The 231,544-nt window shown below is 41.6% G+C and overlaps 3 protein-coding genes across 3 annotated transcripts; all 3 read right to left on the reverse strand.

Moving 5' to 3' along the window:
- Positions 1–3,124: 3,124 nt before the first annotated feature.
- On the reverse strand, positions 3,125–60,036 carry SLC13A1 (solute carrier family 13 member 1). Its single transcript, XM_063135005.1, has 15 exons — positions 59,938–60,036; positions 49,327–49,455; positions 47,829–47,965; positions 34,831–35,018; positions 34,655–34,712; positions 34,511–34,568; positions 30,796–30,959; positions 22,030–22,149; positions 18,401–18,499; positions 18,199–18,300; positions 9,400–9,503; positions 8,148–8,257; positions 5,058–5,219; positions 4,293–4,430; positions 3,125–3,268 (listed from the first exon to the last, which is right to left on the reverse strand). Exons 1-15 carry the CDS (start codon positions 60,034–60,036, stop codon positions 3,125–3,127), a joined length of 1,812 nt encoding a protein of 603 aa, XP_062991075.1.
- Positions 60,037–103,152: 43,116 nt separating this feature from the next.
- Positions 103,153–188,619, reverse strand: LOC134404290 (V-type proton ATPase subunit S1-like). Its single transcript, XM_063135006.1, has 10 exons — positions 188,507–188,619; positions 162,629–162,758; positions 162,466–162,534; positions 153,923–154,116; positions 151,227–151,267; positions 147,046–147,131; positions 119,645–119,895; positions 115,750–115,803; positions 108,203–108,440; positions 103,153–103,362 (listed from the first exon to the last, which is right to left on the reverse strand). The coding sequence occupies exons 1-10, from the start codon at positions 188,617–188,619 to the stop codon at positions 103,153–103,155; spliced, it is 1,386 nt and encodes a 461-aa protein (XP_062991076.1).
- A 9,344-nt stretch (positions 188,620–197,963) lies between these two features.
- IQUB (IQ motif and ubiquitin domain containing) lies at positions 197,964–231,079 on the reverse strand. Its single transcript, XM_063134875.1, has 12 exons — positions 230,287–231,079; positions 228,269–228,403; positions 226,489–226,656; positions 226,208–226,383; positions 225,639–225,794; positions 223,434–223,644; positions 217,564–217,739; positions 209,197–209,367; positions 206,411–206,587; positions 204,277–204,525; positions 199,252–199,437; positions 197,964–198,188 (listed from the first exon to the last, which is right to left on the reverse strand). The coding sequence occupies exons 1-12, from the start codon at positions 231,071–231,073 to the stop codon at positions 198,021–198,023; spliced, it is 2,760 nt and encodes a 919-aa protein (XP_062990945.1). The 5' UTR covers positions 231,074–231,079; the 3' UTR covers positions 197,964–198,020.
- Positions 231,080–231,544: the final 465 nt, after the last annotated feature.

The raw sequence follows: 231,544 nt of genomic DNA on the forward strand, positions 1-231,544 counted from the left end.
AGGAGCTGGAAATGGTAATTTAATGTGTTCCTCTCCAGTGAGATAGCACCAGTGCCTCAATTATCCCACATGAGTGAGTGATCAAGATAAAGACCCTGCAAACCTGTATTAACACCCCACCTTCTGCGGAGGCCATGCACTCTAATGTCAGACTGAGGGAAACATTCATGAGTACATCATATATGGACATTTTATATGCTAGGGCATGTTATTATTCTGTCAGTTGTCTTCAAATAAGCCTCCAAATTAGACAGGCAGTAAACTTAAATGAGTATTCCACTGTATAAATGACTCTTCATCTTTAAAGTGACATTTCACTATATGCTTAAAAGCATTCTGTGTAGAAAACCCCATTATTAATAAGAAAAAAGCAACAAAGTTTGTAAGTTGACAGTCATTATCCACTTTTTTGAATACGTGTTAGGGAAGGCAAATAGCTGGCTGTCCATGTATGAAGATTATAATCTAAACTGATGGAACACTGAAAATGTTGCATATATTGCAATAGAGCAAATGTGTTCTGTAGACAGTTTATTCCCCTTTGTCAAATCTTGTCTGACATGTGTCTTTATTTTTTTTAATTCAGCAGTTATTTGTTCTTCTCTGTGGAATTGCCTGTTGAGATAACAACTTAGTTTTGCCAAAGACTCCATGGGGGAGGAGCACTCATACTTTTCACAGCCACTGACTAGATAGACAAAAAGTCACAGTAGAATAATTTGCTGCAACAACAGTTGATAGGACACAACATAGCAGGCACCATGCATTTCACCTTGATTTTAACTTCCATTATCTATAATAATTTTCTCTGTTCACATGGTAGGGTCCTTGCAAACGTCCAGAGATGCAACAGAACTGTATGTTCTGATCCAGTATGACAGAAATACAATGTCCAAATTGTTTGTGAACTCTTTTCGTTCCAAATTTGCATTGAGGACTACAAGATAAAACAGGTTCTGACTACAGTATTCTGACTACTTCTCAAGCAATGGGATTCAAGGTGTACACAGATGTTCAAAAGTGTCTGCATAGGCATGTATTATTTCCACTCTTGATGTGCTTGTTTATTTGTTGCAAATAAAACCCTGGTGTTCCTCACAGCAGTCATAACGTGCAGGTGTTGCTCTTTTTTGGAAGTCTAATACTCCCCGTGGCCCAGCTATTCTATTTCCTGTGCCTCTACATTCTATATGAATGTCATGGACAATTGAGTGATAGAGCCACTTCTGGCACTATGGTGGCTACCAGCAACAACTAATTAAGGGTGAGCTGAAATTGAGCAAATTCAGTTTTCTGAGATTTCTGCTTTTTTTCACCCCACTCCCCCAAAAAAGCTTAACAGAAGTGCTGCTGTATCCCATCACCTCACTGAGGTTGTGAAGGTATCTTTGTAGGCAACACAGTAATTACAACTTGTAACAATTCTGTATGCTGCATAGGTTCTCCACAAAATGCAGCATAAGCATCCCAGCTCCATCTAACGTCATAGAGCTAGCTCTGATCATTCTTAAAATGAACAGTGTAATCCTATATATGTCAACTCAGAAATAAGTACAATTGAGTTCAATGGAACTTATTCCCAGATGAGTGGGTAAAGCAGGGTTGGAGAACCTCAGGAAGATGTTGGACTCCAATTCCCATCAGACCCAGCTAACATGGTCAATAATCAGGCATTAAGGGAACTGGAGTCCAAAGAACAGCTGGAGGATAATAGGTTCCCCAGCCCTGGGGTATCGGAGCGCAGCCTAAGCCTCTCAACTACTAAGTATCATCTTTGAGAAACAATGATTTTACGACATGCTTTGTGAAATAACTGCATGGACTAACCCAATCAACAATGCTTAACATTGGCCAAACATATCTATTCAGCAGCCAGTTCATTTTATTGTAAGAGGAAGACGTGTATGCTGAATACAAAAACACAAGATAAATAAATTAAAAAAAACAGTGCTTTATCTGCCTTTACACAGACAGGTATCTTTGGAGTTTCTAGCAGGGAACCAGCCTCAAAAACAGATTTCCTGCAAGACTACCACAGTAGAATTGTATAATTTATCCAAATGTTAGAATAATAAGACATTTCAATAAATAGGGATACTAGCTGGCATTGCTACATTTACATGAAACTATACTGGGGACATGCAATGAAACTGAATAACCAGGATTCTGGGTGAGGGTGAGTTTATATAATGATTTTTTAAACAAAGAAATATTGCCAGGAGGACAGAAATTCCTATAATTCTTCCATGACTAGTTATTTTTATTAAAACATATGTATGCTGTGCAAAAGGAGTATAATGGAAATAAATGGAAATACAGCAAAAAAGAAAGGCCATTGTACCACGGTCGGTACAATTGATTAACGCAGAATCGATATGATTTGGTGAGGTTTTCTGGTTAAAAAAAACGATTAAGTAAACTCACCCTCAGATTATAAGGGTTTTTCTCTTGTACCCTCTAATGCCTGTGGTTAGATCTAGTATGAAACTGCCGGTGCAGAATATCCAAAGTATTACGTTTAGTTGTTTTGTCTGACAGCTGCATCCATGCACGATTACTTGATAATTTGAAACTTCCATCTAAGACTTGAAAAAGATCTTCCCATTAGAAGTGAAGAGTAGTCATCACTGAGGAAGGAACCTCACATGGGCTAAGTTAACTCATGGCATGATATGCTCCATATGAACATGTTGCTCTGTCTTAAGGCACCCATTGAATATTTTAGTGCACGTGCCGAGAGACTGGGAGGCATATTGGCCATAAATGTAAAAAGGACGGGCTTTTGTCCTACAGACAAATATTTAAAACTATATTATTTTGTGACCCTAAGAACAGGGGCAAATTACCATTCACAATGAATGTGCATAACCACAGATGCTAACTTCTGCTAACCCTTGCAAGTAAAATCTGAACTAAAACTGATGGGACACTTTTACAGACTCACTTGGCACTGCAGTATTCAGAGACTGCAAAATTCTTTCTTTATAACCTTCAACAAGGAAATATAAAGCATAAAACATCCTAGACCATAGATGTATAGTATTGTACAGGTCTATCAGCTTGCCCCATGGGAGGGGAAGAACTAGGAAAAGAGCCTGCTCCTTTTTTTTTTCCCTTTTCCTTTTTAAAATCCAGTGGTATTAGAAACAGAAAGAAGCGGAGCCCAAGCCGGATATGTATGGAGGTTGAACATGGGCACGGCCCACGTCATGATAGCAAGCATGACGACAGCAACTCCAATGATATTTATACCCAAACCAGCTTTTACCTAAAAAAAAGAGGAGAAAATATTGTTACAAATGTAAGTTAACAGGAAGCCAAAACCTTTCTCAATAAATTCTGCAAAGCAAATTAAAAGAACTTAAATAGCATAACTTTTAAGAATGTGGATGTGATTAATGAACTGGGATCTCCGAGGCTCAAAGCTCAGAGCAGCCATTCATTCAGTGGTTACAATCGCTCATGCCCCATCTCTAAGGGGGCAATCCTATGCATGCTTTAGGTAGAGAGAGAAATGGCCTACAATTCCCAACATGCCCCAGCCAGAACGGCTGGCTGCAGCATGCTGGCAGCTGTAGGCTTTTTTCCCTGCCTAAACATCCACAGGATTGTGCCCTAAAGAGTTGTTGGAAGATCTGTTGTTAATTTATGGAATTCACTGCCACAAGATGGTTAGTGGTGGCGATTTGTATAGGGCAGCTGTTATCAATGGCTGGTAGTTATGATTTATTTATTTATTATTGCATTTATATCCCACTTTTATTCCTCCAATGAACCCAAGGCTGCATACATAATCCCCACTCTCCATTCTATCCTCACAACAACAACCCTGTGAGGTAGATTTGGCTGGGAGTCTGTGACTGGCCCAAAGTGACCCAGTGGGTTTCTATGGCTGAGTGGGAACTAGCCAGGATCTCCTGACTCCCAGTCCAACACTTTAGCCACTACACCACACTGGCTCTGTCGCTAGATGGAACCTCCATATTCAGAGGCAGTATGCCACTGAATACCAGTTACTGGGGAGCAAGAATGAGAGGGTGCTGTTTCCTTCAGACTCTTTTTGTGGGCTTTCTGGAGATAACTGGTTGGTGCCTGTGGAAACAGGACTCTGGATTAGATGGATCTTTGATCTGATCATCCCAGGGATCTTCTCATGCTCTTAAGAATTACTGTAATGATATATGAGGAGTGTTTTGTCAGGAAAAAGATTAAGTCGTTGCTGTTGTTGTTGACAATGATGATGGTATTGCAAAATACGTGCATAAATCGTGCATTATTTGCTGATAACTTACCATGTCAAGAATTGTCAGGTGACCATATGAAAATACGATGGCATTGGATGGATTTGATACAGGTAGCAGGAATGCAAATGAAGTACAGAGGGTTGTGGGTATCAAGATTAAAAGGGGGTTCACATGGATGGCTTCAGCCTGTTAGACAAATAAACACTGTCAGAAATGCATTGTGCTCACTAAAGGATGTTTGTACAGCCACTTGTTTTAATAGTTAAATGAGCATATTGATACTCCTCCACTTTACTAGGCGGAGGAGTCCATCTTCAAAATGGATATCACGACTCAATAATTTGTGATATTTGTCAAAATGCACAGCATAGTTACTAAAGATTGGGATAAGAAACTTAAATTTATTAAACTGCATAAGAACACCCAGAAGGAAACATACCCCTAATTCAAATCAGCATGTAAACATCCTCATGGCCTGCACCCCTGAATGGGATGGATGAGAATGACTGATATTTACCCACTAGCGTCCCTTAAGATCCATAGAAAATGTGCATCTATTATTTCTCTTCCCATCTTCTGTAAAACCTCAAGAAACAGCCATGATGTCTACATCATATCATACCCTTTTAAACTAGAAATAAGTAACCTCATATAGCTACCATGCTGTCTGGTTCTGTATTCACAACTACCAATTCAGACCAGTCCTTTCTTAGCATATTTTAAAAGAAGAGGAAATCCATCTTCTTTAAAACTACCATTCTGTTTGTTGTCAGACCATTTCAAAACTAACTCAGTCTTAGAATGGTTACTCACCAAAGGGGCTAGGATAGGTAAAAATATAGTGATTGTGGCAGGATTGCTTGCTACTTCAGTTACACTGGTGACAATCAAAGATGAAATGAGGATAATCAGCCATGAGGGAAGTGATCCGAAAGGAGTTAATCTGCTTCCTATCCAGCGTGAGAGTCCTGAATCCTGCAAAATAGAATGCTCACATAGTTATCAACCAAAGGTATTAAAAAAAATTATAATGGTAGCATTAACAGAATTTCTTCACTTGTATTCACATGTCTCTCTTCAAAGGATCAATGTGAAAACTGAAATAACCGGACGTAAGAATTCATGGCCCCAAAATGTGTCCCCCCACCCATCAAGTGTATTGATGCCAAGATGATAAACCTCAGGCAGGCTGTATATTTTAACCATGTAAATGGTTAGGGTGACCATATGGAAAGGAGGACAGGGCTCCTGTATCTTTAACAGTTGTAGAGAAAAGAGAATTTCAGCAGGTGTCATTGAGAACCTGGCGAAATTCCCTCTTCATTACAACACTTAAAGCTGCGGGAGCCCTGCCCTCTTTTGTACCTGGTCACTCTAGGGCTCCCGCAGCTTTAACTGTTGTGATGAAGAAAGGATTTCACCAGGTGCTGCATGCATACAAATTACAAGCCGAAGGCAGGGGCGGAACCAAGGATAATCTTTGCAAAATATTATTGGTATGAAAAAGGTTTAATGAAGGTGCCTACACGTTTCGGCCAAAAAACGTCCTTCCTCAGGGCTTATTCAACAAGGTTTTACAGTTGTTTGCTCAATGAAATCATGATTTGGCTTGTTTTTTCACTCCCTCATGGGTTTCCCTTCTCATCTCTGACTGGCTCCACCCCTTTTTCCCAACGCAAACCATTTAGTGGTTTCCCCGGACGTTTTTGTGCAGTTTCTCCTATTCTGAAAGGTTGAAATGACTCTTCTAAGGCTTAGTGCCTGGCAGTATGAGCTTTAAGCTAAAATTTGGGTATTTTGCTTTACCCCTTTAACTTTCAGCCCCACCCACCACTAGAATGGTTCTCTGAAATGGAATTTGGCACTTGGGTTAAACAGATTCTGCAGCCCTGGTATTTCCAAGCAGTTTACACATTTAAAATACAATTGAAACAAGGTCACAAATAATTTAAGACTGAAAAAGCAGAATAAAAAAAATTAAGTCCTCAGCAGACAAATTGAAAAATAAAATGATCTAATGTGATCTAATATGATTCAGTGCTTAGATGCAATTAGGATGGATCTAGGTTGAAACAAATGATTCTGATACAGTTACATGTGCTTTAAACCTGTTTCTCTAAATGCTACAATTCTATAACCAGTAGATAATCAGGATATTGATTTTCTAGGCCAGTGATTCGTATAGGCTTATGGTGTGGGAAAATGCTTACTGGTGGCCACATCAGGCTGCACACTGATGGCATAACATCAATTTGTTAGTAAGTAATGATACTTTCCTGGCATGGTAGCACAACTATAGATATAAAGAGAGTCCATTCATGCTAAACCATGTTTTTTTTTTATTTCTGAACCTATGCTGAGAGGCTTCCAAACCAGGATTTCAAACCATAGGTTGAAGCTGATTTGCAAACTACCAGGTTGTGCAAACTTTGGTTTACATTTACTTGTCACTTTACAAACCATCACAAAGTAGTTAGGGCTGTTGTTCCACCTGAAAAGGCTGTTCCACTATGGAGACCGGAGTAAACGTATGAAACCATGTGCTACTGGGAAGACGGAAAATGAAAGAAGACAAGCTCTAACCCCTGGTTTGCCTGTTGTACATTTGAGAATTCAAACCATGTTATAGGTTCTTAACTATGGTTAGCAAAAACCATGGTTCTGTGTGTTTTCTGATTGAATCAGAACATAATTCAGAAATATCCGTTTCTCATATTCTTTACCAGCCAGAAGATTCAGGTTGGGGCTGTTACATTACAAGACACAGTGGCTTTTGACTATATGCATGCATGCAGTATCAACATACATGAACTAAATTGTGCTTATAGCTGAATGAGGAGACACTGGGCTTCAATAGGAAATGAATATATTTGATTACTAAATTATGAAATGTGGCAAAACAACAACACCCTGATGCTTATGTCAAACATTTCAATTAAACTGCAGCATTGTGTTATATTAAGCTGGTATGTTCTTTTTTAAATTAGTGAAACCTAGCAAGTACCACTGTGTGGTATGCTCATGGCCCACATGCACATATGCAATGACATGTAATAGGAGATGGAACACACTATGGGACATAATGGCTGGGGGATGCTGGAGTTGGAGGACTTTTCTCTCTCTCAACATACATAGGATCCCACCCTTAGAGGAGCAGACTTCTGTTCATAAAGGCCTAAATTAAAGTGACCGTAGGAAAAGGAGGACAGGGCTCCTGTATCTTTAACAGTTGCATAGAAAAGGGAATTTCAGCAGGGGTCATTTGTGTATATGGAGAACCTGGTGAAATTCCCTCTTCATCGCCACAGTTAAAGCTGCAGGAGCTATACTAGAGTGACCAGATTTAAAAGAGGGCAGGGCACCTGCAGCTTTAACTGTTGTGATGAAGAGGAAATTTCACCAGGTTCCCCATATATACAAATGACACCTGCTGAAATTCCCTTTTCAATACAACTGTTAAAGATACAGGAGCCCTGTCCTCCTTTCCATATGGTCACCTTACTTAAATGTTAAAGGTTCCAGTGATAACTGTCTTGTTTTGTTTTATTCTGTACAGCGCCATGAAAATTGATGGCACTTTATAAATAAATATTATTATTATTATTAATAATAATAATAACATTTCACCAGAACAAATTACTTAACTGTCAGTGCTAATCTCCTACTTCCCCATATCTTCCAAAATGATAATTCTCCTCAATATATTGTTTAATTATTGTCCCATTGTTAGATAAATATATTTAACTAATTGTCCCATTGTTCAAGATCTCTCTCTCTCTCTCTCTCTCTCTCTAATGGAATAACCTTGGAAATACATCCACTCCTTCTCTGCATATTTCTTGCAACTAGCTACAGCCTATTAATATTATTATGGATTGAATATGTTGTAAAAATCTGCATTACCTCACAGCCATCTGCCAGTGCAAACCCTCCACCAACAAGAATGGCAATTTCCCAAGGCATGCAGGCCTGAAATTCTTTCCAAGTTATCAGTGAAGTGTAGTCATAAACAACTAGAGGGGAGAAAGGTTTTTTTTAATATCTGGGGGGAGGGGGGAAGCCCATTACATTGTCTTTACATTACTGATTTGTTTATTTTTAAACACACACAGACTTGATGGTTGTAATAATCCTTCTTGATTTATACCATCTTTGGCAAAGTGCCAGTCACATTCATACTGCCTATGCATTCGTTCAGCCTGCATCTGTGGTGGTGAAGAGGATGGAGGCACAGGGGTGTGCCCATGTAAACCCCACACCCAAAATTCCTGGGGCTGCAGGTGCTTCTGAAAAGCTCTGCATGTTTAGCCCTATGGTCTGAAGGGCTGTAAGCAAATTCCCCATGATCTGGAACCCTACCTTCTCAGGGTTCCTGACTGTGGGGAAAGTTGCAAGCATGTTCAATGGAACATAATGACAAACTTCCTACAGACCTTTGTGCTCAACAAGCAGTGATCTACAGAGGAGCTGTGCATGCTGGGATGTTAGAGCAGAGTCTGTAAGTGAACCTTCGTCCTCACTACAGTTTTAACCTTCATCTATGCAGGCTGAATGCTTTCATAGGGTTTGTGTGCAGAGGTTATCAACGCAACAGGTAATCGGAGCAAGCCGAGCAGGGAGAAACTTTTTTTGCTGCACATATAAGCTGCAATGAATGCTAGGCTAGATCTACACCAAGCAGGCTATAACATATTGAAAACGGTTTGAAAACTGTAGATGGAGTGTGTCCTGGGTCCCAACAGTTGTCAATGCTGTTATAAACCGTTTTAAAGCAGTAGTGTAGATCCTGCCCAAATCTGGAGATGGAGCTCGGCTAATCCATCTGGCATTCTCATTCATTTGAATGAAGGGAGCTGATCCATGAGTGGACATTGGCAACCATCACTGAAATTAGTGGAAACAGCTCTCACTTACTTACAAGAGTACTATGGGTGTATTGCACACAAATTGGACTGAGATGCACAAGTTTTTGCTTTTGGAAACCCATTCATATGATCGGATTACTACATGCACCTTCAACTTGCACAAAGCAACAGAAGTCTGGATTAATTGGAAAAGAAGCTAAAAATATTGTTATGTAACTCAGCCCCAAGCTATCTCAAACAGTGTTTACTTACACCAGTTGGGTGAAAAAGGCTAGGGAAGTATACTCAACTGTTTTTTCCATCTGAAGTTCTAGACAACGTTTTTGCTGGAATAATGAAGAAGAGGAGGCCAATCATTAAGGCAGCTGTTGAATCTGACGCAAACCCTTTGTATCTGAGGAAAGAAGTAACATTTCATTTTGGCAATTAATGTCACAACTTCAGAATGAATTGTTTGCAGATCCTTCAGCAATAATATCAGACATTATTACACTCATATTTCAAAAAGCTTATAAATCTATTTCAAGGTGATTAAACAACATCTCTAATTTATTTGGGTGTGTGTGTGTGCTAGTATCATACTATATAGCAGAGCTGCATAACAGGACCTGCAAAACTGGCCATGAGGGGCTGTGGGCTGTGTGATGCCCATCCCTGCTATATAGGTTGCCACTTGTGGGAAACTAGAATCTAGCACTGGTTTTAAACGTTTGAATTAGTTGTATGTATTTTATGGTGTTTTTATTTGTGTTGTACCCTGCCTTGATCCAGAGGGAGAGGCGGGTAACAAATTATTATTATTATTATTATTATTATTATTATTATTATTATTATTATTAGCAGTTTGGCTGGATTAGCATATCTCAGGAGGTGCACTACAACAGCGTAAAGGACAGATGGAATAAGTAGCTCCCGATACTTTTACAAAAACAGTTTGTTCAGGCTTATCTCTTTACCTGAATGCATCTCACTTACTGGAAAAACAAACAGATGTCATTACTATTTATCAGGGAACCATACAATGATAAAGGTTAGTATTCTTGGCTGCTTTATGTTTGTATGCACAAACTGGTTAGGGAAAACAAATTCGCAGCTCCACTAGATTCATCCCACTTCCTCTGTGGAACCTGAAGTATTAAAGAAGTTCTCTGACATTCTCTGCTTGTTCTGGGCCTTCTTCCTATTTTTGCTGGGGAAGAAGTATGTGGTGGTTCTTGTTGGCTGGACTAGAAATATCTAAGGCAGCCCCACCCCTAACCTAGTGCCCTCCAGATGTTTTGGACATTTCCCAGCAATCCAGTCCACTGGCCATACTGGCTGGGGCTGATGGGAATTGAAGTCCAAAACGTCTGGAGGGCGAAGGCTGCTTTAAGGCATAATATGGCAAGGTGGCACTGCTCCAGCAGAAAGGCAACTTGTAGTTTTATTTTTTTTTGTAAAGCTATATTTGTACTAATTCCTACTTCTATAACAATTTGCAGTGTTTTAAAATAATAACAATTAAGAACAAAAAATAAAAAATGGCAATTCATTTAAATTCATCCAAAGTATACTTATCCCCCACTCCCCCAGCACCATACCTTGACTCTGCATGGCCAGTTTAAGAATGGCACTAATGAGAAATATCTTTGTTGAAGATTAAAAATGAACTCTTCAATACAAAAGTAATAGTCTGAGGTTTACTAGCAAGGGCCAGATTAGCTTTCATGTAAGCTAGAAATGACTTCTGTGTTAGAAAAACAACAACAACACTTCAGGTTAACTATAGGCCATTATTTCTTGGATTTGATGTGAGAACTTCTCCATGATGAGATCATGAGGAGCCCCACATTGGAGCCACTGTCTAGAGTCCTGAGAGCTGTCTATACACCTGTATAACCCATGGTGGCTGTGCAGTCATGCTGCATCATATATATGATGTACCCACCATGGACTTTCCCCCCGAAACTCTGCTTTTGAAAAGTCACTGACTTATCACAACATTTTCATTTACTCCGACGTCACCACCTTCTTTGCTCATCTGTTGGTGGTAACTTCACTTTGCATCAAGACTGGGGGCATTCTGTAGGCAGATTGAGGCCCACGTTAGGTTGGGGTGCACGTGGGAATGCCGGGCAGAGGGCAGGCTCGATGAGCTGAATGCTCATTGAGAAGCTCAAAGGGGTGGGTACCAGAAACCTTTACTATCTACACTTTCATGAAACTGGTGAAAACAAGGTTTTAGGTGCTGTGGTGTAAAATAGCTGAAGGGTTTTTGTGGTCAATGAGCTAATCTGAAATGCCTGTAAGAAATAGGAATCATGGCAAAGCTCATATTATTAACTATTCTGTTCAGGTTCTTATAATCACAAGTGTTGCTATGGTAACTGTACACTTTCGAGAAGTAAATGTAAATAATGCTTGAAAATGAAATCAGCAAAGGACATTCATATGTTCTTAATCATATGCATTAATATATAGAACTGAGCCAAACACCTGAATGAACTCTCAGTTTTCACACGGAAACACATTGCAAACAGAATATAAAGGATATTCACAGTGAGACTACTAAAGCCTGTAAGAATTAAAGCCCTGTTAGGCATTTTGAGGAAAATTAAAACAAATGTTAAATGTAAACAGATATATGGATGCAAGCAAGATCTAGCAAGGAAAAAAAGGATGAGAAAAAGGAAAAGAAAGGGATTTTTTGTTTTGTTACATCTTGGTATTGTAAAGAAGTGCAGCTTCCGATTTTATCGGGTTAGTCTGGATATGTTATGCTATAAAAATGATTTGCTTTAATATGGAATGACATTTAGTTCTGGACTGTAGGGGAACATTCAAACAGTGTCAAAACGATCATACTTTTTTTACTACCTGAAAATGGAGTTCCTTTTTTAAAAAAGAGTGCCTACCTCTGAATGACAAAGAGGGGCAACTAAATATGGTACAATCTGTATGTTATTTAATATAATTAGTATATAGCTGAAGCTCATTTACTCTGAAGGCTTTTAGTATCCACAGTAGGTTATGAATGCTATGCGATGGGACAAATTCATGTGATTCTCAGATCCTAGATCATCTCAGAAAGACCACTGTAAAGGCTCTGCTTTATAATACTCAAAGAACATATACTTCCCACATTATTTGCTTTTATATTTTTCTCCTACTTTGGAGAAATGTAGATAGATGATAATGTAATTGTATTGTGCTGATTTTTTAAAACACACACACCAATGGACTTTTATATTCCATACCTCACTAATAATTCACTGGGATGTAGATATATTGAGATGGTTAAATATGCTGGTACACATTTTAAGGCCTGAGAAGTACCAATTAGAACATGCGGAGAAGATAGCTTAGCCTACTGTGAGAAGGTATAGCAATAAAAGGCAACAAGCATAGACAGTCTGTTCCTTTCAAGCTTCCTAAAAACAACGCATAAAAGCCATTAGAGAAAACAATTATTGGATTTGTTACTTTGTATCCTGGAACAAACTATATGATAGGGACTGGTGTCTGGTCCCCCCATGGGCAAAATCCAGCTCAGGGAAGTTGGGCAGCTGGCCTCTGGTGGAGTGTGGCTGCCATCTGCACCACTTTAAATTAAGGGTGCCACTTACGGGAAGCTGGCAATATAACTTGCAAACTGGTAAGAGTTTAGCAATACTAATACTAATACAAAGTACACAGTACCTGTATGAAGCAGCACATAGCTAGTCCCTTTAGGACAGGACAGGGAGGTGCGGAAACAAATTCAGACATACTGTACATTTGAATGGGTTAAGGAATTGGCCACACCTTTTTTGGTTCAGCTTGGAATAGAGCTGGAGGGGGCATAGGTCATGGATTTGTGGCCTGGCTGCCAGGTGCCTCATGGGAGGGGCAGGAGTCAGAGGCACACCCCACAGGGCAGGCTGTTGAAGTGAGCCCCTTTCTGCCTCCCTAGGGCATGGTCTGGATTGCAGCCCCATGGTGAGGTGGATCTTAATGCCACCCCCACCCCCACCATATTCCCTTAAGGGCACCCAATCTTGAAGGGGGAAATTGGGTACCCAATCCTGTTCCCTTTACTAATGGATCTAGCCCAATGCCTTCCCTGCCTACAAAGTTGTGACTTAGAATTGGAAGTTTTATAACCAACCTTACAGTTATACTTCAAGCCAAACAAATCCAAATATCACTGGGTTAATATCCTTGCAATAATGAAGGGAAAAATCTTGCACCATAGTGCCAATCCATATGCAGGTAAAATACCTTCCCAGCCCTGTTAAGTAGTGACTAACAGTAACCCATAGCAAGAAATGAGCTACCCTAGAGTGATTGGTAGGGATGAAGGCAATAGCAATGCTGAAGCCATGGGGGAGGCCCTGCTCTTGATGGCCTCTGACGGACTAGAGGGAGGGTAGTTTTCTCTCCAGTCCACCATCAAAGCCCTGTTCCTTCTGAGCCAATCTAGTCCCTGATTGGCTCTCTGCTTCCCATGTAGATACGCACTTGGTGCCGCTACTGCAGCACAGCTGCCCCCTCCCCATGGGGACCACGTGCCACCACAATACTGCTTCCCAGGTAAGCTGGGAGCTGCACTTACAAATGTGACTCTAGTCATTTCTCTGAACCCTCTCATGCAAAGCGAAGCCTCCGTCAACTAAGCTGGCAGCCAGCCCCGCCAATTCTGCAGCACAAGCAGCACCCACCATTTGGGCAATGAAGATTTACCACTTGCAGTGGCAATCCGAGAAGCTCAGTTCTGGAATGGGGCAGGTTGGCCAAGCTCACTGGCTACTCATGGAATGGAAGCAGCAGTGGGTCCTGGTCATGGAAAGGCAGCATTGGATACTACTCTTTGGGGTCCATCACACCTAAATGTTTGCCCTGGTTTGCCCTCGTATTACCCCCCTCCGTTTACGTAGCATTTTAAAGCCTTAGGTTTCATTCATCTTTAGATTTCTCCTGTGCACTGGCAAATGGTTGTTCCCCCACCCCCACAGATCTCCTTTGCACCTCCCCTTACAGTGTATTGGTTGTTCGCCTAACCCTCCCCAGTGATCAACATGGCATGCTGGAGAAAAGACACACTGCTTCCCTTTCATCAGCGATGCTGCCCCCTTAACACATGCCCTCAGAGCATCGGATTGGGTACGATCGGATAAAAATACACGTAGAGGGTTGAGCATATTGCCAGAAAAAAGATTATTTCCCCACACCAAGAAACCTCACAAAGAGGGGGGAAGAGGCAAGATCATGGCAGAACATGGACGACGTCATGTGAGCCCTCAGGAAACAACGCATGGCGAGAGTGGCCTGTAATGCTGGTGTGATGGAGCCCTAAGTCTGAAAGCACCCTAAATGGAAGGTGCTAGAAACAAGTGAGGAATTTAGGTGTGCTACAAAAGCAAGAGGTAGAAGGAGAAAAGAAATGACGACATACAAAAGTGTCATTTATACTCCAACCCTTCTTCTTAAGGTGCCTTCTCCTACCATAGGCTAGTTAGCATTGCAGCTATTTTTGTTTTCGATGCTGATGCCCTAAATAATTGTATAGAAGTACAGCTATACCATTCCCTCAAGTTCTTTAGCCATGATGTTTGCCTTCTTCCCAGTGATCTTTTTCCTTCAATTTCCCCTTGTATAGTAATTTGGAGTATGGTGTACTTTTCTCCTCAGATAATATGACCAAGATATTGTAATTTTCTTCTTTTGATGGTATTTATTTATTCTGATTGTTTGCTTACCCTATGTAGTACATCCTTATTTGTTATTCAGTCAGTCCAATGTATCTTCAACATACATCAGTATATCCACATTTCAAAAGCTTCAGTTTCCCCCCAGATTGTTCTTCTTAAGTGTCCAAGCTTCCACTCCATAAAATAATATTGAAAACACATAGTGTCTTACCATCTGAAACCTTAGTGCAAGATTAAGGTTTCAATTATCTAACAATTGTTTCATTCCGACAAATGCTGTTCCTGCCATCTCAGTTTTGCATTATCTCTTGCATTTATTCGTTAACTTCATTGAATCACGTTCCTAGGTATTTATATTTTGTGACATGCTTGATCGGCACATTGTTTATTGTAATGTTAGGCACAGTAACGTTATCACCATATATTTCATTTTCTTGACGTTCATTTTGAGTCCATAATCGTTACTCACTTCACTGATCAGATCTAGTAGTTTTTGTAAGTTGGATAAATTGCCTGTTACTACCACGGTGTCATCAGCATATTGAATTGTGTTAATTGCCCTTCCATTGATATTTATTCCAACTGTTTGGCAAGTGTTTCATTAAATTTAGCTTCAGAATATAAATTGAATAGCACAGGTGATAGAACACAAACCTGTCTCACTGCTCTTTGGATTTGAATTTCTCCATTGATACAAACTGAGGCTGTTTGATTCCAGTACAAATTTTCTATAATCTGAATATCCTGACTGTATATGTCAGTTTTTCTCATTATGTCAGGCAATCACAATTGAAGCCATAGACACACATAGGTGTTTGGTATTTGAGGTATAGCTTCTTAGTTTTTTAAAAAAATGTAACATAGTGGTGTTTTGAATTCATCTATGCGCATTAGTACTTTTGTTACAAAGCTTAGTGGAGATGACAAAGACTGAAAGACAAACTCTAGGACAGGGAATGGAAACTTTTTTCCTGTCAAGGTCCAAATTACTTCACTTTAAACCTGTTTGGGTCCACATTCCAGCAATGGGTATGGCTAAAGCCCAAAGTGGCAGAGTTACAGATGTGACTCTCATCTTTGTTTAGTATACAGCGGATGAAAACAGGTATTTGCATCAGGCCTTCTTCTTTCCCAGCTTGGGTAAGTTCTCCTCCATCAGCTTTGTAGTTGGGGGACAGAGCAGGATGCAGTAAATAATAACAACCCAGAGTAAACCTGAGCAGAGTCCACATTCAGAGGCCTGGCCTGGATGTCCACATTTGACCCACAGGCTGGTGGCTTCTCACCCCTGATCCAAGAGATCTCAGAAATAACCATCTTGGCTACTTGGGTTCATACATACCATGATTTGTAAATACTTTATCGGTCATGGCTGTATTAGGTTATTTCCAACTTGAGGTGGGGGGAGGGGGTGACTGGAAGTGTGCTATTCCTATCTAGATTTTCAGTAGTAAATGTTGAGGTAGGAATTGTTAGAATCAATCTTTATCTGGCCTGAAAGATGTATGATAATAACTTTAAGCGTTTTTTCATGTGTATATCATTGGAATTCTTGAGGAGTTGAGATTGAGTACAAATGAATAGGATAGTAAAGAATGAAATAATTTTGTAGTAGGTGTATAAATATGCTTTGATGTTTGGGGTAAATCAGCTCCTTAACATTAAGAAAGTCACCAATGTGTATGACAGCCTATTCAGAGCTGGGTAAAAGACCTAGGCGAGGTCTACACTACTGCTTTATAACCACTGTTCAGTCTCAGGACACATGCCATATACTGTTTTCAAAGTGTTATATCCTGCTTGTGTAGATCTGGCCTTGGACCTAGAGCTCTCTTCTTAAAATCTTAAGAAATCTTTAATAACAAGATATATGAAATGCTGACTGAGGGCCTTGCTAGACCTACCTTAAAATTCAGGCGTGTGGAGGGACCAGCCCATGCTAGAAGTAGCGCGGGCTGTCGCTCCTATCCACATGTCAATGTGATGGGGTAAAGGAAAGCCCTGTCATGTCCGCCATTTTGTTTTATATCTTAAAGGGGCCATGTGCACAGGAGCACACCAATGATAATGGCAAGTGTTTTTTTTTTTAAAAAAAGGATTCCCTACTCCCCCCTGCCCCTGATTCCCCCTCCCGGCCACGATCCCCCAATGCCCGCCCGTGATCTCTGATCCCACCCACCCACCCACGATCTCCGATCCCCCCCTGCTCGCCCGCAATCTCTGATCCCCCATCCCCCCCGGCTCTGTTTCCCCCCCATCTCCCCACCCTGCCCTGATGGCCGCAGCGCTCCTGTGGAGCACTGTGCGCCGTCAGCCGCTTTTCCCGGCTACTCGCGAGTAAATGAGGTAGCCGAGAAAAGTGGCGGAACGGGCTACACGCCCATGGTCTCAGGCTGAGCCCGAGTCCACGGGAAATACCAGGCCACAAACGGGGCCAGTTATCCCAGGCCAAGGGAGGGTTGACCCCTGCCTGACCCCGGGATTCCCTGTGCGTCATCTGGACGCACAGGGGCCTGGCCAGGGTTTGCACTGGGCTAAACCCTGGTCTAGCAACGGCCTGATTTTAAAACCTTTAAGATGTTTAAGGTTGTTGAGACTGAAGTTTCTTACTGCTAAAGAACTATTGTTTTAGCCTACATAGTTCTATTTTCATATGTGTTATTGAGATATTTAATAAAAATGGGGAAAGGAGCTAATGATTTTTCCCTTACTAATTCTTATTACCAGAAATCCATAACTAAACCCCACCTGCTGCAATGTATGGTGTACTCTTTGTCTGGAGTATTTAAATCAGTATAGATAATTAACTGGCAGCCAGGATCTTCCTGAATCCTGAAGCTATACCTTGATGACTTTCAGCAGAAGTGAAATCCATGATAGCTTTAGTTTCTTTAAGTTTGGTTTTCAATTTGGGTCAGCTGGATTACAGTAATGATGTTTAACTATTTAGTTATATGTAACCCTGATGCCTTCAATCATTAAGCAATCTTTTAAAAATAATAATAAAAAATACAACTATTATGAGCATTTATCACCCCTGACTTTTGTTATTATTGTCCATCTATTTTTGCCTGGTTTTAGAAATGGTGGCCTGGTTCAGACAACATGCTAAACCATGCTGCTTAACCACAAAATACCAGCTTAATGCATTCCATTAAACATTTTGTGGTTAAGCAGCATGGTTTAGCGTGTTGTCTGAACCAGGCCGGTAAGAAAAATTACCATGCGGGAGCATATGTTCTGTACAATGCCTATTTTATTCTGTACTTTACAAGAATATATAAAGAAAATGTGTTGGCACTTCCTGTACTCTGTTTAATGTCTAAATAAATGTTTTTCAGTACCATCAATCTGGAATCATCTGTAAGAAAGAGATAATGCAAAGACATTGGAATTGTACAATGCAACTTATCAACTTACTTTGGAAACAATGAAGCCCAGCCAGGAAAGAATCCAGGTTCTCTAGTAAACCATAACAAGGCCATTAGAAAGAACAGGACAGAGGTGACAATTTCTGGGTAGCTGCAACAGAAGCACACACTGTGGGTTAGCCTGATCCTTTGAATCTGTTTGCTTTGACATCACTGTAACAGGTCCCCTGTGGTTTAGCCTTGTGCCTTACCATATTGGTCCAAGTTTCTTGTATTCCCTTTCAATCATTTGGGCTGAAGCTTTGTCTTTGGCTGTTTTTGTCTTGCCACACTGGAACGTTTCTTTCAAACTGAAATAAAAATTGGAATAAGAATAAACCAGTGAATAAAGGTATCCATGTCATGATATGGGTTTATTTTCTTGTGGCTGAGATCCGAAGAGCTATGGAATTTTTGAGCTTTCCCCTTTGAACATGAGACTCCTGTATCACAAACTGCTTTGGGAGACTCCTCTCCATTTCAAGAGAAACTTGCCATGGGGGCATCAGTTTTGAAAAACTCAGTTCAAAGGTCTCTTGGGCAGGTAGAACTGATCACATATTTCTTTGGATCTAGGACACAATCTCTGGAACAGAAACAACAACTACTTCATAATGTATAAGTGTATAAACTTTATACCAAAGTCTAGCATTGTGTATGGTACATAGGGCTATGTTTCGGCAAACTGGGTCTTTTGGGGCACATCATTTATAGTAACCCCGTAGACACATGGTACACAAAGAGATGGTGCCTCTCCCTATACCAGTCTGAAAAGAGTGCCTCTCCCTATACCAGTCTGTCAGTATCTTGAGATCTTCAGAGAAGGTTCTACTCTGGGTTGTTTTGCTAAGGGAAATTCATTGACTAGGAACTAGGCTGATGGCCTATTCTGTGGTGGTGCAGTCTCATTCCAGATTCCCCTTCCCTATGACTGCTACTTTCAACATCATCATCATCAACAACAAAGACGTAATTATGCGACTGCTAGTAGCATGACTAGTGTCACATCAGGTTTGGCCCTCCAGCCCAAAGTGATTGATCAGCTGAAGTAAACCCTAGTTCCCTTACCCTAGCTATTTATGGGATGTACAGTCCATGGCTTGCTTGGAATTGAAATTTATCTTTGGCGTCCAGACTATCTCTATCCTTCCCTTTGTGTGGAAGCTTAGCCTTATCAGCCTAGAACAAGGGAAAGGTTCTTGGCTTTTGTAGCTATACCATGCAAATTTCCCAGATAAACGTGAGGAAAAAACCTTCCATATTTTTAGGAGAAAATATTGGTATCATAGTATGAGTCTACATGAACAGTGAGATACATTTACATGGCCCTGAATGATTCCACCAACTTCTACCATCATCAGTCCAAATACAAATATTATTTTGGACTACCCTGGGTTGATTTCAAGCTCACAGAGTCTATCTCAACCCTATTTATGCCTTCTGTTTCTAGTACTTGCTGACGAATCTTCATGAATAAAACCACCCATTCTGATTTTAGAATGATCTCACATCATTCTCTGTACACTATTCGGACTAGCTCAATAGTAGTTTTTGCACTGAGCATTTACACCAGGGTTGGACAGCACACATCCTGTGGGCTACATGTGCCTCCAGCGGCCTTTTATACAACTTTCACTGTGCCACTGTTGAATTTGCTTTGGTGGCAGCAAAAAAGAGATTGTTTGCCACCAAATTTTGATGGTGCAGAGGCGGGCAAAAAGAGCTAATTTAGCTTTAAAACAAAGCCCCCACTCCCTACAAATCTTGTTTTTAAGCACGGGTGGACAAGATGTGCCCTGTTCATTTTTTATGCCCCCCACAACTGCCCTTAAATAGCTGCTGGCACATCACCGTATTGCACAACAATGGCAAAGAAAAAAGGCAACATTTTTGCCTTAAAAAGGGAGTGCACAGATTGCTCGAGCCTTACTTTAACGCAAAACCATGCTTCCTCGGGGTTTCAGGAGCACAATTTGCATTAAATCAAGGTGTGCTCTCCCTCCATGGCTTATTTTCAAGTGGAAATGTGCCTTTTTGTTTTCTCACCATCAAATTGGTGAGCAATTTGGTGGCGGTGGCGATTTCTGTGGCAAGCAAGCACTGTGACACGGCTCCTGCTGGATTCCTCCCCCTGCTCCCCTGCTCCTGTTCCTTCTGGTATTGCTCTATCATCCAGACAGCACAGCTCATGGCCTTTTCCTTTCTTGGTTCCTCACGTAACTTGCCCTGACTGAAACCTATTACCGTTCCTGCTGTTCATTATCGCAACTAGGCCAAAATATGTGAAATTGTAATAACCACAAATTCTCCCTTGTCCGTTTTAGATTGTAAGCCCCTTTGGGCTTACCTGTTTTTGGTAAAAGCAGCAGGTATATAGACACTGTTTCAGGGGGGAGGAAAGCTGTTCCATCAAGGGTGAGCTATTCCACTTGGTCTCGTCTCCCCCACTCCTGGAGACTTTAAAAGCAAGACTGGAGATGCAGTTTGGGAGATGCTGCTTCAGGGGGAGAAATGCTCTTCCATCTGCTCCCCCCTCCCCCCCCCCACACACACACCTAGAGACTTTAAAAGCAAGGCTGGAGCTGAAGTTTGGGAGGCGCTGCTTCAGGGGGAGAAACATTGTTCCAACCAAGTTATTTTTTCTTATTTGTTCTGTTTTGCTGTAAACTTGTATTTAGTATATCTCTGAATATTATTGTGATATTGTTGATTAGTATATTGTAAAATAGTGTTGTAGTTTTAATTTTTGTAAACTGCCCAGAGAGCTCTGGCTATTGGGTCGTATAAAAATGCAATACATAATAATAATTATAATAATAACAACAACAACAACAATAACAACCCCACTCAACCTAGCACTACAAAATGAAGACCAAACATGACCACTCTCACTCACAGAGAAAAAAGAAAAAATGGGCACAAAAACCACTCCATGGGAAGCACTACAACACAATACAGAACCTACAAATATACAAAGACTAATCGTACGAATGGCTCAGGAAGGGTGAGCTATTTCCAGAAGCAGAAGGATTCCTAATAGCTATACAGGATCAAGTTATAGGAACCAAAAACTACCAAAAATACATAATAAAAGATAACAATGTAACAACAGACCTATGCAGGAAATGCCACCAATTTCAAGAAACAATAAACCATGTAATAGGAGGATGTAAAATTCTGGCAGGAACGGACTGTACGGTCAGACACAATAGAGCTGCAAAAATAATTCGCCAACAACTGGACATCAAATTCAATCTTATCAAACAACCTACACCATACTATACATACTCACCCAAAACAATCTTGGAAAATGCAGATCATAAAATATACTGGGACAGGACAATTCATACAGACAAAACAATACTTTGCAACTGACCAGACATAACTGTCATAAACAAAAAAGAAAAACATACTTCTTCGACATAGCAATACCAAACGATAAAAATGTTGCTGAAAAGGAAGAGGAAAAGAGAGAAAAATATACACCGCTGGCCATGGAAATAAAAGAACTATGGCAACAAGAAAAGGTCACAGTTATTCCGTTAGTCACATCAGTCACTGGCATCACATCAAAAAACTATACAGAAAAACTTCAAAAACAGGGCCTGCCAAAATACATTCACACCAACATCCAGAAAGCAATCATACTTAAAACATGCCCAATTGTCAGGAAATTCCTGAATCTGTAAAAAAAAACCCAACCCAGCATGACTTAGCAAAGCCCATCATGTTCTTCTAGAAAAACCACCATGAGTGAGAAAGAGATATAATAATAATAATAATAATAATAATAATAATAATAATGGCGCAGTATACATAAAATAGTAATAAGAATACTTACTTGAAACCCAGGAAAAGCCACAGAAGCCAAACCCAGCAAAGAATCAAAAGAATAATAGTGATGGGGATGGAAAGAAGAAACCAGGATCCAAAATTGATGCAGTGGCAATTTGGGTACCGTCTGAATAAAAACAAAAGAAAACTTACATTAAGATGCGGGGTGGGTGCGTGGGTTTACATCCGAAAAGCAAGGTGTGTTAAACCAAGGTCCCTGGGATGGGCTGCAGCCATGTTACACCTCACAAGAAAAACACGTCCAGCTACAGCTCTTGAGTGCTACTTTATCAGGAAGTGAAGATGGAATATGGCTCTATCCAAATGTAGATCTAAATGCCTCCCTGAACATACATTTAGCATCAATAGTGTGAACTCCTGTACAGGGTTGCCCATCCATTGAGATCAAGTGGAAAGTCTCTTCCCTGTGTCCCATCTATGGTAGAAGCAGCGTGGCTGGGATAAGAGATAGGGTTTTCTCAGTAGCCATACCAATATTATGGAACACCTTGTCCCATGAATTTCCTGTCCTCTTTAGTTTTCTTCCATCAGTTATTGAAGACTATTTTTTTATTTAAAAAAATTGCCAGACTTGTAGCCAGGTCAATAATGTTTTATCTGAAGAGTGTGTTTTATCTGCTATGCCTGCCTTTGTTGTGTTTTGTTTGATATTACTGCTTTATTGTGATGTCATGATACTAATCACTGTAAACTACCTTCAGTAAAGTGTATGCACTGGAAAGGTGGGGTAAACCCCCACCCAACCCATATATAAGCAAACAAACAAACGCTGTAACACTGGCCTTGGTCATTGGGTTCCTTATCTCACTCCTTTGTTTCATCTGATGTTCCATTCCTCAGTACTAACATTTTGGAGAGAGTAACAGACATTATTTATTTATTGCATTTCTATACCGCCCAATAGCCGAAGCTCTCTGGGCGGTTTACAAAATTCTGGGCGGTTTATAAAATTATTGCCACATCTAAAAATATTCTGGCTGTGTGTGAAAGTGGAGATTTCTACCTCTTATCAAAGGTTTATTTTAAATGCGCCCACCTTCCCCAATATATAATATTCATATTATACTACATGATATTATAGAAAGGATATGAGAGATGAATCAGGCATTTATTTATAGGGACAAAACTAGGATGAGATTGTCAAGAAACAAGCCCTTACAATAATAATGCACCATCACTAGACCTGGCACCTTCAAATACTGCCTTTCATGTTTGACAGGATGTTAGTTTTATATATGTCTGACTCTTTAGGGTATAAAATATAATTTATGTATTTCAAACACTACACCAACTTGGTGAAATATAATGATTAATACTTTCTAATACACTTGTAATGTTTGGGATTGTATTATACTTGTGTTGTACTGAAGTTCCTACTAAGTTGTTGTTGTTGTTGTTATTATTATTATTAATAATATTTATTTCTGAATTTTATCCTTGAACTGTAACAAGCTCTGAAACTTCCTCACTGTTAGAGCAGTACGACAATGGAACCAGTTACCTAAGGAGGTCGTGGGCTCTCCCACACTAGAGGCATTCAAGAGGCAGCTGGACAGTATCTGTCAGGTATGCTTTAAGGTGGTTTCCCGCAATGAGCAGAGGGTGGGATTCGATGGCCTTATAGGGCCCTTCCAACTCTATTATTCTATGGTTCTATGATAACTGCCAAGAAAAAGAGGTCCTATTTACAGAGAAATCAGAAAAGATGTTAATATTAGAATACTATCTGTATCTGAGAAGAAACTAGCAAGGCACTCTGTAAGATGTTGTGAATGTATATTGTGTGGGTAACTGCAGCCACGTGAATTACCTTTGGTTGTCAGAATCTACCTAGTGACTACTAAAAGCACCAGGATTGTTGAGGCACACCAAGCAGCTCAATTATATATAATTGGCTAAACTCTGCTTCTCTTAAAACATTGATTGTACTCAGTTAATTGAACAGTACAACGTTTGATTGGTGTGATTTGACATTACAGAGATTTAAAGGAGGCCTCCTCCCTGCCCTGGCAACAGACCTAACTATTTCATAATTAAGTAAATATTAACTCAAAAATAATAGTAGGATACTCAAGTCGAAATTAGAAACTGATTAGCTGGCACCACTAGTCATGATGCCAAGGCCAACACATCAATGAGTAATGATATTAGAAATAATTAGATTGCAAAAGACTGTACGAAATGTTAGCTCAAGACATTGCAACCAATCCTGAAATCATGGAAACTGCATCCTTGTGAATAAAATGTTATTCGTAAGTAAGTAACTTCAGGACTGTTACATGCCTATGACAGTAAAGCATAAAATAAACTGCTATGGTATCTTACAATTCTTTCTTCTGTGTGACATTTAATCTTCTGAGAAAGGGATATACAAGTGATGCCCCTGGAAAGAGTCCTTTTGGGAGCAAGCACAATTCTAGTCAGAGGCTTAGTGCCTTATGCATGGCAAGTTCCCTAGAACGACGCAACACTCTCTGCATAGCAATAGCCTGAACTCACCGTTGTTCAAAGTCAGACACAGATCAACAGCTTAACAAACATAGAGATTTTCTATAATGAGAAAAGGTTTCATTAAGTGAAAAGCTTTGTTTGATTTTATTAAACTCTCTCTGGGACAAAGGTTTCAGGCTTGAACTGAAAGTTACAAAATAAGTATGGCAACATCTTTTATTGGACCAGCTTTATCAGGGAAAGGAGGCAAGAAACAAAATTCATGTTATCTGGAATGTCAAAATAGCCTGGCATACCAAGGTGAACTTGAAAAAGCACAACATCAGCTGTATGCAATGGGCTGTGAGAATCAGTCACAATAGAAAAGGTCTGGTCTATACTACTGCTATTTTTTTTAGGGCTGTGCACAGAACTTCTTTTGCCTTGGAACCCACTTAATTGGCTTGGATAGGGGGTTGCCTCAACCCAATAATTCAGATTAACATCACTTCACCTTGGATCTAAGGCGGAGAATTGCCTCATCTCATTTTCTGAAGTGTCAGATGTCTTCCCCATTGACTACAAGAGGAAAAATCAACAAATGCCTATAATGTTTTTCTTAATTTTGGATGGCATTTTGAGGCATAATAGTCTGAGGGGATTAAGTCTGCCAAATTTCAGATAAATAGCCACTTCTAGTTTGAGATTTTTTTTAAAAAAAGTTTTGATGTCTTTCCTTGTGATTTTGTAGGCAATTTGCATGAACATGTCATACAATGTCCCTAGTTAAGTACCCTCCAAAATGTCAAAAGGATACATGCAACGGTTAGGGAGTTATGAATATAAAACTGTATTTGAGGCTTTAAAAATAATTTCCTTTTCTGCTCAATTTGCACCAGTCACAGCTTCTGAGATGTACTTTCTGCATTCTCTCAAAGCACTGTGGCAAGAAGTGAAAGGAGAGTCCTGGTAATGCCATTCCCTGATTGGAAGCTAGGGCTTTTAGTCACAGACTTCCATCTTTGCATTCCCCTACCTCTCTGCCTGGCATTTTCCTTTTATGGAGAACTTGGGGAATGTTACAAAAATGTATTTAATAGTGATTTTAAAATGTAAACAAACCTTTGAAGCCCTCCCAAGGCTCCAGAGTGGTTCTGAAGCCTTAGAGCCAACCACTTTTCTTTAGTCTACCCCAATCCAAGTCACCTCAGATGCTGAGGTGTTTGGACTAACTCTGAGGTAGGGGATCCTTGACTTGGGCCTTAGCTAGACCTAAGGTTTATCCTGGGGTCGTCCCGGGGTTGTCCCTGCCTGCTCCCGGGATATCCTGTGTGTCATTTACATGAACAGGGATGACCCCGGGACAATCCCAGGATAAACCTTAGGTCTAGCTAAGACCTTTGACATGTGCCTCATCTGGGGTGAATGCACATCTCTGCTGACCCCTCTCCTCAAAACTGGTAAAACTGCCCATTTATTGTGCCTTTAAGGATAGTTTAGAAAGATCATTAATTTGCTGGTGCACAGGAGGATATAGCAAGCGACAAAAAGTGATCTGCTCTCCCCTTTCATTTCTCACCATTTCATTTTTGAAGTGCTGAAGCTTCTCCGGTATGGCTTCTAACCAATAGCTCAACTTCTTGACATTTCCTCTGAAATGCATCTTCACACTATGAGATTTTGGTATGTCTTTAAGTTGTAGCAAAAACTAATGTCCTCTAGGGCATGCTAAAGAAGATGTCACCATTCAGAAGAGATGTTCATCATCATGTGAAAAATGGCAGTCAGCTTGGACACATTTGCACCTCTTAGCCAGAAATCCTATTTTAATAACCAAGATGTGAATGATCACCCTGCTAGTGCACAGAGGCCAGCCACTCCTGCTTACCCCCTCCTTTCACATTATGCCTGAACCTGAGATTGCGATTAAGTGTGCCCAAACAAGCAAGAACTTGTAAAACAACAACTAACGCTGGTTCAAAGCTGATTATGATCCTGGCTACCTTGGGATTACAACCACAATCCTGGGTTTGAATTTAACTTAAAGCTATATCTTCCTGGTTTGTTCAACCATAGCTCTTCCTGGTTTGTTTACCCACTATTGGCCCTGTTCAGAAGATACCTTAAACCATGGCTTTCACTATGGTGAATAAGGCTTTTTGTCTTATTCATTGTGGTTAAAGCCATGGTTTAAGGTGTCTTCTGAACAGGGCCATTTGAAGGAAGGGGCAAATGGGTTGTGTGCACAAGCAGACTTCCTGTTCACATCAACATGGTTTATTAAGCCAGGATACTTGGCTTAAAGTGAAGTGCAGATGCAACCACAGTGGTGTGACAGCGCTATCACAAAATTAAAAGCTGGGAATCAGTGTTAACCAATCTGTGTACTGGAAGATGCACATGGTGTGCTGCCCAATGAAAGAGGGTCACTAAGAATGGAGAGAATAGTAATCTAAACTATGTATGCTTACATCATCATAATTGCCCATCTAGGATAGCTCTGGCAGACTTGGGCCTCAGCTAGACAAGGGGGTCGGAGGGAGGTGATCTCATGATTTTATGATCGCGAGATCATCACCCTGGTTTACACGTAGCATGCAACATCTTGGCCGCCATTTTTTCTTTTAAAGAAGATGGAGTGCACGTTTGCTCATGCGCAAATCGTAAGTGGTTTTTTTTTTAAAAAAATAATTTCCTCCACTTCCCCCACCCCACCCCCGAAGGTTACTTGTGAGGAGCCAGGACAAACCGCGACACCTGGCCACACATTCTGTAGTCTCAGGATCAGCCTGGGACCATGGAAAAACCAGGTTAGAAGGGTAGGGCAAAATCCCAGGGAAATAGAGAGATCATCCCTCCCTGCCCCTGGGATGCCCTGTGCATCATGTGGACACACAGGGATGATCCCGGGGCGATCCCCGGAATAAGCTCTCGTCTAGCCATGGCCTCTTTCTCCAACTAGCTTTTCAGTAACACATACACTGAAAACTATCTATCTTTGACCTAAGAAACTTGGGACTGTCACAAGGATATGTTCCTACAGAGACAAGATTGTATAACCTGTTTTTCTAACAGCTCAGCTTCTTCCTGTCTTTACCTTCTCTCATGGTTATTGCTGTGTAATCTGCATTAACTGGATTCTGTACTGAAAGTGATTTATACCCACAATATTGATCATGACAAAACTATTCTATGAAGATAAGCCAAGGGATAAGATTATCACCCTGCAATAAGGTTTTTATTATCTTTAAAAAAAAAACTTACAGGTTTTTTTTATTACTTTCAATTAAAAAAAAACCTCCCAGAAAAGTACACCCAGAAACCCCCACTAAATGATAGCCAAAAGAAACTAAATCATAGCCAAAAGACATACAGAGGAGCAGCTAAACTCCCTTTTCTTCCCAGCCCTGTTAACTGGTGCCTGACTTCTGTCCACTGCAAGATCTACTGTGGGTGGATGGGGAAGTTGGCAATGGCGCCTGCTGACTCACGAGGCCCCACCCTTCTGAGTGCCAGGCAGACTAGAGAAGGAACTACCTGCAGCTGCTCCTATTTGGATTCACTCAGCACTGTAGGGCTGCAGGGAAGCACCACCGCTGTGGCTATGCAGGCTCCTGCTGGCTCCCTTCCTTTCCTGTAACCAGCCCCATGCTTGCCCACAATGGTGGCTCCCCGGTAAGCAGGGAACTTGATTTACTGTTCTTACAGCTCATCTTCCATTTCAGTGGTACATTTAAGAAGTAATGCATGTTTCCGGGTTGCAATGTTGCAACCTTAAATATGTATTTTTAAAGACCTCCCTCAACACTCGCAATAGAATAAAGGCGAGAAGCCCAGACTAGTACCCTGTCAACGTTGTCCCATAAAACTCTTCCTCGCCTCATGATCCTGCTTTATAAAGAAGGGATTGCAGAAATAGGAGAAATTATGATTTATGTGGCTTCTTTACATGAAACATTTTGCCATGACCACCTGGTTGCCAGGTTACTTTTGGGAACACATGTAATTGCCTGAGCATGGATACTCAATACAAAGCTCCAATCTTCTCCAACTCAGAAGGGTGAGGCAGTCATAAGAGAGAAGACACCTCCTTTCTCTTGGTCATCTGTCATGCACCGGAAGTGTAGAGGTAGGAAACATTGGTCATTCTCCTCAGAAGAAGTCCATCTCTGAACAAACAGTATGGGAAGACCATCCCTTACATGACCTCTATGTGAGGAGCTCCCAGACGTATCTAGCTGGCTATAGTTGGGAAGAAAATGCAAGACCATTGGTCTTATCCAACAAAGTAGCTCTTACATTCAACAGCGTATCTCCAATAAAAACAATATTATTCTCCAGTGGAAAAATGGCAAGGAGTTATGGACAAATGGCATGTATAAATAGAGTTTTGCAACCCACTCCTATGCACACTTACCTAGGAGTAAGCCACATTGAGCCCAGTGGGGCTTACTTGTGACTGAACATGCATTAGCTTGCACTGCTAGCTACTTAGGATGGAATCACATAGGATATTAGAGGAGATGTGTATTTGTTCTGGTATGGTTATTATTCCCTGGCCATGTTTGTAACAAAGTTTGACAGCTTTAATGTGTCCTTCCTTATTTGATTGTATGTATGCTTTTATTTTATTGCTTTAAAGTAACTATGATATATTCTTGTGTGAAAAATTCAGTTTGCAATGATGCAACTTTTAACAAATTACAGCTGGCAGAGAGATAATATTCCTGGCAACTAGAAATCATTTTAGCAGATTAGAAATATTGGGGACACAGAATGAAACTGACAGCATACTCATTGATATCATGATTGTTGTCAATTAGTATCAAGTGTAAAAATTGCAGTTGCCTCAGAAATAACATGAAATAAAGCACTATATATCTTCAGCTGTGAGTAAAGTTTCTTGGGGCCAAACTCTGTCACCATCAGCTATGATAAGTTTCTAAGAGAGCACCAGTGATTTCAATGGGATTTGATAAAAGGAAATCATTAGCAAATTTGCAGAGTTGTGGTTTTAGCCATGATTACGATTTGTTATTCTGTTATTCTGGTCCGGGTGTTGCATTTCAGCTATCATTTTGTATCTATTTTTACAAGTGTTCACTGGGGTCCAGTAGATAAATGATTGGACATAGATCTTGGAGTCCTCACTTTAAATCTACCTTTACTTGTCTTCAAATTCCTACTTGTACAATGGAAAGAACAGGGCACAATCTGGCCAGTTAAATGTTTTCTTAACTAAGTCTCATTGATTTCAAAGGAGATATTTAAACATGTGGCAACTCACCATTTGAAATAATTATGTCCCTTAAGATGCTTAGCTGCATCCTTCCATTGTGGCTAGTGTCAAGAACAAAACCATAAAGCATTGGGATGAAGAACTAGATAAGTGGATGGAATGGTCATTATGGTTCATAAATACTTTGGCATTTTGCTTTTTGGCATTGTAGCCAACGAGGAATTAGGATGGAGTCAAGTCGGCAGCTAACCTACAAGAGCACAATCATGTGACTCACTCATATTGTTAGTTGATCTATGAAAGTTTTATGTGAACTGATAATTAGGTCAACACACCTACAACAAGGGAGAGGGCCTTTTCGGTGGTGGCTCCCCGACTATGGAATGATCTCCCCAATGAGGCTCGCTTGGCGCCAACATTGTTATCTTTCAGGCGCCAGGTCAAGACTTTTCTCTTCTCCCAGGCATTTAACAGCATTGAACAACGCTAAGTTTGTTTTTTAATGGACCCCAGAACTGCTGTTTTAAATGGATGCTTCTGTTTTTATACTGTTGTTTTTATGTCTCTGATGGTTTTTACATTTTGTATACTTTTAATGTTTACTGTTTTTAGCTTTTGTGACCCGCCCAGAGAGCTTCGGCTGTGGGGCGGTATATAAATGTAATAAATAAATAAATAATAAATAAAACCATAACGTAGGTACGTTTTGCATATGATCAGATGACAGACTTGGATAAGGATATTAAAAAGGGAAATTCCTCAGTGAAAGCTATCTTGGGACACGGAAGAGTCCCAAACTTGTATTCTGGGCTTCAACCATCCATTGGACAGAAATGCCAGTGGAGTAACCAGGCTCACAGTTCTGAGTTCCTTCACTGCACAGTTCCCAAGGAAAAAAGAGAGATTTTGTCATGTGAGAGCTCTATTGGCATGTGTAGCAGAGATACTAAAACTGAAGAAAGGGTAACATTAATTGGGAGAAGTATAGATCTAAAATAAAATGCACTTGAATTAATAAAGGCCAGGAATGAAAAATAATAGTTAAATTAGGAGCATAACAACTAATTTGGTCTCTTTTCTTACGTCTTAAATTGCTCTGCAAATATCAAGTTGGTTGATGTTCCAGTGATGGTAGTGAGTCCTCCAATAGTAGATGAATAGGCAATGCACAGGCACATGAGTTTACATATCATTTGGGCTCTTCGGTTTTGGTATACTCTTCCTGTTCTGCTTTGTATTGGATTCTCCTTAAATATGAAACAAAAACAATCAACTTTCTGTATTAGCCTAATGATAGGTACAACCTAACCATCCCAATTCGAAATGGTCTGGGTATGTGCAAGCCTTTGGGGATAATTCTCTTAATGGTCTTTTTAAAATGATATTTCTCATTAAATGCTTACGCTTTCTTGACATGAACATTTTAAAGAACAAATACATATAGCTTGCATAAGTATTCACTCTCCTTTGACTTTTCCACAGTTTGTTGTGTTACAACCTAGAATTAAAATTAAGTTAATTAGATGTCTTCTCACTGATTTACACAAAATAGTCCAAAATGTTGAAGTGGGAAAAGAATATACAGATTTTACAAAATGATTTAGAAATGCAAAACTTAGAGATCTTGATTGCATAAAGATTCACCCCGTTTGCTGTAACACCCCTAAATAAGCTTTGGAGTAACCAAGCCCCTTCAGAAGTCACATATTTAGTTGAATGGAGTCCATCTGTGTGCAATTAAAGTTAGGGTGACCATATGGAAAGGAGGACAGGGCTCCTGTATCTTTAAGAGTTGTGTAGAAAAGGGAATTTCAGCAGGTGTCATTTGTATGACAAAAGAAGACAGGGCTCTTGCACTTTTAACTATTGTGATGAAGAAGGAATTTCACCAGGTGCTGCATGCATACAAAGGATACCTGCTGAAATTTACTGTTTTACTCTGTACAGCACCATGTACATTGATGGTGCTATATAAATAAATAATAATAATAATAATAATAATAAATTCCATTTTCTATGCAACTGTTAAAGATACAAGAGCTTTATCCTCCTTTCCATATGGTCACCCTAATTTAAGTATCACATGATCTCAGATAAAATACACCAGTTTCTGAAAGGCCTCAGAGTTTGTTGAAGAGCATATCTAAGTCTGGGATAAAGTTTTGGGGAAGCACCAATCAGGGTTGGCTTATAAGAAAAAAATCCCAAACTATGAACACTCCCAGGAGCACTATTAAATCCTTTTTACAAAATGGAAAGGATATGGCAGAACTGTGACTCTGTCTAGAGAAGGCCCTCCACCAAAACTCAGTGACTGGGTAAGGAGAGCATTAGTCAGAGAAGCAACCAAAAGGCCAGTTGTAATTCTGAAGGAGCTGGAGCAATTCACAGGTGAGATGGGAGAAAATGTCCATGGGACAACTATCACCTGGATGCTCCACAAAGCTGGGCTTTATGGAAGGGTGGTGAGAAGAAAGGCATTGCTGAAAAAACCCTATAAAAAATCCCATTTGCATTTTGCCAACAGGCATGTGGGAGACACAGCAAACATGTGGAAAAAGGTTCTCTGGTCTGATGAGGCCAAAAAGCTCAAGTTAGTGCAAAATGGCAGAAAGCCAAGAGTGCTCATCACCCTGAGAACACCATCCCCAATATGGTGGTGGCAGCAGCATGTTGTGGGGTGCTTTTCATTGGCAGGGATTGGGAAGTTGGTCAGGATTGAGGGTAAGATGGATGGAGCCAAATACAGCACAATTTTAGAGGAAAACCTGTTTCAGTCTGCAAGGGACCTGGGACTGTGGCAGAGATTCACCTTCCAGCGGGACAATGACCCTAAACACACAGCCAAAGTTACACTGGAGTGGGTTAAAAATAAGAACCTGGATATCTAAGGCCTTAGCTAGACTTAAGGTTTATCCCAGGATCGTCCCGAAGTCATCTTTGTTCAAGTAAATGACACACAGGATATCCCGGGAGCAGGCAGGGATGATCCCAGGATAAACCTTAGGTCTAGCTAAGGCCTTAGAATGGCCCACTCAAAGCCCAGACTTTAACCCAGTTGAGAATTTGTGGCAAGACTTAAAAATTGCTGTTCATCAATGGTCCCCATCCAACCTGACAGAGCTTGAGCAATTTTGCCAAGAAGAATGGGCAAATATTGCAGGATCCCGATGCACAAAGCCAGTAGAGACTTATCCAAAAAGACTCACAGCTGTAATTGCTGCCAAAGGTGCTTCTACCAAGTATTGTCTCAGGGGAGTGAATATTCATGCAACCAACAAATGCCAGTTTGTTTCCATTAACTTAACTTTTGTTCCACAATAAAAAATATTTTGCTCCTTCAAAGCATTAAGGATGTTGTGTAAATTAAATAGTACACATGCCAATTAAATCTGTTTTAATTCCAGATTGCAACACAACAAAATTTGGACAATTCAAAGGGTGTGTGAATACTTATGCAAGGTAAAGTTTCTGCCTGGAATGCAATTTCAGCACTTTTGATCCCAGCAGACTGGAGTGTAGGTTGCTTTGGCACATGGAAGGAAGGAAAGAAGGAAGGAAAGAAGGAAGGAAGGAGGAGGAGAAAGCGGGGAGACCCCATTTTAAGACCCCTATTATTAGACTAACTACTGATGTCCCAGACTGAATGAAATCACTAATATATAAAACAAATATGGATTTCTGAGACTCTATATGTTCTTTCATCTACCTCCACCCACCTCATCTAGACGTGCCCTAAGAAAATCTTTGTATAAGAATTTGTTATGATAGTTTTCAAAGTTTAATAGGGAAAGAAACATAGTACTACTGGATAACTTCTGATGAAGATGGACAAAACAGGTAAATCACCAGATGCCCATCCTTGTGTATTCTTGTGTATTCTTACTTAGAATGTACTGTTACTTAGAAAAGGGGTGATACCATTCCAAGTATTTCGCAGCTCAGCCTGGGCTCAATTGAATGTTCTCTTTTTGTTTGTTCATGGCTTCACTTTGACAGTGTACAATTGAATTTAATCTTATTATACAATAAAATGTTTATGTAATTCTTATAACATACTTTATGGTGCTTTACAGCATTTGGGGGAGGGTGTTGTGGTATACCATATGGTGTCAGCCTCATCCAGATCCCCTAATCCTTCAAGCTAGGGAGTGTGTGTGTGTGTGTGTGTGTGTGTGTGTGTGTGTGTGTGTGTGTGTGACAAATAAGGTTTCTTACAGTGCAATCCTATATATCTCTATTCAGAAGTAAGTCCTGGTGATTTCAATTGAATGTACTAAGTTGGACGAATCTGTCAAGTTCAATTCAGCTCATTCTCATTTTTCCAGCATGTAGTTTGTTCCACCCTATTTCCACATCAGTTTGCAATTTTTTTGGAGGAAAGCTTTACGTGAAAATTCACATACACATTTCTCCTAATATACGTACTTTTGTACACACTTTCCAAAATATATATAGTTTTGTTCCAAATATGTGCTTTTCTCCAAGTGATTTCCCTAAATACGGATTTTTGTATGCACTTCCCCCAAATATATGCATTTTGTGCACACTTTCCATTTTTTGTGTGCATTTTGGAACTGTATCACAAAATTTGGAAAAGTGTGCATCTTGCAATATAATTGTGTTCCTGTTCGATATACATTTAGGAAGTGTGAATTTGGTAAGATGGCCTTGAATTGTAAAATCAACAAAATTCTTACCCATCTCTAGGGTTTACTCCCAAATGTGGATGTAACATTGCACCCTTAAGCTACTAGATTAATATCCTGAAAACATGCTGAGAAGGATTTTCAAATACCTTTTCCTTTTCAATCTCACACACAGTCTGAGAAGTAGGAGCAGTGCAATTGTTGTATCTGGAAAAGAAACTTGCTGTAGTAAGTAATCTATTGAACTTGAACAAACTGATAATTATATAAATGATCCAATACATAATTTTTACCCATTAGCTTGCTTTGTTTTCTCTTTCGAGTCAACTGCTTCACAATCAGTAATATTTTCTGAGAAGGAAGTGAGAGGAAGATTAGTGAATAGTTCGGAAATGGGCTTCCCTTTAGCTGGTTTTTCCCCAGCAAAGGTGAAAATGGAAAATGTGAAAAATTCACGACCTATGCATACCATCAAGTTCCAGTGCATGATTGGTGGCTCCATTTGCATAAGTCATGTCTACGGCATCAGCTTCAGTCTCAGCACTAATGATTTGCTGAGCGACTGCCTCTACAATTGGCATCGCCATAGCAGCAGCAGAGGTGTTGCTAAGCCACATGGACAAGAAGGCACAGCTGACCATGAAGCCAAGGGTGAGCCTGAAATAAGAAACACATCCATGTATCTTTGCTAAAATGATTCTTCACCATAAAAGTGTGTATTTAACATCAAGAGAGGTTCTAACAATGTCCCGCCATATAACAGCACTAAAAAGTAGCTTGCAATTCAAACACAGTATAACTTCGCTAATTACTTTAGCCAACATGCTCTTTCGAGTTGAAAGTTGATTCGGGGCTTAATTGCGCATTACAGGCTCACCCATTGCTATAATACAGTGAAAATCCTGCACCAAAAACATATCCTAGGCTAGCAGCCATGCAAATGCAGCAGAGTTGTCATGCTCTGGCTCTACTTGACATTGACAAACCTTTACAACATAGATTAGTTAGTACCTCACAGCAGCCATTGGAACACCAGAAGGGAATATTAAAAGCAAACTCTCAAAAGTTGCCTTATGCTAAACCAGGCTAATCTAAATCAATACTGTCTACTCTGACTGGTGGCAGTTGTCTAGGGCTTCAGACTAGGGTCTTTTCTGGCCCCACTTGGAGATGCTGGGGATTGAACATGAGATCTTCTGCATGCAAAGCATGTGCTCTGCCACTGAGCTATGGCCCTTCCCTAAGGCCACAAAGTTGAGTTCCAGATGTGTCAGAGGCCTGACCTCCCTTTTTGCCCTTCCCTACCCAGGAACACGAGAGCATGCAACAGGTCATTCTCAAACCAACCAACAAGCAAACAGGAGGAAATATATACTAAGTTCCTGCAGAAAGTTGTTTTTAATTCTTCCACGGCCCAACATGTTTCAACTTTCAAACTATAAAGTTATGTCTCAAGTGTTTTGTAACATAAAATATTCATATTATAGTGGAGTCAATTATTGCTGTTTTTACATAATTCATACATAACACATTCTACGTACAGCAGAACATGTTTTAAAAGACAATGTGGTTATAATTCCCTAACCTTGTTTTATCCTCAAACCATGTTTGTCTATCTCTGTGGAGCCACATCATGACTGGGTTGGCATGCTAGTGCAAGGAAGAAAGAAGAGGACACCCCAAAGAGCAGTGAAAGAAAGTTTTTGGACCGATGCTTTTCAAGTTATGCCATTCTTCTTCAGTGGAGCTGGTTCAGCCCATTCAGAAGATGACTAAAACAGCCTTGTCTATTATCTCAGTATCAATTCTCTGGAAAATTACACCTTTGCATGCTGCATATTGAAGAAGCCATGACTGATCTAGAGTCATGACATTCTGGTAAAAGCAAGAGTTGACGCAAATATGAACATGAAAATTCACAAAAACTGGCATTCCATCATTGGATATTTGAAGGATGGCAGGTACACAATTGATTCCAATAGTATATTTTGACATACTGGGTCATCATGGGTTATGATGCATGAAATGCATGGCTGGGCAAACAGTTCTCATGGAATCATCCTGAATTACTGTAGTAATCACAGTTCAAATTAGCTACCTCTTAGAATTTCAAGGTCAACTGCTGGACTCTGCAAAATGAACAGGTAGGATTTATTTATTTTTGCACAGATATAAAAAACAGGAGTACCATGCGTATCTCACTTCCAGTTTCCATTTCTATATGGAGCACCAAAACAAATCAAAATGTGGGATCTAGCTATACCCCCCAAATTTGATCCATTTCTATCCACTAGTTACCCCACATATGCAACTGGGAACTGTAGCCATGGCTAGACCAGGCCTATATCCCAGGATTGTCCCAGGATCATCCCTGTGCATCCAAATGACACACAGGGAATCCTAAGAGCAGGCAGGGACGACCCCTCCATTTGCCTGGGATAATCCTTAGGTCTAGCTATGGCCAGAGCCACTATAAAGGAATCTGTGTTGTTGCTGTAGAAGTTCCTGCTCTTGTTATCTTGTTTCCAGGCACCTGGTCCAGCTCCGTGAAGTTTCCTCTCTTGTTGCCTTAGTTTTACAGTCTCTGCTGCAGGTTCCTGCCTCCCTGCAACCAGCACCCAGGGAGACTTTTGGGCCTTTCTCCAGTAAAGTCATTTTATCTTCTGAATAGATTATTACCCTTACAATAGTAGCCCTGCTTCCTTCTTACTTCAGCAATACTTCATGCCAAGTTCCTTTCTATTGCTGTGTCCTGACACTCCTCTTCCTGTTGAGACCTAAGCCTGGAATAAATGGCCTTGGCTCAGTTGCTGACAACAGGGTATACTAGTTTTATACAGACATCAGGGTACCTGTTAGGGATGGACAAATCTGTCAGCTTTGCATTCTCACACATTCAGATTTTTAAAATCTTATATTCTTTATGAAGAAATTTCTGAAATTTGGCAAGTTCTTATTCAAAACACACCAAACAACATTTTCACCAGTCTACAGCAGACAAATTCAGTACACCATGGAGAGAGCCATTTTGTACCAAGATGAGGAGTCAGTCAGAAAAAGTGTTGACAATGACAACCCACTCTACATGGGGCTGCCCTTGAAGACGACGCGGAAGTTGCAGCTAGTGCAAAATGCAGCAGCTAGACTGCTGGCGGGTACATCTTACAGAGACCACATAACACCGATCTTAAAGGAACTGCACTGGCTGCCTATACGCTTCCGGTTGCAATTCAAGGTGCTGGTAATGACGTTTAAAGCCCTAAACGGCTTGGGACCTCGATACTTGAGAGAGCGCCTCTCCTTACATATGCCTGCCCTAGACCTTAGATCTGTTGGAGGAGCCGTCCTCCGCATCCCACCAATGCAACATATACGTTATGATGGGACAAGGGTGAGGGCTTTCTCTGTGGTGGCACCTCGACTGTGGAATGCCCTCCCCCTGGAGGCCCGATTGGTGCCAATATTGATTTCATTTCGACGCCAAGTAAAAACATGGCTTTTTAACAAAGTCTTTGATGGTTAAACTCACTGGCACATTGTTTTAACTGTATCTATTGCTTTTAAATTATATATTGTTTTAATTTGGATCATGGATTAATTTGTTTTTAACTGTGTATATTTATTGTTTTATAATGTATGTTTTTATCTGTACGCTGCCCTGAGATCTTAGTGATATAGGGCGGGATATAAATATTTTAAATAAATAAATAATTGGACACCATAAATACGGCTGCATATTAGAAGCTAAGCCCTCTGACTAGATGGATGAATTTGTCAATTTTGCTTTCTCCCACACCGTATATTCAAGTTCTTTCTGTTTCACTTATGAAGAACTTGTGATTTTGGATACATTCTTATAAAACCAAACAAAATTCTGTCCCGTACCAATGTTCTGCAATTACAGAACATTCAGTACAGAGTATAACATGTCCATGTGAAAATGTGCTGAATCATTTCTTTGACACTCATTTCTTTGACACTGCCTTTCCACTTGTGTAACCTTGAACACTTCATTGAAATTGCTCCCATAGCACTATGGAAACAGTGGAAACTGTTGCTATATCTTGGTCAAACATCAACTTGTGATATCAAAATCAAAATCGTACCTACATAATAACTGGCAATAATGTTAATGTAATGCATGCACCATTTTTACTTCAAACTAAGTGATCCTAGCATAGATAATTTTTACAAAGATTACAAAGACCTTTGGAGTATACGTGGATGAAAAGCACTGCATAAGTGTTAATGATCACTTAATGCAGAAAGGGCAGGCTTCTTTAAAAACACAAAATGACATTGCAAATCATTTTGGTGGCACTTTCTCCATGCTGGCTAATTATATCTTGCCTACTCTGAAAGGCAGGAGTTTGCTCTTGTATTATAGGGGCATCAAACCACGATTAGGCCACATTTCACTTCTAGATAACATCTCTCTGCCTATTAGGTCTATCTTTTATTAAGTGGATTATAGTCATTATTGCAAAGGGCTTTAGATAAGACCATTTGAACCACATTACTTATTTCAAAGGTCACACTAGAGACAGAGTAGTAGTAGTAATTTTTGAGTTCTGTGTTTGATGGTAAGACTGCCCTAGAATTTTTTTTTTTGCCTCTTTAAAGACTTCTTGGAAAATCAACTTTGGTCTGGAACAGACATTCCAGCCTTATGCATCTACCCACTCCATGATCTAGATTTAAAAGAAATGTAACAGTAGGAGTCATCTCATCAGAATCGGCAAGCCTGAACAAGATGTCAAAATCCAACCTCTGCGGGGTTTTGCAATACCAACTCCTCCTCCTCCTCTCTCTCGCCTTTCTTCGAGAATGGTACTTAGTGCTACAATGCATATTTGATTGTAGTTGCTGAATTGCTGTCATGGAATGGAAGATCCTAATAAGGTATGTATTTTCAAAAATATAACAAAACCCAGAAACTGTCTGCCAAGAACTTATAAACTTCAAAAACAAAGAAGTGAAATGGAGAAATAAAGGAGCTGCTTTATAGCAATTTCTTCTTGATAGCAAACATTAATAGATTAGTGTTGGAATGATAATTCTATTCACAAGTGTGTTAAATTATTCCTATTATCTTTGTAGACTGAGAACTGATGGTTCCCATTCTAAAGGTGATTTAAAAAAACCACAGAGTATGACTTAATCTATTTTACTCTATTTTCCATTCATCTACTCTGCCTACAACAGTTTGAAATCTCTGTGTATGGCTTTGTGATGTTTTACTGCTTATGACTATGTTATAAAGTATAAAGTATAAGAATTTATTAAGATTTGCAGAGTTTAAAGTAAGTACTCACTGTATGGTTGTTGCAGAGTGGTAAGTATGGGCCATAGAGGGGGGAATGACTGCTGGATGGAAAGAGAGTGCTGATTGAATGTTTGTGTGGAGTGTCTGGATTGGCTGTGAGAAGGGGAGGAGTTGAGGACTATGTACTATATAGGCTGCTTCTGGCAGGTAGTGAGTTAGTTGAAGGGAGTGGATGGAATGTTCTGGGATAGAGATAGGAAGGGTCTGTGTGTTTGTTGTTTTGGTGGATTGGAGTGTGGGAATGAAAACAGTGTAGTTTAGAAAGGGGTAGAGTAGGTAGGAGTACTTGAAGTGATATATAGTGAAACATTAAAGTGAAGAAACCCATGAAACCATTATGCTTTGTGCTCTGAAACCATCTGCTTGTCACTGAGAGAAACCAATAAGCTTTGAACCTGCATAATCATCTTGTTAAATAAATAATGTTCATTTAAACCTGTTGTGGACATTGGAGTACCTGGGGAAGGGTACAGGTAATCATATGGTGGCAGCAGAAGGGAGAAAGTTGGGTCAAGGGTGCTGATCTGTGCTGCTGTGGGGGCCTAAGCAGAAGTAGGCACGCCACAGGGACAGAGTTGGCATCTCTAGCCCTGATGAGTGCACCTGAGCTGGGTCCTTTAAAAGTCCATAAAAGAAGTAAAGTGACCCAGAAGTAAACCCAGTGGAGGGTGGGTGTCACAGGCTTCATTTATCTCCAAGGAAGGTATTGGTCTCTTAGTCTCAAGTAAGATTGATTAATATTCTCAACAGAACTGGATGATCTGAGAAGTGCTCCTCAACATCATTTATAGTTTTAGAGAAAGTAATGGAGATATACTCCTGTATCATATGCAGTTGTGACGTGACTTTGCAGGGAATCTTGAGTTGTAGATTGCTTCAATGATATGATTATTTCCCCACCCCCCACCCCTATATGTATCTGCCAGTATTGCTGACCCTTGAAGGAGTGCTGGCTGAAATCTCTCCATCCCTGGAGAAGGGTTGTAGACGACATATGGTGGCATCTCCACTTGAAAGGACCAGGTTGCAGGTGTAAAAGACCTGTGCCTGGAGATCCACTGCTAGTCAGTTAAACAAGTCCAGATTAGGTAGAATTAATAGACTGACATAGAGATCTCTTTATGTTCCCTTCATGTGAAGTAGGGAGACTGTACAGTGCCAGGAAAAATACTTGGGATCAGGTCTTAGGTGAAATGCTAACTTTATGTATCTCTTATTTGTGTAAAGTGGAATAAACAGTGCAGTTTCATGCATTGCATAGGCCTTCGTTAGAAGATAGATCCAACCCTAACAATAATTATCACTGGCCTCTGCAAAGAAGAAGAAGAATTGTGGGAAAGCAACAACAAAAACATAACTCTTTTCTAGCAGGTCCCCAAACACAGACTCAGCAAAAAAAATTAAAATGCCACAAACTGTTGGAATTTGAAGCAGCATTGTCAAACACAGCACACACACTTAAAGCAACAATCATAAATTCCTGCTAGACAGCTTCTTGAACACTTCAGTTCACATTAAAGAAAGCATCTAAAATATTTGCCATTATGCAAATATATACAGATCCATGCACACTAGGGGTGTGCAAAGTGGGACTTCTCTGCCTTGAAATTCGATCTCAGATGATTCTCTGCCTCAATTTTTGTGTCCCTCCCCCTCGTTGAATTACCCGTGTAGAACTGTTCAGTATTTGGGTAACTGGTATTAACAGAAATGCTTACAGCTCCATCATTTTTAAAGCTAAAGAGATAAAACTTGACACAGTGATAGCTCTTAAGGAGAGCTTTAGCCCCACTGAGTTTGAATCAGATAGGTTCGTGCATTGATTTTTTAGGATTTTAAAATGGAAATGAATAAAAATGCTTACATCTGTGTAATTTTTATAGATGAAGAGATGAAACATGGCAACGTGATATCTTTTAAGGAGTGCTTTAGCTATGCAAAATTTGAATCAGTTCCATTTATGCCTTGATTTTTTTGGATTTTTTTTTTAATTCCCCACTCCAGCCTTGTCCAACCGGGTGCCCTCCAGATCTATTGGACAGAGCCCCCTTCCCCCGCTGCACCCAGTCACTGAAATAAAGAACCTGCCTATGTCTGACTCAGATGTAGAAGCTTTCTCACTGAACAGCCAGCCCAGCAGCACTTTCACACTGTGGAAATGTGTATGATAGATGAATTCAAGCAGAAACGCGCTCCCTCTCTCCCTCCCCCACCCGGACAGAATCAGCAGCCTCCAACTCCCCTGAACACTGCAATTGGCGGAGAACACAGCCAGGGACAGCACTGTGGCATACTCCTAAATGGTTAGTCACAGAAGTCAATATCAAAGATACCCCTCACCCCACTCAGTGCCTTCCAAATATGGAGATATTCACTTTATACACACACCCACACCCACACACCAGGATAATTCCAGAGTCTTTAGAAGCTCTGATTGGGCACGTCTCTGCTCTGATATTAATCGATGGGTTTGGAAGCAGCCAATTTCTGCTCTGGAAGATTGAATGTTCCGCAGATGTTCGCAGTTACCCAATAATTCTGGGGCAGAGTGCATACCCCTAACACACCCCTTACCAGGAGCTCCATCAGATGACCGTTTTATTGCATGCTCATTACTGAGCACTCACAGATTTTTGCAGGTCCCTCTCATTATGTCGTCTGCCTCCAACCCACCTCCCAGCCCTTCTAGCCTTGTTTGTGCAACAACACCCCCCAAAAAAACACTCCAGTAAGGCCGACTTATTTTTTTAAACTTATTTTTGCTGTCCCATGCTGTGTGCAAGAGAAGCAGTGTGATCAAATGGGCCACATGCAAGTTGTTTACTTCCGCTTTCAAAAGAGAAAGTAATGAGGGACAAATGTGCAGGTGGAGAAGCGCTGGTAAGCAAATGTGGTTTTCCCCTTACTGGTATTAAAGTGCTTGCACAACAGATACCACATGATTATTAAAAACAAATTATGAAAACAATACATGTTGGCACTTTCCCCAGTAAATACATAATATCTACATTGTAAAAGCAGCCACATGCATGATGGAAAGGAGAGAAATTCTTTTACAAGGTTGGAAGAAAAACTTTGGATTGGGGAGATTTTTCTTTTTTCTTTTGGTGAAGTCTGATAATGGATCAAGCCACACACTGAGAAAATGAAGGGGTATTAGAGCCTCACCTCACACACTATAGTATTTCTCAGTAGTACCAATATTTTGGTAAAATTGTATTTTCTAGTACGTGTGTACATATTGTACTTATTTGCTCTTATTCATTTAGTTTAGAACATTTATATTCTTCCCCTCCAGAGTCAAAATGACATTCATGGCAACTAGTGCTGATACTTTTGCAATTAAAATCATCACAGGTATAATCCTCAAATTATAGTGAAGCCACATATGTGATTCTGCATATCCTGCACTCAACAACATGTGCTTAAATTTAATGACAGCAGGTCAGTCCTGACCTCGGGAATATTGGTCATTTCTATTTACTTCTAGGAGCGCAAATCTGCAATTGCTTCTTCTAGCTTCTCTAAGCATGTCTCTTAAAAAATGCTTCCAGCCCTACCTACCAAATGATAACCCAAGAAACGTGCTTTCATTCCATGCTATTTCCTCCAATTCCACCCAAGCGTAAAGGTATCCAGGCTGGAGAAAAAGAGTGGTGGGGGAATAAACAAATCAAGAGACAATTTGATAATGACGAAGATATCAGCCCTTTTTGCAAAAAGTAATTTATTTATTTTTTAAAAAATATATATCTCGTAAATCCCAGGAATTACTATATGGGTACCACCAAAAACAGGCCATTTGGCTCTTCTGGGGAAAAGTCATTAAAATTATGATTGGGACCTAGGAAGGCCATAGCCTACTCATCACCATCATGAGCCTGAGGTTTACTTCAGATCACGGCTTTATATCTGGTTTGTTCTGGTTCAGGCATAATGGGGAACCATGGTTAAGTGAAAGCTTCCTGGATTGTTTACTCACTCACAGGGAGAAGTGAAACTTCTGTATGCAAGGGAATAAGGCTCATTCACATCTCAGCTCATTTAGCCTAGATATAGTTGGCTAAACCTAGCCACTGAATGAACTTGGAAGGAAAAGAACAGGCATGCAGAATCTACCATTGATGACCATTGGCCATGGTGGCTGGGGCTGACAGAGGTAAGAGTCCAACAACATCTGGAAGGCCATAAGTTCTCATTCGAGATGTAGAACATGCACCATCCATCCTTATTTATCAAGGGCAGTCCTTATTTTCTGGTACCTGCACATGATATTTTGTAAGGCATTTTGCATATTAAAGTGCTCTACATTTTATTAATGAGACAAAGTGACCATTGGTAAGAATGCTTATCAAATCCCCACCATCCAAATTTCTTTCTGGATTTGGGGGTTCTGAATCACTTGAACTTGTTTGTAGATGGCACCAATGCCTAAGGAATTCCCAATTCTTTCATTTTGATTTTCAGGTTTCATAGAAGCCACTGTGCATGCTCAGCCTGCAAAGGCTTTCATTCATTCATTCATTTGTTCTTTCTTTAATTTCCTTCTTTTCTTCCCCCTCAACCACCACTTGTACACATTGATAAAACACTATGCAAAAAAAACGGGGAGGAGGGGATTCTTGCTGTGCTCATCTGCTTGTCTGCTCATCCATTCTGTATTCCAACAATGATTGCTTGTATGCATTGATAAGGTGGAGAAGTGAAAGTGACGAGAACAAAGGAAGAGACATAAAAGCTTCAGCAAAATATGCACGGGCCAGTTCCAGAATTAAATTATAGAACATTTCCATGTTAAATCAGAATGAGGAATGAGGAAACCCATCAGAGAGCAGAATGAAACTAAGGAAATCCACTCATGGCCAGGGCCGGCGCTACCATTAGGCCAACTAGGCAGCCGCCTAGGGCACAGACCTCAGAGGGGTGCAGTATGGCCCTTTAAGGGTCACAGTTTTATACAAATTAGCTGTTTTAAGAAAAAAACATAATAAAAGGAAAATATAATAGTTCGGAAACTCTTCTTGAACAGCTGAATTGAAGTTGGCAACTTTTGGGGGGTGCGTGGGTGGGTGCAAGTAGCTTGCCTTGCCTAGGGCACGAAATAGTCTGGCACCAGCCCTGCTTATGACATTACTAGAGTGTTCAGCTGCACAGAAAAAAAATCTGGAGCAACTGCCTACACCCGCCCTGCAGCACTGTTGACATCTTGCTGTGTGCTTAGAAAAGACACACAGTGTGAAATCAGCCTTGATCAGTTCTTGTATTGGGTTTTCTCAACCCCCATTCTGCTTTTTTTTTCACCTTGTGAAGACATCCAGAGCACTGATGAAGAAGAATAAGTAGGAAATTCAATAAGTAAGGATCATTGGCTCTTGTCTGCCACTTATTTCAGCTTTCAACTAATTTGTAAATTAGCACTTTTAAGCTGGAATCCTATACACACTTCCATCGGAGTAACTGTGCAATTCTAAAAAAATGTCTATTCAGAAGTAAGCCCCACTGAACTCTCATTTAAGTGGGTATAGGATTGCAGCGCAAGTTTCACTGGGGCTTACATCTGAGTAGACATCTGTTAGGATTGTAGTGCTCATGGGCAGATCTTCTTAGGGAAAGGAACAATGACGTTATAAGCATTGTGACCAATTTCATAGGCAGGGCTGCACAGGTTTCCTTTTCAGGCAGGGGAGGTGTTGCTCCTTTATCTAGCTGTGCTAATTTATCATCATCAAATCGGTAAGTGACAACTTGTTGCTTTCCCATCACAGCAGCATCTGACAATTCAGAATCAGAAAGCCTGTTATGTGAGGATGCTGCTTCTATCTTGCTGATCAGATGACAGGGGACCGTTGGGGTTATTTGACCCCTTGTGTGAGCAATAAGAAGGAACACAGCATGGCTTTCGTTTTCCTTGCCTTCCTATTTGTAACAAGTGTGCGCAAATTGGGGAAAGGCAGCACCTTCCCTATGTATCTGTGAAAATACTGCTGGAAAAGCCTAAACTGCAAATCAAATAGTAGCAACATAATGTATGAAAGATCTCTCCAGCTGCTTAATCTAGTCATTACGAAGTATGAGTCAGAGTTATTCACCAATTCCTCTGCTAGATTGTTCCAAGTCATGCACCATTATTATCAATAACAGGCGCATTCCATGTAAGAATCATCTTCTCACCCCAATGATATGTATAATTCAATTTCAGCAAAAGGCTGGTCTTTGCAAGTCCCTTTAGCAGCCAAATAGAACTGTAGTTTTGGCTTGTAAACAGCAATACCTCGCATCCCAACTTGCCAAATAGTTGCCACATCATTTCTTGTTCTTCTATAATGGTTTCACGACACTGAAAAGTCCAGCAGATGAAGTTTTTATTACCATGAAGTTGCAAGGATGGGGGAAACAGCACCTGCTGAATTTATTCCCAGTGTGCAGTTGTTAAAGGACAGGAAACTCTTGTGTATCCAGACTTAGGGCTCATCTACACCGAGCAGGATATTCCACTATGAAAGTGGTATATAAAAGGCAGAAGCCACACTACTGCTTTATAGCAGTATTGAAGTGCACTGCAGGATCTACACTACTGCTTTATAGTGGTAATGAAGTGCACTGACAACTGTTGGGGCCCATGACACATCTACACCAAGCAGGATATAACACTATGAAAGTGGTATGAAAGCGGTATATGGGATGTGTCAATGCACTTGTCAGTTGTCAGTGCACTTCAATACTGCTATAAAGCAGTCGTGTGGCTCCTGCCTTTTATATACCGCTTTCATACCACTTTCATAATGGAATATCTGCTTGGTGTAGATGAGCCCTTACTCAGACTTAGAATAAAGTCATTGAAATCCATGAGACTTAGGTTAGTCATGACTAACCTAAGTCCCATGGACCTCAGTGGTACATTCCAAGGGTCACCAAAGTTTTTGAACCAATGGGCACATTTGGGAATTTAAGAAACTTCTGTGGGCAGTACCACAAAATGGCTCCCACAGAAGATGTAGCTAATCACATAATGGCTGCCATGGTGACCTGGCTAGTCAAAAGACAAGTAATTGAAAAACTGAATACCAGCAGAGGAAGAGTCAGAACTCCAAAGCCAGTCCACATATTTGATCCCACAGAAGCCAACAAAATACCCATTTAAGGTTGCAATCCTATGCATGTGTATATGGAAGTAGGGTGGCTGAACTTGGTGTGGGCCTCCTTAGCCCACCCACACAAAATGGGCCTCACGAGCCCCCGTCGAGCACACACCAGGTTTGTGGGTCTCAGCACCCATTAGCATATTGGGGGAAATGAGCACTTTCTGAAGGCTGCGGAAAGTGCGTTCCCCCCTGCTCCAATGGAGGCCTTAAGGGCCCTCTTAACCCTTTAAGACCTCCATTGGAGCAGTGGGTGTTAAAAGCGTCCTTTCCAGAAAATGCACATTTCCTCCCACTGCATGAATGGGGTGGGGGTGGGGGCGGCAGGAATGGCATGATCCTGGAAGCCAGGGCGGACCCACACCTGAGCACTTGTGGTGGGCTCATGAGTGCTTGAATATGGCTTTGCACTCACACCCGGACACGTCCGACTGGGACCACAAAGATTGACATGGGGCATCCACTCCCCTCTCAGATCCAGTTGAATGCTTGCACCATCCCTACATGAAACTCCGTGGGAATTATTTCTGAGTAGACCTACATAGGATTGTTGTATTCATCCTATCCACACACATGCATAAGAGAAGAGAGAAAACAAAGGTCTTTTTGGACAAAAAAAGATAGGGCGAGGCCAAGAAGCATCTCTTTCCTTCTCTTTCTGCCCCTGCACACACACACACACACACACACACACACTCAACAGCTGATCAGATGAAGGTTCAAGAACAGGAGGGAAAGCCTGACACCCTAACATTTTCAAGGTTTTTTTTAATATAAAAAATATGCTATTGAATGGCAGGGAGTGGAAAGCTTTGTGGATGCTATTTGAGCCCCCTTCCCCAGGTGCACTGGTCCCTACGAGCACCACACCATACTCTAAGTATGACTAAAACTTGATCCAACCCTCTGTCAAGAAAAGAGGTGACAACTTTACCTGCACAGGAGAGTAATTTCTGGGAAGAGGTTTTTAGTGGCATTTTCTTTTGCAAGCATACTACATACCATGCAGGGTTAACACCCACCAGCATCACCATTTTCAAGGCTATTCTCTTGTGCAAATTCCATTTTTCTATTGATGTTGCCAAACAAATTACTCCAATTAATAGCAGGTGAAAATCTTTGAAATACGTAGATGCCACCTAAAAGCAAAAGACATTTTATTGGGTACATGTGTGCTTTTTAGCTGCCATTTTTCAATCCAAGTTACAGAATACATCATGCAATGCAGGAAACGAGCTTTTGTAAACCAAAATGTATGGAACAGTTTCTCTGGTTCTCAGTGTAAAATGAGATTCTGCTTGCATGTATTCAGCAGACCAGGTGCCCAAAGCAAGCCGCTTTGTAGGTGGATATGTGAAAGTTCTTTAAGGTTAGACTCTTACTGTCACTTCTTCGGATGCAGTCTATGGATTGCCATGTTAAACCATTCCTCATTCAACATTCAATAATTTCCTCAGTGGAGACTGTTGAATGTATTAGAACTTAGTGTATGTCCACATACACACCAAAGAATATGTTTTAAATTCCCTCGATACTAGACAGTGGTGTATTGCATTTCATTGTAGGGCTTAGTTTGGGGAATTGATGCTGTTGAGCAGTATCCAATGCTGCCTGAGTGCCAGCATGACCCACTGCCAGCTAGCACTTCCTAGAACAATTGAAAACAAGCTAAAATGCTAATTTCTGGAACAGGTCAGGTCAGCAAATCTCATAGAAGGGAGCTCCACTGACTTGCCCCATTCTAAAAATGCTAGTTTCTGGGGTTGCTCTAGGAAGTGCTAGATCCCTGTTGCACCATCAATGGGTCCTGCTACTGCAATTAGCAAAGGAGTGCAGGCAGTGTTGAATACTTAGCAGATAAATGGGCTACAAGTAGCAGCCCCCTAATTTAGAGTCCTTCTATGTCTCCCATATTCTCCTGCTTTGTCCAGTCAAGATATATAGAAATCTTGGGTAGGCAGTAGGACTGGAGGTTAGGCTAGACAGGCCTGATTGAGGGAACAGGCAGGGAGAGGGAGGCAGAGGGATGGGCCCACCTGGTAGTAGACCAGAAGAGACTCAGAAAAAAAAGATACAGAGTGGGGGCTGGGAGGAGCAGAAGCTTGTCTGTTACAGAGAAGGTGGTAGCAAGTGGGGGGGGGGAAGGGAAGTCCAAAAAAAAACGGAACTTTTGACCTGATTTGGGGGCAAACAGATTATGAAATTATTTTTTCTCCTTTGATTCTCATCATAGCTGCTGCATGTTTTTCATGGTGTCAGTAGCAGTAGCTGTCTCAATGACTACCAATCGGCAATCAACATCCCACCCCCGTAATTTATTTGGTAGGGACCTCTGATTAAATATGCTTAGGAGATAGTGTAAGTGAGTTTATGGTCTCATAATATTTAGTATATATATGAACACGTGATTAAAGAGAGTGAATAAAATGATACTATACTTTCATATTTATAATACCAAATAGATGGATAATCACAATAGTAGTAGCAGGGGGGAAAGTACCTTCTGGGAAGCCATAATTCCAAACAGTGGAAACATTAAAGCAGGAAGTAACGCTGTAATACCCAGGGGTAAAGCTTCTGTAAGCCAAAAGATAGCCACCACAAACAATGTGTACGCACATTGTGCTTCCTAGAACAAACAAATGTAATTAAAAAACAAGCCAGACTTATATTATACAATATTAGTAATCAAATGGCAAAATCTGAAATAAGAAAAAATTCTAAATCAATATGCACCAGAGATTTATGCACCATTCCAATTATTTCTTTAAAAAGCACAATAAATGAGATATAAATGAGATATTGAGTAAAAAATAAATTGGCAGAATCCTGGACAAATGCAACAATTGTTGTAATTCATAAATAAGGTAAAGATTCCATGTTAGTAACCTCTTATACAACAATATCACCTCTAAATAATTATTATAAAATCTTTACTAGTATAATTAGCAAAGCATTTTAAAAAATCTAGATAAGTATATACATCAAGACCCAACTGGGTTTCTTTGGACAAGAAGAATGAGGGATAACATGAGGAAAATTCTACATACTATAAATTTTGCATCTAAATTAAGAGAAGATTCTTTATTTTTGTTTTTAGATGCACACACACACACACACACAAAAAGGCTTTTGGATATTGAATGGATATTGTTATTTGAATACCCATAATTTTGGACCAAAGTTTAATAAATGAGTATGTACTATTTAAACCTTAAAGCAAGTGTATGTATAAACGGGATATTGTCATCGGTATTTGAATTAACTAAAGGCACTAGGCAGGGAATACAACTTCAGAGGATGAGGAAAAGGGGGTTTCAGTAGGGTGGGGAGACTGGAGAGGTGACGATATGAGCTTTCCTGAGGCCTCTCCAATCTCATTTCCTCCCCTTCTGAAACACTTTCTCTAGACAGGCAAAAAAGGCCAGTCTAGCAAAAATGCTAGGAAGGAGGGCAGGGTAGCGAAGATCAAGTTTGGAGGCTTATGGGCACCACAATAGAATTATGCCTTTAAAATATGAAATGGACCTAGAATGGGTTAAAGATTATATGGTGAAGTGGGCACAATGAATATTCCAATGGAAATTTGGGGAAACCCCTGGAGTAAGAGCCATAATTTTTCATTAAATCTGTCAATTAGAGAAAATATATATAAGGTGATGATAAGGTGATGGATAACAACAGTCAATATTAACAAAATAAACAAGAATTATTTGATTAAACATTGGAAATGTCAGAATCATATACAAGATTTTTATTATTTATGGTGGGAATGCCCTTTGACAAAACATATTGGAGATGATTAATAAATGTATGGAGAAAATATAAGACTTTAAAATTTCATTAGATCCCTTGTTTCATCCTCTTAATTTTATGGATGGAGTTGTTAGTCATCAACATAAGGAGTTAACAACTTATATTTTGGATACAGCAAGAATATTGTATGCAAAAAAGTGGGCAGAAAAAATACATTCTAGGGATGAGGGAGTTAGGGAAAATGTGGGACTTTGCTATGATGTCAAAATTAACATATTATATTAAAACTGTTTGGGGGAAGACAAAGAAGGGATACATTCATAAAAATGGGAATGCTTTATTAATTTCTGTAGATAAAGTATTATAACCAAATATTGTTTTTTCAATTACTTGATTTACTGCACAATTCTATGCATGTTTAAACTATTCTGGCTAGGAATCATGGGAGCTGTAGTCCACCAACATCTGGAGAGCCACAAGTTCTCCACCCCACCTTAATCTATCACTCCTTAAGGGAACAATCCTGGTTGGGACACGTTGGGAGTTGTAGGACTTTTTTTGGTCTATATATGCATAAGATTGTACCCAAAGTTATATATAAATGTATGGTTATATATAAAGAAGAGTAAATTGTTTATCAGTAAATTTGGATTATGCATAAGAAACATATAATGTATACAAGTGAGTGTGAAAATGTATAAGCCTTATTTAAGTGATTCACAGAAGGTGTGTCCTATTGACTGATGTATATATTATTATTATTATTATTATTATTATTATTATTATTATTATTATTGCCATTCCTGATCCTAAGCAAAATTGATTATAAAATGTTCAGCTCAGTTATACATCATTATCCACAATTATTTTGAAGTAGCAATAATTTCAAAATTGTAAAAAATGAAAGTCAAATCTGTTGGTGCAATTCTTCTAACCCTTACTTCTATGATGCAACTAGTAGATCTGAAAAATAATTATTTCCCTCTTTCTGGTTGATTACGCACCTTTAGAACAGGAATTTCCCACTGAGATTCAATTAAATCTGAACTAGATATTCACATGCTCTGAATCTGATCTGGTGAAAACAACTTTCGTGCCAAATAGTTAGCCATACAAAAACCTGTGTCGGATGTGGGTGTTCCATTAACGGCTAGATTTCATTAATATTAAATCAGCATTGTGATGCAACTGAAACTGACCTGACATGACTCGTTTACTTAAGGGAGGAGGGAAACAAATGTGTAGACTGCAATTCTCGTCTTTAAAGATGTAGGCTAGTTCTTCTCATTTTGGTTATGGTTAGAGAGATTTTGTATACCGGGGTACTGTTTCCAAAGAGCCCTGCTCTTGTGCTAAAGTTTAGTTGGTTTTTAAACTAGTATGTTTTCTGAGGGAATTCGAATCTGCAATGAAACCTGACTGTAAACGGTTTACACCCTCTGCCCTCGCCAAAAACTAAAAACCTACGCAGAGTTTAGAGCAAGCAGTAATTGCAAGAATGACAGCTATCTAGACTGTCAGGCCCAGTGTTGGCATGGATTGGCTGCTTCTGAGGGTCCAGAGGCTTGAAAGGGGTCAACCTTTCCCAGCCCTGACAGTGTGATGCAGCAGCTGCCAGAGTTCAACTGTTGCTGCTGCTGTGGCAATAGCTCCTCTTCCTCCTCCTCTTCCAGTCCTCCTAGAAGGTGGCTGGCCTAATAGGAGGACTGGCAAAAGGAAGTGCTGTTAAAACTTGCAACACCCATGGAACTCTTTTCTCTCTCAAAACAAAACCTTTTTAAATTTCACCTTTTGAGTAGCAGTGATCTGAACCAATCAGATGCTGCCTTTGGAGGAATGGCAAGTGAGGAAGCAGGAGTGCCAAAAAGGCCATTAACACTTGCCTTCTGTGAAACAGGTCTGTTGTTGTGCTTTGCTGGGATGATATGTGACATAACATATAGGGCTCAGGATTACTTGGCCAGGTTACTTGTCCCTGGCAAGATCTACACCACTGCTTTATAATGGTTTATAATGTTTTTGACGACTATTGGGGCCCAGGGCACATTACATTTACCATTTTCGAACCATTTTCAAAATGTTATATCTTACAGAGGGCTCATCTACACCAAGCAGGATATTCCACTATGAAAGCGGTATATAAAAGGCAGGAGCCACACTACTGCTTTATAGCGGTATTGAAGTGCACTGACAACTGTTGGGGCCCATCATATACCACCTTCATACTGCTTCCATAGTGTTATATCCTGCTTGGGGTAGCTGTGTAATGGGACCCAACAGTTGTCAGTGCACTTCAGTACCTCTATAAAGCAGTAGTGTGGCTCCGGCCTTTTATATACCGCTTTCATCCCACTTTCATCGTGGAATATCCTGCTTGGTGTAGATGAGTCCTTAATGTAGATCTGGCCAATGAGCCTCAGCAGTTTGCCTTGCATAAAATGGGTGCCGGACCAGTAAACTGTGGGTTCTGAATAGTGGTTTTGTATTTTGAAGCTTAGACCACACTTTGTACTTATGTTCTTGGGTATGTTAACTTTTTTAGCTCCACCAGTTTGCCTTTGGGTGCTTTGTGACTGTTCATGGCCACAATTTTGTGAATGGGCAAGCCCACCCAAAGCAGCCATTTTGTGAGAGCACTGATAGCATTCTGTCAACATTCCAAATGTGCCCACCCTCCGAAAAGCCTTGAGGAACCCAGATTTAAGTGTGAGATGTCATTAAATGACAAGCATTTGATACTAAAATATATATCCCATGGTATTGTTTTATTATAGAATCACAGAATAGTAGAGTTTGAAAGGGCCTATAAGGACATTGAGTCCAACCCCCTGCTCAAACAACGCCCTTGTTTTGCTGCAAGCTGTGATTTTGCGCAAAAACGCGGGTATAGCTATTTACGGGAATTGCAATTTGCATCAAATTACAGATGTAAATAGTGTGATTCATGCAAAATTGCAGGCATAAGTGGTCTAATTAGTTTTTGTTCCCTACCCAGCGGTATAATAAAACAACACCCTAAATGATGTATATGTTTTTTACTTAACTGTTTTCCCTTAACAAAACCTCACTGTTTCCTGGCTGCCTAAAACCTTAACTAACATAATAAGTCCCTTTTCATCTGCTTCCCTTCTGTTGCATTTTCTTGATAACCAGCATCTCACTCACTCACATGCTGTTCCTTCCCTCCTGCAGTGTCGTTCTAGTAATGCCCAGTGAACGACCTTATGAATTCCCATATGGTAAAATAGGCCATAAGCATTTTTTTAAAAAAGTACAACTATGTTACAGTACAATTAGGGCACAGCATATACAAGAGTTCCTCCTGACCTGATGCAATGAACAGTTTCCTGAAAGATGCTCTACAAATGGAGTAATTGGCCAATTCCACCCAGGCCAGATCTACACCTTGTGTAAAATCATTACAAATGTGGAATGAAGAGCAGCATATAACACTATGGAAGCGGGATATATGCAATGTGGATTGTGCCCCCAACAGTTAGCAGTGCACTTCAATACTGCTATAAAGCAGTAGTGTAGATCTAGCACCAGTGTTAGGGGATGCTTACAGCCTTCTCTGGTGACAGTTCTGGTCACCACACCTAAAAAAGGATATTATAGAGCTGGAAAAAGTGCTGTTGCAGCATGTCCTGCTTGTTCATCCCTGGCCGATGGCTGGTTGGCCACTGTGTGAACAGAGTGCTGGACTAGATGGACCCTTGGTCTGATACAGCAGGGCTCTTCTTATGTTCTTATGTTTATAATAAAGCACTATTAAAGTAAGTTGATTTGAATTCATTTTAAACTGGCTCTGCTCTGTGCTTATTGCCACCAATACTAAATGCTGTGTTGCCATGTAAGGCAACTCTGTTATAAGTCACACCAGACTTTCCAACATATTTAAGCCAAAGAGGATAATGCATCTTAGTTATCTCCAACGTATTTAGAGGCCCCTCATAATATTAAGCCCTAAGCCATGGCTTACTTGGCTTGTTCCTAAATCTGACACAGGATTGCTTGGAATAACACCATAGAAAATTGACTTCTGCGTGGCTGTGTGGTACATGTGCGAAGGAGGCCTTAGAAACCATAATTTGTGGTGGCCAATTCTGTCCAACTTTTAGAGTTGTTGTGGAACAGATTGTACCATGGAATGCTAATCACAAAGAGGAAGTTACGACTTAATTCCAGCTATCATTAAAGTCAGCAAAAAAATCTCAAGCAAACCAAAGCAGACACCAATAATTACATATTAACATTTCTACAGCCAGTGGTAGTTTTTTTTTTTTGTACTGTTTGAACAATGCTGCAAATGATCATATCGCACATACACATATAGTAGAGGGAAGTTCGGCCAGAACAATTAGTCATTAAAATAACAGATTGAGCATAGTTATTTCTCTGTGCCTCAAACTACATTATCCATCTCTTAGGCAGGGCTACATTTCAATAAGATTGTAAACAAGAAAACTTTATTCATATCTCACTTTTATTGCTTGTAAAAAAATCTTTTTGAATAAATCTATTTCCAGCAACCACATTATTTCACAATTTCATTGCCTAAGAAGAAAATGGGAAAATAAAAATTCAATTTGTGAAGGTGCTGGAGTCTCATGTGTTTCAAAATCAATCCCTTTCCTGTGTGATCATTCATACATAGTTCTGTAAAGTTGCCAAATCACTGTTAGTTAATTCTTAGGATGCAGTACTGAACTGGTTACATAATTTCATCTGCTGAGATTATTACATGACTGGGATTATTACACTGCTGGGATTCCCATGAACCAGAGAGATTTGGTATCATGCAGTATCATGCCAAGCATAATAATAAGGATGAAATTGCTTGAACATCATACATTATGCTAGGTAGTAGAGATGCCCTGTGCCAAATCACAATGAGAAGGTGAGGGTGGGGAGGGAGATGGGCCCATTGACAAAATGACCAGGATCCACTTTGTGGTAGGTCCTTATTAGGGTGACCATATTTTGGAAACCAAAAAGGAGGACAACATGGTCGGCCACCAAGGGGGCGTGTCCAGTACCAAGGGGGCGTGCCCACCCGAACATAGCCTTGGTCACATGTCTGATTTTACAGCACACATTTAAGACAAATCTGTTCTACATAACATCTTAATGTTAAAATCACTGAAATAAAGAACAAGTGAGAGATTCAATGTATCTGAAATTAACTTCACTCACTCCTACTTTTGTAGGTTTTGCTGTACTTTGAAGCTTTTGCTATGCTTTGTGTGATACAGTCTCCCCTTCCCTCAAATATCTTTTCTGACTGTATCTTCACTCATTGCAAGCTGCTGTTGTTGTTATCAGGGTTTGCTACTGGCCGGCCGGATGGCTGGCTTTTTTAATTTCAATTTTTTTAAAAAGCTTGTGTATAATTGTCACAAGTTTCTCTACTCTAACATTAGGGTGGGTGTTGTGGCAGTTTACCTAAAGACTGGAGATCCCCTTAATGCCAAGGGCTGAAACTGCTCAATATACAAAACCGCAAAGAGGAGGTTTGACAACCTGAGTTCGAAGGATATGGCTCCAGCAGTTTTAAAACACAATAATTTTAAAACTTTGAACTTTTCCAGCCCTTTATCTTTTTAAAATGTCATTTTTAAAAAATAATTTTAAAACCTCAAACTTAAAAAAAATCCTAAAACTCAATGGATGGACAGATCTGTTTCAAACTTGGTATGGCTAAAGCTCTACATGAAAGCTATCATGGTGCCAACTTTCAGCTCTTTATCCTTAAAAATGACAGTTTAAAAATAATAATTTAAAATTAATGCCTGGCAAAACCTATTGATGCATATGGAGGACATGTATCAATAAGTGTCATGAACTGGTATAGAGCAAAAAAAGTAACTTGGATGTGGTGGCTTCACACTTAAATCTACATATAAACCCCATTCAGACAACACGCTAAGCCACGGTGGTTGAGCATTTGAACTAAACGTCATGGCTTAGGCCATTGCTAGATGAGGAGTTAGCCCGGTGTGAGGCCCGGTCTCCCTGCTGTGCAACCAGATGACGCACAGGGGATCCCAGGGTCGGCCGGGCTAAGTCTTCCCTTGACCCGGGATAAGCGGATCCGCTTATGGCCCGGCTTTTCCGCAGCCCCAGGCTGAGGCCAGGGCTGTGGAAGGTCTGGCAGGGTCCGTGACTTTTCCCGGCTGCTCGCTTACTCACGAGTAGCCGGGAGAAGCCATGCACTGGGGACAGTACTCCATAGGAGCGCTGTGCCCATCGGGCCGGGGAGGGGAAATCACGGGGGGAGGGAGATGGGGGCCGGAGGAAAGAGCGGACCCGGCAGGGGAGAGGGAGGGTAGAAGAACAGGGACAGGCATGGCGAACGGGGGGGGGGGGGAGAAGAACGGGGACAGGCATGGCGGACGGGGACAGGGCATGGCGGATGGGCATGGCGGGACAGACACGACGAGCGGAGACGGGCATGGCAAGCGGGGACATGACGAGTGGGCAGGGGGCAGGCATGGCGAGCGGGGGAGGACGGGCGAGCGAGTGGGCAGGGGGGCATCAGACATTGTGGGGGGGAAATCAGGGGCAGGGGGAGCAGGGAACCCTTTATTTTTTAAAAAAACAGCCTTACCTTTTCTGTTGGTGCGCTCCTGCGCACATGGCCCTTTAAGTTAAAAAAAATGGCGGACGCAACGGGGCTTTCCCTTACCCCGTCGTGTGTTACGTGTGCAAAAGGGTGACGGCACGCGCTAGCTGTAGCGCGGCGTCGCCCCTACTCCCCACCGGATTATCAGGTAGGTCTAGCAAGGCCCTTAGTGTGTCATGTGAACCATTTCTATGGCTAGATAACCACAGTTTAAACACACTTACTAACCATTTGCTGCAAAGGGGTTAGCAGCCTAAACATGGCTTTGTGTGTCATCTGAAAGGGTCACAGTCTGTTCTCAAAAGAAATATTTCCTTGAAAATGATACTCTGAATGAGGACAAGAAACAAGGCGAACTTGTGGAGAGGTTTCCCTCCCCATATGAGTGGGAACAACAATCTCTGAAAAGTAATAAAAACTAGCAATCTCTGAATAGTCATAAACACAATCCCTGAATAGACATAAAAACTGGCACAGCCTGTAAACGGAATGAAAGTCTGCATCTTCACTGAAATCAATGGGAGTTCTGCCTTAATGGAGCCAAGATTTCACCCATTAACTTCATTAACAACTGAGAAAAATCTTGATTAGATAGCAAGATAAAAGGCCATGTTTCTCCAACAATAAACAAGTTGCTATTTTCTACTTAGCTTGGCCTTATGTGATTTGTCAACATGAACACCTTTAATGTAAAGTACTGGATTTATGGCCAGTTTCCAGATCCTTTTACAGTTTACAGTTAATTCTCAAGACTGCTTGCACAGTGATCCCAACCTACTGGTAGTATGGCTGTTACATATCAGCCAGTGTTGCACACAGAACTTGGCATGTATTGACTTTTTAACACCCCCTGAAAGCACCAGGCTTTGAAGCAACGTGCTTAAAAAATCAATAAAAAATCAATATATACTGAATACAGCCTACCAACAGCCTGCATACAACAGCCTTAGTACATGGCACTGTTGTTTGAAATCAGTGTAAGTGGGAGATTTCCCATTTAGCATTTGAAAAGGATGTGTGTGTGTGTGTGTGTGTGTGTGTGTGTGTGTGTGTGTGTGTTTGTGAGTGTGCTTTCCTTTATACATATTTGTTTTACTAATGAAGTCTGGACTGGCATTCGCAAGATGAACCAGGATGATGTTACTGGGTTTAAAGAAAAATAAAACACGGCTACACTAATGAAGTACTTAAAGCACTTCTTACACATCTATATGAGCACCTGATCATGCAAAGTCCCATTCTGCATGATTCCTGCCTCCCTTTTTTGCAAATTACACATCACACAAACTGGGGCCTCTACAGAATCAGAGGCTATCTGCATGTTGAGGCTATCTGAAAGGTGGAAGAAAGGGGCTCACATCACATGCTGCTCTTCTGCCATGCTATTGCAGAACTGCCCTATCTGAATGTGTGAATCAAACATTAGGACAGAGATACTGCAAACAGCAGCCGTAGCTGAATTTATTTTTTATCCTTTCAGTTCTTTGGGTACTATCCATTGTTGGTCCTATTTAGTGTAGACTCATTAAAATGAATGAGACTGAAATTAACAACAACTAACTTGTTGCATTAATTTCAATGAGTCTACGCTGTGTGGGACTAAGTCCAGATCTACACCTTGTCGCAAATCATTACAAATGTGGAATAAAAAGCAGGATGTAACACTATCAAAGTGGTATATGGAATGTGGATTGTGCCCCAACAGTTATCAGTGCATTTCAATCCTGCTATAAAGAAGTAGTGTAGATCTTGGCTAACAATGGATACCAAACCTTTCATTCCATTCAGCTATTAATGCTGACATTCCTACTGGACTGTATATTTTCAAAACTAGCAGATCAATCAATCAATCAATCAATCAATCAAGTTTATTACGGCAAAAAGCCAGCATGTCAGAACAAATGAATAATAAAATACAGTTAACAACAACAACAACATCAACAACAACAACATAGAGTTAAAATTGAGAAATTAAAAGTAAAAATATACAAGTACAACAGGAGAAACATGAGAAACCCATCTGTAGAGTGTTTAACAATGTTAATTTATCACTCCTCTATGACGGTTTATGGCCGCTGCGCAAAATCTAGCCACTTTAGCTGTGACCTGACAAGAGATACTCTTGGTAGAATTTATCCGGCCTACCTGGAATTGTTTGTATAAGTGGGATTATAGGAGACGATCTAAGGTCTTGATAAAAGTTACAATGAAGTAGGACATGACCCACTGTCTCTACTTCTCCCGTTGCATCTTTCTTCATCTCAGAAACCTAAGTGGTATCTGAAACCTGCATAGCACCTCGTAGAGCCTAATTCAAATGTCTCCTTCCTCCTCCCACATGATACCCCATATAAGTTTGTAAAAACAAAATGCACTCTAAAGTAATCCACTGTGACAGGGATTTCTTTATTTATTGCATTAACCTGCCTTTTCTCCTTCAAGGAACCCAAGGTGGCATCCATAATCCTCCTCTCTATTTTTGATACTGAGGTCAGATTTTCAAAGGTTTGAAATAGTGTGGCTTATCAATTTTATCTACCAAGAATCCAACAAGAAAGATCCGCAGAAGACACTCAATAATTTCAATCACTTTTGCATTGCATAGTTCCATAGAGTCTCATGAAAAGACGAATTTGACGAGAAACAGCAGAAGCAAATGATATGGACAGATAAAACATTTCAATGAGGTGTTGGAAACATAAACATGTGGGTCCCCAGATATTCACTTACTTGGGTTCTGATGATGAGAGGCAATGGAAGCAGCAGAAGGGGAGTAAAAAAAATGAGCAGGAACCGCCGGTATACCAAGAGCTTTCTAATAATCTCCATTGCTGTGGATTTGTGACTTTGCTTTTCTGTAGAAACAGTAACCGAAAAAATATTAGATTGAACCTTAAGTAGACGGGTCTGATTAATATTTCTCCAAACAATCACCTTTAGTCATTGCAACAGAAGCTTCACTCAGGCTAAGTTAAAAATAAATCTTGTTCCTTATTGTTTTAGTGTCTGTACTAATGCTTGAGATAAGAGATGAATTCACCAGTAAAGGCTCTGCATTTTTTTTCTTTTAAGATAAAATGGTTTCTCTTCTCACTACACTCTTTTTATCATAGCCTTTCTCTACATCAGAATGAGGCTTAGAAACCCAAAAGATCTTTTTCTTATCTTATAAGAAAATCTTATCTTATCTTATGCTATCTTATACCTTGAGCTGAGAGAAAGTTATAATTTAAGTACAGTGTTTCCAGATGCCACTTTGCTGTGGATCACCGACCATCATAACTTGTAGATGAGTTCTGTAATTTGTAAGAGAGAGCCTGTTTAGCTGCAGAACCAGCCCAAAGCCAGGTTCCTAACTAGAAGAGCTTTTGCAAAGGCCAGGTATAAGGTGAACATTTGTGAATTGCCAAAACGGGGGCGGGGGGAAGACAGGCATCACCAAAAGGAGGGCACTGATTTACATAAAATGTGCATCTGCTAATGTATATGTATAGATGCAAATTTAGAAATTATAATAGTTTAAATAAAAATACAGTACATCTCACAATAGAGTGGAAGACTGTGAACAGGTGACCACTGTGCCGGCTCAGTCTGCTGTCCAGTTGCTGGTGATGGATAGTTTCAAGGCCCAGGTCTTCCTTTTGATGGTTCTTAATCTTTCAACTGGACTTGGACTGGACAGCACTTCAGAATGGAGGACATTCCTCTGGCAGCCCTTCAACACGATAACACATGGCCAACAAGATAACACATGGCCACTTTAAAGATAACACATGGCCACTCTAGAACGTTGACTGTGGATTCTGAACAGCAGGGCTGGAAACTTTATCTGTCCCTCAGACAGTGGTCATATTAAACGTTAATCAAAGTGGGATAAATAAAAATGCATACAAGGAAAAGAAGTAAGGAGTCTCTGTGGACATTCAAATACGTTTTGTAGTATCCCTGCCTCACACACATCCTGCAAAGGCAAAGGAGTGCTGAAAACTTACCCCTTGAGCAGATCTTTCAGGAAGCACATTAGTTCCTTAATCTTGATGACCACATACATTTCCACTGATGACCACATACTGTCCAAGAACATGTGCATTTTAACTATGAAACACTTTTTGCTTGTGCTAAGGCGATGCATTTATAGATGCATCGCCTCTATAAATACCTTGTTAGTGAGGAAGTAAAAAAGTTCCTTCCAAGCTTCTGACTAGTGTCCAGCATATAGAGTAGCTCCTGAGAATTTAGACTTTGGCCACCCACCCTCCAATATACTTGGCTAATGCTGCTAGTCATTTATGATTTACTTGTGAATATCTGTTGACGGGGCTTTGCATGGTGGCCTCAGCTGTAGTCTTATGATCTCTTTATTGGGGGTAAGACCTACTAAAAGTCAATGAGACCTACTTCAGAGTAGACATGTATATGGTTGCTTTCTAAGGATGCAATCCTATACTGATTTAACTGGGATTAAATCCCATTGAAGTCAGTGGGGTTTGTTTCAGAGAAGACATATGTAGGATTGCACTGTAAATGAAACGGAACCAGGAAAGAAAAGGGAAAAAGCTGTGGGGATTAAGGAGGATATGGGTGTAAATAAGAAGGATGTGGTAAGTTATAATGGGTTGGTCTGTTCGATTCGTATTATAAGTATGTGCTTTTCTACGAAGTGTTGCTATTTTCCACTAGTCTAGCATACTATTTGTACTAAAGCATTATATTGTTGCAATAGCAGTACTAGTAGAGTGCATGTAAGGGTTCGCTCAAAGGTAGCTGCTAGTGCGTGGGTTGATTGGAAGTACCTTATACAGGACTGGCCTACTATACTCCAGGAGAGTGATATGCTTTGGAATCAGTGCATACCATTATTATTACTACTGTTATTATTACTACTACTATTATTTATTGCATTTGTATACCGCCCCATAGCCGAAGCTCTCTGGGCAGTTTACATAAGAGCCAGTGTGGTGTAGTGGCTAAAGTATTGGACTGGGAGTCGGGAGATCCAGGTTCTTGTCCCACTCAGTCATGGAAACCCAATGGGTGACTTTGGGCCAGTCACAGACTCTCAGCCCAACCTACCTCACAGGGTTGTTCTTGTGAGGATAAAATGGAAAGGAGGAGGATTATGTATGCCACCTTAGGTTCCTTGGAGGAAAAAAGGCATGATATAAATGCAATACTAATACTAATAATACATATCACTTCAAGAATAGGCTAACTCACATTGGTTGCAGAAGAAAACACAAGTGAGAGTTCATTCCATTGGACAGCAACACATTGCTAGATACAGCTGTTGAGATAGCCAACAGCAGGTTTAGTTTCCAAAGTTGCATATATTAACAGAAAATGGCACTAGCAGAACTCTGAAGTTGTAGGATTCTATAATGCATGCACACTCTTCAAGGTATTTAATTTGCTTTGCTTTAAATTACATTTTTATCAGTATGTCCTCTGGTGTCTCCCCTCCATAATCTCTTAATCCTATTAATGGGAAAGGGGATTTGATACCCCCGCCCAACAAACAAAAACAGCAACAACCCAATATGCAGAACTCAAAGAAAAACATGATTTCTAAAATAAAGTTAAACTTAGAAAAGTGTTAAATGTTTTTAAAGTACTTGTTCTTGTAGTATTTCCCTTAGAGACTGGGAAATTTTGTTGCAGATCCTACATCTTGGGTTTTTTTGGGGGGGGATCAATAAATTATATTTTATTTATTATTGTATTATTATTATTATACAATTTATAAATGATACCTCATTGAGACATATTGGACCAATGTAGAGTAACTTAAAACCACACAAAAAAGTGACAGTTGTTATTTTACAGGTCTCACAATGTGTGGCTGCAGTACCTCTAAGGGCCAAAACAGACATTCCATTAAATCTATTTCTAGTAGGGGTGTGATCCGCTTCACTTAGAATCGGAAAAGCAACAGCGAACTGGGGTGATCCGCCTCTACCTGAGGCGGAGGAGAAACGAATCGGGGGGCTGGAGAAGCATGGCGAAGAGAAGCAACCATAAGCGAATCACTTCTCTTTTCGTGGAGCGCTCCACCCGCCATTTTGGATTTTTTCGCCCAAAGTATTGCATTGCAGAAAAGAATGGTGGATAACTTTTTTGTTTTTCAAGCTATCTTTTTGAAACTTGCTGTGCTTAGAGAGTCGTGGGTGGGGGTCATTTTAAGCCTATTTTCAGCACTTTGCGTGCTGCAGTTTGCTTGCTATATTTTTTAAAAAAAAAATAGGGTAAAAAAAGCAGGAGAGGTACCTTTTTGAAGTGCTGAGAGGCAGATTCAACTCCCAATCATGTTCACCTGATGAAGCATCCTCCAATCCCAAAGTTGGAGGGGGGATAAGCAAAACGAGATACTTAGTAACTTGGGATACTGGGAAACTTTTCTTTCTTAGTCTCTGAACGGACTTTTCCCAGTGTTTTTTTAAACAGTAGCCCCACCAAATGCACAAACACAACCTGAAGTCATATACTAAGCAAATAAATAACAGATAGGAAACACAGCACTGCTACCCACCCTAACCTTGGTGAACAACTGAATAGATGTGGTGCAAAGGGATGAGGTCCCCTAGGGCATGTGGACATGCCCAGTGCACACACACTGTCCTATCCTTGGAGGGTCATCAGAGTCCTCCAAAGATAAACCAGTGGAGAAGCTATGCCTGTCATGGGTTGAAGTGTCAAGTAGCTTCTTAAAGACTGGTACTTACTTAGGGCCAATCAAATTGGCATAATTCCCCCTCCCCCTGGGCACGTCCACTGTCCTCTTACTGGTAAAAGACAGACATAGCCTTTTTAAAAGTACTGCTTTTATTTTAAAAGTATTAATTAGTACTGCTATTATTAATGTTATTATTTTGTTGTTGTTTAATAATGGCTGTGATCACAGTGCAGTCAATCAACTCTGAAGCAAGGATCACAAAGCTTTACTCTTATCCTCCTAGCCTCCTAGTTATGGGATGCAAAAGAAAAGGCATCTCTCTGTGCTGCTCCCACCTCACAGGGATGGTTTGCATTACTGGCTTTGAAACAATCCTTGGCTCACTTCGTTGTGCTCCCAGAAATGTCTGCTGCCTGCCTGCCTTCCCGCCTCCGCCTGGGTGCTGTTGTGGTGGGGCATCTGCCGGGATTGACTCCCCCATAGATCTATGGCATCTCTGCCTGCCTCTCTACCCGCCTGGGGCCTGGGAGCTGTACTACATGATGGGCTTTGTGGTTCAACCCCACAAGCCTCTGGCATGCTTGCTCCCAGTGCTGTCTGTCCTCCTCCTCTGTGCCCGCCTCGCAGGGATGGTTTGTGTGTGTCTTGCTTTGACTCAGGGGAGAAGTCCTTCCTGCGCTCACTTAGACTTTTTGAAGTTCCAAATAAATTTTTCAAGTGTGGAAGAAGATTCATATTAAGGGTTATCTACTCCCCAATTCATGGCATGTTGGGATTTCCTTTGAAATGGCCATGAATAAAGCCCATTGAGCTGCCTGCAGCTTCCCTGAGATACTGGGGTGTCCGATTTTCAAAAATCCCCCTAAAATCAGGGGAGGCTTGGATTTGCTTAAGGCTTGGCATGCATGTGTATACATGCATCAGGTGTCATGGTGCCTAAGTTGAGGTTTCTAATGTGAAAATTGATGGAGTTCTAGCATGGGACTTGAATTGGGGTGAGTTAAAAGGTTAAACCCCTGCCAAAAATCAGGGGATGATGGGATTTGCTTGAAACTTGCCATGAATGTGGATCTAGATGGCATCTGTGAGTGTGCCTGCTTCAAAGTTTTTATCTGTCAAAATGTCAGAGTAAATCCCATTTCTGAAAATGGGGTGTCCGATTTTCAAAAATCCCACCAAAATCAGGGGATGCTTGGATTTGCTTGAGGCTTGGTATGCATGTGTATACATGGATAAGCTATGATGGTGCTGAGTTTGAGGGTTCTAACATTAACAGAAAAAAAGTTGTAGGTTTTTTTGGATTTCAATGCAAGTCTATGGGGGGGAAGCGGAGCTCCAATCCGGATCCGGAGCTTTGCAGCGAACCGGAGCGGACTATAGGCAGAGTGGAGCGGACCCAATCCAGAAGTTGCGAATCTGGAAGAGAAGTGGATTGGGGGGTCCGTGCACACCCCTAGTTTCTAGCAGCTACATCTTTTTTGTATTTTTACTTTAGAGCAGCTGGAGGAGGCTGATCTAGATCTTCAAAGTCCCTCTACCTGTCACCCTAGGGTCTTGATCCAGACTGGGCTGCCTACGCCTTCTCTAGAGGAAAATGAAACAACAACAACAAGAATGTGGCTTCTAGAAATTTAGATTCATGTCTGTTTTTCCCCTAGGTCCATCCCCTGCTGTGTTAAAAGAATCAGGTAGCAGCATAGAACTGCAAGCATGTATTTATGTTTCTGTCTCTCCAATAGTCATCCCATTCTGTACAATTAATTGTATGGGATTTCAATCCTCATTGGAGTAAGGGTCACTTTAAAGATTTCATATGCAGAAACCATGTCCATGCATGGCAAATAGATTGTCCAACGTCTTAGTTGCCTGTTCAAATTATGTCTTGCAAATATCAAGGATGCAAAAATGTGTCTGGTTGCCAATCTGCTGAGTTAAATTTCCTCACTCATACAAGGAGAATCACCCATACAAGGGAACGCCAGTGCACTTAACTTGCATGAGTGATTCTCCTCCTCCTCCACCGCCCACAATCATACATTGCAGAATCAGCTTTGTTTTCAACATCAAACTTTGGATCATCCTGACAGTTGATCCAGATTTTAATTACACTGTAAAAAGGCAACCTTGCCGACCCAGGTGCCTGTTGATCCTTGCCAGCCATAGCAGCTGTCATCATTTTCTTTTGTACTGATGAACTTAGCATGCCTTTCATCCCTTAGAAGAAAATGTACTGGAAGGAGTGCAAAACGGTGGAAAATAAAAAGGTTAAATTTAAAAAGTCTGATTAATTAGCCATTTCAACCAGTGTAACCATTTGTTTTGCACTGTAATAATTTGCCATGTCCCAGATGAGTGCAGGATCTACATTAGCGCTTTGTAACACTTTATAACAGTAATGACAACTGCTGGGGCCCAGGACACACTCCGTATACAGTTTTCAAAACGTTTTCAAAGTGTTATATGTAGTATCCTGTTTGGTGTAGTAGCTTAGCCTGGCTGACATTTAACTGCTAAGGGCAAATCCCAATTAATACTTAGGTATACTGTATTTGAAAGCTCAAGAACCTCATCACAAACACTGACCCAAAGCCGCTTGTTCATTCTAGCCACAAGGAGTGCTTTGCTGCGAAATGTAACACATCTACGGCCACTTTTTATGTTATGATTTCCCTACACAGCCGTGTAATGTATTTGCCTGCAATCATTATCTCAGCAAATTAGGATGTCAAACATTTCCCAGATGTCCTCTGAATATTCAAACATTTGTTGGATCTTCACTGAATATTTTGTAGCAGCAGTATCTGATATTTCATATACTGATCATCATAGTAGCACATATGATATTTCGATTCATTATTTGACGTTGACATTTAACAATGCTGAATGTGCACTATTCAAGGGTTCTCCTTGTGTGAGGCGAGAGCAGGGATGTGCTAACTAGCTCTTTCTTCTCCATTACATTCCTATCACCAACCCTGCCACACTCCAAATGTCTGCAGCAGGAAGTCTAAACAACTCTGACAGTGTACATACCAGTAAAATTTATTAGATTGCTGAGCACATGAGACAAGGCCTTACCTGTGGTGGCCCTGCAGTTGTGCAACTGCCATCCAGTTCATGTTTGCTTGGCCCCTTCTGCATAAGCACATTTTTTTTAATAACTGTATTTCCTTAAATGAATGAATGACTGTGTAATTTAAGCAGTTTTGCCCATATACCTATTAGTTGTGTCTACTGAATTCTTACATATTGTGCTTAATGTTTTGTGGTTTTGTGAGGGCTTGATCCAAGAAAGTGACTAATAAATGCTTGGTATGAATGGATGAGTGAACTAATATAAACTGCATGAGGAGACGAATGCCTGAATAGGCCAGTAAATCTATTCTTCTGTTTGCTGTAACAATAATCAATCAATTATACTCTCCTAGCAACAAAACTACACTCAAACAGTAATCTGTCAATCCATCTTATAACCTTATTTGCTTGTTCTGCAAGTCTTAGCACAGAGGGTTAATCTATCCTGCAAATAACCTCTTGGTTATTTGATACATGGAACTTTCAACACCATGGATGAAAATAAAAAAGTTTAGGGTTACTACCCAAACAAGATCTGGTATTGAGATGTTCAACCTCACTCCATCTAAGGCTGAAGTTGGGTGGCCTGTCCCAATCACTATGGATGGAAAATGGTGCAGCCCCATGCACAAAGGGATGTTGCTGAACACCAGGGAGAATAGACAATAACAGCTCCAAAAGGGGTGAAAAGGTGTGTGTGTGTGTGTGTGTGTGTGTGTGTGTGTGTGCTACCCTTGTGTTCCCGTGGAATTCTGGCTAGGTGAGGGGAAATGCAACCGCTTGCTCTTCTCTGCAGTTCAGATACCCACACTCTCCTCAGGACTCAGAGCCTTTACCATTCCTTTAGCAGTACTCAGGCTCAAGAGTACACTATAATTTTTTGTTAAAGACCACTTGTTTCTTCTAATCACCATGAGTGGTGGTTGTGCTATAAGCAACAAACTTGTTTTGCCATGCTGCTGTGGAGTTTCTCTACAACTTTGAATTTCCCTATAATTTCAGTTTATATTTTTAAAAATTACACGAATGGAATTATAAAGATTTAATTTCATTAAATTACAATAGTGAGTCATTTACCTTTAGTTCAGACATAATGACAAACAATGGCAAGTCTCAGGACCACACGTTTCTTTCTCCTCTTCTTTCTACTTCCCTCCATGCAAACGGGAGATTAGAAGCATCTGCTTTTAGTCTGCTGTTTTGTCAGAATATGTCAATGGCCTGGTTCAGACAACACACTAAACCATGCTGCTTAACCACAAAATGGTTCCTTTAACCATTTTGTGGTTAAGCAGCATAGTTTAGTGTGTTGTCTGAACCAGGCCAATCTATGGTTTGCAACTTTGCGCTAACCATAGGTCAGCCTTAAGCCAGGATCCCAAACCAGGATCAAGCTGTGGATCCTTTCTTGAGGGCAATCTACTGCTAACACAATAATTTGCCATATTTAAACTAAGGCCTTAGCTAGACCTAAGATTTATCCTGGGATTGTCCCGGGGTCATCCCTGCCTGCTCCTGGGATCCCCTGTGTGTCATTTACATGAACAGGGATGACCCCAGGATGATCCCGGGATAAACCTTAGGTCTAGCTAAGGCCTAAAGCTCTGCATACAATGGGGAATTACATATTTCTGATTCTAACTTCGGGAAAACCATAGTTTGTCATTTTGGCCTTAGCTAGACCTAAGGTTTATCCTGGGATCATCCCGGGGTCATTCTTGTTCATGTAAATGACACACAGGATATCCCTGGAGCAGACAGGGACGACCCCAGGACGATCCCGGGATAAACCTTAGGTCTAGCTAAGGCCTTAGGCTCACAATACTTAATCCATAATGTGGTTTGAGATGTGGGAACAAAAGTTATATCGTATTATTCCTATAATGTGTCATTTCCTGTAGTACCAGGCCACGCTAAGCAGTCAGTAGAGCAAAAATATGAAAATAGAGAGACCCTTGGCTTCAAAATAATTTTAAAAAATCATCACACGTATTCTCTGGATACTAGAAATTGTCAACAGGATAATGAAAATATCTGCACTGCAGCACTAAACAATGCAGCCACCCCACAAGATTATAGGCTTGTTTCTAAAGTTAGATTCCTATTAGGCTGGTGTTATGAAAAATCTAATGGGCTGTCTGTACCAATTTAAGCTGTTGTGCAAACAGGTTGGCACCGAAGAAGAAAAAAAAGCCTTGCTTATGCATATCAGAGACCATGATCTGGATCACACTGCTTTTTCCCCACCCGCCGCCCTGTAGAGTTGTTTTAGTTTCTGTCACAATGAATGAACTCAGCAATATATTGTATAACAGGTCTCTCCATATAATTTTGATATAGCAGTATTCATTTGGAGTGTCAAAATGGAAAGGAAAATGAATGGCTTCCTTTTTACTATGCCTCAGTCCCTGGAAACCCAGGGAGGACTCCTTATTATTAGATAGTAATTTGTGATCATGGGGAGTAATAACAATGAATTTGTGAACCGCCCAGAGAGCTCCGGCTATTGGGCGGTATAGAAATGTAATAAATAAATAAATAAATGAATGAATCAAAAGGGGGAGAATGTACAGAAGCCTGTACAGTTTCTGTATAGAAGCTCCGAAATGCATATCAGCACAGCCATTGTGTGTCCTGGAGGTGGAATTAAATGATGCCTGTGCGCAGACAGATGTTCGGGGGGGGGGGAAACATGGGGTGGGAACGATCGGGATTGCAACCACTATCCCCGCTCCTAATCTCAATGGGTTCATTCAAATGTATGAAGTCATCCTACACATGTGCAACTGTAGACGTGATCTACAGTTGTATGGACAGAACCGATGTGTATACAACTTGTATGTTGTGTGCTATCTCCAGTATTCAAGGCAATAAGCCTGTGTGCACCAGTTGCTGTGGAACATGGGTGGAAGGGTGCTGTTGCACCATGTTCTGCTTGTTCATCCCTGGCCAAAGGTTGGTTGTCCACTGTGTGAACAGAGTGCTGGATTAAGTGGACCCATGGTCTGATCCAGCATGCTACTTCTTATGTTCTTATGTGTGTTATCAAACTTTTAGATAAATAGCCATTCCTAGGACAGCAAGGATGATAGTGTATGCCCTTTAGGCATACACTACACCTCTGCTATGTTTGGCATTAAGCACTAATAGAAACATGTATTTTCTTGTGCAGAACCTTGATTAACCTGGCAGCAAACCTGGCACATTCTATAGAAATGTAGAAACCTGGGCGGCTGACTTTCTTGGTCAGACCGGGAATACAGGTTTCTGGGAAACTCTAACCTATGTACATGGATCTGCATTGCTAATGAAATAATGCCTTTGAAAAAATGAGGAAGCCAATAATAATAACAATCAATAAACTCAACTGGAAACAGCCACCCTTAACTCTTATTAGGGTTCTCTTTTATTAAATGCTGTTTTGTTTTTCCTCGTTGCTGCTCATTTTTAATAGGCTGTTTTATAATCCCTGTTTTATTGTGATTTTTTTTAATTAGAGAAATTCAGGAGTCATTAGGCCATTTAAAAGACTAATAAATACAAAAGTGAATAAAAAAAACAATAGTTCATGATCAGGTGCAAACATCTGTGTTCTGGAGAACTAGAAACTGCCAGATATAATTTGAATCTTATTGGTCAACCGCAGCTTTTAAAGCTCAGCTAAAAACTTTTCTTTTTCCTAAAGCTTTTAAAACTTGATTTTGTTCTGACTTTATACTGTTAGTTTTACCCTACCCAGTGCCTGTTTACCCTACCCTGTGCCTGTTTGCTTTCTCTTCCCCTCCTTATTGTTTTATCATGGTTTTATTAGAATGCAAGCCTATGCGGCAGGGTCTTGCTATTTACTGTTTTACTCTGTACAGCACCATGTACATTGATGGTGCTATATAAATAAATAAATACTACTACTAATAATAATAATAATTGGCATCCCTAATTACAGGCCTTTTGTGACTCCAGCCTACGGATAAAGCGAGGCCTCTACTTCTGATTGTTTTGCTTGGGGCATATCTACATGGCCTCAATTTAGAAGATCAGATATCCTGTTTAAGACTATCTGAACTTCACAATACATATAGGCAAGGTGCTTCAGCATGCACTCTAGCAGTGTAAATGGATAACATAAGAACCCCAGAGCTCCATGGACCACCAGCTGGTGGCAAAGGGTTCATGCGGCAGAGCCAATTGCCTTCTGGACTCCATGAGCCATGCACTGGGATGACCTTCATATGCAAATACAAATCTACATTTACTAAGGATCAGGGATTATGTCTCACTTAGACCCAAAGGACTGCTATGGTTAAACAACTGGGAGTTGATCTCTTACCCAGAGGTCTACCGGCACGTCTTGATCTACCTTCTGCCCACCCCTGATCTAGCATGCTTAACAGTACCGCCATGTACTCCCTGCTTTTCCTGGTTGGGCTGAATTTGCTCCTAAACAGTCATATGCATCCAGCTGATTTATTGCATAGTTTCAATTAAAGCAGCTCAACAGCAGGTTCTGAGGCAAAAGTTTCGGAGAAAGACTTATTTGCCCATTTGCCTTTTTCAGTTCTTGCAATCATTTCGCATGCGTCACAAAGGGATGAGCTACAGATGGGGTTGTATCTTCTTCCAGAGAGGCAAAAAAGAAGCAGCAGCTCATTTTTAATTAGCACATGTTTTTAAAAAGACACAGCCAGAGGATTAAATGTGGGCTGATTTAAAGCTGGGCAGATGGTAGACGGCAACTAGATGGCCTCAGCCAGTTTGAATGTTTTATTGTCCCATGTGCAAAAAGTGTTGGCGTGGACAGGGCAGGTGGCAAGTCAGAGCTGATGAACACACTGACAGGGAACCGTAAATCTTTGGCTCTGCTAGTTGGGATTTTGTTTCCATGAAATAATTCCTGGCATGTATGACATAGTCTTCTCAAGTCCCCTAAATACTATCTAGACTATGGATATGTGATAGAAGATGATATCTGGCCCACTAAGGCTTTTCCAGAGGTAATAAAATATCTCCCCCATTTCTCTTCCCCTGGCCCACCAAACAGCTGGGCATAGAAGAGTTGCCACATGACAGCTGTGCTGTCTGGGGTAAAAGCCTTGGCAGGCCAGATATGGCCTGCCATAAGGCTTGTAATCCTTGTGTTGCTTATCCCTGACATTCTCCACCATCTGAATTTATCATCCAGCTGGTGAAGTGAACAGAAATCATTATGGACTTAAATGTTCAAAACCACGAAACACCTTTTCAATACCAGGAGATGAACATGTACGATACAGGGAGCATAGGCATGTGGACGAGGTGTTCTCAGTGTGCCCAGGAACACCCTAATATCTTTGGGGGAACTCTGCTTTCCAACCCCCCCCCCCCCACTGCTCCCATCCGTGATAGGACAGACCACTTTCCAGAAATAAAGCAGGCACATGCTGCTTCACCAGTGTGCTGCCTCTTTAAGACCTGGAGTCCTACTTTTTGCAGGCCATGAAATTAAGCATGAGTGTGTGTGACAGCAGCTATTTTTCAGGGGTCGAGATCAGCATTTATGAAAGTTTCTGCAGGAAGCCGTACTTTTCTGATGACAATGCTTTTAAAACCTGTTTCCTTTCATTTGTTTGGTCACCGCTGCACGTGACACTGGCGAAGCTCCTCACCATTTCTCCCCTCCCCCCACAAGCCCCCTCAGGACAGTGCACCATCATGATGAAGTAGTGTTCCAACGGACATGGGAATGATGGCTGCAAGGAAGGAAGTTCTGTCATTGCCACAAAATGAGGCTGAGAAAGGAGAGGAAAAATGGTTTTGAAAGTGAATAACACTGCCAAAGTAAGTCCTCCTCGTCCCTCAGATTTGCTCCCCCTTTTCACTCTCTACCATTCCCATTTTAAATTGGAAATTGAAATTCCGTTGAGTAGTACTAGCAGGTGTTTGACAATTTGTTTGGTGTGGGGTTTTTTTTAAAGCAAGGATGAGGTTTGTTCTATCACTATACAAATCTGTCCTAGTTTCTCTGAATTCTAAGCTTCCAAAAACCACTTGGATGGTTTGTTTTGATAAATATATATATACCTGGATACAGAGAAAGAGAAAAACAGTTACAAAGTGCATAAAAGGCCAAGCAATGCAAGAGGCAGCAGCAGAAGATATATTATATTAGTATGCTGAGCACAAATGAACAGAAGATCCAATCAAAGTCTGCATGACCCAAGTGGCCACTGATGAAAAAATAATAATCATAGCAATATAAATACCTAAACACCATTCTTTTCTATAATGATAGAGTCATTCTTGGTCTCTTCTTTGTCCTAATTTTACAGTAAAATGTGTGAATGAATTCCAGCTTTATGTCTTCTCACTGGAGCATCCCCCCAGTTTTGAAACTTTTTTGTTGAATTACGTTGACATTAAGATTGACAGGAAAATGTTATTTTAATTTCTGACTTTTATCTATTATATTATTATTATTATTATTATTATTATTATTATTATTATTTTGCACAATAAGGGGACACAACCTGGTGCTCTCCAGAGTTTTTGGACTACGACTCCCATAAGCCTCAGTCAGCATGTTCAATAGTAAGGGATTGTGGGAAATGTAGTCCAAAAAATTCTAGTGGGCACCAGGGTGTCAACTCTGGGCCTTGTATAAAGACTGACCTGTTTGGCCTATGTAGTTAATAGATGGATACATTTGACAGGTGATGGGATCATATATATCATATTAGCAGATCTGCAAGTGAACAAGCTTTGATGATATGACAGATGTTATTCAGCTTTGTGTTATTTGAACTGATATGGGGACATGGTTGTTGCAAGTGTGTGTTCCCAGGTTGTGTCTTTGAGCTTCTTTAAATGTGTGTTTTATAGCACTCTCAGGACTGGTCACTCGCAGAAGTTTGTGGGTCATTTTGATGATGATGTCACCCTCCTGCACACATCTCCCACTCCATTCCCTGATTTTAGCGTACAAAACCCACAAACCTTAGAAACCCCGACTCTTCTGAGATTTATCAGTATTTGTTGGGTCTTCCTACTGTGTATAGGCAAAGTAGAACTATAAAACACCCACTACAGGGTGCTGTCCCATTGAATTGTAGAGCCATATGGTCACTGCTCTCTTCCTCATGTAATTACAGCTTGTTGCTAATGCAAAAGAGAAGCAGGAAGCAGAACCATGGTAAGGGAATGTGATTTTCCTCCATCTGAAGGAACTCTTTGTTTGGTGGTCCATTGTTGCTGGTGAGTAGCTGTTTCTAGTTAGTGGCTGTTCTTCCAGTCAACCCATGCTAGAGGACATAATAAGCTACATTGACCAGTGCATGTAGACTGTGTAAATTAAATTATTCATTAACTCCACCCTTGCATCTTCATGTATTTTACTGAAAATAATAATAATAATAATAATAATAATAATAATAATAATAATAATAATAATAATAATTTATTTATATAGCACCATCAATGTACATGGTGCTGTTCAGAGTAAAACAGTAAATAGCAAGACCCTGCTGCATAGGCTTACATTCTAATAAAATCATAATAAAACAATAAAGAGGGGAAGAGAATGCAAACAGGCACAGGGTAGGGTAAACAGGCACTGGGTAGGGTAAAACTAACAGTATAAAGTCAGAACAAAATCAAGTTTTAAAAGCTTTAGGAAAAAGAAAAGTTTTTAGCTGAGCTTTAAAAGCTGCGGTTGAACTTGTAGTTCTCAAATGGTTCAAAAGCCTGCAAAAATGGTTTGATCAGAGACTGTAGCTAGAGAGGGGGGAAATGAACATGTGCATTTAAGTAACAATAGCTCTAGCATAACTTCTTCAAGTCTCTGAAAAAAACTATAATCTGTATATCACCCCAAAGGTGAATATAGAAGATCCTGTTTCACGTCAGGCTTGGGAAGATGGGTTGTGATGGACTAGCAGAGAAATGTTGTGCATGCCAACTTGGAAGCAAGTCCCATTGGGTCCAATGGGAGTTACTCCCAAGTAAGTGTGTGTAGAATTGCAGCCTAACAGAGTCACTCTATACATGTCTACTCAGAAGCAAATCCCATTGAGGAGACGTAATTATTTTTGAACTGTGGTGTTGGAGGAAAATTCTGAGAGTGCCTTGGACTGCAGGAAGATCAAACCAGTCCATACTCCAGGAAATAAAGCCAGACTGCTCACTTGAGGGAATGATACTAAAGGCAAAACTGAAGTACTTTGGCCACATAATGAGAAGACAGGACACCCTGGAGAAGATGCTGATGCTAGGGAAAGTGGAAGGCAAAAAGAAGAGGGGCTGACCAAGGGCAAGATGAATGGATGATATTCTGGAGGTGACAGAATTGACCTTGGGGGAGCTAGGGGTGGCGACGGCCGGCAGAAAGCTCTGGCGTGGGCTGGTCCATGAAGTCACGAAGAGTCGGAAGCAACTGAACGAATAAACAACAATTATTTTAGGCTACAATTCTATATCCACTTTCATGGAAGTAAGGCCTATTGAAATAATTGGGACTTACTTCTAAGTAGTTATGCATAAGATTATGTTACAAAATGCTGCATTTCTAGGCCTCTCCTTTTCTCTCTGTACTCCAGTTACCAATTTACTCAAACTATTCTATTTTCAAAATCCAGCAACATCTAAAATGATTGGGAATAGGAGCCAATCTGATATATCTGAGGGTGAGTTATTTTTTATGAAGAATTTGTTATATGAAGGGTAATTCTGCTAGTTTCTCTTCTCTCTGGAGCAGATAGAAGATTCCTCCTCAACCCCGCAAAAGAAAAAAATTAAGTACCTTATATCTGTCAATACAAAAAATGTGTCTCATAATAGAAAATTAGAGAACGTAATTATTTTTCTTGCAAAGTTCACAGAGGCATTAGATCTGAACAGAATGCCAACAAGATCCTAAAATGAAGGCTTAGTCTGAGAATAAGTGCCATTTAAGTCAATGTGACTTACTTCTGAGTAGACATGTGTAGGACTGAACACTTAATGTGCCAGTATAGAAATGTTTAAAATTGGATATGCAGCTGCATTGTGCTAATTAAAAGGGCTACAAACCATTTCAAACTGTACAGGACAGACACACATTTCAGGCAAATCGGCCAGAGCTTTCTTCAAAGCAGAGATGTGATAAGCAGTCAAATCACTTGTGCAGAGATAAAATGCATTTTTTGTTCTAATATATGTGGAGATTACTAGGTGATAATGTGTTAATTGCTCTGGAAGAGATATTGTGCCACTACAGAGGATTTTGCTGGCTTCTAGCTAGAGGGAAAGAAAATGGGGCCAAAATCATACAAGTGTATTCTCCCAAATGTAAAACAAAGATACATTACATTCTAGGCTACATTCAACATTATTTCTGGTGGGGAATCTCCAACAGCATTAATCCTGTACTAAATGAATTAAGTTAATGATTGCATCTATAGTAAGAACTGCAAAATTTCATGGATCCAGGAGCTGAGAATAAGCATATCTAAAGAGATCAATGTAAAAGTTATATGCATATCTGAGGTCTGCACACATGTGAGAGGGAGCTTTGCTTTGCAAGACTCTAACCTTTGGAATGATTTGTGTATGTTTGACCCGGCTGGTCCACCCCACTAACAATTTTGGATTATCAAACCATGGTTAACAGAAGCTCAGACCTGCAGAATTGTCTTAGAAGGTCTGCCTAAAAATGTTTTCCTTTTGCATTTATTTAGCAGGGAAAGGTTGATGCATGAGCTGGATCTCAGCAGCAGGTAGCAAAAGACAGCAATCCTGACAGGTTGTTTTTGCCAATCATCATATTATTATGGAAAGGTCTAAGGTGACAACCCAGTAAGATACAGTGCTGATAACTTGCCACACATTGCCTATCCCAGATGTTTTCCAGGTGTAGTTACCTGAAACCGGCAGCAAATCAAAAAAACCAGGCAATAAATCCGGCAAATAACCTCCAAGGTTTGCTTTCAGCTTGTATAAATCGACAAAATCATTCTGAATCTGTCATTCCCAAGTACTTCCCTGCAATTTTAGAAACAGATGTGCATCAAATGGAAATGTATAAGTTTAAACACCCACAAAGTGAAATGTCCATGCCTTAAAATACAATTTGAATTGTGAAGAAAACAAATGCTCCTTTTTAGGTGTGTACCTTCTGCTGCTGTGAGAGCAATCTACAGCTATGTTACTCATCTTATTCCCGAACTTGTTTACTTCCAAAATTCTGTAGTATGGAAACTAGACTTTGGGCCCCCTTTTTTTAAAAAAATGTTTTACTAATGAATGGTTTCACATTAGTAGGAACAGCCCTTAGTTTGATACAGTGAAGACTTCAAACAAACTTACACAGCTGTCAGAGTTGGAGACATTGTGGCTGCTGCATCTGTGAAGGCATGCCCACTGACACTCCGAGGCACAACCCTTGCCATGGGGTACCCATACAGCCTCTTGAAGGAGGGGTGTATTCACTCCATTCCCTTGAGGGGGGGCTGCTCCAAACAAGAGGAGGGGCAGACATATAAGTCTGTCTCTGAATCTACTAATCTCCACTGCCTTCAAACTATATGGATTGCAATGCTATGTGATCATTAGAGAAGTCTGCCCCTAGTGACTGAAGTTGTTACTGCAGACTTTAGCTTCATGGACACAGTTAAATTAATTAAATTCAATTAATGCATTTTAAAACAAAATAAACCAGACATGCCACCCTAGGGTCTCCAAAGGCTTTCATTTAACATACTTTTGTGAACCTAACTGAGGATAGAAGGATTTATTTTATTTTATTTTAATGTTATTTTATTTATTTATTGCATTTATATACCACCCTATAGCCAAAGCTCTCTGGGCAGTTTACAAAAGTTAAGAACAGTAAACATTAAAAACTAATATACAAAGTTTAAAAACATAAATACAACAGTATCCTTATAAAAACAGCTGTTCTGGGGTCCGTTAAAAACAAACAAACTCAGCATATGTTGTTAAATGCTGTTAAATGCCTGGGAGAAGAGAAAGGTCTTAACTTGGTGCCGAAAAGACAACAATGTTGGTGCCAGGCAAGCCTCGTTGGGGAGATCATTCCAAAACTGGGGGGGCACCAATGAAAAGGCCCTCTCCAGGATGGTGGGTAAAATTGCAGTATTTGCTCATGGAAAGCAAGTCAGATGACTTGGTCATGATCATGTTTGTCATGTTACTGTGAACAACCCAATGACTTATAACCCAAGAACAAACCATTGGTTCTCTTTGGCCTAATCTACACGAAGCAGGATATAGCACTATGAAAGTGGTATGAAACAGGAATACGTCAATGGGCCACAACAATTGTCAGGGCACTTCAATACTGCTATAAAGCAGTCGTGTGGCTCTTGCCTTTTATATACTGCTTTCATACTGCTTTCATAGTACAATATCCTGCTTGGTTTAGATTAGGCCTTTGTGTGTTATTCATGGTTAACGACCCATGCATTGTTAGTACAGTTGGGTTCACAAAACAGAACAACCCACAGTTCAACAACAGCCCTCATTCAACCCATATTCAATCTTGATTGTCGGTTGTTATGTTGTGTGAACCCAGCCATTGTCATCTTCCACTTGTAATTCTCCCATGTTTGCCCACTGCTTCTTCTCTTTTTTTCCCTTAGCCCAGATAATTTATTTAAAAAATGGCCAAACATCTGCACAAGGCCTTCTCCTCGGTAGTTGCACAAGGACTTCTCTCAACAACAACCCACGGTTCAACAATAACCTATACTCCAGCTTGAGTGTGAGTTGTCATGTGATCTGAGCCATTGTCTGGATCTCTTGTAAAATTCCATGACTGAGGCAGCCAATAGTACAATAATAATAATAATAATAATAATAATAATAATAATAATAATAATAATAAATCTAAAATTACCCTGATTAATTTCCACACCAACAGCCCTTCTGTGGGTTTCACCAAGCTTTCATTTCCAGTGCTTGAAATGCAATGGATCATTTAACATATGTCTACTGAATCCCACTCTTTTGTTCAGCATTCATAGAACCATAGAATAATAGAGTTGAAAAGGGCCTATAAGGCCATTGAGTCCAACCCCCTGCTCAATGCAGGAATCCAACTTAAAGCATTCCTGAAAGATGGTTGTTCAGCTACCTCTTGAATGCCTCTTGTGTGGGAGAGCCCACAACCTCCCTAGGTAATTGGTTCCACAGTCGTACTGCTCTAACAGACAGGCAGTTTTTCCTGATGTCCAGCCAGCATCTGGCTTCCTGTAACTTGAGCCCATTATTCCGTGTCCTGTACTCTGGGATGATTGAGGAGAGATCCTGGCCCTCCTCCAAATACCTTTCGAGTATCTGAAGAGTGCTATCATGTCTCCCCTCAGTCTTCTCTTCTCAAGCTAAACATGCCCAGTTCTTTCAGCCTCTCCTCATAAGGCTTTGTTTCCAGACCCTTGATCATCCTTGTTGCCCTCCTCTGTCTATATCCTTCTTGAAGTGTGGTGCCCACTTTCCTCTAATCCCTCTAATTTATTCAGGAATATATAGATCTTCTAGGATATTGTGCAGCTGGCAGGTTCAGTGTTATTTTTTGTTTGAAATATTAAACTGAACATGGACCAAGCAGCACCACTCCTCTTCTTAACTGTTTTAAAGCACACTGTGATTAAAGAAATCAGCCTTACAACCCCAAAGGTTTTACAGTGTGAAATGCTCCTTCTTTCCCAGCTTCTGTATAGATTTTGGAATGGCTCAGCAGCCTCCTTGTCTAAGTATTTGTTATATTTTTATTTATTTGCAAATTTATGAGTCACCTTTCAGCCCAAATAGGGCCCCAAAGGCAACTTACAGGTAACAATGCTTTTTAAACATTAAAAGTATGTTATTTCTTTATTTCTTTAGAACATCTGTATACCACTCCACATCTAAACAGATTCTGGAGTGGTGAACAATAAATATACAAAATAGGATAAAAGAATAAAACATAATGTTAAAATAATTACTATTTATTTTTATTTTAAAAAAGAAACAGAATTCTGATAAAACCATGGCTAATCAATCATGGAGGTGTTGGAAACAACACAGTGTTGGTGCTTGCCTGATGCCCAAAGGCAGGGAGTTCCAAAGGAAGGGGGCCACCACACTAAAGGCTCTTCTCCTGGTGGACTCCAGTTGGGCCATAGGTCCATGTGGAACCACCAGGAGCATGATGTCTGATGACCTCAGTGACTTGGCAGGTTGGTAAGGGAGAAGATGCTCTATCATGTACCCTGGTCCTAAATCAGCCTCTTCTCCAGGGTATCCTAATGAGAAGACAGGATACCCTGGAGAAGAGGCTGATGCTAGGGAAAGTGGAAGGCAAAAGGAAGAGGGGCCGACCAAGGGCAAGATGGATGGATGATATTCTGGAGGTGACAGACTTGACCTTGGGGGAGCTAAGGGTGGCGACAGCTGACAGAAAGCTCTGGCGTGGGCTGGTCCATGAAGTCACGAAGAGTCGGAAGCGACTGAACGAATAAACAACAAAACCCAAACCTAAAACCTGGCCTAGTAATGAACAGGCAGCCAATGCAGTTCCCTCAGCAAAGTGTTGCATGCTGAAAAGGGACAGCTCCTGACAATAGCTGAGCAGCTGCGTTTTGCACTAGCTCTAATACGTGTGCATATAGTAAAGTACTCGCTGTTCTTACAGTAGAAGCTGAGATCTTGCCCAAACAGAGAAGGCCTAACCCTTGTATAGCCTTCCCCAACCTGGTGCCCTCCAGATGTTTGGAAAGTCAACCCCCATCTGCCTCAGCCAGCATGGTCAATGGTCAGGTATGCTGGAAGTGGTCATCCAAAAGATCTGGAAAGCAGCAGGTTGAGTATGCATGGTCTAGTAGAACGTCTTCACTTTCTACAACCCTTCAAGCTTTGATTTGTCCCAGTCCAGCTTTCTGATTGGCTGAAGGAGCACACAGGGCCAGCCCTAGAATGAAGGGTGCCCTGAGTGAGGAGAGCCTTCGGCGCTTCCCATCGACTCATAGCTTTGTTTGAAAAGCATTATTTATATTTTTTGTGAACCGCCCAGAGAGCTCCAGCTATTGGGCGGTATAGAAATGTAATAAATAAATAAATAAATAAATAAATAAATAAATAAATAATATTGCTCATAGTGGGCTTCTTTAAATGAGCGATTTATAGCATGCTCATGACTGGCAACTCACCAAAGTTTGCGGCTCATTTTGATGATGACAAGAGCCTCCTGCACATCTGCTGCTTCTTTCCCCCATTATTCTGCTTAAAAATAAACCTTAGAAAACCTTATTCTTCTGAACTATATCAGGATTTCCTGCCGTGAGCAATCAAAGTTGCACTCCAAAACACCCACTAGAGGTGCTCCCCCATTGAACTATGTGAGCCCAGAAGTTTTAATTTACAGGCCACATGGTCGCGGCTCTCCTTCTGTGTAATTCAGCTCGTTTCAAATGCAGGAGAGAAGCAGGAAGCAAAGTGAAGGTAAGCAAACCTGATTTCCCTTTAATCTAAAGGGCTTAAGTGTTTCTAGAATTTGTAGCATTTTCAGTGTTTGGAAATGTTGCTTCAAATTCAAGCCACTTGCTGTTTATTTTTTTATCTAGAATGAATCAGAACAAACTGGAAATAGGAAAATAATAATAATTTGAAGCTAATCGATGTAAGTTCCTTTTTGGAGTTAGTACCCAAACAACTTGCAAACCTGAGCAGGGAGGGGGAGGTTAAAGACGCTTACTGTTTTTTGTCAGCGTAGCTCACTGCAGAGAATGCACTAAAAATAATAATAATCACTGAGCTGAGCTTCAGCTCAGCACCCAGGGCCAGGACGCCTTGCCCATTCCTAATGCTGGCACTCCTGGGGACACATAATTAACCTTCCTGGGTTAGGTCAGTCTAATATTTTGTCTGCTGAAACTTCTCAGCCGGACCTACCTGTTCCCCTGTTTCCTCCAAAGCCTTTGCCCATTCTCCTTTTCTTTTTCTTTGCCTTCGACACAAATTACTTATTGATCCTGCTCCAGCCTTTGTCACCTGGAAAGCATTTGTTCCCTACCATTGCTGAGAAAGAACATGATGACCAAATTATCAGGCCCACAGACAGGTAGGTTACCTGTTAGCCAGGCTGATGACACAATGTCTATAAAAGCTGAGGAATGGAGTTTGGCAGTACTTCTCTCAGCTGGCTGGCATCAAACCAGTCTGTTGTTGTTAAGGAATAAGGTTCCGCCCCATGCACATTTACCTGGGAGTAAGCCCCACTGAACTCAATGGAACTTACTTCTGAATGGGCATGTGGAGGATAGTGCTATAAAGCTATGTAAATGATTAATGGCAATTCATTTTCCATTTTCCCTTTGACATCATTGATAAACAAGCTAGGAGAAACCACAGCAATTATGTTCTCGAAATGCAGACACATACAGAAAATCAAGGGGTGAGATGTGTCCCATTTACTTTCACCTTTTTAGGTCACCCTAACTATTATGTTAATTAGTCGATATGCATTTTTACAATGAGTCAGTGCATAAGCCTATGCATATTTAGATAGAAAGAAAAGCCCTACCATGAAAAGTTAACACATGAAAAGTGTTAAGGGGGGATGGGGGACGGGAACAGAATAGCTGCACTATGCCTTCTAATGGTTAGCACTAGATCCTTTCCATCTGGAGGAACCCCAAGTCCCTTTGGCTGCAGGTATTTAGGGTCAAAGCCCAGATTTGGAAGCTAAAAGCTACAGCAATGAGCACCTTTTGAAAGAGAAACTTCACCAGGCTGCAAATGAAGCTCTGACTCATTATATTGCATTTAAAACAATGCTTCATGTTCCTTTATTCGAGCTTATTGCCATGGAAATGACTGAAAGGTTATGACTGAAAGTGCATGACACCGCCCCGCCCCCCCAACAACTAAGCAGCTTTCCCCTGTATGAAAGGAATAGTAAGTGTACTTGGGCAGCTCTCCAGCCTGTTCTGAGTCCCTTAGCAACTTTTGAGCAATGGACTCTAAGCTTTTAGGCTACTATAAGCTGTTTTTTTGGGGGGGGGGTGTTAGCTTGTAGGGGATTACTGCTCTATCACCTGTTTTTCGCACAAGGAGGAGGAAGAAGAGGAGTTACATTAAGGTCAATGAGATATTACAGCATGCAGGACGGAGCACGTGGTTAATCACGTGAGGCACTTTGCAGCATGAAGGAAGTCTAGCGTTAATCCGAATGATGTTTTAAACACTGGTTCAAAATGCATTGCTTGGAAGTGAGTCCCACTGAGATCAGTGGGACATGGGCGTTCCTTAAGTATTACTGCAGTATGGAAGCATACACGTGCTGTGCAACACTCTATTTGATGGGTGAGCATGAAAACAGCATTGCCCTCATCCAAGTGGTCTCATTTGCTCAAACGATGTTGGTGCTTCCTCCTTCCTCCTACTCCAGTCCCAAGATACTTTGGGAGCTGAGTATATCAGGGTTGGGGAATAGTCTAAGGAGACCCAGGAGCTAGGAACCAGGAGCAATGGAACAGGTCAGTAGTCCTGTTGTGACCTGGAGCACAAGTTGTGACCAAAGAACAAACCATAAGGCAGGAGCAAGAAGTCAGAAGAAATTGGAGAAATGCCAATGGACACAGGAACACACTGTTGCTCAGGAAATATCAGGAAAATGACACCTTTTAAATGAATCTTTGTGGCTACTGCCATAACATGGCTGAGGAGCTTGGAACAAAAGTGCAGTAACTCATACCCTAGTCATTTAAGAGGAAATGCAAGCAGTGTGATATATCTATTGTAACGAAATGTCAAACTTCTTCTAAACTGCTCTCTTCTGATTACGGAAAGCACTACCAAATAATGGTTAAAGGGAAGGCAAGGAAGACAAATTATGGCAATCCATTGGGTGGCAGTGGTTGCTTTTCTTTATACACAGGAAGGTTTACACATTATGTGCAGGTGAGCGATTGTTATCAGATCCATATGGGCAAATGTAATAACCTGGGCATGTAAAGTATGCATCAAAGTTGTGAAATGGGGTACAAATGAAATAAAAAAAATAAAGCGTTCAAGGACAATATGGCGCTGTCCAGTCCCAGCTAGAACCCAGCTGGATTGGAAGCCAAATTTCACTTCAACACTCATGAGGGAACAGTGTCTTCCACCACACCTGAGGACAGAAAGCCAGCTTGAGAGGTTCCAGGCTGGCCACATGGCACACACAGCTCTTTCCTCCAACCCTGCTGTGTGCCTCCCAGCAACTGCCTATCTCTGCATAATGGTAGAGTCACCCTTGATCTGTGCTATTGACCTTGCCCTTATCTCTTTTCCGTTATCCCTGATAGAAGAAAGCTCTGAACATATAAGTCATAATTGCTCGTGATAAATATCCACAGCAACAGAATCAACTAGGATCAGAGAAATGGCAATATTTGCATATCCATGTTTGGGGCTACTGCCACAACATGGTTGAGGAGCTTAGAACAAAAGCTGCAGTAATTCATACCCTATTGATTTACTCAGGAATGCAAACAGTACGTTATATCTATTGTAATGAGATATCTGACTTCTATTAAATTGCCCTCTTCAGATTACAGAAAGCACTTCCAAATAGTTGTTATGCTTCTGTAAAGGGAAGAAAAAAGGAGACAAATTATGGCAATCTCTTTTACCTCAGATGCAAAGTATCAGGAGGCTGCAATAGCTCAAGAAGTCACCATCCCAGTTGAACAGGAAGCCCTCTTATGCACCTTCCTGTCCAGGAGGATTCTTTGACCAGTCCAAGGGCCTAAGGGTACTTCCCTGAGAAGCTACCACCTGCAATTCAGTGGTTCACCAGATTCAGCTCCTGACATTGGAGAAGGTAGTGAGCAGTCACAGCAGTCCAAGGATCCCTGACAAGAAACTCTCAGTGTCTGGGATTTGGAGTTTCAGCCTACGAATCCCTAACAGGAAAATGATGCTCTGTCCATCATTCCTGCCCAATAAGCATTGCCTTTCATTGACTGGCAGTGGCTCTTCAGGGATTCACACAAGACTCCGAGAGCATGTGGTTTACCACTGGATGGCATGGGTACATTTGAGATAGAATGGCAAACCAGCAAATCAGTTTGCTTTGACTTTTCCCAAAACTTGGCAATATTCAGTCTTCAGGGACAGACAGATTTACTTAAGAAATGAGCTGTTCAAAGGTGTAACTCTTTCCATGCATCACTTAATATATATGATTTTTCAACACATTCTTTAAATAGACTGTCAAATTCAGCAGAGACCAAGATTACTGCACCTTTATTAATTTCATTATTGTTACATTTATATATTTATTAATTAATTATAATGTAACTTTGACTGGTACAGCTTCTCTCACCTTAGACTTGCATAGGTAGGAGATTTCCTGCCCTCAGTTCTCTCTCTACCACCATCCCTGATTTTAGCTGCTAATTCTGTCAGTTCTGTGTTACCTTCAAATTTTGTAATCCATACACAACAGCAGTTTCTCCATCCATGTAGCTGAAAAGCAAATTGCTTTTCTGGTTCCTCTGTCTGAATCGTCTATGGACTGTTCCAGACATCACATCAAACCACATTTACAGCTCACTTGGAGTTTGACAGATGATCTGAACTTCACGGAAATATAACCAAGAGCTATTGTGGCCTCTTGATACTTTGCATTTTAAATAAAAGGGATTGCCAAAATTTATCTCCCTTTTCTTCCCTGTAAGGAAGCATAACAATTATTTGGAAGTGCTTTCTTAATCTGAAGAGGGCAGTTTAGAAGAAGTCAGGTTTTTTGTTACAATAGATATATTGCACTGTTCACATTCCCACTTAAATCAATAGGGTATGAATCACTGCAGCTTTTGTTCCAAGCTCTTCAGCCATGTTGTGGCAGTGGCCACAAACGTGGATATACAAATGTTGGCGTTTTTCTGATCCTAGTTGATTGTGTTGCTGTTGGTATTTATCATGAGCTATTATGACTTATATGTTTAGAACTTTCTTCTATCAGGGATAACGGAAAATAGATAAAGGCAAGGTCAACAGCACAGATCAAGGGCCACCCTACCATTATGCAGAGTTAGGCAATTGCTGGGAGGCACACGGAAGGGAGAGGTGTTGGAGGAAAGAGCTGTGTGTGCCATGTGGCCAGCCTGGAACTTCTCAAGCTGGCTTTCTGCCCTCAGGTGTGGTGGAGTTCCCTCACCAGTGTTGAAGTGAAACCCAGCTTCCAGTCCAGTTGGGTTCTATGGGTGGAATGGAAGTTTCCATCTTGTCCTTGAATCCTTTGGGTTTTTTTTTATTTCATTTGTAGCCCATTTCACAATGTATGTACCCAATTTAATACATGGAAGTTTGCAGGTTCATTAATTTGTCATCGTCAGCAACCAGGACGTCTCCCACACTATACCCTGGAAATCCCACTATTAAAAGAAACACTTTTTAATGTGGGAAAATGTGTGTGTGTGTGGGGGGGAAGCAGGAACTTCCACCACTAGATAGCACAGTCTCAATGGAAGTGAATAGAGGGGAAGTATTCAGTTCAAACTATGTGGTTGCGCCGCTCCACTGTGTAACACAGCCCATAACTATCGTGCAAAAGAAGCAAGAAACACAAAGCCCTGGGTAAGCAATGCAATTTCTCCTTAATGCAGAGATGCGCTTGACGCCACATAGAACAATGAATATGACTAGGTGCAATGGGGAAAATAAAAATGTGCGTGTACCAGGCCCAGTGTCACCATACAGGACCCTTGGCAGATGCTGATCTCTATGTTGGGGCCACCTTTAGTTGTTTTTGTGGCTCTTAGTACTAGATGGCCAGCAGCAGGGCTGGCCCAAGACCCTTTGCTGCCTGAGGTGGACAAAAATTATGGTAGCCCACCCTGGTGGACCTGTCTGGGAGATTGAACAATTAACAGAAAAGAAGCAATCAGTCTGGGCTGGAGATGGCTCTGGAGTATAGTCTGCAGAAGAATTGACAAGAATAAGTTTAAACACCAGAAGTTTAAATGGTTATTCAGTATTTTGAGAGAGAGAGAGAGAGAGAGAGAGAGAGAGAGAATGATCGACCGACCAAGACCTCAGTTAATGAGTTAAGAGTATGCGCGTGATTTCAGAGGACCTTGAAAAACCCAAGACTAGAGAGACATCAGGGAGGGGGGATGCCATGAAAAACCCAGCAAGACCCCAGCAGGGAAGAAAGCAGAAGCTGGATTTACAAAACCAAAAATGGATCCTCTTGATTTCATATATTTTTTACATGTGATACCCTCAAAACTACCCTTAAATCACAGGTCACATCTTTTTCCACTGATTGAACTATAAAAATCAAATATCATGCACTTTGGGGGGGAGGGGGCTACCACGGTGCAAAAACATGAATCCAAAGCATGGATTCTTGTGATTTTTTACATGGGATCCACCTGAAGCCATGGTCAAATTATAGATCACAGTCATGGCAAGGGACTGAACCATAAAAATCATCACGATTGTATAGACACCACACATAATCAGATTATGAAGTGAAAAGTGGGAGCACCTGGAGAGAATCATGAAAAACCCAGCAGGGCTGTGTAGACACTCTATTGAATCAGATTGTGTATTGCAAAAGGGAGCCAAGATTCATGAGAAACTGAGCATGACCGTAGAGAGAACAGATTATGAATTGAAAAGGTGAGGAGGGGAAATCATGAAAAATTCATCAGGATGGAGAGAGGCTATGCAGACACTAGCTTATATATTCAAAAAATTAAACAACACCAGTCAGGTTTTTTTTTTTTAAAAAAAAATGTTGCATTGACATGGCATGATTGATTTGACTTTTTATGGCTTTATAATTCATACCTAGCTATGATGGCTGATGTGGACCATTCAATTGCTTTCAGTCTGGCGTCTTGCTCTCTGTCTTCAGGGCACCAGCTATTCAGATCATATGCATACCATGCCTTCCCTAGCTAGCAGTTTGACTGCAGGGTTGCTCAGGGTGCAAGTGCAGTTAGGTGCACGCACATTTGGGAGTTCAGTGAGTGGGGGAAGAAGGTTGAAATTTTTTTAAAAACAGGGTTTGATGATACCAGAAAGGCATAACTCAGTGGTTGCTGGAGGCAGTCAAGGCAAACACAATCGATTGCAGTGAATGGAAAGGTGGTCATGGTGGGCTGACACAATGAGGAAAACCATGATGGCAAACAAGAAACAGAAACAGCGTTGCTACATTAAAGCAAAGCAAGCCTAGAAGGGGCTGCACCAAGCAGGAAGGGGGAAGAGTGGGATGGACATGATCCACCACTCTTCTTAATCTGCTACTTGAAGAGTTTACTTTGGTCAACCTCATAAGAAGAATGGCTCTGGCCACCGGGCACCACTTTTTTCTCCCACAATGCCCCTGACGTAGCACTGCTCCAGGGGATTGTGAGAAATTTGAAAGGCACCTGCCTTGCACAGATCAGAGAAGAGCCACAGCTGGATAATCCCTCTACTGCAAGGGGGAAGGGCAACTGGCATAGGATGGGACTTAGCAGGGGACACTATGCCAAGGGCACCCCCCAAACTGGCTCTGATGTGTACTGCCAGATGCAATAGGGGGACATGGGGATTTCTGTGTTCATCATCAGTTGTTCATCATCAGTTTTCCACAACCCCACAGTCACCTCTGCATATCATATTCTCCATCCTGTTCTCATGGTTTTTCTGCTTTGGGAGAATGAGAATTTCACTGGCACTTTCTGCCTCCTTAGAGAGGATGTGGCATTAAGGCTTGTGAGTCCTAACTCCCAATTTCCCTGGTTTTTGGTGCTTGGTTTTGTAAACCGTAGGTTTTTTGTTTAATGAATATGAAATATAGCCAGTGGAAGCTGGTGGCTGCAATTTCAGTGAGGCTGTAAATCCACTCTGAATTTCATTCAGAACCAACCAGAATTCTAAAGAAGCTATCTAAGATGATAAACCCTATCCCCAAAATAGGTTCAGCACCTTGGATAGTGGCTTTGGAGTTCTTGCTGTTCTGACTGAAACCCGGAATGGATTCACAGCCTGTCTGAAACTGGAGCTACCAGCATCCACTGAATATAGCCATTCCCAGTGTGGGAAGCTTTTAAGATGTAAGGCAGGGCTTCACCATGCCCCTTCGTTACCCTGCCTATTTTGTTTTCTAAAAGCTGACTTGGCATTAATTAATTGATTGATTGATACCCCCATGTTTCTACCAAAAAATAGCACTTAAGGCAGCATCCAAAAGCAATTTAAAACAGATTAAAACAATAAAACACACGAAATACAATAAGAAAACATAACAATTGCAGAATAAAACCAGCACCCAACCTACAGACCAAAGGATGTCTTGAACAAAGTGATATTTGCCTGCCAGTGGAAAGATAACAGGGAGGGAGCGAAACTAGCCTCCCTTGAGAGGAAGTTCCACAGCCTGGGAGTGGTCCCCAAAAAGGCCCTCTCTTGCATCACCACCAAACATACCCCTAATAGTGGCAGTCTTGAAAGAAGGACCTCTCTAGAAGATCTTAAGAACCAGGCAGGCTTGAATGGGAGAAGCAACATTGCTTAAGGAAAATGTGTGTGTGTGTGGGGGGGGATGTCTTTCTTCTCCTAACTCATGCATTGCTGTCCATTCTCAAACGGAACAGCCATTATATGAATGGAAATTTCCCATAAAGATCATTAAAAGCTATTGAGTATATTGCATTACAAAGTAGCACTTTGCTTATATTAGTTGAATCAAGCTTGGTACTTTTCTTGGCTCCCATGTCGTCATTTATAATTATTTTGCAGAATATATACATATATAAAGACAATGCAAACTATCTTGTATATCTCATGAAACACTGTGCCTAGGAAAGCTATCAGAACTGAGATTATTAAAGCTACTTGGGTTCAAGGGAGGGGGATATTCAAAAACATACCAGCAGCCACAAAGGAGTTGATCCAATCTAGAGTAAGAGCAGATTTAAGAGATCTGGCGAATCAGCAGAAAAATCCCTAGGGGTGATGGTTCTAGGACAGAAACAGCTTCACTGAACAGTAGATTGAAGAACTGATGCTTTGGTGTTGGCTGTCTTTGAGGCAAAACTCTACCACGTAGAATGAATTAAGTAGGAGTTTGCTCCACCTGTGTAATTTTAGAGGTGTGGCAGTGTTACAACAAGACAACAGGGAACCACCTCTCGGTCAGTTGTTGCTTCACATTCTTTTCCTCCTTCAAAACATCCAGTTCTCTGAACAAAGAGGTCTTTCATCCTTGCATGTGGTTTTATAAAGGGAACTGGCAGGTTATGCTCAACGCTGACCATTGTAGAATCAAAGTGTTCTGGACAATGAGAGGTTAAAAAAAGAGGATAATGTTTTTTGGCCATGATCCACAAAGCAATTCAAGTTGACTACTTGGATTTTAAAGTTTAGTTTGATCCTTTACAATTAAGGAGCTCTCAGGTTTACTGTAACCCTAGCTGTGTGCTCTTCTATGAATGAATGTGGTAGAACATTTTGCCCCATCTTGCTGCCTAAAGTGACCAAATTGTCACCAAGGGCCTACACTTTGAAAACACTTACTGCACCATTCAGAGACACCTCCCCACTCCATGGTGCTGCCTGAAGCAGATTGTTTGACCCTACGGCTTGCTAGGGCCAAGCCTAATGAGAGCTGATCATGTCAATCCTTTGCACAGACCCAGCACCTTCCTTCCTACCTGGGTACCAATCCTACAGTTGGAATCTGTGCAGCTGTCCCCTGCTCATGTGGTTGTATCATTTTATTATTACTCCAGCCACATCGGACCCCCACACAGAAAAGTTTCTCCCACCAGGCTAGGCAATGTTTAAGGGGACATCAATGTAACTTCTCCTGGATTGACTACGTACAGGTGAACCTTAAACACATTTAAAACCCTCCCTCATGCAGTTCGGGAGGCAGATAATGTAATAACGTTTAAACGCCTCCTAAAAACATACCTTTTTAAACAAGCCTTCCCTGGACTGTAATTTATTCTGGTTTTATGCGATTTTAAAGTTTTAATCTGGGTTGTATGGTTCTAGTTGTAAACTAGATAATATATAATAATAATAATAATAATAATAATAATAATAATAATAATAATAATTCAGAATCCCAATGACATCTTTTTCATTCAGTATGCTTACAGTATGCATTTCTATTTCTCCCATGTTTGACTTCTAATCTCTTCCCCTCCTTCTCTTTTGCCTTCCGTTTGAATTCTTTCCCCTTTTCTTATGGTCTTGTGTGTGTGTTTAAATTGTAAACTTGTTGTTTCCAAAACAACCATTGTACAGCACTTAGCTCTAGAGATGCTTTATCAATAATTATTATTATATCATAAAAATATGATCATTCAGTCAATAGCAAACTCACTGAGCCGGTCCATATGTCCTGAGATCCATGACAAGAGCCTGGTGACTCCACTGACATTTCACCCAAAACACATTATGCATTCACTGGAATTTGTGATGTGCATTGAAGCAATCAGGTAGTGACCTCATGACAGAATGGAAACTCTCCTTTTGCCCCCAAATCAGCTGTCATCACCCCCACATGCTGGGGGAATTGGAAACCGCTCTGGATGTATGCCCAGGCTGAAGTGGTATAATTATTAACAATAGCCCTGAAGTATAACTTTCTACTTTCCTTTGAATGAAGCAAGTTGGTGACGCCATCGCTCCTTGCAGAAGTACAAAAATATTTTAAAAAATGAAACCTGAGGGGGCGACCACCCCCAAAACAGCCAATCAGGACAGGGTATGATCAGTAGCCATGGCATGTTGGGAGTCAGTAGGTAAAGAAATCTAGGGGAATGGGAAAGACTGGTTGGCTGATGGTGGCCAGTAAAGAGGGGGCATGGCCATAGACCCTGGAAGGGTTCAGAACACTGTTGATCAGGTGACAGGTGGGCAGATGAGGCTAGCTGAGAGGGAAGGCAAGGAGTGCAGAGGAGAGTTGAAAGAGCAAAAAGAGGGTGAAAGTACAGATGTGTACCTATAAAAAGAGTAAAGGCCATCAAGGGTGGGAATGGTTGGGCAAAGGACCACACCCCAGCACACCCCACTGACAAAAGTCCCCTGGAGTTGCTCCTCTTCACCATTACAACCTGTCTCTCACTCTGGACCAGACGACGGTGGTGGTGAGATGGGGAGCAATAGATGTCACGGCCCACTTCCTTTCTGCCTGTCAAGGAGGTGCTAACAATAATAAGAAAAGAGATGAGGAGCAATAGCAGCTGGTGACCATGACAGTGAGAAGGTGGACTCACTGAGGGAGAGGGGCCCATTGAGGATGACTTGCCTCAGGGCCCTCAGAAACCTGGGGCCAGCACTGAGTCAATGGAACCATTTTATTGCCAGGATAGGCCATTTCCTGGTTTAGATTTGGTACCATTTTTAAATGTCCCCAAAGATGGAAGTGCCTTGATTTGTACCATTGATTTGTACCCTGCCTTTAGAAAGGCAGAGTACAAATCAAATCCATCCCTCAATAAATGGAATTGAGAGCTCCCCATAGTAACCAATGAAGAAACCGAACATTTTAATATAGCTTTAACTGAGCTGGGGAAGGGGGGAGAGGAAGCAAAGCTGAAGGAGAGAGGAAGTGCAAAGATACAATTTGGAGGAGGTAAAAGTGGCAGCCGAGATCAAAGGCAAAGAGGAAGTAATGGGCCGGATGAGCAGCAGAGGGGACTGGGGAGAGAACTGGGGAAGGAGACAACCAGGAGCCTGTCGATAAGACACCATTTCCTCTTCTTGAGGGGCCCATGGGTGGCCCCTCTCCACTGAAGAAGTACCCTTTCAGACTTCAGTCAATAGCCCCCTCAGCCACAGACCTAGGTAACACAAGTACACCAGGGATACACTGCAACATTTTGTTGTGCGCACACCCCCACCCCCACCCCCACCCACCAGTATTATACAATGACAGGCTGCTTTTTGTGCCATGGTTAATGAGACAAGAAAACTAAATAGCATTTACTAAAAAGAAAAAGAAAAGAAAAAAAGCCACACTGTAGTGTATTCTGACAGCTGATTCGGGGGCAAAGAGCAGGCTTTCCGTCTGTGATGAACTGACCATCGGAATGCTTTGTTGGTGATCAAGGTGCGCAGGGAGGGCATGATGAGTTCCTACTGAAAATTTACAGAATTCAAACTGCTCCTGTCAGGGGGTCTGTCTATGTGATGAAAGAGTTACTTTTAAAGAGTTGGCCAAGATAATCTTCTATCTGCTTGACATGAATTTTGGAAAGCAATGCTGGACAAATTACTGCAGGACAGCAGGAAGTGTGTTTTGAACCAAAGTTTTAAAAGGAAAACTGAAATGACCAGCAGCAATAAAGGAGAAAAGTGCACTATGGCACATCTCCCCTCTTGCTGAGTCACACGAAGGAAGGCATAGTTCATTCCACAGAAATACAACTTATTGATCTGTATGTCTCTTTAGAATTGGGGTGAAATTCACAGCGTACTGCACTGACACCTTTTTTTCCCTATCAGTGAACCAAGACTAAGAAGAAAATGCTATATAGCCTATGAAAACAGATGTTGGGGATTCCACTTAATTGCATGCATTGCTTCGTACTCTGGATGTGATCCAGGCAAAGCGAAGTGTTTCTAAGGCTACAATCAGGCACACATTTACATGGGAAGGGGCTCCAATGAAATCAGTTACATTTTCCCCATTTTACTGGCAACTTTATTTTTGAGCTATATCTCAGGAGAGTCCTGGTGTGTACTTTTCTGGATAGGTTTCTATGTCAGATGGATTCAATCATTGGCATTTTTTCTTCTTTCAAATGAGGTCATGGGTCAGCAGGTTTATAGGAGATTTTGAAGGATAGACAAGGTGCTCTATTAGTTGAGCTAACATGTGCTATTTGTGCTCAACCTGCTGATGGGAGTGGAAATGGCTCACGTTCACCACCCAAGAAGTGCTGCTTTCTTCTCTTCACAATTCAAATACACTCTAATTCCCATCGCTAAGACAAGATGCCCTGGATCACTAAATTTGCCAGTTAGATACCTATCTAGGCCTTCACTAATTTGTTGCTGGTTTTGTTGTTGAGGAATTATGTTTCATAATCTCAGAATTATGGAATTTTGAAGAAACAGAATTACAAAATTTTGAAGAAATTTTAGGAAATTTTTGAGGGGCCAGTGTGGTGCAGTGGCTAAAGCGTTGGACTGAGAATCCTGAGATCCAGGTTCTAGTCCCCACTCAGCCATGGAAGCCCACTGGGTGACTTTGGGCCAGTCACAGACTCTCAGCCCAACCTACCTCACAGGGTTATTGTTTTGAGGATAACATGGAAAGGCGGAGGATTATGTACACCGCCTTGGGATCCTTGGAGGAAAAAAGGTGGGATATAAATGTAATATTTTTTTTTTTAAAAAAAAAACTGTGTTTCATCAAGGGATGGGGAATATGTCTACTGCACGTCTGTATCACTATTTCATGTTTTTCTCCACATAACACTATTTTGTTCCATTCCCACATAAATTACTATTTTATAATATCCAGTCGAAGTACACATTTAAGTAAAATACATATTTTCAAGCTGGGTTTAGAAAAGGAAGAGGAACTAGAGACCAAATTACCAATATCCGCTGGATAATGGAGAAAGCCAGGGAGTTCCAGAAAAACATCTATTTCTGTTTTATTGACTATTCTAAAGCCTTTGACTGTGTGGATCATAACAAACTGTGGCAAGTTCTTGGTGGTATGGGGATACCAAGTAATCTTGTCTGCCTCCTGAGGAATCTGTATAACGAACAAGTAGCAACGGTAAGAACAGACCACAGAGCAACGGACTGGTTTAAGATTGGGAAAGGAGTACGGCAGGGTTGTATACTCTCACCTTACCTATTCAACTTGTATGCAGAACACATCATGCGACGTGCTGGGCTTGACGAATCCAAGGCTGGAGTTAAAATCGCAGGAAGAAACATTAACAATCTCAGATATGCAGATGACACCACTTTGATGGCTGAAAGCGAGGAGGAGCTGAGGAGCCTTATGACAAAGGTGAAAGAAGAAAGTGCAAAAGCTGGGTTGCAGTTAAACCTCAAAAAAACCAAGATTATGGCAACCAGCTTGATTGATAACTGGCAAATAGAGGGAGAAAACGTGGAGGCAGTGACAGATTTTGTATTTCTGGGCGCAAAGATTACTGCAGACGCTGACTGCAGCCAGTAAATCAGAAGACGTTTACTTCTTGGGAGGAGAGCAATGACAAATCTTGATAAAATAGTTAAGAGCAGACACCACACTGACAACAAAGGTCCGCATAGTTAAAGCAATGGTATTCCCCGTAGTAACCTATGGCTGTGAGAGCTGGACCATAAGGAAAGCTGAGCGAAGGAAGATAGATGCTTTGGAACTGTGGTGTTGGAGGAAAATGCTGAGAGTGCCTTAGACTGCAAGAAGATCCAACCAGTCCATACTCCAGGAAATAAAGCCAGACTGCTCACTTGAGGGAATAGTATTAAAGGCAAAACTGAAGTACTTTGGCCACATAATGAGAAGACAGGATACCCTGGAGAAGAGGCTGATGTTAGGGAAAGTGGAAGGCAAAAGGAAGAGGGGCCGACCGAGGGCAAGATGGATGGATGATATTCTGGAGGTGACAGACTTGACCTTGGGGGAGCTAGGGGTGGCGACAGCCGACAGAAAGCTCTGGCGTGGGCTGGTCCATGAAGTCACGAAGAGTCGGAAGCGACTGAACGAATAAACAACAATAAGTGTGCATTTTCTTTCCAAAGATATGTATTTAAGGAAGCAGTCCTAAGTGCCCTAGAATGCAGCTGAGGGTCTGCTGGATGCTATCATCTTCCCTCCACACAGATAGAGATGGAGGTGCACAGGCAGAAACAAATGTCCGCCATTGGGGACTTCCCAAGTTCTATGGTGGAAACTTCCGCCACCATCACTGCACTGCCCACATCATTTATTTGTGACCTTTTCTGTGGTCTGATAGAATAGCACCTCTGTCGTGGTTTCTACCAAATTGTGGGATGAAAGGCAGTGATAAAGACAGTAATATTTATTTATTTATTTATTTATTTCATTTCTATACCGCCCAATAGCTGAAGGTATCTGGGCGGTTCACAAAAATAGAGGAGAGTTTCAGGGAGGGAAGGTAAATGTGACATTACTTGTGCTTATGGTTATGTGTTCCTGTAATACCTCAATGTTTTATGGTGAATATTCTCTGGTGAGAGAGAGAGGAGTGGCAGGAAGAATGGTGGATTTGCATATGTGAGCTGATTTACTTAGTGAATGTAGGGGTGTGAAATGTGTGTGGTGATTTGTTGTTTGAGAGTGTGATCTAGAGTACTGTGTATAAGAGAACATATATTGATAGAGCCATTAAGAGTTACTTGTTTATTATTCAACAACTTATTACTGTAAAGCTTTCTTGGTTTATAAAACACTACACCTTCTGCTCTTGGCAATATAACAGGGAATTAATAAAGGGAATGTTACAAAGTTATTGCAAGTGGAGGGAGGGAAATAACGAGACATGTTTATTCAAATTAGATCTGCAAAGGACTAACTGGGTGGGCAGCTAAACTCAACCAGCAACTAGCTAGGCTGTTATCAGGTGAAAACATTCCATTCCTATCGAGTGATGCCTGCCAGGTCACCACTGACAGGACTGCCCCTTTTGGGGAAGGGAGGCCTTCCCATGTCACCCCCTCCCAGGTCGTAAACACAGAGTGGGTGAGGTGAAAAACCCTTATCCCCCCACTGGGGCCATAAATACCTCAGCAGGAGGCCCTCAGGGTTCACCTGTTACTGTCAAGGTGCCTCAGAATGCACACCAACCCTGAATTCCCTCATCATGCCCACCCCATCAGCCACAGGAGGACGACAAGCCTATTGCTTAGTCGTTCACCGCCCACCTGCGTGGAATTAATTCCCGTAGGCTCCTTTGCAGATCGGCAAGGAAAATATTGTTGCCTAAGTCAGATAGATGGACTCCATCTTGTCTGTAGAGCTCCCTCCTTGTCTGCTAAATTAGGGTGACCATATTTGGGAAACCAAAAAAGAGGACACCTAGTGTGTGTGTGGGGAAGCAGCTTTCTGAGTCCTGCAGAAAGTACGTTATTCCCCCGCCACCTTAAAGAACCCGATTGGGGTGGAGGAGGGGAAAGGATTTCATTCTGCACCAATTGTGGCCTTTTCTATAATGTCCACGAATGACCCACTTTCCCCTTTAAGACCTCAATTGGAGCTCGGGGTGGGGGAATGATGTGCCTCAAGAAAGCATGTCATTCCCTCCTGCCATGCTAATGGCAGCCTTAAAGGGGAAGGTGTGTCATTCCAGGACATTATTGAAAATTATAGAAAATCCCCCCTGACACCATAGAAAGAACAAAAACCAGGACAAATCCGGGGAAATCCTGACAGTTGGTCACCCTAGGGTGAAAAATTTCATCCTAGGGTGAAAAATGACATAATCGCCATGACCCGAAAAGCCCCAGGTGATTCTCCTATCCACCGTCTTGCAGGCCCTATTCAGCCATCCCTCCAGACCCTTCTGGGAATCAGGCAAGAGTCTGATTCTGGCAATCAGAACCCTTCTGGGAATCAGGCAAGAGATCTTATGGTCTTGCCGCAAGACCATAAGATCATAACTCCTGGCCAACATTGCTGTATGATCTGAAAGTCGGCCAAAGCCTGCAAAATGACTGCTTTGCCTTTCAGTAAACCAAGGTCCTTTCTGCCAAGGTACAAAACCAAAACCTGTTGCAAAAATACACCAAACCTATAGAGTAAAGTCTGTGTGTCCTCACAGATCGAGGACTTAAAAGTCCTGTGGTAGTGAAAACCATTGTGTGTGAGAGAATTCAGTTCCTCTCAGCTACTGAAGCCAAGGATCGTCTCATTTGCTTCCAAATACCTGGGGAGAACGGCTAGATTTGAGGCCTATATGTTTCCTGGGATTCTTCCTGCCTTTCTCCCACTCTTCTTGTTCCTCCTGTTTACTCACCTCTGAGCCACTCCTCTCTGCTTCTCTGCAACCAGATGCAGGGTTTCATGGAGAGTCCAACCCTCTCTCCCCTTCCTAGTTTCATGAGTCCTTCCTAATTGCAGTGCAGTGAGGACAGTGAAGCCACCATAGGACAAGCTCATCTTGTTTGAAACATGCCAGGCCCTTTCTCTCCCTCTGCTTAATCTCTAATGTTTTCAGGAGAGCACATTACACTATTTAGTCAGTCACCCAATTCAATGCTCTGTTTGAAGGGATTCCAGCACAGGAAATAAACAGAAACCAAAGAGCCACAATATAGATATAGATCCTGTGCTTACTGCATTTATGGAGTAACTTCTCTGGTGAGTTTTAACTAATAGAATAACCAACAAAAGCTTTAATTGCAGGTTAATCTGGGGTGTGGGGTTTTAATTGGCAGTGTGAAGACTAAAGAGCATGTTTCTGAGTAGCTTCTCTCTGCCAAGTCTGATGAAAAAGGAACTTGAAGACGCCATGATATTTGAATTCACATAGAAAAGAAACAGATACTTTGAGCTTTGGAGTTGAAACACCACATCTGTCCTTATAACAATAAGATCTATATGTGAGTAAAGCTGACGTGGTATATTTGAAATCAATACAGCTCTGTTCAGTCATTCAAAAACGCATCCAATGAATGCACAAGAGCAGGAAAGGCAGATTTCCTGATCACCGGGACTGGACCTCCTACATGGCCAAAATGTACACATGGGGGGGAATCATTTCAGACATTTGATGAATGGGCACAGGTTGGGGCAGAGACTGCTACTGTAATGCCCCCCTCATTGAACATGCTTTTGGACAACTGAGCAGGGCATGTTTATGCATCATTTATATATGGGTAGCCCACTTTATTGATAATGTTCATTTTTGCAGCCATTTTTATTTATTTATTATCTAAAATACTTTTATCCTGCCTTTCCATCCACAGTGCCCAAAGCAACTCACAACTAATTTATTTATTTATTTATTTGTTACATTTACATACCGCCCCATAGCCGAAGCTCTCTGGGCAGTTTACAAAAGTTAAATACAGTAAACATTTAAAAAGGGGATGGTGTAAAAGCCGGAACGGAACGGAACAGGCCGGAACGACCCCATTATATTAAAAAACCATACCAAAAATAGTGGCATGTGTTAGCAACACTTGGGAACAATATTTTAGGACTAAAACCATGGCAATATTATATCACTGTTAACCCCAGAACTCCCAAAACAACATCCGGAACAGAATGGGATGGCCGGAACGGCCACTTCTGAACGAGCGATATCAACGAAACTCACCAGTCACGCATAACTCCATGGCAGGGATGCAATAAGCCACAAAACGTGCAAAGAAACTGCGTTCCGATAACCATTCTGCGCACAGCGCATATTGCGCAAAATGGGCAGGGACAGCAGCTTCGAAGTGAAGTATGTTAACCAAAATCACCAGAAACACATGACAAGGTGAGACAAATATAATAAGCTCCAAAAGTTGCCCCGAAACCACGTTCAGATACCCGTTCTGGGCAAAAGTCCATATTGCACAAAATGGGCAGTAACGGCAGCTTCCCAATGAGGAAAGTCAACCAAACTCACCAGACGCACATGACAAGGTGTGACAAATATAAAAAGCTCCAAAAGTTGCCCCGAAACCACGTTCAGATACCCGTTCTGGGCAAAAGTCCGTATTGCGCAAAATGGGCCGTAACGGCAGCTTCCCAATGAGGAAAGTCAACCAAACTCACCAGACACACATGACAAGTTGAGACAAATATAGAAAGCTCCAAAAGTTGCCCCGAAACCACATTCAGATACCCGTTCCAGGCAAAAGTCCGTATTGCACAAAACCGGCCGTAATGGCAGTTTCCAAGTGAGGTAAGTCAACCAAACTTACCAGATGCCCATAACTAGGTGGGACAGATGTAAAAAGCTCCAAAAGTTGCTCCGAACCCACGTTCAGGTAACCGTTCCGGGCAAAGACGCATATTGCGCAAAATGGGCCGTAACGGCAGCTTTCCATTTTGCGCAATACGGACTTTTGCCTGGAACGGGTATCTGAACGTGGTTTCGGGGCATCTTTTGGAGCTTTCTATATTTGTCTCACCTTGTCATGTGCGTCTGGTGAGTTTGGTTGACTTACCTCACTTGGAAGCTGCCGTTACAGCCCGTTTTGCACAATACACGTTTTTGCCCGGAACGGGTATCTGAATGTGGTTTGGGGGCAACTTTTGGAGCTTTCTAAATTTGTCCCACCTTGTCATGTGCATCTTGTGAGTTTGGTTGACTTTCCTCATTGGGAAGCTGCCGTTACGGCCCATTTTGCGCAATACACGTTTTTGCCCGGAACGGGTATCTGAACGTGGTTTCGGGGCAACTTTTGGAGCTTTCTATATTTGTCCCACCTAGTTATGTGCATCTGATGAGTTTGGTTGACTTACCTCATTGGGAAGCTGCCGTTACGGCCCGTTTTGCGCAATACACGTTTTTGCTCGGAACGGGTATCTGAACGTGGTTTCAGGGCAACTTTTGGAGCTTTCTATATTTGTCCCACCTTGTCATGTGCGTCTGGTGAGTTTGGTTGACTTACCTCATTGGGAAGCTGCCGTTACGGCCCATTTTGCGCAATATGTGTTTTTGCCTGGAACGGGTATCTGAACGTGATTTCGGGGCAACTTTTGGAGCTTTTTACATCTGTCCCACCTAGTTATGTGCGTCTGGTGAGTTTGGTTGAGTTTCCTCATTGGGAAGCTGCCGTTACGGCCCGTTTTGCGCAATACACGTTTTTGCCCGGAACGGGTATCTGAATGTGGTTTGGGGACAATTTTTGGAACTTATTACATCAGGCTCACCTAGTAATGTGTGTCTGGTGAGTTTGGTTAACATACTTCACTTGGAAGCTGCTGTCCCTACCAGTTCTGCGCAATATGCGCTGAGCGCGGAACGGTTATCGGAATGCAGTTTCTTTGCACGTTTTGTGGCTTGTTGCATCCCTGCCATGGAGTTATGCGTGACTGGTGAGTTTCGTTGATATCGCTTGTTCAGAAGTGGCCGTTCCGGCCATCCCATTCTGTTCCGGATGTTGTTTTGGGAGTTCTGGGGTTAATAGTGATATAATATTGGAATGGTTTTAGTCCTAAAATATTGTTCCCATGTGTTGCTAACACATGCCACTGGTTTTGGTATGGTTTTTTAATATAATGGGGTCGTTCCGGCCTGTTCCATTCCGTTCCGGCTTTTACACCGTCCCTTTAAAAAGTATACAAAATTTAAAAACATAAAAACAACAGTATAAAAACAACAGGATCCATTTAGTTAAAAAGAACTAAGAATGTGTGAATCAGCAAAATTAGAGCTCATTGAGATTCTTCAGGTTGAAATTTGTTTCGACTTACGTTCATATCAAAAGCGTTGGGATTTTTTTTTCTTTTACACAAAAATGTGTGCAGATTTTATGTGCATTTTCCAAATGGATGCATCAATTGTGTGCATTTTTAAATGCACACATTTTCCTCCCATTGATTAAAGTGTGTCTGTGCACATTTTTCAAAGGGATATGTTTTTATGTGCATTTTTCAAATGTATGCATTTTTCAAACGCACTATTTTTGTTTCACAAATCATATTGTGTGAACTTAGAAATGTATGGACTTTTGTCGCTGATTTTATTCAGGTCCATGTTTGGTTCTGGGAGGCATGAAATGGATAGATTGTGGTCAAATGGATTTCTTATGCATCTGTTCTCACAACAACAACAAGAAAATACAATCAATAACAATTTTTAAACTTTATTTTTATGTAGAATTTTGAAATATACAGTGAACAGAGATTAAACATAGCTCAGCTCCAAATGCTAAAGAGATCAGTTAATCTTAATCAAATATAACCAATAACCAATTTAGCAGAAGAATTCAGTACAGAATCACAAAGCATTAAAATTTTAGTCCATTCTTATTTGGCCAGCGAGAACTTATGATCCAGAGGATGTCTGAGATTTAGGACGGATGATTGACATGTCTAAAATATGGGCACAATAGTGCATAAATATGTAATGTTTTGCATGATCTCTAACAACGTTCTTGTGGTGGGTGGGTTGGTTCCTTAATAAATATTCCCAAAGGCTCCGGAACAAAGCTTGAAAGATAAATCTGCTGAACTTTTCCAGTGGTTTAGAATGAATTCCTCTTTGTTTGCTTTTATCTTTAAAAATGACTTCTAAGAATCACAACATTCTTGTTTTGTTATTCCTGATCTGAATGGCTGAGGAAATGGAAGAGGCAGAATTAAGATCCAGATCTTAGGTCCTCGAAAAACCACTTAGAAATGTGTCTGCATAACTCATTCCAAAGTAAGCATGTAGAGTCAATTTTCACTCAATTCCTGTCTTTTTTCCAGATTGCAGTATTTGGAAGAAACACTTTAAAAGGGGATTTTTACAAACGTATTTTCAATTTATTGAAACATTTATATCCCACAATTTGATTTAAAAAGTGTTCAAGGAGGATACGTAATTCTTACTAACGCTTTATTTAACAGACCCTTCTCCAAAATACCTTGATAAATAGCATCTAAAATATTTATGAGGCTCCTGGCACTACCTACTGGTCTTAATGGCTGGCAATAACTGTGAGCGGCTTCATCTTTGCCTCAAGACTTTCATTTAGACAGCTATTTTTTTAAAAAAAGGAGTAACACCTGGCAGATTTATCACTCCTGCTCAGTCTCCTACTTTTTTAAAAAACCATTGCCTAAAAAGCTTACACATTTTATTAACATTATCTACGCTTCCTTCAGAAATTTGTTACTAACAAATTGTTGGGTTCGCATTTTAATATGAACTGACCTACTTTTCACTTCCTGAACTAATACATGAACTGGGGTGCAATTATTTTTCAGTTTTTGCACCTGTCTGAATTTTGCCATGTAGTTCGCCGATCAAACAATGTACACAAAAAAGTGTATATCAGGGACAATTGCACACAAAAATGAACACATTAGGGAAAATAGTGTACAAAAGGACATATATTAGGGAAAACTGCTTGCAACAAAAGTATATATTTGAGACAACGTATACGAAGATGCGTACAATTTTTCATGCATGTGCACAAAAATGTTTATGAATTCTTGTATAGACTTAAAAAAAAGTATTTTCCTGTGCTTGAAAGAATACAAACTTTATAGAATGTGAAACAGACAAATTCACCAATCCCTGCATTTTGCAGTTATCCTAATTACATAGCTGTGGTTACTCTGACTGAGGTACTGAAAGAGCTGGACCTTTCGGGTCATCAAATCTACTATTTGTTGTGAGATTCGTAATCATGTGAATTCCATATGTTAGGATCAATAATAAAACTAATGAAGTCACCAAACCCATCCATATGGCCGGGGTGAAGAAGCCTGTACAGTCACTTGCATAGGAAAACCGGTTGTTTTCAACACTGAAAGCTTGAATCTGAAAAAGATACAGAGGAGGACAAGTGAGCCACCAAGAATCTGTACTTCATGCTTTCCTTTACCATGAGGTGTACTCATTAAACGTGTCTGTGTTGATTGTTTAACCATAGGAAAGGTATAAGTCAAAATGTAGAGTATTTTAGGGGAAAACCATAGGGCATTACCCATTAACTCTCTCATTTTAACACTGCTAGGCCATTTTTGAATATCTAAGAAATTGCCTTATTCAAGAACAGAGGAATGGTTCAACATGTATTTTGAACTGAGCACTGCAGGTTTTCAAAGTGAAATATTTCAAATTTCTTTTATTTGAAAGAGCCTCTCTAGAGACCCTCTAGAAATGCCAAGGGTTGGACTTGGCTTCTTACACCACACAATGTTTGGGGTCAACCACCATTCTCAAATTAAAATAAACAAACGAAGGTTGTTCATTCATTGAATCACTTGAAATATTATGAATAAGGCATTTGTGTTAGAATTATGGATTCAGCAGGTTTCTGCATGGAAGACTTGTCTCATTTCCTAAATGGCAAATACCCTAACTCCATCTTTTCACAATGACATAAATGCCTGAGACAGCACGCTATCCACAAAATGACCATTCTGCCACACCTGGCAAAGCCTGGGTGTGGGGAGGTAATTGCGGGCGGGGTAAGGGGCAACTTCTATTGGGCAACTTCGGGTGGTGCCACTGGGATGGGAGGGGTTAAGAAGTGCTTCTTAAATAGGCACTTACCCCTCCCATAAGCACTTTGCTCGCGAGGCTCCCTCCCTCCCTCTCTGTAGACAGTGTGAGCTTGCTGGTTGTCGGTAGGGGGCCGAGTAGGAACTTTTTACTCATGTCCTAATTTGGGCATGAGTTTTTCCACCTACTCCACACTGTAAGACAGTCTGGGAGCATAATTAGGTTGATTTGACTTGGCTAGCTAATTTGGTCACATTTGATTATGGGCAGGTAGGATCGGACATCCAGAGGGAATTTTAATGGTGAGCATTTAACAGGCACTGTTGCGGTGACAGGTAATTTCCTGAGGGCTCCCAGTGTTGAGCCTTGTGGTCGGGCTGGGATAATTTCAAAGGAATAATTTCCAGGTTTGGCCTGAAAATGCATAGTTTGCTGTATGCTGTGTAGTGCCCATCTCTAATTATGACTTGCTAGATTTTATCTAGGGTAAAGACGTTTGTGGAGTAGTAGACATTATTTATTTAAAACCTCATCACATGAGATTCCAGGGTAGTATACAATATAAATAATTAAGTATTTAAAAACCTGACATAATACAATAAACTGAATATCCAGCAGCCATAACAAAAGACAGCAACCTATAAGACATTTCACAATAATTCATTTCTGGTGATTGAATCATTTAAAATGATCATATTTGACAGCAGACACAAATTTTTGCTAGCTGGGTGTTCTTAGTTTTTTTTTATAATGTGGGCTTGGACATATTCTCTGTTTCATTATTCAATCATAACATGGAGCATCAAAATACTGGCTTGCACAAATCAACTTTTCTTACAAATCTAACACAGATGAGTCTTAGGGCATGGCTAGACGAGAGGGGTGGAGGGGGAGGATCTCACAATATATTGATCGCAAGATCCCCACCTGTCTATATGCACGCGTGACATCCAGGAAGGAAGAGCCCCCATTTTTTTAATCGAGAAAGAGCACAGGAACACTCCTATGAAAATGTAAGTTTTTTTTTAAAAAAAAAATCCCGCTCCCACTCCCCCCACCCCTCCGATGGGCATGGAGCTCCTGAGGAGCTTCACTCCCCGTGCTCGGGTCCTCGTGGTTACTCGCGAGGAGCCGGGACAAAGCACAATGCCTGGCCACACGTCCTGCAGTCTTGGGACGAGCCCGGGACTGCAGGAAAAAACAGAATTAAACTGTAGGGCCATATCTGTCCCTGCTCCCGGGATCCCCTGTGCGTCATGTGGACACCCAGGGATGATCCCGGGGGATCCCCAGGATATCCCCCCGTCTAGCCATGCCCTTACTTGTGTTTCAAAAATGAATGCATTTGGGGTGGGAATATGGAACCCAATCTAATTATCAGTTCAGTCCTAACTATGGTTGCTCAGAAGTAATTCCCATTGATTTCAATGGTACTTACTTACCATGTACATTGATGGTGCTATATAAATAAATAATAATAATAATAATAACAAGTATGCATGCTTAGGCTTGTGTATACTTTGAGGAATAAGTATACACAAGGAGAAAATTCTCTGAAATTCTCAACTGCCTCAGCTTCTTTCACCAGAGTTTTTGTTTCCCCCACCCCCACCCTTCACAAAATGCCAAAAATTGAATAATCAATTTTGGGGGGCACAGCACTAGTTTTCATACAAGAGAACTTCCAAAATTGGGTGGGCTGATACTTTTCCAGCAGTTTGGTAACCATTGTATTTCCCAGTGTGATTTTTAAAAATCAAACAGGATTATGAAATATCTCGTTTGGGAGAATGCGTATGTATTTATGCTGTGGGCACCTTTGCTAGAGCGTTTCTTTGTTTAGCTTCTCTTCAGGCATCAGGCAAAAGTTGCAAAGGGGATCAAACACACACACACACACACACACACACACACACACACACACAAACACACAGAGGCCAGAATGGATAGCTGAGGAAAGGAAACGTTGCATATTGTCATTTTGGTTCCCACAGAGCAGTGAGTGGCTATGAAATAAGACATACTTGGTACCATTCTTGGAGCCAAACTGCCTGAAGAAGCATATAACAAGGCTTTGATGTTACTAAAGCACTTTATCTGAAGAGGACTGAGGAGGCTGAAGGCAAGAAGCCTGAATATCCAAGGTGCAGCAGTATTGATCTTTTCAATCAAAAAACCAGACTGTATTGTTTCTACTAAAACTTCGGAATGGAGACTTAATTGTCTTAAAATGCTCTATCGAGTTTAAAAACAACTACTGCAATTTCTGTATTCGGCTATATTCTTTCTGGTGTTTTGTCACTGCTGCGGTAGTGGTAGTTGTATTCTATCAATAACCTAAAGATGTGGTTCCCTGCAGCCTGTAATTAACAAGCTTAAAAAAGCATATCAACCAATATTTGCTTTTTGTCTCATTTACACACAAGATTTTTCCAAGGCCTTTAGACCAGAATTCTGGTTACACTTTGTATTTAATTAATTGTCTTTTTTAATTCATTGTTTTTCTAAGATTAATTAGAAATTAGTTTACTGTATTGTGTATCTTGAGTGGATTTTCCTAATTGTTTGATCTTATATAAAGAGAGATTAAATGAGAAATACATTTTGCATATAGTAGGATTAACCTAATGAGCAATATATAATGCTGATAAGTCAAATAAATTAATAAGCAAATTCTTAACATCCCTGGCTTTTGACAAAATAATGAAGAAGTGTAACAAATACGATTTCAACAAAGAAATATGATGCATGTATTTTAATATGAACTGGTCATTCTTATTTTAGGAAATGTAGCACTACTCTAAAAATGTTGAGTAATCTGAAATAATTTTTACCACAAAATTGCACTAGCATAAATTTCTTTTAGGCCTATAAACTTGTAAATTAAGGATAGCTTCTTTTAAAATAGCTCACAAAATTCATTTTTACTGTAGTGTAGGTGTGTTCTGCTATCATTGGGCCTGTTCAGACAGCACACTAAGCCATGGTTCGGCTGCTAACCCCTTTGCAGCAAATGGCTAGGGAGTTTAAACTGTGGTTATGTAGCCACCATCCTTAGGAATGGTCACCTGACATGCCAAGTCATGGTTCAAACGGCACGCTAAGCCATAATGTTTAGCTCAAAATGTTTAACCACCATGGCTTAGCATGTTGTCTGAACAGGGTCATTGTGTGTGAATGTGGTCTGGGTAAGCACATTGTGAGGGAAGAGCAGTGCCGATAATGGAATGTGGTGTCATCCACTGCTGGCATATGTCCTCTGACATGCTTGCCTGGAGACAATTCAGCCCTTGGGCCAAAAGAGATTCCCCACTTCCTGCAATAATTCAACAACAGCATAAATGATGTATATGTTAAAGCAGAATGAACGCTGCAGTTCCTACTGAGTGCCAAAGAGGAGTACAAATCAAATACATAAATGAATATGGTACAAAACAAAGCTGAATAAACCTGTAAAAAAGAAACTGTTTTATACCGTGTCATAACAATCATCCCAAAAGCCCAGGACTGTCTACCCCGAATTGTATCTCTGACAGTGGCCTTAGTCAGTGCTGCCACTTGAGAACTTTTAGATCCGCTTTCACCTTCTTTGTGCTCTCCAGACTTGGACTAGAGTTCTTAACATTCTTAACCATTGGCCATGCTGCCTGAGGCTGATAGGACTTGACATCCAAAATATCTGGAGGGTACCAGGTTGGGAAAGGCTGGTTTGGATTGACAACACAGGACTTGTGGCCTTTCATCTGTATAGGATATAATCTACTATTCAGCTATGATTCAAATAGACCTACTTTGAAAAGTTGGCCTAGTTCATTAAAGTGGCAAAAAGTATAATTATTTGAATGTGTTCTGCGGATCCACTTTCTAGGGGTGGTTGTGTTCTTTTGCATTCTGCTTTTTATGTTCTTGCTATTTATATGCTGTCTGCAACCCTCATCTTCCCATTACTGAATGGCTCACCAGGGATGTAGTGTGTGTGTGTGTGTGTGTGTGTGTGTGTGTGTGTGAGTGTGAGTGCATGAAATAGCTTCCTGTTAACTTTCTCTTAGGTCTGAAGAAATAGTAAAGGTGATGTTCAATATAAGACTTTCAGAAACTCCTACTGCAAGTAATAGCTCTCAAAATTGCTTCCGAAGTGGCAATATGTACTCACTTGGAACTCAGAAATGACAACTTCCAAGTTTTTAGTTTCTCCACGGAATGGAATCAACGTCACACCATAGAGGTTGCTTGTTCCCACCAGCTGGCAATGAAATGAATACTCCACAGGACTAGAGATGCTGGTGACGTTAAATATAGCAGCAGGCCCGCCATCTTGTACAATATGAACAAAATCTAAAGTGAACCAGTTTCGAGCAGAGCCTTCATAGAACTTGTTGCTCATCAGAAAACTAGAGAGAAGAAAAACATACAATATGTTGATTCAAACTATTTGGGGGGCAAGAACTAACAGGTGGCAGTCAGATAGGATTAGGCATGTGTATTTGGATTGAGCTAGATATCTAGGGCTCATCTACACCAAGCAGGATATTCCACTATGAAAGCAGTATATAAAAGGCAGGAGCCACACTATTGCTTTATAGCGATATTGAAGTGCACTGCAGGATCGACACTGCTGCTTTATAGTGGTACTGAAGTGCACTGACAACTGTTGGGGGCCATGACACATCTACATCAAGCAGGATATAACACTATGAAAGCAGTATGAAAGTGTTATATGGTATGTGTCATGGGTCCCAACAGTTGTCAGTGCACTTCAATACTGCTATAAAGCAGTAGTGTGGCTCCTGCCTTTTATATACCGCTTTCATAGTGGAATATCCTGCTTGGTGTAGATGAGCCCCTATCTGAAACTGCAAACATGCCATTCCGCTTGGCAGTGACAAAGGGCCCCCCAAGGGAATGCATACTGCAACACTGAAGGATGGAAGCACAGAACTTAGTTGCTCATTCTTTTTCTGAACAGACTAATGTAGAAGCTATAGAACTATATAAATCTGGATTTGAGCCTTCTGCAGATGGGTGAAGAAGGCAGTAGAGATGAGGAGGCATATCAATTTTCCTCAGGAAAAGAGGCTTCAACCACCTGAGGAAAAGGGACTTACCTGAATCAATATGGATCAATTCACTGAACAGCACAGAGGTGCAGTCAAAAAGCATATGCAGTGATGGGCTGGCTTTCTGGACTTACAAGATCTGCAGAATAACCCTAGCCATGACATTTCATTGCCTGATTCCTATACACTGCCCGGGGTCAGCCCCACATTTGAAGGAACCTTGGACAAAGTGTCTTCTGGTGGGCCCCTTACTCTGATGGTAGGCCTACCTACCAGCATTGGCGGGCACAGCATCACTTCAAGCAGCACTGGGTGGCTGGAAGCTGCCCATTGTAATTTCCCACGATGCCCCACAGTGATGCTACATTGTGTAGCATTATAGTAAATTAAAATGTTAGCTGGATTCAGCCACTCGGAGCACTGGGCCAGAATATGTTTTTTTAAAGTGAAGAGCCCATCCATGATAAATTCTGCCAGGAGCCCTGGCAATTGCCCAAAGATACCAGGTGCGGTCACTGCTTTTGCGCCACCTTTCTAAGGGCTCATCTACACCAAGCAGGATATTCTACTATGAAAGCGGTATGAAAGCTGTATATAAAAGGCAGGAGCCACACTACTGCTTTATAGCAGTATTGAAGTGCACTGACTGTTAAGTATATGAAAAGAAATACTTGCTTAGTCATTAAAATTGTGTGTGTATGGCTATCTCAGGGTTAAACAGAGAAAGTCTATCTGTGGGCAATTACCTTGAGATAGAGGCTGTTCTGGGAACCTTGCCAAGATTCTAAGTTAGCCTCATCACAGCTGTATGTAATGTAGATAAGAATTGTGTAGATCTGTATATAGTTTCTCACTTGTGTAAAATGGAACTGATCACTGCTTACTGATCACTGCTCTATGATCACTGCTCTCTGTGTATGCCTCAGTGTGCTGATCTGAACTGATCTGAATTGAACTGCACAGAAACCTGAAGGAAATAAACCAGCTCTGCTGTGTAAGACCTGCATGATGTGTGTTTGTTTCTGAGCACAAACAGAGTTCCAGAGAGAGAAAAGTTCTGGCACAATAACCCAACAAAGGTTATGGGCCCAGTCCAGCCTAGACCAGCCTACGCCAGCCTAACCCAGGCAGAAGAACCAGAACTTGATGGGAACGGTGCAGTATCAGAACCAGGAGTCTGCTAAAACAGAAAACTGTTGATGGAGGAAGACATCAAGCTAAAGCCAGTGCTGCAAAGTGAGGAAAAATCTCAGTCGGCTGACTCTGAGGAGGACTCTGAGCAGGAGGACGGTGAGATACCAATTCCTAAAGCAGAGGAAATGGCAGGAGCTAATATGTCTGGTTTGCATCAATTGTTGGAAAAGCTGAATGACTCTAACTATGCATTATGGTCTTACAAAATGCAAATGTATCTGATTCAGGCTGAACTGTGGTATGTAGTCACAGAGGATCCACCAGATAGAGCAGATCCACAGAATGCTAAATGGTTTAAGGACGATGCAAAAGCAATGGCAGTTATTGCATTAGCTGTGGAAGACTCTCAAATTTCCTTCATTCAGTTTTTGAATACATCAAAAGAGTGCTGGAATGCGCTACAAGCTGTATATCAAAGAGAAACAGCGGGCAGTAAAGTAATTCTAACCCGGAAACTGTATGGAATGAAGCTAAAACCAGGGGAGTCTATGTCAAACCATTTGAAAAGCATGAGAGAAATCTTCAATCAACTCAGGGCACGAGGGATGGAGTTTACAACTATACACCAAGTCTATGTGATTTTGTCAAGTCTTGATTCATCGTACGACGCGGTTGTCACCATGATGGAAAGTCAAGAGGAGAAAAATTTAACCCTCGAGTATGTAGCTGGAAAACTACTGGAAACCTATGAAAGAAGACAAGCTTCAAAACAACAGAGCCTTAAACATCCTGTGGCTGAATTTCAACAAAGTCATAAATCTTCTGATGTGGTGGCTGCATTAAAGGCAAGGAAATGCTTTAATTGTGGTTCCACAGAACATTTACAGCGGGATTGCAACAACAAGAAGAAGAAAAAGCAGTCAACAGCAAAGTGGAGAGAAGAAAACAACATGAATGAAGCTGAATCAACAAAGAAGTGTCTTCTAGCAAGAGTCAAAGAAACAATGAATCCTTGGTTTTTGGACTCTGGGGCTTCAATAAGTATGGCAAAAGACAAACTTTCATTTGTAACCTTGGAAACTTCTACTTCAGAGCAAAAGTGTGTTACCCTTGCAAATGGAACAAAAATCCAGATTTGTGGTGTGGGTAATGTATATTTTGATTGTCTGGGAGTTGAACTACAAAGTGTTTTATATGTACCAGAATTAGAAACAAACCTTCTAAGTGTGTTTCAGTTAACAGAAATGGGGTATGAGGTTTGTTTTACTGAAGAAAATTGTACTATAAAACAGGGAAACAAGGTGTGTGTGCAGGGAATAATGAAAGATTCTTTGTATGTGATTAATACTTGTACAGAAAATGAAGTTGTAGCCAGCAAAGTCACAACAAAAACAATAGCCAATTGCAAACCACACCAAGAGTGTATCCATTTAACTCATAAAAGGTTTGGTCATGCTAACTATAAAACAATTTCTAAGATTCCAGAATTGTGTGAAGGAGTGAAAATCAAACCATGTTCTAACTATCTAGAATGTAATGTATGCAGTGAAACCAAGTGTCATAAGTCAAACATTCCAAAACATAGTGAGAGAACAACAAAAAGAATTTTTGAATTAATTCATGCAGATCTTGCAGGTCCTTTTGAGACAAGTCAAGGAGGAAACAGATTTTTCTTGTCTATTGTTGATGATTACAGTAGATTTGGATTTGTGTATGTGTTAAAACAGAAGAGTGAAACTTTTGGAAAGTTTAAAGCGTTTGTTAAGTGGAGTAAAAATAGATTTAAAGAACCTATAGCTAATCTAAGAACGGACCGGGGAGGTGAATTTCTTAGCAACCAATTTAAAAAATTCCTCAGTGATGAGGGTATACAACATGACCTTACTGCTCCATATTCACCATTTCAAAATGGAGTTGCAGAAAGGAAAAACAGAACCTTGCAGAACATGTTAAGAGCTCTATTGAAAGAGTCAGGATTGTCTAACCTGTTCTGGGCAGAAGCTTTGTCCACCTCAAATTATTTGTTAAACAGGCTTTACCACTCTGTACATGAAAAAACCCCATATGAAATGTTTTACAAAAGAAAACCTAGAGTGTCACATATACGGGTTTTTGGAAGTAAATGTTTTGCTCATGTTCAGAAAGAAAACAGACCAGGAAAGCTAGCTCAAAGAGGTTTGGAATGTAAACTGTTGGGATATGATACACAAACAAAAGGCTATCGTTTGTGGTCTCCATATCACAAAAGTGTAATTGTAAGCAGAGATGTAGTTTTTCATGAACAAATGCAGGAAACAAAACAGTATGTAAGTTTGCCTGTAGAACAGAAAGCTGTAGAAACAGAAGAAATTCCTGAACAATCTCAGCAAGAGAGGGAGGGGGAAGAAACTGTAAAGGAGGAAACTGTGCCTGTAACTATGCCAAAGCGACCAGAAAGGGAACGCAAAGCTCCAATTCGTTATTCAGATGAATACCAAAGCAAACAGGTTTCTCATAGAGCTTTACTAATAGCCTATGAACCTACTTCATTTGAGGAAATGGAACCTACAGAAGCTCAGGGCTGGCATGAAGCAATGTCAGAGGAAACCAGTATCAATGGTAAAACACAAAGAGATGCTTTTAAAGCTGGGTCTCAGATTGTAACACAATTTAAACAACATGCGCAAGAGGAGGACTGTTAAGTATATGAAAAGAAATACTTGCTTAGTCATTAAAATTGTGTGTGTATGGCTATCTCAGGGTTAAACAGAGAAAGTCTATCTGTGGGCAATTACCTTGAGATAGAGGCTGTTCTGGGAACCTTGCCAAGATTCTAAGTTAGCCTCATCACAGCTGTATGTAATGTAGATAAGAATTGTGTAGATCTGTATATAGTTTCTCACTTGTGTAAAATGGAACTGATCACTGCTTACTGATCACTGCTCTATGATCACTGCTCTCTGTGTATGCCTCAGTGTGCTGATCTGAACTGATCTGAATTGAACTGCACAGAAACCTGAAGGAAATAAACCAGCTCTGCTGTGTAAGACCTGCATGATGTGTGTTTGTTTCTGAGCACAAACAGAGTTCCAGAGAGAGAAAAGTTCTGGCACAATAACCCAACACTGACAACTGTTGGGACCCATGACACATACCATATAACACTTTCATACTGCTTTCATAGTGTTATATCCTGCTTGGTGTAGATGTGTCAGCCCCCAACAGTTGTCAGTGCACTTCAGTACCACTATAAAGCAGCAGTGTCGATCCTGCAGTGTACTTCAATATCGCTATAAAGCAATAGTGTGGCTCCTGCCTTTTATATACTGCTTTCATAGTGGAATATCCTGCTTGGTGTAGATAAGCCCTAGATATCTAGCTTAATCCAAATACACATGTTATATCGTGCTTGGTGTAGATGTGTCATCAGCCCCAACAGTTGTCAGTGCATTTCAGTAACACTATAAAGCAGCAGTGTCGATCCTGCAGTGCCTTTTATATACCACTTTCATGCCACTTTCATAGTGGAATATCTTGCTTAGTGTAGATGAGTGCAAACTCATGCTTCACCCCCTGCCCATGGCCAGGTCCTACTTCCTCCTCCAATGTTTCCCCTTCCTACAAACTTACATTGCTCATCTTCCATAACTGAATCCAAATTAGTCTAATACTTTTATTAGGCCTACCAAAAGTTCACATAAAAAATATGCACGCTTTTGAGTGCATATGCACGGACCAAATCTTTTCATCCGGAAAGATGTTGCCAAAGCAGGCGTGGGGACAGGATAGGTTGGGGGTAGGAAAAAACCTCTAACTTGATGGTGAAATTAAAGTCTCTGCATATTCAGAGTCCCAAAATTAACTGGGGAGGGGACATTCAAATTACGCTCTGCAGGTCATAGGATGGCACAAGTTTAGACCTGCCCCAGGTAGCTGGGAACCTGAAAGAGAAAAATGTTGGGTCCCCCATATACAATTAGTGCAGGTCGTAGACCACTTTAAAATGGTCAGTGGCAACTCCAGATCAAAAAATGGGATGCTAGGGGAACCTTAACAAGAAACAGAGGAGAAAATATTTGAAATATAGAGGGTATTAAATTGATCCATTTTGTAGAGCATGTGGGCAAGTGTTAGTCTCCTCAGCAGGCTAGAACACTAGTTAGCAAGACAAGGTTTTGTAATAATCACAGGATAATTATGTTTCCTAGCAATGTGGAAATATGTCAATTAAAAGTCTGCTTGCAGCTCGTGATGCCTGTGCAATGTGACGCCTGCACCGAACAAGTTCTCCTGTCTGCTGGTGAAGGGTTTTTATCAAACTTCTTGTATTCTGTGTTGGTTACAAGTCTTTCATTTGCTAGCTTGCCCGGGGCGATTCTAGCGGAAGATGGCAGTGCTGTATTGTAACATTAGTTTTGCGAGCCATTTGCTGCCCTGATGATAATAGTACTCTGAACCATGGTTCATTTCCAATGTTATTCTATTTACTCATGCCCAGGGTGGTCTTTATTGCATGTTAGAAATTGTCTTCTAGTTATTCCAGTTTGACCTCAAAAGCAAATCGTATTTTCCCTACAACCTGTTAAAATCTATTTGTTTGTTAAGTCATTATCTTCAGCAGGGTTCAAGACCCAGGTTAGTATTATTAATAAGGCTGTGCACGGACCCCCCGATCCGCTTTGAATCCTGATCCGCAACTTCCGGATCAGGTCTTCTCCACTCTGCGCCAATCCGCCAGTGGTCTGCTTCACTTTGCTGCGGAGCTCCAGATCCGAATCGGAGCCTCGCAGCGCCGCCACCACCAGGTAAGGCCCCCCTTCTTCCTCCCCACTTACCTGCGTCCGTCCACGGTCCGGCGGCAGCTTCAACTGAGCCCAAGGACTCAAACTGGAAGACCAGGCTGCAGCTGCGGCCTGGTCTTCCGGTTTGAGTCCTCTGGCTCAGTTGAAGCCGCTGCCAGACCGTGGACGGACGCAGGTAAGACCTTTCCCCCCTGCCCCCTTACCTGCCTTCACCGCCGTCACCGCATGGGTGGCAGCAGCAGCAGCAGGGCCAGGTAACCCCCCCTGGCGCACACCACTTACCTGGTCTGTCGTGGCCCATCGCTGGCTTCACTAGAGCCCACGGCTCAACCCAGAACTGTAGGCCTCGGAGCCTACACTACGACAGACCAGGTAAGACCCCCTCTCCCCTGCCCCCTTACCTGGCTCTGCCGCTGTCACCGCATGGACTCATGGAACAAGTTTTGCAGTTCTTTGGATCCTATCCTTGATTACAGTTTTCCCCAGCCAGATGCCATCCAAATGTTATGGACTACAATTCCCAGCATTCGTGACCATTGGCCATGCTGCCTGAGGCTGAAGTCCAAAACATCTGGATGGCCCCAGGCTGGGGGAGGCTGCTCTGCTACCTCTTAAGGAAAAAAAGTTAAAGAACTGAAAAATATTTATGTGGAATGTTATGCCTTTATTTTACAGCCACTCCTTACAATGTAGATAAAGATGATTTTAGAAGTAATTCATAAAGTTACCTTATTTCCAGAGTCTTGATGTCAGGCATTGGATTGGTGTATTTTAATGACAATCTAACAGGCAGGAGGGTGGGGGAGAAATAATAAAGAAAATGTGGTTACACCATGTCATTTTCAAATGAAGTCTTTTCATGCCTGAAAAATGAATCAATCTAAATTGGTAGGTAAATACAATGAGATGACAGATACAACTACAAAAAGACAGCAAAGGGCACAATCTTTTCCTCATCTCCCTGGCAAACAAAGGGGGGAAGCACAGGAGACCTTGATCTATGAACATACTTACAGCTCACTTAAATTCAGGCATTGGCAAGGGTTCGCTGTAAAGAGAACCTACAATGAAATGATTGTCTCATGCAATGATAGTGGGTGAGAGGAAACAAGACGTGTTGTTTCATAAAAATGAGGGCTTAGCAGAGGAAAACACAGCACTAAGGTAAGACGTGTGTGAATAGAAGTCATGCATAATTGTTCTCTTAGAAATGAACAAGGAAAGACAAAAGAAGCAGCCATGTTGGTGGTACCATTTTCTCAATCGCACTTCATACACACATACAAACTCAACTAGTAGCTTTATTCTTTGATCATGGAAATCATGAACGTGAATGCAATTCTGGCCTGACACTTTGGAAATGTGTCACGAAAGCTTCCTATAGCTTTCTAAGGAGAGGAGTTTCAGAGAAGTGGTCTTCCAGATGTTCTACTCTTTAAACCAACCATTTCCCCAGTACTAGATTAGGGTGCTGGCTAAGGTTAGGGGAAGTACTCTGCAGGTTCTAATGTTCACATTCACATTTATTACTTCACATGTGAAATAGTCATCATTTTATCAGGATATGTGAGGAGAAAAGCCTGCGTATTGCAGGGACTCCTTGGCATTTTAAGGAAATAGAATTTACTGGTGATGTTGCCTTAAAACATCTATTTAAAATTCTGACAGGTTCCCAGTACCTGTTTGCTAAAAATTGGCATGGGCTAGAAGCAGTGGCTGCCTTGGCACTAAGATGTACTGGTTTACACAAAGAGGCCAGATCTACACCAAGCAGGATATAACACTTTGAAGGTGGTTTGAAAATGACATACAGAATGTGTCCTGGGCCCCAACAGTGGCCAATACCATTATAAACCTATAAAGCAGTAGTGTAGATCCTGCCAATGGTTTAAAATAGAATAGAATGTTTTTATTATAAAAGTAAAAGGTGACACCTTTCATACTTAAAACAGAGATAGAAAAAGAGTAGAATTAGCTTACTATATTCATCAGTGAAGGATTTGTCTTACTTCAAAGACCCTTTGAATAAGGCTGGAAAAGACCCAAGGAATTTTAAATGAAGGATGAACCTGGTGTCTGAGGTGAGGCTGAATTATACCTTTGTCCTATGCCAATTTCTATTCTTGGTAACTATTATGTTTAAGCTTGCTACCTAGTTATTGTAAGTGTACTAGCTCCTGTTAAGCCCTTACTCCAAATCTAATTACCTCCCGCCTACTAAACTTATTGTTAACATCTTTGCTCATTCCTAAGAAAATCAAAATGTCCCCAACTTCCCCTTAAGCATCCTGTCTCTATACCCTGCAGTTGGAAATTTGTCAAAATAAATAAATAAAGGTGCATTACCAAAAGCTTTTCCCTGTAAACTTCTTTCTTTAGCCTAGTCGAATATTTCTGCTACCCAACAATCACTTCCCAAAAATCACTTTTGCTCAAGCTAGCCCCATGGAACCAGCCTTTGACTCTCTTAGCTATCCTTCCTATATCTATTTATACTATCTTATGCTATCTGTGCTGCTCTTATATGTAAGCAAAACTTTATGGCAGGTTCATATGGCCTACCTTAAATAAGAACAGTTACAATGCCTTTTAAGCTTATTAAAACACCATAAGAGGCTCAAACAATTTCCCTAACCTATAAAATAAGGCCTGAGGGGCAGGTCACATGGCCGCTGCCTCCCACCATTGACATGTCGGGTAGCCACAGACCTCCATCCATGTGTTTAGTGCATGTGAGAATCTTACCAATGTATGCTCATATAGGGCCTCCAAGTGATGAGTCCTCCTAAACAGGCCAGGATCCTTCCCTTGTTTGGAGGAGCTCTACATATGCACATTGCTTTGCACATACAATCCCTTCTCACATGCATCAAACTCAATAATGGGAGGGTGTGTGAACACCTCCAGTTGGATCACTGGAGGCCAAAGTACCTGTTGCCTGGGATGTTGGGCAGATTCCACCCCCCACACTCCCAACAGTGTCCTCAGTTTATTTGTTCCCATAGAAGTGAACAGCAACCACTCCATGTGAGAGAAAATCAATAAGTAAACTTATGGACACTATCGTGTTTGTGGGCTAAACCTGTCCCCTGCCCCTGATGGCCTCAGTGTCTGGAGTGACACTTAAGTTCTGCCCTCTTTCATCTATGATATCTGTTGTCTTTATTCCACAGACCCCTGTGGGAACCATCAAGAACTGAGCTGAACTCAGGTTTTTTGGTGTGATGCTAAAGAGTAACAGTTTAAAGGGCAGAGTAAAATTATTAAAATAAGTATCAGATATCTACAAAAATGTGTTCAAACTCAGCAATAAGAAAATAAGTATGAATACAAAATATAAAAACTTCAGCTTGATTGATGCGCCTTTATTTTATTAGTTTTATTTTTTATTATTTTATTGTTGGATGTTTTAATGTTGTTATTATCTGCCTGGGATTTTTTTTTTAAATGAAGGACAGAATATAAATGGAAATAAATAAATAAATAAATATTCAAGAATTAAGAGTTAAAAGGTTTTACTGCTAAATAATCTTATAAATCAAACTGAAGCCAAATAATTAAAAGCAATGAAATTAGGTCTACCATCCATATGCATTTTAACACCACAGTCTTCTTCAGTGGCTCAAGTATAAAGAGTAGCAATCTTTACTTCTACAGAGTTGAGCTCAAATTCAGGCTTGCATACCTTCACAGGGATATTTAGATCCAAAAAAAAAAAAAAAAAAAAAACCCGGGGGAGGGGAAGACATAAAATCTCAGGCAGTAGTTCTTCTGCTTGGAGAAGGATACTAAGACCAAATCAAAACTCTAGAACAGGGGTGGGGGTGGGGTTTCCTTATGAAAAGCCACTGGCCCATGGCAAAAAATCAATGAGATTGTGGATAGAACCAGGTCCAATGGTGGGCAAAGCCAGAATCAAACATGGGCCATGCTGGGGTCAACTCATGTACATTGATGGTGCTATATAAATAAATAAATAAATAAATAAATAAATAATAATAATAATAATAATAACTCTCTGTGCCACCCCATCTCTCTCTCTCTTTCTCTATGTGCCATCCAACATGAAATTATGCCAATGGCCAGAGATTCCCCACCCCAGTTCGAGAAGCTTGCATTTAACTACATCCAGCCCAGATCAATAACATGATCCAGATTACACTGAGCAAAATTGTCTCTCTCAACAAACAAGCAAAACCAGCTCTCTTAGAAGAAGTACCTCTGCACCCCCAAGTACTCTCCACTTTCACTAGTAATTGCTGATTCCAATCTGAATCAAGCTGGGAGAAGCTTGTCTGTCTCTCATTTTGAGCAAGGTGTATTACCTTAGTCTTAGTTCTCCAACTTTGAGTGAATAAGAATGAATTGTATAGTACTGTGTACATATAAAAGGCAAAAGCACAGAGATAGGTGACCTGTGCAATTTCACAATTACACTGTAGTAGTAGTAGTAGTAGTAGTAGTAGTAATAATAATATCCTTCCCAATCTGATCTTTCTGTGTCATTGACGTACGTGTCTTGGCTAAATTGAATTGTTTATGATAAAATGTCACCATGCTCAGTCAATGTTCTATTTCTGTTAAAGACTATTAGTAGCAAAAGTGTATCCTAATCCTACTTACGTTGTATTAGTGTCTGAACAATAGGATGAAGTGGTATCCACATCACCTAACATGAATGTTCGATTTGCTAGATCCATGGTATTGGTGTTGGCTGTTAGGTTGAAGGTAGTGGCATAAAAGAGGATGCATGTGACTTTTGTCCCATTGACCTCCTTAGTTACATTCAGTGGAGGATATAGACCATTCTCTTGTTCTTCTATAGACATCAGTTGTCGCCTTCTAGGCCATGCTACATCCAGTCCCAGTGGTACCTGGAAGAATACCATAAGAGAACTCTGCAGATTATTTTGACAAAAAAAACAAAACCTTGAGCTGAAGCATAGCTATTTATTCAAAGCTAACAGCTCAAATGCCATGTAGAGTTAGGTATATCCATATACTGATTTTAGTAATCGGCTTCTACAGAAAAAAATTAAAAATTAAAGAGTGAACCTGCAGTCAGAGCTTTGGGGTCCAGTATTGCAAATCTATTTGGTGACATTGACAAACAGATGGTTTTGAATAGTATTTTGGAAGCATGGTACAGTTGCTCAACACAGTATTGGGAGAAACCTCTACAGCTGATAAACCTCTCCCTGCCTCTGCTAAAAACACAAGAACACTCTTTGGATAAAATATTGACAAATCTATTTACTTAGACCAGCAACGGTATTCATTTTTTATAGGATTTTCAGCTACATTCAAATTAACTTGGGCAGATCTGCACTATTGCTTTATAACAGTATCGACAACTGTTGGGGCCCAGGACACATTCCATATAACATTTTCAAACTGCTTGGTGTACATCTGGCCCTGGCTATTCTATAATTCCTAGAGAAATGACCACAAAAAATAAGCAGTCTGAAAAGGTAACAATATAACGGAAGTATTTTCGGTGAGGGTTCAGAGGCAGTGCATGGGAATGTAGATTACACTGGATATGGCAATGCGTCAGTATCCTTCAGGAACAACATTGGGCTGCACCCCATAATAGCACTGGGGAATTAAACTGCACGGAGGATATGCTATTGGGCTAAAAGAAAGTGATTGGACATACATAACCCCACGACCAACACCATGATAACTTAATGAAAGTTCATTCAATCTTACCTGGCACAACCTAAACAAACTAAACATACAGGCAATATGATCAAGTACAAAGCTTGCAAAGCCTTCTGCCACAAGATAAGTATTATTCTTTAAGATAGCAGATGATCTTGTGATGATGTCCTTTACTATTATAGATTAACATGGCTACTCCTTGGGCAATGCAAACTATGAAGTTAAAAGCCCTGCTGGACCAGATCAAAGGCCTTTCTAGTCCAGTATCCTTTTTCTCACAGTGGTAAGCCAGATGGCTATGGGAAGTCCACAAGCAGGACATCACTGCAATAGCATCTTCCTGCTCATGTTCCCCAGCAAGGCATACTGCCTGATATTGGTGGTAATATCTAGCCATCATGACTAGTAGCTTAATAGTCACTGATATCCACTAGTTGATCTAATGCCCTTTTAATGCTATCCATCATATCTTATGGTGGCAAATTCTATAGTTTAACTACATGCCATGTGAAGAAGTACTTCCTGCTGTCTGTCCCGAATCTCCCACTGTTCAGCTTCACTGTATTTACCCCAAGTCCTAGTAGTATGAGAGAGGGAGAAAAGATGCTGTTTATCAGTTTTCTGCATGCCATGGTCAATTTTATAAGCCTCTCATCATGCTTGAGTTAGAGAGAACTAGTGTTTTCATACGTGCAGATATGTGCACTCAATGAACTGAGCAACTGAATTTGGGGGAACAAATGCAGTCCCTGGAGGTAGAAGCCAACTCCCATTGTGACAGCTCTTGAGCTGTTGTGGAGTAGTAGAGCGCCATGCAGAAGAAATAGTTAATAATTGCTGGAAGGGACTCACCTCTCATGGTAGCAAAAGTAGATAATGTAAGAACGAGAAACTTCAATGATCCCAAAACTGACAGGATGAATGGATGGTCTCAAGAAGCTTCTTATATTGTAATCCAGCCCACCATCAACTGCATTAACAATGGCTAAAACCCAATACAAATTCCCATTAAAGGAATTTGCAATGCATCAGTCTAATATTAGGCACAAACCAGAAGAAGTTAGCTGAAGCTTTAGTTATGTCTAAGGCCTACTTTTCTATGGTGTTTTAAAGTTCTGTCTGGGGTCTACCACTTAGCACATGATTCAATATTCGCATAATGGGTTAACATGATTACATATCCCCCCAATAGAAAATTAGTAACCTATAGCAATCCATTCTGATAAAATAAGCACATACAGGGTGCTGGCATTCTCTGGTTCCACCCTATGAACATTTGTTTGAATATCACATTCAGACAAACATGTCTAGGTCGGGGGCCAAGCCCAGCACTGGAAGACTTCTCCCCCTTATGTAGTTTTTTCCTACCTCTGAACAATCAGGAAGAAGAATTCTAGTCTAGTCTTCTCCCCAATCTGCCAATTTTGGAACCAGTACCTGCAGTCTGAAGTGCTACACCTTAGACACAAGTTTAGGCATGTTCCTCAGAAAGAAATGGATCTAAATCCTATAGCATTGCTTCATATGGGACATAGTTGCAACTACTTTTTCTGGATTAAAGAAAGAAAACCTTCCCTTCAATGAAGGAATGTATTACAAAGAAAAGCGTAACTATTCCATTTTTAATTAAAAAAAATTAATCTCTCTTGTTGCTCCCAAAGTGTAATCATTTTATTTCACACAGAGAAAGGGTTATGAAGACTAAATTATGGTGCGTTTAATCAATTGACTGCATGTTAAGGGACGTTGGGGCTAGCTCATTGTCTTGTGAGAATCTTAGTACTAATAGCAGAAAATAAGATTATGTAGGAAGAAATGATGACTGCACTATGGGGAATAGTTTGATTTTAGATGGAAGGAATGAAGTAAAGAATACATTTATTTCCAGGCAGCCAAAGCTTATACATTCATAGCTGTGCCACAAATCCTTTAACAACAAGTTTAGCTGCAGGTATATTCCACTCTTCAATAAAACAAGGAAATATACAATAATTCAATTAGACTTTTCTTATTGCATTATCCTGTATGGAAGAGGTGTGAGCAGTCACCCTCCCAGGGTACAATAAATAAATAAATAAACAAATCCCTGGTAATTGCACAAATTGAGATGATGTCATATTACACTGTGGCAATGGTTAGCGTTGAGTAATCCAGGCTGAGCTGATTACTAAATTGCAATCCAGATAAAGCTAAATTGCAATCCAGACAAGAGAATGAAGGTGGGCTCCAGCACAACTTTTTCCTGAACAGAGGTCTAACCCAAGGGAATCCATTATCTCAAAAAGGAAAAGCCACATGGATTTGGCAAGGAAAAGCAATGAGCGGGAGATTGAATTTCTATCTATTCCTGCTAAGGGCCTTTCCCTGAGAAATCCACCTATTATGCATCCCAGTAAAGAGGTTTTTCACATTAATTTTCTCATGAGGGGAAATAGAGGATTTTGTCTTGTGGAAACTGCTAGCATCCTTTGGAATGATATTTATAGTGCAAAAACATACTTAATGTAACCTTCTGGTAGGTAATGCTTCTGTGTGTGGGTTTCACTGGAAGCCAGGGAAAGTACATGGCAGATGCTAGGAATCTTTAACGGAAGACACAGTACTGTGCTTTTGGTGTCTGAATGTATCCAGGCAAAACAGCGCTGGCTCAAGATATTTCGGTGCCTGAAGTGGAGCACAAATGTCTTGCTGCTAGGGCCAACAAATTAAAAAGTCTTGTTTCATCATTCGGACCACAAGCCCTTCACCTAACCCCAACTTTCCAGGACTGCAGTTCATTGTATGATTACTTGGGCATGTGCTCATTTGGACTTTGTGGTACTGACTTCTGAGAATTTCTAGAAAGTACTGTTTTGCATATCCCAATTATCCCATTCCACTCTCTCTTTTACACACACACACACACACACACACACACACATCTGTCACCTGACTCCCACTATACCTGCTGGTGGGAGGAGGGAACCTCTATGAGTTGGGGCCGTAATGAAAAAAGAAGAAAGACCAAAAGCAAAAGGCAGGGCTGAGGAGGAAGAAAATATTAGCAGAAGTGGCTCAATAAAGCAAGTTGAATTCAGAAAGTGAAAGGCTCGGAAGACCTAAAGCAAAGGATCCTCACTATGGGTGAATTCCTAATTGGGCATCCCTTTTTCATACTGTTAGTTTTACCCTACCCAGTGCCTGTTTACCCTACCCTGTGCCTGTTTGCTTTCTCTTCCCCTCCTTATTGTTTTATTATGGTTTTATTAGAATGTAAGTCTATGCGGCAGGGCCTTGCTATTTACTGTTTTACTCTGTACAGCACCATGTACATTGATGGTGCTATATAAATAATAATAATAATAATAATAATAATAATAATAATAATAATAATATGATTAAAATCCTGCGAGAAATGGGGGTATACTGGCAAGCCCCAGTTCTCTCTTGTACATCCCTTTCCCCTAATTTGAAGTCTTTCACAAGCTGAAGGGCAACCCTCTGGAGCGGGGAGCATCCACTATGCTTGGAGGGTCCTAAATAGCATGCAGAGCTCCATGAAACCTACCTCTTTAAGCAGGCTTTCCCTGAGATGTGACCCAGCCTGTATAGTTTTATATTGCTTGCCAGTGATTATTTATTTTATTGTACTTTAATTGTTATATTTTATTGTTCTGTTATTATTTTTAATTACACAGATAGTTCACTGGAAAGCAGTGTATACTGTGTAGTACTAGTAGTAGGTGTAATCATATAATAATAATAATAATAATAATAATAATAATAATAATGAGACGAGGAAAGAGAAAAAATATACACCACTGGCCATGGAAGTCAAAGAACTATGGCAACAGGAAAAGGTCACTATTATTCTGTTAGTCACATCAGTCACTGGCATCACATCAAAAAACTATACAGAAAACCTTCAGAAACTGGGCCTACCAAAATACATCCATACCACCATCCAGAAAGCAGTCATAATTAAAACATGCTCAATTGTCAGAAAATTTCTGAATCAGTAAAAGACAGCATGACTTGGCAATGCCTGTCATGTCCATCTAGAAAAACCGCCATGAGCGAGAAAGATAATAATAATAATAATAATAATAATAATAATAATAATAATAATAGGCAGCTCTTAACTTCAGAGGTTCTTTCTTCAACTCATGGAGGGCTTCAAATGAGGGGAAGGTGACACAGAAGAGGGACAGGGCTTGGCTGTGCTCCCCACCCCTGCCATTCTTCCTCATGTGCTTTTAATGGCATGAAGAAAGAGAATGTCCCAATGGAGCTTGAGACTATGCGTGATGTCATTTAGGGACAACTGGAAATAAATTTAATGTAACAGGACAGCTCCTTTTCAGCACTAGAAATCTGACTTCTGATCACATAGGACTGAATAGAGATTAACGTGGCTAATTTTGGGTGGTTATTTCATTAATCATCATCATCATCATCATCAACATCATCATCATCATCACAGTTATCACATTTGCCCATTCTTCCTTACAGGGCCTGATTCTAAAAGTACTGGAAGTTTCTCTTTCATGCCACAGCCCAACCCTATTCAGTTCACGGCTTCTCTGTCACAATACATGTGAGATTAGGCAGCCAAACAAGTGGTCTTGGCTGCAGTTTTGCATGTTCTTAAGGGCTCCCTTATGTCAAACAAAGGAGATCATTATTTTGCAGGATAATAAATCCCTCAACAAACACCTAAGTGGCACTTCTTTCTTCTATACTGCTGTGTTTATGAACAGTAATTCTGATTTCACAAAAGTGTAGGAAACAATTGAAGACAGACATTTATTTTCAAAGCATGGTGTGAAAGTAATCAGGCCTTAATCTTCTTTCTGATTTGTACTGCTTGATTACAAAAGGATAAATGCAGCCTCTCAACAAGGCTTTGATTAGAGATTTGGGTTGAAATCCTGCCCACAAACTGCTCAAACCCCATTGAAGTGAACGGAATTTAAGCAACTTGTGTCAGGACTGAAGCCCTCATGTTTTTTCAAGGGAGGAGAGGACCCACATCCATATAGAACTGGTAATCTCTTTGAAAACAACGTGATTACAGAGGGAAAAATGTCATTTGGCTGCCATTATAAATATGCTGAATCCACTCAATCTTGCATTATCATGAGAGAATTCAGGAACAAATACTCTGTGGAAGGGAACAGTAAATTTGAACGGGTGTGTGATTTCAATCAGGAATGTCACATGGAGGGAAAGGGTTAATCCACACACCAATGAGTCTTAGGGGGAAGCAGGAGTCCTTTGAAAAATCCTGGGTTTACCTGAAGAGTTGGAGGGGGTGCTTTCTCTGGCTGTAGAAACTGATCCCTGCCCACTTAATGGGCCTGTGAACCACAAGCCCCACAGTGAGAATGATTAATATTCTTTTTTTATGAGTAAGGAAAAAGCTTATTTATGTCATTCAGCCCTATGAAAGGTGGTGAAATCTTGATTTTTGCATTATTATTATTATTATTATTATTATTATTATTATTATTTAAAGATGTTTGGCTATCCAAATTCTGAGTGCCACATCCTCTTCCAGAAAATGTTGGCTTTCAAGATATGTGAAAGAAGATATGTTTATTTCTTCAGATGTAAGTCATTGCACATTAATTTTTTGGCGCCATTTGAAGGCTCATGGAGCTTTTCTAGATGAGATTGTTAATTCATTGTTATCTACTTTTGGTTTTGTCACAGAATTGCGATTCAAGCAGTACACAGAGAGTGTTTCCTTTCCTGCTTTTTCACTACATAACCTCTAAGTAAGTCCTGGGCCCAGTGCTCTTCAACATTTTTATTAATGATTTGGACGAGGAGGTGCAGGGAACGCTTATCAAATTTGCAAATGACACAAAATTGGGTGGGATAGCTAATACCCTGGGAGACAGAAACAAACTTCAAAGTGATCTTGATAGGCTGGAGTGCTGGGCTGAAAACAACAGAATGAAATTTAATCGGAATAAATGCCAAGTTCTACATTTAGGAAATAGAAACCAAAGGCACAGTTCCAAGATGGGGGATACTTGGCTCAGCAATACTACAAACGAGAAGGATCTTGGAATTGTTGTAGATCGCAAGCTGAATATGAGCCAACAGTGCGATATGGCTGCAAGAAAAGTAAATGCTATTTTGGGCTGCATTAATAGAAGTATAGCTTCCAAATCACGTGAGGTACTGGTTCCTCTCTATTCGGCCCTGGTTAGGCCTCATCTAGAGTATTGCGTCCAGTTCTGGGCTCCACAATTCAAGAAGGATGCAGACAAGCTGGAGCGTGTTCAGAGGAGGGCAACCAGGATGATCAGGGGTCTGGAAACAAAGCCCTATGAAGAGAGACTGAAAGAACTGGGTATGTTTAGCGTGGAGAAGAGAAGATTGAGGGGAGACATGATAGCACTCTTCAAATACTTAAAAGGTTTTCACACAGAGGAGGGCCAGGATCTCTTCTCAATCCTCCCAGAGTCCTCTAAAAGTCTTCTAAAAGTCCTGTGAAGACCCATGGACTCGCCAGGTGTGCTGTCTTCCTGGAGCACAGATTAGAGATGTGACTGAAGGGTTACCGAAGCTCATAAAGCCCATGGACATACACCCCTTTCTTCTCATCCATAGGAAGGTTATGAAATGTAAAATGAACAATAGAGACTGCTTCTCCACACTAATGTTTTATAGTATACTGTACATAGTATATATATATATATATATATATATATATATAGTATATAGCAAAATTTAAGTTAAATTAGGAGTTAAAATACTGAGAATATAAAAAGGTCTTCTAAAAGCCCTATAAAAGTCCCCTAAAAGTCCTCTAAAAGTCCTGTAAATGTCCTGTAAAAGCCCTGTAAAAGTCCTGTAAAAGTCCTTTAAAAGTCCTGTAAAAGTCTTCTAAAAGTCCTGTAAACATCCTCTAAAAGTCTTCTAAAAGTCCCCTAAAAGTCCTGTAAAAGTCCCCTAAAAGTCCTGTAAAAGTCCCCTAAAAGTCCTGTAAAAGTCCCCTAAAAGTCCCCTAAAAGTCCTGTAAAAGTCCTGTAAAAGCCCTTTAAAGGTCTTCTTAAAGTCCTGTAAAAGTCCTTTAAAAGTCCTCTAAAAGTCTTGTAAAAGTCTCCTAAAAGTCCTGTAAAAGTCCCCTAAAAGTCCTGTAAAAGCCCTTTAAAGGTCTTCTTAAAGTCCTGTAAAAGTCCTTTAAAAGTCCTCTAAAAGTCTTGTAAAAGTCTCCTAAAAGTCCTGTAAAAGTCCCCTAAAAGTCCTGTAAAATTCTCCTAAAAGTCCTGTAAAAGTCCCCTAAAAGTCCTGTAAAAGTCTCCTAAAAGTCCTGTAAAAGTCCTGTAAAAGCCCTTTAAAGGTCTGCTTAAAGTCCTGTAAAAGTCCTTTAAAAGTCCTGCAAAAGTCCCCTAAAAGTCCTGTAAAAGTCTCCTAAAAGTCCTGTAAAAGCCCTTTAAAAGTCCCGTAAAAGTCCCTAAAAAGTCCCATAAAAGTCCTGTAAAAGTCCCCTAAAAGTGCTGTAAAAGTGCTCTAAAATTCTTTTAAAAGTCCCCTAAAAGTCCTCTGAAAGTCCTGTAAAAGTCCCCTAAAAGTCTTGTAAAAGCCCTTTAAAGGTCTTCTAAAAGTCCTTTAAAAGTCCTGTAAAATTCCTCTAAAAGGCTTTTACAGGACTTTTAGAAGACTTTAGGGGACTTTTAAAGGACTTTTAGAGGACTTTTACAGGACTTTTATAGGACTTTTAGAAGACCTTTTTATTTTCTCAGTATTTTAACTCCTAATTTAACTTAAATTTTGCTGTATATAGTATATAGTATACTATATATTGTACATATAGTATTAGAAAGGTAATATAATATAATATATAGTATTAGATAATACTAATAATACTAATACTAATAATATACTAATACTAATACTAATAATATATAGTATTAGAAAGATTAGAAAGGGAACGAAAAATACTCCAGATGAACGACTGGCTATGAAGGTGTTGCCGACGTGAGAGTTTTGGATTCTGGGACCATGGGCTACGCTACTTGGAACATGGACTGCTGGCAAGGGATGGGTTGCACCTCACAAGGTATGGAAAGAATGTGTTCGGCCACAGCATGAAGAACTTGATCAGGAGGGCTTTAAACTGAATCTTACGGGGCGGGAGACGTAAACTTCGAGGCAACAACGGATGAAGGCCAATGCACCACAGTACAGAGAACAGCTCCAATAGTGCCCCCCAAATAGTGTACGCAACAATGTAGGAACAAAGCCAGACTATAAAACACATAGTCTTTGATGTCTATATACTAATGCCCAGAGCATGGGAAACAAACAGAATGAACTTGAACTCTTATTACATGAAGGCAAATACGACTTGATAGGTATAACTGAAACTTGGTGGGATGACTCCCATGACTGGAATATAGCAATTGAAGGAATAACTTGTTCAAAAAGAATAGAAGAAATAGAAAGGAAGGTGGAGTTGCACTATATGTTAAAAATACCTATCCCTGCACAGAAATACAGGTGGATCAGACTGGGAGCCCCGTCGAAAGCATCTGGATTAAAATAAATGGGGCAAGGAATAAAAAGAACATGATAATTGGAGTCTATATAGTATATAGTATATAGCAAAACTTAAGTTAAATTAGGAGTTAAAATACTGAGAAAATAAAAAGGTCTTCTAAAAGTCCCGTAAAAGTCCTGTAAAAGTCCCCTAAAAGTCCTGTAAAAGTCCCCTAAAAGTCCTGTAAAAGTCCCCTAAAAGTCCTCTAAAAGTCTTCTAAAAGTCCCCTAAAAGTCCAGTAAAAGTCTCCTAAAAGTCCTGTAAAAGTCTCCTAAAAGTCCTGTAAAAGTCTCCTAAAAGTCCTTTAAAAGTCCTGTAAAAGTCTCCTAAAAGTCCTTTAAAAGTCCTATAAAATTCCTCTAAAAGGCTTTTACAGGACTTTTAGAAGACTTTTAGGGGACTTTTAGAGGACTTTTAGAAGACCTTTTTATTTTCTCAGTATTTTAACTCCTAATTTAACTTAAATTTTGCTATATATAGTATATAGTATATTGTATATATAGTATACTGTTTTATAGTGAAGACCCATGGACTCGCCAGGTGTGCTGTCTTCCTGGAGCACAGATTAGAGATGTGACTGAAGGGTTACCGAAGCTCATAAAGCCCATGGACATATACCCCTTTCTTCTCATCCATGTGGAAACAAATGATGTCGCCAAGCAGAGCTACGAAGAAATCATTTCAGACTTTGAAGCTCTGGGAAGGAAACTGAAGAACTTTGGGGCCCAGGTAGTTTTCTCATCCATCCTCCCGGTTCTTGGAAGAAGATTAGAAAGGGAAAGAAAAATCCTCCGGATGAACGACTGGCTACGAAGGTGGTGCCGACGTGAGAGTTTTGGATTCTGGGACCACGGGCTACGCTACTTGGAACATGGACTGCTGGCAAGGGATGGGTTGCACTTCACAAGGGCTGGAAAGAATGTGTTCGGCCACAGCGTGAAGAACTTGATCAGGAGGGCTTTAAACTGAATCTTACGGGGGCGGGAGATGTAAACTTTGAGGCAACAACGGATGAAGGCCACAGTACAGAGAACAGTACAGTACAGTACTGCACCACAGTACAGAGAACAGCTCCAATAGTGCCCCCCAAAAGTGTCCGAAACAATGTAGGAACAAAGCCAGACTATAAAACACATGGTCTTCGATGTCTATATACTAATGCTCAGAGCATGGGAAACAAACAGAATGAACTTGAACTCTTATTACATGAAGGCAAATATGACTTGATAGGTATAACTGAAACTTGGTGGGATGACTCCCATGACTGGAATATAGCAATTGAAGGATATAACTTGTTCAAAAAGAACAGAAGAAATCGAAAGGGAGGTGGAGTTGCACTATATGTTAAAAATACCTATCCCTGAACAGAAATACAGGTGGATGAGACTGGGAGCCCAGTCAAGAGCGCCTGGATTAAAATAAATGGGGCAAGGAATAAAAAAACATGATAATCAGAGTCTACTACCGACCACCCAATCAAGGAGAAGACGAGGATGAAACTTTTGAGAAACAAATTGCCAGTGTTTCAAGGAAGTGTGATGTAGTAGTGATGGGGGACTTCAATTACCCTGATATTTGTTGGGAGACAAATACTGCCAAAAGCGGCCGTTCTAAGAAATTCCTGACATGTGTGGGTGATAACTTTCTCCTACAGAAAGTGGAGGAAGGAACTAGAGGATCGGCAATCCTTGACTTGATATTGACCAACAGGGATGACTTAGTGGATAAAGTGGCAGTTACGGGAACTCTGGGGGAAAGTGACCACGTCATACTTGAATTCTTGATTATGAAGGAGACAAAAGTTGAGTGTAGCCATACACGTACTCTGGATTTTAGGAAAGCTGATTTTAATAAACTCAGAACTACAATAAGTAAGGTCCTGTGGCAAGTGAGCCTAATGAGAAAAGGAGTGCAGGATGGGTGGGAGTATTTTAAAAAGGAAATTTTAAAGGCACAGTTACAAACAATTCCAACAAGGAGAAAAGATAGAAGACAACAGAGGAAACCAATGTGGCTCCACAAAAAGCTTAGAGATGACTTGAAAACAAAAAAGGATACATATAGGAAGTGGAAGGAAGGCCAGGCTACAAAAGAAGAGTACAGACAGGTGGCGCAGAAGTGCTGAAATGGCGTCAGGAAGGCTAAAGCTGAGAATGAGCTGAGGTTAGCGAGGGATGCTAAAAGAAATAAAAAGGCTTTCTTCAGATACCTGAGTAGTAAAAGACAGAGGAAAGAAATGGTGGTTCAACTGCTTAATGAGGATGGCAAATTGATAACAGATGACAAAGAAAAGGCTGAAGTGCTCAATTCCTACTTTGCCTCAGTTTTCTCCCAAAAGCGGGTATATGACCGCCCTGGAGAAAGTGAAGCAGAAGTTGAGGGGGCAGGATTGCAATTTGAGATTGATAAACAAATGGTCAAAGAACACCTAATTTCCTTGAACGAGTTCAAATCTCCAGGGCCCGATGAACTGCATCCAAGAGTAATGAAGGAGCTAGCGGAAAACTCTCAGAACCTTTGTCTATTATCTTTGTAAAATCATGGAAGACGGGTGAGGTGCCGGATGACTGGAGGAGGGCTAACGTTGTCCATATCTTCAAAAAGGGCAAAAAGGAGGAACCTGGGAATTACAGACCAGTCGGTCAGATATCCATCCCTGGGAAAATTCTGGAGCAGATTATAAAGAAGTCAATCTGTAAACACCTTGAAATCAATGCAGTGATCACTAGAAGCCAACATGGATTTGTCAGGAACAAGTCCTGTCAGACTAATTTGATCTCATTTTTTGATCAGGTAACCTCCCTTGTGGACTGTGGGAATGCTGTGGATGTCATATATCTTGACTTCAGCAAAGCTTTTGACAAAGTGCCCCATGATATTCTGATTAACAAATTAGCTAAAAGTGGGCTAGATGGAACAACTATTAGGTGGATTCACAGTTGGCTACAGATTCGGACTCAAAGAGTATTTATCAATGGAACCTTCTCAAACTGGGGAGAGGCAACAAGTGGGGTACCACAGGGATCAGTCCTGGGCCCAGTGCTCTTCAACATTTTTATTAATGATTTGGACGAGGAGGTGCAGGGAACGCTTATCAAATTTGCAAATGACACAAAATTGGGTGGGATAGCTAATACCCTGGAAGACAGAAACAAACTTCAAAGTGATCTTGATAGGCTGGAGTGCTGGGCTGAAAACAACAGAATGAAATTTAATAGGGATAAATGCCAAGTTCTACATTTAGGAAATAGAAACCAAAGGCACAGTTACAAGATGGGGGATACTTGGCTCAGCAATACTACAAATGAGAATGATCTTGGAATTGTTGTAGATCGCAAGCTGAATATGAGCCAACAGTGCGATATAGCTGCAAGAAAGGCAAATGCTATTTTGGGCTGCATTAATAGAAGTATAGCTTCCAAATCACGTGAGGTACTGGTTCCTCTCTATTCGGCCCTGGTTAGGCCTCATATAGAGTATTGCGTCTAGTTCTGGGCTCCACAATTCAAGAAGGATGCAGACAAGCTGGAGCGTGTTCAGAGGAGGGCAACCGGGATGATCAGGGGTCTGGAAACAAAGCCCTATGAAGAGAGACTGAAAGAATTGGGCATGTTTAACCTGGAGAAGAGAAGATTGAGGGGAGACATGATAGCACTCTTCAAATACTTAAAAGGTTGTCACACAGAGGAAGGCCAGGATCTCTTCTCGATCCTCCCAGAGTGCAGGACACGGAATAACGGGCTCAAGTTAAAGGAAGCCAGATTCCAGCTGGACATCAGAAAAAACCTCCTGACTGTTAGAGCAGTGCAATGGAATCAGTTACCTAGGGAGGTTGTGGGCTCTCCCACACTAGAGGCCTTCAAGAGGCAGCTGGACAACCATCTGTCAGGGATGCTTTAGGGTGGATTCCTACATTTAGCAGGGGGTTGGACTTGATGGCCTTGTAGGCCCCTTCCAACTCTGCTATTCTATGATTCTATGTGCTGGTTTCAATTTTAAAAAGGGTGGGGGAGAAATTGTTTCTTGGATTTTGCTCAATAGGCAAGTGGGAAATTAAGATCCAAAGAGGGAGTGTGAGTTACCCCAAATATAAGCACTCTGTTTTCCGACACATCAAAGATTGGCAGAATCAAATAGGATAAAGATGAAGATTTATAAGTTACAAAACCTTTTAAAACAGTTAATAGTGTTTTTGACATGTCTTTTAGGGCCAAGAAGCACTAATTATGTTCAGTAAAACACATGAAGAAAAGTTTAGCTGATGTGGTTCCATGGTAACTGATGTTAATACCCATTAACCTCTACATCTAATTACTGGATGGAGCTCAGTGGAAAGCAAAAGCTTCCTAGCGAATGGCTGTGAACTACATACAGAAGATCTGGGACTATTTTGCACTTCCTGACATTGTAATATTTCAGGTTAAAGTGGATGAATAGATAATCAAATAATTCTTGCAAATATGACTAAAGATGTAACTAAATTATTTTTGAAGAATGCTTCTGTAAAACATTTCATCTATCCACTTTGTAAATATGTCAGCAAAACTAAACAGTTCAGCTTTGGAAAATTGGAAGGTTGGGGACAGAGATGCAGGTGGATATTTTCTATACAGACAATTGTATTCTTGAACACACCGAATGACTGAAAAATGAAATGTGTCCACCAGGTAGTTGCTTGTGACTTCCTTTGCCAATATTTGAGCAAGGGATGTATTGTAAAAGTTTGTCATTTATTCCTATGAACTAGCCCTTTATACCCTTAAAACCAGTACACAAAACGTGAAGTTGTCAAAATATGAAAATAATAATAATTAAAGATCAATATCTGGCTTCAAAACTTATGTATGGTTTAAAAATGAACAATACAGACATTAAAAGCTTATTCTACCACAAGATTCTGTCGAAGATAATGGTTAAAAACAATCTTGCTGCATGTAGAAACATGAATAGCTTGGCAATGTGTAGGAATCAGCAGTTAGGTTAGAGCACACATCCATAAAGGAGAGAACTTTAGTCACACGTAAATGAAATCTCAGCAGTATGTATGGATCAGTGAACCAGGTGGATGCTGCAGAGCATTAGATTAGAGACTATTCACAAGAAGAAAGTAGAGAAAATTGAGGCAGTGGTTGCATTTACAAGTGCACAGCAGGCTCGGTATTTTCAAAACAGGATTTAGCTCAACTTGTTGAAACTGGAATGGGCCCTTTGGCTTTTCACAAAGATGAAATGAAACTTTTAGGAAATGCACCACTTCTGAAAATGCACTCTCTCACATTCATGGCTGACTTTGAGCACAGTAGGCAATAAATCATTAGAAGGCCTCTCTGGCTAGCACTGTGGTTCATACATACTTTATTTTGCAACTGCGTAAAGCTGCAAAAAATAACAGCCATTGCGATAAATGAATGTGACTTTCTCCAGTGAGCATGTTTTTTCTCACACTTCCACATGAGCCTCTCCTCAGCTCCTTGAAAGCAGAATTTTGTGCTGTCTTTGAAGAGGAGTGCATGCTTTACTCCCTGCCTTTGGGAGCATAAAAAACCCCAAGCAGAGTGTACAGGAATCCCATAACCTAGACAACAACAGGACTGGCTTTTGCACAAGAGCTTTGTTGTTTTTTAAGGAGAGAGACTGAGCAATTTGTTTTCTTAGGGTGTCTCTACATTAAGGGGGGGAAATCTGCATCTTTACTGGGGTTTCTTCACTAAGTGCTCTTTTAGATGATGACCACATGGTTTTGAACTGAAAACTTCCCCTCTAGGCAGTGAGGGAAAATGAAACAGCACCATCTAGTAGCAGAAGTATAGTGCTATGCCAACTTTACACAGTGGGTAAATCCTACAATAATTGAAATACTGCATTACCTCTGTGTGTTTTTAAAATGAGAGTACCAGGGGGAAATGTAGATGTCCTGGAGGTTAATGGCATCATGTAAAGGATCCACAAACTTCCATGAGTGGCCAATCATGAGCATGCAATAAATCGCTTATGTAGAGAAGTTCATAGGATGATGCCATGCTAGTGTAAATCAACACATGTGCCACATAACAATGTTGCATAATATTTAAAATGTAATAAACACATGTAATTAGTGCAATGGGGAAGTGGCAATTTCGGTGGTAAATCGCCGCTTTTACCATTGCATTAGTTAGTTGCACAAGTATTGATTTATGCTAGCACAACATCTTTAGTGCTAGTGCTGGGACACCATTGGATATTACCCAAAGAATCACTGGACAGCTTAACATTACAGTTGAGTTATGAAAATAATACGATATATGCAATGTATGGGGGTTTTTCTTTCATTTTCATGATGTATTTTCTGTTCTGTTTTGTAGATCTTCACAATAAAAAGAAAAATTTAAAAAAAACATTATAGTTTGAGTATCCTGTTTCTAACCTTGTTTACTGAGAAGAAAGTTCTGCTGCCTTTAATAGGGTTTCTTTTCAACATGTTTCCTTCCAACCTCACTGACAAATGCTTTAGGACAAGTCAATGTACTGACCAGAAGTATTCATCCAAAAGGAGGTTCAGATGCATCTTTTTCCATCAGCATAAATTTCATTTATGGCCTGTTGCTCCTACAACTGAATGTCATCCTACCCAATCATTATCGATGAATCTGGAAACAGGGAAACAGCTAGAGCTGTCATGTGTAGTAACTCATATAATCTCCGAAAACCTTTTAGGTGAGATACTGGCAAATGAAGGCAAATGTTATAAATGGCACACTTATTTATCTAAAACTCACAGTTGGGAAATGCCTTTATTAAGACCAACTAAAATGCCACAAAAATGTATATAAGCATTTGAATTTTCCAGAATTCTCATCAAGCTTGGCAGAATAAAATGTGTGTGTGTGTGTGTGTGTGTTGAGTACAAAGGCTATGTTCCTCTTTACTTCTGCTCTCTGTCTGCTGAGGAACATGCGTATTTTGCCCAAGGCAAGAGACAGACCTGAGTTACAATTGGCCTTTATGGGAAAGGTTGCCTTGGAGTAACATGCAGTTCGCTTCAACCAGCTTGAAGCAGTTCTGCTGCAATTATTTTAAACTCTTCTTTGTGTTGCATGTAGAAATCTGTCTGACCTAGCTGGGAAATAATTAAGTATATTGTCTACAACTACGAGTTAAAATTTAGTTTTTGGATGTAAAGCAGTGCTCAAAGGGGAAAGAGGAAACGGTTGGGATGCCTTGTTCAGTTTAGTCTATTTATCGGGACGGTGTAAAAGCCGGAACGGAACGGAACAGGCCGGAACAGACCCATTATATTAAAAAATCATACCAAAAACAGTGGCATGTGTTAGCAACACTTGAGAACAATATTTTAGGACTAAAACCATGCCAATATTATATCACTATTAACCCCAAAACTCCCAAAACGACGTCCGGAACAGAATGGGATGGCCGGAACGGCCACTAGGGAACGAGCGATATCAACCAAACTCACCAGTCATGCATAACTAAATGGCAGGGATGCAATAAGCCCCAAAAGTTGCCCCGAAACCACGTTCAGATACCCGTTCCGGGCAAAAACGCATATTGTGCAAAACGGGCCGTAATGGCAGCTTCCCAATGAGGTAAGTGAACCAAACTCACCAGATGCACATGACAAGGTGGGATAAATATAGAAAGCTCCAAAAGTTGCCCCCAAACCACGTTCAGACACCCGTTCCAGGCAAAAACGCGTATTGCGCAGAATGGGCCGTAACAGCAGCTTCCCAACGAGGAAAGTAAACCAAACTCACCAGATGCACATAACTAGGTGGGACAAATATAGAAAGCTCCAAACGTTGCCCCGAAACCACGTTCAGATACCCGTTCCGGGCAAAAATGCATATTGCGCAAAATGGGCCGTAACAGCAGCTTCCCAATGAGATAAGTGAACCAAACTCACCAGATGCACATGACAAGGTGGGACAAATATAGAAAGCTCCAAACGTTGCCCCAAAACCACGTTCAGATACCCGTTCCGGGGAAAAACGTGTACTGCGCAAAACCGGCCGTAACGGCAGCATCCCAATGATATAAGTGAACCAAACTCACCAGATGCACATGACAAGGTGGGACAAATATAGAAAGCTCCAAAAGTTGCCCCAAAACCACGTTCAGATACCCGTTCCGGGCAAAAACGTGTATTGTGCAAAATGGGCCGTAACGGCAGCTTCCCAATGAGGTAAGTCAACCAAACTCACCAGATGCACATGACAAGGTGGGGCAAATATAGAAAGCTCCAAAAGTTGCCCCAAAACCACATTCAGATACCCGTTCCGGGCAAAAACGCATATTGCGCAAAACGGGCCGTAACAGCAGCTTCCCAATGAGATAAGTGAACCAAACTCACCAGATGCACATGACAAGGTGGGACAAATATAGAAAGCTTCAAAAGTTGCCCCAAAACCACGTTCAGATACCTGTTCCAGGCAAAAACGCGTATTGTGCAAAACGGGCCGTAACGGCAGCTTCCAAATGAGGTAAGTCAACCAAACTTTTTGTATGTCTCTTTGCACATGTGCTATGCAGTGGCTCACCTGTCCCTTTCCCAGCAGACATGGTGCCTGTACGGCAGTGGATTGCAAATGAACTTCTCAAGCACAAATCACTTCTTCCACGGCCAAGTTTAATGCAGAGAATAAATCGGAGAGAAATTAAGCAATTCAATAGTCCTGTTTCTAGAAAACCACCGAAAGGAACATTTTCTACAATCCAGTTCTTGTCTTCAGCAATACAACAGTATTACACTTCATCTTGGTCTTTGTGCTTAATGGGTGATCAGTGCAAGAAACCAAAGGAGGACACCATGGTTCTGTGCAAGGGAGCATGTCAGGACTGGCACCATCATTCTTGCCTTGAGATAAATCAAGCTTCTCGTGGTATATTCAAATGTCCAAAGTGTTGTGAGAAATGAATAATCTACACTGTAGGCAAAAATTTATGTTAACAGGTGCTATATGTTAGCATTTACATTTACACACACACACACACACACACACACAGAGAGAGAGAGAGAGAGAGAGTATATAGATATTATTTACATTGTTTTTGTTCTTACTGTTTGTGGTTATTTTTCTTGTATTCATGTTTTCATAAAGAATATGACTAAAGAAGCATATATGTTAATAAAGCTTCAGAACATCACAGCCAATGACAATGGGTTATACTGAATCAAACAAATGGTCAACCTAGCTCCCTCTTATACACATGGGGCTAACCTATTCAAGACACCTAACATACAATTAAAAATTGTGTGATTGGCTTTTAAAAATAAATTCCATGTTTGGGGAGGGGAGGGGTACCTGTCAAGATTGTGGAATGTGGGCATTAACGCTTTGTCTCCTGGTGTGATAAGGGTGACCAGATGACCCGGAAAACCTGGGAGACCTCTGGAAAAACGGAGATCTCCAGGGCAACCGGGACTGGCACCCAATTTCTTGGGGGAAAGGGCTGAAGGGGAAGGCCTCCATCAGCCCTGGAAGGGGTTGGGGGCCGCGTTTTTGGACTTCCTGGAATGCAGCCTCCAGTACTCCCATGGCAATCCTCAAAAGACCTGGGCTTTTTTGACAGAACATTTATATCCCACCCGCCACCCAGAAACGCATGGTGAACTACAATGACCTTTCCCAATTTTGTAATAACCCTGTGGAATAAGTTAGGTTGAAAGATGTGAATAGCCACAGGTCATTGTAAGCTTCATGATGGAATGAGACAGCCCAACCCCAACAATGCCATCATAGACTGATATTTTAAGCACACTACCAAACCACATGACAACTATGGGCTTCTATAGGAAACCATCTTTGCAGAACTTCACTCTGGATTCTGAGAAAGTTTATTAAATGTTCCAGTTAGTACAATGAAAGTAGTTTATTTGATTGCATTCACACACATAGAAGTTGCCTTTCGAGGCAATTTCCCGACAATAGATAGTGCCTCATTTTCCTCACCCATAATTTTCTTTTCCAGCTAATTTTGGGAATATGAACTATGGCCCAGAATGGGTAACAGAACCTGACTTTCATGGAAATTTCAGAGGTTATTATATCTGTCCCATCTAGTAATGTGCTTCTGGTGAGTTTGGTTGACTTACCTCATTGGGAAGCTGCCGTTACGGCTCGTTTTGGGCAATACAGACTTTTGCCCGGAACGGGTATCTGAACGTGGTTTCGGGGCAACTTTTGGAGCTTTTTACATCTGTCCCACCTAGTAATGCGCATCTGGTGAGTTTGGTTGACTTACCTCATTGGAAAGCTGCCGTTATTTTGCCCGGAACGGGTATCTGAACGTGGTTTCGGGGCAAGTTTTGGAGCTTTCTATATTTGTCTCACCTAGTTATGTGCATCCAGTGAGTTTGGTTGACTTTCCTCATTGGGAAGCTGCTGTTACGGCCCGTTTTGCGCAATACGCGTTTTTGCCCGGAACGGGTATCTGAACTGGTTTTGGGGCAACTTTTGGAGCTTTCTATATTTGCCCCACCTTGTCATGTGCATCTGGTGAGTTTGGTTCACTTATCTCATTGGGAAGCTGCCGTTACGGCCAGTTTTGCGCAGTACACGTTTTTGCCCAGAATGGGTATCTGAACGTGGTTTTGGGGCAACTTTTGGAGCTTTCTATATTTATCCCACTTTGTCATGTGCATCTGGTGAGTTTGGTTCACTTATCTCATTGGGAAGCTGCCGTTACGGCCCGTTTTGCACAATACACGTTTTTGCCTGGAACGGGTATCTGAACGTGGTTTCGGGGCAACTTTTGGAGCGTTCTATATTTGTCCCACCTTGTCATGTGCATCTGGTGAGTTTGGTTGACTTTCCTCATTGGGAAGCTGCTTTTACGGCCCGTTTTGCGCAATACGCGTTTTTGCCCGGAACGGGTATCTGAACGTGGTTTTGGGGCAACTTTTGGAGCTTTCTATATTTGTCCCACCTTGTCATGTGCATCTGGTGAGTTTGGTTGACTTTCCTCATTGGGAAGCTGCTGTTACGGCCCGTTTTGCGCAATACACGTTTTTCCCTGGAACGGGTATCTGAACGTGGTTTTGGGGCAACTTTTGGTGTTTTCTGTATTTGTCCACCTAGTTATGTGCATCTGGTGCGTTTGGTTCACTTATCTCATTGGGAAGCTGCCGTTATGGCCCGTTTTGCGCAATACACATTTTTGCCCGGAACGGGTAACTGAACGTGGTTTGGGGGCAACTTTTGGAGCTTTCTGTATTTGTCCCACCTAGTTATGTGCATCTGGTGAGTTTGGTTCACTTATCTCATTGGGAAGCTGCCGTCACGGCCGATTTTGCGCAATACGCGTTTTTGCCCGGAACGGGTATCTGAACGTGGTTTCGGGGCAACTTTTGTGGCCTATTGCATCCCTGCCATTTAGTTATGCATGTCTGGTGAGTTTGGTTGATATCGCTCGTTCCCTAGTGGCCGTTCCGGCCATCCCATTCTGTTCCGGACGTCGTTTTGGGAGTTCTGGGGTTAATAGTGATATAATATTGGTATGGTTTTAGTCCTAAAATATTGTTCTCAAGTGTTGCTAACACATGCCACTGTTTTTGGTATGGTTTTTTAATATAATGGGTCTGTTCCGGCCTGTTCCGTTCCGTTCCGGCTTTTACACCGTCCCCTATTTATCTGTCCAGTCAGTTAAGGGCACACGCCTATGTATGTTTTTAGATAAGAAAAAGTCCTACAGCTCCCAGTATTCCCCAGCTAGCATGGCCAGCTGGGAAACATTATCAGTTGTCAGCCTTTTTCCTCTTTTTACATGTGTATGATTGTGCCCTAAATCTATATCCTATAATAATCCTATTGCCCTGTGTGGTATTGTGGTAGGTGAATTGCATGTTGGGAGTTGTAGGAGAGGCATGGAGGGGAGCTGGGAGGAAGAGGAAGTGAAGGGTGGAGTCAGGAAGATTGGAGTGTGTTTGTTAGAGTTTCAGTTTCAGTCTAGGCTGAGAATAAAGGAGTGTTTAAGAAGATGTCTCTGGTGTCTTAAGATTCTTGCAATACAACAAATTGGCGACGAAGGTGAGATGGCTCTTCTACCTTTGACTCCCCCACCACCTTTCCTCCAAACTCTGGGTGAGCCAGTGATTCCCTTTACTTCTTGGATTAGAATGTTTGATACCTATGTGCTGGCTATTCATGATGGGGAGCTTCCAGAGGCAAGGAAGCGTGCATTATTCATCCACTGCTTGGGAGCAGAAGCTCAGAGAATCTTCTATCATTTACCTGTTGTGGATAATAAATATGAGACAGCTTTGGCTGCTTTAAGGAAGTTTTTTGTGCCTAAAGTTAATATTGTGGCAGTACGCTATAAATTTCGCCAGCGGGGACAGAAACAAGGAGAAACTACAGATCAATATATTGCTGCTTTGAGGGAAATGGTTGTTACTTGTAATTTTGGAGATATAGCAGAGGAAATGATTCGGGATCAGTTGGTGGAGAAGACAGTGATGCCTCGCATCAGAGAACGCCTGTTGCTAGAAACTGATCTTAACTTGCAGAAAGCCATGACAATTGCCAGCCAGATAGAAACTGCAGTGGCAGAGGCAAAGCTAATGGATCAAGACAAGATAGAACCAGTGCAGGCTGTGCAGCCTTTCCAAACAGTCCCCAGGCCTTTGGTCAACTGCAAAGATGGTGCAAAAAAGTGCTCACTGCCCTCAAAATCTGCACTAACAGTATGCTATCGTTGTGGATCAACACAACATATAGCAAATTATGCTAACTGCCCTGCAAGGGAGGCTCAGTGCAGACAGTGCAAAAGGAAAGGACATTTTGCCAGAGTATGCCAGAGTGCCCAGTCTCAACAGTCTATAAGTGAAGTTGCTGTACCAGAAGTTACTGTTTTAAGTGTGCAAGACCTTGCTGAAGCTACTACAGTGGATAGAATTACATGTATTGTTAGAGTGTCTGTCCCTACAGTACAAAATTCCCAGGACATTGAGTTGATGTTAGATACAGGCTCTGCAGTCTCCATTCTGCCCAAGGCTATTTATATGCAATACTTCAGTAGCTCACCACTTACAGCACCTAAATTGCGTCTTATAAGTTACTCAAGGAATCCAATTTCAGTTCTGGGTTGTGTATCAGCAAAAGTAGAATTTGAGACAAATTGTGTGGCAGCTGAGTTCTACGTTGTACCAGAGGGAACACCCATCCTGGGCAGAGATCTTTTTGTTGCACTACGCATGCAAGTACTTAATGGGACTATCACCTCAATATCACCTGACACTACCACAGTTCATACTTCGCTTGCAACCATAATAGCTCACAAAACTGAGGAAGACTTTGGCTGTGCAAAGGGCTTCATTCACAAAGTTAAAATTAAACACTATGTGAGGCCAGTACAACAGAAACTACGCCGGTTACCATTTGCTGTGAGAGACGCTGTATCACAGGAAATAAAAAAAATAGTACAGAATGACATAATTGAGGCTATTGATTCTTCTGAGTGGGTTTCCCCAATTGTTGTGATTACAAAGAAAACAGCGCTCCTTCTTAGGCCTTACATCTTGGTATGCAAAATTTGTGCCAGATTATGCATCTGTAGTAGAACCACTACGTCAGTTGCTTCGTGGATCTACACCCTGGATGTGGACATTGGCTGCACAAACCAGCTTTGAGACAGTGAAATCACTGATTGTACATAGTCCAGCATTGTCCTTATTTGACCCAGCATTACCAACCATTGTGACTACAGATGCCTCTGACTATGATCTTGGGGCTGTACTTACCCAAATCCATGGAGACAACATTGAAAAGACAGTTGCTTTTGCATCCAGAACATTACAAGGGGCAGAAAGATCATATTCTACAGTTGAAAAGGAAGCACTGGCATGTGTATGGGCTACAGAGAAATGGCGGACATACCTATGTGGTCATTCATTCACATTGCGTACTGATCATAATCCATTGACAACCTTGCTTACAGCTAAAGGTTTGGGGAGGGCAGGAATGAGAATTACCAGATGGTCTGCTAAATTGTTAGCTTTTACATACAAAATGGAGTACAGACCTGGCACTGAGAACATTACTGCAGACTGTTTATCCCGGCTACCTTTGCCATCCTTAGAGAGTGAACAAGATGAGGACACAGAGGTGATTGCATCCATTGCATGTGCTCTGGCAGCGATTTCCAAGGAGCAATTTAAAGCTGCTTGCTTGTCCTGTCCAGTGCAATGCAAGCTACTGGATTACCTCATGGGAAAATGGCCACACAATGTGCGTAATATGGATCAGACCCTGTTGCCTTTCTATAAGATTCGTGAGGAATTGTCCTTATATGAAGGTTTAGTAATCCGGGGTACTCATCGTCTCATTGTTCCACCAGAATTACAAGCAAAACTGATACAACTAGCCCACGATACACATCAAGGGATTGTACGAACCAAGCAATGACTGCGTGAATTATATTGGTGGCCTGGAATGGCTATGCAGGTTGAGGCTGCTATAAAATCTTGTGTGACTTGCCAACTTCATGACAAGACAGCAACCACGCATGTCCCTCCACTACAGCCTGTTCCATTGCCTGATTCAGCCTGGGAGAAGCTGGCCATTGACATTGTAGGACCATTTGAAAAGGGCCCTGCTGATTGTCGTTATGCCATTACCCTTATAGACTACTTCAGTAAATGGCCTGAAGTGGCTTTTACTCCAAATGCTACTTCTGCTACAGTTATCAAGTTCCTCTCTTCAGTTTTCAGTAGAGAAGGAGATCCAAAGGAACTGATATCTGATAATGGCACCCAATTTACTTCTGTAGAGTTGGAAACTTTCCTGTCAGAAAGGAATATTAAACACAGACGTTCATCAGTTTATTATCCACAGGCGAATGGAGAGATAGAACGTTTTAATAGAAGTTTGAAGGAAAGTCTACAAACAGCTGATTTGGAAAGTAAGGCTTGGAAACCTTTCATTACAGAGTTTTTACAAGTATATAGAGCCACAAGGCATGCCACAACACAGAAGTCACCAACTGAACTATTACATGGGAGGGAGATGCACACAAAGCTTAGTGTTGCTGGACTACAAATGCTTAAGCCAGATACTTCCCTGCAATTGGATGTGAGGCAAACAGTACAAAAGAAACAACAAAAGTATAAGACTTATACAGATCACCGTTATGGCGCCAAGGAACCAGGAATACAATGTGGTTCATTTGTACGGGTGAAGAAACCAGGAATCATTCGGAAAGGAGAACAAAGATTCACTTTACCCCTGAAGGTACTTGACAGGGTAGGACAATACACCTATAAACTATCCGATGGCCGTATATGGAATGCTCGCTATCTTGCTCATGCTTATTCTGACTCATCTACAAATGGACAGAGATGGCAGACCAGGAATCTGGCTCCTAGTCAGTATGATCCAGTTACCGACACGAACGGGCACCTAGTTGGCATTGATGACTCCAGGGTGTTGCCCCTTGCTCAAAATAGCCAACCAAGACCCCTGCCTGATCAACGTCCTCAGCGCACTAGACAACAGCCTGCATGGGCTAAAAACTATGTTAAGTAATTATGTTACATCAGCAGCAATTAAAAATGTTATTGACTCAAGGATAAAAGTTGTATTATGTTGTTTGCAGGGATGTGCTAGTCTGTTATGTACTAGATGGGTGGGGAAAAGTTATTTTTTCCTTACAGGAAAAAGTGGCAGGATATAAATATAATAAATAAATAAATGTATCAAATCCCACTTTCTTTAAAAATTGTGATTGCACTGTGTGCATGCCTTGCAGTCATAAGATCAATTATTCTTAAAATCACGTCCACTTTACACCTTGCAATCAAGATCAATCACATAACTTACGCTCCACTCGGCCCCTTCATCATACAACAGAACTGTAGCCTTTGATATATAATTAAAGTTCCTTGCTAATAATACACATGCAAACTTTAAATTAATTTCAGTTAACTGCTAATAATCCCTCAAAATCAAGTTTCAAAACACTTGGAATAAAAAACTATGATTTAAGAACTGAAAAGCAGGGAGAAAAAGCAAGGAACACAAGCTATTATCCTTAAAAGTCAACTCCAGCCATGAGAGTTGATAGCTCAGGTAAGTACTTTCCCACCTTCATGTCATCTGCCATGGTTTATTAATACAGGTAGCCAACTCACCAAGTGGATCATCATCATCATCATCATCCCTTCCACTTGATAAGGCCCCAACCTTTATCACACATAATAATCCACAGTGGGTGGAAAATCTGACTAAGCTGTATTGGATCAGTGTGTCTATCACATGAGGCAGTTGCTACACAGCAACTTTATTAGGTAATACAAAACATGAAAAGTAGGTTGCTTCCACAACACTGAAGACAGGCCCTGAACCAACTAAAGTTGTTTGCACTTAAGTCCACTTGAAATATATAAAGAGGGCCAGTGTGGTTTACTGGCTAGAGTGTCGGACTGGGAGTCGGGAGTCTATTCCCCACTCGGCCATGGAAACCCACTGGGTGACTTTGGGCCAGTCACAGACTCTCAGCCCAACCTACCTCACAGGGTTGTTGTTGTTGTGAGGATAAAAATGGAGAGGAGGAGGATTATGTACACCACCTTGGGTTCCTTGGAGGAAAAAAGGCGGTATATAAATGCAATAATAAATAAAATAAAATAAATAAATATATAAAAATGACGATCACAAGTCAATGCAAGAGACCCAGTCTAGTGACTTTTGTGATTTCAATGTGCATGCAAAGCTTCCCCAGACCAGGGCATAATCCATTAACTTCAATGCTGGGAAAGTCCCACATTTTACTATGGAAATGAATGAATAGCCCTGTCCCCAAGTTAAGCAAATTAGCTGCCCATGTTTTCACACAGCTGTCTGTGCACATTAAGAGCTATTTCTCTTTTCATGAAAGCACTCAGGTGGCCAGTAACCCTGCCTGTGTGAAAACTTATCTCATCTTATTTCATTTTAGTTTAAAGTGAGATCTTCCAAAACACCACAAACCCACAGTTCCTACGGCAGAACATTGCTGCTTGATTTAAGTGTCCATCCTTTTTGGTAACATATTCAAATCCTACCCCTTGCACTTTTTCCCTGTTCTTTCTCTGACCTTAAGCACTGGCCCTCGTTCTACTTGTTGGGCCAAATAATAAATAGCAAAACCAACTTTGTTATGTAAGGTGGAAAATCAAGCACAATATCTCAAAGTAATTCACTTGACCACCATTACCCAACCTGGGCACCATTTGTGGCAGAATGAGAGGATATAAAATGAATGAATGGGTAAATAAGACCCTGCAATCCTATATTCCTGGGATCTCCAAAGTGGTACCTGTGGATGCTGCTCTCATCTGCCAGGCTCCCTGTCCGTCCTGATTTTCAATTCAAATCTTAAGATTTTTTAAATATATAAATAAATAAATAAATAAATGGGAGGCTGACCTGTGGTGAAGGGCTGCCTTCCAGAACCCTCTTTATTTGAGTTCAAAAGAGTGTTTTTGTGTTTTGGAATTCAGATCCCACCACTTGTACTTAGGCTGATAGGCAAGTTTGGTTTCTTTTAGTCTCATCCGCTTGCCTATTGAAAAACAAGTGTTTTGTGACTGGCCCTAACCCTGCATGGCAACAGTTTATGCATGGGCATGTTCCCCATGGCAGCTGCTTTGGGAGAGTACCCACAACACTCTCGAAATTTCACATGTGCTCACTGACCTAAGAGGTTTGGGGACCCCTGCTATAATTACTTACCTGACAGTAATCCCCATTGAGCTCAACGGTATTAACTTCTAAGTATACATAGATTGGATTGTGCTGCACATTGCCATATGCCAAACATATGATGACCCTAGGTTTTGGAAACTACTCACCTTTGAAGGTTGCCTTGCTGTAAAAATGGCTAAAGATTGGATTCCTTGGTTCTGCAAAGACTTGGTAAACCCTCCAATTATTTTGTCTGTAAACAGAAATGTATTATAAGAGCTTATAACACATTGATTTCATTAATTTCACTCAAAAGAGCAAAAGGAAAGGCATATTGGGCCCTGAAGAGGGGTGTGTGTGTCTATGCTTATTTATATTTAAATATTAATTGTTAGACAATGTGCATGACAATTTACAAAAACAGAGTAAGATGTCTGTGTTGCCCTGTAGAGCTTAGTGTCTACATTATATGATGCAAACCAAAGTTCAGAAAATGTTCAGAGGTTTAGGGTCTCCTGGTGGTTATTTGTAGGGATGTGCTCCGCTTCTAATCGGACTGGCGAATTAGAAGCGGAGCGGGGGGCTTCGCCTGCCCTTAAGGCGGAGGCGAAGAGGATTGGGGGGCCGGCAGAGCGTGGCGAAGAGGATCGAGGTGAAGGCGGATCCTTTGCCTTGATCTGGAGCTCCGCCGGAAAGGTAAGTGGGGTTTACCGGGCCCTGCCTCTGTCGTTGTCGGTAACCCCCCCCGCCCTCCTCTCCCGGACCGCGGACGGAGGGAGGTAAGGCCCCCCTCTCCCTTGGTCCCTTACGGGGCTCTGCCGCCGTCGCAGCATGGGCAGCGACGGTGGCAGGACCCAGTAACCCTCCTCTCCCTTACCTGCCTCCGTCCGCGGTCCGTCGGCATCTTCAATTGAGCCCACGGTTCAACCAGGAAGTCTGGGCCGCTTGACTTCCTGGTTGAACCGCGGGCTCAATTGAAGACACCGACGGACCGCGGACGGAGGCAGGTAAGGCCCCCCCCTCCCCCTTGGTCCCTAACCGGGCTCTGCCGCCGTCGCCACACGGGCGGCGATGGCGGCAGGGCCCGGTAAACCTCCCGCCCTCCTCTCCCGGCCCTACCTGGCGCCACTCCCCTCCACTGCGGACCTCCAATTCGGAGCCGGAGCTCCGCGGCGAAAAGGAGCGGAGTATGGGCAGAGCGGCGCGGAGCGGAGCGGGCCGACCCGAAATTTTCGGATCGGCCCGCGGGGCGGAGCGGGGGGGTCCGTGCACACCCCTAGTTATTTGAAAAAACGTTAACAAGGCTACTGCAGGATTTCAAGGGAAAAGACTGGATGAGGTATGAAGCAGGCACCCTCTCACCACATACCTCTAAAACAGGACTAATTCCTGCTGAAATATGAATTTGATAATGTGTGAAATGGGTTGAGGCATACAGGGGTTAAACAGTTTCTTTATGCAGCAATGTCAAATTTTAATGTTTAATCCAAGGGTGGTTCCAGATGACGCTTTTATCATGCAATTGCCCTGCCTCATTCACAGAATTTTAAGGAAAGGGAAGAGAAAGAGAGATACATCATGGTCTTTCCTAATACTTCAATCATTTTTTCTTTCCACAAAAAAAATCTATTATGGAGGGAAAGATGGAATAGTTGCACAGTGTGCTTTGATTGGTAGTCATAGGAGCACCACCAGGCAACTCTGCCTAGAAGCACCACCAGCCAATCCTTAGAAGTTGTTGCAGTTCTCCATTAAGTTGTCCATATGTAGGGTGACCATATGGAAAGGAGGACCGGGCTCCTGTATCTTTAACAGTTACACAGAAAAGGAAATTTCAACAGATCTCATTTGTATGCATGCAGCACCTGGTGAAATCCCTCTTCATCACAACAGTTACAACTGCAGGAGCCCTGCCCTCTTTTCTGTCTGGTCAAGAGAGCAGGGCTCCTGCAGCTTTAACTGTTGTGATGAAGAGATAATTTCACCAGGTGCTGCATGCATACAAATGACACCTGCTGAAATTCCCATTTCAACTGTTAAAGATACAGGACCCCTGTCCTCCTTTTCATGTGGTTACCCTATCTACAGGGGTCCTTCTCTGTGAGTCCCTGCCAACGGAAGTGAGGCAGGTGGTTACTAGGAGGAGGGCTTTCTCTACTGTAGCACCCCGGCTGTGGAATGAGCTCCCCAGAGAGGTTCACGTGGCGCCTACAGTGTACTCCTTTCCTCGCCAGCTGAAGACCTTTTTATTTTCTCAGCATTTTGACACTTAATTTAACTTAAATTTAAACTTTGCTGTTTTAATTCTATATTTTAACCTATATCAATTTTTTGCGGTGTGGTTTTAATCCTGGTTGTGCTTTTTATATTGTATTTTGTATTCATGTTTTTAAATTGTTGGTTGTTTTTTATGCTTTTCATGGTTTTAATTTTTGTGAACCGCCCAGAGAGCTTCAGCTATTAGGTGGTATAAAAATGTAATAAATAAATTAAATAAATAAATATCCATATGCATTGAGACACTGGGGCCTGGGAAGGTGCTGAAGCAGTCCCATGACCACATTGTGATACACACAAACTCAGCCCACTTCCCACCATATCGTCCAAGACTGTGTAAAGTGAGTTTGCACAATTTCTCATTATTGGGTTCAGCTGGGGCATGACACATCACTTGCAACACCAGTACACTGAAACTGGGAAGAAAATGTGGGTGTGCACGGAAACCCTGCCCCCAAACATCCCTTAATATGAAAGGGGGTCTATAAGCGCGCAGATCTAGAAGGCAGCCAGGAATGCAGGGGGCAGGGCTTATGTGCAAATCCATGTCCCCTCCCCAAATTGTGGTCTACTCATGTTGTAGTCGAATGCCTCCATAGAATTCAGTGGAAAGTTTTCATAGCTAACTTTATATCATTGCCTGCATTCTTGGTGAATGGAACAGGGTAACAAACAAACAAACATTAAGTTCAGGGATACTCATGGCTACTCCTTCACAAGTCATGGTATCAGGAATACCAGAACTGCCACCAGCACTGATAGGAACCTTATTTGGGTATGCTGCCAAGACAGCTTATAAGAAAACATATAAAACATCATCTGTAAACAAGATATGTGAGGAACAGTCTTGATGACAATAATATTCGGGATTTCTTGGTCTAGAAATCTCCTTGGCCCTATCTCTCTCTCTCTCTATTGCTTTTATCTGTACTGAATCCATCATCAAACATGAAAACAAAGTATACTCTGGAGCTATCATAATCCATATAAATTTGGCCGTTTGTGTCAATGCGATTTCAGCTGCATAGTAAGGCTGCAATCCTATTCACATTGGCAGAAGTATGTTGCGCTGACCTCTGTGCGATTCACTATTGTAAACATGAATAGGTTGGGGCTGTAATCCCACAGAAATCACCATGTGCACCCATCTAGCCAGAGTCAGTGGGTGGAGTTGCGAATCGGCATTCCTGTTGCAATGAATGGGAACGCCCTTCAGCAGTACAGATGCAGACCTGAAGTGGATGCTTTACACCTGGATCTCCGTTCACTTTTTGCATGCAGGCGCTTTCTACACCTAAGGATTATCCCAGGGAAATGGTGGGATCGTCCCTGCCTGATCTTCTTTGCAAAATAGGGAAGTGATCAACAGGGCCTCAGGGCAAGACACCCAGAATGGGTCCCCTCCCTCAGTGACTCTTATATCATCACCACTATTGTCACCAGCTGCTGTTGCTCCTCATCCTCGTTCACATCTGTTGCTAGCTCTCATTTGCTTGAGAGGTAGCCATGCAGTGCCATCTACTGCTGCTCCTTTTCACTGCCACCTTTGTCTGGGCCAGAGCAAGAGGCAGGTGAATAATAATAATAATAATAATAATAATAATAATAATAATAATAATAATAATATATTTATTTGTCATCTGTCTCTCCCTCTGGATCAAGGCAGGGTACAACACAAATGAAAACACCATAAAATACATATAACTAATTAAAACATTTAAAACTAATACATTATTAAAAGCAGCACATTATTAAAAAAAGGCATCTCAAAATTTAACTGGGTAGGCCTGCCGAAAGAGATCAGTCTTTATGACTTCCTTAAATTCCGGAAGACTGTTGAGTTGACTAATCTCTCCCAGCAAGCCATTCCACAAACTGGGAGCGGCAGAAGAAAAGGTCCTCTGGGTAATAGTTGTCAGCCTTGCTTTTGTTGGCTGGAGTAAATTCTTCCCAGAGGAGCTGAATGTGCAGGTTGAGGAGGAGCAACTGGGGGCTCTTGCCAGTGGGCCTCTGTTGTAGTTTGGGCCTTTAATGCTGGCCCTTAACAACTAATACCTTGTGCATTGCTTACCATTCTCCACGAATTCCGTTTGAGTGGTAAGTTCATTTGTTCTATATGGAAATATGGAAAGAAAAATTAAAATATTGCAAAGGAAACAGTTCAGAAATAGCATGCCACTTTCAAATAATGTTTACAACTATTTTATTGAAAATGGAAACAGTTTCATAATATTTTAGAGGAAAGTATACTAAGGCCTAAACTACACCAAGCAGGTTATTGCACTATGAAAGCAGTAAAAGGCAGGAGCCACACTCCTGTTTTATATTTATTTGTTGCATTTATATACTGCCCCAAAGCCGAAGCTCTCTGGGCGGTTCACATAAGATAAAACATTTAAAAACAATATACAAAAAATTAAAACCACAAAAACATACAAAATGCACATACAATTAAAACCACTGTAACAACTTTAGAAACGATGAGCCAAAAAAATGGACCCAGGCTGGTTACATATTGCTAAATGCCTGGGAGAAGAGAAAAGTCTTGACCTGGCGCCAAAAAGATGATAATGTCGGCGCCAGGCAGGCCTCATTGGGGATTAGCGGTATTGAAGTGCACTGACAACTGTTGGGGCCCATTGACACACACCATATACCACTTTCATATCTCTATACCCTGCTTGGTGTGGCTCCTGCCTTTTATTTACTGTTTTGGTACCGCTTTCATTGCGCAATATCCTGCTTGGTGTAGCTTAGGCCTAATATACATATACATAGAATATATTGATGTAATATAAGAATAATATATAAAACTGTAACAACTGAAACATGCGAGGAAAGATACAGAGTATTTCTTATTTTATTTTAAAAATATTTCTTATTTTATTTTTAAGGACTGTGGCTTTAGTGGACAAGACGTATTCCAGACGCAGACATCCAGGGGATTCAGTAAGTCAATGGTATTCCAGATAAAAATTGCAGCATTGAACCTGATATAAAATGCAGAGGTAATTTCTTCTGTATCCGAAAAGCTGCACCTTTTATTTGCGATATCAGAACAATTTTAGCAGCTACTTTAAAATCCCAACGAGTGGGATTCTGAAAGATACAAAGGAGAGTCTGCAAGATGGAGAATAGCGGCACAGAAGGAAAGGCTTAGCACTGTCTCGCCTGCTACAGTCCCAATTGGGATCACACACATACCCCACGATGGTTGCGTTTGCACAAGAGTCGGAGATGCATGTGTCATGTCTAACTCTACTGCCCCTGTTTTGGGAGAAGGTGTTTCAGGTAATCAATCAGAATCAGTCAGACCGACTTTCTCATGCCTTTCTTCCATTCTGTGCGTTTTAGCTTCCAGTGGACCCTAGCATGAGCTAGCTTGTCGGGCGGCTCTTCTCTGGAAGAAAACTCACTTCCCACTGAGTGTGTAGGATTTGGCCTGGAGGAGAAAAGCTCTGGAGAGGGCTGACTCCCAGCTGGGGAATCGCCCTTGTGAGCTTCCTCCCCCACTGGTACAGGCTGTCTGGTGTCTGGCGCTGTCTCCTCTAGGTCCAAATCTGATTCTGATTGATTACCTGAAACACCTTCTCCCAAAACAGGGGCAGTAGGTTTAGACATGACAGCATGAATGGATCGCATCTAGAATTTTAAGTTTGTTATTAACAATTATTTCCTCCGTAAGAGATCAGATGTTTTCAGGGTAATTTGCTCTTGAGCAAAGAAAAGAAAAGGCTAGAAACAAATCTAATGGTGGTTAAACTTACAACAGAACAAGCTATTATTGGATAAGACAGATAATAAGGTCCTTGCCAGACCCAATAATTTAAACCTCCATTGAATGACTTTACTTAATAAGACTGCTGACAACACAAGTAGGGCTGCCTATAATGATAGATCATGTTGGAAGAACAATATAGGAATACAGAAATTTCTATATTAGATCAACAGGTACATTAAATATAGTCCGATATCATGTCTCCAGCAGCAGTTTGGGGATTTCCCAGGATACCTGGTCTCCTGGGATGAAGGATAGGGTCTGGTGGCATTTGGTACAAGGGTCAGTAAAAGGTCTAAGGACAAATGGTGGGGGAGGACTGGGGCTGACACACCCTCACACACTTACTGAAAATGTGCAAGTGGGGCAGAAAGAGGCCGTGCAGCTCGGGGTGTACAAGAATTTAGTTTCAATTTACAAATAATCTGACCTTATTTGCAACAGCAAATGCAAACACAAGCAAGGTTTTTTTTTTAAAAAATGTACATTTTAAAAATAACATACATTTTCACACTATAATCAATGGTGAGAAGTGAATACTTTTGAAAACTGCACACAGAAACACACCTTTCTTGTTCAAATGAACTGAAAAAGAGGTTGCAAAGGGAAATGGGAGGGAGCCGAACTGAGCTTTGAAGTGAAATTTAGAGAATTTCGGCCAGCTCCAGCATCCCTGGTTCTCCTATCCCTATGAGCTTTTTCACAACACAACTTGCAAACAAGCTTTTTCTAGGCAAGCCACTAGGAAGAGCAAAACTTTCAATGTTTAGACAGTTTCATGCAAAGGAAGCATTAAATGCAAAGTCCACACTCTTGTGCCTTTTAGTAGATAATAGAATGGAGGTGTATTTTTCAGGGAAGGTACATGCTTACAAGATCCATTTGTGCTTCTAATGAAATAGGATATGGTAGATGCATTTTAAAACCAGGGATTGATGATAAAAACAGAGAGTGTGTCCAACTGCTCTAGTCTGTCTTACACCTCATACCTCTTCATTGGCGGTAGATTGATCACGAATAGGTTGCGTTGGGATTCATTCACCATTAGCTGCGATATATCATGGCCATCTACATTTACTAAGGTCCAATTCAGTGTTTCCTGGAGGTAATCTGAAAGGTGACTGATAGCATCACAGTCAACAGCTGGCAAAACTAAAGATGATGATGAAGTCTTAAGAAGTTCCTGCAGTAAGTACAAAGAACAGTTAATTATGTAGTGGATGATTAACGCAGGGGTGATTGCTTTTTATACTCTGATAGGCTTTGATTACAGTCTTTCGTAGACTCCAATATGTAAAATAAACTTGGTTATCTTCAACAAGACTTTGACATGGAAATTTGTTACATAAACAACCCAGTAATTATAATAATCAAGCTGAACAAAAATGTTTAAGTGTTTGCAATTTTCTAAATGTTTTGGGAAAAAATTAATCTTTTGTGTATATGTGTGAACTTAGCTGTTTTACAACCAGCTTGTACACTGGTGAAAAATTCAATTTGTAAGGTGGCAAATAATTATTTTATAGAATTATTTGAGAACTACCAGCGGTCCTGCAATGTGCCATTCCAGCAACTTCAAGGGAACCACACTTGCATTTTCATCACTTGATGAGAGCAACATGAAGGGGAAAGGTATCTTGCATGTTTGAATGATCAAAATCAATTCCCCCCCCCACATATCCCCAAATGTGGGCATGAACAATCTTTTTTTGGCCCCAAGGGCTTCATGTAATGCTGGCTCCAGGCCCGTGGCCACACCCACTCACTTGTACACACACACTCATGCACGCACAAGCATGCATACACACTGGCAATCCTTATATAAATCGCTCTTTCCTCGCTGCTAGCAGTGGCACAATCTCAGAGTGAGGAATATCTCTGGGAGAGAGAATGGAGAGTACAGATGGCGAGGAAAATTCAGTGGCGGTGGGCACCCATGGGGGCCACATTAAAGGCTTTGGGGCCACATATGGCCTGCGGGCCATGGGCTGTGCACTCCTGCCCAAACACTATGCTTCAGTGGAGTCGGTTCACTGATTCAGTTGTAAAACAAGTGAGCTCAGCTATAATGGGAGTTGCTGTAATGAAAGTCTGAACCGGAAAATCTGGCAGCAGGGTCCAGGCACTTTACTTTCTGTAGAGAGGGACTGGAAAGCCTGAGCCTTGCTGAGGAATCAGTAACTTGGGGAGTCAAAACAGGATCTGGCTGGCCCTATGTAAGATCTCTCCTAGGCTTGGCTAGACTGGGCAGCTCATCCATGAGAAAACTTACTGAACAGAGTCCTGCCTTGTCTTATTTATCAAATGTATACCCAACCTTTCCAAATATGGCTCACTTCACTTTACCTCACTTTGTCTTATCCTGTAGCTCACCGCCAGTTTCTACCTCTGCCTCTTTGGTCCTTTTAACTGCCACATACATTATCTATATCTGTCCCTGACCACATCTTCTGTTTTGGGCCTCTTGCTTCCTTATGTACCTGCCTCAGAATCCAATCACCAGCCTGTTTGGACCACAACTTCTGCCTTCAGTCCCAGTGGGCTTCAACTTAATTACCTAAAAGAGGGTGTAGCTAATCTATACAAGTAAAATGTAATGAAATATTTGTTTGCACAGTAATGCCAGGTTTATTTCATTCTTCTTGTAAGCATATAATCTGGCACAAACAATTAGGATATGGCATTTTTGAAGTTAGTTCTTCAATAAAACCTTGTTTATAATAGAAATATGTTCCTCAGTGATATGTTATTGCAGATATGAGATCCCAATGACATTACTCCTGATAAAAGATCAAGGAAGTGTCTGCAGAAATCTAAAGAAATAGTAGAAGATGTTTACAATAATCTGTACACTGTGGAAATTATTGAGAGATGAAACTCTAGAGGGTTTCAATATTTTGTTATGCAAATATTATAAGCTTGCTGGGGGCAGTAGTCAAGTTCCATTTTCAACCTTTTCATTTCACCAATATTCAATTTTTGTGGACAAGCATTTTTTTAATTCCAAAGTTACCTCGTCAGAAAATATAAAGCTGAATATTTCATGCATCTTAGTCAAATGTCTTGCAAAACAGGAATTCATCCTTCCATGGCCAACCATCTTAGAAAATATATGGTTATTTATTTATTTATTTATTTATTTACATTTATATACCGCCCCACAGCCAAAGCTCTCTGGGCGGTTTACAACATTTAAAAATAGTAAACATTACTATTTGTTTACCAACCAGTAAATTATGCAAAGAGTCATTCCTCACAAATTAACTGCTTTGATTCTACAAAACTACAGCTTAATAGTTATATGTACTGCAAAAGCACTGAAATAGTCAAGAAGCAGTTCTTACTGAAAGGATGCAGCCAGTTTTGTAACACATGAAAACCATAAATTTCAGCTCAGAGTTGGTACTAATGTTGGTCGTTTGCCATTACATTATGTTTTGATGGGCCAAGCAATCATCTTTAAGGAAGCATCTGTGTCAAATCAGTTGTTCATAATGTGAAATCATGTCTTTGAAAGTCAACATTCTGGATTAATTATACTATGGAAAATATTGTTTCAAATAAATCAGTACATATGCTAATAATATGGAAAAAATCCTGGACCCACCAAATGGCAAAAAAGCATGATCATCATACTAATGATGAATTTATGGAATTTTCAATGCACTCATCTTGCCTTAGTTTACTGAATAATAACCTCTATGGTTTTCTAAATTTGACAGCAATTTCTTTTCTTCTCGTTTTCTAATGTTAACAACTTGTTACACACTGTCTTTGAACTCCTCTTGCTCCAACTGACTGCCTACACTTCCTTGACCTTTTCATATTTTTTTTAATTACTCACATATTTTTCTACTGCCTGTGCACTTTATGAAGTTAATGCAATCACTTTTACAATTTCCTCATGTCGGCCAATTAACAAGGTTAACAATACATTCACTGTACGGCTGATAACAAGGCAAAATGACTGCCGTATCGTACACTGTCACGTTCCTATTCCAACAGCCTTCAGAGGTAGAGTCCTGAAATAGCAGCAGGTCTGAGGAGGAGGAGGAGACAGGTTCACATACTGGTCCTCCTGTCCTAGATCCTGCACTCTGTCCCCTAAACCCCAGGACAGCACCACTATCCAAGAAGTGGACCTCAGATGCCTTGAAGAGAAGGAAGGCCCTGATTAGCATCCCCCACATAAGTTACCACTGCTCTAAACTATGCTGCCTATGAAAAGCCAATGTCTAAAGAAAAAGGCACTGGCCTTTTGAGCTGGCCAGATGCAACACTTGGGGGTGAAGCTTTCAGACTGGCTTCCTTGTCTGTCTGCTTGCTCCAGGCCAGTGCTGAGGCAATTTGTTGAATTGCCTTGGCTACAGTTCTGAAATAACACCTTTAGGCCTGTCCAGAGTCCTGACTGTTCCCTCACATCAGGATGGCTTCAACCCCCAGCTTTACCTCCTGGCATCATTTCCTCCCCATAAAAATGGAATCTGTTATGGGGCAGGACAGGCAGATGTCAACAGTGCCAGGCAACTCACTTCAAGTAGAGCCTCTTTTACCTCATGTAAATACACTGCTTTGCCATGTTGGAGTACAATTCCACATAGTGGTGACAGGGAAGGAGGGTTGGGTTCTGTTCGCATTCTTTGACAAGTAACTCCACAATCTTCTTTCCATATGTGTGGGAAGCAGATTGCACTCTCCCTGAAGGAGCAGGTTTGTAGCTTGGGGGTTCTCCTAGAACCATCTCTGTCACTTGAGGCTCAGGTGGCCTTGGTGGCACAGAGTGCCTTCTACCAACTTCGGTTGGTGGCCCAGCTATGCCCCTACCTAGACAGGGATAACCTGGCTTCAGTTGTCTATGTTCTTGTAACCTCCAAGTTAGATTACTGCAATGCGCTCTATATGGGGATGCCTTTGAAGATGGCTCAGAAGCTGAAGCTTGTGCAAAATGCAGTGGTCAGATTGGTAACAGGGACCAGAAGGTCCAAACGTATAAGACCAATTCTGGCCTGCTTGCATTGGCTGCCTGTACATTTCCGAGCCCAATTCAAGGTGTTGGTTTTAACCTATAAAGCCTTGCACAGATTGGGACCACAATACCTGATGGAACGCCTCTCCCGACATGAACCTACTCATAGACTACGCTCAACATCTAAGGTCCTCCTCCTGGTGCCTACTCTGAGGGAAGCTCAGAGGATGGCAACAAGATAGAGCACCTTCTCTGTGGTGGACCCCCAATTATAGAACAATCTCCCTGATAACTCTTATCTTTTTGGTGCCAGGTCAAGATTTTTCTTTGCTCACAGGTATTTAACAGCCTATGTTGTTAACTCTGTTTAGCTTGGCTGAGAGTTTAAAAATTGTTTTAAATGTTAGCTGTTTTCATATTTTTATGGTTTTAAAATTTGTATATTGATTTTTAATGTCCAGTCTTTTAATCTTTGTAAACCGCCTAGAGAGCTTTGGCTATGGGGTGGTATATAAATGCAATAAATAAATAAATAAATAAATAAATAAATAAATAAATAAATAAAATATCTCTGTCCAGGTCCAGCCAGGAAAACATGAGCTCATATTTGATACTGATCTGAATGTGCATCTACATCACAGTGGCCAACTGGGTGTCACTGAACCTGATGGATGAACTTTTCATGATAAAAGGAAAGTTCATCCTATCCAAGGCTATCCAACATACAACATGTACAACTAGAGTTACATTGGTGAGTCTCTCTCTTTTACCTACAGAGAAGCCATTTGAACCATCGAAGATGCATGTTCTTTTTGTAGAACACTGATTCATCAGCATGATTTGTGAAAAGTAATTCAAAGAACCATCTGTTTCCTCTTAAGTAATAGCTGTTTGAGCATCATCATGATAACCCCGTGGAAAATTAGCATAGCTACTGTTTTTGAAGCGTTCAGTTTAGATTGCTTATTATCTGATCTGTACCAGTGTAACAAATGCCCTATTGCTGGAATGAGAATTCTTCCACTAATCATTCATTCAACTCCAATGGAAAGTATATGTATTTGAAAAGTATATGAAAAGTTTTGTGTATTTTATATTTACTGTTGTTCCCCACCTCGATCAAAATGGAGTGGCAGGTAAGAAATAAATTTTATATTATTATTATTATTATTATTATTATTATTATTATTATTATTATTATTATCTGATAAAAGAGGGAAAGATTCTCCTTAACTAAATCTATCCTAAGAAGCTGAAACGGTGCAGCAACTCCTACGTTAGCAAAATGCTCTTTACCACTTGTTCACTTGCATGAACAAATTAGTGAGTGTTGGCCAATGTTGCTCCATGCCCTCTCCCTTTGTCCAGTGGATGGGGAAGAGTCCAGCATAACAGAGGGATGGTCACGCACAGCATCCAAGCCTTTTGCAGGAGTTGGCCAGTGTGACAGTATCGAAAGAACTATTTTAAACAAGAGTCCTTGGCATGGTAAGCGGCTGCTATAGATGGAAGAAACTAATCACCCTTGAAAGTAGGAAGGAATGTTCTTTTGTTCGTTCAGCTACCAACTGCATGAGAAGGAGGATGACAGATCCTGTATAGTTACTATTTACTGGCTCCATGTAGAAAATGTAACTTTATGAAAATATTATTTTAACAAGGGCTGTGATTATTGTTTATACATTTTTCCCAGTGATGAGGAAACACGTCAAAATGCGTTTGGGACATTTCTAATGCCTATTTGTGCAACCTTTTCAACTTGGAGACCAGTATTGCAACTCTGTATGTCTGATAATAGACTGTGGTTTTAAACTTTGTGTGAAATATTAGTTTTCATATTAACTTTTTTTTTTTGCTATTTATTTTTATATACAGATTTTTCTTTAAACCTATTTTGTTTAGTTGCATAATGAGAAGTGGTCAAATCCCAAGGCCAACACCAGATTCTAGTGGCCCCTTGGCATAGTGCTGCTGATGGACCACTGCTGCACCTTCCACTGCCAAAGCTGGCCCACCCACCTTCTTAGTGAAACTGCCCACCCACCCATCAAAGCCTCCTGTCCAACTGCTTCCCTTCCCTCTCACCCTCCCAAGCTGCCTTCCCCTCGCCACAAGCTCACCACCAAAGCCGCAAGCCGAACCTCCACTCTTTTTAAAAAACATATGCTTTGGGTAGCAGCAATCTGAACCAATCAGTTAATGCCATTGCGGGGCACTGACCAATGAGGGCACAGGAGCAACATAAAGACCGCCCTGTACCATCATTTGCCATGGGAGCCAGTGTGGTGTAGTGGCTAAAGTGTCAGACTGGGAGTCAGGAGATCCAGATTCTAGTCCCCACTTGGCAATGGAAGCCCACTGGGTGACTTTGGGCCAGTCACAGACTCTCAGCCCAACCTACCTCACAGGGTTGTTGTTGTGAGGATAAAATGGAGAGGAGGAGAATTATGTACACTGCCTTGGGTTCCTTGGAGGAAAAAAGACAGGATCTAAATGATGATGATGATGATGATGATGATGATGATGATGATGATGATGATAATAATAATAATAATAATAATGTCCCCACAAAGGCAGCATCTGATTGATTCAGATCACTGCTTTTCAAAGTGTAAGTAATATATATATATATATATATATATATATATATATATATATTTAAAATGGGTGTGTGTATGCCCGCAGGCTTGGCTGTGGCGCTTCCTTTTGCCAGTGGTGCCAATTGGGGTGGGTGGGATTTGGTATCAGTTGTGGTGGGGCCTTTGGAGCTGGGATTGGGCCTTTGCAGCCTCTGAGCCCTTAGCAGCTGTGTGCCCTGGCCGACGCTGGATCTGCCCAATCCTCCCAGATTTATAAAGACAGGAGGTGGCAGTGGCAGCCACCTCTCCTCCTTCTTAGCATCAGTGTTGAGGAGCATTCCTCCCAATTCTCCCTATTTTGCAATTACTTCTGTTCCTTTCTAAAAGAAAAACAATCCATTTTGCTTTGTATATTTACACATTTCTGAATGTGCGCATTTTCAGGGTTATGAACAGGGAACTTTTACTCTTTTCTTCACAACTGCACATTTGCACTGCGTTGAAGTAGAGATCCACTGTGGTGGGATCAGAAGGAGAGGAGGCTGTCTTTGCAAACAGGGAGAAGGGGCAGAAAAGGAGAAAGGGCTTGGAGCTCAAATTCCCTGAGTGGCGCTTATTTGCACTGATGGGCTGCTCTCATGGGGAACGAATCTCTATCTTTCTTTCACGGAACTACCGCTTCTAGTGTGTTCGTTATTTTCCGTACAGAATTATTTATTTATTTATTTATGTACCGCCCAATAGCCGGAGCTCTCTGGGCAGTTCACAAAATGCAATAAGAGGGGAGCAGCACCTGCAAGGTTGATGATGTGGGGTTCCAGTCTGCCTCCCGCCCCCCTAGAATCAAACCAGCCAATCACACACAAGCCCCCTCCTGCTACCCATAGTTAACCCCTTCCTTACTGATATACACCGTTCCTGAGAAACTAAATACATTCATATCAATATAACAAAACAGGTTAACCCAAGAAATAGGTGGTTTTGTCACAAAATTCCTCTTTAGAGTGTCATCACATGGGGAAAAATGTGTTTCCTTACTGTCGCTTCTCCACCCCTGCTTTTGTCCCTGATTACTTCCTCTTTCTTCCCAAAGGGGTAAGATGAAGTAAACAAAAAACACTTGGCCTGTTCAAGGGCCATTTATATCGTGGCGCTTTTCCTGCACAAAGCCAGAGATTGCAGCACATTCCAGGGTTTTTTCATGGATTAAAAGGGGTCTATTTTGATACGGAAAAATGAGCAGCAGTGGGAGGTGGATGTCATCATCTAAAGTAAGTAGGCAGTAGAGAGAGAGTGATAAAACGCTCATCTGATGAACCTCTTAAACCAAACAGAAATTTTTAAAGGGGAAAGAGGTAATGTTCCAAAATACCAATTCTTAACTACTTGATCCACCCCTCCCAACTTAAATGGTCAGGTTTTCAATTACAAAATGTCTCAGACTCTTTACTGAGCATGAGCAATACAAAGGGAAAAGTGCACACATGGGCAAGCACAGTTATCGAAAAAGAAACATGGAATAAACTTTGTCACAAGTGGGTGCTTTTCAATACATGAAATGAGGGGTGGGTGGGTGGAAACTTGTTGGAGGAATAAATTTACTAAGATAATAACATCCTACTTTTGAAAGAATCAGCCCCAGAGGACTGGTTCCGGAAAACATTGTTTTCCGCACATTCTTAGTTGGATTTGTAAGTGGACTTCTTGAAAACAGCTTGGGAACTAAAAATGGTTTGTTCCCTAATTTCCATTGCCAGAGATCAATATACAGAAGAAACTGTAAATCCTGATTAACTTCAAACACATTCCTGAACGCTGTAAAGGACGTTATGGCCACTTAAGTTTGTTTTATGTCAATCTCTCTTTATCGAGTTTAGAAAAGCCTTCAACCTGTTACTGGAATTACAACGTCTCTGTCACTCCTTTCAACCATCCTTTTGTTTCTGAAAACTGCTAGGAAGGCACCATATGGGATGGTTATGCTTGCCTGAACATTGCGAAATGGTGTCTCATTTCCAGAAGAGTCGGTGTAACGTGTGAAGTCATCCACGCTAAGCTGAAAAACAAAAATATAGCGTGGGTCGCGGTGGGGACACATCTCGGCTCATTACACACAAGCTGCACTCCACAGGGAGATTGCCAATACCTACCGTATCTTGAAGAAACAAGACAATGTTTCCTGAATCTGAAGAAACCACAGGACGTTGCAGTAACATATGCAGCTCATGCTCTGAGATGATATGTCCTTCATGTAAAGTAGTTGCTAAGCCTTGGAGAGATCTTTAAAAATAGAAATAAAAAATACATCTTATTTTCTTTACAACAAGATCTAAAGTTGCAAAATTTCATACAGTTTTGGGGGCTACTCTCAAGGCAAGAAGTTTAAATCTCAGGCCACCACTACTGCCAAATTACTCCTGTTGAATCTTAGTTCTAAGACTTCTGCAGCGGTATTATTTTAAAAGTCCTCTTAAAAAACAAAACCACCCATCATTTTAAAACAACAAATATTACATAGTTACCACTACCCCATAGCACTTCAAATTTCCACATTTTACAACAGAAAAAATTAGACCCCTCTTTCCCCCTCTGAATATTCTTATTTGCTCGGGCCATTTCATTACAAGGTCCACCCCTTTATTGATGGCCCACATCCCTGTGCCCCAAATAGATATCTGGTTTTTATATTTTAAGAATTGGCTGTCCCAAAACCATTATTTTGTTCTATTTTATTTCATTCATTCATTCCATTTTTATACCACCCAATAGCCGGAGCTCTCTGGGCAGTTCACAATATAAAGCTTAAAACCTAAATAAATAAAAACATTACACAATATAATAACCTTAAAAGGTTTAGAAAATGAGGTCCCACTCTGTGCCATGTGTCTCAGGATTTCAGATGCCGGAGACGTGGCAATCTCAGTCCTGCTGGGATATGGTCCTTAGTTGTCTTTGCAAATTCCCAATAATGCTGACTCTTGAATCCAACACTAACTTCTACACACATGAGTCTGAGAGTGTCATCAGATGAGCATTTTATTGCATGCCCCTTACTGCCCACTTACGGATGTTCGCACATCCTGTAGACGACATCATCCACCTCTCCCGTGCCTCCCGCTCCTTCTGCTTGTTTTCCCATCACTAAATAGACCCCTTTTAATCAGACTTTAAAAAAAAAATGGAATGTGCAGCAATCTCCTGCTTTATGCAGGAAAAGCGGCTTGAGTAAATGCCCCCTGAATGGGCCACATGGGCTTTGTTTACTTCCTCTTTCCTCTCCGGGGGGAAAGAGGAAGTCATGAAGGACAGAAGCAGGGGCGGAGAAGCTATGGTAAGAAAATGTGATTTCCCCGTGTGCTGACACTCTGGATCTGCTATGGTGCATTGTGCTTCCCATCAGAGAGATGTAGATTCTGAGACAACAAAGGAGAGGAGGAATGGTAAGGAAGAGTAATCACCTCCATCAACCATTCTGTGTCTAAAGTGAGTTCATTTTACAGTCAACATTTTATTTATTTATACATTTTATTCCATATTTCCAAACAAGTCAAATTCTGTTTTATCTTTCTTAGTGTTTTTCCTCATTGAGGGTCAGCACTCTTAGGTAGTAAATTTAAAATCTTAGCCTAAATAATTTGTCTCACCTCATGATGGGTTTTTAATAAATAAATAAAATAGATCAGCCTTCCCATCCAGCAAATAGCAGGTTCTCCAGTCACATAGGCTGGATCTGTAAAGAGTGTAGTAGGTTGGGGATGGCAACTGCAGGCACGATATGGATTCCCACCCTGCACATATTCCCTTTAAAAGGTATGTGGTATCAACATAACTCAGCCTGTTCCAGGGCTTAGTAGGCACCTAATAAATTCAAGTTCCTGCATTGAGCAAGGCGAGGGGGGTTGGACTAAATGACCTCCAAGAACCCTTGCAACTCTAACATTCAATAATTCCATGATTCTAAAGCAGAGAACAGGTTTAAGTAGGCTTGTTTTATGAGAGGATATGTGAACATGAATGTATGTAGAACTTAATAAATAACCTCCGTTTCTGTTGGTGAAACTGTTCCCAAGCCACTGAAGTTCACCTATGCAGAGAGTTTTACACCTCACTAGTTCCTTTCATAATTATTCTAAACACGTTTCATTTATTGTTAGCTAATTTGTTTGTTCTTCGAAAACTACATTAAATGGCACGTAAAAAGCCCACAAGGTTAGAAATTTCTTTAGAGCTATGCCTAGAACATTCAAAAATAGAAATCTCTATTCTCCCAGAAATTTGAGTAAAAGTCATAAATAAACTTGCAAGAACTCACAAGGGAAAGCCAAAACAATTCAGAATTGCCTGTTATCTATTCTTAATTTAATTAACTGTTTGAACATTACAGAATTGATAAAGCTACACAGAATATGAAGCCTCAACATTTTTGGTATTTTTCTTAATAAATGTAGGTATCATAGTTTTAAAGTTATTCACACAAAGATGAGATCCTAGTACATCAGTGGCTGAGAAGAAAATACAATTAGGCTCACCCCACTTCTCTGGGCAGAGAGGAGTTCTGGGGTGCAGTGCTTACCTGGGTTTGGGAGTCTTTTTATAAGATTTGTGTTTATTTACAAATATCCAAATCAAATTATTATTATTATTATTATTATTATTATTTAGAGTCATATACTGCTTACCATGTTAAAAATATCTCTAAGTAGTTTACAGAGAGATTAAAATATAATAAAATTCACCATAATGAATATAAAACATTTATAAAGATATTAAAACCAAATACTCAAAACTTTATAATAAACAAACAAAAATAAATGGAGACAGAGCTTAAGCACTCAGACAGCCAGTCTCCTGCGAGACAGCAGGCACCCTAAAATGCATACAAAGCCCCAAATCATCTGAACGGGTCTTCCTCTGATGCCCTCAAACTGCAGTTTCGTCCTTTGTCCTTTCACACAGAAACCTACCTTACCTCCTCCCCTTGGCTGCCTTGGAGAAATAAGTATGAGTCATCTCCTCTGAGCACCACCTAGTCTTAACTCCCAAGGGTATACATCACCTGAATATTATACGCTATCATCAAACTTTTGCCCAGTCTCAGAAGCTGAGCAGGAATTGACACAGGTCAACCCACACTGATAGCCAGGGCCAACTGAAGACATTTTGCTGCCTGAGGCGGAATAGCATGGCATCCCTCCAAGACAAGGTTCATTTAGTACCAAGGCCAGTCAAGTTATTTTGGTATCTGAGGCAGAAAACTCCCACAAGTGCTTCTTGCCCTGCCCTGGCAGTAAAAATACAACAATAATAAGTTAAATAATTAACAATTTGCTGCCCTTTCCTGATGCCCAAAACAAGTTGCCCGAGACAGTCACCTTACTCTGCCTAAGAGGAAGGCCAGCCCTGCTGATAGCCCTGCACACAGAAATCCAAGAGGAAATCCGTAACAAATCCTTGCCTCTGCCACACCTCCCACTCTGTCTTTTAGCTAGACAGCCATTTTCACCCCTCTAGCTGGGGCGCTGCATAGGGGGAGGGAAGGAGGTTAGAGAGGCCTCGGAATACAGTGCAACCCAGCCCCTCCAGTTTCCTTGCCCACAGGAATGCCCCCTCTCCAAGATCGCTTTTGTGAGCCCTGAGAGGCAGCCAGCACAGTTCTTTTCATACTGGCTGTGAGGAGGAGGAGAGCAGAGATTCCTGGCTCCAAAGTTGGAGGGTTTCAGGAATCCAAAGTATCCTATGGACTCCAGACACTGCTTAAGGGACATAGGATTGCTCCCCCCACCATGAACCTTTTGGGGATCTGTGTGTATGGGGGTTAGGTTTACAGTAACCTTTTTGGCTTTGTTGAATGAACTTAGGTCCTAAAAGCTACAACAACAGCGGGCATGTCTAGACCAGGGGAGGGAGGGGGTACGATCTCAATAAATTCTGTTTGCGAGATCTTCCCCTTTGTCCAAACGCATGCGCGTCATCCTGGGAGGAAGGAGGGATGTCGTGCCCACCATTTTCTTTTTTCTTTTTTTTACAGACAGATGAGTGAAAAGTGGGTTATAAAAAAACCCCACCTGCTCCCACTCTTCCCCCACTCCCAATGGGCACGGAGTGCCTGAAGAGCTCCATGCCCTGTGCATGGTTCCCGTTTACTCACGAGGTGGCAGGATGAATCTGGGATGGGCTACCACACCTCCCGCAATCTTGGGACGATCCTGAGACTGCAGGAAGATTCAGGTTAAAAGCTGTCCCATTTATCCTGGGAAAATGGAGGGATCATCCCTCCCTGCCCCCAGGATCCCCCGTGCATCATGTAGATGCACAGGAATGATCCCGGGATGATCCCTGGAATAAGAACTTGTATAGACATGCCTAGAGATGGGGGGTGGGGCAGGGAACAGAGAGAGGGATTGTATGTAAAATGATTCTACAGCAAAACGAACAGCCATCTAAAACAGTTTTTAAAAATGAAAAAAGTGTGAAAATAACAGATTTGTGTGAAATAAATACCCACAGATGGAACTTTAAAAAAATTCTGCTATTAATTTAAAAATAATATGTGAAACATGAATCAGAATTAATTAGATGTGGCAAAAATAATAGATGACATTACATTTAGAAGGATATGAGGATACAAAACTTTTGGAAAGCTGTGGATATCCTGTGTTAAAATGTGGCACTTTGTTCTTCTGATGTATTTTTCCTTTGATGGATTTATGACCTGATTTACAGTACAATCTTTTTCCAAGAATGACTGGACTGCTTTCATAACTGTTTTGCAGCCCGGTCCCTCAGTGGCCAATCCAGAAGTAAAGGTGGATGAAGGGTCCACGTTGACAGATAACTGGGGAGGAAGACTTTCGTCCACCACCTCTCATACCCTTCTGAAAAGGATCCTATGGTAAACTATTCACTGTCTAAGAATTTAGAGCTAGTCCAAGGAGAACAGATTGTGTAAACAGGCCCAAGCAGTGGCAAAAATAACTAATAGATTTTGGAGTTATGATATATTTTAATAACTGTTCAGGTGGGGATTTCCCCCCACCCAACTAGAAGGATTAGTCTGGTCTCAAACAAACAAATATTCCAGTTAAAACTATTTCAGGATCGTATTGCAACCACTAGGGACTGACATCACGTGTTCCTATTGCCGGTGGCAGCAGCAGGAGCCACATAATTAAAATCAATGACTGCTTTAGTAGAATTTCAAGAAGGTACCGAAGCATCTTTTTGAATGGTATGACTGTGACAGCCTAATTCACTTCAAGCTGAAGGAATTTTATTTGGAATGGCAACCTAACAATGGCCTGATATGAAATGTCATCTTACAATTTAGCACCGTTGATTTCTCGAAGAAAAAAATTCTTCCAGAATCTATGAGATTGCTCTCCTTGTTTGTATTCACTGGATCGCTTCCATATGCCAAATAAAACTGCCTACGTCTCTCTTTCAGCTTCTTGTGTGCAGGTGAAAGAATATGGGATAGAATGGCATTGTCAAATAGGAGAAAGATCATTTATGAGGTTCTTTCACTCCCAATCTTGGCTCAAAATTGGCTGTCACTAAAAACTGTCAAAGCTTTTCACTGATAGAAGACAATGGATATTTCTAAGAATGGCCATTTGGCCTTCCTTACAATTGTTCCCAAAACACCAGCAATCCAGCATTTATAGAAAAGTAATATTTTGTGATTTAAGCAGAAGGAGTAGGTAGGTTCAGCACTATGATACTTATTAGAAATGTGATTCAGCTGAAGAAATCTTACCCAATTAACTGTATAACTTTTAGTTGATTAATTGAAATCTGCATAAATTTGCATGTGGAAAGTTTATCTAATTTTAAATGGTGCACACGTGATTCAACATGCATCATCTTAGAAGAAGCATCCCCCCCTCTTCTAAGATGATGAAAGGAGGCCTCTGGCATTTCATAATATTTATGTTTATTCACAAATATACAGGTTGAACATAGGTGGATTTAAAGCTTAAATCGGGTTGGACAGCTTGTGGCCCTCTGAAATATATTGGCCCACAACATCCATCAGTCCTAGCCTGCATAGGCAGTGATGAAGGACAGTAGGAGCCTGTAGTTCAAAATACCTGGAGGGCACCATGTTGGGGGAGGCTGGCTTAAACACTCCAATGGACAGCCATCATGTCCTTAGGGAGTCAGCCACCACCCTTAGATGCTTCCAGAACTCAACCACTACTTCCTGTGTTGCTATCTCAGTCTCACTGGAATGGCAGTTTTTGTCATCTCCTTTCAGACAGAGACCTACCCAGCCTACCTCTCCCCTTGACTATTGTGGGGTGGAATGAAGGATGAGTAATCTGTGTCTATCACCTAGCCATCACAGTCCATTTTAAATCCTATGGAGAGAAACCATCTGAATATTATAGGCTATCAACACACTTTGGTCAAGTATTGCCTCAGGGCAACCCACTCTGATAGATCTACTCATGGAAATTAGTACGAAACCCATCAAAATATTTGGAGATTCAGACCTCCACAAATGAAAATATACATTTTTTATACTGTTGCTTTTATGGTTTTGATGGTTTTAAATTTTGTATACTTTTTAATATTAACTGTTTTTAACTTTTGTAAACTGCCCGAAGACCTTCGGCTATGGGGCGGTGTATAAATGTAATAAATAAATAAATAAATAAATAAATATAGGTGTAACACTTTCAGAAAATGAATCTTTTTGTTGTTGTTTATTCGTTCAGTCGCTTCCGACTCTTCGTGACTTCATGGACCAGCCCAGGCCAGAGCTTTCTGCCGGCCGTCGCCACCGTAGCTCCCCCAAGGTCAAGTCTGTCACCTCCAGAATATCATCCATCCATCTTGCCCTCGGTCGGCCCCTCTTCCTTTTGCCTTCCGCTTTCCCTAGCATCAGCCTCTTCTCCAGGGTATCCTGTCTTCTCATTATGTGGCCTAAGTACTTCAGTTTTGCCTTTAATACCATTCCCTCAAGTGAGCAGTCTGGCTTTATTTCCTGGAGTATGGACTGGTTGCCAAGGGAGGGATGAGGAATAGGAGCATCAAAATAACAGCTTGGGAGCACCTTTTTTATTTTAAAACAAGGGAATAATATGAGTGCTGGCACTAACAGCATTTACACAACTAGTCAGTGATGTTGTTTATCTGAAGCGAGGAGTGGGGGATGCATATGCTAATTCACACAAACAAGTGCTGAAGAACTCAAAATCGTTTTTGGACTGCAAATAAATGTTAAAGTAGGTTAAGGACTGAGGGAGGAGAGAAAGCTTTGCATTTTATCCTGTTTTGTTACTTCTGTATTTTCCTCATTTTGACTTCATTGAAATATATCATGTATTTTCCACTTTTGATGGAAAGCCCTCATGCCTCATGCTGTTTTTTTCTTCTTCTTGAATTAAAATTGATACCACCTCTCTGTCTAGAGCAATTTAAAGGCTTGCTGCTCTTGGGTCCACATTTAAATCAACAAAAGCTTGAAGCGACACATCTCCCAACAACCTGCTTCACAAGGGGACAACCTGCATTTAGGGGTTGGAGGGGGGCTTTAACTAGGGGTGTGCACGGACCCCCCGCTCCGCTTCACTTGCAGATCCGCCATTTTTCGGAGCGGGTCGCTCCGCCCCGCCCCCGCTCCGCCCACTTCCGCTCCGCTCCGCTCGGAGCTCCGGATCCGGATCCGGAGCTCCGTTTTTGCCCCCCCATAGGGTTGCATTGAAAGCTAAAAAAGTAAACAACTTTTTTTCCGTTGAAGTTAGAAACCTCACGTTTGGCACCATGACACCTCATGGGCGTATACACACACACGCCAAGTTTCAAGGCAATCCCATCATCCCCTGATTTTTGGCGAATTTTTGAAAATCGGGCACCCCATTCACACCCCTTGGGATAGCTCCGTCAATTTGCATGTTAGAAACCTCAAACTCGGCACCAGGGCAGCTTATCCATGTGTCCACATGCACGCCAAGTTGCAAGCAAATCCCATCATCCCCTGATTTTTGGCGCGGCTCTACCCTCTAACGCACCTCCCATAACCCTAATTCACACCCCTTTAGATAGCTCCGTCAATTTGCACGTTAGAAACCTCAAACTCAGCACCATGATAGCTTATCCACGTGTCCACATGCACGCCAAGTTTCAAGGCAATCCCATCATCCCCTGATTTTTGGGGAATTTATGAAAATCGGGCACCCCATTCACACCCCTTGGGATAGCTCCGTCAATTTGCATGTTAGAAACCTCAAACTCGGCACCAGGGCAGCTTATCCATGTGTCCACATGCACGCCAAGTTGCAAGCAAATCCCATCATCCCCTGATTTTTGGCATGGCTTAACTCACCCCAAATTGTCCCATTCTACAACTACGTCAATTTGCACGTTAGAAACCTCAAACTCAGCACCATGATAGCTTATCCACGTGTCCACATGCACGCCAAGTTTCAAGGCAATCCCATCATCCCCTGATTTTTGGGGAATTTATGAAAATCGGGCACCCCATTCACACCCCTTGGGATAGCTCCGTCAATTTGCATGTTAGAAACCTCAAACTCGGCACCAGGGCAGCTTATCCATGTGTCCACATGCACGCCAAGTTGCAAGCAAATCCCATCATCCCCTGATTTTTGGCGCGGCTTAAACTTTTTAACTCACCCCAAATCAAGTCCCATTCTACAACTACGTCAATTTGCACGTTAGAAACCTATCCTTTGGTCCCATGACAGCTTACCCATGTGTCCCCATGGACACCAAGTTTCAAGGCAATCCCATCATCCCCTGATGTTAGGGGAACTTTTGAAATTTGAACACTCCAGTATGTCAGGGATTTAAAGTTGCAATTGCAGACAGCTCAATGGGGCCAGTTCCAAGGCAATCCCAACATGCCACGAGATAACCCTAAATCTTCTGGCACATTTGAAAAAGGGATTATTGAATTTGATAAAGTCTAAGTGAGCGCAGGAAGGACTTCTCCCCTTAGTCAAAGCAAGACACATACACCATCGCTGCAAGGCGGGAAGGGGAGAAGGGAGGGAAAGCAGGCAGGCAGCATGCATTGTAGTGCCGCAAGGATGGCTTGAGCACTAACGCATAGCAAACCAACCCATAAGTGGGCGCAAAGTGAGGCAAAGATGGCTGGTTGTTTCTTTCTAAGCCAGCAGTTACGCCTTGAGGGGCACAGAGGAGGACGACTGGGAGCAAGCGTGCCGGAGGGTGCTGGCCACGAACCGCAAAGCCCATCTCCCAGGCACCAGGCGGGCAGAGCAGGCGAGGAGTCAGTCCTGGCAGATGCCCCACCACAGCAGCACCCCGGGGGAGGCGGGCAGACAGGCAGGCAGGCATGGGTTGGCGGGCCCAGAAAAGCTGGTACCTTGCACAAGTAAGCCATAGATCTGTGGGGGAGTCAGTCCCAGCAGATCCAGCTACCTCACAAGGATGGCTCCCAGGCAGGCGGGCAGGCGCCTCCACTGTAGTGGCTGTGCTCAACTCGGCGGGCGCACTACAAGACGAGTTGAAGTGAGAGCTCACTTCTCAGGAAATGTAGTGGCTGTGCTACGGGAGATCGGTGGACTGCTGGAGCTTAGCTTTTTCTCTGAGGGGAAGTCCATGAGTTGAAGTGACAGCTTGCTTCTCAAAGACAGGGTTACAGCGGAAGAGGGGTGGGACGAGACCGGGGAGACAAGCTCGACCAGTGACTACTACTAATCCCCACATCCTGGAGGACCACAGCATCCCACACAAAGTGGCTGTGGTGAAGTCAATGGCTGTCATGAGTCGAAGTGAGTGCTGACTTCTCAGGAGGAAACTTAAACTGTCCCTAGTATGCACTAAGTGGCTGTGCTATGGGAGTTCGGTGGACTGTTGGAGTACCAGCCACAATTGGGGAAGTGAATGAGTTTCAGTGAAAGGTTGCTTCTCAAAATCAGCACACAGATCAAGGACTCCATTTGATCCCCGAGCTATCTAAAGGGTGACCCGTGGACTGCTGGAGTTTTCCTCCGGTTCCCGGTGGCTGGGATGGGTCTCGGCTTCTCAAAGCCATGGCACTGCTGCATATGCAGTGCAGCTTCTCGAAAGAGAGCTGTCCCACGGAAAAACGGTGCATTACTGGAGCTTAGCTTTTTCTCAAAGGGGAAGTCAATGAGTTGAAGTGAAAGGTTGCTTCGGAAGTCTATGGCTTTCATGAGTTTCAGTGACAGCTTGCTTCTCAAAGAGGGCGTTACAGCGGAAGAGGGGTGGGACGAGACCAGGGAGAGGAGCTCGACCAGCTGCTGCGACTAATCCTCACCCACATCCTGGAGGACCACAGCATCCGCAGTAGTGGCTGTGGTGAAGTCAATGGCTGTCATGAGTTGAAGTGAGTGCTCACTTCTCAGGAAAATTAAACTGTCCGTACACACTAAGTGGCTGTTCTATGGGCGATCGGTGGACACCTGGAGTACCACCCGCACATAGGGGAAGTCCATGAGTTGAAGTGACAGCTTGCTTCTCAAAGATAGGGTTACAGCGGAAGAGGGGTGGGACGAGACCGGGGAGAGAAGCTCGACCAGTGGCTACTACTAATCCCCACATCCTGGAGGACCACAGCATCCCACACAAAGTGGCTGTGGTGAAGTCAACGGCTGTCATGAGTCGAAGTGAGTGCTCACTTCTCAGGAGGAAACTTAAACTGTCCCTGTGCAGTCAGTGGTTGGGGAGAGAGGCACGGCCAGCTGTGCCTCCACCGTAGGGGCTGTGCTCAAGTGTCTGAACTTGGAGTCGAAGTGAGAGCTCAAAATTGCTCCATATGAGACTGGGGAGAGAAGCTCGACCAGCTTCTGCTACTAATCCTCACCCACATCCTGGTGGAACAAAGCATCCACCGAGAAGTGGCTGTGGTGAAGTCAATGGCTGTCATGAGTTGAAGTGAGTGCTGACTTCTCAGGAGGAAACTTAAACTGTCCCTACGCACTAAGTGGCTGTGCTATGGGCGATCGGTCGACTACTGGAGTACCACCCGCACATAGGGGAAGTCCATGAGTTGAAGTGACAGCTTGCTTCTCAAAGATAGGGTTACAGCGGAAGAGGGGTGGGACGAGACCGGGGAGAGAAGCTCGACCAGTGGCTACTACTAATCCCCACATCCTGGAGGACCACAGCATCCCACACAAAGTGGCTGTGGTGAAGTCAACGGCTGTCATGAGTCGAAGTGAGTGCTCACTTCTCAGGAGGAAACTTAAACTGTCCCTGTGCAGTCAGTGGTTGGGGAGAGAGGCACGGCCAGCTGTGCCTCCACCGTAGGGGCTGTGCTCAAGTGTCTGAACTTGGAGTCGAAGTGAGAGCTCAAAATTGCTCCATATGAGACCAGGGAGAGGAGCTCGACCAGCTGCTGCGACTAATCCTCACCCACATCCTGGAGGACCACAGCATCCGCAGTAGTGGCTGTGGTGAAGTCAATGGCTGTCATGAGTTGAAGTGAGTGCTCACTTCTCAGGAGGAAACTTAAACTGTCCCTATGCACTAAGTGGCTGTGCTATGGGAGTTCGGTGGACTACTGGAGTACCAGCCGCAATTGGGGAAGTGAATGAGTTTCAGTGAAAGGTTGCTTCTCAAAATCAGCACACTGATCGGGTCACCCAGAGGTCCACAGCCTCTACGTAGTGGCTGTGCTGAAGTCAATGACTTCCATGAGTTTAAGTGAAAGGTTGCTTCTCAAAGGCGAGGACTTGCCTGTTTCATTTTCGCAGCGAGACAGGCAGCTGCAGTAACACTCACAACCACACACACAAGGACAGCTTTTGCACAGAGGCTCATGAGTTCAAGTGACAGCTTACTTCTCAAAACCATACTTCGGGATCAGGGAGTACGTCTTCCACTCCCAGGGCACTCCAAAGGGCGACCCGTGGACTGCTGGACTTTACCTCCCTCAGTTGGGGAAGTGAATGATGAGTTTAAGTGAAAGCTTGCTTCTCAAAGACGGGTTACAGCAGAAGGGGAAGAGGAAGAGGATGAGACTGAGGAGAGAGAGGTTGCATCGGAAGTCTATGGCTTTCATGAGTTTCATGAGTTGAAGTGAGTGCTCACTTCTCAGGAAAATTAAACTGTCCGTACACACTAAGTGGCTGTTCTATGGGCGATCGGTCGACTGCTGGAGTACCTCCCACACATAGGGGAAGTCCATGAGTCGAAGTGAAAGCTCACTTCTCAGATAACTTGAATTGCGAGACTGGGGAGAGACGCTCGGCCAGCTGCTGCAACTAATCCTCCTCACCCACATCCTGGTGGAACAAAGCATCCACCGAGAAGTGGCTGTGGTGAAGTCAATGGCTGTCATGAGTCGAAGTGAAAGCTCACTTCTCAGGAGGAAACTTAAACTGTCCCTATGCACTAAGTGGCTGTGATATGGGCGTTCGGTGGACTGTTGGAGTACCAGCCGCAATTGGGGAAGTCCATGAGTTGAAGTGAGTGCTCACTTCTCAGGAAAATTAAACTGTCCGTACACACAAAGTGGCTGTGGTATGGGCGATCGGTGGACACCTGGAGTACCACCCGCACATAGGGGAAGTCCATGAGTTGAAGTGACAGCTTGCTTCTCAGGAGGAAACTTAAACTGTCCCTACGCACTAAGTGGCTGTGCTATGGGCGATCGGTCGACTACTGGAGTACCACCCGCACATAGGGGAAGTCCATGAGTTGAAGTGACAGCTTGCTTCTCAAAGACAGGGTTACAGCGGAAGAGGGGTGGGACGAGACCGGGGAGAGAAGCTCGACCAGCGACTGTTACTTATCCCCACATCCTGGAGGACCACAGCATCCACAGTAGTGGCTGTGGTGAAGTCAATGGCTGTCATGAGTTGAAGTGAGTGCTCACTTCTCAGGAGGAAACTTAAACTGTCCCTGTGCAGTCAGTGGTTGGGGAGAGAGGCACGGCCAGCTGTGCCTCCACCGTAGGGGCTGTGCTCAAGTGTCTGAACTTGAAGTCGAAGTGAGAGCTCAAAATTGCTCCATATGAGACTGGGGAGAGAAGCTCGACCAGCGACTGCTACTTATCCCCACATCCTGGAGGACCACAGCATCCGCAGTAGTGGCTGTGGTGAAGTCAATGGCTGTCATGAGTTGAAGTGAGTGCTCACTTCTCAGGAGGAAACTTAAACTGTCCCTGTGCAGTCAGTGGTTGGGGAGAGAGGCACGGCCAGCTGTGCCTCCACCGTAGGGGCTGTGCTCAAGTGTCTGAACTTGAAGTCGAAGTGAGAGCTCAAAATTGCTCCATATGAGACTGGGGAGAGAAGCTCGACCAGCGACTGCTACTTATCCCCACATCCTGGAGGACCACAGCATCCGCAGTAGTGGCTGTGGTGAAGTCAATGGCTGTCATGAGTTGAAGTGAGTGCTCACTTCTCAGGAGGAAACTTAAACTGTCCCTATGCACTAAGTGGCTGTGCTATGGGCGTTCGGTGGACTGTTGGAGTACCAGCCGCAATTGGGGAAGTGAATGAGTTTCAGTGAAAGGTTGCTTCTCAAAATCAGCACACAGATCAAGGACTCCATTTGATCCCCGAGCTATCTAAAGGGCGACCCGTGGACTGCTGGAGTGTAACCTCCCTCACCCTCAATTGGGGAAGTGAATGAGTTTCAGTGAAAGGTTGCTTCTCAAAATCAGCACACTGATGGAGTCACCCAGAGGTCCACAGCCTCTATGTAGTGGCTGTGCTGAAGTCAATGACTTCCATGAGTTCAAGTGAAAGGTTGCTTCTCAAAGGCGAGGACTCGCCTGTTTGCTTCTCAAAAAACCATACTTCTGGATCAGGGAGTACGTCTTCCACTCCCAGGGCACTCCAAAGGGCGACCCGTGGACTGCTGGAGAGAGGCAGCCTGGCTAGTGGTGGTGGTGGTGCCAGGCATTGCCTTGCCCCCTGCTTGCACCTCACCTAAACGTGCAGTCAATCATGGACAAACGGTTGTAAACCGCCCAGAGAGCTTTGGCTGTGGGGCGGTATATAAATGTAATTAATTAAATAAATAAATAAATAAATAAATAAATAAATGGAGTCTTTTGGAACTGGGTGGAAAACTATCCGGATGAGTTGACTAAGCTGTACCGGACGCCACAGAAATGAAATGAACTCAAGTGCGGTGCTTTGCCCTCACAGTCAGTCACACACACGCACGGTGACAAACTCTGCCTAGTGCCTACAGAGAAAAAACCAGCCTGCCTGAACTGTAGTGTGCCTGCCAACCCAAGGAGGGGTGGAATTAAAGGGAGCCTGCCTGTCACTCCCACGAGGGCTTGAGGGTGGGGTATCCCAGCAGGGGGAGATTGCCCTTCAGAAAGACCAGCTGCTCCACCAAGTCCGGCTCCAAGCGAGAGCGGTGAGGGGTCACTATGTCGCCCGCCATAGAGAACACCCTCTCGCTTGGAACACTGGTGGGTGGGCAGCTGAGTCGATCCATGGCCACCCGCGCCAGGTCCGGCCAAATCTGAAAACGGGATGACCAGTAGGCCAGGGGGTCCATGGAGGAGTCCTCGATGGGCTCTGACAGGTAACGCTGCACGGTGGTTGCAGCGTCATCCTGGCTGGTGGCTGGGGAGGGTCTCTGCCCAAACACGGTGTGCAGAGCCTCTTCCCAATACCCCTCGCCTGTGCTGCTGCTGGGAGGGATGCAGGTGAGGCTGCTGCTGGTGCTGCTGGTGCTGCTGCGGGGAGGGGTGGCCTGCTCCTCTGCCTCACTCTGCCCCACCCTCTTGGCCCATGCCGCCCGCACTTCGCCCACCAGCGTTTCCACCCAGTGCTGCCTGCTATTTGGCCCACAAAGCCCATCCTTCACACGAGGGTCGCACATGGCTGCCAACATGTGGACCCTGTCGGTTTGGATGGGCTCCAGCCTCCGCGTCACGCCGTCCCTCAGCCTAGTCACCGCTTCGCGGACCTCGGGCTCGAAGCGCCTGCCGGTGACGGGATCCCTGTACTCCAGAAAGTCGCCCATCTGTTTCTGGAGATGCCTGCATACAGGGATCACCTGGCTGAGGAGGGCAGAGCTTTTGCTCAGGGTCTCGGTGGCGTTCAGGAACGGCTTGAGGACCGCCACCAGCTGGGACATGGCGTCCCACTGCTGCTTGCCCAGGTGGTGGACGCCCATGTCCCTGACCCTGAACAAGTCGTGGATGGCACGCTGTTGCTCCACCATCCGCTCCAGCATCAGGTAGGTGGAGTTCCAGCGTGTCACCACATCCTGCACTAGCCTGTGCTGCGGGAGATTCAACTCCTCCTGCTTCTCCCGCAGCAAGCGACTGCCCTTGACGCTGTGGTGGAAATGGCCTGCCACCTTTCTGCAGCTCTCCAGGAGGTTACGGATCCCGGACAGGGGACCGAGGTTGGGCTTGCTGCTGCCCATCCCAAGGCCATCCCTCACCACCAGGTTCAAGACGTGCGCGATGCAGCGGACGCCCTCGAATCCGCCGTCGCGCACCGCCTTCACCATGTTGGCTCCCCCGTCCGTGACCATGTAACCGCGGGTGACCTTCTGCCCAGCTAGCCACCCATCCACCATGCGGTTCATGGCCTCCGTAATCTCCCCTGCCGTGTGGGACTGGTCCATCACTTGCGTGTGGAGGAGGGCCCAGCAGTAGCCCTCCTTGCCAGTCCCTGTAGTGCTGGATCCTTCCTGCCCCACGGCTGCCCACCAGTGTGCCGTCAGGGACAGGTAAGCGTGCACTCCGCCCTCGCTGGACCAAATGTCCGAGGTGAAGTGCACCATCCGTGCCTCTGCCTGGCACAGACGACCCAGCACTAACTCCCTGCAGGAACGGTACAGGGAAGGCACCACCCGCCTGCTCAGGGTGGTGCGACACGGCAGCTTGTAGTATGGCACCACAAGCGCCATCAGCCTCTTGAAGCCTGCGTTGTCGACGAGGCTGAATGGCTGGTCGTCCAACGCCACCATCTCACCGATTGACGTGGTGATCTGGGAGGGCGTTGGAAAACGCCATCTTGTGGTTCCATACTTCCCCCACCCCATTTCCGGCAGGGTTGCCTGCCTAACCCTTGTGGGGATGGGAGATGGAGAGCTGAGACTGGAAGTGCCAGCAGCAGCAGCAGCAGCAGCAGCAGCAGCAGCCGCCGCCTTCGGCTTTCCCCTGGAACCAGTCGCCTTGCCCGCCTCTTTCCCCAGCAAGACCGACTGGTGCTGCCTCTTAAGATGCATCTTCATGCTGCTGGTTCCATAATGCCCTGTCGATGAACCCCTGCTTAGGCTGAGTTTGCAGTGGCGACAGACAGCAAAGCGGGGATCCGCTCCCAACTCAAAGTGGTCCCACACGATGCTTGTCTTTCGTTTCCGTGGTGACACCACCAATTGCCCGCCTGAGCTCTCTGGTGTTGCCACAGAAACAGGGGTGTGGGATGAGACTGGGGAGAGAGCCTCGGCCTGCTGCTGCTCCTCCTCAGCCCCCACATCCTGGAGGCCCACCGCCTCCTCCTCCTCCTCCCCCCCCTCCACTGTGCTGAGGACCTCGTCTAGGTCCATCATCGGGCTCGTGGGCTGAAAGGAGAATGAAGGAGTTGGGGATACTCCTCCTCCTCTAATGGCACTGCTGCCACGTGCCTCTTGCAAACGGGCACTTTTCCCATTCCCACCCTCAAAAAGAGAACGCCGGGCACAAGTTGCAGAAGAGAGTGGCTCTGCCTGCTGCTTGTCCTGCTTCTGTTTTGGAGCAGTCAGCCAAGGAGTTGCCCGTTTGAGTTTCACAGGAGGAGAGGAAGCCTGCTTACTGCTGGCAGACTGAGCCTTGCTGCTTTCAGCACGCCTGCTTCCTCTTTTCATGATGACTAACAAAATATTAATACTACTAATACTATGTATAAGGTACTACTAAGAATATGTATAAGAAGATATAATATGTTTAAATGTAGGGAAATGGGACAAGAACAATAAAATATACTACTACTAATATGTATGAGAATATACTAATATATATATATATATCTACTACTAAGAATATCTACAAGAATATAATAATATGTTTAAGAATATTACTAATAAATGTAGGGAAATGGGACAAGAAATGGGACAACCACTACTATAACAAGAACAAAATATGAATACTACTACTACTAATATGTATGAGAATGTATACTAATAGACTACTAAGACTATGTCAAAGAATATAATATAATATGTTTAAGAATAGGGAAATGGTGTGCGTATGCTTTCCCCAAAATGCTCAATCTGTGGCTGCCTGTTGAACTTGACAAAAGCAGCCCACTCCGTCGAAGTTACACAGAGAAGAAAAAGAGAATCCAATTTTTTTGGTATATTTGGTATATAGAAGATAGAAGGAAACACAATCAGGATTTAAGAGAGGGGAGGGGGGAAAAGAACCAACCACTACTATAATATGTATGAGAATGTATACTAATAGACTACTAAGACTATGTCAAAGAATATAATAATAATATGTTTAAGAATAGGGAAATGGTGTGCGTATGCTTTCCCCAAAATGCTCAATCTGTGGCTGCCTGTTGAACTTGACAAAAGCAGCCCACTCCGTCGAAGTTACACAGAGAAGAAAAAGAGAATCCAATTTTTTTGGTATATTTGGTATAGAAGATAGAAGGAAACACAATCAGGATTTAAGAGAGGGGAGGGGGGAAAAGAACCAACCACTACTATAAGAAGAACAAAATATGAATACTAATATAATATGTATGAGAATATATACTAATGGACTATGTGAAAGAATATAATAAAATATGTTTAAGAATATAAATGTAGGGAAATGGGACAAAAACTGTGTGTATGCTTTCAAAAGAAAGCTTTCACAAAAGCAGAACAGTCAGGCTTTAATACAGGGAAGGGGGGGGGGCAACCAACCCAACCAACCCAAACACACACTCCAAAATTCAAAAATAAAGTTTATATTAAATCAAAGTAAGGGGAAAACACAGGGCAAACTAAGCTACAAGTCAGAAAGAAGCAAACAAACACACACACACGCCAAACTAAACCTATCCTAATCTATCTCCAAAGTCCAAAGCAGGAGCACTAACTAACTAAGTGTTCCCTCCACGAACGCCAACCCACAAAGAGACACAAAACAGAAAGTTCTCAGGGTGGGTCTGCCTTAGTCCCCCCTCCAACGCTGGGATTGGAGGAGGATGCTTTCTGAGGAGATCAATTCTCATCAGGATTGGGAGTTGAATGTGCCTGTCATCGCTTCCAAAAAAATAAAAATAAAAAAATAAAAAAAACCCAAACCCCGATTTTTAAAAAAATATTGCACGTGAACCACAGCACGCAGAAAGTTGAGAGTGGTCTCAAAATGACCCCCATCCACGACTCTCTGTGCACAAGAATTTTCAGAACGATAGCTTAAACCCCCCCCCAGTTATCCCCGATTCTTTCCCTCAATGCAATCCTATGGGCGAAAAGCCGAAACGCAGTTTGAGCCCCGCGGTTGACCCGATTTTTAAAAAAATATTGCACGTGAACCACAGCACGCAGAGAGGTGAGAGTGGTCTCAAAATGACCCCCATCCACGACTCTCTGTGCACAAGAATTTCCAGAACGATAGCTTCAAAAACAACGTAGTTATGCGCGATTATTTGCCGCAATGCAATCCTATGGCGAAATGTTTTCAAGATGGCGACCGGAGCGCTCCGACTGAACTCGGAGCTCCGAAAAATGGTCGCTTCTCTTCACCTTGCTTCTAGGGGGTCCGCGGTCCGCTCCTACTCCGCCTCTGGGTAAGGCGGAGCAGGCCAATCCGCTACTGCTTCTACGCTCCTAATCGGAGCGGAGCACATCCCTAGCTTTAACTGCCTTCTCTTCTTGTACTAATGAAGCAAAACTGTCATCTCACAGGTAACTTTTGCTTGGAAACTCAGACCAAACAAAATCCTTGAGCCGCTCTATAGCAGGCTTGCCTGGTGCTTGACAACTCTGCAGTTCTAGACAAGAAGCACAAACATGACTTTTTTCCGTGTCCCTTTTAGGCTGGGCTGTAGGCCTGGAGAGCTGCCTTTGCAGTGAGTAGAGGCAAAAAATAAAGAGACAACACATAGTATTGGGTTTTAAACTGGGCCACATTTTATTAAGTGATCTGCAAAGGGGGAAATCCTATCTGAAGAGGGCATCCTCTATCAGGCCTCTAAGCAGGCGTGTTCCTCCTTTTGGGCGAGCCAATCATCACCAGTGGGTTGGTGCCTGGAACTTCGCCATCCCATGGGCTTCCCCTTATGGGGTAGGGAGACCTTCCAGCATCATAGGCCACATGGCTCTGAGTGAGAGAGGAGAGTCGGCCTCAAAGGTAACCCTTATCTCCCCAGCCAGGCAGCCAGGCTCAAAGTGGGGAGCCTCAGGTGATACCCCTCACTGCAATGGTGCCTGTGAATGCTCACCGCCCCAGAACCCCTCTCAGGATGCCCTTCCTACAACCCTCAATCAAATGTGACCAAATTATGAATCGTGAACCAAATTAACCTATTTAATACTTCCAAGCTGTCTTACAGTATGGAGTAGGTGAAAAAAAACTCTTGGCCAGATTAGGGCAAAAAAATCCTACTCGGCCCCCTATTGGCAACCAGCAAGTTCATACTGCCTATGTGGTGGGAGGGAGGGAGCCACACGATGAAAGAGAAAGCTGGGAGGGGGAGCAGTAGTTTTATCATCTCGAGTCCCCTCCCAGCCACGTGACCCAGCTTCGGCCAAACAATTGGTTGACTTCCGTGTCTCCTCTCTTGGCCCTACCCACAACAGCCCTCCCCCCCATGCCCAGGACAGCATTTGTCATTAAAGGTCACAAGCTGTCCATCTCGGGTAGCCACTCATGAACTGCCAAAAAAGAGGAAACACATCCCCCCAAAAGAAGGCAAAATGGGGAGTGGTTTGCATAAAATTTCCATATGCTAATTTATGTAGAGAGATGCAAATACAGGACTAATTATTAGAATTTATATAGAGAAACAATCCATGCCACCATAATGCAGTGAGCCCGCCTGTTCACCCTGCCTGTTCAAGTGCAAATTCCTGATAGGCCACAGTTCTTATGGTTATCTTTAAATCAGAATTTGCACAGGACAGCCCTTCAAACAAATCATGCCTTAAAAGAAGGGATGGTCCTCTATTAACCCTTCAGATAGAGGACTGCCCTCTGTAAAAGAGGACACATGGCCATCCTGTGCTGGAGAGGTAAACAACACAAATCGCATGACATTTCACCCAACAACACCATCTCCTTTCTCAGCAGAACTTCTTCTTACCTCGCCCTTGATATATACGATACTTTAAATATAGCTACTTCCTCCACCCCTTTCCTCCTTCCCATTTCATTTGTTTTCAAACATCTTCTAGATGAGGCTCTTGGGTTTTTGAAACACAAAAGCTGTGGTTGTAAGTCCATGGCTTATTGACTGTTACATCATACAGTAAACATAAACCAGTTTGAAGATGGAACATGCCTGCTTTGGCAGTCGATCAGTTGAGAAAACAGCATGGAGTGAGTTTCTGGCCGCTCTTCACAGAGGGGCTTTAGAACCTGCCTGAACTAAGCTGTTTTAGTTTTCTAATTCTAGGTCACCTTTCTTCTACAGACAAAGCAGTACTGTCTTATGTGTTTATGGTGGCAACAGGCACAACAGTCATCAGATTAGCATAAAGGGCAAGAGAAACTTGAAGTTACATTTTTAAACATTTGAAAACATTTAAGAACCAAATGTTTTGGAACAGTTTTAAATCCTCCTCCAACACACAATTGATTGTTTCATTTCAAAATTGCAGAACAATTAAAATTAGATTCAGGACGGCAAAGCTGGTCATTGGCTCGGGTCTTAAGACCAGCAGTTGGTCCACTACACTAGTCTAACAGAGCTACTCTTTTCACTTTGCACAGTGTTTCCAAGAAGTTTAGATGCAGCCTAAAAGAAATCTCAGTTTCAATGCCCCATGTCTCCCAGATTAGAAGCTTCATCACACCTACCCATTTCCCTCGAATTATCCCATAGCATATGAAAGCTGTCATTGTTGTTATTGTTTATTTATTTATCTATTTTATTTATTTGTTACATTTATATACCGCCCCATAGCCGAAGCTCCATCACACCAACATTATACAACCACCTCCGGGAGGGCTGGGAAGGGGGCTCCCAGCACGGCTTCCCTCCGGCCCGCATCTCCACTTGCCGGGAAAAGCCTCCCCGTACCACGTCCCTCCCTCCCGTACGTGCCCCGATGTGTGTACACAACAAAGACTCAGAGCAGGAGGTGGAGGAAGCGATGTGCCACACACATGCCAGGCGGGCAGGCGAGAAGGAGGAAGGAAGGCTTTTTGATGTCAAAAAGAAGAGCAAAAAAAGGAGGGTGGGCGTGGGGCTGGGGCGGGGAGAGAAAAAGAAGATATTCCCTAAAGGGAAAGAGTGCCGCTCCTTGTCAAACCTGTTTCCCCACAACTGTCTCCTTCTTTCAATAAAATCGTTGGGGGAGGTGGAGAGCAGATGACATCGAGTGAGCGAGAGAAGGGATGTTGCTGCTGCTGCTGCTGCAGAGGAGGAAGCAGCAGCAGCACGAGCAGGAGGGAGCCTGGCCTGGCGCCATGCGTGAGGGGGAACCGCTGAGGTAGGCAGGCAGGCGAGCGGAAGACGGCGAGGGGACGCCACCACCGCCAGCTGCAGCCCTGCTTGGGGGTTGCCGAGGGAGGTGGCCGGGCAACTCTGCTCCTTGCCATCCTTCCGTGCCCTCCGTGGCTACTTAGAAAACTACAAAAGGGTCGCACTTAAAGGGGTCCAAAATACGTCGCTTCTTTTGGGGAAGGAGCGTAATCAAAGCAGGATGCATCGGAGTACTTCACAATAAAAGCAGATTATAAAGTAGAAAACATCGGAGTCCTCTGCATGTAATTCGCAGTGAATGCACAGTATAATGCTGGTGTGATGAAGCCCTAGGATGGCGGGAGTGGGGTAGGGATTGCAGAAGGTACCATGCCTGAGGGTCCTCAAAATCCTGGCACGAGCACGGATCAGGTTTCTTTCAGACAATACAACATGCTGTGATTATACGTAAGGCTTCCCATGTTTTCATTCTAAGAGCAGACACTTTAGCACGTACAGCAAGATTGCTGCTTTGCATATGAAGTTTTACTGTTTTTAGACAAAAGGGGAAAGCAACATACCCCTCAGATCAAGGATCCCCAACCTTTTGGACCTGTGGGCACATTTGAGAAACTGTTGAGGGCACCACCACAAAATGGCTCCCATGGAGGAAATGGCTAGCCACATAATGGCAGCCGTCGGTACCTGGCTCATCAAAAGGGGTGGGCGGGGAACAGCAAGGCAAAGGAGACAAGGGGAGAGAAAGAGTGAGGCTAGAGGCTAGGAGGGGAAAGAAACTGTGAGATAAAGAGGGATGTAATAGCAAGGCTAGGAGCTGGAAGTGGAGAGAAACAGCAAGATAAAAGAGAGAGTGGGAGAGAAAGACCAAGGCAAGGGGCCAGAAAGGGAGAGAAAGAAGAAGGTTAAAGACAGAGAAGGGAGAGAAACAGTGAAGAAAGTGGTTGGGTGGAGAGAAATACCAAGGCTAGAGTCTGGGAGTGGAGAGATAAAGAGCAAATGAGAAAGCCCTGAAGGACTATTTTTTTCATCTCAGGAAAAGGATCAATGTGCATCCTTTTGTACACTCCGATTTTATTACCCCGTCTCCACTAAAATAATGTGGCATCCTTTTTTTATTTATTGGTTATTGGTTGCATTTCTATCCCACCGTTCCTCCAAGGAGCTCAAGGTGGTATATATGATCCTCCTTCTCTTCTCCATTTTATCCTCACAACACGTCTGTGAGAGACAGAGATTGGCCCAAAGTCACCCAGTGAGCTTCAGGCCAAATAGGGACTAGAATCTGGGTCTCCTGAGTCCCAGACCAGCACTGTAACCACTACACTACCCTAGCTCGCTTTTACAGCCTAGCATTCCATGTAATCTTCAGAGTTTATGTAAAGCTTTGGATTTGGACATGCAACCTCCCATACATTTGCCTAAGCAAACATGAAACATTTGCTTGGATCCTAAGTTGTGTTTCCATTCACGTAAGAGGGAAGGCAATTTCTGTCAACTCACGGTCCACCTGCACACCACCCCCACCTCCATCTCACCCCATTCCCAGGGGTCCACTTTTAGGAGCAGATTTATAAGGGGCACAGGGAATGCATAGGGAATGGGGTGGAGGGATAGTCCCATATAAATGTTCACTATTTTCCATTTACAGAATGAAAATTAGGATCCAAGCCATTGTAGCAACAGAGAGAGATATTGGTTCTGGTCCACATTTTCAGTTGATATATGAATAGAAAAGCTATGAAAACTATTAAGGCATGTACGCTTTTACACTGAGTGCTGGTGATCCAGTGTTAGACTCGCTCCTGTGTTCAGCTATGGACTTACTGGGTAGCCTTGGTCAAATCACTAGTTCTTCTTCTCGGTTCCCAAACTATTGGAAGCTTGCATACTTTTATGTCTGATGGTTGGTGATCTAGTTAGCCTTGATTCTGTGCTCATTTATGGACTCACAAATCACTTCTCAGGTCCCTGTCATAAAAGGGGAAATAAAGGAACCTATTTTACAAAGTGCTCTCTCTGTCTCTGTCTCTCTCTCTGTGTTAAAGTGTATTCGGGGGTGGGGGCTGAAATTTGCTATAAAAGAAAATCCAGCTAGCTATGAAGTTTGTTACTGACAAATCAAAAAGCGATTTATCTGTGACTTTATTTTCATTAAATTATCATGGTGCAATGACATTTATATAACTATTGAAGGATTTTTATTTGATTTTATAAACGTCCTCATTTAAAATGAACAAACTTTGTACTACTAAATATCACAGCCTTCTCCGACCTGATGCTCTCCAGATGTGTTGGAGTGCAGTTCCCATAACTGGTTAGGAATTATGAGAGCTGCAATCCAACGCATATGAATACTGGCTAGGAATTATGGGAGTTGCAGTCCAACTACGTATGTCGAAGAAATCCACAACAGAAATTATTTCATATTTCTATGAATCCAGCCCACTGTTTTTTTCTGAGTTACACAGATTCTGTAAACTTGTGGACTTTTTTATTTATTTATTGGTGAATCTTCGCAAATTCACATTTGCACCAGTACACACTAGTGTCAATGCACACTTGAACAAGAGGAATGAAATTGTCATACATCCCTAAAAAACTGATTCCATCAAAGAGCAAAGAACAGAATGAAAGATGCCTGACCATTCACAAAACACAGACAGAATGGATTTAATGAAATCTGTACATCCCTATGTCCAACACACCTAGAGGGAACCAGGTTGGGGAGAGCAGAACTATAGGACAACTAGCAACCTTAGGGAACAGATGAGCTGAGCCAGCAGAGTGCCCTGGATGGGGCTTAAAAGCAATTATGCTAATCCAGTATTACATAGCTAGATGCCATACCACTGTGGTGCATTGGCTAGAGTGTCGGACTGGGAGTCAGGAGATTCAGGTTCTAGTCCCCACTCAGCCACAGAAACCCACTGAGTGACTTTGGGCCGGTCACAGATTCTCAGCCCACAGATTCTCAACCCACCTCACAGGGTTGTTGTTGTGAGGATAAAGTGGAGAGGAGGAGGATTATGTACGCTTCTTTGGGTTCCTTGCAGGAAAAAAGGCAGGATATAAGTGCAACAATAAAAATAAATAAATACCAACATGGCAGCAAGGTCAAAGGAAACAATTGCTTTCAAGGTCTTGGCCAGTTGTGACTGCTTGTTGCATCAATGACCCTGTTCACACGACACGCTAAGCCATGGTGGTTAAACACTTTGAGCTAAAAATTATCGCTTTGGGTGTCATGTGACCCATGACTTAGCGAGTTGTGTGAACCATTCTTAACTATGCTGACTACATAACCATGGTTTAAACAGGCTCACTAACCATTTGCTGCACAGGGGTTACTGGCCTAACCATGGCTTAGTGTGTTGTCCAAACAGGCCCTATATCATTTGGGGCCTGTTCAGAAGACACCTTAAACCTTATTGGTTAACACTTCTGGTTAAGCAGCAGGGTTTAAGGTGTTGTATGTGATGCATTTTGCTAAACTCTGCTCACACACTAACCACAGTCAGACCGTCTGCAGCAGGGTTAGCAGCTCTAACCATGGCTTGAAGTGTTGTGTGTGGCAGCACGGCTTGTGGTTAGTGCTAACCCCAGAGAACCACAGTTTTGCTAACCATAGAGCCTGAAGTGTTGTCTGAACAGGCCCACTCTCCCATCCAGGCACTGTAACCAACCCAGGTTGAGTCCTGCTTAGCTTTCACAATGAAGCAGTATTGTATAGCTCAGACCATGTTCTGACCTTGGGTCACAGTAGGGCTCCAAGCTTAAAAGCATGACTAAAAACCAGACTTAATTCTCATGCATTTATTTAAAATATATCTATCCAGCTTTCCGGTGCTTGTGGTGAATTATCAATGGCAGCTTACAATCAAGAAAGTTTTAAAAATGCAGTAGATTTTTTTTAAAAAAAAAAAACTCAAACAAAACAAGAGTAAAAACAGGTGGCAAGCAAAAACAATTAACAAAGAGACTAGGCTCAAGTATCAAACATCCCTAAACTTCTAGAATAAAATGGTCATAGTTGGCTTCTAACTGCTCTCAGGAGAAGGGGGCAAACAAATCTCCTGGATCTAAGATTTAGAGCAGGTGTGAGGAACGTATGGTTCTCCACATGTTGTTGGACTGCAACTCCTATCAAACAGAATAGCCAATGGTGAGGGATGGTGGGAGTTGCAGTCCAACAAGATCTTCAGGACCACAAGTTCCCCACCCCGATTTAGAGTCTGGTGGGCCCCAAACCAGGGTCTCTCCGGTGGATCTGAACAGCCGGATGGACTCATGCCGGAGGAAACAGTCCTTCAAATATCCTGGCCCCAAAACTATTAAGCCCTTTTAAAGGTAAGGACCTGCACTTTGAAATTAATTTGGAGATAGGCTGATCTTGTCTACACAAAACACCGCTGTATTGGTGCTGTGTTTCCTAGCAACTGAACGGTATACAGAATTCCTCACCTGTGTGTTGACCAGAGCAGCATAGGCACATGGCCCGAGGACAGAATCCCTCTGCAGAGCACGCTGAAGAAGCAGAAGAGCTGTGCCCATGAAACAGCCTTGTGTCTTGCCATGATCTCTGCTGGATTTGTACGTGGCTAGTCGAATTGTAAAGGAAACTCAAGCCAGCTGGAAAGGAAAGGAAGTCAAAGAGGCTGCTGTTATATGACTCTGTCCTGAAGCTTCTGGATTCAACCAGGGTGGTTTTAAGAGGGCCAGGTGGGACTGTTTTATGTCAACAAAAAACATTCGACATCTAACCTGGGTGTGAGCTTTGAAATAACTTTGAGAGCAAGGAGAAGCCTTCTGTGAACCATGCAGGGTTTTGTGTATCTTGCAGGTGGCACACAGAATTTGCTTTGAATTGCGAACTGTTTTGGTGCAGCATAGTGGTTATCGGTCACTAAACTACAGCAGAGTTAGGGTAGCAGAATTTTGCTTGCTACTCTACTGAATTCCCTACAACTTGTTGGGTTTACAGCAAATGAGCAGTTGGATGATATATCCCTTGGCAGCTGGAGCTTCATGGATACTATGATTCTTTATTGACTTTCTGAAATAAGGAAAAGGGGAGAACTGGACCAGTATGTGGGGCTAATGCATGTACTGGCTGCAAAGTCCATACACGTTCCTTGCTATAAAGAGATTCCAATGCGATCCTTCCCATACAGAAGGCACGGGCCTCCACTAACAGTAAAGGTACTCTGCCATGATAGTTGCAACAACACACGTTTGCGGTGGACACACACCTTTTTAAATAGCAAATCATGGTCTTCCAGGAGTGCAATCTGTCTTTAAAATAAGGCAAGGGTGCACCGTGCAGTTTTGATCCCGCCACCACCACCACCACACAAGCAAAATACATGTGCAATTTGGTGGCATGGCAGAGAGAATTCCGGCGTTGGCCTACTGAAGTTGCCCACTGCTGACAGCCCCTGACAGGATAACCAACTATGTGAGGTAACCTTGGGACAGGTTAGTGGGATGCGCTGCTTGCGTGGGGGGAATCCGCACGTCGTTCCGAGATCGCTTCTAAGCGACCCCAGAGCGGCGTGAAAGCGAGCGTGTAACTTGCCTTTTGAAGAGCCGACAAAGCGACGTCCTTCCCGCCGCCGCCACCGCTGCCACCCGCAGACCTCCTCGCTGAGCGGCGAGGAGAGCTCGGCTGAAGAAGGCGGGGTGGAAGCTCTCCACCCCGCCTTCTTCCCCCGAGCGCTCCGTCCCAGCCAGCAAGGAGGGAGTTGGGTGGCGGCGGTGGCGCGAACGACGTCTCTTCGTCGGCTCTTCAAAAGGCAAGTTACATGCTCGCTTTCACGCCGCTCTGGGGTCGCTTAGAAGCGATCTCGGAACGACGTGCGGATTCCCCCGTGGCTAAGGCCAAGCAATGTGAAAGGAGGCTTTATATAGACCTTGTCGACATGTCATCCTTTCTAAATCTCTCAAGACATGGAAATCCCATCTCATGAGATTTCATCTGCCATATTCTTGTGATGACAGGGGGTTCCCTCCCATTGCAATGCTTGCATTCCTTCCCCACCTGCTGGGGCTTCCTAGGCTCTATGTGCCACTGATGAGCACCCCTAGGGTTGAGAGGCATGCTGGGTGATACCACCACCTCCTGCCCCACAAACATTCCATGCCTGCAAGCTGTGGTGGGTGGAGCTTCTCCTATAACAACTATTTGTATCGTTTTGAAAAAATCTTCAACCTATGAGGGTTCCTGTGTCTTGTGGCAGGGAGAAGATCAACAAGCAAGAATATTCATAAATGCAACATATTGGTGCCTTTAATTTTGTGTGCTACTTTTAGGAGATTTCTTCCAAAGCAAGGACAGCCTGGAAGATTCGTAATCAGAGACAGGAAACAGAGTCCAATCTAATAAAGCTCTTCATATGTTCATATGAGCTTTAAGATTATAATGCATTTCAAAAACAGTTTTACACAATTCTGTGCCTTGAGGTTATCTCTATTTTATTGTATTTTGAAGTTACCGATGAAAGCAAAGATAACACAGTAAATTCCTTTTATATATTCACAATTTCGCACATCTACATATTATTTCCTCTCATAAATCCCATTTTCTCTTCCAACGCGCATCACAAAAGGGCTCACTTGCAGTTCAACCACATCCTTTTATGCAGGGTTGTTGCGGGGGCTGACTAAAAGCTCCATCACACCGGGGGTTAAAATGCTCCCTACCTTCACTTCTCCGCCTGTGTTTTCGTTCCTCAAACGAGGAAGTACAGAGCCAGCACGAGGCCCATTGAGTCCACTGCTCTAATGGAGCTCATTCTCCTGCACACGGCAGGAGAGAGCAGCGATTCCAAGTTTTAAAAAACAACGGACTTAATGACGGTTTTTTTTGGCGCTCAAGGAAGGCCAGAAGGGGCGGAAGGCGCGCAGATGCCGTCATGTGAGGGTCCTGAACAAACTCTGTGAGTGCCCAGTAACGAACGTGCAATAAAACGCTCATTGGATGGAGCTTTAAAGCTGCTCTTCTGCGATTGATCAGAATGAATGCAGTACAATCTTCACAGAGATTGCTTCAGAGGGCGTATTTTCTAGGTGCACATCTATAAGATCTTGCCAAGTACTGTTCCTCTTCAGAGTAGTCTAGCCCCATAGGGTTCTGAATCTCTTTCATCCCAAAGGCCAAATTTCATTTCAGAGAAACTCTTGGGAGCTGCATTCCAGTTGATTTGATTTGATTTGATTTATTACATTTATATACCGCCCCATAGCCGAAGCTCTCTGGGCCAGGGTTGTGCTCAGGGCCAAAGGCAAAAGGGAATTAGACCAACTGCAAAAAGAATGGAGCAAAAATACCAATGTATTTTAGCTTGAAGCTCTTACTGCCAGTAACTAAATATTAAGAGAGGCATTTCAACCTTTTAGAACAGGGGAAAAGCTGCACAAACAATGTGAAACCACCGAATGTTCCATGGTTGGGAGAAACAGCGCATGGCCTTTTGGGAACCTCTGTCCCGGAGTCCCCAATAGGCTATGCCTGAAACGCTGCACCCCTGTCACAGAAGATGAAAAGAATCTTCTATCTTCTCCTTGACCTCACTGGCTTTGATCCTGGGGCCATGCTCAACCTAGAGTTGTGTCTTCCCTGAGTGTGCAATCCTGATCACAACTTTTCAGAGTTCAAGTGTGGTGCACAAGAAAAATAACACATAAGGAGGTTAGAAATTTGGACAGGTTCTTTTACAGATATTCTTATGGTGTATTGAAATATACCTTCCAGCTGTAGAAGTGTTTACATTCTCTTGGTGTAAATTATTTTGTCTGTGAAAGCCTGTCAACACGATATTCATGTGGTATAATGATAAATTTAGTCTTCAAAATTTGAATAAAAAAGGTGGTGCTGTAGAAAGGGCCAATGTAGGGGTGTTTGCTAACGGAACTTCAGAAGAGGTGTTTTTGAGAAGATGCACAATACAAAATATATGCCTGCATATTAAGAAATCAGATCTTATGGAAAAATTAAAGTGCATTTTTGAATGTGATAATTGCTTTAAAATTATTATTTTTATATTATGTAACAATTGTAATCTAAAAACACAGTACAAACAATAGCTTTTTACTTCAAAAGGTATCTTCGTTCACAGTCTTCCAGTTGTATTTGCTAACTTGGAGTTCCAATTAAGAAAAGGCTAAGCTGTGCTTTATGCTAAAATAGTCCAGTCCTTTGCTGAACTTTAGACAAATAAAACACAGCTATGCAATGCCTACGTGTGCTTTGCAGCCAAGTGCACTTTCTCACTCAACCATTGAAATCTGATGATATTCCAAACTGGAATACCTCCACCTGACTCCTGCTCTTGTAGTAAAGTGAAGTGCCCCCATCCAACTCTCGTGCAGGTAACTCATCAGATCTAACAGGTGCACCAAATGTGTACGCATATCCCTGTTCACCAAAAAAGACACACTCAGTCAAGATATGCATCCAAATCAGCTACAGGTGGAGAAGCATGCTTATGTACACAAACCTCTTTAGTTGTATAGAGATATAGAAAACTGTTGTCATCCACATTGCTATTGAAAATGTAGCTCTTTTGACATTGCAAATTTATGCCATTTCCCTCCAAGTTAACTGAAAAATCAACCTCTCTGTAAAATTGGTTTGGATTTGACAGTGACAACTGTGTTGTGACTGATAGTAGATTTGAATGTAAGTGGATTAAAGTGCCCATTGATCCAGCCCTAAGCTTAAACAAAAAGATGAAAAAGGGGAATTTCTACCAAAAATGGAAATATTCCCAGTAGAAAACAGCAAATCCTGTGAAGGGTGCTTTGCCAGTAACATTCACTTTTCTATTCTGTGTATATGATGTGTCTCAAAACATTAGGCTGTTGATATTCAAAATAGTGACTTATACTGCAATACCTAGTGGCTCACGGTAATACTTTACTTTTTAAATAAACATTTAATTTAGATTAACTATGGGAAACACATTTCTTAGGAATTTCTGAAAAACATCATCTCAGGATAAGAACATAAGAGGTGCTATGTTGGAACAGACCAAGGGTCCATCTAGTCCAACACTCTGTTCACACAGTGGCCAACCAGCTGTTGACCAGGGACCAACAAATCAGGAGATAGTGCAACAGCTCCCACCCATGTTCCCCAGCAACTGGTGCACACAGGCTTCTGCCTCGAATACTGGAGATAGCACACAACCGTCAGGACTATTAGCCATTGATAGCCTTCTCCTCCAAAAATTTATCCAACCCTCTTTTAAAGCCATCCAAATTGGTGGCCATCACTACACCTTGTGGTAGTGAGTTCAAGAAAAGATCATCACTGTTGTACATTGCACTATTTTATGCAACATGCACTGGTGTAAACTCATTTCCCCTCCAATAAACAATATAAGTATATGTTGTATCGTTCCTAATAGTTTCTATGGCAAATAGTTGGCAAAAGGGGTTGGCTTTTTTGCCATAGAATCTATCTATAGTAAATATGGTTAAGTACAGTTCACTTTACAATAATGTCAAACTTGTGGCTCTTTTGTATGGACATTTCATTTCAGTCAGTGCAATTTTTAAAATCAACATGCAGATTTTAGCATCTGTGCTATGTCATCTATGCTCTAGGTGGATCTAAACACCAGTAGAAGACTAACTTTGATCTTACAAACAAAAAAGACCTTTTCATTTTGCATATTGAAAGGCCAGAAATTTCTCTGAACGAATCAGGTAACAATTGCCCATTTATCAGTGAAGTATAAATAGTATATAGGGACAGAAAGATAACATTTTAAAAGTTCTTATTCTATCACTAAGCGAAAGGTTCATGAATAGATGTCAGAAAAAAAACATTTAAGGTCAATGGAATTCTTCTGATGTTTGGAGGAATTCATGTTGTGCTCAAGGGTACTCCTAGAATGAACCTAAAATGCTGGTACAGAATTAAAGATGATGTTGACATTAGTGCAGCTGCTAGATAAGGTTTAAATGATACTTTCAGATTTGGAAAGGGTGTTCTTCTTAAATCACAAGATAAATATTGAGTTTTATTCTATCCAAAGTACTGATTGACTGTTGAAAACGATGTATAAGCAACCAGGGCCACAGCTAGACCTAAGGTTTATCCTGGGATCATCCAGGGTTCGCCCCTGCCTGAGCACTGGATCCCCTGTGTGTCACCTAGGTGAACAGATTTGACCCCTGGATGATCCAGGGATAAACCTTAGGTCTAGCTATGGCCCAGGTTTCCCCTTTGCAACAGATTTATTTCAGTTAGCTGTAGCTTTTGTAAGAGCCAAATTTATTGATTACTTAACTTACTTGAGTACTACTGAACCTAGGCTGCTGGAAGAATGGGTTCCTTCAGAATCTTTACATCAATAATTCTCCAGGTGGGTTTCAGTATGATAGCTAATGAGACTACAGTAACTAGGACCAGAATTTCACTCAGGCCGTAGCTAGACCTAAGGTTTATCCCAGGATCATCCCGGGTTCGTCCCTGCTTGAGCGCTGGATGCCCTGTGTGGCACTTAGATGAACAGGTTTGAACCCAGGACAATCCTGGGATAAACCTTAGGTCTAGCTACAGCCTCAGACTCAAAGAACAAACAGTATTCACTTTTAAAACATTTATCAAAATAATTCAAGAAAATTAAACACACACTCTGAACCTCCATTCAGCAAAGTTAAAACATACTTACAACTCTAGAAGACAAGATCTCATTGAACAAACACCTTCCCTCTCTCCAAGATGCTACACCAGTGTAGCACTTCTTTCCCTTCTCAGAAAAGACTGTGGTTTCAGGCCTACCAACTAGCCCTAGACCACCACTGAAATCAGTGAAAGTCTTGATGGTTTTAGAGAAGAAAGAAAAGTGGTTTCTACTTGTATGTTTCTCCTTAAATACTCAATTTTACATCTTTAGGCCCTCCTACTAATGCTCCTTAGTTCTTTGGAATTATTGGACCATCTCATTTTTAGACCCAATTCTTCTGGGAAAACCCCCTCCTCTCTACAGTCAATTGTGCACATCAATGGAAGGTCATGTTTTCCTGTTCTTTAATTGTTTACTCTAAAGGAAGTTCTGTTCTGCTTTGTGGCTGCTAGCTCTTTCTCACTTTTCCATTTCACCAGCTGCGACTGGTTTCTAACCTACATGTTGGCCTTTCATAATCTTGTTTTTGCTATTTCTGTCTCCGTATATGGAAAAGACGGTTGGCATTTGTCACGAACTTTGTCAACTATCTTATCCATTGATATCAATTTATCTCTCTACCTATGGTGAACCTTAGCACTTACCTATCTGCATCTCTTATTTCTATATATTGTATTGTGCTTAGATATTTGCACCTTCAAGCATCTAAAGTCCCCAAATGTATGTGTGTGCTACTTGCCCTGTTACTTCCCTAGCCCAGCATCACTAACACGTATAATCTACCACTAACCTCCCCCACACAGCATCATTACAATAACAGAAAGTAGCAGCCCTTACACTTTGCTTCTTAATAGCCTGCATGCTGAACACTTTGAAAATATGTGATTCAGCAGCCCCAGGTATATTGTTTATACTTGGATATCAGTAGAGGTGTGGAAATAACATCACTTCTAAGTTATTTTAAAAGCCACCCAACAGTAAACCACTGCCTTGAATGACAGAGTAGATTTGCTCTTAATTATGTAAAAATAAACTAACATGGAACTGAAATGGTAAACTTCAGTCCAAGAAGATCAACTGGCTTCTAAGAACTGCTCAGATAGTTTGGGGCTGAGCCCCAAAACATAAACCCACATCTTTTAACCCAAGTTTCTGCTCCAACGGAAACCATCTCACAGTAAGGCAAAGTTGTGATGCTAAAAGGCAAGAAACTTGCTGATGACCCTGAGTACGCAGCAGAGGTGGCATCTGAAACCCAAAACACAAAGTACCTCCAACTACCCACCATCTTTACTTCCTAAGAAAGTCTCTGGGTTTCCAAGAGAGCAGAGAGGAATTCAGGGGGATAAAAACATCAGGCAGCTGGAGGGCAGTGCTTCACTCTGAAGTGCTCCAGAACACTCGATTTTTAAAAATTAAATAAAAATAATCACAGGTAACCAGCGGGTGCAAGGGAGGTTCCTATGGATACCAAAATGCGTATCCCTACATCACAATTATGATGAAATTGGTTTTTTGATTTGTGCAACTATATGTACAATATAAAAGCCACACAAAATACTCCCTGTGTACTACCTCCTCACAGAGCTATAGGGCTCCATCACATCAGTGATTTTTCACAGACTCACCATGCCTGGTATGCAGTTTTGCAGCTCACTCACATGACATCACTTACATGATGTCATCCCTGTCCTGCACTCATTTCGCCTCTTCCCCTTCATTTTTGGCTTCATTTTGCAGTGGCGGAAGTCTGGTTTCCCCCCTCTCTATGCGAAGTAAATGCTCTCCTCCCTCCCATGTATTGCTGTCCTTGCACTCTATCAGACCATCCCATTCTTTGTTGGAGGGGGGTGTCTAAGGGTGGTCTCACTGACAAAAGAGGAGGGTGGGACGGTTCTCCGCTCAACTGCTCAACCATGAAGGGGGGGTCCCAGTTAATTCCTATGTTATTACTCCTGAGTAGGCATGACCAGAGGTACATTTTCTCCTTAAAATACAGAAAATGTACCAGGCCAGGGGTGGTGGTGATTCACCCCTGCGCCTCCCTAGAGCTGCGAAGCTTTGCAGTTAAGGACTTGGGTTTTTTTAGTAATGGAGCAGTGCACCGGCGTGCCCGGTACCTGAGCTGCAGTGCACATTCACTCCTCCTCCCCTGTAAACCTTTCCCAAGCCAAGTGGCAGCAACAGTCTCAGCCCAAGCACTCCCTCCTGCTTCCTACAAAGAGCCTCCCTTGCTTCTCTCCCCAGAGTTTGTTTAATACGATCTTAGGGGAAAGTATAGTGTGTTGTTTTACCATAATTGCACAGTTTCAGGCTGCCGTACTATCTATCTATCTGTCTATCTATTGCAGGGGAAAGGAGAACGTAGGGGGCAGAGTAGAGATTTCACTGGCATAGTAGTGCTCCTGGTGAAAAGATACATGAGCTGAAATACTGCAACAACGCACAGGTGTGAAAGTGCCCAGCGCTCAGCTCGCTAAGGAAACGGAGGAGGGAAATGCGGATGAAAGCCATATAAAAAAGTAGGTGTTATGGAGCTCATAGTGGAGATCAGTGTGATTATAGCAAAGAGGAGAAGGATGAATAATTTTACCTTTGATTCTCCCCCCCCCCCGCGCCAGTAGTTTTAAGAAGTTCTCTTAGCCACAATGATCACACTCTAGTAAGTGCTACTCTTGTACAAACTAGAGTACACTTTGGCTTGAATCCCTGATACATGCAAATCCTAATTTAAAAAGAAGAGGTTGCTACATAGGACGATGCATCTGTGGTGTAGTGGGTAAGTTGTTGGACTGGGAGTTGGGAGATCCAAGTTCTAATCCCGACTAGGCTATAGAAACCCACTGGCTGACTTTGGGCCAGTCACATACTCTCACCTCAACCTACCTCACAGGGTTGTTGTGAGGGTAACATGGAGAGGAGCAGGATTCCTGCATTGAGCAGGGGGTTGGACTCGATGGCCTTATAGGCCCCTTCCAACTCTACTATTCTATGATTCTATGTACACCGCCTTGGGTTTGTAGGAGGAAAAAAGGCGAGATATAAATGTAATAATAAAATAATCTTTTTCCTTTGAATAACAAAGCAAATCTCATTTTAACACAAGGATTTAACAAATAGAAATTACACAGCAGATCAGTTTAATTTTCAAAAGGATAAATACAGGTCAACGATAACTACTTGAAATCAGTTTGTTAGCTTAAGACAGTTGCATCTTTGGCAATGAACGATTAAGTAGATACAGATAATTCAGAAAGACAACATTAATATTTCTTTATCTTGAGATCAGACCGATTCTTCAAGCAATAGATATGTGAACACCTTTGTATATCCTGAAAGTGTTACTTTGATGGACCGGGTGTTAAAGATTTTGTTATTAAAAGATCATCTGTGTTGGTCTGCTTGTCATCTCTATGTAGAGCTGCGGCTAGCTCTGGAAACTGGGAGAAATAATTCCTTGCAAGGATATGCTTGTGCTTTATCCTATGAATGAACACCATCTCATAAGCCTGAAAGGGGGAAAAGAGCCAAAGTTATTAAATGCAATTAAAAACTTAATTCAGTCTCTGTTGATCACATGTCTGTATTGCAGACTTTCAAACCTTGAACTTCAATGACTCATAACTTTTTCTAAAGCTGAAGGTAAAACAATAATCTCCTTGTGTTTTTATACAAGATAATCCTGTATGTTCATTTACTGAATTAGAATTGCATGATCAGTCACCATGAGCTCCTGCAGATATACCAGTAGTTACAAGATATTGGCAAGTAATTAATTCAGGCTGCAATCTGAAAAGCACTTACTAGGTCATACGCCCCCAACAGACATGATGGAACATATTTAGAATCACAGGAAGCTGCCTTACATTGAGTCAGACCATTGGTCCATGTAGATCAGTATTGCTGACACTGACTGGCAGTGGCTCTCCAGGGTTTCATACAGGAGTCTTTCCTATCTCTATGGCGATGCCAGAGATTGAACCTGGGACCTTCTGCATACAAAGCATTGTATGGTTTTTGTTGTTGCTGCTGTTTTTAAAATAGTGTCTGCTTTTCTTTTCATTTTAATAGTGAATCTTTTTTCAAGATTACCTGAAAGATTACACCTATACCATGGAAAAAATAGAGAAACTTATGCTTGTTGGCAACTCCATGTGCGCACACTCTGTTTCCCATTGGACTTTGAATTCGGGGACAGGCTTTAAGTAAATAATGGCCTCACTCAGAATGGAGCTCCAGGTATGCACATTCTATTTCCAATTGGACTTTGAATTGGGGGACAGGTTTTTAAGTAAACAATAGCTTCACACACAACCTTTGAAAAGCAACTTCTTAGAAAGAAGAATGCAGTCCCGTTCCACCCCTGATATGTGACGTTATACAAAGGTTAGCAATAAACAATAAACAACACAGCCAAAATCTCATGAGGAGAAATGGAAGGCCAAACAATAAGCAATACTTACGTTTAATGATGTGTAGGGAAGTGTGCCTTCCATTTCAACAGGCAGTAGAGCTGTCATGTGGGGCAAAATTTACTTAATACAGAAAAAAAATTAATCACATAATCTATACCTTTTCAAGATTTTTCAGCTTGAGGTGAGAATCAGCTTCATCATTTCTAAGGAGAATAGTGTTCCAGGGAGACCATTCTTGATACTTATTCCACCTGACCATGACCAGATCATAGAGATCATCCCAGGCACTAAGAGCTGACTGAGTACCCCAGAAATTTTCAACCATATAGTGCAGGTCTTGCTGCTGCAATTGGAAGTAAGTTGAAGACAAAGAATTAAACAATTTTTTAAAAAACAATAACAACCCTACATACAAATAACATTTAGTTTGTACTCCAAATGAATATTACTACTGTATTTCTTCGATTGTAAGACGCCATTGATTGTAAGACGCACACTAATTTCAGTACCACCAACAGGAAAAATACCCTAAGACACACCCGCGATTCTAAGACGCACCCCATTTTTAGAGATGGTTATATGGGGAAAAAAGTGTGTCTTAGAATCGAAGAAATAGGGTATATACCATGCACAGGCTCTGAACTTTTTATTACAGTTTGAAATGCTACTGAAGAGCCTAATCCTTCTCTCTGAAGTGATAACACACAATCCCTTTAATTATTCCAAAGACACACATGACTAAAATGCAAGTTTTTAAAAGTTTATTTTAGGATCTTTCTGCAGATGGAAATTCTGCATCCTCTCTTAGCAGCTTGTTTGATTATCAGCTCACTCTTAGAACATTTTATTGCTGCTAGCCCCATACCAAATCCATGCTGTTTAAAAAGTATTAATGATCCACATAGTCAAATCTTCAAATATAGATTGTAAATAATTAAATCCAAAGTTGCAGCACTTTAAAACCAAGGTACTCTCTGTTTTCCAAACATAAGGAGAGATGGGCAAAAGCCTGAATTCTCCAGTGGGAATTTGAGAAAGGTTGCTCGTTTTATAATTAGAATGGAACAATCGTGCATCAGAATCATTGCTGTGGCTTAGATACTGAAGATTAGGGTACAGCAGATATTCTTCCATAAAAGGTTGGAAACTCATTTAACTTCAAGGCCAATCAGGAAATGTCCACCAAAGCCAGTAACACAATCATTTTAACACATGCAGCTTAACAAACCAAAACAACAACCAGAAAACCTAATGTAAATTGTCAGAGAACGGTGTGGGAAACACGGAAATGTTTGGAATTTGGCAATTGCAACCAACCCCATCTGCCCCTCTAAACGCAGGAGTATCAAAGTATAGTAAAATAAAGTACTGATAGGAAAAAATACACGCAGATCACTTGAGCACATGAGCCAAAGAGAGGGCAAAAGCCTTTAGTATCATCATTCAACAAACTGACCTGGAGGAGAAATTTCTGCCCAATGTTAACTACAGTGTTCAATTAGAACCTAACTATAACCATGAAGACTACCTGAGGCCACAATGTATATGTATGACAAGCATGATAGCTGTTCTAGCTGTGGACTTAATGGGTGACTTTACATGACATGAAAATCCATCCTGCCAAACACAACCCATGCTGAGCTCAACAATCAGGTTTACCATGGGTTGTTCTTCCCATCCTTCTCCCCTTGGTCCTCCAGCCAGCTCCAGCACTTACCCCAGGGGATATTTGGTCAGAACCTGTCCCGTCCTCCCCCTCCTTGCTCCAATCATTACCCCATTTTTGTTCCCCAGGTTTTTTGGAGCATGTGTGTCCTGACCTTTGTGCAAGTGGCATCGGAATAAATACATCTGAGAATTTGCATAAAAACCTTAGTGGTTTTTTTTAAGACTTTTTTTTTTTTTTTTTGCATTTGACACTTGCAGCTGTCAAAAATATATGGGGTTCCCTTGCGTATTGCCTTGTACATTTCAGGTGTCAAAGGAAACCAACTGCAATACGAAACATACAAGGTAATTGACAAGAGATGGCAGCATATAGGTTAGTTTTGCAGGCTTTTACACTTGACAGGTTGGGGGAAAGGAACTAGGTACCCCCGCTCTTAGCAAGGTGATCCTCAAGGTTTTAAGAGTTGAACTGACACTTGGGGCTGCCTTGCTTCCATTCCACACTTCCCCAAGTCTCCCGCAAGTCATTTTAAGGGAGATTTATGCTCCCCCTTTTCGCTGCGGTGGTTACTAGTTGGCGAACGAGTGACTGCCCCTCTGAAGTGCTATTTTGGTATTGGATGTTGGATATTTCACACAAGAACCCATGATGGTTTGTGAAGCAAGACTATAACTGTTGTGGACTATGGGAGCAAATATCCATGACCAATTATTGATCTGACTGACCTGACTAATCATCATACAAATTTCCTACCACCAGCAGCATATATGAGTCAATAAGATGAAACTCTATCAAATATACCCGCAGCACAGATCAGAAACAGAATTCTTCATAAAGTTTTGATTAACAGCCTATTTTTAACAAATCAGTGCCAATTAAAAAAAAACAAAAACCTTCTTCCAGCTAAACAGAATGACAACTCGGTATGAACAAACTGAAACTCCATTCAAACAAATTAAGAGACATATTTGATCGACTAAAAATAAAGCTAGAATGCGTGGTGTTATCAACCTTTTAAAGTTTATTACATTCTTCCTAAGTTGCTTGGCCTTTGTAAATTATGGTTTAATAATAACTCCGTTGGAACTTCGCCTAACTAAAATAATAGCCTGTTCAATGGCAATATTTCATCCATCTATCTGTCTGTCATAATATTTCTATACTGTCCAATAACCAAAGCTCTTTTGCCAGGCACATGCAGAAGAAAAACCAATGACTGAGGCCTGGTCTGCCCATGCAACAGAATGAGGATACGAAATCCTGAGCAGGCAGATTCGACTATATCACTGAAAGGCTGCAGATGGGATACCATATATTTAATACTCCCCTATATGAAAAGCTTTCTGCACCTAGACAACTAGCACAATGGGGAGCAAGCTGCTATAGAACTTCTCTCTCTGTCATTCTCTCTCTTCTTGCAGGATGATTTTTGGGGTACAAGGAAGGAGTATTAAAATGTACTGCATACACACTGCACAAAAAACTGGGTATATTAGGGGAAATTGCATACAAATGGGGATATATTAGGGAAAATTCCTGGGAAAATGTGTATACTGTGGGAAAATGCAGACAAAATCTGTACAAATTTTTATGCAACCATTTAAAAAAAAAACTATTGTAAACTGATGAGGAAATGGGATGGAATAAACTTGTGCTGAAAATATGAACACTATAGAAAATGGAATGGACTGATTTATCAACTCCTACAGCTAAGTAGTTGTAGCTGAGAAGCAAAAAGACTGCAGAAAGATTGTGAAAATTTCATATAAGATCCGGGGTAGGAGGTTATATGCAATGAAGGGAAGGGATGTAGAGCAGCAAAGAAAATGGATTTTCTCTACCATGAATAACTCTCTTCTGGAGGGTTGAATGCTGTGTCTGCTCCTAAAAATGTGGCTTCAGTGGGGAAATTGGACCCACCCCTTTTCCCTGTCTCCCCCCACCCCTTTTGAGGCATGAAATGGAAACATTGGAAATTTGGAGAAAAAATAATGTTTCAGAGAATGCAGTCAAAATCAATGAACAGACCACGTGAGAAGGGTTGAGAGGCTTGTTTCAATTAATGCAAACTTTTAAGTTTATGAAGTTTATGAAGCTCAAAATGAGAGTTAAGAATAAGAAGCTAGAAATCTCTCAGGTACTGATTCCAATTAGAGAAATAAACCTGAGATTCTATTATTTTCAAGGATATATTATTTAATAAGAGAGAGTGAAGTAGAAATCTAATAAACATAAAAGTGGCTAATTCTATGTATACAGAATGACACACCGGGCAGCATCTAATGGTGTCATTCTGCAAACTAAATAGTGCTAGCATAGCTCCACTAAATCTTTCTGTCATACAGGTGGTTGCCCATTACACTTGGGCAACCAGTTGTTCACGCAGTTACACAATCGTTTGGACAAGCAGAACGTGCAACTATTTGCACAATGGGGTTGCAGAAGAGTTATGCACAACAGGTTTCACAACGGATTGTGCAAGCCTAATTCACCACCACTTGTGCAACTGCACAAAAGTAACCTTACTTGGATTATTCTCTTATGTATAGTTCAGAACTTAGTTTCCGCTAGCACAATGTCATTTGCACTAATGGAATGACATAGTTGGATGCCCCCCACTATGTGTGATAATGAAATAAGACTGAACTCTTCAGGCTTATAAAGTGCAATTGAATAGGCATATGCAAGGGGCAAAATCATTTCATTATTCCATTTATTTTCATTTAGTTAAAAAACCTGTTTTATTTATTATTCCTTGTTTAGAATTATATTTGTTTCATTACTTATTTGGAATTACTTCATTCTTTTCTCTAACTCCCGTCTGCTTTCCTTTGCCACTGATTTGAATAGGAGACCCACCAATGTCCATCCATCCATCTCGGGCCAAGTATAGTTGGCCAGAGTAAAGAGAGCCCAGCTGGTGAGGCATTTGCATTTCCTAAGCCTTTTGTACACAGTTGACACCAAAGGTGCTGCTACTACTTCATATATAACTTTACCTTTGCTTCCATATAAAAGTCTTGCTACCACATCCAAGCCTCAAGCCACATTTGTGGAAATTTGAGCCATGACAAATGTGGAGGCGGGGCAATATTTGTGTCTGGAGGAAAAGTACTTAAACATTTCTGGGGAAATTGCAATACTCATCAAACCTAAACTTGCTTACTATTTTAAGAATATGAAATGTATTAAGGATAACTTAAGAGCACATAAAATTGTATTGTTCAGTATAGTTCAGGAGTTTAAAAATTTAAATGCCTTTATTTTACTAAACAGTAATTACAGATGTAATCAGAAATGGAGCTGCAAACTGAAGTATATCTTAGTTTTTGCAAGTTAGGAAACGATATTGAAAAGCCAAGTATATATAAAGAAGTAACAAAATGCAAGTCTTCCGTAATTTAAAAGCTTTCATATGCTATCATTAATAAAGTTGGTACAATATAAATTCCCATCCTCTTTTGTACTTTCCAAAACCACCTTGAATATCAGTATTCCCTGATCTCTGCATACCTGTACTATGAAAGCAATCTTAGCACCATCGTTGTAATTCACTTCCGATTCTCGGAGATTTCGGAGCATACGTTTGTATTTCAAAAAAGCTTCCCTCTTACGAGCCTCGTTATTCAGCTTGCAGCACATGCGACACCGGCCGACAGTGTGCGAACTAGCAGATGTGGCAAAATCAGTAGAAGGCAGGTACCTTTTGCAGCCAAGGCAAAAGTAGATGTTGTGATAAAGCCTCATTGGATCAGGTGGAACCTGCAAGGAAAAAAGATACAGTGAGGTCTCATAAGATTTTTTTCCATATTATTACTCTGGTCCAGAGATGTGTCCTAAATTTTCCCACCAGCAATGGCTTTCCCATTCTTTTTAATGGAGGGAGCTGATTTGGATGCACATTCAATTGCATGAGTAGATCTGTTCCCTCCACGGAAATCAGCGGAAAGTGCACTGATTCAGGAGATACATGTGCACATAACAGCTCACACAGGTATTCGAACCACGGTGAATGGAGCAACCATGCCACTGACAGTCACACATTTAAACATAAATTTGTAACACTTCAATGCCTTAAAACAATGTTTGTATTAACCATAGTTCAATCTTTATAAGCAGCAGCAAGGCCAAACTATATTAAAATGTCTAATGTGACTGAAACAACCAGGTTGTACTGGCGTACAATAACAATTATCTCAGTGTCAACCTTAAACCCAGTCTCAATTAAAGCCTCACTCAATTTGTTCCAAAGTAGCTGGTGATAACTGTATGCACAGTGACCTTTGCTAATTGAAGAAATATATAGCTACAAAACAATTCTGCCGTAGCACAGCATACAGTCTGTCAAATGCAATCTGTTTCCTCACTCTATACAGTAAACCTAGTGATTATGAACATATTTTTGAAGATTGCTATGTGAGGATTAGTTCAAAAGGGCAGAATATTCAGTTAAATTATATAAAAATGCGTTGAAAAGAATGAAATTATCAATATGGTTGTGTTATTGAGAAGATGGAAGGTACGGAAACATGGAATAGTTTAAAGAGCATCTTATTTATTTTCAGCATAGTTTAATGCATTCTCTGGGTGAAACTTGAGCTCACATGCTTAGCTGTAATCTTATACACACACAAAGCCCCACTGAACTCAATGTGACTTAATTCTGAGGATTGCTCTGTTAGTCACTATGTTATCAATTCATTTTATTGTTTTCCATGTTAGCCAACATTTCCCCTTCCTACTTACTAACTGCCACTTAGCACCCTTTGTCCACCAGTAATAACAGATAACTGGCTTTCATTTAGCTTCTTCATATACAATAGGTTGTATCCAACGTTAGTCCTTCTTAGAGTAGACTCAATGAAATTAATGGGACTTAAGTTAAACTACCACTGGATACAAGCCATTGTATAGCCTTCTCAGTGGCTAAGTTCAGACAACACGTTTCTCAACAGTGGTTTTAGAACTCACAGTGGAGTTTTATACCACCTTTGAGAAATGTGTTGTCTGGCGGGAAAACTCCACACAGAATATCAACAACGTGCAAAGAAGAGTTCCTGCACAACTGTTGTGTTGCGTGTTGTGTGGCAGACTCCGTGGAGTTTTTCATTGTGTTGAGTTGACTTTTCTCACTGGCTACAGAGTTCCCTAGCAAGAGCGGTGAAAGGAACAAGTGCCGCTCTAGGAGAGCCACCGGGATTGGGTTTTTTTTGCAGCAACAGGATACCATCGGGAGGACCAGGGGAGGAAAGAGAGCATAGAAACTGTAAAGCAAAAGTTGAGAAGGATTTTATTCAACTCCACAGTAGCCCACAGTCACACAATGGTGGAGTTAGAACGTGTTGTCTGGGGAGTACCCCCCAAAAACTCAACCACTGAGTGGAGTTTTCACACTGCATTGACACTGTGTTGTCTGAACTGAACCAATACCTCATTGACTCTCTTATTCTTTCCATATTTATATCCCTGGAGCGCCAGGTATATCATTTCAATAATAACTGAAAAAGGAAAAATATCCATTCCTCTGTTATCTACCAATTCAACTGCCTCTGGGTAGCCTCTCTGGACTGGTTAGAGTAAGGAGTTTAGCTTAGCTAAAAATTACATTATCATGAAGAAGTAATAAATGTAATAGAAAGAAAAATACCTTGAGAAGTCTAGCAACCTCTGGATTAAAAAGAGGTGTTTTAATATACTGAAGAAATAATGTGCATATTCTTTGTCTGAGTCCTTGTAAGTTACATTCCTTCACTGCCCTCATCATGAGGTCTGCTTCTCTATCAATTAATTCTACTATTTCATATGTGAGTTTACACGCATGTTCCTGCAAAAGCAAGCAAAACATTTAGCAAAACACATGCACATTTCTTACACTGATGGCTCACATGATTTCTTACACTAATTGCCAGTCAATTATAATACACATGCCCCAAGACATCTTAAATTTTAGCTCTGGGCCCTTCCACACGTCGTTCTGAAATCGCCTGCATGCGCCCCAACTACGGCCCCAAAACGATAGTGTGTACCATAGCTGAAGAGACGGAGGCGGAGGCAGCTGGGGAATCCAGGTGCATCCTTGCTGCTGCCGCCGGCCTCCTGCTGCCTGGGTAAGAGCGATCCGGGTCGGAGAGCTCGGCTTCTGCCTCCGCCGAGCTCTCCGACCCGGGTCGCTCTTACCCCGGCAGCAGGAGGCCGGCGGCAGCAGTGGCAGCAGCGGCGGCAAGGACGCGCCTGGATTCCCCAGCCGCCTCCGCCTCCCCGCCTCCCCCCCTCCCCTCCTTCTACCATAGCTGAAGAGACGGAGGCGGCGGCGGCTGGGGAATCCAGGCGCGTCCTTGCCGCCGCTGCTGCCGCCGGCCTCCTGCTGCCTGGGTAAGAGCAACCCGGGTCGGAGAGCTCGGCGGAGGCGGAAGCTGAGCTCTCCGACCTGGGTCGCTCTTACCCAGGCAGCAGGAGGCCGGCGGCAGCGGCAGACGCGCCCGGATTCCCCAGCCGCCACCGCCTCCGTCTCTTCAGCTATGGTACACACTATCGTTTTGGGGCCGTAGTTGGGGCGCATGCACGCGATTTCAGAACGACGTGTGGATCCGCCCTCTTTTGAAATTTACTTTATAATGTACTTTAGAAAAGGTATATAATCATATATCACCCTTGCTCAGTGGAGAGGCTGCTTTATTTAAGAAAGATTTTGGCCTGTAAGTGGGGCAGGATATACACTACTGCTTTAAAACGTGTTATAACAGTAGTGACAACTGTTGAAGCCCAGGACACACACCACATACAGTTTTCAAAGCGTTTTCAAAGTGTCATATCCTGCTGGGTTCAGTGCTGTTTTTTGTTTTGTTTTTTTATTTAATTTAATTTAACCTTTATTCTCTAATTGTTATATTTTAATGCATCATTTTATAGTTTTAATCCATTTTATTTGTGCCTGCAAGCTGACTTGAATGCCAGTTTTGGTAGAAAGGCGGGGTACAAATCAATCAATCAAATTGCCAAGGTTCCTTCCCTTCAGCCAAGCCCTACAAAAAATTAAAGATAAAGGTGCTCTGGATTTTCTTTCTGAAGCCAAGAAACACAGAACTTGACAAAAACCTTGTGAGAATCCTAAAAGAAAAATAGTAGCTTTCTAACCGTGCAGTCTTTTACATGGGGAAGAGTTTAGTGAAAATTCCCTTTTTAAAACAACCGAGCCAAATGTCCCAATATAAAAAAGGAGTTTATTTGAGAGGAAGGGGAAAACAAGGAAAAGCAACTATCACTCACAGAGAATTCCAAATAAAATCAGTAAAGTCAATCTAACCTATCTAGTTACATGTTGTCTACTTGAGTAGAATCTTGGGTGCTAGAACATCTTGGGTGCTAGAAAAGTTCTTTGCAGAGAGGATGGCCTGAGAGGAAGCATCTCGGCCTTCGATTACATGTTATACGGAAGGCTCCCCAGGAGTGAGCAAGTGGGAATCTGAGCTCTGTAAAATCCAGCCCTTTAGCAGAGGTTGTTGTTTTGTCCAAACATGCAATAGACTCAATTTCTGATGTCAGTGGTCTAGCCAGCAATCAGAAAATTACTTAGTAGCATGACCCCCACCGTCCTAATGGCCCTAAACTTACATCTCAAAAGGGCCAGTGGGTTTGAACCAGTTAGCCTGTTTTTAAAAGAGCATAAGTTTTTGATTGCGTATTGTAGAACAAAATGGTTAGGTGATCGTATTGAGGTGTCACAGTAGGGTGCCAACTTAACAGATACTCTACAGGGCACTGTTGAGCTACATCAGAATACAGGGGTTTGTCACAGATGTCAGTGACATGACGTCAGAAACCATGGGTTTTCTGAAATGTTAATTATTTATCCATCTCCTGTTTACTGTCTTTTAACAGATGGATTTTATGGTATTTTTACATGTAGAAAGCGTTAATTTACTGCAGTGAATGGCAACCCCCCACCAACAAAAATAGGAGATGCAGGGAGCCCAATCCAAATATGGGCTACAATGGGGAATAATGGGTTAAAGCCCCTTACTATCCACACCAGGGTCCTGATCCGATGTGGCTCTCCCTGCACCTGCAATTTACTTTTAAAAAGCCACTCACACAATTGCTAATTGAATGGCGTATCATCTAGTTTAGCACTGAGATATACTGAAATCAAAGGAACCTACTTTCCAGTTGCTTACTAAGTTAAGAAATTAAGAATACAGTTGTGCAGCACAATCTTATAAAAGGAAGTACCATTATGTTCAGTTGGCCTTGCTCAAAGGCAGTGTGCATAAGACTGCAGCCTTAATTTCTTAACTCAGTAAGCAATCAATATATCTTGCACAACACTCACGTTGGCACATGAATGCACAGTACCCTCTCAAATACTCAGTACTACCTGATATACTCTGTTGATATACTCAGTAGGGTTTCCTTAAAAGCTTGAGAGGAACATACCTTCACTGTATGCTTCAGTGTTAGCAGCACATCGAGCCGTTCATCTTGGGGAAGGTCTTTCATACTAATGCTGCGGTAGATTTCAAGCAGTTCCCTGGCACGCAGTGTGAACTGTGTATCCATCTCTGTGGTTTTGCCATCAAATGCTTTCCATTTTTTGGGCGCTGCACACTTCAGAGACATTTTATATCACTGAGTTACAATGAATGGATGAACAGATGAAAAAAGCACAACGCTCAAAAGTTACCCATGGAAATTCATTGATTTCTTCTAAACGTTACATTTTCTATAAATCCTTTACATTTAACTGTCGAATTCAGTGGGTTCACTGTAGAATTGCACGGTCTCCTAATCAACATCAAATCAGAGGACAGTGAATGCAAACAAAGGACTGTTCACTCCACGTATTATGAGTTGTTGGATAAGTTACAAGTTGCTGCCAGAATGTTTTCATCTTTAGAATTATGGCTTCTGGACCAATCCAAAGGATGGTGCAGATCTCCTCCTCCTCCATGGCTGTAGACAGAGCTATGACCACAGAGGAGAACATCCGATCATGGATTTTCCATGTTCCCCTGCCTAGTTGCCATAGAAAGCTTATTTGATCAGTTTACAACTTTGACCTCGGAAGAGAGGTTGGAGAAGAAGAGGGGAGGGGAGGGAGGAGGAGAGGCCTAGATTCAGTTGATACAGGAACCTCTCCATCACCATTCCTGCTCCCTGGTAAGCAAGCTAGATGTCCTGAGAGGCCCAACCAGCTGAAAATATTTTAAACAGAGGATTGGGAGGCTGTAAAGTTTCCATCTTCTTCCTGCTTTGCCTGGCTTTGGATATACAACAGACAGCAAACTGCCAGGTTTTTGCTGACAGTGGGACGGCAGTAGAAGTGTGTCCCTGGAGAGGGCAGGGGAGGAAAATTTCCCCCCATGAAGTTGCCCACTCCTGATTTAGACCTATAAAGCTTAGATGTAGAGCTTGCTCCTCAGTTTGAGCAATTTGGCTTGCGTGTGAGGACAGGCTTCTGTTAGTTGGTTACTGCCTTGGCACTTTTCCCCAACTATCTTGGAACACAGACCAGCTCACCTGGACTGACAGCCAACTCCCCCCGGAACCTGATCACCTGGAACCTGATAGACATTCAGGCCTGTGACCCAGTTTTGATCATTCTTTTTCACACAAGATGATGCATGGTCGAACACACACAAAATACTTGCAATATAATGAAAGAATGGCTGACTAAGTCCTGGTATATATACTGTGGACCCTCTGGAGTGTTTGAGAGATACATGGGATGGCGTATTATACGCTCAGAGAGAATTGGCAGCAAAAGGAGCCACAGAAAGTAGTAGGAACAAAGTAATCTGTTCCTCAACCATTTGAATTATACACAGCAGCAGTCCTATTTTTTAAAAAGCTCCTTGTCTGTGTGACTAAACCCCCAGCCCAAGGCTAGACTTTACTTTCCAGAAAAGACAAAGGCTAGAATAAACAAGTGAGCAAGGGTGGGTGGATATCAGGAGATTTCCAATCCTGACTTGTGGCAATATTCGCTCTCTCCTTTCCCAGCCTGAGCCTGCTCAATAAATTCCAGCCACTGCAGATTAGCTCAAGGGCTCTGTCCTCAATCTCACACTCCCAATCCCAACCCTCCACTCTCCACCCCTCCCTGGCATGACTGTCCATGCCAATTGCTTTTTTTAGAAAAAGGACAGAGCCGACTATGCCATTTGCTATTCCACACCCACGAAGCACTATTCCCAGTGTTGCTCGTGTCCATACAAACTCAAAATGCACAGCCACAGTTTCCTCTTGGAAGCACGAATCTGTAGAATGCTAAGAATCATCCATTTTTCAAATTATGTAAGCACAAAAAAAAAAAGATAAATAAAAGAAAATAGGAGCTCATAAAAGAGAATTTGACAGATTCTTAGCGGGTTTAGTTCTATAATTAAACGAGGTGCTGATAATTGGAACTGATGGGTTGAAGCCAAAACTGATTAAAAAATCTGACAGGAAACAGGTTTGTCTAAATAATGAAGTTCTAAATCTTTCAATTAGAGCTAGCAAACTCTGAGAAAATCGGAAACGGAGGATTGTTGCTTTAATAAAGGTTTATTAATTTGTCTCCCCATGCACGCAGGATAAAACAAATCTTACATAAAGTACTATAAGGCTTACACTATAAGCCTGTAGGATGGCAGTCAGGATGGTGGTTGTCTTTTGAAGGCAGTGCTCACAGATGGGTTTTTTTATGCCTGCACAATCAATTTTAATTTATTCAACCAAGGAAGTGTCATTTCAGTATATACTGTTAAAACAGCATAGGCTTAGATGCAAAGAGACGCTGGGTGTCTGTACATGATGGTTTTGTGGTCCAATCAACATTCCTCAGGCATGGAATTTTCTGGGTACTTTACATGACACCATCCATTTCTTTCTTGCTATTTCCCATTGCTTAACTCGTGTTATTTTAAACTGGAGAAAATGCAGTATTTTTCTTGCTCATGCCATTGGACCAGCATTGCCAGCCCATGTATTGTTTCCATGTCGCTTCATGTGAGCAGGACTAAGGGGTGCGGTTATGCTGAGGAGGCTGTGACTGAGGCAGTGTATCCGCCTCCCCATTCTGGGCACTTCTGCCACCGACATTTGCAGTTGCATTGGCAGGTCAGCAGGTCATCCATTGCTGAACGAGGGCTTCTCCATGGTAGGTTGGCAGGTCAGCAAGACAGCTGAACACGGACGACTGCGAATGTGCAGGCCGTTATTTCTCCTGCCGGTGCTGCTCTGCCTGCCCGCCAGGATTGTGGCTTTTTATGGTGCCACCAAGAAACCCTTGATGTGGGTATTTGGCAGGATTGTGTTGTTTTCTCGCAGTCCTCAAGAAACACAATGTGACTTACTTCTGAGTAGAGATAAGATCGCACTGCAAATCTGTAACCTTTGGCACACTTGCTTGGGAGTAAGCCGCAATGAAAGGGGTGCTCTTAGTGGGGCGGGAGATCAGATCTGCCTCCCATTGTTGCAGGGAGGCATTTTACCCTCTTCTCCCTCAGAATTTGCCACTTTCCTTCCACTTGCTTTACCTCTGGGAGCATGAGATTTCCCGTGCACCTGGGGAGTTTTTTATAGTGAGGCTGGGCTGCAGGTCGCCCATACTGGAAGGCTGTGTCAATCACGACAAGGTGACCAATAAACAGCTATGGGGAGGGAAATGGGCATGAACCACAGAGGTAAATGTGAGAGTCAAACATTCCTATAAAGGTTTGACTTGCAACAATGCCGCTGCTCAGGAGAGGTGCTACCTCTCCATGTAAAGAAAAGAAATGGAAAGTTCCAGGATAAAACCAGCTAGCGCGAAGGGCCCGTGACAGAAAGAGGGAGCAGAAACAGTGGAACAGTCCTGGGAAGAAACGGTTATGTGGAGAAGCCCTCTTTGGTGGCCGGAAGGTCCTTCTGTTCACCATGTGGAGGTCTCCAATTTCTGCCTGCAGCTCCATGCGCAGCACAGCATAGGTTCCCCAACTCCCAGAAACAGTTTTTCAACATGAGTAAGGGGCTGAAAGGGAAAGGGGTGGCTGGGAAACCCTAATATGCAAGTTGGACTCTGCCCATGATTCTTTGGATACAAGCTACTGTTAATTTTATATTGTTATAATTATGTTAAAACGTAGTGATGTAGCCATTTTCATTGTATAGAGTAAAAAAAAAAAGATGTTTAAAGAAGGCCCTCAATGTTCCATTGCTAAAGTATATAACATGCTCTTTCAATTTATATATTTCACTTGTATGTCACATTTTCACAGGTTATTACAAGGCTACAATAATTTACTAATACATTTATCAAAGAAGTTCATATTCCTTCAGCAAGAATGGCTTTTATCCATAACCAGATTCTGGTTTTGGAGCTCTTTTATACACTCAAAACTTAGACAAGACATTTTGAATCCCCCAATTTCTTTTGCCAGCTCTGTTCTGCCTTTTAGTTTGCTGGCTAAAAATGGAAATTACAATAATCCTGTTATCTAAATTGCTTCAGAGAGCAGGTCTATTGTAAACTGCATTCAGTTGCCAGCACATGAAAGTAGAACAGAGTACTGGGATGGGGGTGGGTGGGTGGGATACAATACACATTGGGAGAGATAGGAGGGATGCAATGAAAAACTACAAAGAATAAATAAAGACAATTTAGGAAGAAAACAGCAAAACTTCTAAACATGACAAACATATTTAATAAGCATTTGGTATTACTAGCAAGACATTTTTTTATTAAAAAATTACCATTTTCCCCAACAACTGAAAATTCTGTTTAGGAGATCTGACAGTGCAGACGAAGGTCTTAACTGAAGATTGACCCCATGTACTAGAGCCACACAATTGGAAGGGACCTCAAAGGTCATTTAATCAAACCCACTGCTGATGGAGGAAATCCACTACTATGGCACTCCCAAGAGGTGACCAACCAGCCTCCACTTAAAAACCTCTAACAAAGGAGAGTCCACCGCCTTCTAAGGCAGTCTCTTCTACAGTTGAGCAGCTCATACTGCCAGGATTTTTTTCCCAATATTTATTCTAAATATTTTTCTTGTAAGTCCTTCCCTCTGAAGCAACAGAAAACAAAATTGCTCTATGTGACAGTTCTTCAGGTATTTGAGGATGGCTATCATGCGCTCTTAATTATCTCTTCTTCAGGCTATCATACCTAACTTCAACTTATCCTCATTGGACTTGGTCCCCTGGTCCAGGCCCCTCACCATCTTTGTCACCCTCCTCTGAATATTTTCCAGTTTGTCAATATCCATCTTAAATTGCAGTGCCCACAAGTGGACACAGCATTGCACGTCAATGTCTGACCAAAGCAGAATAGAGTGGTACCATTACTTCTTGTGATCGATATTACTAGTCTAGAATTGCATTAGCCTTTTTAGCTGCCACACTGCACTGCTCTTACATGTTTACTTTTCACAGGTACTGCTGGCAAGCCAGGTGTAACCCGTCCTGCATTTGTGCACCTGATTCTTCCTACTTAAATGCAGAATTTTACACTCTATCTATGCCTACACTCATGTTGTTCTCCGTCCTTTTAATATCATCTTGAATCCCAATTCCTATAGTACCAACTACTCCATCCAGTTTGGTGCCATTTGCAAATTTGATGAGTACTTTTGTTCAAGTCATTTATAAAGATGTTCAGCAACTCTGGACCCAGGACACAACCCTGTGATGCTCCACTTAGCACTTGATGAACATTGTTTGTGTATTGACATCAACAAGCTACAAATACACCTAACAGTAGTATCTTCTAGCCCACATTTTACCACAGTATATCCAATGAAGACCTGCCCCTTTTGCTCTTCCAATCTCATTTCTACAGCATATGAGATTACCACCAGGTGGCTGCCTCAGCAGGGAAAACTTCTAAATATTAAACTGAAGTGTGCAGTGTACCATTCCCTTTTTCTCCATGTTTAATGGCTGCATGAACTGCTTCTTTAAAAATGGTGAATGCTGCCAGAAGTGGGAAATCAGATGGACGCCATGGTGCCGGGATGTATACTGTAGATCCCCCCCCCCATAGAACCTTCAGGAAGTGGAAAATTGGGTGGTGGTGGTGGGGAAATGGCAAGTGGTCAAGATCTGATTCAGGCTCCCTTGCAACTATTATTTTAAAACTGCAAAAGATCTGTAATCATGTATTCCATGCATCAAATCTATGCTATCTGAAGCCCAGTTGTGGTCAGAGGAGATATTTGATTCAATGGGTAGAAAACTGTCAGGATTGTTATTTAGCAAACTTTATTTCTACACTGAAATTGGACTCAGGCACAAACTGAACTACCAATATTTCTTATCAAGCGGCTTGTTCATTATGGGAAAGATTAAGAGAAACTTTTAACTACAGCACCAGATAGAGCGTGGTAGAAGACAATGGAATGGGGAAGGTCAACAAAGTTATGAAACCAGTATCAGCCAAGAAATTCTTTTGCTTCAGTCAAAAGAAGGTGAAAAAAAGGGAGAAGCAAATTCTTGGGATGCTGAACTTTTTATTTGTAGATAACTAGCTACAAATAAAAAGTTCAGCATCCTGAGAATTTGCTTCTCCCTTTTTTCACCTGATCTGGGTGCTTTTCTCCCCATTTTTGATTTCAGTCAAGAGAAACCATTAACCAAGTAGAACTTGGTAGATAACAGTGCTATCTGCTAGGCAAGCAAAACAGTAATCCTAAATTTTGCACTTTCCTTCCTTCTTTCCAAAACCAGGTAGCTGCTAATCCCTTCCCATGCTTCGTATCCACCATTTCCAAAATCCACTTCCTTTGTCCGCTTCTCTTATTCCTGTCTTGGGATGCACTTCTATACTCACTTGTTACAGAGACATCCCACTCAATTCACTTCTAAATAAACGTGCATAAAATCCAGGGCCAGCCTTAGGGGGTGGGCGAGCTGAGCAGCTTCCCAGGGCACCGAGCTGAGGGGAGGGTTTTGAGCTGACCCAGCTGCTCTTTGAAGGATGCTACTACTGAACGAGGCTTATACCAGTAGAGGACTATGCAGGATAACAACTTAGACTTGCAATTCACTTGTTAAGCCAATCTTTCGATTTAAAGTGGCTTACAGCTTAGCTGGTTTATTCCCATTGAATAATTTGCGGAAGCTGGAATCAATCAATCTACTAAATGGCAGCTGTTAGATTGAATCAATAGAGGGACCCCTCTCACAACACTTTTAATATGACAGGATGTGAGCCAACTGAGCTCGTGAAGAGCATTGTTTATATGGCGAAACAGCCATCCAACAATGCTTCCATGCGCTCAGATGACAGCTCATCTCCCCACTGCTCAAGCCATTTTAGATGTTTTGCAGTGACGTGGTGATCCGTGATCTTGGATGCACAGCCAAACAGCCAGATGGCTTCTGGTAACAGCTTTTGTATGCAGTATACAGCAGGACATCAGAAGCATAGATTAGGAGGAAAGACAGGTTGCAATTCTTCTCCTTATATGTGTGGAAAGCAAGAAGCAGATGGGCAGTTCAAAGGACTGCAGTACAACATTACCATTCTATGGCAAACTGATACCACTCCAGGCAAGCCTTATATAGCAAACTGAAGCATTCCTGCACCTCACCTTGAAGTATTGTGCACAGGAGATGTATAACAAGAGAAGAAAAAGGTTTTCTGCATGAGGTGTCCCTCTAGTCTTTTCTCCACATGTGGCGGAAACAGTATTGTGGCCATAGTTAATTTTGATTAGTGATGCTGGGGTCTTCACCCTGCTCCCCACCACAAAATAAATATATTAAAAGTTTCTTTTTAAGAAACAAGGCATGAAAAATAAGTATTCTTCATTATTGTCCTGACGCAAAATCTAGAATACGATGTATTTTCCTGCTGATTGAAGCGAAAATGGCCTGAGCCTGTAACACTGAAAGTAGTCACAAAGACCCTGTATGTAACATAGTGTCAAAGATAAAAATCCACTTTGGTTGTAAGGCAACTCTGTTTTATTGAGCGTAATACAGCTGTATGGAGAAAGTCCTACAGACAAAGAACTTCTCAACTGGCAGTGTGAAATGCAGGTATATTTATACATAGTAGCATCTTAACCAATTAGCAGTTAGCAAAGTTTTAAAGCAAAAGAAAGACAGATCAAAGAAAACTTCTTTATTATACCTTATCAACAGGTGTCCCATAACTCCTTTGGCAATGTCAGATTGACCTGGATAGTCAGTCCTCCTTATCAAGCTAACTTATTTGTCTCCTACTATATCAAGAGGTCTTGACAGTAAGAAATTCCAAATTAGCATTTCCTTTGTTGATATTTTAGCACTACAGCACATTCAGACACATACATTATTCCAATCCTATCATGCAATTCACTTGCAAGAACCAAACTACATACAGAGGCCTACATACAGAGCAGTTATATCAAGGCTTCTGGTGAGAAAAAATCGTCTATACAAGTTACCTTAGAATGTAAACTTGGGGAAGTACGAATGAGTCTACAGTAAAACATTTAGCCACTCAAGCCTCTAATGTAGCCCTAACTGAGGGTGACATAGTGCATGGTACTCATCATCTTCAATAAGAAGACACAATTAAGTAAATTAAGATGTAAGTGGTGGTTTCTCTCTTCTTAGGTGAAAAGAAGTGCTCATCAAATTTTATGGGCATATATAAAAGCTTTTAATAACTGTACATAATGAGCCAATTTCACTGCCAGACATGCATAAGCCCACAAATCATATCTTCAACTGGTCAAGTTAATTACTGTGCTTTTCTTCGGTCTACTGCAAGTTTATAAATGTTAATTCAGGATTTTGAACTCTGCGTACACTGAGTATTCAGACAGAAATTATCACACTGACCTTTTCCAAAAAGAACAGGATTGCTTTTTCCTGGTTCTCTTCGTCTGCATTTAATTTGTGTCTTCCAATGGAAGCAATCAGCTGGGCCTCTTTTTCTAATAGTCCACAGAGAGCTGCCTTCCGTTCAGCTCCACTGAAAGTGTTGTTGATGAGCTCAAGCTGCTCTTGCCTCCATACTATATCGATACAAAGAGAAATTATTGCTTTTTTTCCCCCAACTCTTGTTCCTTGAATTAGCCTTTGGATGCCATCAATATGAAATGTATTCTTTATGTTAGTTTGGTGTTTAAGTGGTGATGAAAGTGTGTACTCTAAGCTTAGGGATGTGCATTGGTAAAATGTGTGCCCGTGTGTTTAACTTCTCCAATATTTGCTGGTATTTTGCATTTATTGATACCTTTGCCACTGTTTTTAATGTACCATGGATAAACAGTCTGCCTTTGGCACTGTCCTTAACATACAGTGGATAATCAACAAAGAATTATGTGGAAAGCTTGCTTCAGGGATCACATGGGCTTATGAAGTGAACACGATCCCAATGGTCCACACACTGTGCAACTCCGGCCCCCTTCCCTGCATATTGAATGGCAGTGATAATGTGCCACAAGTCAAGTCCAGAGAATTAGACAATGCCACAGTAACACACATTATTGTACATACACAGCCTCCCACAGCCCTAGTTTACTGAGCTGAGGAGCAGGCAGCAACACCCCTAGAGGGGCAAGCAGGCATATAGGCCTCTCTCTCTATGCAGTAGCCAGGCCATTGTGCCTCTTACGTTCAGCCCAGTATGGCACAAACCTCCACTGTATCTACATCCAAAAATCTGGTGAAGGTGAGCGGTTGTCCTTTACTATTTCATATCTTCTTTTGGCAGGGAATTCTTCAAACCTTGTGCTTTGGCACCAACATGCCAAAGCAAGAGAAACTCTCCTGCACATTGAGCGGGGAGCGGACACGATTCTGAAAACACTTCCAAGTGAGAAGCATGTGCTCATGTGACTTCAAATGGGTATTGTTCCTCATTTCATAAAGAACTTCAGACTGGTTTAAACAAAACACTTTATTCTACATATGAACAGTTGTGGCCATCCCTGGCTACATGTGAATTGGGAAATTATGGACTGTGATTGCTGGGGGGTAAAAAAGCAGTGCAGGGTTTAAAAAAACAACAGTGGGAATTGCTGCTAACTCTACTTGTGATCACCTGGTTCACATGTTACATTTGCCCAACAGAAGAAAGAAAGAAAGAAAGAAAGGGTTTTGAGGAAAGTAAACATTTTGTTTAGAACTCACACTTAATGTGAGAATTAATCCAATTGCACATTGTACCACTGAAGTTACTGATGTCCTTCACTGAATATATTTCACATATAGCTATCTAAAATATAAGGAATGCTTAAAGTTGTAATTTTATAAATGTCATATTGTTTAAAATAAGATTGCCAGGCAGTCACAATGCTACAATTAAAAATCTGTTTTTGTTGAGAGTTATTTTATGCAGTATTCTGATGTACGCTGTTTTATACAATGCAAAACCTCTACTATCATGTAGAAGTATATTAAAATGGGAACACAACATTCTATTACGGGGGCATTGGCAAAGGAGACAAATACTTCAAGCAAGACCATAAATTATCCAATTAGGTTTCTATGCCAAGGTTAATAATCTCCCTAGGAACAGAGAATGTTATTTTTTCACACATGAAACTACAGCAGCCAGAAACAGGACCATTGGATTTGTGTATTTTTAATAGCTCCTAAGGTAGGAACAAGAACATGTCATGTCTTTTAGATTGTAAGCCTGTGGGCAGGGACTGTCTAGAAATACTTTTGTAAGCCGCCATAAGAGCCTTTTTTGGCTGAATGGCGGCATAAAAATCCTTAAATAAATAAATATACATAAATAAGAACATGATATTCTGAATTCTTCAGTCTGCCTGATAAGTTAAACTATACAAGTGAAATCAGGGGAAAAGAAAAGATTGTGAATTATAAATTCCAGAGCAAAAAGCTCATATAGAAGCAAACTTAGGCTGTTTCAAAACATAGGCCTGCTACCAATCAAAAGACAGCTAATCAGTCTTCTCTTCCTTGACATTTTCTTTTGCGGAAAGAAAAAAGATGGAAGAAGTGGTAGGGAAACTTCCACTTCCAGATTAGAAGATGAAAATGATGACATCTAGACCCCCTGTAAAACCACAATGAAGAGGATAATTGCATGATAAAAGCCTCCTCTGGAAGTACCCTTAATGCACTATTTATTTATTTGTTACAGTATTTATAAACTGTTCCACTTTAAAAAAAAATCAAAGCAGTGTATAACAAGTTAAAACACCAAATACAAAAAGTTACAACAAAAACAAATTCATCAATAAAGCAGTGGCTGAAATTGACTCATCAGAAAGGAAATGCTTGTCTAAAAAGAAAAGTCTTCAGCAAATGTCGAAAACAGAGTAATGTAAGTGCATGCTGATCTCGTTTGGAAGAGTATTCCATACAATGGGAACCAACACACTAAAGACCCTACTGCAGATTTCATCTTCACAGAACCCTGCGAAGTGGGTTATGATTTCCATTTAACAGATGAGGAACTGAGGCTGAGTAATGGCCAATTAAGTGAATCCATGGCAGTATCTGAACACTGCTTGAATACAGTATGCTCTGGACCACATTGGCCAAATCTTCAAGATCGTAATCTCTACATATTTCTGAAAAGCTTAGAAAAACTACAAACTCAAAAACTCTGCTTATAAAAATCTTTTCTTGAAAGGCAATTATTTTAATGAGTAAAAAAACACTCTGCATATCTCAACCAAGTGATACACACACTTTTCATACCGTAGTTCACCTTTATTCTACTTGTTTGTTACAGTGATGAGAATGGCTGTGTGTTGTGAACACTAGTCAGTACAGCAGTCTACAGAGTTTTTGAGGAGCCACAAGGGGGCAGCAGTTGCAAAGAAATGCAGTCATCCCTGCTTATGGGAAATGAATTTTCGAAATAGTTTTATTGGAGCTGGTTTTATTTTAAGCTCTATTTGCACATCAGTAGCTGTGTTTTTAACTAGCTTGTGAATTGATGTAGCACAGTTACTGAGTGAGCTATGAATCGCCTGTTCAAATCTTACCTCTGTTATGAACTTAAGATAAACTACTCTTTTTATCCTCAGCCTCTCATCTGCTAAATGGGCATAATAATTAGGGCTCTACTCTACAAACTTTAGATAGCCTTGGTAGCCAGTCAAGACTTGTGCCCAGACTTTGCTGGGTCTCGATTGCGCCCAATATGATTGCAGGTGTCACAGGTCAGCAATATCCCCCCACTCTTTCCTCAAATCTTGCACTATTTTGGAAAGAATCACTATTTTGGAAACAAGATGCCTTGTTTTCCCCAAGGCATTTTCGGGTTGGTGGGGTCTCATTCACTTCTCCAAGATAGGATAAGTATGGGGGATATTACTACATTTAAAAATGTTGCTTGCCAGTAGCAAGCTGGTAACAACACGATAATAAGATAATATACATGGAGTTCTATAAAAACTCCAGAGTGCTAATATATAGTTATTGTTGGTGATGCTATTATCATTAAAGATAATTTAATCATATTAGAAGCCTGCAGTTGAAGCCTGGCAGATTAGTTTAAGCCGGGATGTCAAATTCTGCCCCATCCTTGACCTCAATAGAAGTCACAATTACAGCAGAGTCACTTGCTAGGTCATAGACCCAGCAGTCTCTGTAGTCCCCAGCCCCATCTTGACTGCTCAGCTTCTTCCTGACAACAGGGCACAGCTGCTTCTTTCTCTACGCCAGGTTTAAGCTACAACATGCTGGTCTTTTTTGTTCCTTTCCTCAAAAAACTGGACTGCAGGCTACTTCATTACTTGAACAGCTGAACATTCTATACCATCACTTCAATTCAGCCAATCAGAGGCTTCACTGCTATAAGGGCCAATGCAAGATTGGTTTTAAGTAGAACTAATGAAGCTTTTGTGCAAGTGCACTGACTTAACTGCTTGGTGGATGACTGCTTTTAAAGCGCTTTAAAGCACTTTGAAAACGTTTTGAAAACTGTATAGGCAGTGTGTCCTGGGCCCAAACAGTTCTCAAAACTGTTATAAAGCGCTTTAAAGCGCTTTAAAGCAGTAGTGTAGATCCCCCCTTGCTTCTTGATAAATTGAGACTGGACCCTTATGTTTAAAAGATAAGATACTGTAAAATATATACAATCCCATTTTTACTGTTAAATGTCTTTCCTGATTTTATATAATGCCTTTTCTTTCTCACTTTAGATTTTTGGATATGAAATCAAATTATACATTTCAAAACCTATTATCTGCCCTGTCTGACCCAAGTAACAAACTCCTACTGCTGTGTTCGGTAGGCACATGCTTCACAAACCCCCAGAGGACAATGATCTCATTGGATTGCTGTCCCCGCAGTTTAGCTTGACACTGTAAGAATATAGAAAGTAGTTCTAGCAGCAGGTTAAAAAGTGCTTCCTGGAATCAATAAGCTCTCATATGAGGATAAAAGTGTTTACCAGTCACTGTATGGGGAAGCAACCAGTTAACAATAAACAAAAACAGAAGTAAACAATGGAATGGGGCTATGGCATAGGCAGACTAGGCAGCAATCTGAAGTTGCCTGATTCAAAGCCCCTCCATTTCATGCTAGAAGCCATTGTGAGTCAAGGCTTATGCGCACCACTTCAGGTGAGGCATGCTCCCTTGCACAAAGTGAGAATGCATCATAGGAGCTCACACAAGAGTCAGACCAATATACATCCCACTTGGGAAAGCAAACAAACTTTGAATCCAGCCCTGGCAAACGGCCCATAATTTACAGAAGACTGCAATGAAGACTGATATCTATAATTAGAGCTAATTTGTTTTTAACGGTCCCCAGTATTGTTGTTTTTTAAATGAATACTGTTGTTTTTATACTGTTGTTTTTATGTTTTTGATGGTTTTAAATTTTGTATACTTTTTTTTACTGTTTACTGTTTTTAACTTCTGTAAACCGCCCAGAGAGCTTTGGCTATGGGGCGGTATATAAATGTAATAAATAAATAAATAAATACTTTAAAAAAGAAGAAAGAAACTCACAACAATGTTTTTCACAAAGTGGTTGTAAAACCTCCCAGAAAGGCTATGCCTGTAGCAATAAGACGTATCACATAATTAAAAGAGCCTAAATTTCTATCACAAAGAATATTCAAATAATTATGTCCTGTGCATTTTGAATCTTATGCTGGGAACACTAAAACACCCTCCACCTGCAGCCAGAAATTACTTAGTTCAGAATTCTACCACCTATGTCCAACCACCCCATTCTGTGTAATGCATACTAACATATCTACGAGAGCTGCCTTGATTGCCATTTTTTGGTAGAAAGGTGGGGTACAAACTAACTAAATAAACAAACAACATGAGCGTTGGCAGTATAAACAGAAGTGAGATACTACAATCTGGAAGCACTTACTAAAAAAAAGAAATGGTTCCTGGGCAGCAACCAAGTGTGGTCACTCTAACTACTGTTTCTTGAATTCAGTTCATTAACTAGCATTCTGCCTGTTAAAACTGAAAGTGCACTAGCAACATCAGACACTTCCTACATATACAGAGGGTTAGGTCCATACTAGACTTAAATATAATCCATAGCCAAAAGTTCAGAAAGCCCATGGCAGTTTGTAAATTTACTGAATGGTATGAAAAATCTCAATTTGACAGTGATTTCATGACAGTATGCAGGGTTTGACATATAATCTCCTAAAACAATCCAATAATGTAAGGGACGCTATAAATACGTACTTCTGATAAAGCAAATTTCAGAATTTTCATTTAAATGCATCTCTCAAAGCAACTTACATTCTAAAGCATGATAGAGTAATTCAAAATCGTCCTTTGTTCTAGGATGCATCCTTCGATTATACTCCCGCAGCAGTTTTTCTGCCTTTTCTCTCTGTTTTCTAAGCTCTTCTTGTTCTTCCCATTCCAATCTTAACCTTAGTTCTTCTTTTAGTTTCTTTACTATATTAATAGCTAGCCATCGTCGGTAATAGGTTTGTATTACAATGACCTGCAAATAGGAGAGGACAGGAGAGAAAAAAAAGAAAAAGGAATATTCAGTACATGCCAAAGAAGAGCGGTATTCTTCCCTTTTATGAAGCTTCACGGGCAAATCTGTTAGGCTTCATCAGTAAATAGTTTACATGTCAAACCAGCACATTTTTAAGTGATGCAAATAGTTATGATAGGTCAAACTTTTATAGAGCAAGTTAATCTTCAGTAATACCTGAAAGGATGTTTTGAGTAGTGGTCGTGAAAAGTCACTAAAGGTGCAATCCCATGGACTCAGATGTCCCAGAACTCAGGCGCTTCCAAGATTCCTATGCCCTATCAGGTTGAAGCCGGCAAGGCACGAGGAGCGGCAGAACTGATCTTTGACTCCCTGCCCTCCAATCTTCCATTTGTCAATTCTTTATTGTGTCTTAGCAAATTGCCATGATACACAAACACGGAATAAAACGCAGAATAAAACACTATACAATTTAAAACTCCACCAACAAACCATTAAGAGTTGAATAGTTTTCCATACAGTTTTTAGACATCATGGCACGAATTTGTAGAGCATTGACAAGGAATTTGGAAGTTCTAAAGGATACATACTTCTCAGCAATAGGCAATAGGAAACAAGTCTTGACAAGGGATGGCCTTCCCTTGAACGATCTTAACAATGGATGAATGTATTTGGTTCTGAGATCATTATACAAAGAGCATTCTAGCAGTACATGAATAGTATCTTCAACTGATACAGAATTGCAACTGCATACTCTATTTTCACTAGATGTGCTTTTTAGCCCGTCTAGCAAGGGCGCTTCGTGTGGGGAGAGCAGGAGGCTGGAAGAGGCTCAGGATAACTCATATCCTGGCCTCTCCAACCTCTGCCTGTCCCCACTAACAAGAACACCCCATTTCCACCTCCTCCGAGGTCAATTTTCTGACCTCGTAGAAGCAGTCAACTCTGTTCTTTCCATGCCTGCTACGAGGGGGGCAGGTCTGGGGTTGGATCTCCAACACCACCTTCTAAGGTTGAAGGCTGTCTCTGACTGTGGAGGGGTTTCTGTCCTATCCCATGGTCCCTGGAATGTTTGCCCAGGAACCACAGGGCTGTTCTCTAAAGTTTTGAAATGGGAGTGCTGAAACCCCTACTTCAGATGTACCCTTACAGTCTGATCTCAAACATGTTTACCCACAAATAAGTCCCACTGTGTTCAGTGGAACTTCTCATCAGGTAAATGCGTATAGAATTGAGCTAAATGGTTTGTAGGTCAGCAGTTCCTAACCTATTCTGGTTTGCTTATTCCAAATATTAATATGTAAGCATTTCAAGTATGACAGGCTACCATATTTAATTGGGACTGCTTCTGCATTTTGAATGAATGTGTAGGATGGGAAAAAATAGGAAATCTTGCTATGAAGTACATAAGCATTCTTTATTCTCTTTGTCCAAGAGATTGGTGGCTGCATTGTAAGAAGTAATCCTGAATATTAGCATCTTGACTGACAAATATCTTGGTAACACAGAGCTTCTGAAAATCTAACATGGTCAAAACGTCAGTGCAGAAGAATGCGAGCTTGGCTTAAATAAGCTTCTTTTTGTGATAATTGTGTATCACTTCCTCTTGACATAGAAATCAAGAAATTATTATTATTATTATTATTATTATTATTATTATTATTATTATTATTATTTACTTATTTATTTATTTATATAGCACCAATTTCCAGCTTGTCTATCCAATCCAAAGCTAGCACACAGTCATCTGAAATACTATTTATCTTAGAACACTTTAAAAATTCCTTCTCCATACCGGGATATTGTAATTCCTATTTAAATGTAAACACATATCACATTTCTGATTCACAAGGCAATCCTATACATGTCTACTCAGATGTAAGGTCCATTTATTGCAATGAAAGTTACTCCCAGGTAAATGTGAATAGGATTGCCTCAAAGGCTCTTTTAATCTGCTTGTACAATGATAACAATTTGATGAACTGAATACTTACTGCTCTAAGTCGTCGTGCGTGGTATTCTTCAGCTGTCACATACCTTTTCGGTTCTATAAGTTTATCGGTAATATTTGTCACATAGACACCAATTTTAGTCATCTGAGTGGAAGTCGTATTTCTTGTCTGTTGCAGCCTTTTCTTCTCAACAACTGTCTGGAAATAAAATCATTAATTTTAATCACCACACTATAAAATAACCTGTGCTAAAAGCATTGGGCACTTTTTCTGTACAAATTAAAGGCACAAAATGCTAATTTACAAAAGGATTAAGAAATAATAACTCATATAATTATTTAATATGCTGGAAGATACCTAGCTTCCAAATAAGCTTCTTTTCTCATATTCAGGTTAAAGCACAATCCTATACAGCCTACCCAGAACTGAATTTCATTTATTTCAAAAGGGTTTACTCCAAAGTAAGCATGCATAGGAATACATTCTTTTGCTGCAATCCTCTATTCACGTATCTGATAATAAGCCCCACTGAACTCAATGGTACTTACTTCTAAGTAGACATGTATAGGAATGGACTCTTAGTGTCATAATTAATTCTCTTGCAAGCCTACCTGTGTTGACCTACAGAACTCTTCATATTCTTTGTCTGGACGTTTTTTTGGATCTGTCTGTGATCCCGCATTATGGTATTCCGTGCCTGTAAGCTTATGTTTAAATCCACCCAAAAATGGTTTCTCGAAACTTGGCCTTTTAATCTCTATGTCTAAATCCTGAAAGGTTTCTGAATCTGTTTAGATACATAGAATCAGTGTTGTTAAATTACATACAGGGTAGTCAAAAGTAATATTTGACCATAATGAGCTAGGACGTATATCTGAACATTGCTGCTTACCTGTTTGCACTCTAACGGTTATAACATCAGCCATGTAGAACTCGTGTAAGAGTTTAGCTGCTTTTAATGGAAATGTTTCTTCATCAAGGGAGAACATATCAACTTGTATGGTCCCATTAGGCAGAGCACCAAGATTCCATAGGGTTTCGCTATTTCCAATTATTCTCCCTAAAAATAAGTATTAAGATGAATAGGCTACACGTCCAATAAAAAAGACCACATTTTTCTTTAAGAAAAAGAAAATTAAGGACGGTTAACACCATCCCAATTGCGATCCCAGCTTAGCCATATGACCCATAAACATTACAAAGATATTGTCATATATTTTCTTCCCTTTATTGAAGAACAAGGGTGGATAACTTACGTTTCTCCACCAGTTGTGTCCTACAATCCCCATCAGTCCTAGCCAGCATGGCCAATGGTGAGGAATGATGGGAGTTGTAAGCCAAAACATATGGAGAGCCACATGTTGCTGAGCCCTGCCGTACAGTATTTCTTTTCCTTTGTGTGTGTTTGTTTTTGACTTGTATAATCTTTTTAAATTATAATAAATTTAAAAATCAGATAATAAAGGACAAATATATTTCTCAGAGAGAATGGTTCAGTTAATTAAATGGACACAGGATCTCATCTCCTTCTAGCACTCATTTGTAAAGAAAGATACACAGTTCATCCATAGGTAGAGCCCTAGAGGAAGAGACAATGTTGTGTGTATTTAAAAATTGAGCAGTTTGCCCTGAAGAAGATATTGGGGGTAACATTGGGAACTATTCATTAAAGTATTATTTTATCTAAGAGCTTTATCACATCAGCGTTATACTGTGCAATCACTGCGAATTGCATGCAAAGGACTCCGTAGTTTTCCAACTTATAATCTGCTTTTATTGTGCTATAAAAGGAAAAGCCTCGCCGTATTTTGATACTAGTTTTCAAGCATATCATCCGAGCGGCCACTGGGGCGCAGGAGCAGGATTAGAAGAAAAATTAAACAAATGCTTACATTTGCATAAGCTTTAAAGATAAAGACATCAAAATTGGCACAGTAACAGATATTAAGGAGAGCTTTAAACACACCAAATTTGAATTGGATTGGGTCATCCGTTGATTTTTTAATGGTTTTTTACATTTCCCCCCTTAAAAGCATTTCTTGGTATGAAAAGGATCTTGCCGCCCGGTAGCAACAACAACAACAAAGCCGACAGCTTAGCGTTGTAGGGATAATTCGAGGGAAACAGGTACGTGGGATGAAGCTTTAAAAACAAAATAAAATCCAAAGGTAATTCTCCCGCCCGTCTACATTCATCTTGTAGAAGACAGACCAGGAGTTCTGAAACCCTGACACCTTCCGAAAGGGAGGTACTAGGCCTGGCACTGTGTGGCAAAGCTGCGGCACAGTATCTGAAGGCTAAAATTGCTACACCACCTTGTGGCTGCACTTGCCTCCTCGCCATGCTTTCTGCAATCATCTTTGTGGTGTGGACTGTGCCCAATGTTTGAACATCCCTAGGTTTACCAACAGATGGTTTCTTCTTTATACATCTAAACTTTCGTTGCTGCTGTTGTTGTTGTTAAAAAAATAGAACCCCATTGGTTCTATTGGGCAACACTTATAACACAATCGTGAGCATTTTTATTCAGACATGTGCCACTGAGTGCAACTGGATTTACTCCCTAGTAAGGTTACATAGGATTGCAGCCTCACTTTTCTTCTGTGTCCAGTTCAAGATATTTATAGATCTGGAGAAACACAGGGAGGTTCTTACTACCAGGAGATACATACCTAGCGACATAAACTGTAAAATATTCAGTGGTATTTTTAAACGTGTTGCAAAGTATTTCTTCATTTGCTCCACAGTTCGGTTAATGTTAAATGCCATAACGAAAATCTGGATATCAGGATGTAGCATGAATTTAACTGAAAAACAGACAAATTTATCCATTATCATATTTCTTCAGCAATTGATTCTAACAATGTACTGTTTAGTCAGGTGAATCAAGTCAAGATCCTGCTGTGTGCATCTTTCCTTCTCTTCTACCCTGGTTTATGGCTATGACTATTTTTTAAATGCAACAAATAAAGAAGCACATCTTTGAAATATAACCTTTTAAATATGTAATAATACGCTATAATTATACTATAAGAAAGATAGCATTCTAAATAAAGAACAATACACACAAAAAGAATTGATGCTGAATAATCCTTTAGCGGATATTATTTTCAGAAGCAATTACTGTATGCAGATTGCCTAAAATAGTGTCCCTAGAAACTCAGAACACTCAAAATCCCTTTCCATAGAGAGACCCCTGCACAACAATGGACTCAATGGGGAAGTTCTTATCAGGCTTACAATATTCTGTGATTGTAGTGCATACACATGCAAAGGAATTTTGTCTGCCATAGTAGCATCCTAGTGCGTTCCTACGCATGTTTACTCAAAGGTAAAACAGTGGGGCTTACTTCCTAGCAAGTATTATTAGGATTGCTACCTAAGTATGTTGAGGTCATCTCAGGAGGGTTTGTTGAAGGTTCCTCACCTGTGGGGATTGGCACTTCCAGAACCTGAGCTTTTTTTAGTTATGACACCAAAACCATAACATTCTCTTTCTACTTTGGGTGCGTTAGCAGCTTGTGTCTCTGTATTCCTTTAGGTGTCTTGGAAAGACATCCCTATCCAGCTTTTGGCATTCAGCTTTTGAAAAATGTAATTTTCTTGCCAACTTCCTCTAAATTTGTGGTTGCTTTGCTATGTGGATTTGTTTAGTTCATGTTTTTAAAGGATTTTTCTTTTGTTCTGTTTTTATATTTTGTGATTTACTTATTTTAACTGTCCTTATTGTATATCACATTGCGCACCATTTATGGAAAAGTGTAATATAGATTTCATTAGTAACTAAGGAGCCACTGGCTTGGGGTGACTGTGTTCACAAATCAGTGTGCTATTCCATGGCTCAAAAGTTGCCTCAAGAAATGCACAAAAACATGCTGAAGTGCTGTGCAACATTGTAAAAATGACCCACCCACACATCACTCCTGCCTTCCTGCGAAACCATGGTCAATCAGAGAAAAATTAGGCTTATCTTTTAGTCACTTTTTGTACCAAGCCTAGATCAAAGACTGAAGGAGAAATCTGAATTTCAATCCTCTGCCCAATCTCTGGGGGCCATCTTCTATTGCTGCGTATTGTTGAATTGTGGTGGCAGCAGCAGCAACAAAATTATCAGTGCCCTTAAAAGGCCAAATTTAGCTTTAAAAGAAGACCTTAACACTTAATTTGGCCTTTTTAGGCCACTATCACAATTTGCCATGGTAGTGGCTGTACTTAAGGCCAGGGAGCTGCCTTAATTTGGTATTTTTGATTGCATACTTTGTATTAGTAATTACATTTAAGAGCTAGGGTGGTATAGTGGTTAGTGTGTCAGACTAGGACCAGGAAGACCTGGATTCAAATCCCAACTTGGCCATGAAATTCAGTGGGTGAGACCTCGGGCCAGTCATTCATTCTCAACTTAACTTATCTCATATAGTTGTGGTGTGATTAAAATGATGACGGAGGAGAACTATGTACAGCACACTGAGTTCCTAGGAGAAAAAAGGAGTATAAAATGTTCTAACAAACTTTCTATTGCATTTTACTAATATGACAGAATATAGAAGGTCGTTCTTTTAGAACAGTTATGTCAGAATGGTGTGAAATTTGCCCATCATGACAAAGCAGGGGACTAGATGTTATTATTGTAATTTAGTAGTTAATAGAAAAGGCAGCAATAATTATTTATAGTATCTGACAAACTGTATACCTGTTACAAGAGCATCTCTCGTAGTTTCTGGAAATTGTGCTCTTTGAGATGTCAAAGGAGCCATTAATAGGGCATCTGCAGCACTCATATCTGTTGCAAAATAAATATGTTTTTCAGAAACAATTTCAACAGCATCTTGAGATGTTTCGATTCTTGAAGCACCTGCATCCAGTTGAACTTCAGAACCAAAATCTTGGATATCTGAAATATCCTTCGGAACCTCTGGGAGTTCATCCTGGGATTCTACATGGGGTTCCTCCTGTTTTTCGACTGTGTCCACCCTCTGTGTCAGTCCCTCAGCAGCAACCAGATGCTGAACAAGTTCCTTATCAGCAGCTGGTTCCTCAGCCAGTTCCTTATCAGTGGTTAGTTCCTCAGCAACATCAAACTCCTGCACCACTTCTTCAGCAGTGGCAAGCTCCTCCACAGCATCTGGCCCCTGCACTGGTTCCTCAGAAGCTGTCAGTTCCTCAGAAGCTGTCAGTTCCTCGGCAGCATCCGACTCCTGTTCTGGTTCCTCTGCAGTGGACAGCCCCTGTGCCAGTTCTTCAGCAGTAGCCAATTCATCTGTTGCTAATTCTGTGTCTTGTTCCTGCTCTGTTTGCAGACTCGTATCATGCAATTGTGCTGTATCTGGCTGCTCTTCTGTAGTACCTACAGTGTCTATAATTTCTATTTGTTTTGTTACAGATGCGTCCTCTATAACTTGCTTTTCAGCATCTGCTTCAGCCAAGTGACTTGCCTCCTTTTCTGAATCAGCCATTTCTCTGAAAGTAATAGTACACATTTTTAACCATCATGTAAGACAAAAAAAAATTTTTTTTCAGGAAAATGTGGATTTGGCTAGTGCTCACTCTCAAATGAATGATTTTCCTTTGTACTGTTAGAATACAAACCCATCGGCAGGAGAAAGCTCTTCAGTTTATTCACACCTGAATACTGAAATTCCAAAAGAGTTGCCTTGTCCACTACATTTAATTTTCAGCATATTTTAACATATGAACAACTTATTTTACTTTTAACTACCTGAAAGAAACCCAACTTCCAACTTGGAGCCTCTTTTAAGAGTTTATCTCACTGATGTCAAGAGAACTGCCAGCTTTTCTTCTTCGTCCATTTCTTAGTTTTAGTTACAAATTTTCCCTTTTAACTTCTGTCTTGCTGAGCTTAAAAGTAAGAAATCTGCATTTAAAAATTAGCTCTCATTAAAACTTACTTTGTACCAGGGTATCAACCCCATGTGATAATACTAAATCCT

The sequence above is a fragment of the Elgaria multicarinata genome, chromosome 9, assembly GCF_023053635.1.
Source record: "Elgaria multicarinata webbii isolate HBS135686 ecotype San Diego chromosome 9, rElgMul1.1.pri, whole genome shotgun sequence".
Classification (NCBI taxonomy): Eukaryota; Metazoa; Chordata; class Lepidosauria; order Squamata; family Anguidae; genus Elgaria; species Elgaria multicarinata.

Excerpts from the sequence above, each read along its gene's own strand:
- SLC13A1 (XM_063135005.1), bottom strand. The coding sequence starts at position 60,036 with ATGGAGATTATTAGAAAGCTCTTGGTATACCGGCGGTTCCTGCTCATT. Across the intron at positions 18,301-18,400 it reads AAGAAACTTGGACCAATATG|CTACCCAGAAATTGTCACCT; the intron begins GTAAGGCACAAG and ends CTTCTGTTGCAG. Across the intron at positions 5,220-8,147 it reads CACTGGCAGATGGCTGTGAG|GATTCAGGACTCTCACGCTG; the intron begins GTAATGCAGATT and ends TCTATTTTGCAG.
- LOC134404290 (XM_063135006.1), bottom strand. The coding sequence starts at position 188,619 with ATGGCAAGACACAAGGCTGTTTCATGGGCACAGCTCTTCTGCTTCTTC. Across the intron at positions 115,804-119,644 it reads TGTTCAGACACTAATACAAC|ATTGTCATTAAAATACACCA; the intron begins GTAAGTAGGATT and ends CCTGCCTGTTAG. Across the intron at positions 108,441-115,749 it reads ATCAAGACTCTGGAAATAAG|TTTTCTGATGAGCAACAAGT; the intron begins GTAACTTTATGA and ends TCTTCTCTCTAG.
- IQUB (XM_063134875.1), bottom strand. The coding sequence starts at position 231,073 with ATGTGTACTATTACTTTCAGAGAAATGGCTGATTCAGAAAAGGAGGCA. Across the intron at positions 223,645-225,638 it reads ACGCACGACGACTTAGAGCA|GTCATTGTAATACAAACCTA; the intron begins GTAAGTATTCAG and ends TCCTATTTGCAG. Across the intron at positions 217,740-223,433 it reads ACTCTATCATGCTTTAGAAT|TATGGAGGCAAGAGCAGCTT; the intron begins GTAAGTTGCTTT and ends GTATCGATATAG.